This window comes from Asterias amurensis, chromosome 21, assembly GCF_032118995.1.
Source record: "Asterias amurensis chromosome 21, ASM3211899v1".
Taxonomy (NCBI): Eukaryota; Metazoa; Echinodermata; class Asteroidea; order Forcipulatida; family Asteriidae; genus Asterias; species Asterias amurensis.
In genome coordinates this window covers 7,607,874-7,831,957 of record NC_092668.1, presented here as the reverse complement: position 1 = coordinate 7,831,957, position 224,084 = coordinate 7,607,874, and the positions used below count along the sequence as shown (strand labels likewise).

Genomic DNA, 224,084 nt, shown 5'->3' with positions numbered 1-224,084 from the left:
GCCTATTTATTTTGAGGGTTTGTAGGCCAGCTACCCCTACATCCTCTCACTTAATTCACTTTCACAAAATATTTGCCTTGTTGTTTTAAGGGTTTGTAGGCCAGTTTGGTTAATTTTGTATGGAGAAATTCGTAAAAAGTACCCGATTCAGCTGCACATGAAGGCTCTTTCGTTAACAAAACCCGACGGCCGATTGCTTAATACAAAACGGATTTGGCAAAATCTACATCCTGAGTCCTGACCAAACTGCGTTCTAACAATTTTGTTGCTTTAGAACTTTGAATGGAATGTTCGTTTACAGCTTCAAAACGGCCGTTGATGTTTTACAAAGTTCGTAACTATGAAAGCATACTATTCTTAAACGGTGATTTCATGTACTCTTTTGTAGGTTTAACTGGCAAAACCTATACAATTAATATGAAAAGAATCAGTAATGCATTTACTTTCTTTTTGAAAATGTTCCAACTTTTGCGTGTATACGTTCTGTGTGTGGGGGATGACATATGGACTGTACCACTAATGGTGCAGAGTTAAATGGAACAAATAAAGTTTCACAACAATGGGTTGCTGTTTGATACGTTTAAAAAATGCTGGAAAGTTGGGTAGGCCTACACGAGTGACTTAAAGGAACACGTTGCCTTGGATCGGTCGAGTTGGTCTTTGAAAAGCGTTTGTAACCGTTTTTTATAAAATGCATATGGGTAGAAAGATGTTGTAAAAGTAGAATACAATGATCCACACAAACATGCCTCGAAATTGCGTGGTTTTCCTTTTACCTCGTCGACTAACACGTCGGCCATTTATGGGGGTCAAAATTTTGACTCCCATAAATGGCCGACCATGTTAGTTCGCACAGTAGAAGGAAAACCACGCAATTTCGAGGCAAACTTGTGTGGATCATTGTATTCTACTTTTAAAACATCTTTCCAACCATATGCATTTTATAAAAAACGGTTACAAACGCTTTTGTTTTGACCAACTCGTCCGATCCAAGGCAACGTGTTCCTTTAAATGTAATAAACACACATGTAACAGATGCATGTATTAAAGCCTAATGTTTTTTATTTAACACGCGAAATTAAACCCCCTGTACAAAATGGTATATACACAATGCCATTTACCCCTCTGCGAAACATCAATGAGTCACTCTGGAATGTTAATGGGAGTCCGAGGTTGTCACCCCCTTAGACCAACAGGTGGCCCATATCAAAACCAGACAACCACAGAGGTGACTCTGTGTGCAGCCTACGGCTTCCCCCTTCGACCAACAGGTGGCCCATATCAAAACCAGACAACCACACATGTAAGGAGATATCGCTCGTGACTCGAGCCAATCAGACAACTCTTAAGAGGGAGTTCGGGTCAGGGTTTTGTAGACTTGCAACCCGACGTCTGAAACGACATAACTGTGTTGGATTCCACAAGGATGCCATGCCACTGGACCTTCTAATTTTCAATCCAAGATGGCGCGGGTTACGCTTTTAGTAGTATAGATAGAATGGAACCAATATATATAGAATGAAACCATAGAAATAGAACCCGGAGAACGCTGAGCTCGACCACCCTCTGTGTCGTCTGTGGACGCGGCGTATCAATACCGCGCAATACGCGCGTATGGCAAAATTATCATCGTGTGATACGCGCGTATGGCAAAATGGCAACATGTCAGCGCACAGAGACCATTTCTAGTGTTTTCATTGGTCAATGATGATGTCATTGTATGGCAAAATTGTATGGCAAAATATTTTGCCATACACGCGTTACGAAAATGGCGTGTGCGCGTCCATAAAAATGGTCTCACAACGAAACCGCACGCACAATGAGACACTCAGCGTTCTCCGGGTTCTATTTCTATGAATGAAACCAATATATATAGAACGAAATAAATATATGCAGGACGAAATAAAAATATATTGAACGAAATATGAAATATATAGGCCTAGAATGAAATAAATATATAGAACGAAATAAAATATATATAGAATGTAATAAAAATATATAGAACAAAATAAAATAATAGAATGAAATAAAAATATAGAGAACGAAATAAAAAATTATATAGAACGAAAATAAATATATAGAACGAAAAATATATATAGAACGAAATAAAATATATATAGAATGAAATATATATCTATATAACGAAATAATATTTGATATATAACGAAATAATAATATAAAAATAATATAGAACAAAACAGAAATATATGGGACGAAACATGAATATATAGATCGAATCAGAAATATATAGAACGAAACAAAAATATATAGATCGAAGTGCCCCCTTCGACGAATAAGGGCCAGGGGTTGTACAACATTAGCATAATAGCACGAACATTAGCATAGTAGCACGGCACGAACATTAGCATAGTAGCACGAACATAAGCATAAATAGCAGGAAGCGCCCCATAGAATATTTTTATTTTATTTATACTAGCGCTAAGGGTAGTTAAGTAAGGGTAACTACTTCGTCGACTAAAAATATAGCACGTACACTGCTATAATGACACACTTTATTGTGTTGAGCACATTGGGTATAATTCAAATATTGCCGACAATAGGCGGTCTTTGTCAAAGAGCCAATCAGACAATTGTATATCACGATGAATTTGGAACCAGCAGTGGTATTTGGTTCCCTCCGCAACAAATCCGAAGTCACCGATAGCCACGGATTTACTCGACTAAAGGATCGCAAGAGTCTGTTTCCCCCCCCCCCCCCCAACAATAATCACTGCTGCTAATCTGACTAAGGCTTGTATGAAAGTGGTATCCTCTCTTGCTATAATAATGATTTGCTGCTTTGTTTTCAATAACGTTCACACGATTTTAGAATCTTAGGCCCCCACCGTGATTTATCGAGCGTACGTCAAACGACGCATACAAAGTTGTCGGAGCACCAAATAAAGCGAGTTTTCGGAACATGCTGTGCAACAGATAATCTACTGTTTTTACTCCCGCTTTTGGGGAGTAACAGAGCGTCGGCCTCTCTCATATCAATTAATTCTCATGCAAACTTTCTGGTCAACATCCGCCAACATAACTACTCCTACGTCCTCTCACTTATTTCACTTTTAGAAAACATTTGCCTTGTTATTTTGAGGGTTTGTACGTCCAGTTTGGTTAATTTTGTATGGAGAAATTCGTGAAAATGTATAGTACCCGATTCAGTCGCACATGAGGGCTCAACCCGACGGCCGATTGCTTAATAAAACGGATTTGGCAAATGCACATCCTGCAGAGTCCTGACCAAATAATCTTGGCCCAAGACTATGGTGCTTGATTCTGGATAGAGTACTACGCGTGATTAAATCACCAAAGTGCGCCCGCCACGGTATGATCTAGTTACTTGGACGGCTTGAAATCTAGACTACACTCTGCACTTGCCGGTGTAGTAGATTTCAAGCCGTCCACGTAACTAAATATCATACCATGGCGGGCGTGCTTTGGCGATTCAATCGCGCGTAGTACACTATCCAGAATCAAGCACCATAGTCTTGGGCCAAGACTATGTCCGAAACGACGACTTCGGCTACAGCTATCCGTCTAGATCAGCGCGTCTACCAGTGTTGAAGAATAGGCAGACGTGCGCGATCTAGCCGTAGCTGTAGCCGAAGCCGCCGTTTCGGACACGGCCTTTATTGCACGGCTAATATCACTACCATGCGTCTTGTGTGTTCTATGTCACGCGCCAAGTTTGCTTGAAGATAAATACGTTATCACACGCGCGCTCGTGGAAATACGAAAAATATAGCGCGTCTGCGTCCCATATCCAACTCGGCCTTCGGCCTCGTTGGATATGGGACGCAGAAGTGCTATATTTTTCCGTATTCCACTCGCGCTTGTGTGATAACTTATAATGTAAGGAGATATCGCTCAATCCAGCCAATCAGACAACTCGTAGTAAGAGGGCGTTCGGGTCAGGGTTTTGTAGACTTGCAACCTGACGTCTGAAACGACACAACCGTGTTGAATTCCACAAGGATGCCATACCACTGGACCTTCTAATTTTAGGCCGTGTCCGAAACGGCTACTTCGGCTACAGCTACGGCTAGATCGCGCGCGTCTGCCTATTCTTCAACACTGGTAGTCGCGCTGATCTAGACGTAGCTGTAGCCGAAGTCGTCGTTTCGGACACGGCCTTCGGACGCTTGTTATCCTAGGAACTCGTGTCCAGGATCCTGTTCCAGGATCCTGTTCCCACTGCGTTTATACTGCACACCATAGTTCGGCCGTGTCCGAAACGACAACTTCGGCTACAGCTACGTCTAGATCAGCGCGTCTACCAGTGTTGAAGAATAGGCAGACGCGCGCGATCTAGCCATAGCTGTAGCCGAAGTTGCCGTTTCGGACACGGCCTGTGATGGCGCGGGTTACGGCTTTAATAGTGGGTGCGTTCGTTTAGCTTCCCTGGGTCGACCCCGGTGTGTAGCGGGATTTTTTTTCCAGGACGATTGTGGGTATATATCTGCCGTTCGTCCTGCAAAAGAAAACACCACACACCGGGGTCGACCCAGGGAAGCTAAACGAACGCACCCAGTATAGATATGACACTGTCCATGGCACTGTCACACTTCGAGGCTCGTGAATAACGCCAGGGCCTGCCTCCAGACCGGTCTCTCCCCTAGCGTTATTCATTTCAAGAGCCTTGAATCGCAGTGAGGTCAGATATTCAGGGTAGGGTGCAATGCTTAAATGAACTGCCTTCAGTGGTATATGCTAAATATTCAGAAGTCTCTCGTGAGCCTCTTGAAAATTAATCAGATACATCGCAGACAACCTAACTTCAGATTCTAGAAAAATAACATCCCGAAAACTCAGCACGACGCTTGTTATCCTAGGAACTCGTGTCCAGGATCCTGTTCCCACTGCGTTTATACTGCACACCATAGTTTGGCATTGTGTTATGAAAAACAAAATACTTCAATATTCTTCTCCGGCCTATTCCTACAACAGCAAAGGTCGTTCGAATCCCACACCCGTATAAGGACACTTACGCGGCGACTTTTTTTTAACGCTGCGACTAGTATCAAGTAATGACTTTTATTTACTTTTATTATTTATTTTAAATCTTGAGACATTAGGCCTACAATATAAGTCGCATCAGGGGCTGTCAACTTAAAACAAAAGTATAAAACTGTCATCAAAAGATGTGTGAAAACAGACCCCTGTGGCCCCTGCCAACGATACAAATATAATTCTACAATATAAAAAGGAGATTTCACTGAAACATTTTAAAATCACACAATAAAACATTAAAACAAAAGCAAAACCAGATTATGCTCTGTGGTACAATCTTAGGCCAATAAGAGGCATACAGAACGGAACAGAACATCTGTAAAATGTGAGCAGCAGTAGAACCTTCTAGGTTGACAGCATCTTCAAGTGCGGATCTATGAACCAAGTTTTAGGGGGAATATTTAGGGGGGAAATTTTGTTTTATCTTTCTTGTCCTTTTCCCTCTAATAGCGAGTATCGTAGCGTCATACGTTATCGACCCTCATATGTTTTCGAACCCCAACTTTGATTACCGTTTACCGCGAGATTGTGCAAGCTGCACTGGTGACAGAAGCTATGCAGTTTACTCACGGTCTGTATTTTCATCAGGCTTAATCATGCTAGTGTGACAGGGCTAAGTAATAACCATTTTTAAATGTCCATTGTTGAGGGTAACACAAAGAAAACTACAATACATTAATTGGTATATAACCATTTGTTTATTTTAGTTTTCCCCCCTGGATAAACACTTTCTCTTTTTAGCCCCCCCCCCCCCCCCCCCCTCTGGTTAAGTAACACCTTGATGCACTCTCTAATTAGAACTTTCTAGAACAATAAAACATGTGCTAAAACTTTCCTAATGCAAGCCACACACTCAGTATGCAGACCGGCAGTAAAGAGTGAACACCACACAAAGTTCTGCTCTTGCTTCAATTTCATCTGCCCCTTGCTTGGTCTGTTGTGGATTTGGTTTTCAAAGCTATTGTGATTTAGTTTGTAACTCGCTTTGATACTGTGTTGGTTTTTGTTTGTTTAGGTTTTCATATTTTGTTTTTTTTATTACTAGCCTATCCTACAGTTAAATTCTGCTGGGTTTATATTAGTTTGTGATTCAATTCAAGGCCACGGTTTATTTCAACATTGTCACTCAGGGAGTATAGTCAACTCATTAGTTTTCACAAGTGTTCTTGATCTGAAAACAGATATATAAATTGTTGAATCTATCTTAAGAAGGCTTTCCAGTTAAACTTATTGCAGTTGTGTGGTTTCTTCTCCATATTTCTATGTGAGTTTTTGAGTGGACCAAATAAATACGATTTTTCCTTGTTCCTAAAAGTCAGTGGTCATTGTTTCTTTCTTTTTTTATCAAATTGATTTACACTTCTCATTGCAAGCGAGTTCCCCAAAGCGTTTATTTTTAGAAGTTCAATTTTATTTAGTAAATCTCTAAGTGTTCCATTTTCCCAGGTTACACTAAGAATAAAGTTTCCTGTCGTTGGTTATGCTCAAACATTTATAAAATGATTGATTTTTGGTAAAAATCACTAGTGCATTATTATGCCAACATTCAAATGAGTCAAAGAAACATCATCCAACTTTGAAAGTTCAAAACAAAATTACTATCTGCTAGATTGAGTTTCATTCTGCATTAATCACTAGATGGATCACGTGAGGTGGTTACTATTTGGGATTCTATGTTGTGCCAATATGGGGAAAAAATTAAAATATTTTAAGTGAAAATGACAAAAACTGTTTTTTTTTTAATTGCATAATAATATTGGTTTCTTATCTTCTGAAACCAAACATTACTGGTTTGAAATGGGGGAAACGGATTGTTATGAAGTGTGTGTGCTTCAAGGGGGGTTGGGTGTTTTACTTTCATGCATTATGATGTCTCTGTCTTTTAATTGCATAATAATAACTACTTTAAAGAGAAAATATCATAGATTGGTTTCTTATCTCCTGAAACCAAACATTACTGGTCTGAAATGGGGGAAACGGATTGTTATGAAGTGTGTGTGCTTCAAGGGGGGTTGGGTGTTTTACTTTCATGCCTTATGATGTCTCTGGATTCTAATATAGTAGCCAATCAATCAATCAATCAATCAATCAATCAGAGATAATTTATATAGCGCCAAAATCAACCAAAGTTGTTCAAAGGCGCTCAAGACAGTTGGATGAAGTTAATGTTGATACACTTGTTGGAATAGAAAACATTTGAGGAGTTTCTTGAAAATGAGAACAGTGTTTAATAACATCCTTGATGTGGTTAGGGAGACTGTTCCATTCCTTTGGTCCAAAACAGGAGAGTGAGCGATCTGCAAATGACACAGCATGGGTTCTGGGCATAATAAACTGATTAGAAGATGTGGATGATCTAAGCTGCAGTGCGTTGTGGTTGCAGAGTAAGTCAGATATGTAGGATGGCGACTGTTTATGGAGAGCTTTGTACACAAGAAGAAGAACTTTGAATTTGATACGCTGTTGTATAGGGAGCCAGTGAAGAGCAGTGAGTTCAGATGTGATGGAGTCGTACTTCTTGCGCTTGACAATGACATGAACAGAGGTGCGTTGGACATTCTGGATGCCTTAGGACAAAAATGTTATTAAATTGAATATCATTGTTGATTTATTTTGCACACCATACTAGCTTCTGAATATTCAATAAAATACCAACCAATGAAAGGTGTGAAAACATATGACGTTGCTCCAATGTCGTGCATGCATTAAGCACTGTTAATGGCGGACTGTCTCTCGCAACGTAAATCAAAAATTTAAAAATTTCAACACACCATGAAGTGTAAGCGTTATTGTTAAAAAATTTGATAGATGATTTAAAAAAAAACATTCAGTTTTTGATTGTGAACAATTTTCCTGTTATCCTACTGAAAACACATGACACCAGGATATGTAGTTCTCACTCTAGTCTTAGTTTAGGCCTACTCGAATTTTTAATTATAGGAGCGACTCTTGTTTTATATTTAAGTTAATATATTGTCAGTTTCTCAATGCACCTGAATCCAATACAATTTCTCGTCCGAGCTTTTGTTTAGAAATAATGTCATTATCATAATAAAATTATTAGGGCATTTGATCGACAAAAATGTAAAGTATTATTAGTTTGCTTTATTTGCATTTCAATCAGAAACGTTTTTATACTTTTATCAAACTATCGATCGTCATGTTTCCCCCTCATTTTTATTCTCAATTTACAACTTCAACTGACAGACTCAAACCCGACCAAGTGCACATTAATTTACCCGTTTGAAGGAATTGATGGTGTTGTTACCGCAAACCTTTCCATATCGTATTTCCACCATGCAAAGTTTTCAAATCCTACTTAAACGCAGTGGACACTATTGGTAATTACTCAAAATAGTTATTAGCATAAAACCTTACTTGGTAATGAGTAATGAGGTTGATAGTATAAATTGTGAGAAACGGCTCTCTCTGAAGTGACTTAGTGTTCGAGAAAGGAGTAATTTTCCACGAATTTGATTTCGAGACCTCAAGTTTAGAATTTGAGATCTCGAAATCAAGCATCTGAAAGCACACAACTTCGTGTTACAAGAGGTTTTTTCCCATTATTATCTTCAACTTTGATGACCAATTGAGCTCAAATTTGCACAGGTTTGTTATTTTATGCATACTTATGTTGAGATACAACAAGTGAGAAGACGGGTCTTTGACAAGTACTATATAGTGTAAACTAGATTTTTTTGAGTGAATGGTGTTTGAGTATCACCCTAACGGAAAAAAGTTTAACTTTTACTTTTAATGGTCAGGAACCATGACAAAAATGTAAAACGTTTCCTATAAAACACATAAGAATTGATCACGTATTATATTGTCGGGATCATTTGAGCACTTTATCTATTCACTGCTACTAATAATTGGCGGACTTTTTCGAGCAATGGCTCAAATGAAAGCTTGTAACTTTCTAGACCCGCATCAAAATACTAAATGAATTTTAAATCAAAAATGTTGAGTCAAATCGGCAAAAAATCTGATATAGTCTCTTGCAAAAGAAAAACACTTGTCGTTCTTGAGTAGAATGGAATTGCTCGTATACACTCGATTAATATTTTTAGACAAACAAATTGTTGGACGTTAGTGTTGCTCACTTCTTGGGTGAAGTGCTCCACCTTTTTTCACCATCATCTCACGCAGATGTCAATGTCAACCAACTTCATCTACTTATCATCAGCACAAACGGAAACCGGTCACATGATCTACTCTACTCAAGATTGGCAGCCCATCCATCCTATATACCCGATCCTCACCACGTCACCACGTACAAACAACACAGTCAAAACACTAAAAGGCTAGGCAGCTCATCCACAGCATCATCATCACACACAGCAGACAGGCTGCCCTATACTACACGTATGTACATGTACGTAGTGCCAGGTTGACGGTGGGAAAGTCGTCAGTGCAGTAATAAGTTGAACATGTTTTTTGTACGTTCAACGTGTACAGTGCGACTTATGTACATTACATGTAGGATGCGCCGAGGAGATGGAGCTTGAGATCTTGATGATGATATCCGTGCCGCCAACAAGAATAACTATCAACATTATGTAGCTAGAAACAATTGCAATATAAACTGGAATCTGCAGGAACTAATGGCTCGGTCACCGGGGCCTGACCGGGTTGAACAAAGAGTGAATCTGTTGTCGTTATTAAGGCCAATAATGGGGCCGCAACCGGGAAACGGGGACCCCATACCCGACAACAACGGCGATCGTAGCGGTGAGTACGATCATATGGAAAAATGGCTGGACTCGCATCCAGAATTCTCGCACGATTACTTTGCACGTAAGGCCACCCGTAGCATGATCGACGGATGGTACATTGCTCGAGCTGTTTCTCAAACCACTAAACCCCCAGTAGCTGAGTCTCCGCATTCACCTAGTAGCTCCTCTGGAAGTAACACTCCAGTGCGAAAGGTTTCTGCATCCGAATTTGAAGTTCAGGGTTCTGGTGGTTCACTTGGTAGAATGATATCTACTGTCGATGGGGCTCCAAGCTTCCTCGGCACAAGCCATCTTCACCTCCAAGGCAATTCCAGATCGTCACCAACACGATCACGGAAGTCCATCAGCGAGCTTAAGCAACTGGACGATAGGGCAGTGCTCATGGAACTAGTTAAAGATATTGCTAATGACCTTGACTTGAACTCATTGTGCCACAAAATTCTTCAAAATGTGTTGATCCTTACCAAGGCTGACCGGGGATCACTCTTTCTCGTTTATGGAAAAGGAACAGAACAGTGTTATCTAGGCTCAAAGTTATTTGATGTGACAAGCGAATCTACTGTAGAAGTGGCTGGAAAGGAAGAAGTACGAGTGTCTTGGGGGAAAGGAATAATTGGATATGTTGCTAAAACAGGAGAGGCAGTTAACATTGCCAATGCTTACGAGGTAAAAATAAATGTACATGTACTGATACAAAGTCCTACATGTATTGACTGCTTTTGAGTGCTATAATGGTTAAAGCTGTGACTCGACCTTGCCTCGTCCTATATTCCCAAGGGTCAAGGCAAAGCCGAGGGAGAATAGAAATAAGTCTGAGTTTTTTTCATGATCATGCGTACATGTTTGTTTTGAAACATCCCAAACACCTACATTTTACCTTTCGTTGCGTCATACGTTATCGACCCTCATATGTTTTCGAACCCCAACTTTGATTCCCGTTTACCGCGAGATTGTGCAAGCTGCACCGGTGACAGAAGCTATGCAGTTTACTCACGGTCTGTATTTTCATCAGGCTTAATCAAGCTGAGAATAAAGTTTCCTGTCGTTGGTTTTTTGTATGCTCAAACGATTGAATGATTTTGGGTACAAATCACTAGTGCATTATTATGCCAACATTCAAATGAGTCAAAGAAACATCATCCAACCTCGAAAGTTCAAAACAAAATGACTATCTGCTAGATTGAGTTTCATTCTGCTTTAGTCACTAGATGGATCACGTGAGGTGGTTACTGTTTGGGATTCTATGGTGTGCCAATATGGGGAAAAATTAAAATACTTTAAAACAATTTTTATTTTATTAACTGCATACTGTAATAAATTCCGATAGGCGTAATATTATGTCTACATTAAAGAGAAAATATCATAGATTGGTTTCTTATCACCTAAAACCAAACATTACTGGTCTTGAATGGGGGAAAACGAATTGTTATGAAGTGTCTGTGTGTTTTAAGGGGGGTGGGTTGTCTTACTTTCATGCCTTATGATATCTCTGGATTCTAATATAGTAGCCATTTATAATGCCTTAGGACAAAAATGTAATTAATTTTTTAATAGTAATTGAATAATATTTTGGATTTATTTTGCACGCCATACTAGCTTCGAATATTCAATAAAATACCAACCAATGAAAGGTGTGAAAACATGACGTTGCTCCAATGTCGTGCATGCATATAAGCACTGTTAATGGCGGACTATCTCTCGCAACGTAAAACCAAAACTTAAAAAATTTCAACACACCATGAAGTGTTAATGTTATTGTTAAAAAATTGGATAGATGAATTGAAAAAAAAAACATTCAGTTTTTGATTGTGAACAATTTTCCTGTTATCCTACTGAAAACACATGACACCAGGATACTGTACAGACATCAACATGAGCCTGTTCTGTACCAAGACTCGGAGAGCTGCTGTTGCAACAGATTGGTGCCATTAGTTTACTACACATGATGTTTAATGCATGTAGGCCCTATCTGTTTGTGCGGCTTTCTAGTGAAAATGTGATGTAAGGGTTGTTATAGTTAGGAATTAACATTGTGATGTTTGTTTCTTCACAGTGTGGTAATGACCTTGGTTGGTGACTGACCAGGGGCTGATTTCACAAAGAGCTACAGATTGATTATAACTGCAAATCAATCGCAGTTGCTAAGTAAAGTTTGATGTCACAATACAAATCACTAGGGTAATACTTACAATTTGTCTTGCAATTAATTGTAGGCCCTATAGGCCTAATATTGCTTTGTGAAATAGGCCCCAGGTCCTCAATATAATGTGGTTATGGAGTGGTTGCTATTTAGGGAATAACATATCAGTGCGAGGACCCTGTCTTTACTCCGTGGTATGACTTGGTTGGTGGCTGGTTCTGTTTACGGACCGAGCCAGAGGTGAGGTCTGTTAACAGTCCAGCCACGGTGATCTTAACGGACCTTAACACGGCCAGCCACCAACCAAGGTCATTACCGCGCAGTGAAGACCGGGTCCAAACACTGTTATTCTCGATATTAACCAATTAAACGACTAAAATTGTCAAAAGTTTGTGACTTTTCTCTCGGCGATACTTCCAGACATGTTCAGGGGCCATATTTGAGCTTTTGATGGCTCCAATTTCTTTCGTGCGTTAATCACTACTGATCTTTGAGATAATGGTCTGGTTCAGCGCCTTTACTGGGGTCAAAGGAGGCAAATGATCATGGACGATAGCTGTTCTTTGTGCGTTAAAACGCGCGCATGAATTCAGCGTCCAGGTAGGATATTGCTGGAAACAACACCCTTTTATGGACAAATGAGTGTACACGCGCGAATATTATTAATTGTTAACATGTTATTATTCTTTTTTTTTTTGGGGGGGGGGGGGGGCAAATGAAAGAAATAACACACCGGTGCAAAAATATAAGCTTTTAAGAAATAAGGTTACCTTTCTTCTTAACAAAGCTCGCTGCAATTTTTGCAAAGACTTTATCGAAAGTAATAGTTCCGACCAGATGAAATTATCTAAAGCATCTAAAAAGCTACTTGGGCATAGTGTTGACGTCCTCTATCCACCTTTTAAAGATAAACTTACTCTTGCTAATGATATGGGTACCTTTTTTGTGAAGAAAATATCTACAAGGCTATTCATGCTAAACTTGATGACTTAGAAGTTTCAACCTCTGTTGACAGACCATTTTCTTTTACACCTGAAACAATGTCCAGTAATATCCTGTTTGATAGTTTCATACCATTAACTGAGTCACAGGTAAAACAGCTTGTTGTCAATTCTTCTAAGGGATCATGCGCTCTGGATCCCATGCCTACTAACCTTGTGGGTGAGTGCCTTGATGTTTTGCTTCCAGTAACTACCAACATTATAAACTCATCATTAGTTTCTGGTACATTTCCTACTGACTGGAAAGAAGCTTATATGCCCTTTATTAAAGAAACCCAATCTTGACATGAAATTAGAAAACTACCGCCCAATCAGTAACTTAATAATAAATAATAATAGCTAATTCTTATATAGCGCATTTCATACCTGAAAGAAATACCAATGCGCTTTACAAAAAACAAAAGGCAAACAAAAATTAAGCAACCAATTAACAATAAATACACTAACAATAAGCAAACAAAAGGATTAAACTGAACAGTAGGCAATAGAAAACAAATGGAATTTGAGCTGAGTTTTGAATTGTAAGTTACAATTTATTTCTAAATTAACTGAGAGGGCTGTTTGTGACCAACTTTATAGTCATACATGTATACATGTATGTCAAAGCACTCCATGTTTCTGGTTCTCCAATCATCTTACCTGAAGCATCACAGTACAGACACTGCTCTTATTAAGGTTTAAAATTATTTACTGATGAGGATGAATTCCCAACATGTTATTCTGCTCGTCCTTTTAGACCTGAGTGCAGTGTTCGATACTTTTGATCATGTAATTCTGTTGAAACGTCTTCAGTCTAAATGTGGAGTCACTGGCAAGGCCCTTGATTGGTTTTCGTCCTATTTGTCAGATAGAAGTCAACGTGTATCCATTCAAGGTACCTTATCAGAGAAGTAAACATCAACTGTGGTGTTCCTCAGGGATCCTGCTTAGGACCATTCCTGTTTATTGTCTATGCCTCTAAATTGTTTGGCATCATTGAGCACCATCTGCCTGATGTTCACTGCTATGCCGATGACACACAGCTGTATCTATCTTTTAGACCCGACGACGACAAATCTTGTCAAGCTGCTGTGACTATAATCGAAGATTGCATAAAGGACATCAAGCAATGGATGTTACATGACCAGCTTCTAATTAATGATGCTAAAAGTGAATTTTTGATCATCGGATCAAAACAGCAGTTGAAGAAAATTAATTTTTCTGATATTATTATTGGTGAAGCTACACTGTACTGTTTTTCCCACAACATGTGTTTGTAATTTGGGGTCTTGGTTCGATTCTGAACTTACAATGAAGACCCACATCAATAAAGCTTGCTCTGCTGCCTTTTTTCATACTTCATAACATCAAACGCATTAGTCAGTTCCTTACACAAGACTCTTTTAAAATGAATTCATTTGTGACCAGTCATCTTGATTATAGCCTTGATCAAGGCGGTACACCCAGCCGCGACCTGCAAAATCCCAGTCCCCATCACTGAATTCCGCCAGCGCACCCCCATAACACAGTGCATATACGTGTACAGCTTTTTGTACGGTACACACATACGTACTGTACATTGTACATTACCATCTGTATGGGATGGTACACGTACACGTACTGTAGCACCTTGATGGTTTTGTATCTGCCAAAATTTAGGGCGGAGCTCATTATGCTAGTGTTTACAACCCGTTCTCATTGGTTGTTGGTTGACCTATAAACTCTCGCTGCGATGTCAATCACAACGTTCTGCAAGCACTCTGCAAGCACTCGCACGTGCTTGTCGTGCATGTTGTATGCAAAAAATGGTAATGGAACTACAGAAGCTTTCAACAAGATAAAACAACCAAGTTTAATGCATCAATCATGGATTTAGAAATGGAAGGAAGACAAATACACCATACAGTGTGTGAAATGTGTTCGAGAAAGGTTAAAAAAGTATCCATGTGTCATGGGTTTCCGGCAAGATGGCTACTTGGTTAGAATTCTTAGATGTTGGGCATATGACAGTACAACACACGTCCCCATCCCTTAAAGCACAAACACTTAATAACATTCTGTTTTTCCCATTTCAGACCAGTACATGGTAGATGAGATAAGAAACCCAGCTGTTTATTTTGTCTTTAATGTAGACTTATTATTTGTTACGTTTCTCGCGGTAAATCAAAGTTGGGGATCGAAAATAAATTATGTGTTGGTCGAAAACATACCAGACGGTAGAAGATGGCGTGTGAAAAACAAGATCAATTTCATAAACTAACTCTTGCCATACTACTACACTTCAACGTTACTTTTATAGTAAAGCAGCTTCCAATTCACGGACAAATCTACCAGCTACATACTTAAATACTTATGATGCTAGTCCTTGTGTAATAATGAAATGCAAGACAATGGGGCCAAGGAACCCCTCCTCTCTTCTACATGTAAGTTGTTCAACACCGTACTGACCAAGCAAGGCTTGTCCGGCTCACCGGTGTAGCCTTATATCGTCAGGCAGCGCATTCAGACCCTTACATCATAGCGACACCACGCTCCCGACACTTCTATAAAAAGCACGTGTACAGTACATGTCCATACAGCTAGCGTACAGCGTACACACAATGTATACATACACACATGGACATGGCATGATTGCTAGCAGTAATACGTTGTCATTCTCAATCGTGCCTGTGATTGGCCAATGTTTAGAATGACAAGCCCACATCATGCATGCCCTTTTATCGGAATTCCGATAAAACTGTGCAAGCCCATCAAGTTTGACCCACGTGTACGAGTTAGTTTAGAATTTTAGCATAGATAGGGTTAGAGGTGTCTGTCTCCTGAAAAGGTCAAAACATTACTGATGCCAGCAGGGATAGGCCTATGTAATAAGTAACTATTACTTAGTTCACTGTTGGCGGGACAGATGTATCCCCATACTTCTGTTTGGGCACTGGCCTGGTGACCAGTCTTTTTTCTTTGTCCTTTTCTTCCACTCTCTACTCTTTTTGTTCTGCACCTTTGATCATTTTGTATTGGGGCGCAATATAAATTTTAAATATTATATTATTATTATTATTTTTATTAAGGCTTGGGAAAGTTAGAATAAATTGAAGGCCCACGAAATGTAATCAACACGGACACGCATATAACAAAGAACAGTTAGTAAAGTAGGCTTACCGAATATTTTATTGTTGGCTTACTCGGGGGTAGCCACAACTCATGTTTAGGCTATAGCCACAAAATCAAATGAAATACATGCCTTAACAAGCATTATAACACACCTCTTGCTTTTTCTGTATTCTGGTTGGCTAAAACACGGTCACGTGGGATGAACTAATATAGTCTAGTGATCGCGCGTGTGCATTTGCGGGAACTAGTTCCCGAGCGGGCACTAGTCTTTGAAAATAGTGCCTGGTTGGAGCGCCCTCTCTTGACTTGAACCGTGAACAGCAACTACAAAACTTCCTTTCTTTTCCAGATTTCTGTTCTTATTTCACAAATAAAACACATATTGACTGGCATAATTCGGTAACTAGGTAGTAGGGGACCAGAAGAGTGACCAGAAGAGGGGCCTATTTCCTAGGTCGCTCTTCTGGTCACTCAAAGTCTCTCGCGGGGGAATAGACGTACATGTACACTAGTTACCTCATTGCCAGTCAATACGTGTATACTAAATTCATGTGTGATTAGAATATCTCGATTCCATCACTTTTAAAAATAGTATAAATTCAACATGAATGTTCAGACTTAAGTTGTGTTTTTGATCAGAGTATTTATGTGCAAAAATAACTTGTTAGAATATAGGGGTGTCGGAACATGGTGTCGGAATGTAGGTTTTAGTTGTCGAAACATCTTTGAAGGGTGTCGGAATAGTGGTGTCGGTGTCAGAACATAGGGCTATTGAATATTATAAGCTGAGTTGTTGGAACATACGTAGGCTGAGATTTCTGAACATAGGGGTGTCGGAACATAGGGGTGTCAGAATATAGGGTCGTCAGAATATATATATGTAGGGGTGTAGGAATATAGGGGTGTCGGAACATAGGGGTGTCAGAATATAGGGTCGTCAGAATATAGGGTCGTCAGAATATAGGGTCGTCAGAATATAGGGTCGTCAGAATATATATATGTAGGGGTGTAGGAATATAGGGGTGTTGGAACTAAAGGGCTATTGAATATGGGCTGAGTTGTCGGAATATACATGTAGGCTGAGTTGTCGGTTAAACCAATGGTCCGAGTTGAACACCTTTTTAAAGCCATTACACATGTATACTTTCGCCACAGAAGAAAAAGGTTTACAGATTTACAAATAACTTACAGGGTTTACAGAAGGTAATGGTGAAAGACTTCTCTTGAAATATTATTCCATGAAATGCTTGACTTTTCGAGAAAACATTAAAACAATTATCAATTCTCGTTGTCGAGAATTACAAATTTATTTTAAACACATGTCATGACACGGCGAAACGTGCAGAAACAAGGGTGGGTTTTCCCCGTTATTTTTTCCCGACTCTGGTGACCAATTGAGCCTATATTTTCACAGGTTTGTTTATTTTTTTTAAGTTGTGATACACGGCGTGTGGGCCTTTGGACTATACTGTTTACCGTAAGTGTCCAATGGCTTTAAAACAATATCCCTAGTAACAAACATTAAACCTTGTATTTTTTGTTCTGATGTTATTTTTACAGGCTCTCTTTTAAAAGCTGTTGTAATGGCTTCTAAAATCTGTTACTCATATTAAATTAGCTGTTTCGTAGCACAGTGCAGCGAAACAGTTCTTGTTTTTGTGAAAGTTTTTATTTTAATTCTTTTTATTGTACTTTTTAGACAGGAAGTCATTGAAATAACGCATGTTTCGTTCTTAGCACTTGTTTGCAATGTTCCCAGTAAGCAATTGCACTGAAACTTTCACTTCAGTTATGCAAAAGACATTGCTGCAAGGTTCTGCTGCATATTATACTGACGTATGATGACGACGTCATCACCTGTAACATGACGTCATCTTAAAGGTTTTTATTTAAAATATTTGAACCTCAGTTGTACCTCAACCAATTGGAGTGTTGCGATCTCTAAAAATCTGGTGCCGCTATTCTTATTCCAATGCCTTCACAATCATCTCTGCACAAGTTCGTGCTACGTAAATATTCACAGTCAACTCGCTTGTGTTCGTGCTGGGGTGTGGTTTCGTCGTTTACCACGCCGTCAACGATCAATTTACAAGAAGCACAGTTCATAATTAAGCACGCGGTTCCGATCATTACGTCTTTGGCCAAGATAGTTCCAAATGATAGCGGCGAATTCACACGCATTTTCGTATATATTACTTTAGTTACCATTCTCATCTTTACGGTCCCATGAATCGTAGCAAACGACCAGCGCTTATCGACAGAAACATCTGCGGGTGCATTTCCTAGTACAGTGTATAAAGAACTAGATATTATATGTCTGTGGTTACGTCACAGAAAGTGCATTGCGTTCAAGTGCTTTCTCAACCAAACGGCATACGGCAAGGATGATTTTAGCTAAGAATAACGACATTTCAATGATTTTAGCAAAAGAAAATGCAATAGGAATTACCTCTTTGAAATATTCTCATAAAACAAACACAAAATCAGTTGAACAATTACGGCTCTCTCAATTTTCTTAACCAAAATTATCACACCCAAAATTGTCTTTAAAAAAAATCCATTTTATATTCCCTTTTTTCAGTTTGTGTCTAATTGTGTCTACCGTTTAAATATATCCCCGATAGGAAAAATGTTTGCAAACAATCTCAATTAGTGTTCAACGGCTGGAGATCACCGACATTCTTTTCATGATAAAAAAAATCAATATTACATATTTCATTAGTTTTCCGATCAGCAAAACCTAACAAGTGTCACAACCTAGTCACAACTCATCACAGGAAAGGCCGATTTGTTTGCTTCAAAACTTAGTAGAAAGCTCAAAGTCTACAGTTTCTAATGTAGCACTGTGCGCATGCAACATGGCTAACATCGTCTACTGCGCACACGTTGAACTAAAATGTTATCAGCTTGTTGACCAAGTAAAAATTCACTTTGACTTTGCAGGGGGCGACTTTGTTGGGGGCGAGCTGGGTAGGGGGCGAGATGACCAGCCCACATTGGAATCTACTTTTAAAATTCATTTCCCATTATTTTTCATATCACAATCACACCAAAGAATTTGTTTACAGCAAAAAATGCCCAAATTGCCCAATCCATGCCATGGCAACGTGTCCCTAATGTAATTGCTTGTAGTTTAAAATCAGTCTAATTGTACCTTCATCGGTGAAAAGGTAAATCCCGTTTCAAAGTATCACCTTTGCCTAAATGTTTGCTTTTTCTACGTGTGTGTGCATTGTCTGTTTTTTGAATGTTTTTAATGTGTCAATGTTTTTACTGTATGCGAGCATTTGAATTACCTTTTTTGGGATCTAATAAAGATTATTGTATTGTATTGTATTGTATTGTATTTAATATTATAATAATTTAGCTGGCCTGTGCCTGTGCCTTGGCCTCGGACATTGTGACCTTGGCCTTGGACTCGGCCTCGAAGACCCATGACTCGGACTCGGCCTTGGCTTCGAAGGTCATGGACTTGGCTACAACACTGAATTGATAAAGTACCAGAATAACCGTGGGATCGAGGTGATCGATACTGCTCCATGATACGGCAGGGCTGAAGAAACGTCAGGCCTACATCATAAATATTCACACAGCACATAAACTTTTCAAGAACGTTCGTCCTGCTTCAGCGCTGTGAAGAGAGATCCACCATGGCTAGACATGAGGACGAATACAAAGTATATTATGCGTTGAGCCAAACTTTTAATTCAAAGTTGGAAAAAACTCAGAGGCTATTGGCATCAGCCCAATCAAATTTTATTTAACTATGAGGTTGTAAGAAATCCTGGGGAAAATACTCGAAGACGGTGTTAAAGTAACAGGCTGTCTTCTCTTGGCCAAGAAGGACACACCCCAGTGCCACACTACATCTCGGGGAAACCGGCCGCAACATATCTACCAGAATCAAGGAACATCAAGCACACATGGCAGACTAGGACACCTAGACAAATCAGCAATTATCAAACACTCACACGAACAAGATCACCTCATCAAATGGAAACAAGCCCAGCTCATCGCTCCAGTCAAGTTCTGGCACCAACGCAGAGTTAGGGAGGCAATCGAGATCAAGGCCCACAACACAGTTCCACAAGACATCGGATTCTTCATCAATGACATCTGGTCACCACTTCTCAAGCCAACACTTCCAGCAGCAGCTCACCACAACACTGACACACTCCAACACACACACATCCAGCCAGCAACCAACTCACACGCTTCACCGGACAAGAACAGCTTCGATCCTTCCCGCCCAAAAGTGCATCCCTCCAGTCATACATAAGCTCCACCACCTCCAGTAGTCCAGCATTCTCCTGAAGATGAGCAGAGTATACTGTTCGAAACGTCAAGACCAAACCGGCTCTTTTCAGAGCCACCACTCCTTCAACATAGTTACCATGGTTATACCCGCAAGTTTACTATTAATATTTATTAACATCTTGCACTATTATCAAGCGACAGTTTGTGCAGCAATGGGGTGAGCCCCTCCTAGCCCTGACGTCGGCATCAATACCAGTAGAGTCTGCCACACTCAGTAATCCCCTCCTGCCCACTGACCCCAGTAGATAGTCTGCTAATGGTCGGCCACACTCAGTAATCCCCTCCTGCCCACTGACCTCAGTAGATAGTCTGCCACACTCAGTAATCCCCTCCTGCACCTGACCTTGGTGGATAGTCTGCGAAACTCAGTAATCCCCTCCTGCAACTGACCTCTATAGATAGTCTGCCACACTCAGTAATCCCCTCCTGCAACTGACCTCAGTAGATACATAGTCTGCCACACTCAGTAATCCCCTCCTGCCCACTGACCTCAGTAGATAGTCTGCCACACTCAGTAATCCCCTCCTGCAACTGACCTTGGTGGATAGTCTGCGAAACTCAGTAATCCCCTCCTGCAACTGACCTCTGTAGATAGTCTGCCACACTCAGTAATCCCCTCCTGCAACTGACCTCAGTAGATACATAGTCTGCCTCACTCAGTAATCCCCTCCTGCCCACTGACCTCAGTAGATAGTCTGCCACACTCAGTAATCCCCTCCTGCAACTGACCTTGGTGGATAGTCTGCGAAACTCAGTAATCCCCTCCTGCAACTGACCTCTGTAGATAGTCTGCCACACTCAGTAATCCCCTCCTGCAACTGACCTCAGTAGATACATAGTCTGCCACACTCAGTAATCCCCTCCTGCCCACTGACCTCAGCAGATAGTCTGCCACACTCAGTAATCCCCTCCTGCAACTGACCTCGGTGGATAGTCTGCCACACTCAGTAATCCCCTCCTGCCCACTGACCTACACGTAAGTGCGTAGATAGGCACAATAATATTATCTTGTTCGCATTGCAAGTTCAGGAATCTGGAACTGGCAGCCCTAATAAACAATAGAACACTTGGCTTGCTCTATGGTATGCCCTGCCCAAGTCATTGTATTGAGCACCACATTGTTAATTCCTAAATAACAGACTGCTTTCAACACAAAAAGACCTACTCAATTAAAATCAGCAAAATTTTCACTCTGGTGCTGTATCAAATCTTACAAAATCAAGTATATTCAATCGATTGATTTTGATGGATTTGGGACTGTAGGTTTAATTTTTGACTGTAAGAAAAGCTAGAAAAGGCGCTGGGAACATACAATATAAGTACAACACAATTTTTAATTGTCATTTCTTATAAATTCAGACAAAACAGACATACAAACAATGAGTGAAAAAGACGATGTTTGCAATTGATTCAAATCTGATGAAAATTAGTACAAGTATTAAAAACTATGATGCAATAAAGAAAACTGAAGTACACAATGAAAATAAACTGTATCAAGGAGACAATAACATCAAGGAACAATACATTCACTTTACATCCATTGGTTGGTTTGCTGTGATTTAAAAGCCTAACTAATTAATCCAAAGCAGAGTACATACATACGTACACCAATGTCATGAAAATGTGAGTAACCCTGTATTAAATTGCATACATATCACAATTTACCAACCGTTGATTACTTTGAAACAAAAAACATAACTTGACCCGTGATTTCTTTGAAAAAATATAAAAATATTTAATATATTTTTACCAATGACTTTTAAAGTCGTCAAGTTGTCTTTGTATGTACATTGTGTTTAATTATTGTGTGTAAGTGGAAGTTATAAATGACATTCTATATTTTGTTCTGCTATTATTATTAATGTAGTACAGCAAATAAGTGTAAATAAATGTGGCATGAAATTTTTCATTGAATGTGATTTTTGTTGACACATTTGATTTTGTGTAATTCGTCGTTTGTACCACAAACTGACCTACATGTAACTCGTTCACTGTTTTAAAAAACGTGTTCGGAGAAAATCACGATTGAAGTTGCACAACTTTTCAAACTGCTCTTTCGGACTCAGCTTACCAACTTTATTGTATTATTTTATGACGAAAACAAAGCTGAATTCTTTATTCATACAGAACTATGATGTGTTTTCATCCCTATAACTTTTTTAATTAGTAATTAATTCTTAAACAGATAGGTCACTTTGTGAAAATGAAAATTTAATTTTTGCCTGCAGCGCGTTGTGTACAAACCAATGCGTAATACAGACCTATCGAGATCGGTCACTTTGTAAAAATACTACGCTCCCCAGTTAGGTCACTTCGTGGTCCGAAAATTTGCACGCGGGCCATAATCGCGCCCGCTGTAGCGCATAGTTTAACCATTGGTAAAGCGACGTATCTAGATAGGTCACTTTGTGAAAAGACAAAATGGCAAATCTAGCGATACGTTATTCTTACTAATTAGTGTTATTACCAAACTATTACATATTAGGCACTGAAACTTGCTGATAATGTTAACAGCATTGAGTTTGTCAATAATTTGTTTAAAAAAGAAAATTCAAAAATGTGTGATTTGAGTCAGTTAGGTCAGTTCGTGGTACGACTGACGAATTTATTCAGAGGACTTCTTTGAAATCACGTGTGTACAGTGTTTTAAAAATGAATGCATTTAGGCCCTATAACTTGTACACAGACTATGCGCGGGCTGCATTTTTGCCATTGAATGCATTGGTAATGGCATACGTGTAGGCTATCTGGCTTGCACATCACTTGTAGTATGGCCTTGATTTGAGAGAGGAATGGCATTTGCCTGTTGGAATCTGACATTGAATTTAATGCAGTGTATACTACATTATGAACAAAAAAGTAGCCCTGTCAAAAGGCCTGCTGTGAATGTGACCATGATCCTGTTGATCATGTGGATGACCTGTTATGTGATGTGAGAAATTTTTATTGTGTATGCTCAGATCCCAATTTTCATAAAGCTATAAAAGCAAATGAAAACACACAATGAAATATTGTTAGTATTTTTTTCTGCCTAGCAGCATGAAATCTTTTCAGCAGCAATTGTGTGGAGCTGTTTCTGCTGTGCTATAAATTCAGTTATTACAGAATTTGCCTGAGTAGTTCAATCCTTGCTCCAAGATACTCTGATACGTGTACTATGTAGTCTCCTGAAGAAAGTACAGCAAGTAAATTAAAACCATGTATGCATTGAGAGAATCAAATTATAATTAATCTTGTTTAAATTGATGAGACTACCTGTATTGCACTCATGTATTCAGGCTTGCATTAGGGCTATACTTGCATGTACATGTAGGTATCAGGTAGTTCAACATTTTTGTTACAGTTCCTTTGAACAGCTACATGTAGCCATGAACTTGTAATCCTCTTTTTACTTCTTATTTCACATTGCGCCCTCTTCACTGGTTCTGTGTCGTTACACTATTATGTTTTTCGCCTTTTAAAAAAAGAGCTGTAGTCATCTTTGCACAAATTCCAATTTATATTTTTAACCTAAAAAGTTTAACAAAATTAATGGCAGTGTTTTATATAAAACATATTCGCCATATTTTGCTACCCTGTGTGTATTTTCAGTCCATTTTGGGGGCTCTCCTTGTCCAGGTGAATTTATTGAGTTTGCATAAAGAGGTAATTAAGGCGACGTCATCTGCAAGACAAATCTGTTTCCAAATCAATGTCTAAATCTTAATGTCTGATGATTCCAGATACCATAGCCAAGAGATTTTCTTTTTCTGGTTAAAATACTGAGCTGATATTTTATTAAATTTTCCCCAAAGCCCATGAAGTGTACCTATTTTGTTTTTAAAAGCAAATTGATATTGAAATCAAAGTCATGAAAAACATGTAGGCACTTCATTCAGTACACGTGAGGGGCCTGAGAGGTGACTGCACTACAATCAAAAAGCAAAAGTCACAAGTATTTGACTTGGACATTGAGTTGCTCAGGAAGCCATCACAATGGTTCAGGTTATCAGATTATTGGACGTACGTATATTTACAGAGGACATAAACTGCGTTGACATAAATACGTGGTACTGCTTACATATTTTTTTCCAGTGAATGACATTTTAAAATTGCTAAATATGGAAATTGAAGGGGCCTACATGTGTATATGAAGGTTAGGATCTGGTACATAGTTTTGTTTGACTGGAGAAATTGTTAAGAGCAGTTAGCTATTTAGTGGTATGAATTATTATTATTACAATCAAGAAAATTCAATTTTATTTCATGAACTGTAACTTGTACTTACATGCACATACACAAGTGGGCCTATGTACATGTACACTGTCTGAAAATGATGTAAATTACAAGACAATTTGAAGTTTGTGTACAAAATGTGTGAGTTGCAGTACCATTTTTATTTTGTTAGAGTTTATTTGTTGTGAAATAAAATAACTCCCAGTTTCTTTTGCTTTACATTTCATGGTATTTAAATTCACCCTGTGCCCCCAAATCTCCTTGACGGCTATGGACACGCTGTCACCATTTTGGTCATGTTCCCTGTCTCCAATACGTGTAACGAATGCTAACGTTCATTGCACAGCAGGGTCTATGATGTGAAACATCTACATCCAGCCCCTTCATCATTATGCATGCATTACTGATATTGATGCTACATGTACACGTACATCTACATGTAGGCATTATGTACATCTAATGGCATGGAAACCACAGTGTAATTGTTTGCATTGTGTGCATTAAAGTGTGTACCAAAATATTTACATCGTGTACAATGTATCAAACGAAGCATTTGTAGGTTCTACACGTTCACAATGCAGGGCATTGTAGGTTTCGTAGCGCACGCAGTTAAAGCAATTCCTAAAGGGTCAAAAACGGAAGTGCCCTGTAATTCAAAAGTGGTAAAAGTTATGAAGTTGCTTTTCAAGGACGTGAGTGTCTAGTAACAGTGGGCAGTTCAAAAGAAATATTGATGACGTAACAAATTGCAACAGCGCCCTCTAGCGGCAGATTGAAAACTCTTCAAAATGGACTTTTTGAAGATGTCTGTTGTGAAGTTTTTTGTAATCACTTTAAATTTTACACACGTTATCTGTCAGAAAGGCATCATGTGTGTGAAGTTTCAGATCAATGATGTCATTGGGGGTCACGTGACACTACTCCTAGAACTATTTCGGTTTCGTCCGGCTATCGTAGACGAATAGCCGGTCGAAACCGTGACACGGCATTACAGGTACATTACAGGTACATTACAGGTACATAACGATTATGTTGAAACTTTGTAGATTGTTAGATATTGTCAAGTTCTCGTGAATTGTATGATTTATTTCCATTTTTGCACCTTTAACACATTTAAAACTGCTATCTGAACATGGTATAATCCAATTTTTTTTTTAAATTTATGCCACACTGGGCAAAAATGAATACACAACAAATTTAAAACTCAGTTGAGAAAATTGAAAATTTTATTTAGAAACAGCTATGCATTTGTGCACAAATGCAATTATGTCTAAGTTTACACTTGATACAATGTACATGTACACATCCTGTGTCTGTATCAAACCAGTTGTTAGCCTAGTGAAGTACAGTAGGCAGGTTCACAGGACTTGGGAGGAACTTCTTTAAAAGTGTGTATACACAAACAAACATCGATTTGCTAAACATACTGTACCGGTAATTTTCTGCAGATAAGATGCTCAGCGGACAAGACGCTTTTGAGATCTTGACCATCTCATAAATAGCCGAATTGTGTCTGTGTGTGTGTGTGTGTGTATGTTATTGGATCTCCTTCCTGGATACTGCATCAAACTCCCCAAATTTCCACAGAAGAAAGGAAATATTTTTGAACAAAATCCGTTTAGAATTGGCACCTAACACGCAGCTCCATTTTTTCAGAGCATGCATTCATTCTTAAGAAAATTATGACAAACTGAATAAAACGTGCCTTAAAAAATTAAACATGGGGACCTTAATTTTTTATTTTAAACCTCGCAGCATCTACACCTCTTTTGTTACCCCCCCCCCTCACAAACACACAACTTTCTTTGTAGTTTGGAAAACCTGAATAAAAACGGCTTAAAAGTTTATGCATTGGGACATTAATTTTTATTTTAAACCTCGCAGCATCTACACCTCTTTTGTTACCCCCCCCCCTGCCCCTAACACACTACTTTTTTTGTAGTTCAGAAAAGGAAGTTCACCAGGAAATAAATTTCTTATTTTTTCAAACACAAGAGTATACATTATGTTTAATAAAAATATCTTCCAGGTTACGTTAAGGCGTCAACATTTGCAGGAGAATCTCCAAGTGATAGACCCGACATTTGTGTTTGAGTTTTTAACATCAAACGAGTCATACACATGGATTTAAACAGAGTGGAAGCAGTAAATGTTAGTTAAGCATTGGTTTCAAACACACAGAATCAAAGACACACATTCCTTTGTAAGACTGATTATGTGAAATGCTATTGAATCAGGGTGAAGTCCAACACTCTCACTGAGGAGAGCACTGAATGTTTTGGGGCACAGGTTTTCAGAGCTATAATACTAATAGTAATAATAATAATAATACGCAAACAAATAGGCGGGCAACAGAAACTCACTTGCAATTTAAATAAGCTTGTGTAGACTACACAACATGAACTGTGCAAGATTTATTTGAAGAGAATATATATTTACAGGTAGAATTACCCTGGATGAAATAAAGGTACAATTCTAAAGTATAAGTTTAAGATTTCACACAGTGATCATCAAAGTAAACTCAAGTTTAGAACAGCAAGTAATAAACCACGAGGGAAACTGACCATGTTGAATGGTATAAATTCAAACGAAATTGGGGTAGCAGAGCAAGGTTTTCAGGAGCGACGCTACGTCGTATGCTAAAATTATTTCATCGACTTGACTGAGACAAACATTTATTTTTGTGACACTGTTCGACTCATTTCTTTAACACTGAAACATCTCAGCAAGTAATACTTTATCAAGGGAAGCTTAACTATCATTATCCTTAAACTGTTGAAGTTTAGTGTAAATCTGTGGACAATGTGTTTTTTGTCTTCTAAAAGTATCAAAACCTAAGGTGACAGTGCAGTGGCTGATGCATAATTGTAATGCTGATGTCTGTGGACAAGTAAAGATCGTATTATAACGGGAAACTGTCTGGTTCATCAAAGTCTGCAGCAGAAATACTTTACTTTAGCTCTGTAGGTAGATCTCAGCATGTTTAGAATTTTGTTGTTGATGATTGAAACTTTCTATAGGTGTTTAGGCATTCCCCCAGATCATCTCCTATAGACTGCAAGTTTTGCGCTCACCGGAGCGAGAAAACACCACTTATTTTTTATGGAATCAAATCTTTGCTTTAAATTATTCTTTATGCCGAATCTAGACAACGACAAAAAACATTACAGCTTGTTTTTGTTTTAGCTTTTAAAAGACCAGCAATAAACGACCAGAAGTGAAGGTCAAAGTCAGGTTGTGTCAGTGCAGGTTGTGTGGATATTCCAGACCTATCATATAAACAAAATTTTGAGAATATCTTATATTCTTTATTGCTGATGCAATGATCTGTTACCATTGCGGTACCCGCTGCCAAAACATAGGATTCAAACTGCCTCTGCTACAGGGCAATCTCGATAGACTAGTTGGTTAAGACACTGCTCTAGAATTGCAAGGGTCGTTGGTTTGAATCCCACCCGAGTAACATGCCTGTGATATTTTTTTCACAGGACTTTGGAAGGCACTGAGTATACATTGCTAACACACATCGATGTATGGGTAAAAACTAAAACTAATATTCTTTATCCCCGTCGCAATTGTTACATCTCCTATATCTTATATAGATCTGTAATATGATAATGCATCAAAAGGTATACAATTTTAACCTAAAAGCTAAATAATTAACGTCTTTCAAAGCATTTCACAGGCACTTCTGGTTACGACAGGTCAAAAGGTCAAGAAAAGGTCATTTTTACATTGACTCTCCCTATGCACTACCAGTTGGGGAAATACAGAGTTCTTGATTATTAATTTTTTAAATTTTCAACTTCTGGGTTGAACCGTAAGACATTTAAGGTCAAATTGGGGGTATGTCAATGACTTAAAGGGGCAAAAAAATCAAAAAAATCATGTGATGAAGTTTTTTTCCAACACTAACATAGTATTCTGTTTTTATTAATTTTTAAATATATTTTGAATGGTCTGTTCTTGTAAGACAAGCAATCTTCTTCAGCATTGCAAAACTATCGAATGTGATTGATAGCCTTGTTTTTTTGTTTACATGTACATTAAATTTACTTTTTTTTGTGGGGGGGTGTTTGCTGGCTTCTTTTTGAGTATTGAAATGCGTGATCACATTTTAAATCATTTTAGACTACATTTTAAAGTACCGTACATTGTTTTTTTCTTCTTCATATTTTATAGTAGGGATCACATTTTAAGGTGTTTGGTTTGCGCAATCTTCAGGCTTCTGTTTGATTTGTGATACAAAGTCTTTTTATCTGTCTTTCATGATTAGGCACAGTTATTAAATAAATAATGTCCATGTGAACTACAAAAATTAAAAGCACAGTACTACTAAATTGCCAGTTTATCAACTAATATAAAGACGTGACAATTTTAATTTGTTTAAATTGATAAATTATAAAAAGAAGTACTCACATGGTAACAAATAATTACAGGGGTAAATAGTGTACAAATATAAAGACATTGTTAATGCATTTACAATGGTTCTTGAGAGGGACACAAGATGCAGTTATATATACAAACTGAAAAGTTATACAATGCGCAAAATATCGTTTGTCAGTTATTTTCTTTTGACAAACAAAATTTTATGATTCTAGAGAGCTCAAGATTACAATTTTTGATGTTTTGGTTTTATTGTTTTTTTAAATTCAAATTTTAATTCTTAGAAAAATGAGATGATCCTACACAAAACAAATTTCACTGCTCAGGTTATGTGTGTATACGTTTTTGAAACCGTTTGTTATTTGTGTGTAGAGTTTTACATCTTTCATTTTAATTCTCAATTTTACTTAAAAAAGAAACTAATGAAAAAATTGCTAATTGTATCGGTAAAAAACAAGCAATTGCATATTTTGTAGTATTGTACATTGTAGTTACATGTACATACTTACATTGTTTTGGAAAAGGTCAAAACTGCAAGCCTTAGACAGTGCTGTTCTTTTTTTATTATAATTTTCAGGCACTGTATGAGGTTAACACTAGTTATAAAGAGCTCTGTGGTATGCATCGAGGTAGGCCTACGTATACACGTAGTATGCATTGAGGTATAAAGGCTTATTACGCACTTGTACCTGAATTTCTGAACTAATAACTGCATGACGTGCAGTAGATTTGAATGAACCTTGGCCCCAAAATGACTTGTATACATTCCATTCAGCTACACTTACATGTACATGGTACATACTTGTACATTAAATGTTTGGATGCTTCATAATAAAATAGGGTGCATATTTCATATGCGTGTAGTAAGGGCTGCAGTATAAATGTAATGTACATGTACTTGTATTCAATTCAGTTCAATTCAACGCAAATTTATTTTTCATGTTGACAAGGACAATTAAACATACAGTTGAAAACAAATAACAATTTGTTATTTTGAAAAGAGATGGATCCCACATAATTCAACATGCTGGGACAAAGTTTTGTTTTGCTTTTGTACATTTCCCATTGACAGACAAGCACTTGGACACGAAAAGGATAAAACCAGGGGCGTCAATCCGTCTTGAAAGGTGGGGGGGGGGGGGACATAACATTTACGGCGTGGGGTCCGGGGCCCGCTTTAGGGCCCCTGGAATTTTTTTTGGCCCGTAGATAATATGCTCTCTGGTGCAATCTAGTGAATCTGAGGGGTGATGTTCCCCTCTCTCAGATGTTGGAATTTAATGCCTTTTTCAAGCTACGATGCACCTATTCTTGCTACATGTATCATGGTTATTGTACCTTAAAAGCAACTCATTTATAGCGTCGTTATACCCATATTGTTTCTGCATTCTAATGCTCAGATGGCGTTTCATCCCTTTCATCACCAGACCTAAGAAATAAGTTTTATGGGGCAAATCTGTCAGAATGGAACAGAACTTCTGTAAAATGTGAGCAGCAGTAGAACCTTTTGGGTTGACAGCATCTTCAAGTGCGGATCTATGAACCAAGTTTTAGGGGGAAAATCTGTCGAAGAGTGAGCTCATGAGTGCGAAACCTTTATGGCATGGGTCCGGGCCCGCTCAAGGGCCCGGAAAATATTTGTATTTTAAGATGCTCTGTGGTGCAATCTTGAGGTCATTTAGCGGCCATTTAATGGCAAACGAAACAGAACAATGAGCTGTGTGAATATTGTGTTCCAGTGCTCCACAGTTCCACAGAGCAAAACACGATTTTCATGATAAAGGTGGTCAAAGGACACAGGGAACATTTGATACTGTGTCCCCCACCCTTCGAAAATGGGGTGGGTGGGATGGGGTACACGTCCCTTCAACTCTTGCAAGGGGAGGTGCAAATCTGTCAATGATAGAGCATGCATCCGAGAAGCCGTTACGGCGTGGGGTGCGGGCCCGATTAAGGGCCCGGGAAAATTTTGCATTTTAGATGCTCTGTGATGCAATCTGGGCCAATTTTGAGGGGGATATTGTGTCATCCTTTGCCCACAGGATTAATGCCCATATAGGGACACAGGGTTTCATCTTGCACTGTGCAAAACTTTGGATTCATGATAAATGTGGTCAAAAAGGTGGGGGGGGGGACATTTGATATTGTGTCCCCCACCCTCCAAAAGGGTGTGGGGGGGACACACATGTCCCCCTGCCCCCCCCCCTCTGATTGATGCCCATGGATAAAACAATGACATGGACCAGATTGGTCAGTATAAATAATTATCAAATCAACAGTATTTGTACATTTAGTGTGTTCAAGAGGTGTCGTTTCAGTTTGTTAGAGAATGACATGAGTGAACAAGCCTTTTTAATATCAGAGTTGAGCAAACTAGGATGTGCATATTACAACATTTCGACACCTTGTTTTTGACAACAAACTTAAGTCTAGTTTTAGTACTTCTTCTTCTGCTAAGAAGTCACTGCTCCCTTGTCCGTGCACAAAAGCACCCTCCTAAAGCTCGTATGAACTTCACACAACGTTAGATATCTATTAGGAGATGAAACCGTTTCAGTTAATACGTCACCAGGTGTCAAATTACAAGGTTTTTAAACGTTAATATTTAAAATCTTTGAAAATCAGTATCAAATCAACGATTGGAGACCTTGGGTTGCTTTTGGCGGAATTTTACAACATTATACATGTACAACCTTGTGTGACATCTACTTCCTTATAATTTAATACATGGCAATATATTTTTGGAGATGTTTTCAATGGTGTTATAGGCTGGCAAAGGTCTAGCTTAAAAAAGAAGAAGCTGTGTCCGAAGTGGTGGCTATGGCTGCGGCTACGACTGTTGCCAGGTGTGTTGCTAAGGGCGTCCTATACTTCAATGCATGACGACGCGGCGATCCAGTCTGTCTGTAGCCGTAGCTGCAAATTCGGATACGGCCTAAGATTGATGATGTCACTAAATTTAAGGGCGCCCTCTAGCAGCAGATTAAAAACATTTCAAAATACACTTTTACTAGATGTCCGTGGCAGAGTTTATGATACATCTTTTGATGACAGTTTTTATTCTTTTGTTTTAACCTTGACAGCCCCTGTACAACTTGTACAAGCACAGGCACTAAACAAAAGCAAAAGTTCATAGGCAGAAGCTGAAGCAAAAGCAATTGATTAAATTTGTATACAGGTACATAACTTTTTGCTTTTACTAATTGCTTTTCCTCAAGGTAGCCCAGCAATTGCTTGTAGTTTCTTGTAAGCGCTATTCATGTGCAATGAAACATGCGTAAATGTGGAGCTTAATAGACGCAGTTTTGTAAAGGCTGCATAGAGTTGTGATCAAAAGGTTGTCAAATGTGATCAAAAAGAGAGTGCAGCTTTGGTCCAAATCATCTAAAAACATCCTGTGCTACAACTTATGAGAAATCTCAACCCCCGATTAGCAAGGAAATAGAAGGCATCTCAGGGTGCCAAAGCAACAACCCTCGACCATCGAGGGTTACGATCATCAATAAATCCAAAACTATAGCAAAGGCAAACAAGTGTTTAAACGGTGCTTTTACACCTAGAAGAAAAATGTCAGTTAGAAACAAAAAATGTCGGGCATTAATGAGCCAATTTCAAATCAAGGGATAGGCCTAATGCAACTGTGTGCATTTAAGTGATAGTGAATCAAGTCGGACAAATCCAACCTCACATAAAGCTGGGCTCATATTACTCCTAGAAGTATGTGCGTTCCGCTATCGTTTGTTCTGAAATGAACCTTGTAGTTCTAGTTGAAGTAGTCTCATACTTCCTTCGAATGCAAATGCAAAGTGGATTTTGGTGAGGCAATACTTGTAAGGGCTGCCCTTCAAAAAGTGTGACACAAGAAAATTGATGAAATAGCAGGAAGGAGGCCTGCATAACAACAAGTTTTGAGTTAAGGTTTGTTCAGAGCAAATTAAGTGTTCACAAACTATACATATTCAATTAATATAATCAAGATTCTCTACACTCGCCACTTTGTGACAGTTACCCAATGACTTTTATCAGTGGCAAACGCTTGGTTGTATCATGGTGTTGCTCTAGTTTATTCATGGAGGAAGGAAACCCACATTCTGCTGAACCGAAGCACCAGAGCTTGAGTTTGGTGATCTTACGTGTACATGTATGTTAAACTTTAAAAGTTTCTACAATGTACAAATTCCTGGTTGATATTGACTTTTTTTCATCTTTAAATCTGTTACAGGATCCTCGATTCAATTGTGAAATTGATCTGCAAACAGGGTACAAAACAAGAAGTATGCTGTCTATGCCCATCAAAGCCCCTCTAGGGGAGGTGATAGGTGTGGCGCAGGTCATTAACAAGATTGGCAGTAAAGATCGGCATGAAGCTTTCACAGATAGTGATGAAAAGGTAATTTAATTGTTACATTTATGTACATTGTGAAAGATTGAACAACTGTGTTCGTATTCAGAAAATAATGTTGGCGTGTTGTGGCCAAGTGGTTGAGTGCACTGGACTTAATTATAATAACAATAGGGTCTTTCTACAGTAAAGGGTAATTGAAGCTTTGTGCTCCATTTGTCTGTCAAAATGTTACGTGGGTAATTTCCAGCATGGGTGTGAACCCTGAAGTAGACTGGCCCTCACTTGTGTCACGTACCCCCTCAAACCTCTGATTGTAGTCGGGCACCCTCAAAGTTTTTGTGGAATGCGCGATCAGCACATGTTTTTCTGCACGATTTTATACTCGTATAGAATAAATCTGTCATGAAAATAACGTCGGCATTTGCTTACGTTCGACAATCCATCGGACAGCTCCAGACTAAAAACCAAAACGTCTTCCAGATGATTTAAAACGGAAATATTTTCTTCCGAATACTAGTTTTTGGAAACTAAATCAACTTCCGTTCAAGTACGTTTTATGTGGATTGCGCAAAGGTAATCAAGTCTGGAACGTCATTTTGCAATAAAGTCCGTCTATATTCTGGAATGTCATGCAAATCTGTCATTGTTTGGTGATCGTCACTTAAAATCTGTCTAAAATTACGTTCGAAACTTACGTTATTTTTTTGAAAAGTATTAGAACAATGGGTCGTATGAATAAAAAGTAGTATTTACTGACAAGTACTAGCAAAAAGTAAAAGCATAAACTACCAAGTAGAAGCATTCAGTAAAAGCATCTTCTAAATTCCGTATGAATAAACCTATTCTTTTACTGCAAAGTATTCACTTAAAGGAACACGTTGCCTTGGATCGGACGAGTTGGTCAAAACAAAAGCGTTTGTAACCGTTTTTTATAAAATGCATATGGTTGGAAAGATGTTTTAAAAGTAGAATACAATGATCCACACAAGTTTGCCTCGAAATTGCGTGGTTTTCCTTCTACTGTGCGAACTAACATGGTCGGCCATTTATGGGAGTCAAAATTTTGACCCCCATAAATGGCCGACGTGTTAGTCGACGAGGTAAAAGGAAAACCACGCAATTTCGAGGCATGTTTGTGTGGATCATTGTATTCTACTTTTTCAACATCTTTCTACCCATATGCATTTTATAAAAAACGGTTACAAACGCATTTCAAAGACCAACTCGACCGATCCAAGGCAACGTGTTCCTTTAATGCTTTGGAGTAAATACTTCTGATATACCATAGTGAGGTGGATTAAGGACAAAAAACACGAAGATCGTGACACGGCGGACAAAAGCACCAAATTTTCAGCAAAGTATCAGTTTGACCCGTAGATTTCAAAAAAGTCATGCTCCAAAAAATCTGAGCATGGGATGACCTTGAATTACGTCATTATGACGTCATTACGTCTTTTATAATGTAGTAAAGCAAACGCAAATACAATGGTTGGATTTCTACATGCCAAAATTATGTTTCTGAGGCCAAGGAATTTAATGAGGGTGGTATTAGTTTGTAACAAATTAATATCCTTTATGGTGACTATGTTGATGCTCAAAAAATTGCAATGACCTTGACCTTATTATGACGTAATATATTGAAAATGGCAGTCATTTCCATAACTTTAGTTATGTAATGCCGATGCAACTGATTTTAGTTGCGAATGATATGTATCAGAGACCAAGGAATCGAATGGCAACGTTCTTGTTTCGCTTATGATTGTGTATTAAATTTGTATTTCTTTAGCATATAATGGTATAAAATACGTCATCATCACTGAGGACAAATCAGTGGTTTGTATGAAAATATTTTATTATGTTTCATTTTCAGCTTATGGTTCTGATGGCTAGCAAACCAACGTTAGTAACATTTGAAATTAAAATTTGATTTTGGATTGAAATGGTTTTGTTTCAGTTTGAGACAATGCAATTACCATATACAACTTTGTAAACTGTTTTTGGGGCCAACTGGTGTCGAAAATGTCCTACGATGACCAAACCACGGATTTGTTTTGGAGATAAAAAACACACAAGTATAAACACCTTGCATCTGGATTGCGTCTGGTGGTGTTAAACGAATGGTATCAGGATTTGTATCACTCACTGATTTAGGTTTGAAACCGGAACATGTTCTAGCTAACTGGTCGGAACCTAAGGACAAATTGTACAACGATCTAAGCTCCATTATCAGCGAAGTCCCAGAGCAAGATCCAATCTTCATCCTCGAAGATCTCAACGCCAGAGCTGGTGCCGATCAAAATCCTGGTCTTCCTCACATCGGAAAGTTATGAATGAAAACGGTCAACGTCTGCTGCACAACAATCTCTGCATCAAACACTTTCTTCAACACAAAGCCCCAACACAAGGTATCCTGGAGACACCCTATAGATCAAAGCATTGGCACCAACTTGACCTCGTGCTCACAAGAGGTAACCCGCAGCTACCAAAGTGCAGACTGTGATACAAACCACCCCCTTGTGTGCAGCAAAGTAAAGCTTCAACCAAGGAGAGTTCATAGATCCAAGAAGGCAGGGCAGCCTCGCATTGACACGAACAAGACTCACAACCTTGAGATAGTGGAAGCGTTTGTCCAGGTCCAAAAAGATGTCTTGCTAAGAGTACCCAATTCCGATGTCAGCGGAAGATGGGAACACCTCAGGGATGCTGTCTACAATGCCATTGGTTCGGCAAGAGGCTAATCAAGTCACCCGTTTGGTTCGAGGCTCATGCTGAGGAGATATCAACTCGCATAGAAAATAAGAGACGCGCTCTCTCTGCATACAAACACTCACCTTCTGTGAGAAACTTGCATGCACCACGGACCACGTGAAACCGAGTCCAGCAAACTGCAAGGCGATGCGCCATTGACAACTGTGCCCAACTCTGCTCTCAGATCCAGACCTCTGCTGCCACAGGAAATGTAAGAGGTATGTACGAGGGAATAAAGTAGGCCACCTGAAGATGACCGCTCCTCTGAAGTCAGTTACCGGTAAGGTCCTAAAGAACCCTGTGAAGCAGATGGATCGATTGGTGGAGGAGAACTACTCAGAGCTGTACTCCAGAGAGAACAATGTCAACACAGAAGTTCTGAACAACAAAGACTGCCTGTGTATCATGGACGAACTGGACAGTGAACCAAAACTAGAAGAACTTGGGAAAGCGCTGATCCACTCTCCACGGGAAAAGCTTCAGGAAAAGATGGCATCCCCGAAGTCCTCAAGTGCGTAAAACGAATCCACATCAAGGATCTGCATGATATATTTTGCCAGTGCTGCAGATAAGGTACAGTGCCACAAGACATGAGAGACGCCAACATTGTCACTCTCTCCAAAAACAAGGTGACGGGAGTGATTGCAACAACTATCGCATCATCTCTCTTCTTAGCATTGTGGGGAAACTCTTTGCTTGAGTTGTCCTAAAAAAGACTTTGAATTCTTTGTGAAAGAGTCTACCAAGAGTCTCAGTGTGGTTTCAAGCCAAACTGTCGACCATTGACATGATATTTCTCCATCAGACGTTTGCAAGAAAAAGGTAGGGAGTAGGGAAAGTCACCCTACATCGCCGTATAGACCTCATCAAGGACTATTCTCCAAGATTGGTTGCCCTCCTGCTCTGCTTCGCATCGTTAAGTCTTCTTTCAGGAGAACTTTACGGGGTTCATAGTTTCAGTGGCTCAACATCTGAACCCTTCGACCTCTGCAACGGTGTAAAATAGGGCTGTGTCTGGCTGCAACCCTTTTGGCATTTTCTTCTCTGTTCTACCCAAGGATGCTCTTAGATCAGCCACAGAGGGCAGCTACCTTCGTACGAGGTCGGATGGAATCCTCTTCGACCTCTCAAGACTCGGAGCAAAGTCCAGAGTTCGAACGAGATGCCTTAGAGATTTCCTGTTTGCAGACGACACAGCCATCACTACACACACACACTAGATGACCTCAGCAGCTCATGGATCGATGTTCTGCGGCTTGCAAAGACTTTGGACTTACCATCAGTCTTACAAAAACGCAGGTAAGGGGCCAGGATGTTGATGAACCACTGTCTACCAGCATCACCAACCATGAGCTTGAGGCTGTCCATGAGTTTGTGTATCATGTCTCAACCATCTCCGACAATCTCTCGCTCGTATAAGTAGAATTCAACAGGCGTATAGGAAAGGCTGCCACAACACTCTCCACGCTTACAAAGAGAGTAATGATGTAACAAAAAGCTTTCAGAGCATACCAAAGTCCAGGCTTAGAAGGCTCGTTTGGTGAAAACGCTCCTCTACGGCAGTGAACCCCGTACCCATAGGCTCCCGTCAAGAGCATAGACTCGACGCCTCCCACATGCAATGCCTGAGGCGCATCCTCTGTATCTCCCGGAGAGACCACATACCAATAACACATTGCTTGATAGAGCAGCAAGTCTCCATGTTTACCCTCCTCAAGTATAATGTCTTGGCTGGGACATGTCACCAAGTGGAGGACGGACGGACGTATCCCAAAAGACCTCCTGTATGGAGAGCTGGCATCAGGGAAGAGGCCGTTCGGTAGACCCAAGCTGCGCTACAAAGATACTTCCAAGTGTGACCCCAAGTCACTTGCAACCAATACAACCACCTGGGAAGCACCCACTGCAGACCGATGCGCCCAGAAGCAGGAGGTGCAGAGAGGTATTTCCAAGTTCGAGGAAGACCTGTCGCAACGGGCAGATGAGGAATGACTCCCGAGGAAGGCCCAGCCTCAAGCAGTTTCAACAGCTTCATCTTTCACCTGCAGTTACTGCGGCAGAGACTGTCATTCCCGCATTGGACTCTACAGCCATACCATACGCTATTCCCACGCCAACATCCAATTCCAACGGCACAACTCCGTGGTTCTCAAAGATTGACGGATGCCTACTACTATTAATACAAAAAGTTTCATTTTTGACTCTCCGTGAGACTTTTTTGCAATATTTCCTATGAAGTTCTCCATATGCGCTATTCAACATAATTAATCTACCCTATAACCTATATCCGGTAAGAATCATTGTGTTTCATTGTGTTAATGTGTTTTGTTTTGGTTGATAGTATTGTTTAATGATCCCATAATGACATCACGGTATCTTATAGATCAGTGCCATGGTAATTGTACCATATGAATTCAAACAGATAAGCATTTTGGCGAAGCCACACGACATTAATTTTGTTTTCAAACTTTGTGTTATTTGTGTAGTGTTGATGATGATGACGTCATAATTACATCAATATTCTCACCATAAAGGATATTATTTTTTTTCAAACTAATACTACCCTAATTGAATTCCTTGACCTTTAGAAACATAATTTTGGCAAGTAGAAATCCCGTCGCATGGCATTTTCCTATGCTTTATTACATAAAAAGAGGTTATGACGTCATAATGACGTAATTCAAGGTGATGCCATTCTCAGATTTTTTAGAGCATGACTTTTTTGAAATCTGTGGGTCAAACTGATACTTTGGTGAAAAAATGGTGCTTTTGTCCGCCGTGTCACGATCTTTTCCTTAATCCACCTCACTACCATGGCTGAATGGCTCTTAACAAAAGGTTTCCTTTGTATTACAACTCCCATTCACGTCTATGTACGCACTCACACACACAGCCAAAGCAGCATTTGATTTAACAGAAACATAGAAATCTTCAAGTCAGCCATGAGGTTTTTATTCTGACAACATTTTGATGAAGACGACTCATCTGGACACACAGAATAAACACGTTTTTGTTAAGCTTTTGAAACTTGGAGTGGAGCATGACAGCGCTGTTTAGAAAAGATGAGAGCTGGATATGAGCATAGCTATTTAACGTAAACTTAAAAGTTTTAATAATAACACGAACAACATTCTATTGAAACGCATTTAATTGTTTAAAAAATTACTTCTTCTGATTTTATGAACAATAAGCCTTAATGATCGAGGCATTCATTTCTGAGTTGTAAAAATTCTTTATATCTTTTTAAAAAGCTTACTGTAATGATACAAAACGGTTTTTTTTACAAACGGTTTTCATTTATCCTCAGCATATATAAACAAGTTTGATTAAAAGCAGTTTGAATTTGTGTGTATTGTTTCTGTTGTGAAACACTGTGTATGTGTCTATTTAATATTTCAGTAATGTCTTTCCTTTTGACTAAAACATTTATCCTGTGATGAACATTTATAAACACTGTCATTTCTTCGGACGAGCCTTTTACTTCTGTGCCCAAGGTAGCTCTGGAGCTACCTTGGAAAATCACTAGTATTTACTTGCATTTTGTAGTATATTCTCCGTTTTATTCATATGGAAGTAAGTAAGTGCTAAAACTAAAAGAATTTACTTTTTGGTAAAAGTAGATACTTTTAGCATTTTAGTAAATACTTTTAAGTTACAGTTTTTACTTCCTTTTATTCATATGGATCATAGTAAATACTTGAAATGTTCAAGTAAAAGTAAGTACTACTTTTTATTCATACGACCCATTGGCTTTCTACTTTTTGAGATATGGGCTCACTTCCGGTTGACCCGGAACTAAAGGTCAACATGGGGTCAAAGTTGTTTCAAACTAATCTTGAATGCCCAAGGAGTCTATAACTGAACAAAAATTGATAATCGGTTGTGTAGTACTTGAGATATGGTCCCACTTCCGGTTGACCAGGAAGTAGGGGTCAACTTGAGGTCACGGTTTTTCAAAGTTAATATTTTAAGGAGCTTAAGGAGTTTATAAATGAAAAGAGATTGAAAATCTGCTGTATAGTTCTTGAGATATGGTCCCACTTCCGGTTGACGCGGAAGTAGAGGTCAACTTGATGTCACAGTTTATTCAAATTAATCTCCAACCCCCAAGGAGTCTTTAACAACAAACAGTTGAAAAATCGGCCATGAAGTTCATGATATATGATGCTACAAAGGTTTCCTAATTAAATATGCAAATGAGGGTCACGTGGTTAATTAATAGAGAATTGAATTAAGCTAAACATCCTAAAGCTTCCATTTATTATTGTTATACGTGTTTAAAAACGCATAATTTTGTAGTATACTCCTTTCCTACTCCTGCCGATAGCAGACATTTGAAATGCACGATTTCTGCACCATGTCAGTATCTGACTCTGTATATTGTATGTGTACGTCGCAGAGACCAAAACTGTCATAAACTGTCAAGCTATAACTTCCCCTGTAGAACACGGCCCAGTTTTATGGCTCCGTCTGCTTCAACCAAACTCTGCCCATTTATTATACAACCACCATTCTCCGCTTACTGTGCAAGCGCTGAAATATAATGTGCGAGCTTGGAAGCACACAAACAAAAGAAATCCCTGCTAAGCAGTCTATTTTGCTTGACGTTAGCGCATAATTCACTCCTTCTGCTAAGCACTGAATCTTGTTCATTAAGCAAGTTCCCATCATGATAGGCCTGGGTGACTAGTGAAATTTACTACTCGACTAGTCGCACCTCAAACCTAACTACGACACTTGTCGAGATAAAATATGGTTTCTCAAGATTTGTGTCGCTATGTGCCGCAAGGGCAATATTAATTATGTTGCGAATGGGTGACTAGTGAAATTTACTACTCGACTAGTCTCACTTCAAACCTAACTACGACACTTGGCGAGATAAAATACAAATTCTCAAGATTTGTGCCGCTATGTGCCGCAAGGGCAATATTAATTATGTTGCGAATATTAGTAAGCAACACAACTGGTTCACCAAACAGGTAGTCGGGACAAATATTTTAGTCAATGTGTGGACACGATTATGAGTAGAGAAAAACAGTAGTCACGACTCAAATAATAGAGAGGTTTCGCAGAGTCACAGATACTCTTACGTGAACAGATACGTCATAATACGTCATCACTTGTTAAGGTCCATGTGACGTATAACTGTTGTACACAAGTTAGAATAGTCGCTCAAAACGGGAATCTGTCGCCATACACGTAAGTAAACAACGAGTATATTTTGTTCATGTTTTTGTAGCGGATTATTATTTTTTAATGCACCAGGGTTTCACCATGTCTATTATAGGTATCATACATGGATGTAGTTGGACATTTTGTTACCCACCATGCTTCAGAAAAAAAAAAATGGCGACCCCCATGGGTGCAGCCATTTGCTTACTAGCTCCCTCTGGAGCCTCAAGTTGAGGGTATTCGTTTTTTTGCCAAACAAAACTACACAGCTCACTTGACGCGAACGCATACGGTTCAATATCTGTATACGTATTCGTATCCGCGACTCTGCGAAACCTCTCTAAAAATTTGTAGTCGCGACTTTAACTTTAAAGTACACTAGTCGCCCCGGCCTACAAACGCTATGGGATTAAGGGAGAAACAAAGAATAATAATAACAACTAGACATTAAGTGTTTTGCTTACATTATGTGCTTCTTGGCCCAAGGAATCTATCACTGAAAAAAGGTTCAAAAAAGTTGTGTAGGTCTTGATATAAGGTCACACTTCCCGGTTGACCCGTAAGTAAAGTTCAACATGGGCTCACAGCTACCAAAGACTAATCTGCAACGCCCAAGGAGTTTATCACTGAAAAAGTTTAAAAATCGGTTGTTACAGATCTTGATATATAGTCCCACTTCCGGTTGACCCAGAAGTAGAGGTCAACGTGGGGTCACAACTTTCCATAGTTAATATTTATTGCCCAAGAGTCTTTAACTGAAGTTTGAACATTGGCTGTGTACTTTTTGAGATATGGTCCCACTTCCGGTTGACCCGGTAGTAAAGGTCATCATGGGGGTCAAAGTTGTTTCAAACTAATCTTAAAGGCAGTGGACACTATTGGTAATTACTCAAAATAATTATTTGCATAAAACCTTTCTTGGTGACGAGTAATAGGGAGAGGTTGAAACGGCTCCCTCTGAAGTGCCATAGTTTTCGAGAAAGAAGTAATTTTCCACGAATTTGATTTCGAGACCTCAGATTTAGAACTTGAGGTCTCGAAATCAACCATCTAAACGCACACAACTTCGTGTGCAAGGGTGTTTTTTCTTTCATTATTATCTCGCAAGTTCGATGACCGATTGAGCTCAAATTTTCACAGGTTTGTTTTTTATGCATATGTTGAGATACACCAACTGTGAAGGCTAATCTTTGACAATTACCAAAAGTGTCCACTGCCTTTAAATGCCCAAGGAGTCTATAACTGAAAACAAAATTAAAATCTGTTGTGTAGTTCTTGAGATATGGTCTCACTTCCGGTTGACCCGGAAGTAGAGGTCAAAATTGGGTCACGGTTTTCCCCCCAAAAATTGTAATGCCTTTTGAAGGAGTCTCTAACTGAAGAAATTTGTTTAATCGGTTGTGTAACTCTTGAGATATGGTCCCACTTCCGGATGTCGGGGTCACGATTACCCAAGACAAATCTGTCATGCCTTAGGAGTCTATTGCTGAAAAAAACTTTGAAATCGGCCGTATACATTACTTCTTGAGAAATAGTGCTGCAAAAAAAAAATCATTAAAGCTTCTAATTACCCTATTAATTGACACGTGATGACGTCACAGTATCAAAATTGTGTTTTTCATACTAATAAATTTCATAAGGTACACGATGGTATGTAACTTATCCCAATCCAGTGCCTTTTCAAAAACCCTATTAGAACGTACGTTCTTTTTAACGAAATCCCTAAACGTACGTAGGAACCGTAGGCCTATTGGTTGTGTACAAATCCAATGGAGTGTGTACAGAGTAATAAGTCCTGAACGCGGTTAGAAAATAAATAAAAAAGATGCCAACTTCAGGACTGCGTCGTAGAATCCCCACAAGTAAGTCCTCAACCCAAGAGTCCTTACTGTGTTGCCAGAACTATAGAAAAGTTGAAACAATGTCATGAATAGTGTCAAGTATAGTGACTACATCCAGAAGTACTACGTTGTACCCATTATGCCAAGATTTTAATTTATTCGTTAATCATAGACGTATCATGATAGCTTTTAAGGGACTGAAACATATGTTATTAGGATCAGTGTATTTTTAAACACAGAATATCAAATTTAGGAAACGAACAGATAAATTATTTTGAAGTTATTGTGTTTTTGACCATTTTAATGTTGACATTTGAAGAGCCATTGTGTTTGTGCACAGACACAAAACGTGCAATACCTGACGTCATGGTGACGTCGTCCAAAATTTTATGCCGGCTATCACCTTAACCGGACCCAACTAGTATAGCTGAAAAAAGTTTCAGGATTGGCGGTGTATATTTTGAGATATGGTGTTAACTAGGTTTGCTAATTATCTATACCACACGGCACACAACAGTACTTGATACGAGGTATCAACGAGGTTACAAAACAATGTAACCTCGTGGAGTAACCTCGTTGATACATCGAAAGCCGTGCTTCGACCCCGCGGAATCATGTACTGATATGTGCCGTGTGGTAGTATCTATGCATTTCGTGAAGTCAGAGCGGGCCGGTGCTTGCGTAAAGAGCCGGCCTTGGACAAGGCTAATTTCAAGGCAGTTTTCACAAAGCCGTGATTGCGCAATCATGGCACAATTTGCCAACTAGCCATTTTGTGTCGTAATTTCCACATCAAACCAATAGTTGTGAAAGTAAAAGCTGGACAAGTTTTGAGATGTGCCCCCTTTCATCATATCAAAAGTTGAAAATAATTAGACAGTGCAATCTCCATATATAAGATTTTATGTTTTTTTCCATTGAGGTGTGTACAAATCGTGCCTGTAGGTGTCCAGGCTCTTTGGTTCTTTTGATATCAAAGGTCACACCGTCTATAAACCCACTTTAGAACACAGCCCAGCTTGATGCTTTCAACCAACTCTGTGCATACAATCACCATTCTCAGCTTCCTGTGCAAGCGCTGAAAGTGAAATATTTGCGCAGGCTTCGAAAGCAATGATTACGATGAGTTTCCCTGCGCACATGCAAAAATATCCCTTCCAAGCAATGAAATGCACTTTATGTAAGGGCACAATTTCCGCGCTTCTAAAGTGTAAATTCTTTGATTACGGTGAATCAGAGTCATTAAATTGGGCCATACAGTTTCACAAGATAGTTTGTACACAACAAGAAATTTCACATGTTTGAAGTGTACATGTACATGTACATGTACAGCAATCCTACTTATTACACATGCGCTTACGTTCACCATTCTCCGCTTAGGGGGCCTACTGTGCATGCGCGGAATTTAATGTGCAAGCGCGGAATTTTTAGAAGCACACAAACAAAATGAATCCCTGCTAAGATTTGTACGCTTTGCGTAACCTCACAATTCAAACGCTGGATCTTTGCTTCCAGAGCAAAGCCATTTGACATTGGGTCTATTTGCACAGGATTTGTTCATGTGAAGCTGGTGACTAGGGTATTTTCCTACTTGACTATTCGCACCTCAAACCCAACTATGGCACTTGTCAGGATTAATTTTTGATTCTAAAGAATTGTGGCTATTTCTGCTGCAAGCACATAATTAATTAAGGGAATAAAAGGGTAGCGACGAGTTCTTCAACGTACGTTTAAAGCCGGCAGGGTCGGCAGCCGTGTGATAAAGGCCCAAACCGAAGGCGATCGAGGGCCTTTATCGCATGGCAACTGCGATTTATTCCCATTCACAAATGCCCTTTTGATAAAAAACGTAAACAAATCTTGTGAAGAATCTGTTCGAGACGCATGGGTTGTGTGTACGCGCGCGCGCTTAGATTAGGTGCTGGTGATAGCTATGATTTGCGCTTTCCGCGTTATAATCTTGCGCGCCCGACACACGGAAGCCAGCTCAGTGTGCATAAACAGAGCTTAGTGTACATTAACAAAAGGTTTATGCACACCCACGTGATGCACTCTCCACCAATAGGAGTAGAGAAACTGTCTGGGGTATTTATATGTTGTTGTGAATAGTAGTAAATAAGGGACACAACTGGTTCACCAAACAGGTAGAGCACGGTTCATACTTCCTGCTAATGCGAATAAAGTTTTCAAGTCAAGGTGCTGTTTTTGCAGCGAAAATTTCGCAAGAGTTGAGCACAAGTCAACCTTGTACATTTTCCAGTCATGATTGGTCAAAACCCGATCATGTATTATTGGATGATAAGGACCAGCTTTGGAAAACAGTAAATAAATCGCCCCTAAACCAGCATACAGTGTGTACAAATAGTTTGCGCTTTGCACAGATTCGCATGCTTATTCATCATAGTTTCATAGCAACTTCGCACACATGCGCGTACACGCTGAAAATGTATCAATTTTGATGTAACAGGTGCGCGCGTATAAACTCATTTGTCCATATGGTCTTGTTTACAGCGAAATGCTACATGGACGCTGAGCTCATACGCGCGATTTAATGCACAAACAGCTATCGTTGAATCATTTACCTCCTTTGACCCCAGTGAAGGCGCTTAACAGACCATTCTTTTAAAGAGTCAGTGGTCTCAAAGTATCAGTATTGTGATTAATGCACAAAAGAGAAGGGAACCTTCGAAAGCTAAAATGTGGCCCCTGATTATGTCGAGAAGGCGTCGGCTGAAGACATCCTCTCGCTCAACTGACTGACTGACTGATTATGTCTGGAAGTATCACTGAGAGAAAATCACAAAATTTGGGCAATTTTATCCCTTCGTTTCGTTAAAAAGGTATTTATTAATAGGAATAACAGTGTTCAGACCCGGTCTTCACTATGTTGGTGACTGGCTCTGTTAATAACGGGCCTTGCCTCGGTCCGTTAACAGCGCCAGCCACCAACCCGGTCAACCCGGTCATTACCACGCAATGAAGACCGAGTCGCACTGTTATTCCCCAAGTATGAACCGAGCTGACGTATTAGGCTAAGTAAACCCAACGTATAGGCCTATAGGGCCCCGGGCCAGTTTATCCGCTAAATTTCGCACTGACGCTCACCTTTCTCCGCTTACTGTGCTAGTGTCAAATATCTGGCGAACTTGCGAACAAGCGAGGATATAAACACGCTCAAGCATACATTCCCTGCTAGCTGTAAAATACACTTAACGTAAGCGCATAATTGCCTGCTTCCGTAAGCGCCGATTCTTCCCTTATGGTAAGCAGAGCCATGTATCAATATAGAATCACTTCACTTATTCTGAATACTTTTGCTGATTCGTAAACCATTTTGCTTATTCGTTACAGTTTTACTCATTAAACAGATGCTTGTTGATGTAGAATTGTAAAGGTAATTACAATCAACAATACATCCATGTCATTCAATGTTTCACCACTCCACATATGAACGATAGTACCATTTAAATTTTTCACTAATAAAAAAATGTGAATGAATCAATTTGTGTACTAAGAATCACTTCGCTGATTTGGAATCAGTTCGCTTAGTCTGAATTATGGCGCTTATTTGGAAATCATTCGCTTATTCTGAATCATTTTTTGTCATTTTGCAACCATTTCGCCTTAGTAACGATTTCGCTCATCTTTCATTCGTAACCATTACGCTTGTTGATAAAGATTGTGAAAATTGTTAACTAATAATAGGAATAATAAAACAGTATCGCAATATGAATTGGCATTCCTCAAAATGAAAAGCATTACAAGAAAACAAAGTTAATTTTTAATGCCTAAGAGGTCCCTAACTGAAGAAAAAAATTAAATCGGTTGTGTAACTCTTGAGATATGTCCCACTTCCGGTTGACCCGGAAGTAGAGGTCAAATCGGGGTCACGGTTACCCAATGCAAATCTATCATGCCTAAGGAGTATAAGAGTATGTTACTGAAAAAAACTTTGAAATCGGCCGTTCACTTCTTGAGATATACATGTAGTGCTGCAAAGAAAAACTCATTGAAGTTTCTAATTACCATAAATTATCACGTGATGACGTCACAGTTTTAAAATTGTGTTATTCGTACTAACAAATTTCACAAGGTACACGATGGTATGTAACTTACCCCAATCCAATGCCTTTTACAAAAAAAGAATTAGAACGTGCATTCGTTTTAATGAAAATCCTGAACCATCGTAGGAATCCAATGTAGGCCTATTGGTTGTGTACAAATCCAATGGAGTATGTTCTAAGTAATGGGCCCAGAACGCGGTTAGAAAACAAATCAAAAAGATGCCAACTTCAGGACAGCGTCGTAGACTCCCCTCAAGTAAGTACTCAACTCAAACAGGTTCACACTATATTGCAACACCCATAGAGAAAGTGTACAGCCCCATTATAGCGACTGCACCCACTTTAGTGACTACATCCAGAAGTACTACGTTGTACTCATGACGCCAAGATTTTAATTTATTCGTTAATGATAGGCATACCTTGATTGGTTTTAATGCACGGAAACCATTATTTTTAGAATCAGTATGTTTTTCAACACAAAATATCAAATTTAGGAAACGAACAGATAAATTTTGTTGAAGTTATTAAGTTTTTGACCATTTAAATGTTGACATTTGAAGAGCCTTTGTGTTTGTGCACAGAAACAAAACGTGAAATACATGACGTCATGGTGACGTCGTTCGGATTTTAAGGCCATGGAATAGTTATACAATACCTATAAAGTATAAAATTGAAAAAAATATAACGATCGGACGTATAGTTTTTGTGATATTACAGTCTAAAGATTGGCTAATTAAATATTCACATTGTTATAACTTAGTTAATTAATTAATTAATTTATGCTAGTTACATTTAACTGTAACTTCAAAACCTAAGCTTTAATATGATATAGGATTTGACTCTTTAATACTAAGCCAAGTTTGACTTTTGGCCATTACAAAATGCCCTGGTTAAACCTTTGGGCTTTTGACGGATACAAAGAAGAACAATAATAATAACTAGAGATAGTGATTGTCAACAATCACAAAGCTGTTCCGGAATGTTTTGTAAATAAAAGTTTTCTATGCTACAATAAAACATACACATTATGACTTTATGACATGTGATTACCTGGTCTTGTATGTGATACTGAATCGAAAGGAGCTTTAAAACCAGAAATAAAGGTCAACATGGTGTAATGGTCATTATATTGATTAAGTTTAACCCAAGTTCAAAAATCGGTTGTGTTGTTCTTGAGATATGGTACCACTTCCGGTTGACCCGGAAGTAAAGGTCAATACTGGGTCACGGTAACGCAAGCTCGATTTTGAATGCCCAAGGAGTCTATAACTGAAAAAAGTTTGAAGATTGGTTTGCAGTTATTGAGATATGGCCCCACTGCCGGTTAACCCGGAAGTAAAGGTTAACATGGGGTCACGGTTTTCAAAGTTAACATTTAATGCCAAAGGAGTCTTATAACTGAAAAAAGTCATTAAGGCTTCTAATTAGCGTAATTTGACACCTGATGACGTCACAGTCTCAAAATTGTGTTTTTCGTAGTAATAAATTTCATAAGGAACACAATGGTATGTAACTTACCCCAATCCAATGTCTTTTAAAAAAACCCATTAGAATGTACGTTCTTTTTAGCGAAAACCCTGAACCACCGTAGGAATCCAATGTAGGCCTATGTGTACAAATCCAGTGGACTCGTACAAAGTATTAGGCCCGGAACGCGGTTAGAAATCCAATAAAATGTTGCCAGCTTCATGACAACGTTATAGACTCCCTCAAGAAGTCTCCAACCCATGAAGAATAATATAGTATTGCATTCACCATGAAGAAGGTATGTCACTGATGTGAAAGCGACTGCATTCACTTATATGAAGTTTCACGTTGTACCCATGATGCCAAGATTTTCAGTCAATCGTTAATTAAAAACGTACCTTGATTGCTTTTAATGGACTGAAACCACTCTTATTAGAATCAGTTAATTTTTCAACACAGAACATGAAAGTTTGAAAACGAACGGACAAATTATTTGAAGTTATTTTCACTTATTGTGTTTTTGACTTGTAAAACGTTTCCACTTTTAGCTCCATATGTTTTGTACACAGAAAACAAAACGCGCAAACGTATGACGTCATGATGACGTGACTAAAATTGTTAGGCTGGAAGTCTTATCTACACTTCCAGACAAGTCCATAACCGAAAGTTTTTTTGGATTGGATGTTTAATTCTTGAGATATGATGGGAACAATATTGCCTAATTAAATATTCACACGGCTGTAACTTGAATAATTAATTAAGAGTTTTAATCTAATTAAATCTAAAAATTAAGTTAGGCCATAAACTTTCATATGATATACATGTATGATTTGTCACTTTCTAATAATTATAATTTGACATTTGACAATTTTAAAAGTCAAGTGTTTAGTCAATACGATTTTGAGGAAAGAAAGAATAATAATAATAATAATAATAATAACAATTAAAAAAATAAAAATCTTGACGATTACAATAGCTGTTCCGAGTAAGGTTCGGAACAGCTAATAAAAAAATTAAAAAATCTCGACGATTACAATAGCTGTTCCGACTGAAGTTCGGAACAGCTAATAAAAACAAATAAAAATCTTAACAAAAACAATAGCTGTTCCGACGGATGGTCGGAACAGCTAATAATAATAAAAGTAATAAAAATCTCGACGAAAACAATAGCTGTTCCGACTGCATCGGAACAGCTAATAATAATGAAAATAACTAGACATTAGGTGTTTGTGCATAAACACAAAGCTGTTCCGTGTTCTTTTGCTTGGATTATGTGCTAAACGACCAAGGAGTCTGTAACTGAAAAAAGTTTGAAAATCGGTTGTGTAGTTCTTGATATATGGTCCCACTTCCGGTTGACCTGGAAGAAGAGGTTAACTTAGGGTCACGGTTATTCAAAGTTTATTTTTAATGCCTAAAGAGTCTAAAGCTGAAAAATATTGAAAATCGGTTGTGTAGTTCTTGAGGTATGGTCCCACTTCCAGTTGACCCCGGAAGTAAAGGTCAACATGGGGTCACGGCTAGCCAATGCGAATGTCTAATGTCAAAGTAGTAAATTAAACTGAAACAAATTGAAAATCGGTTGTCTAGTTCTTGAAATAAGGTCCCACTTCCGGTTGACCCGAAAGAAAAGGTCAACATGGGGTCACGGTTTTCAAATTAATTTTTAATGCCTAAATAACTGAAAAAAGTTTGAAAATTTGTTGTGTAGTTCTTGAGAAATGGTCCTACTTCCACTTGACCTGGAAGAAGAATTCAAAATGAGGTCACGGTTTTTCCAAACAAATTTTAAGACCTAAGGAGACTATAACTGAAGAATTTTTTTAAATCGGTTGTGTAACTCTTGAGATATGGTCCCACTTCCGGTTGACCCGGAAGTAGAGGTCAACTTGAGGTCACGGTTTTTCCAAACAATTTTTATGACCTAAGGAGTCTATAACTGAATTTCTTTTTTAATCGGTTGTTAACTCTTGAGATATGGTCCCACTTCCGGTTGACCCGGAAGTAGAGGTCAACTTGAGGTCACAGTTTTTCAAAATTAATTTCCATGCCCCAAGGAGTCTTTAACTACAGACAGTGTAAAAATTTGTCCTGTACTTCTTGAGATATGGTGCTGCAAGGATTTTCACTGTGGTATATAAGATGAGTGGTCCCTAGTTGAATAATGTAAAAACTTGTATTTGACTCAGGTTTGTTTGATTGATTTGGTTGGTTTCTTGAGTTCATGCCAGTATTTTTAGAGTCCAGTGTCATGTGACAAACTACTTAAGGATAAAATCCTTGTATTTGGTTGGTGGTTTGATGTTTGATCTAGTACGAGTGGATTTTACTGAACTCTTAACCACCAAACTCTGCACTTACGATCACCATTTTCTGCTTAATGTGCAAGCGTAAAATAAAATGTGCGAGCTTGGAAGCACACAAACAGCACAGAAATCCCTGCTAAGCAGTGTATTTCGCTTGATGTAAGCGCAGAATTCACTGCTTCTGCAGTGACATGACATTTGGGCCCATTCGCAAAAGATTTTTCATAAGGTTTATCGCGATTCAGAACCCCAATGCTATGTGGAAAGGAATATGGGGCTGTGTTTATGCAGTTTCTGCGACTCGCGCATGCAACGCCTATACCTTTGTGGGGGTTCAACAGCGCTTCTCTTGATATTTTGCAATTCGCGATAAACCTTATTAAGCAAGTTTCTATCATGATAGGCCTGGGTGACTAGTGAAATTTACTACTCGACTAGTCGCACCTTAAACCCAACTACGACACTTGTCGAGATAAATTACGGATTCTCAAGACTTGTGCCGCAATGTGTTGCGAATAGTAAGAAGCAACTCACTTGTTTCACCAGACAGGTAGTTGGGACAATTTTTGTAGTCTATATTTGAGCACGATTATAACGGAGTAGAGAAAAATAGTAGTCGCGACTCAAATAATAATTTGTAGTCGCAACTTTAACACTTAACACACTAGTCGCCCCAGCCTACTTTTGCACAAGTAAACCACGGGTATTATCCTGCGAATGCAAATCAAATTTTTAAGTCACTGTTGTCTTCGCAGTGAAAGTTTTGCAGGAGTTGAGCACAATTAGTCAACTGTAGCAAATTTTTTGTTGCGAATTGTGAGGCTCAAGAACACATTCCCTGCTAAGCTGTTAAATACGCTTAGCGTAAGCACAATTCCATGATTACGTAAGCGCTGCGATTCTTTCCTTTAAAAGCCATTGGCCCAGAACCAAACTATATATAGCTTTTTAAACTCAAAAAGCAGCTAAACACAGCAAATACATTTAGTGAATCAAGGTAATATTCTGCTCATCTGCAATTTTTTAAAGCAAAATGTTTTGCCCATTTATTATCAGCTCTATAACATTGAGCCACTCAACCCCCTTAGAAACGTCAGCAAAATAAAATCTCTGCTTTTGTATTCCTGTCAAAGAGTTTTTGTTTGTCATGGTCTAATTTCAGAAAGTAAAGCAAAATACTGGAATAAGTTTAGGCAAATGGTTCCCGGCGCGAACAAGGTGACTCACCCGTAAAACATTCCAAATCCCAGGCGGTCTATTTTCGTCGTCCACGCTCGTCGCCACGTCCACGCTCGTCGCCTGAAACGAACCCAGTCCACGTCGTTGGGTACCGGTCAACTCGGTCCCAAACCAACTCGGCCCCAGTCAAGAGCTTGATACGTTGACAGTTTTTTCACTCATTTCTCGAAAAGTACAACACCACAGCAGGTAGTATTTTAAGGGAAGCTTTCAACTATCATTATCTTCAAACTGTTTAACTTTAGTGTACATCTTTGGACACGATGGTGTGTCGTCGTCGTCGTCGAAAACCCCTATTTAATTACGCACGTTCATTTGAACGAAAACCCTAAACCTTTGTACTTTGTACAAGCACAAAGTAATGTGTCCGGAAGCCGGTGAGAAAGTAATATGTCCTGAACGATGGTAGGAAAACAGAATGAGTAGACTCCTCTCAAGAAGTCACAACTCATGATAGGTACATACTGTAAGGTATTACCATAGAGATTGTTTAACAATAAAATGGCAGTGACTGCATCCAGTTATATTCAAATGAGTAGACTCCTCTCAAGAAGTCACAACTCATGATAGGTACATACAGCATAGAATTTACCATAGATGGTGTTTAACAATAACATTGAAGTGACTGAATCCAGTTATATTCAAATGAAGATTACGTGGTTAATTAATTAAGATTTTTAACATTTTTTATATTTTGAGTAAAGCTTATGTTCTAAGCTTCAATTTGGTATAATAAACTCACTCTTTCGTATTATGGTTTAGGAGATTAGGCTTTAACAAAATGCCCTGGTTTAAACCTATGGGCTTTTGACGGATACAAAGAATAATAATAATATTAATAATAAAAACAAATCAAAATCTTAACAAAAACAATAGCTGTTCCGACCACTACGTCGGAGCTAATAATAAAAATCTCGACGAAAACGATACCTGATTCCGACGGTAGGTCGGAACAGCTAATAACAAACCTGTGAAAACTTAAGCTCCATCGCTCATCGGAGTCGGGAGAAAATAACGGGAAAACCCACCCTTGTTTCCGCACGTTTCGCCGTGTCATGACATGTGTTTACTATACATGCTATAATCCGTAATTCTCGTTGTCGAGAATTGATAATTGTTTTAATGTTTTCTCAAAAAGTAAAGCATTTCATGGAATAATATTTCAAGAGAAGTCTTTTACCATAACCTTCTGTAAACCCTGGAAGTTATTTGTAAATCTGTGAACTTTTATTTTTTTTCTGTTCCAAAAGTGTATAATGGTTTTAAGTTTCACTTTTTTACAAATAGTTCAGGGTTTGAAGGGCACTTTAGTAATGTAGTTTAATATTGTTGATTTGGTATTCATATTTCATTAAGAGTTGGCCATTGATATTGAAACAGCCACTCTTGTCTTTTATGCATTGGTATCACAACAGCTTAGTGCAAGGAGGCATCTACTTATCAGTGTAGGTCATCCTTTGCAGCATCCACATTGAATGGGAAGTCAATTGTTTTTGTTGACAACTGAAATCAAGTTGGGTACGTCTCGTGTCAAAGGTCAGCTTACAGGCCGATCGGAAAATTCATGAACGTCGCGCGGAAGTAAGTGACAGACAAGGAAAAATTACATCGCTGGAGATTTGAAACACCGATTGCTCTGATAGTTGACCAGGTATCGCAGCAATCATTGTTACAAAATAATTATTATTTACACGTGTTTTCATTGTATTTTTTTCGAACTCATTGACTGTCTTAAATATTAGTATATCACAAAAAAAACAGACGAATGGACATTTACAGATTTATTTTATATTATTATTTTTAACTGTCAGACTTTGATTGTCTTTTGCTGTTAAAATTATTCGTCAACATCCCCCACCACCTGCGCATTCAAAAGGTAAATAAATGCCCTGCAAATATGAATTTTTGATCATTTAAATACCTCAATTATCTAAGAGGTTGTTGAGGTCTGTCAAAAATGCTTACGTCAGGGACTCAAAATCTTCTACCTTAATTTATTTGAAAGGCATGGGCCGTCAAATTTGTGTATGATATCTTGCTAGGTCCATGTACCTCTTAGTTTATTACAATGTATAAATAAACAAAATAGCTTTCACTCAAGAAAATATCAGGGTCCGAATTTCAGACTTACAAATGGTCCATATAATAAAGAAGATGCCATACATGTACATGTATGTTGTTGCTAAGGTTCTTGATGTTAGGGCGAGGTGTTGGTAACCTCTCACCCCTAGTATTTTTTAATCATGGTTTACTCTGGGTGGTTTTGTTTAGTTTAAATTTTATACCATTTTTGAGGTTTTTAGACTGCCTTTTCTATACTATTTAGTGTTGTTTTAAAAATAATATTGTATTATTTGTATATTGTAAATTTTGCTGACTGTTAACTGTATAAATTTATTTTTAGGGGGAATGGAATAGTTACTGTGATATCTGATGGCTTATTCACAATATCCTTTTCCTTCCAATCTTGTTTTTGCAGGTATTTGCTCAATATCTGCAGTTCTGTGGAATCGGTATCAACAATGCAAGAATTTATGAAAGGGCAACAATGGAAATAAGGCGAAATCAGGTAGGTGTGTCTTATGTTACTTTTGCTTTAAAGCCTACACTTGCACCAAATACATTTACTTTTGAAATGCCACTATTTGTACTAGTGTTTCACTAAATAACAGATTGGCCTGTTGTGTAATCGAGCAAAGCCTCTGCAATACACATTTCATGGTTGAAGGCTTGTACATGTACAGAAGCTTTTTGATTCCACAATGATTTCCTCATTTTTGTTGTATTCATAGCTTTATTGCCTAAAAGCAAGTGCAAATATAGATCTTAAAAATTAATTCCCCCCCCCCCACATTTAACCGTCCATTACTTAACAATGCATTGGGCGATATCTGACTCATTTTCACGTAGCGGGTCACATATAGTTTTGGTTGAACAGAATAATGTGGTGAAAAATATACTTCCAATATTTTTACATAAAAATGTGCGTTAAGACATGTTGATCATGATCAAGATGGTGTATAAATATTTGACCCGGCGAAAGTGCATTTTTTTGGTCAAAAAAACAAAATGGTCGCCGTTTCCCCCAAAAACCATTACAAAAGTCTTTATCCAGAACACATTGTACTATCGCATTTGTCATGGTAGCAAGCCTTATTTGGGTGAGTTCGCATCACATTTTGGGGGGAATTTACTTTTATTTTCCCATTCCATGTTTTTCTTGCAGGCTCCACTTTTTTTCCCGTTCGGTTTTTATCTAATTTTTTTTAAACATCCGAAATAGATTATCAAGCAGTACGTACCTGGAATCAGGAAGCACTTTAATTTAGATTGATTTTGACGTGTGAGTCGGGGGCTAGACCCAGTTCTTTCATTGGAGCCGTTGTTGTTAATTTTTCGAGTAGCGCGATGTCCATTGGATGTCCATTATATGTGTACTTACATGTCATTGTTCCATTGCACCAATAGAGGGTGCTTCACTAAAAGCTGAATTAAAAATCCAACACCTTGAGACAAGATTAGGCACAAATGTTTTTTTCCACAAGACGTACGTTGTGTGTGTGTGTATTTTTGCCACATCGCACTTGTGGAATTACTCTAAGGAATGCTACACAAATATATTGAAAATGAGGATGCACAACACATTGTTACATATAAGAATTGTGGCCTATGTTTCTGTGAATGTTCTGTCTACGCTGCAGTTTAAAGCTTTTTACGTTCGTAGTGTTGGCCCATAATCCGGACAAGTTTCCCAATGGGCCAAAATCGGGACACAGTTTTCTGCTTTTTTTAAATGACCACTCACAGGCCTGGAAAGGATTTGAACACAAGAAGCTAAGGAAACACCAAGGACATAATCTAGAGCAGGAAGAGGGAGAAAGGGTAATTAATAAGGCCCCGTTCCTACTGGACTCCGCATTGATCTCGCAATTCGAGAAAAGGGCGGTCAAGACCTCGAAAGGGAGATCAAAGGGTGATCAAAGAGATGTACGCGTAAGTGAAACATTGATCCTCCTCGGGATTAGGATTAAAACAGGATCCGATCGCCCTAGTGGATTAATGGGCGATCAAAAGGCTAGTTGGAATGGAAAAGTCGATCAGGACCACGCAATTTGAGGGCAAACATCCGATAGGCTCGAATGGTACAAAAACAGTGTGTTTTTTTCCTCTTCTATTCCCAGCACGCACCACCCAAATACAAGTAGCCACAGCTTGTATTTGGTGACAAATAAGAATTGTAAGTAAAGCATACAGCAGTATTGACGTCACGTGACGATACCAACTACACGTTCTGTATTACGTGTCAACATTAAACGCATATCCATCGATTTTGTTATGCATTTTTTAAAGAATGAATATGTACATACGTACTTTCTTTAAAGATGGCAGCTCTCAGCAACACATGTCCTTTAACCCTTTCAATACCACATCGTTTATTGCAAGCGCCCAACCGGATACCGCATTGTAAACGGGGGTCTCACTGCAGCTGCTGTGTACCGCATTTTTTTTCCTTATAGCATTTTGCTTATAACATGTAGCAGATCAACTATTCGGCAAGTCTTAGTTCATTCATCTAGATTGGTTCATGTCATTCAAATTGAAACTTTTGCAAAAGAAATGGCATAATAAAATCAATAAATGTACATGTATTGCATAAGTTTGATAAACAACTTTTACATAACATACAGGTAGGCTACACATAAGTGAACTAAAACATTCAACTAATGTAACATTGCACTTTTTTAACTCAAAAAAGACATGTAACTTTACTATTATCGGAGATGCAAGTATCCAACAAGTAAATAAGTTGTTTGGGAATTTTATATTTACATGTATATCATTGTTTTAGCACATTGGGTCGTATGAATAAAAAGTAGTATTTACTGACAAGTACTAGCAAAAAGTAAAAGCATAAACTTCCAAGTAGAAGCATTCAGTAAAAGCATCTTCTAAATTCCGTATGAATAAACCTATTCTTTTACTGCAAAGTATTCACTTAATGCTTTGGAGTAAATACTTCTGATATACCATGGCTGAATGGTTCTTAACAAAAGGTATCCTTTGTACATGTATTACAACTCCCATTCACGTCTACGTACGCACTCACACACACAGCCAAAGCAGCATTTGATTTAACAGAAACATAGAAATCTTCAAGTCAGCCATGAGGTTTTTATTCTGACAACATTTTGATGAAGACGACTCATCTGGACACACATAATGAAAACGTTTTTGTTAAGCTTTTGAAACTTGGAATGGAGCATGACAGCGCTGTATAGAGAAGATGAGAGCTGGATATGAGCATAGCTATTTAACTTAAACTTAAACGTTTTAATAATAACACAAACAACATTCTATTGAAATGCATTTAATTGTTTAAAAAATACTTCTTCTGATTTTATGAACAATAAGCCTTAATGATCGAGGCATTCATTTCTGAGTTGAAAACATTCTGTATATCTTTTTTAAAAGCTTACTGTAATGATACAAAACGGTTTTTTTTACAAACGGTTTTATTTTATCCTCAGCATATGTAAACAAGTTTGATTAAAAGCAGTTTGAGTTTGTGTGTATTGTTTCTGTTGTGAAACACTGTGTATGTTTCTGTTTAATATTTCAGTGATGTCTTTCCTTTGGACTAAAACATTTATCCTGTGAGGAACATTCATAAACACTGTCATTTCTTCGGACGAGCCTTTTACTTCTGTGCCCAAGGTAGCTCTGGAGCTACCTTGGAAAATCACTAGTATTTACTTGCATTTTGTAGTATATTCTCCGTTTTATTCATATGGAAGTAAGTAAGTGCTAAAATTAAAAGAATTTACTTTTTGGTAAAAGTAGATACTTTTAGCATTTTAGTAAATACTTTTAAGGAACAGTTTTTACTTCCTTTTATTCATATGGATGGTAGTAAATACTTGAAATTTTCAAGTATAAGTAAGTACTACTTTTTATTCATACGACCTATTGTTTTTTGTCAGTCCAAGCATGTCCAAACATAAAATCAAATTAAGAATAATAAATAACATGAAAGCAGTAGTCCTGTTTTATTCTAAAATCACAAACGTTTACAAAATAAAACTAGCATTTTATAACGTGATGTACATGAGATTGCATTTAGCTTGGTCAGTAAAATCTGTAAAAGTGTTAGACGATTATACATGTATATTAACATGCAATGTGCAATGTCTATAGTCTGGTCCCCTGACCAAAGATTCCTTGACGTCTCTTGTTAAAAATCTTAGGCCAGGTATCACCCACGGTTAAAAATAGAGCATGACGCAACTTGTCAGGGTCGGGGGTCATCTCCAGGGAGACCATGTCTGCACTAGTTGCGATAATGTAACCCTCCCGACAGCTGCCAGGCCGGAGGGTTATGAGATTATTTTGATCGGAAATTAATGACAATCTGGTTCAACACGTATAATTTCGACAGCTTGTCACCAGATTTGCCCCATTTTTACCACTTTCAAAACTCATGAAACTTAATCCTCAATCATTCAATGTCTAATGAACACTCAAGTCAAAACACCTGTGAAAAAATATTTTAGAAGAAAAAGGACAAAAACTTACCAGATTGTGGAGCGATTTCCCAGGTTTATATATTGTGAACTTGTCGCATCACTTTGCAAACGCTTTATTTAGGCACAATGCCTGCATTGGCAATAACTGGCATAAAAACTCCTGGATCACGGCCGACAGGACTGACATTACAAGTCCATATCGAACATCAACGATACTGTCCGAATGTTGACGACAACACGTTCGGAACATTTCGGATAACTTCGAAAAAGAAGGAATTCCTCCTTTTTGGTCACATGATTTTGGGTGATACCGGACCCTAAATTCGACAGAGCCTAGTCGGAGATTTTTGGGTCTGGGAACCAGACTACAATGTCTAAATAAACTAAAACATCCAACCAATAATGCATTTTTTACTCAATAAAGACATATAACTATTACATCAACAATTTCGGAAAAATAAAACAAGTTGTTTGGCTATATATTTTGTTATAGCACATTGGGTCGTATGAATAAAAAGTAGTATTTACTGACAAGTACTAGCAAAAAGTAAAAGCATAAACTTCCAAGTAGAAGCATTCAGTAAAAGCATCTTCTGAATTCCGTATGAATAAACCTATTCTTTTACTGCAAAGTATTCACTTAATGCTTTGGAGTAAATACTTCTGATATACCATGGCTGAATGGATCTTAACAAAAGGTTTCCTTTGTATTACAACTCCCATTCACGTCTACGTACGCGCTCACACACACATCCAAAGCAGCATTTGATTTAATAGAAACAGAGAAATCTTCAAGTCAGCCATGAGGTTTTTATTCTGACAACATTTTGATGAAGAGGACTCATCATGGACACACAGAATAAAAACGTTTTTGTTAAGCTTTTGAAACTTGGAGTGCATGACAGTGCTGTATAGAGAAGATGAGAGCTGGATATGAGCATAGCTATTTAAATTAAACTTACAAGTTTTAATAATAACACAAACAACATTCTATTGAAATGCATGTAATTGTTTAAAAATTACTTCTTCTGATTTTATGAACAATAAGCCTTAATGATCGAGGCATTCATTTCTGAGTTGAAAAAATGCTTTATATCTTTTTAAAAAGCTTATACTGTAATGATACAAAACGGTTTTTTTTACAAACGGTTTTATTTTATCCTCAGCATAATATATAAACAAGTTTGATTAAAAGCAGTTTGAGTTTGTGTGTATTGTTTCTGTTGTGAAACACTGTGTATGTGTCTATTTAATATTTCAGTGATGTCTTTCCTTTGGACTAAAACAATTATCCTGTGAGGAACATTCATAAACACTGTCATTTCTTCGGACGAGCCTTTTACTTCTGTGCCCAAGGTAGCTGTGGAGCTACCTTAAAAAATCACTAGTATTTACTTGCATTTTGTAGTATATTCTCCGTTTTATTCATATGGAAGTTAGTAAGTGCTAAAGTTAAAAGAATTTACTTTTTGGTAAAAGTAGATACTTTTAGCATTTTAGTAAATACTTTTAAGTAACAGTTTTTACTTCCTTTTATTCATATGGATGGTAGTAAATACTTCAAATTTTCAAGTAAAAGTAAGTACTACTTTTTATTCATACGACCCATTGTTTTTATAAGTCCAAGCATCGAAAAACATAATATAATTCAACTTCAAGATTGATAAATAACATGAAGTCATTGAACAAAAGCATAATGTAAACAATGATGAAACTTGTTTACTAAATGGTTTACATGTACATGTACTACTTCATTGATAAAGAATAGTGGTATGCACAAATGGCTATTTTGTGACATGACTTATTGCTTATGAACTTTATTTATATTTTGGCAAGGTACGTTTTTTTTTGTGTTTTTTTTGGCCTGATCCAGAATGAAATACTATATTACATGTTCATGTAACCGTGGTTAGATTTGCACATAATAGACAATGAAACTCGGGCAAGTCATTCTTCTGCAAAATAAATGTCCAATGCAAGTTAGTGTGGAAGCGTGCAAAGCATGATACTGCACACATTGGACGATCGCATTTAGTGCAGCATATTTTTGTTTGTTTTCGCCCGCCCTTCTTTGAGCGGTCGCTACACACGATACAGTCTGGGTAGCCAGCAGCACGGCCAGGGAAATGACCACGTTCTGTGAGCCGTGCGGGCAAGTTTTCCCTTGACGATCGTCTTCCTCGACGCGCTTGGTCACAATCCCAGCCTTCAAGAAGTCCTCTGATGACTGCCTGTCGGAACTTCAGTGACGTAAGTTTGACGTTGTCGGGAATACTTGCGTAGACGATGTGTGCGTTCACCATGCATACTTTAAGAAGATGGAAAAAAACTTGTTTCCACAACTTGACGCTTCTGTGACCGTGATTGTATTATTGGAAGAACTGGTCGGCTAGGTCGGTTCCTCCCATGATTTTATTGTAGTCATCAATTGAGTTCGGCTTGATAACTTCGCGGTGTCCATTTACACCATGGCGACACCATACACGCTTGTTCATGGTGGTACAATCACCAACAGTGGTGAAGACATTGACACATTTCTTGTCAAACCAAGAAATACAAAGTTGTCCTTGCTAGTTCTTTTGCAGCCATCTCCGTGGGAAGGTTCGAGATCTGTTTTCTGTGCATGAGATGATTTGTGATCTTGAACAATTCTTTTTGGTTTCCCCCACAGCCCTTTATTTTCTCATTTACAAATTCTTTGCTTCGGTGAGGATGCGCTTACATATTGTCTTGCTGAGTTTTGAAAGTGTCATGGTCGACAGTAAGCCTCGATTTGAGCCATTTCCATTCTAGTTGGCGACGTCTGCGCTTTTATGCATGAAACGCTGATTGCACCATGGAACGGCGGGCCGGTCAATGATGTGACGTGTTTGCATGGGTGCATGGTCATTCACCAGTTTACTGAGCACAGCATTGTATTGATGAGTCAAATCATTTATCGTAGTAGCAGGGTTTGAGATGAGCAGGGATGCAATGACGTCATCCGCGAATTTGTCTAAGTCAATGGATTTCAATTTGCGGTAGTTGAGTAGGCGCTTTGTGTACTCTGGCTTTTGGAGATTTAGTAGACAATTGATTCCACGGTGATCAGAGACGTACTCTGATACAGATACAGATTGAACAAGAGTATCTGATTGGCGAGTAATGACAAGATCGATGGTGTGGCCAGACTTGTGAGTTTGAAAGTCAACAAGTTGTTGCAAGTCATATTTCAGTAGCAGATCCTTAAGAAGGTTTGTCTTATTTGTGTTGACATTCCAATGGATGTTAAAATCCCCTAGAATAATGGGTATTCCAGGGAACAATACCTGTCGGTCGAGAACTTATTCCAATGGATGTTAAAATCCCCTAGAATAATGGGTATTCCAGGGAACAATACCTGTCTGTCAAGAACTTATTCCAATGGATGTTAAAATCCCCTAGAATAATGGGTATTCCAGGGAACAATACCTGTCTGTCAAGAACTTCTGTAAATTCCCTGATGAATGTGCTGAATGGGACTCTATTCTTCTGTGAAGAAGGTGGTCTGTACAGAACAATGATCCGCACGTGTTTATTGTTGTAGATAATGTTCAACTCAGTAAGTTCAAAAGAAGTGACCGCAAGCGCCTGGTTGTCAAGTGGTGTAGCAACGGACGCGATCAGCCCCGATTTGTACAATACGCCAACGCCACCCCCTCTTCTCCCTTTCCTGGGGGCGTGGACAAGTTTGAACCCTCTGGGCGTACCTTCAGCAGGGGCGTAGTTGTCTTTTGGTTTGAACCAAGTTTCAGTTAGAGCTAAAACATCTATGTTATTGTCTTTGATGTGGTCCTGGAGTATATTAGCTTTGTTACAAGCAGATTGACAATTTTAAAGACCAAGAGTTAACATGGATGTGCTGGTAGGTTTTGCAAATAAGTTATTGGCAGATTTAGCCAGATTTCGACTTTTTTGCTTTACCACCTCTGCTGCCTTTGTGAACATGATGTCGTTTGCCTATTCCAAGGTCAAGAGTAAGTTGATACACATCTTTAGGCAACCTCAGATCAAGGGGAGACATGCTTAACCTTATGGCTCTCAAACTGCTGCTGCTGTACTGCAGCATGTCATGTTGTGGTGTGTCACACATACATGTAGGTGGGCAGGTTGAAAGGCACGGCACTGCAACACCTTTGCCAGTACTCGGTGTTTTTTCTGCTGATGTAACCGCCGGGTTCCACATCTTGTCCAGCAGACTTTCACGTAGTTGATACCGACACATGGAACATACTCTCCTATTCAACAGCAAAACAACTGAAGTTAATCTCCTTCAACACCAACCATGTTACGTGTAACATACAGTCAGTTCCTAAAGCAATGAGTATGACCCTTGATGAAGTTCGCGAAGAAACCGCAGCTGATGAAGTCATGCAAAGGCTGATGAAGACTATTCAATCTGGAAAGTCAAATGACTGGGATGACATCAACATGCCATCATCCAAACCAATTGGATCCGAGCTAACAATCTGCAATGGAGTGATCCTGAGAGCCAATCGCTTAGTCATGCCCACATCCCTGAGATCCAAAGCTGTAAATCTTGCTCATGCCAGTCACCAAGGGATCGTGAAGACAAAAACATTCCTGAGAGAGAATGTTTGGTTTCAGGGAAAAGATGATATGGTGGAAGACAAAGTAAAAAAATGTGTTTCATACCAAGCAGCAACCCCTAGTGGTACAGAAAGACAAGAGCCACTGAAAATGACACCTCTATCCTCTGCCCCGTGGAAAGAAATTGCAGTGGATTTCACTGGCCCATATGCGCCAGGAGAATACCTTCTCGTGGTTGTTGACAAATACAGTCGCTATCCCGAAGTCGAAATTGTTACTTCTACTTCATCCAAAGCTACCATTCCAAAGTTTGATGCGATTTTCGCTAGACAAGGATTTCCTGATGTGGTGGAGACAGACAATGGCCCGCCATTTCAAGGTCATGAGTTTGCCAGGTTTTCAGCGTTTCTTGGTTTCACTCATCGCATAGTCACACCACTACATGTATGGCCCAGAGCAAATAGTTAAGTCGAACACTTGAACAGAACGCTTGGAAAAGTCATACGCACAGCCAAATTAGAAGGAGTAAGCTGGATCAGCAGCTGTACAAATTTCTCCATCAAAAAATTTACATGTATCTCCAATTGAAGCTCTGAACTCTAGAAAGCTAAAGTGTGAGCTACCTGAATTACAGACTCCAATGCAGTCTCACAAACATGACGCCTTTCTCAGAGAACGTGATGCACAGCAGAAGTCACAGATGAAAGAATACACAGATAATCTTCTTCATGCTAAGCCGAGCAACCTCAGACACACTCCCCCATTCAACCCCAAACCGTTTGAAGTGATGACGTGAAGAGGAAACATGATTGTAGCCAGACGAGGCGAGAAAATCACTAAGCGAAACATTTTTTACTTCTTAAGGATTGCAACCCCTTAGAAGACTATGAAGAGCAACAAAACAACCTCTTTTCGCAAAACCACCACCTACCCAAGAGGACACTACCTTACCAACACTTGATGCTGATGAACCTCTGACTACACCACAAAGCCCCAGCTCAATGGAATCTTGTCTCCATCGAGTTCATAAGACTCCTAGAGTTCATTAGACTCCAGCTAGATTCAAAGACTATGTCAAATAAGTTGTGAAAAACAAGTTCAATTTCACTCATAAACGTTTTTCAGTTTTCTGATAAAAACATCTGGACTGGTGAAGTCAAGAAGGCTTACACAAACCAAACCGTTTGTTGTCAAAGAACTTTGAAACTAAAGGAAACTTTAAGTCTTTTTCATTAGTCTGATTTTTGTTGAAAATTGATGAGAAATTTGTACTGTTGTGATTATCATGCAAGCAACTTGAAGCAATTGACTTTTTGCAATGCATTCAAGCAGAGACATTTAAAGAATGCCCCTAATCAGGGGCAGGATAGATACATGTATGGGGAGGGAGGATGTGAGAAAGAAGGAGAAGGAGTGCATAGGCACTGTTCTTCCCAAAAAGACCTTAACACTGAGATTTTTGATGGTCGATGGTTGGTGGCTGAATATGAAGCCTTATACAGGAGACCACTTTCCTGGTGAAGTTGTTGAAATTGGGCAAATTACTGTACAGAGTTGCAGTTGTTTACAGAGCTGGTTATTCATGTCACTGAAAATGGTATAAGAAAGGATGATAAAACATTCTGACAATTCATACAAATAAAAATGTGAAAGAGCCTGAAAACTACCATGGTTCGAACTTCACAAGATTCTTGAACAGATTTAGGCTACTTGACATTGTAAGAATTTCTTTCATCTTTGCCAGAATCAGTTGTTGAAAGTTTTGTTCAACCATGGAGCAACTGCTCCATGATTCAACTGGTCAAAGCCGTAATGCAAACCATGGATACATGTCTTTCACACTTCTTTGTGATGTCACTGTCGCAAGGTTTTGTACAAATACACTGTTTTTGTGTTATAAATTGTTTTTTTTACAAGTTGCTTAGGAATTATATTAAAGGCAGTGGACACTATTGGTAATTGTCAAAGACTAGCCTTCACAGTTGGTGTATCTCAACATATGCATAAAATAACAAACCTGTGAAAATTTGAGCTCAATCGGTCATCAAAGTTGCGAGATAATAATAACAGAAGAAAACACCCTTGTCACACGAAGTTGTGTGCGTTTAGATGGTTGATTTCGAGACCTCAAGTTCTAAACTTGAGGTCTCGAAATCAAATTTGTGGAAAATTACTTCTTTCTCGAAAACTATGGCACTTCAGAGGGAGCTGTTTCTCACAATGTTTTATACCACCAACCTCTCCCCATTACTTGTCACCAAGAAAGGTTTTATGCTAATAATTATTTTGAGTAATTACCAATAGTGTCCACTGCCTTTAAAGGAAAGGTACACGCTTGGTAACTACTCAAAACAAGTATTAACTTAAAAACCGACTTGGTAACGAGCATTGGGGAGCTGTTGGTAGTATAACAGATTGTGGGAAACGACTCCCTCTGAAGTAACGTAGTTTTTGAGAAAGAGGTAACTTCTCACTAAAATAATAAAAGACTTCTAGCTAGAAGTCTTTTATTCCTATCTGAAAGCACACAAATTCGTTCAACAAGAGTGTTTTTTTCTTTTTCCATCATTTTCTCGCAACTCCGATGACCAATTGAGCTAAAATTTTCACAGCCTTGTTATTTTATGCTTATGATAGGATACACTAAGTGAGGACATTGGTCTTTGACAATTACCAAACGTGTACCTTCCCTTTAAAGAAGCTTTTACATTTTGTAAAATAACAGTACTTTGTCAATGGCCGGACAAACTGTAGCATAATTTACCGTAGCACGAGTTTCCGTAGCACGAGTTACCAAGTTTTTGTGCGTGTCAATGTGAAACTAAGAAGAGCACATCTTTTTATGGTACACCATAATAAACTTCTGAATAATAGTTACTCATCATATAATCAATTAGACTTGATTGGGTTTTGTTTAAGGACACAATAAAAATAAAAATGAGGAATTGTTTAGCATGTCCTCTGCTCGTAGCACGAGTTACTGATATTCATACCTGTCCCATACATACGACAATTATTTTTTTCTCAACAAATTACTATGAGAATAGCCTTGGATGTTAGCTTTGAAAATACAAAACATCAAGGTTCAAATCAAATATGTTAATAACTGGAGCCTGAAGTATGAAAAAGGACACCATAAAGTGTAGCACGAGTTACCGTGGAATTGCCCATTCCCCCTATACACATTCCCTCAAAACTATCTTTGCACACATTCTTATAACTGAAAATGGTACCGTCAGTCGCATTACATTTCATCACTCAAATTTCATGTCACTTGCATTTCAAATTTCAAGGGCCTCCTATTATAATGTGGTTGGTATTTTGTTTTAATATAGGTTTTCTCGGTCAAATTCGACAAATGAGCAGCCAATTTCATGTTCGAATTAAAGCTATTTTGCCTCTACAGTTTTTACTGCGTTTCAAATTCAGAATTCGGCCATTCAATTTCTTTTTTAGTCGAGTCAAATTCCTTTAGCACTCTATTCAATTTAGCATACCGTCATTCTTTTTCGTGACACATACGCCCCAAGAAGCGTCTGCGAATTTGAATGCTGCTTTGATGGATGGTTAAATTGAATGATTATTTTGTTAAATCGAATGACGTAACATTACATTTGACTAATAATAAAACACATCGAGTGACCCTTTTCAGTAGAATTCGATTTCACGCGAAATAGAATAGGCTGGTGGTTAAATTGGCTGCTCATTTTTCGAAATTGACCGAGAAAACCTATACTTGGTGCTTTTATACTTGGTATTGGTGGGAGAAGCAAATTTTCAATGCCAACATTACAATCACAACCAGTTGTAAAAAAAAAACTTCATACCTCTCTGCATACATATCGTAGAGAAAAGTCATGGCCAGATTTTTTTGATTTTTTATTATTTTTAAAGGTATAATGTCATACTGCTAAATTGCTTTTAAAACAATTCTGTAAAACTGCTTTTTTTTATGGGAAAATGCAAAAAAAAAAAAAAAAAAAAAAAAAAAAAAATGCACATAAACATTTTATTTCTGAAGCCAAACACAGTAATGAAGAAACGTAACATATTATTTCATAGAAAACATAACTATTTGAAAAAATAAATAAAAATTCCTGGTCCTTACATCCGATAGTATTAACTTAAAAATAGAAAGAATGTTCAGGGATGCATTTGATTTTTTGGAGTCTATGTCCCTGTTTGCTTTGAATTGCACCATTTGATCCTGGGCTTCAATGATTTCAGGATTTTTGGAAGAAGGACCAAATTTCAAGTACTATACAACCTATTTCGAACTTTTTTTCAGTTTTAGACTCCTTTAGGCATTTAAAATAAACTTTGAAACCCGTGACCCCAAGTTGACCTCTACATCCGAGTCAACCGGAAGTGGGACCATGTGTCAAAAACTACACAACCGATTTTCAAACTTTTTTCAGTTATAGACTTCTTAGGTATTAATATTGACTTGGGAAAACCGTGACCTCGTGTTGACCTATACTTCCGGGTCATCCAGAAATGGGAACATATACACATGTATCAAGAACTAAACAACATTTTTCAATTTCTTTTAGTGATAGACTCCTTGGTCATTGAAGCACATAATCCAGGCAAAATAACATGGAACAGCTTTGTGTTTGTTCACAAGCACCTAATGTCTAGTTTTATACTTATTTTTGCATGTTTTTTCAGGTTCTTTTGGAATTAGCAAAGGTACTTTTTGAGGAGCAAAGCACTCTTTCTAACATTGTTCGGAGGATCATGGAGTTAACGATATCTCTACTGCGTTGTGAACGGTGTTCCATACTGCTTGTGGATGAGACATCTAAGGTAAGTTTACCTTTCATTCTTATATTACATCTTCATGTTGTTATTCAAGTCTATTTTTGACATGTATACTTACCTGTAGAGCTATTAGATTTGAATATTTCCTTTTTGGCTGAATGCTAATTTTGTTTAACACAGTAGTGCATCCAACAGGCTACAACTGGGCCCTTAACAAAGTCACCACTACCTGGCACCAAATTGTGCACAGGGTGAGGTGATCTTCCTTGTGCTACTTACTGCTAGATCATGTGTGCCTTGAGAAGATCAAGGCCATGTATCTGGGTAAACAAATGGAAGAAAGTGTTGAGAATGCTACGTATATTTATACACCTCATACAGGCTGATTATGAATAGTTTCCCACTGTACCAAAGTCTATCTGCCAAATGCACTGAAGACAAGATTGAGGTTGAAACAGGGAAAAGTTAAGAAGACACTTTGCCGACTGCACCCGTGACAAAATTGAGTCGCAACTAAAAAAAAAACTATGCAGCTTTCCACTGTGGCATCTTTGTTTCTTTTTAAAGGGACATACCGGCTCACCATTTACGCAATTTAGGGGTGTAGAATCATAAATAATGTTTTTATAGATGGTTGCTGTAAAAAGAATCATCAAAATGTCATGTATTTAGCGAAAAATGATTTTAAAAAACCAAAGCGGCCATATAACAAGCTTCCGTTACACGGACTCTTTGAATGTGAATCTTACGTTAGATTTTTCATCATTATTTACATTTTGTAGCGATAATTTGAATACATGATCTTTTTCGTCAATTATTCGTAAATAATTTTGTAAAAAAAAGATTTAAATTTGGTTAAGTAAGTTACTCTTAGACGGCTGAAAGTAAAACTAGCCCGGAAGGTCACGTGATTGTTTGTACCACTTTTTGGTTAGAACAATCACGCGACCTGCGTTTTTCTCTTAAAATGCTCAAAAACGGCTAAATTTGATGATTTTTTTTAAGGACTGTTCTTCTTCATTCCTGGAAGACCGTTGAAGTCATATCTTAGTCTATTTTGTAGCCCAAATAGCCCAATTCGGCCGGTGTGTCCCTTTAATACTACAGTATTGGAGTATCTACTTTTGCTTCTTTACTGCGTAAACACCCGTTGTAATGCAGATGAAGTGTTGGCAGTGTAGAAATATAACTAGGTTTTATGAATGGGTGGGCTAGGTTTGGATGTCCTTGACGTTTAATAGTTTAGCAACCTAGCTTTGAATTTGTCTATGGTCGTTGCTTCCTTAGTATAACAATAATAATAATAATATTAATAATAATAATTATTAAGATGGCTCTGTAAGGCCAGCTGAATTGCTACTTGTATGGATGTGTTCATTGTCTGTTTCTTCCGGAAATCTCTCTGCAGACTGATCGCACATACAACATGTACCATCATGCTCCGCAAGCAAACACATGCGCAGATTGTTGCATAACCCACATGCTCCTTACTAAATAGTTTAGAACTTTACAACATGCACTGTCAGTTGCAGTGCTCCACATTTCTTATTGTGTGTCAGTTCTACCGACTAGTATGAAAAATAATATGCAAATGTTTGGCTCTACAGGTAAGTTTTCACTTCTAGACCCTAACAAGGTTTCTGGGGTTGGGAAGGGGCGTTATAAATGCAAGCTGTCACTCAGTGTACACATTTGTATTAAACTGCCTTGCATGCACAAATTTACAAGTGATGTCTCTTTTTGCCATGTATCATGCTGCTCATGTAAGGCCTAAACAAAAAGTTTGTGCATCCGACAGCTCCGGCTATTGTAGGTGCTCTCTGGTGGTTTCTGATGCATTTCTGGTACCTATTTCTCTGTTACAAGTAAACTATGCTCCACGATGCCTGCACTCCTGGGGTGATCGCTGTTTTTCACATGCCGGACCATCTCTTTGGAACAGCGTCCCACTTCAACTCAGAAAAGCAGATCCTTGTTCCACATTAAAAAATCATCTCAAAACATTCCTATTTCGGAAACAATAGCCTTCAAATTTTTGGTTGTCTTGTTCATTGTGTATTAGCAGTGTTCTTGTGTTTTTTTTGCGCCAGGAGTGTCATCTTTGACAGACACGGCGCACTAGAAATGTTAAACATTATAATTATTCCAATAGCATTAGTGTCAAACGGAAAAATGAGCCGACAAATATAAGTTATCACACAAGCGCGAGTGGAATATGGATATTATAGCACTTCTGCGTCCAATATCCAACGAGGCCGAAGGTTGAGTTGGATATGGGACGCAAGCGCGTTATATTTTTCTGTATTCTACGAGCGCGCATGTTATAACAAATTTATCTTCAAGTCTGACGTGCAACACGCAAAGTTTAAAATTTCAGAACGTTATTTTGGGACGAACAGCATATGCGCAAAGTTTTAAATGTGATTTAAATGTGAGCGTGACGTATTGACTTTCTAAATACGCAGTGTGCAGTATACTAAAAACTGGGAGTAGGTTTATAGTTTTTTTTTATCACCCTCCACTTTGAGCATCTGATTGGTGGATTAGCACGTACTGGGAGATAAATCACCATGCCATGCCATTTTGTTAAGTTGTTTTCACCCATGGTGGTACAGGTCTCTATTCAATTCAATGCACACACACATACCAAGGAAATTGACTCGAGCATACCATGGAGCTATAAATAACATGTACTAGCGGGATGCTGCGCTTCGCGCGGCAACCCGCTAGATGAGGAGGTAATAATCATTTTGTAGGATTGGATTAGAAATTGTATTTATAATCAGTATGGAATATTGTAATTAATTGTCTTTTGATAAATTGTTGAGCGTGCACAACATAGTTGTGAAACGTTGCCTCCCCTCCCCACCTTCTCTCTTACGTTCTCCAACTAAAGGAATTAGTGTTTGTTTCTGAAATTGAGGTTTAATATTGGGAAGGGTATACTTGGCAATGGCGGCATGATATGTAGGGTTTTTGGTGATATTTAAGTGTTAATCGAGCGGGCCTACGCATTATCCGTATAAATGTGGATTGTTTGTCGCCTCTATTACGCATGAGTTTTAATTCAATTGGCTTTTGTCATTGTATTAATTTTATTCACTGCACTGAGTATTTCCCCGCTAAGATATATATATGTATAAGATACACACTGCTATAATGACACACTTTTTCGATTGTTTTGAGCAGCGCATTGGGTATAATTCAAATACACATGGATAATAGTGAAGTCTTTGTCAAAGAGCCAATCAGACAATTGTATACGATTAATTTGGATCCGCAGTGGTATTTGGTTCCCTCCTCAACAAATCCATAGACACCGATAGCCGCGGATTTACTCGACTAAAGGCTCGCAAGAGCCTCTGCATGGTCTCCCCCTCAACAATAATATCCATTGCAGAGGAGATATCCGACTAAAAAGGCCTCTATGAAAGTGGTACCCTCTTTTAAAACAAACTCATAACCACAGCAACTGATTGAAACGAAGTAGTTGGTATGTGCTTTCAGTAAGTTTTATGTCTGACAGACGATTCGAAATACCGCCGGTGACTGTCACGTTCCACTATACTGTACATGCTGTACACAAGCGTTTGTGGTACATGCGGCATGCAACGATGCTGGCTGATTTATGTACGTGCAACGAGTCTCTCAGTTGGACCACCGTGGTCAGTGTTCCTCTCGGCTTGAAATATCTGTCGTACGGTGAGTAACGAGGCCAACGCTAAAGCAAGTGATATGTGTCTATGAGGTTAATAAGGCAATTACGATGGTTGATTTCCTAGCTCCTGACCAACGGTCTTTATTCTTTCATACCACTTAATAGAAGGGCAGGAACACAGTGGTGTACAATATACATGGGCAGGATAAAGTAGTCCCATATCACAACACATGCAAACACACAAAAAATTTTAAGCACATAAAATGATCTATAAATCTTTGTTTACGTAAGTGACACATCTAGTCCACCCAAATTTACAATGTTCTCCAGGCCAGATAAATACTTTTGCAAACCCCATCCTTGCCAAGGTTAATCATTTTTATTCAAAATAAACAGTCTTCCCGCAGGTCACCAAATTTCTTTTTCTTGTATGTGCAAATTATTCATCCTTTTTCGTGCGTGACCTCTGTGTGAATATATAATTAGTCCAAAGGGCTTCAGTCTTTTTCGGCCTTATCTGAAAAGTATTGACAGAAATAATGTAGCAGTTCATTGAACTTAAGAGCATATCTGTCGTTTTATATGAAAAAAATCGGTGCAACTCAAATTTTAAAAAGAGAAATTTGTACGAAAAAAAAAAATGGCTTCAAAAAGAAAGAAATACAAGTAACAAAACACAACAGATTGTTCCATTATGAATGTCAGCAATAGTCCAAAAGTTGTATACATGGACACTATTTTTTCCTGGAAATGTTAAAAGCGAGACTGGATCGTACCTAGTCCAGTCAGGGTACAGCGATTTCCAACGGTAGTCCAAAACCCACGTTACGAAAAAAATCATTCATTAAACAGGATGGTTTCCTGCGCGGTGATTGGCTGATGATGACATCATCCATTGATGTGGCAGCTTGCTGTTTTTTGTTGGTATGGTGCCCCGACCACCAGGCCAGCGTTAGTCAATAACAAAAGAGTTCGTCTATTATGAGCTGAATGAGGGTCACCATTTTTACGTACAAACTTCTCTTTTTAAAATTTGAGTTGCACCGATTTTGTTCATACAAAACGACAGATATTTATGTTAACTAGACATTAAGTGTTTGTGAACAAACACGAAGCTGTTCCGTGTTGTTTTGCTTGGATTATGTGCTTCATTGCCCAAGGAATCTATAACTGAAAAAGGTTTCAAAAAAATTGTGTAGCTCTTGATTATAAGGTCACACTTCCCGGTTGACCCGTAAGTAAAGGTCAACATGGGCCCACAGCTACCAAAGACTAATCTGCAATGCCAATGAGTCTATAACTGAAAAAGTTTTTTTAAAAATCGGTTGAAAGAATTTTAATATTTTTTTATGATAGGAATTAAGCTAAGCATCCTAAAGCTTCCATTTGATAGTATTATACGTGTTTAAAAACACATTTTTGTAGGATACTCCTTTCCTGCTCCTGCCGATAGGGGGCGCTCTTATGAGACACTTCAATTGCACGATTTCTGCACCGTAATGTCTGTATCTCTGACTCTGTATTTGTATGTGTACGTCGCAGAGACCAAAACTGTCATAAAATGTCAAGCTATAACTTCCCCTATAGAACACGGCCCAGTTTTGAATGGGTGGCTAGTGAAATTTACTACTCGACTAGTCGCACCTCAAACCTAACTACGACACTTGTCGAGATAAAGTACGGATTCTTAAGATTTGTGCCGCTATGCCGCAAGGGCAATATTAATTATGTTGCGAATAGTACATAGTAAGCAACACAACTGGTTCACCAAACAGGTAGTCGGGACAAATTTTGTAGTCAATATGTGGACACGATTATAACGGAGTAGAGAAAAACAGTAGTCGCAACTCAAATAATAATTTGTAGTCGCGACTTTAACACTAAAGCACACTAGTCGCCCCTGCCTACTTTTGTCACAAGTAAAGCACGGTTTTTCTTGCGAATGCAAATCAAATTTTTAAGTCACTGCTTTCGCAGTGAAAGTTTCGCAGGAGTCGAGCACAATTAGTCAAGTGTAGCAAATTTTTTGTTGCGAATTGTGACGCTCATGAACACATTCCCTGCTAAGCTGTTAAATACGCTTAGCGTAAGCACAATTCCCCGATTGTTTCCTTTAAAAGCCATTGGCCCAGGACCAAACTACACAATAGCTTTTTAAAAACAAAAAGCAGCTTAACCATGCCTCATGTTCAAGTTGTGAATCCAGGTGTTCTGCTCAATTTCTGCAATTTTGTGAAGCAAAATGTTTTGCCTGTTTATTATAAGCAGCTCTACAAAACTGAGCCACTCAACCACCAGAGAAACGTCAGCATAATAAAATCTCTGCTTTTGTATTCCTGTAAAAGAGTTTTTGTTTGTCATGGTCTAATTTCCGAACGTAACGCGAAATACTGGAATTAGTTTAGGCAAATGGTCCCCGGCGTGAACAAGGTGACTTTACCCGTAAATAATTCCAAATCCCGGGCGGTCTATTTTCGTCGTCCACGCTCATCGCCTGAAATGAACCCGGTCCAAGACGCATCACGCTCAGGCTTGTCAAATTTTGGGAACAAGTTTAGACTTGCGCTAGTCGGTGACCGTAACAAATCTATGTACATATAACAAAAAACGCAATAACACCGGTTGTTAATGGGATAAGGACTTGGTCAAGTTAACAATTTTACAATTTTGACTATTTAAGTTTTACGCCGTACCCATGATCTTTGAAAAAATTTCCATGGAAATACAGTTTTTTAAAATAATTACACTGTTTCAATAAGAGTTGATGCTTTTAAAATAACCATCAATAAAATATATCTTAATCTAAAACAGTTTTGGGAAGTGTACAACATGTAATTTAATTTTAATCGAATAAATCATGTTACCGAAAGCTGGGTTTGTTTACACTTCAAGAGCCATTGTGTTTGTGCACAGACACAAAACGTGCAATACATGACGTCATGGTGACGTCGTCCAGAATTGTATGTCGGAAATCACATTAACAGGACCTGACTAGTGTATAGCTGAAAAAAGTTTCAGGATCGGCAGTCTACTTTTCGAGATATGGTGTTACCTTGGTTTGCTAATTAAATATTCATAAGCTAAATTAAGGCTTATTAATTAAAAAAATTTTTAAACATTTTTTACGATAAGAATTAAGCTTAAGTTCTAAGCTTCAATTTGGTATAATAAACTCACTCTTTCATATTATGGTTTAGGAGATAAGGCTGCCGCAAAAACGTGTACAAACGCTATGGGATTAAGGGAGAAACAAAGAATAATAATAATAATAATAATAATAAAAATAATAAAAATCTCGATGAAAACAATACCTGTTCCGACGGACGGTCGGAACAGCTAATTACTACATTATTTCTGATTGTGTTAGCGCCACGAACAAATGTGTGCCGCTCAAGGAAGCGGAGTATTGTGATAAGCTTTGTCGACTTCTCCAAAGCATTCGACTGTGTCGACCGCAGAGCCCTGAGACAGATTTTATCATTCTACGGCATACCAACATCTTTCATCAACGCAATGTCACTGTACACCAACACATCTACATGTGTGCGCACATACTTGGGTTGCACTGACGAGTTTGGCACGACATCTGGTGTGGTCCAGGGAGATACGTTGGCGTCCTACTTGTTTGTCATCGTCATGGACTACATTACATCTTACGTCAGTCGCTCACCCTAGAAGATGCTTACTCTGTGAGGAGACGTATGTCGGCACAATGGACGGCCGTGAAAATCCCCGCACTTGCATACGCTGATGACGCCGTGCTGATTTCTGACGATCCTGACGCAGCCCAACGCCAACTACATCGCTTTGAAGCAGCATCAGCCAAAGTAGGTCTGCGTCTGAATGCCAGCAAAACGAAGGTTATGTACAATTGGAGACATTCCACACACTACCATATGTACAACAGCCGGCATCCCTCTCGCATCCTGTGACGACTTTTGCTACCTGGGATGCAATGTTGCAGACAGCCAGCGATAAAGCCAAAATGCAGCTCTTCAAGTCCACAGTCGAGACAGTGCTTTTGTACAGCTGTGAAGCTCTAGCGATCACCAAAACCATGGCCAAGAATCTTGATGCGTCTCACCGTGCTCTCATGCGGTACAGCCTCTGTGTGCACTTCCCAGTACGGCTGTCCAACGAAGACTTGTACTCTCGCACATGCATAACACCTGCCACAACAACCCTGCTGAGAAGTCGACTTTTTTTGATCGGCCATGCTCTTCGGAGACCTGAGATGCCTCTCGCTACTTTCGTAAATCCACAAAACCAGCCATCTGAACCCTTTCACCAGGGTGGATACCTACATATCACAGCTTATAGACGACCTCAACGCCATCGGCCTACAACACGATCAAGCTGTTCAAGCTGCCCTGGATCGGCCTGGATGGCAGAGACTAATTTCTAACATTGGACAAACCCATGGTCACAACGTCTCAAGCCGAGTTCAGCCCGAGTAGCGTCAACTATATATATTATTTCTGTCAATACTTTTCAGATAAGTCCGAAAAGACTTTCAGAAGCCCTTTGGACTAATTATATATTCAAACCGAGGTCACGCATGAAAAACCACACCAACCCCTGCAGATAAAACCGGGCAAAAGCTCAATAAAACACATGGTTTGCGGGTAGACTGTAAACTGCATAATTATTTTGCAAAAGTCTGTATATACCTCCGAGTAATATGAGGATGAAAAAACACACACAAACATCACCAACCATTTTTGGCGTCCACTATGTAACCCACGTAAAATAACTTTGTAGTTAAACTGAGTAATCAACATTATGTCACCAGAATAGCTTTATACCTGTACTCTGTATGGATGACCTAAAGGTCATGATTTTTGCCAATGCAACACATTTTAAAGATGGTGTCCACCGTATCCCTGTTTCGCGTCAAAATGTAACTAACATTATACAGCATCAACGTTGTGATTGTTTTTGAAATTACCAGATTTACTTTGAAAAGGCAACAAAAAGGTATGGACTACTTGTCATGATACTTCTTCATTGTATTAATCTGTGATTTCGGTTGTGATTGCAATTTAAATAGAGCGATTTTATAGGATAAAGAATGGGGTAGTTTGTCATGTTTATGGTCAAATAACTTTCTGTGGATTTGAATAGTGTCAAACTGTAACTAACGCAAGAAAAGTGACTAAATTTCTTTTTTTCCTCTTTACTCGACTACATGACAAATAGTTTTTACTTTTCAGTTGACCTGCACTGGACAATCAAGATTAATTCCTCAAAAAATCATTGTTGTCGCCTCATAACTTCTCCAGTTTTACGTTAGTTACCGCGAACACGCTCGTGTCTGCTAGTAACCAACGTTAAAAGTCTAGAGAAAACAGCGTACAACCCTTTTAATTTGTGTTTTTATGATATTAAAATCAGTTAGCTGTGATTAGCCTTTGGGAGGCTGTAATCTTACACTAGTTACGGTGTCCCCTTATTTAATATAATTGTTTAACAAAAGTTATCCCTTTTTACTTTTATTTTTGTTTACCTGACTGAAAAGTGGACAGCGCGAAACTTACGTTAAATTTACACATCAATCGTGAAAAAAACACTGCATGATGGAATTTCTAATTGCCACATTATCTTTCCATTACTTTTTTTTTCAGTTGAAGGTAGTCCATTCGTATGGATTTTGAGTAAATTCAAACTTCCATCGACACCTATTTTTTTCCCCCTCTGTCCCACTTTTGTTTGCCAGTATTGTGTCGTTATGTTTAAACATGTAAACTATTGTTTCACAGCCTTGTGTTTTTGTACTGGCTCTGGAGCAAAAATTGTAGGAATTTCATCAAAGTTTCTGTGGTTAAATTGTACTTCAAGCCATTATACACTTTCGGTAAGGGACGAATTCAAAATTAAACAAACGGTAACTCGGGGGCTTTTTCAGAATCCCCCGAGGTAATACAGGGTATTTACAGCCTTGCATACGAACAATAGAGTCATGAATATCCGTCTGCACATGCTGGGTCAACTTGGTCGTGGCTGGGTGACCACGGATACAAAGAGAAATTTAACAAAAGGCAAGATTTGTGCTTGGGATTACGTCAGCAAGGGATTATCGGATTAGTGACAGCTGCCTACCTGCTCCAATAAATGTTCTTCTGATCCATTCAGGTACTCATTGGTTCTAAAGAAACCAGTGGACCGCAAACTCCACTGGTCTATTGTTGAACAGTATCAATTACGGATTAACCGAGCCTCTGTCAAACCGCGGGGCGGCCGGCGGCGATATCAATGAAGTAAACTTGGCTCTCTGTGGCCCCAAGAGCGATGTTCATTGACCTGTAGATAATGAGCTCATTATGGTCCGACTTCCTTTTGCCTCGTAAAACCCCGGGGGAAAATGAAGATTTACCCCGAGTTACCGATTGTTTAATTTTGAATTCGCCCCTAAAGAAACAAACAAAAAAGTTCACAGATTTACAAATAATTTACAGGGTTTACAGAAGGTAATGGTAAAAGACTTCTCTTGAAATATTGTTCCATGAAATGCTTTACTTTTTTAGAAAACATTAAAACAATATCAATTCTCGATAGCGAGAATTACGGGTCTACTTCACTCTACTTACCTGTAGAGCGAATACTACAATTGTACGCGTCGGGACGCTACGTTCCGAAGGGTCGGCCTCTACTTCAGGGTTTACCCGCTGCTCGGGTATTCCCGCCCCGCAGCCGCCCTCCGATACTACGTCGGAGTCTGCTCGGGGATGCCCCTCCAAAAAGGGCAAGAAAGCACGCCCTCGTAGCCTAGCTCGAGCGGCTCTACCTCCGATGGGGACTCGATCTCGAGGGAAGAATTTTTGGAAGCTTTTCACACCCTCGCGGATTCAATTACAGGTCGTCGCGAGGGTGGTGGACAAGGCCCGTCTGACTTGGCCACCGAACGGGTGCCCCACAGTCAACACGGCCATGGGTGGCTTGCACCGGGCCAACGGGGACTCCCCCACACGGCTAGCCGTGCGCCGTATTCCCCCCCCCCCCCTCGGGTTTGCCACAACCGCCCGCTAACCCATACGTTCAGGGGCGTGTGGCTACCACCCAATGGGGACCCCCTCAGGGGGGCCCGCCATGCATCAGCCTGCACCCGTCGGCGGCCTTTGAGTCCGACCACGGGCGCTGTGATGATGCCGGTTCAGAATCTCATTCCTGGATGACATTTCGTCCCTCCGACTTGGCCGACTCGGCCAATGAGGAGGACCAGTTGGTCAGCTCCATCCAACGGTTGTCAGTCTCCGCGCCAATGTGCTGGATGCACTTTTCCTGCCATCAGCCGGGGCGCGTAAACGCCTTGACGATCTACCGCTCACCGGTGTCGACTTGTTTTCCGGGCAATTTCAGACGTCCATGGAGGCTGAAGTGAAGCGCCTCAAAGCCACGGACAAAATAAATCTGAAAAAGCCTAACGCCCCGCCTAAGGCCGTGGGTAACAAGGGGAGGAAACAACCATCCTTCGTCATCCCCCGTTGCCGCCCACAAAAGGCGGCCCGTGGCAGTTTTCGGGGCCGCTTTTCGTCCGCCCCCGCTGTCGGTGACCATCACGACCGACGCGTCACTCCTCGGCTGGGGGGCAACCCTCCACCCGCGTCAAATCGCAGGCGTGTGGGGTTCCGAACACCGATCGGCCCACATCAACGTCCTGGAAATGTTAGCAGTCTCCAACGCACTACGGCATTTCCAGTCGGACGTCAGGGGCCGTGCGGTCCTGGTGAGATGCGACAACGCCACAGTCGTGGCCTACATCAATCACCAGGGGGGCACCCGGTCGGGACGCCTGTGTGCACTGGCCTGGGATCTCATCCACTGGTGCACACAGCGGGGAACAGCACTATCATCAGTCCACATTCCGGGCGTAGAGAACGTCACAGCCGACGCTCTCTCAAGGGGCTGGATTGCCCCCACGGAGTGGTCCCTTCTCCCACAGGTGGCTCGGTCGCTCTTCCACCTGATCGGCCGGCCACACGTGGACCTGTTCGTCACAGTGCACCATCTCACGATGGATCGTGACCGGGCGGCTGGCCGGCGACCGAGAATACGATTCGGGCGCATGATGTTCGGGGGGTAGCCGCCTCTTGGGCCTTCTTTAAAGGGGTTCCCTTAGCAGATATCACCAAGGCGGCCTGCTGGAAGTGTCCTAACACCTTCAGCGAGCTCTACCTGAAGGATGTCCTCCAGGCAAACGGCAGAGCCGGGAGAGAAGTGCTGAAGACGGCCAGTCAAGTTTTACAGAAACGCTAACTGAGGAGTCCACTTTCCTCTCTTATACATGTAATAATTTATATATTACCTACATGTATGTGCATTTACCCCACAATGGCGATACCCCCTAAGGTCTTGCGCACGATTCGCGGGCCCCCAGGGCTGCGCGCGTCGTTCTTGCGGTTCCACGCGCCTGGACCGACCTGCTAATCATGGTCCGGCCCCCTGTTGCGTAGCCCGCCTCTGGCCCCTTGGCGCCCGCTTACCGGCGGGCGAGCTAGGACCCTCCGTTGGGGTTTTCAGGCACACCCCCCGTGTCCTACGCCCCTGTAGACATACGATAGCCTGCGTATACCCACCGCCTACTCGGTGCGAGTCTATGCAATTGTAATATTCACTCTACAGGTAAGTAGAGTGAAGTAGACCCCCACCTCACAGTAATGGGGTGGGTCTACGAGCGAATACTTACCTGGAGAGCACCCTCCCTCCTACCCCACTATACGAGTGGTTTCTTGAGTACTTAGGCGGGTAACGCTTGACGAAAAAGAGGACGCCGACGTGGTGCGCATGTCACAGGGCGTCGGGGATAGGACTCTTGAGGGCGCTATTGTGTGTAAAACTCTTAGCTTTTTCCCTGCCAGCATAGGGAACAATGCAATTGTAGTATTCGCTCTACAGGTAAGTATTCGCTCGTAGACCCACCCACACTACTGTGGGGTGGGGATTTATAGTAAATACATGTCATGAAACGGCGAAACGTGCGGAAACAAGGGTGGGTTTTCTCGTTATTTTCTCTTGACTCCGATGACCGATTGAGCCTAAATTTTCACAGGTTTATTATTTTATATATAAGTTGTGATACACGAAGTGTGGGACTTGGACAATACTGTTTACCGAAAGTGTATAATGGCTTTAAAATGTATACATACACGTATATCAGAACTGTGATCAATGGTAGTGGAAAATTACTTCAGGTTATTGCACAAATTATTTCTCTGTGTCAAAAAATATACGTCAAACTTTCATAAACTTTTGAATATCATTGGTCAATGTCAATAAAAGATATCTGAAAGATTTCATGTTATTTACGTTATCACCACTTTACTTACAAAAAGAAACTTTGATGACACATTTGAAGGCACAAACAACTGTTTTTCTCCTGCATGTTTTATGTCAAGGTTGTCATTATTGTCACACAGGAGAAAATGATGTTTTTTGATTTTGGTCATTTCTTCTTTCTCCCTGTAGAGGACCAGATTTAGACTTTTGAGTCACACAAATTGCAAAAGTTCGTTTTATCGTTGATTCTTGTTTATTTGGTGGTTATTGATGGCATATCCAAAATTGTATAAGAGTTTCAAGCCAGAAGTGACCTAATTTGCATATTTATGTTAGGTGGTAATTAGCAATCTTTAAGGTCAATTACAATGTATCTCTAAAACTATTCGTTATATGGACAAGGTTTGTGTTAGGGGTGAATAGAAACCTGACCTTGACATTTGTATACTTGATTTGACCCTTTCCAAATAACTAGGTCAAATTTCAAGGGGTTAAACATGCGTTTAATTGGTTTTCTCCACTCAAATGCATTTACATGGCATATCATGACAGTGTAATAAATACCATGAATGAATTCTTCGAGTTGAATGACAGGGCATTAAAGGTTCAAATACACTGTGTATGTCCCAAAGTATTGGTGTGATCATGTGGAAACTTGGATTTTAATTTTTTGTTGCACCTTTACCGTAAGTCATGAATTGCTACTGTACATGGTATTTATAATAGAAATGTGTTATTTTTTACAGACTTAAAAGAAATTAAAAAAAGTTTCTGCAAAACAGCTGGGCATTTTGGAGAAATGCAATATTTCTAGTTATTATTATTTTTAAAATTGTTATATACAATGTACAAGTACATGTAACAGTAATTTTTAATAAGGTTTTGCACATTTATTAGCTGCAGGAATTGTTTTCTTCAAGATTTTTAATTAGCTGTTTTGTAGGGCAGCCAAAATTAATATTCTTTATCTCCGATGCAAATTTAACATCTCTTATATCGTTGCGGTACCTGCTGCCAAAACATAGGATTCGAACTGCCTCTAGCTACCGGGCAACCTCGGTAGTCTAGTTGGCAAGACACTGGGTTCGAATCCCACCCGAGTAACATGCCTGTGGTATTTTTTTCACAGGACTCGGGAAAGTACTGAGTATACAGTGCTATTAACACACATCGGTGTATGGGTAAAAAAACACCAAAATTAATATTCTTTATCCCCGATGCAAATTTAACATATGTTATATCGTTGCGGTACCCGCTGATTTTTGAGTGTGAACTTTCTCAAAGATCTTGAGAACTTCGTCTATAGATCAGTGCACTAAAAATGATGTAGGCCTGTAACAAAATAAATGTCAAAAAAGAAATTAAAAAAAAAAAAAAAACAAGATTGGTCGTTGATGGGAGCGCTAATTTTTTGTCCATGTGAATTTCTCCCTGTTTGTTTTCCCCCCAAAATATCCTATGGGTAAACCTGATTTTAAATTAACATTTAGAAGTCAGTAGTGCATCTCCATATAAAAACTATGCTCCATTTTCTCTCTGCATCTGTTTACAATCCTTTATAAATTTAAAAAAAAAAAAATCATTGCTAATACTGTAGTGTAGTAGGTCTCAGTCCCCTGCACCCTTGCCGTAACATGGAGTATACCCACACGCGCATAAAGCAAAAACGTGTTATACTGTGGCGTGATCTCCTACCTCCACCTTTATGTTTGATGTAGGCTAGTGGGGCCATTTGTATCCACAGTTTGAATATTGAAGCAAAGTTTCACAGCCAGATGCCCTTCTTCTGCTGAAGCCAACCACATGACAACACCTACTGCACGCTGTGGGGAGAATTGTCATATTATTCTGATCCGTGACCGTACAGACATAAGCAGGCCAGTATTGCCCGGGTTGGAAGTAAGAGTTTTGCTCCACCAAGGTGGGCTGCCTTCCATGGTAAACGAGCCCCACCAATCAAGGTTTGAAATCAGAGTTATCCTTTTCCTACGCTTCCATCCAAGGCTGAGAGCTTCACCAACCCGTGTTTGAAATCAGTGGCTGTCTCCTAGCTTGGTTTACTCCCATCCAAGGTTAATGAGTGCCAACTGCGCAGAGCAATCTGGTTTTAAGGCGCCAGAAACCCGCCTTCATACTTTGGCACACTGTTTGCAACAGGGATCAGCAGTCAATAGGAGCTCAATCCACCTCCCATTTTTTTGATCCCTATAATAACATTTCTTCATAAAAGTTCAAGAATGTACATTTTAACTAAACAGTCACCTTGAATCAAATAGTTCAATCATCACAGGAAACTAAATTTATAGAAACAATCACTTACTGGCATTGGCTTGATTGTATACCAGCTGCCTGTCTTTATTTTATTGCCATAATCACCTTTTATACCAGTATACATGAGTTTATGCCACCCCATATGCTAATGAATGTACATATAGTGGGCCTACTGCAATTAACATGTAACCCTATGGGAAAACACGGTGGTCCTACAAAGCATTTGGCACCATTTATGTTTTGTCACCTCAGGTGGTACCAATATCTGGTCTGGCCCATGGACTAAAATGGCAACACAACAAACATAAAAATCCACAGGAAGATACAGTAAGTGAAACATAAGCAGTGAAGTGGAAATACATGAATGGGGTGAGAAAGCATACAGACAAAAGCAAGGGGTAAACAATGAATAGGGGACAATAGAGGGGGTTGAAGGGGAGGCACTGGCCTGACCACAAGAAGATGGAAACACAAAAGACACTATTAAGGGTGGGGAGAGGTGAGGAAAAAAGTAATTAATTAGTGAATGAGGCGCATGCTAAAAGGGGGGTTTCTGTGGGGAAAAGGGATACGGCAAAACAAAAGGTTTATTAGTCATTTCCTTCTTTCTCCAGCATTAACAATTAGTTAATTGCCCAAAACTCCTTGGGCATTTAACATTAGTTTTAAACAATTTTGATCCCATGTTGTCCTTTAATTCCTGGTCAACCGGAAGCGCGATCATACTCTAAAAACATACAGCTAATGTTCAAGCTCTTTCAGTAGACTCTTAGTCTTCAAAACGCATTAAATTAACTTTGAAAAACCGTAACCTCATGTTGACCCCAACTTCTGGGTCAGCTGGAAATTGGACCAGGGGTGCGTTCCACTCGCGCAAACGACTCGCAACTGTTCGCGCAAACACTTTTTATCTTTTGAACGATTGGTGCGTATACGCGATGTCAATATGGCGGTGCCCTAAAATTAAGATGGCACGCACCATACGTATTTTGTTTTACTTTGTTTTTGCTGCAATAGTCCTCTTTTTGACATCATTACATGTACATCAATTTATTAACTTTGTTATTCTAAATCTGCATTATCATCCACCGAAAATACAATGTAATTATGTTTGTGACAAAGAAATAATACCGTATGCTTGTCCGCCATTTTAAAAACCACTCGCCAACGCCTCAGAAGTATGTTCGCCTAAAGTTGCCAACGTTCGCCAACGGTGGCGGCGAACAACTCGTTCCACTTGAAATTGTTGGCGAACGTGCGAAACTGTTGGCAACGTTTGCGCGAGTGGAACGCACCCCAGATCTCAAGATCTACTCAACCGATTTTCAAACTTTTTCAGTGTTAGACTCCTTGCGAATTGCAGGTTAGCCTGTGGTAGCCGTGACCCCATGTTGACATTCACTTACTGGTCTACCGGAAGTGGGACCATATCATTCCCCAGGAATATATCAAGCCCCGAAATATGTCAATCCGCAGAAATATATCAACCCTAGAAACAAATCAAGCATAGAATTATATAAATTCCCAGAAATAAACCTAGTGCCACAAATAAATTATGCGTCAGAAGTGTGTAGTAAAGCGCAATAAACGTTTAAGCGCCGTAAACATACAAGCGCCAGAAATTTATCAATCACTAGAAATATTAATGTAATCTGTTCAAAGAACAGATAATATCCAAGGAAATATTCAAGTTTCTCGACCCTCACAACCACCAGATTAAAATACCCAACATTTACCTACTGCCGAAGATCCAAGAAAAACCTCCGAGTAGAACACGGTTTGTCGGTAGGCCCATCATCAGTGGTTGCAGGGCCACAACTCAACAAATCTAAAAATACATGGATTTTGTCTTGCTTCCCATTGTCAAGCAACAAAGCTTATACACCCTGACGAGACTCGATACAGGTTCTTAAAAAACTTGACAATTTGACATTGGAACAAGACTACATGTATCTCCTAACCACTCTGGATATTGTTTTAATGTTGGATATTGTTTTAATATTATTCAAACTTCACAGATATGACATATTATCACACGTTATGCGAGGATACAACATCTTGCTTGAAATGTTTCTTTACATGTAGTATGTCAAAAATTTAGTAATTGGGACATGTACATGAACATGTATTACATAGATGTATGCTGTTCCTCACCACACTTTCTCCCGCCCCCCCTCACTAACCCTTATACCACTCGCCCCACCGCCCTTTTTCTTTCCTTTCAGTCCAAATCTTTGTTTAAATAACAATAACATGCCTCAAATGGTTTCAGATAGCCCGCTTCATAAAAGTGCTCTTCACTTTCTAGTGATTGTGCCTTAACAGGAGTTTGAAACATTGTGAGGGTGTACTAGTTTTAGCGTTTGTCTCAAGGCCTCTACATACGCTAACAAGTTGTTTAATGTACACATTTCCTGGTGAAAAAAAGTCCAAACTGTATTTGTGGCTGCACTGTCTTCCCTTTTGGTGAAATTCCTCTGCAGGCTACATAGTATGATTCTAAACACGTATACCCCTATCGAAAGACAGGGTGTGTCTAGGAATTGATATATTTCTGGAAATTTATGTTTTTCTGGGGATTGATATATTTCCAGGGATTGATATGTTTCCAGGGATTGATATATTTCTGGGGATTTATATATTTTGGGGCTTGATTTATTTCAAGGCTTGATTTGTTTCTGGGGGTTGATATATTTCTGGGGTTGATATATTTCTGGGGGTTGATATATTTCTGGGGATTTATATCTTTCTGGAAATTGATGTTTTTTTCTGGAGATTGATATATTTCCAGGGATTGATATATTTCGAGGCTTGATTTATTTCTGGGGGTCGATATATATCTGGGGATTGATATATTTCTAGAAATTGATGTTTTTCTGGGGGTTTATATTTTTTCTAGGATTGATATATTTCAATGCTTGATTTATTTCTGGGGTTGATATATATCTGGGGTTGATATATTTCTGAGGATTGATATATTTCAAGGCTTGATATATTTCTGGGATTGATATATTTCTGGGGGATTGATATATTTCTGGGGATTGATATATTTCTGGAAGTTGATGTTTTTCTGGGGATTGATATATTTCCAGAGATTGATATATTTCCAGAGATTGATATATTTCCAGGGATTGACTTATTTCGAGGCTTAATATATTTCTGGGAATGATATTTTCTTGGGATTGATATAATTCTAGAAATTGATACACTTCTGGGGATTGTTTCGAGGCTTGATTTATTTGTGGGGTTGAAATATTTTTGGGGACTGATATGTTTCTGGAAGTTGATGTATTTCTGGGGATTGATATCATTATTGCTGAAGATCGCTGGCAATCTTCTTATTTTTGTAGTTGTCATTTTTTGCCCCAATGGCTGCCCATAATCATGTGGCTGCTTTCTCCAAACTTTGTTAGACAAAGGACTTGTGCAGCAATACTTCAATCAATGTGCATGCATGTATGTTGGCAAAAATGTGAAGCACAATGATCAAAATTAAACCCAGTTGTGTTTTGAAACATTGTATTGTTTCTTACATAAATTTTAATCCTTGCAAAATTGTGTTTTTCTCATGTTCACAGAGAAGGAAAAATAAGCGGGGGACAAGCAAAGACACGGTACTCATGTCTCTTAAGCCTTTTGTGCACCCTTGTTCTGTAATGCATGATTTTCACTCTGATGTTTTGCTTTAATTTCTGCTCTGCTTGTTGTGGCCTTGTCTCATTACCAAATAACAATTAAACCTAACCATATTTATCTAATGATTAACTCATCATTTGTTTGCAATTTTTTTTTTATAAATATTTTAATTTTGATCAAGTAATCAGAGTAAAGTGTAATTTGTATTCAGGTAATTGTTTTTATAGAAATATCAAAGGCAAACTTGTGAAGCCTTCTGAGTCTACAAAGCATTTCAAAAATCACTCATAGTGTGCTTGAAGTATGCGTATGACAATCAATTTAGAAAGAAACTCTAAACCACCAACAAATTGCCAAATTATACTAATGGCTATATCAACACACAGAGCTGGGAACCAATAACATTCATTGAAAAGGTTTATTTTTATAAAATAAATGAAACAAGTTGATCTATTTGCCTTGATATTGATTAAGTACAGTGTTTTTTATATAATTACTTCATTGAACCAGTGTTTTTTGTGATTATTATCTTATCAGTTTAAAACACCCTTGTATGCAGTGGTTTGGGCATTTAACATTGTTTTCCATAGCAGCTTCCCAACCCAAGTTTTCTTGTGCAAACAAGTGTAATGTATTTCCAGCCCAACCTTAAATGTAGCGCAATGTATTTGGTATCCAATGTTGGACAACATGTTGATGGTATGATGGCAGTGTACAGAAAATTCAGGGAGTATGGTGGATTTGATTCTGATTATATAAAACCCTTTTGTGCGGTCACTGGTCTCTAGTGATCATGTTAATTTCCTTTTTAAAAAAAAAAAAAAAAAGGTAAAAAAACAGTTAAAAAAACCTTAATGATTGTATAGTAGCCGAATGAGGGCGCTGTTTTGTGATACTTTTTATGTGGGTCACCATTTTGCAACAAGCAGTGTAAGCTTTGCACACACACAAAAGTGAAATACTGACTGCTGAAGGACTTGTCAGAAGAAGAACTGGAATCAGACTAAGTTTGTGAAGATGAAGACGAAGTGAGTAAAATTTTATAAACACCTTTTCTTTTAGATCTTGCTGAGATGCGATCAATGAGCCACTCATAGGCTTGTTGAGACTCAAAACAATATTAGTTACCATGGCAACCAATGTCTAGTAATAAAATATAATATGGTTATTCTGCCTAGGTTAAAGATGCAATACTTTGTAGTCCGGTCAACATTGTACATGCCTACAATATGCAGGATGCAAAAGAATTTCACTTAATGGAACTGGCCTGATGATACGGATGGGGAGGAGAACTTTAAAATGCTCAGTTGCCTGTGACATGCACTAGTAGAGATGGATGGTGGAAAACGTGTGTAGACTCCCTGTAGGGATTTCGATGGACCTACAGACATTTGCTGCCCACTATTTTTGGGAGATCTTACTAGAAGAAGTCACTAACAGGCCAATGCTTTAATGGCTCTAGCAAAGATCAGGATTGTTGCTCTCCATGTGACATTGGAAGCCCAAATGTCCTAAACTGGGATACAGTTCTCAACACTGAAATCCTTGATCTCTTCTTCATCAGCTCATATTGTGAGAGAAATGTCCCCCCTTCACCCCCTTGCACAACGCAAATAACCCTAGAGCTGCACATTGTGCAGATACCATTATCTGCCGTTTTAAGAGTGATTGTCTAGTGTGTACATTTTATTATTATTATTATTATTTATTCAGCCATTTCGACAATACATGACAATACAAAAAATACTTCCAGATGGGCTAGGAGAAACAAAAGCAAAATAATTACTGTGGTCCATAGACCTGCCTCCCCACATCAACTAACAACAAACAAAAACAGAATAATTCCTAAAAACTTAAATAACGTAAAAGAATATCCAGGTAGAATGCAAATTAAATTTAAGTGACCAAATCTATTAAAGACAGTGGACACTATTGGTAATTGTCAAAGACCAGTCTTCTCACTTGGTGTATCTCAACATATACATAAAATTACAAAGGTGTGAAAATTTGAGCTCAATTGGTCGTCGAAGTTGCGAGATAATAAAGAAAGAAAAGACAACCTTGTCGCACGAAGTTGTGTGCTTTCAGATGCAAGTTGATTTCGAGACCTCATCTATTTGAGGTCTCGAAATCAAATTTGTGGAAAATTACTTCTTTTTCGAAAACTACGTCACTTCAGAGGGAGCTGTTTCTCACGTTTTATACCACCAACCTCTCCCCGTTACTCGTAATCAAGAAAGGTTTTATAATAATAATTATTTTGAGTAATTACCAATAGTGTCCACCGCCTTTAAGAGAAAAGAAAAAAATCCATAAAAAATATGTAAATAAATAATTTTATGAGTAAATAAACAAATAAATTAACAAATAGAAAAATACAAAAATAAGTAGACAAATAAATAAACAAACAAATAAATAAATAAATAAATATACACAAATATAACCCCATGAAATATAGTATGTTTAAAGTAAGTTGTGGGATTGCACATAGTTGTTATGAAACTGTAAAAGGATAAAGCAATAGACAAGTTAAGAAATATGAAGTGTAGCTACACTATCTTCATGCTTCAGAGCTTTTAAAAAGGATGGCAGAGAAGTTAAAATGGCACAATTGCGGAATTCGATTGGCAGAGCCGACCAGAGCCTAGAAAATATGTGGAAAATATATCTTTGCAATTCGTGTGCTTCAACATGAACAAAATGTTTAAGTCTGGTTCTCAAGCCCTAACCCTAACCCTAACCCTCACCCTAACCCCAACCCCAACCCTAGCCCTAGCCCTAGCCCTAACCCTAACCCTAACCCTAACCCTAACCCTAGCCCTAACTCTAGCCCTAACCCTAGCCCCAACCCTAACCCTAGCCCTAGCCCCAGCCCTTACCCTAGCCCTAACCCTAGCCCTAACCCTAGCCCTAACCTTAGCCCTAGCCCTAACCCTCACCCTAACCCTAACCCTCACCCTAACCCTCCCCCTCACCCTAACCCTCACCCTAACCCTCGCCCTACCCCTCACCCTAACCCTCACCCTAACCCTCACCCTACCCCTCACCCTAACCCTCACCCTAACCCTCACCCTAACCCTCACCCTAACCCTCACCCTAACCCTCACCCTAAACCAGAGCCTAGAAAATATGTGGAAAATATATCTTTGCAATTCGTGTGCTTCAACATGAACAAAATGTTTAAGTCTGGTTCTCAAGCCCTAACCCTAACCCTAACCCTAACCCTCACCCTAACCCCAACCCTAACCCTAGCCCTAGCCCTAACCCTAACCCTAACCCTAACCCTAACCCTAACCCTAACCCTAACCCTAGCCCTAACTCTAGCCCTAACCCTAGCCCCAACCCTAACCCTAGCCCCAGCCCTTACCCTAGCCTCAACCCTAGCCCTAACCCTAGCCCTAACCTTAGCCCTAGCCCTAACCCTCACCCTAACCCTCCCCCTCACCCTAACCCTCACCCTAACCCTCACCCTACCCCTCACCCTAACCCTCACCCTCACCCTAACCCTCACCCTCACCCTAACCCTCACCCTAACCCTCACCCTAACCCTCACCCTAACCCTCCCCCTCACCCTACCCCTCACCCTACCCCTCACCCTAACCCTCACCCTAACCTTCACCCTAACCTTCACCCTAACCCTCACCCTAACCCTCCCCCTCACCCTAACCCTCACCCTAACCCTCACCCTAACCCTCCCCTCACCCTAACCCTCACCCTAACCCTCACCCTAACCCTCCCCCTCACCCTAACCCTCACCCTAACCCTCACCCTAACCCTCACCCTAACCCTCACCCTAAACCTCCCCCTCACCCTAACCCTCACCCTAACCCTCACCCTACCCCTCACCCTAACCCTCACCCTACCCCTCACCCTAACCCTCACCCTAACCCTCACCCTCACCCTAACCCTAACCCTCACCCTAACCCTCACCCTACCCCTCACCCTAACCCTCACCCTACCCCTCACCCTAACCCTCACCCTCACCCTAACCCTCACCCTAACCCTAACCCTCACCCTAACCCTCACCCTAACCCTCACCCTCACCCTAACCCTCGCCCTTACCCTAACCCTCACCCTAACCCTCACCCTAACCCTCACCCTAACCCTCGCCCTTACCCTAACCCTCACCGATACTTGTACCTTCAGGTTATTGAACATAATCCAAGGAATATCAATCTCTCCATCTGCGTTAACAAATCTACAATGCTTCTCAAGTTTAACACTGATTTGTTTATTTACATTGTTTTACTGAGACATTGCTTTGCATGATGGTGATCATGTCATCACTGGGGAGTGTACCCCAGCAGTTAGTTACTTGTCTGCAATGATTTATGGGAAGTGGACTATTCTGTTGATCCCTGCTCAGCATGTATTCAACACAATTGCAATCTCCTTGCCCTTTCCCATCAGAACATTTTATTAGCCAGTATCTGTGGTCATCATTTGGCCCCTAGAGCAGTCAAGAAACCTCGACCTTTTTTTCCAATGGAGCCTGATTCAACTTCTCGGGCCATGTTCTTAGAGCATCTTCTACATATGGAGTTTTATTAATCATGTGCCCTTGGGCAGATATTTCAGGCCCTTAACCTAGCTCCCTCCAAACCTCTCAACACTCAATGATCATTATTTGGAATTGCGCTGTATAAGAGTTGATACTACTATTATAAGAAACAGTGTAGTCTCTTCTCTTCACTCAGATTGTGTTTGTCCATGCTCTTTGATATATTTGAAGGAATGCTTCTCAATCAACTAAGTGATATTTTCAATATGCTACAACACTACATGTACATGTGATGGTGTTCTGATGAGGCAGTTGATCCTGGCGCTCTGCATCTCTTACTGACATTTCGTCATTGAATTATTCACTCCGAAAAAAGACCGCCGCTGTATAAAAACCCACCCGTACACACTGTGCGTTAAATGTGTGTCACCACGTCGCACGACACTGTGCCCCCGTACACTATCCCCATGTGTCGGCCGTCAGGCCGACAGTGTAGGGTCTGTGTTGAAGCCACGACCTCACTACTATAATCAGCGCGAAAGAAGAGTTCCCACGGTCAACTCATTACCATAATGCCCGCGAAAGACAAGACATGTTTACATCACCACGGATGCTCAGCGAGTACGATAGGGTCCAAAGGTCGTGATAAGGGAAGTGCGTGATTGGACGTCAAAATGAATAATTCATTTGCTTCACATGCTGTGTTGTCTGAAGGTCTGACGAAAGATATCCTTATTCATGAGCTGCATACATTACTAGCAATATCCGAGAGCCCCCCCCCCCCCCCATTTTTTTTCAATAGTGGATATTTTTTCATGAAACACAATAAACTCGGGAAGTTATAGACCCGACAAGCCTGTTGACCTAGTGGCCTTCACATCGGGTTAGTGGAATGAGTGCGGATGACTTGTGCACAGTAGTCGTACGGTGTGCGTTGAGCGATGTGACGGTGTACACAAAATGTATACGGTTTGGTCGTGCGGTGTGAATACACACAGTAAGCATAGTGTAAACGGTTGGGTTTACGGCGGTGTCTTTTCGGAGTGAATAATGCGACTGCTTTGAGCAAGGCTAGATGTAACTCTTTTTTACAACCATGTTTATTCAGATTTAGATTGAGAACAAAATAAAAAATGTCATTGTCATTAAAGTATTTTTTTTTTTTGCAGACTCAATTTTCTGATTTGACGCTAATCTTACACTGTAAGAATGTTTTACAAACAGAAACATGTTGATCAACTTACAATCTTTATTCAGCAATTGTTTTTCATTTCCCCCAACCTTTGCATGTATGATTAAATGGTTACATTTGTCTTTTCCAGTTTCTATTAACACCATTTTCTTCTGTTGAAGTACATTGTACAACATTACTTTTTTTGAGACAACATTGTTATTATCAATACAATTTGTTTTTGTTTTTTTTCTGCAGCATATATTTTCAAAAGTGTTTGAGTTGGGAGTGGATGATCTTGAAAACAAAGGCCCCTACAATGGAACCAGGTCAGATATAAAACAGTTTATCATTTAACAAATATTTTGTATGTTATGACAACAAAAGGTCCAAAATATAAGTTTTAAACTTTTCTTTAAATGTTTGAAATTTTCTTTAAAATGAAACCAAATATTATGTTTTATGAAGTTAATTATTGATTTCTGACTATATAATAATTTTATCAATGTTCATAATTTATAGCTTAATGTTCTGAAAACAATTATATCTGCAACTGCAAGTGGAGTTTAAAGGCCCTGTTACACTTTGACCATTAAGCCAGCGTGTGTCGGCATATAACGAGTTTTACGTATACATGCTGTAGTAGTAACTGTACCTTTTCCATACCGTTAAGTAGCTTATACCAATGAATACCAATGAATGCTAAGGCTGTTGCCGGCTTTTACAACTAATGCCCAGCGATAGTCTTATACATAGCACATTGAGGCTATCGCCGACGATCATGTGTCATACCCTTTATAAAGGCTGCCACTTGAAGACTCAAATCAAAGCTGCAAGAGACATCACAACATCAACTTCGTCAGGCCGAAGATAATTCCAAAGAATGGATTCTTGAGGAAAAGTTGGTGGCATTTTATATTTTTGAATTGCCCTTAACGCTGCCAATACGGAACGCCATTATACGGTAGCCATTAGTAAGAAACCGTTTAGTAAGTTCTGTTGTCGTCCAGAACACGGCAAACAGGTTCAAAGCACATAACTCGTAAGTTCAACTCCTTTGGGTATCACTTTGTAGATTTCACTGGGTTCAACTCCTTGTGGGTATCACTTTGTAGATTTCACTGGGTTCAACTCCTTGTGGGTATCACTTTGTAGATTCCACTGGATTCAACTCCCTGTGGGTGTCACTGTGTAGATTCCACTGGGTTCAACTCCTTTTGGGTATCACTTTATAGATGCCACTGGGTTCAACTTCTTGTGGGTATCGCTTTGTAGATGTCACTGGGCTCAACTCCTTATGGGTGTCACCTTGTAGATGCCACTGCGTTCAACTCCTTGTGGGTATCACTTTGTAGATGCCATTGGGCTAGACTCCTTGTTGGTATCACTTCGTAGACTTCACTGGGGTCAACTCCTTGTGGGTATTACTTGGTTGATTCCACTGAGTTCAACTCCTTGTGGGTATCAATTTGTAGATGCCACTGGGTTCAACTCCTTGTTGGTATCACTTCGTAGACTTCACTGGGGTCAACTCCTTGTGGGTATTACTTGGTTGATTCCACTGAGTTCAACTCCTTGTGGGTATCACTTTGTAGATGCCAATGGGTTCAACTCCTTGTGGGTGTCACTTTGTAGATGTCACTGGGTTCAACTCCTTGTGAGTATCACTTTGTAGACACCACTGGGGTTAACTCCTTGTGGGTATCACTTTGTAGATGCCATTGGGTTCAACTCCTTGTGGGTATCAATTTGTAGATGCCACTGGGGTTAACTCCTTGTGGGTATCACTTTGTAGATGCCACTGGGTTCAACTCCTTGTAGGTATCAACTTGTAGATGCCAATGGGTTCAACTCCTTGTGGGTATCACTTTGTAGATGCCAATGGGTTCAACTCCTTGTGGGTATCACTTTGTAGACACCACTGGGGTTAACTCCTTGTGGGTATCACTTTGTAGATGCCATTGGGTTCAACTCCTTGTAGGTATCAACTTGTAGATGCCAATGGGTTCAACTCCTTGTGGGTATCACTTTGTAGATGCCACTGGGTTCAACTCCTTGTGGGTATCACTTTATTGATTCCACTTGATTCAACTCCTTGTGGGTATCGCTTTGTAGATGCCAATGGGTTCAACTTCTTGTAGGTATCACTTTGTAGATACCACTGGGTTCAACTCCTTGTGGGTATCACTTTGTAGATTTCACTGGGTTCAACTCCCTGTGGGCATCACTTTGTAGATGCCACTGGGTTCAACTCCTTGTGGGTATCACTTCGTAGATGCCATTGGATTCAACTCCTTGTGGGTATCGCTTTGATGATACCACTGGGTTCAACTCCTTGTGGGTGTCACTTTGTAGATGTCACTGGGTTCAACTCCTTGTGAGTATCACTTTGTAGATGCCACTGGGTTCAACTCCTTGTGGGTATCGCTTTGTAGATGCCAATGGGTTCAACTCCTTGTGGGTATCGCTTTGTAGATGCCAATGGATTCAACTCCTTGTGAGTATCACTTTGTAGATGCCACTGGGTTCAACTCCTTGTGGGTATCACTTTGTAGATGCCAATGGGTTCAACTCCTTGTGAGTATCACTTTGTAGATGCCAATGGATTCAACTCCTTGTGGGTATCACTTTGTAGATGCCACTGGGTTCAACTCCTTGTGGGTATCGCTTTGTAGATGCCACTGGGTTCAACTCCTTGTGGGTATCACTTTGTAGATGCCACTGGGTTCAACTCCTTGTGGGTATCACTTTGTAGATGCCAATGGGTTCAACTCCTTGTGAGTATCACTTTGTAGATGCCAATGGATTCAACTCCTTGTGGGTATCGCTTTGTAGATGCCACTGGGTTCAACTCCTTGTGAGTATCACTTTGTAGATGCCAATGGATTCAACTCCTTGTGGGTATCACTTTGTAGATGCCACTGCGTTCAACTTCTTGTGGGTATCACTTTGTAGATGCCACTGGATTCAACTCCTTGTGGGTATTGCTTTGTAGATGCCACTGCGTTCAACTTCTTGTGGGTATCACTTTGTAGATGCCACTGGGTTCAACTCCTTGTGGGTATCACTTTGTAGATGCCACTGGGTTCAACTCCTTGTGGGTATTGCTTTGTAGATGCCACTGCGTTCAACTTCTTGTGGGTATCACTTTGTAGATGCCAATGGATTCAACTCCTTGTGGGCATCACTTTGTAGATGCCACTGGGTTCAACTCCTTTTGGGTATCACTTTGTAGATGCCACTGGGTTCAACTCCTTGTGGGTATCACTTTGTAGATGCCACTGGGTTCAACTCCTTGTGGGTATTGCTTTGTAGATGCCACTGCGTTCAACTTCTTGTGGGTATCACTTTGTAGATGCCACTGGATTCAACTCCCTGTGGGCATCACTTTGTTGATTCCACTGGGTTCAACTCCTTGTAGGTATCACTTTGTAGATGCCACTGGATTCAACTCCTTATGGGTGTCACTTTGTTGATTCCACTGGGTTCAACTCCTTGTAGGTATCACTTTGTAGATGCCACTGGGCTCAACTCCTTATGGGTATCACTTTGTATATGTCACTGGGTTCAACTCCTTATGGGTGTCACTTTGTTGATGCCACTGGGTTCAACTCCTTGTAGGTATCACTTTGTAGATGCCACTGGGCTCAACTCCTTGTAGATATCACTTTGTAGATTTCACTGGGTAATTGAGACGATCATGCAACAAGAAAGGACTATTTCAAAACATAAAAAGTCCCAGACCAGACCGCAAGTTTCCCAGTTGATCGCGAACCATCATCAAACACCGCTTTCCACTGGATTCACAATTGTGAGATCGTGATCTTGCGAGATCTTGATCTTGCAAAAGGGTGACCCGCTTTGTCATAATGAGGAATATCATCAAACACTGCTTTCCACTGGATTCACAATTGTGAGATCGTGATCTTGCGAGATCTTGATCTTGCAAAAAGGTGACCCGCTTTGTCATAATGAGGAATATCGAGTATAATTCATTTTTGAGTTTATCATCTTAATCCCAACAAGCAAATCTCAACATTTTAAATTAAATAAACATCAAGATACAACCTTCACGTTTTAAATAATGTGGAATTTTCGATGACTTTGATGCTTAATTTTACGACCCGTTTTGGAAAACAAAAACACCAGAAAAATTAATTTAAAAAAATGCGACATCTAGCACAGTCTTTAAAAATTGTTTACGAAATGAAACATCATTTCTTCGACAAACATTCCATTGTTATAAAAGATGTATCTTACGCGTGAATGGTTCCCGCGCTCTGTGAACGGCGTCGTATGGTGCACGTCAAATGGTAACCAGCTAGCTATGGCAACAACAGTGGGGAGTGATCAGCCTCTCACGCTGCATGGATAAACAGAGGCCTCGGTCAGTTAGTCATACTAAATCTCGCGATGCGGGTTCATTAATGAGGGAGGTCACTGATGAAACAGGGTTTGCCTTTGACCCCTGTACCATTTATTGCAGTCACTACATGTATTGATGGTGGTTATAAATAGACAGACATGGTCATTGGCTTTCCAATAGTATCTCTTGGTGGCGCTATTGATGAATGGGCTTAGTCGAGCCCATTTATTTATTCTCTAGGGAACTATTAACTTTTTGGGTGGGATAATTAGGACAAGAACATGGCTCAGAAATCGTCTGTTTTACATCTTTATTAATCTTTTGACGAAAAGGTAAGATCGTTGCTAGTTTAACAAAAATTTAGGCAACCTAATTCATAAATAACAAATTTGATTTTTCAGTTTTTGTTTGTTATGATCATTCATGTACATGTATGGTGTAGATAACACGAAACGGGACATAACTACATATTCCGCATTATGATGGAGTGGGTCACAAATATTTCATCTCAGTTGTGAAATCCGATCCCGTTCCCACTTGAGTATGATCGCGCATTGATCCCGCTTTGCCAACGGAAGTGGATTAAAGTTCACCAATGAAAGGTCATTCAGGTGTGCAGCTCGCATGTACATGTATGTACATCGTACCCAACGATGGAAACCTTTCCGAAGCCTGTTCAATGATAACCAAAACATATCGGAAATTCAATATACCAAAGACATAAATATCGGGTTTTGCCTTAATTCTCTGCACTTATTGTTTTTGATTTTACAACGAAGAAAAAGACGTTATTACCATTGCAGCTTCCACAAAACTATTGGCATGTTGCAGAGAATGCCGACTCCTGCCCGCAATGAGGCGTGTCTTCTTTACCACTTGATAGGTATAGTTTTGTTGTAGAACTACAAGTTGGCTTACAGAGTAGCTTTTATATATCACACATGTTCGAAGTATACAGCATTCTTTTTTTTTTAATCCACAAAAAATCGGAGTGAGAAATGTGTTTTGTATTGATCACTGCACCACCTCCTAAAATAGTACCCATGTTGTGGACAATGCCACCGTCCCACAGTGCGTGTGTTTGGTGTGCATGGGGAAGGAGGATGATAATAATAATAATAATAATGTACATTTATAGGGCGCACATATCCATTGAAAATGCTCAAGGCGCCAACAAGAAAGTCATTAGAATGAAAAAACAAAACCGAAGGAAATTAATTAATTAAAAGCAACTCCCATCAGATGAGTTTTTAACTGTTTCTTAAATATTGATATGCTGGTGCATGACCTAATGGGTGGTGGTAAAGAGTTCCAGAGACGAGGGGCTGCTGCAGCAAAGGATCTATCCCCCCATGATCTGTTCGTTCTAAACTCTACCAGTTTCATGTCTGTCGATGATCGGAGGCCGACTCTTCCCGGAACAGAATATTTGACATGGCACGATAAATATTGCGGTGCTAAACCAGACAAAGACTTGTAGGTTAGCAAGAGAATCTTATAAACAATACGCTCATTGATGGGCAGCCAGTGAAGTTCTTTAAGTATTGGATTGATGGATGCTGACCAGCTTGCTTGCACAACAAGACGGGCAGCTGAGTTTTGTGTCTTTTGCAGCCTATGGAGCAGATGTTTTGGAAGTCCGTACAGTAGTGCGTTACAGAAATCCAAACGAGAGGTGACAAAGGCGTGCACTAATTGTTGTGTAGCTTGAAGTGTCAAAAAATGCCTGATGGCACGGAGGTTACGCAGGCCATAATTAGCAAGTTTCACGCAATTTGATATGTGATGAACCAGCGACAACTTGGGATCCAAGATAGCTCCAAGGTTCTTTACCTTCTCTGCAGGAACAACCAAGGACGACCCGATCTTTATATGGGGTACCACGACCTTGGAGAGTTGCTGTCTGGAACCCAACAGAACAAACTCTGTCTTTGACTCATTCAACTTCAGATGACTCTCACCCATCCACCGCTGAATGTCAGCGATGCAGCGCTCCATCTGAGAGATACAACTGTCTACATTCTCCTGAGTTGGTAAGCAAGAGCTATACAGTTGTAAATCATCCGCATAAACGTGGTAGCCCAAATTGCACTTGGTGATGATATGCCGGAGGGGTAGCATGTACACACTGAAAAGCTGGGGGCCGAGAACCGATCCCTGTGGTACGGATGAATCCAGTTGAACAGTCTGTGAGGTTGCTTCTCGAAGATGTACTGCTTGAGATCGTTTAGACAGGTACGACTCAAACCAATCTAAAGCTGTACCGCCAAGTCCAAGTTGTCGTAGCCTTGTCAGCAATGTTGGATGGTCGACGGTGTCAAAGGCAGAGCTATGATCGAGAAGGACAAGGGCCGTAATTCTACCTCCATCCATCGCAAGAAGTACATCATTCATTACCCTTAGGAGAGCAGTTTCCACACCATGTCCAGCTCTGTAGGCAGACTGGAAGGGATCATGAGAACTATTGTCACTGATGAAAGATTGAAGGCGTATGGATACTATGCGCTCTAACACCTTTCCAACGTATCTCAAGTTGGCAACCGGGCGATAATTACTAAGACACTGCCTGTCTAAATTGGGTTTCTTCAAAAGTGGCTTTATGAGAGCATGTTGGAGAAGTACAGGAAAACACCCGATTTCAGCGATGCATTCACAAGTTGAGTCACGTATGGGACAAAGTCATCCACAAACTCCTTAAGCAAGTTTGTCGGCAAAGGATCCAACCCACATGTTGAGGCTGGTGCAGTCATAATAACCTGTCTGACTTCAGTAAAAGAAGCTGGAGTGAAATCGGTCAAGAAAGGAGGTGGCAGCTCAACCTCTCCCATGTTATCAGAACCGGCCATTGCAGAATTCTCACTTGCAAGGGTTTTCTGGATGTTGGCAACTTTTGCGACAAAGTGGTCAGAGAAACGATCAGCCAAACTCTGGTCAGATGTGCCATCTGGTAATTTCGGTTCCTGTTTCTTGTGAAGGAGAGTGTCAACAATCTCAAAAAGGCGCTTCTGGTCACCGTTTCAAGCGATTATGGATGACGTGTAATAATGTTTTTCGGCTGTCTTGATAAGGTGAGAAACCTTCTGTCGTTGTGTTGTATATCGTACCCGGTCTTCATCTATACGTGTTGCACGCCACCGGCGCTCAAGTCTATGTCTCTTGCATTTCGCTTTCTGGACGCCTCATTCATCCATGGGGATTTGGGTTTGAGAACTACGCTCCTCAACCTAGCAGGAGCATGTCTATCCAGCAGGGCCCGAAGAGTTGTGTCATACTCGTCAAAACAAGACAGTGTATCTTGGAAATCAATTAATGACAGAGATTGATGAATGTCCCGACAGAACTCTTCTTTGTTTAATGTGCGCAGTCGACGAGTACTGATGGTTTTTCGCAGAGAAGATGGTTTCTGCAACAATAGGTCACACGTTATGGCAAAATGATCCGACAAGCCAGGGTGTACTGATATGTTAGAAACAACATGTTCACATTCACGGGTGATGAGTAGGTCAAGTGTGTTCCCAAGACGATGTGTTGACTCCTCGATGTGCTGCTTCATCCCGTAGCACGATAGGAGGTTCATGAAGTTATTGCCATTGTGATCATCTCTGTCATTTACCCATATGTTAAAGTCGCCCATCAATACAATGTCAGATGGACGAAATAGGTACTGATCAAGCATTGAGCTAAACTCTTCTAAGAATAGACTGAAAGGTAAACGCCTACCATTCTCATCAGTTGTCTCAGTGCGATAAACAATGACAAATCTCAATGTAGAAGAATTGCTTGAAACGTGAGCATGGAGTGACTCAAATGTTCGGTATTGCTGTGAAACCTGGACGCTAACTGAGAGCGAGGATTTATATAAGAGTCCGACTCCTCCCCCAGTTTTGCCAAGCCTTGGTTGGTGGTCAAATCTATAGCCCAATGGTGTAAGGGCACGAATGATGACATCATCACCGTCCTTCAGCCAAGTTTCACATACAGCTACAATATCCAACTCATTCTCAAGTACAAAGTCAACAAACTCAGTTGTTTTATTTCGGATAGATTGCACATCTCGTGGTCGGCTGTGAAGCAAATGTTTTTTCGCCTGGCTTTCATTATAGCACAATCATATGGATCCGAAAGGGGCCTCTTCTTTTGTCTGTATTCTCTTTCTGTCACAAGGAATATAATGGACTACAAGTATGACGACCATTAGATAATTTTAGTATATTCTTTGCTACTTTGCCTATTCTTTTGTGCCAACTTTATCTCCAAACAGGCCATAGCTTTATATGAGTTTTGTACTCTACCATTGGTAAAATTGTGGGGTCCGGATGGGCCTTTGCGTTCCCAATAGACTTTGTTTGCCTTTTCAATCCACAAGGGCGATCAGATCCCGCTTTAATCCAATCCAGAGGAGGACCATAATTGCAGGATAAGATCCTGATCGCCCTCGCGTTCCCGCTTATGCTTATTTCCCTTTGATTGCCCTCTTCCCAATATTGCGGGGTCATTTCAGTTGAAGCGATTCTTCTCTAGGGTAGTGAAGCATAAACCTTAATAGCATCACAGACCATGTCCATCAATGTAATAAAGCTGGATGCTTAGGATGGAAATGGATGTGAGCTGGAAGGCCCATATAATGAATGCCAAGCTCTATGGCACCTTGCCAAGGGTCTTGGGGAAGATCAAGTCAGACCTCCAAGTCGGGACGACAGAGTGAGACAACTCTAAAACTTAAATGAAGGTAAAAGTTATCCCTGTGTTGATTGGAGCATTTGGCTTCATTCTGAAGGTGCTAGAGCAACATCTCGCTCAGATTGGTACTACTCTTTGTAACACTTTGTTGTGAGCCAGATACATGTACATGTGATATTTATCCTTGAAATAAAGCACTGTTGAGGAAACTTAAAGCATAAGATTTTGTTTTCATTTACAGCAAAGAATGTCGTTTTCCTATCCACCTGGGAATTACAGGGTACACAGCGACCACTGGTGAGGTAAGATATACACTAATTTCTTTCATGATAACCTCCACTATGTATTTATACAGTGTTTGTTGTGATTTGGGGTTTTAGTTTGACTCGGTGACTCCAACTCCTTTACCCTATTTGTTTTTCTTCCCACATCTAATCATTTGGTGGCCTAAAGATCACGGAGTTAGGCACTGTTTAGGGTCTTTTTGTTTCATTATCAGAAAACCATTATTCAAGCCTTAAGAACAAGCTTTGGTATATAATAAAAATAATCTGAGCAATTCAACATTGACATCTTCAGCGCTCTGTGCCTAAGAACTGCCAAGACTGTCTTGATAACTTTGTAGTTTTCAACTTCAACTGTTTTTTCATTTGTGTTTTTTAAAAACAATTAGACTTTGAACATTGCTGATGTATACAAGGATTCAAGATTTGATCCCAAGGTAAGATTAAAAAATTTCTTAATTAGCCGTACAGAGCAGGAAACTAAAACCCCAAAGAGAGGTCAATTTCAAATTAGTTAAACAGCTTGACAAGTCTTAATATTTTCAAGATTTAATGTGACCAAGATCATTCATCACAGTATTAAATCACAGTGCACAAAACCACATTGAGCTGTGTATCGACTGACCTGATCGGTCTTGCCGGTCATCTATGCACACAAACACATTGTGTATTTAGCAGTTCAACACAGAAAGTCCAGGGTCCACGCTAATCAACATTCCACAGGTTATGATTGGCTCTTGATAATTACCACATTCATAAAAAAGTTTGACTAAACTTCAACTCTATAGTATAAATGTGTTGTTGAGTGAAAAAAAATGCTGGACAGGATGTGTACTATACAGTGTACATGGCCTACATTTTGTGTATTATGTAGCCTGGGATTAAGGCTACATGTTGACATTTGTTGCTAATGAAGGGCGATGTGGGCCAAAGTTCATTGAATATGTATCTTCCCAGTGATCGGCGTTGACCGATAGTTGAATCACAGAAGTTTACTGTTTTTATTTATTTTATTCATTTTTTTAATTAACATTTTTGACACTTCAAAAATTGTGTCGTTAATACATGTGGGCTAGTGTACAAACTTGCGAGCAACCCATAATTGTGGTTGACTTTTCTGGCCGGTAAGTAAATAAAAAGTGAGGGCATCCCCTATAAAATCAACATTACCAAACAATGACACTGTAGTGAGAAGGTCATGTGTTTGAATCTACATGACTCAGAAAGTCCCGGCTATGAAGTTGATCAAACATTATCTTAAAGGCAGTGGACACAATTGGTAATTGTCAAAGACTAGCCTTCACAGTTGGTTTATCGCAACATATGCATAACATAACAAACCTGTGAAAATTTGAGCTCAATCGGTCATCGAATTTGCGGAATAATAATGAAAGAAAAAATCACTCTTGTCACAAAAAGTTGTGTGCGTTTAGATGGTTGATTTTGAGACCTCAAGTTCTAAATCTGAGGTCTCAAAATCAAATTTGTGGAAAATTACTTCTTTCTCAAAAACTATGGCACTTCAGAGGGAGCCATTTCTCACAAGGTTTTATACCATCAACCTCTCCCCATTACTTGTCAACAGGAAAGGTTTTATGATGATAATTATTTTGAGTAATTACCAATAGTGTCCACTGCCTTTAAAGGTATAATTTCCAATGATAAATTGAGTAGGCCAATAGATTGGCAAGTTTTGCACATACTGAACACTTTTTGGAAACAATTGGTTTCCACATACTTTACTAACTTTTGGCAGAAACCAATGGCAAGAGTAAGAAAGTGTTTGAATACTTGCACTATTAATATTTGTGATGTTTTAATGTCCTTCTTCTTTCAATGATCTTCTTTTCTTTAATCCATTTGTTTCACTGCCAGATTGATGAAGAAACAGGGTATAAAACTAGACAGATGCTGAGTATGCCCATAAAGAATGCATATGGGTCTATTCTTGGTGTCATTCTTCTGGTGAATAAACAAGATGGCACTCCATTTAACATGAATGATGAAGACATGTTTGAGGTATGGAGAACCAAGGTTTATTGTAAACACATCTACTGTGTCAACTATACTGGAGTGGAGCATACTATAAATATGTCTAATGCATTTAAGAACTCACTCCACGGTAGTGCGATTAATAACAATCCTACGTTTAAGCTAAAACAGTATTCCCAGCCAATTTTCTATATCTCCCGCCCACCCAGGTAGAAGTTAAACATCAGGAAAGTTCTTTTCAGAGTTGAGAAGAATCCCAAACAATCCTATAAATCTACTCCGTTGTAAAAGAATAAAGAAAGACAGTTCTGTAAAGAATCAACTCTACCTGGCAAGTAGATACACACATGGTGTTACCGTAAACCAAATATATATATTGATACCTCACATATATTGATACCTCAAACCCAAAACCCCTGTTCTTCCATCCACTTACAATGATCAGGACTTGGCAAATGAATTCCAGAAATTCTTTGTCACCAAGATTTCAGACATCCGCTCATCATTTTCATCAGTCCCTTACAACGTGCCGCAGACATTGCCACAACTTCAACCAGAGTGTAGACTATCTGTGTTTGAGCCTGCCACTGTTGCTGAGATGAAATCTCCTTCAAAATCCTGCAAGCTGGATCCAGTTTCAACATCCATGATGAAGCAAAACATTGATTATTGTACCCTGCATGTACATCACTACATCAGGCCGCTCATCAAAAAACCAAAACATGGACAAGGAGGTATTAAAAAACTACAGACCAGTTGCAAACTTAAAATATCATGGAAAAGTCATTGTACGAGTAGTCTCATTACGCATTTCTGACCACATTAATGTTTTCAACCTGTCCGACGTGTTCCAGTCGGCATACAAGCCTTTCCATGGGACAGAAGCTGCACTAGTCCATGTGAGCAACGATATTCTTTCAGCAATGGACAATGGTAACCTAACAGCACTAGTCCTGCTAGACTTGAGTGCTGTTTTTGACACTGTTGATCATAACATCCTTCTCTCTCGGCTCCAGAAACACTTTGGCATATAGGACACAGCCCTAGCTTGGTGCAAATCGTATGTCTTCAACAGAACTCGGCATGTACTTGTATGTCTTGGCACTGTGGTATCAGACCCTGTTGTTGTGAACTACATGTACTCTGTGCCACAGGGGTCGGTACTGGGCCCGCAGTGGTTTACACTGTACACTTTACCGATTCGTGACATCATTCTGAAATTTAATCTGAATTACCATGTCTACGCAGACGACACTCAGCTATACATGTACATCACATTTAAATCTTCTCAAGAAAACGCCAATGCATCTATTGCAAGACTTGAGAAATGCATCCAAGAGATCTGACGTTGGACACAACAAAACTTCCTGAAGTTAAATGATAAAAGACAGAGTTCCTTCTATATATGGGTCACGTCAACAGTTAACAAAGGTTTCAGTGCCATACATTTCCATCGGTGATGCTCGGATAGCTCCCTCGCTGCAAGCTCGGTTATTTTTGATTCATCGATGACACTTCAACCACACATCAACAACGTCGTTCATCTGTCATCATACATGTACCACATAATGTTACTTATATTTGTTACTTCTCGTCTTGACAATGGCACAGTCTTCCTAACAACCAGATTTCCCGTCTTCAACGCCTCCAAAATACTGCTGCCCGCATTATGACACTGTTAGAAATCCTGTTCCATCACTCCCATTCTGAAACAACTACACTGGCTCCCTATCTCTCAACAAATCATCTTCAAGCTGATCCTCATTGTTCACAAGCGGATCCTCATTGTCCATTGTCCTCATTGTCCACTTAATGGCAAGGCTCCCCACTATATTTCTGAACTTCTTCAAGTTTATACTCCATCAAGAAATCTTTGATCAAGTTCCATGCTTCTTCTCATTGAACCCAAGTCTCAACACTTATGGGGAGACAGGTCTTTTTCTTCAGCTGCCCCACGCATCTGGAACTCTCTACCACTTAATCTTAGATCTTTTCTTTGTACCACAACATTCAAATCTCTTCTCAAACCTTATCTTATTTTACAGGTTTTTATTGGACTAATTTTATTGTGTCTGTTTTTCTTTGTTTTGTTTTGTTTGTTGCTGGTTTTTAACGCGCCTTGAACACCCAGCAGGGGGGATACGTGCGCATTACCAGTCTTATTATTATTACTATTATTATCCTTTTTTGAGGCCGCATCCTTTTTAACTGTTCCTACGTACTGTTGCAACAGGTATTGTTTTCGTCAAGATTTTTATAAACTGTTCAAATCTACAAATATAACAGGTCTTGTTTTCATCAAGTTTTATTGTTTTTAATAATAATTTTCAACTAGTAGTAGGGATCTGTCCGTCAATACTGACGATGGACTGCGCCTGGGGGATTATCCTTTAATGTTGAAGTTTTTAAAGAAAATAAATAAATTGGAATAAAACAAAAAATTTGTGGCATATAAGCACACAATTTGCTTAACAAAAAAACAGTCCTTATTCATCTTGCCCACACTTCATGCCACACTAGTCTAGAATGTTGTGCACTCTGATTCAGTGCTTTCCGTTTCTTTCTATTACGTAAATTTTTACACGTCAGATTTTTTAACTTTCAGAGCATATTTCCGGAGAACCTTTCTTTCTCTGTAGATTATATCATCTACATATGTTTCCCAGTTTCTGTTGATTTTGAACTTTTGCCGTTATTGCTTCAATCGGCTCTACTCGTTCGAGGGACATTTGAAGCGTTTTGAATTAATCAACAATGGATGCAAGATTTCTTGAGCATTTATAGTGTGACTACCTAAGTTGTAGGCTTTAAACCAGGATTCTTGTCAACCTATTCTGCATAAATTACAGATGTTCTTTGGTAGCTTCCTATATAAGCACCACGACCAGTACTGACCTCTTCAAAGATTTTAAAAAGGGGCTTACTGTGAAAACCCCCACAGGTTTTTCTTGAGGTTTCTTTCGTGGGACTATAGCCACAGCAACCAGGAGTTCAGTTCGACAGTAACATGCAGATCAATCTAGTCAACTAGTGGGCACCAAAGATAAAGATTTAAGCAAAGACGGTTTGAGCTTTACTCTATATTCTAGTTCATACAATGCACATCCAGTTATCTTTCATGTGTAAATCAACCTAGATGACTTGCTTGAATTTTCACTGATCCTTGAGTACTGTGTGGGATCATGTGAAAAACCAATATTTTTCCATCATTGCTCTTCCATGCAATTCTCCTTGTTTTTAAGGGGCTCTAGCAAATCAGTTGTAGTATAACATTGAGGCTTCTTTGACAAAAAGTGTTGCCGAGGTCAACATACATGTAACACTTTAACCATTTGAAGTAGGTTTTTTTTCTTCTTTCACTTTGCCTATGCACTGTATTAATTTTGCTGGTTTTTGTAACAATACTCTAGAATATCGTTATAATAGATGTTAAATTTGCAACTTGGATAAAGTATATTTATCCCCCCCCCATTTACTGATGTTTGTAATACAATACAATACAATACAATGGGTTTTTATATAGCGCCATTTCATTTAGACCACAGCGCTTTCAACGAACAATAGCAATGCAGATAATACAACAAATGAATAATAAAGCAATAAACAGACACTAAGGAAAAAGATGTTTTTTAAGTGCTTTCTTGAAAATAGGCAGTGAAATTGAGGTGCGTATTGTGATGGGAAGATGGTTCCACAGTCCTGGAGCGGCTAAGGAAAATGATTTAGATGCAGCGAATTGAAGAGATTTGCTGCTCGGTTTATTTTCAGCAAGACGGGTTTTGTCTGATGCTGAGCGAAGCCCAGCCCTAGTTTGAATGTGAAAAGAAAAACAAGATGAAAGATATGCTGGTGCAAGTCCATTTAAGCATTTATACACATGCACCAATATTTTGAATTGAATGCGCTCTTTCACCGGGAGCCAATGTAGCTTTTTGAGAAAAGGAGTAGCATGATCATGTTTAGACGCACAAAATATTAGTTTGGCAGCCCAATTCTGAAGATGTTGAAGTCTATTAATTTGAGTTGTGTTCGCTCCAAGTAAAAGTGCGTTGCCATAGTCCAATCGTGAAAGAACAAGAGACCTTGTAACACTGCTACATGGGTCAACGTCTAGAAACCTTCTTATACGTGTAATGTTACGCAGATGGTATGACACAGACCTAGACAATGATGTTATTTGTGAAGACATAGACATAAGATTGTCAAAGACAATGCCAAGGTTCCGAACAGTTTTAGTGGGTGTGATAATTTCATCTCCAATATGCAGTTGAACACTGGGCATGAGGCGATTGAAATGAGGTGAGGTTGCAACAAAGAACTCGGTTTTATTGTTGTTCAGTTTCAACATATTTTCAGTCATCCAGGATTTTAATTCTACAATGCACTTTGTGAGCGCCTGTAAGGCAGACTGAATAGATGATGAATCCGAAGGTGTGAAACTGGTATAAATCTGAATATCATCAGCATAGATGTGATAGAGTAGATTGTTCCCCTTGATGATTCTACCAATGGGAATGGTGTAAATGGTAAAGGATTTCGGTCCAACAATTGATCCTTGCGGCAATCCATAAAGCATATCGTGTGAGGCTGAATAAGTATTGTCTATCAAAACCTGTGTTGTTCTACCACTGAAGTAAGACTTAAACCACTCAAGAGCTGTCCCTGTAATGCCAATCTCACATTCTAATCTGTTGAAAAGGACATTGTGATTAACAGTGTCGAATGCGGCACTTAGGTCTAAAAGCACCAGGAACACGCCCTTCTGATTGTGGATCATGCCCATGATATCACTTTTGACTTTCAGTAGTGCGGTTTCAGTACTATGAGACACACAATAAGCTGACTGAAATTCCTCACCCAAACCGTTTTTAACAATGTGATCATTGATGTTGTTGACCACATGTTTCTCTATCAGCTTAGATAAGAACTTGATGTTAGCGACAGGACGATAGTTCTTGAGTTCGTCTGGATTCAGTGACCGCTTCTTAATGAGAGGGTTGAGTACAGTATGCTTTAGAATACTTGGGAAAATGCCTGTAGTGAGAGACTTATTTATGATGCGTGTTAAAATCGGTAGAAATATGGAAACATTATCTTTAAGAAACCAAGTGGGTACAGGATCCAATATACAACTTTTTGTGGCAGCTTTGTTAACAAGCTTAATAGCATCTTCTTCAGACACTTGACTGAATTCAGGTAGTTTACATGCTACACAAACATTGTGGGAATCACCACACGTTACACTTGATTGAACATGTTTCATACTAGAATAAATGTTAGCAACCTTCTCTTGGAAATACACTGCAAAGTCATTACTTAAATCTTGTGCACACTCATATGCGGGTAACACTTTACTTGTATTATTCAAGAGCCCATTAACAATTTTAAACACAGTCTTTGTATCAGAAGCGGATTGCAGCTTTTCCGAAATATGCTGCTTTTTAGCTTTCTCTATCCTGCAATTGCCTGTTCTGTTTTGTTCAATATAAAGCTGGTGATGAACTTCTAGACGAGTCTTGCGCCACTTCTTTTCACACTTTCGTCGAATTCTGCGAGCTTCGTGTATGTTTGAGTTATACCAGGGTTGTCTAATTCTTGTTTTACGAGTTTTCATAGAGACAGGGGCAAAATGGTCCAAGGAATTGATTGTGCACTCTTCAAATGCCTCCGTCAGACAATCGATATTATCAACTCCAGCTAAAATGTTGTTAAACTTCAATTTCAACTCTTTCTGAAAATTGGCTGTATCAATTGTGCGAAAGTTCCGATTAGTAGTAACTTGTTTTGGGTTTTCTGCTTTGTCCAGCATGAGCTGAAAATCAACAACATGGTGATCTGAAAGCCTAACACCAACTGTACAGGCCATGATGAGATTGTCTTCAGGTCGAGACAGGACCAAGTCCAGTGTATGGCCACATATATGGGTTGCCCCATGAACAAATTGTTGAAAACCAGCACTCTCAGCAGTTTCCAGAAAACGGGTGACGTCTGTTTTCTCCGGGCAATCGACATGAATGTTGAAGTCTCCCAACAGGACGACTTTGCCGGCTAGCGCGTTCACGCATATTAGAAAGTTCGCAAAGTCATCAAGAAACTGTGAAGTCTTCAAACCATTATTTCTGGATGGGGGAGGTCTGTAGAGCAGGATATAGTAGATCTTGCGTCCTGTGTTTGAAATGATTGTGTACTCAAAAGTAGCAGATTTGAAATTGATTGGTATAATCTGAAACTTTAGGGGGCATCTGTACAAGACACCAATTCCTCCATAGTTATCGGAATCTCTCGGAACATTGATGAACATATAGCCTGGAGGGCAGAGTTCCCCAATAATAACATTATCAGAGTCATTCAGCCAGGTCTCTGTAAGAAATAATGCGTCAATCCCCTTGTCTAGCACATACTTAGAACAGCTGATTGTCTTATTTCTTACTGAATGCGCATTCCACAAACTAAATTTAAGGAAATGTGAAATGTCAACAGATCTATTACGATGCTTACGGATCCCTGCACGCACTCCTCTATGAGTTGAAGGTTTGGATTGTATTCCGAGAGACGTTATGTTCAACCATGTACTTAAGGGCACAGTCAATGTTCCAGTGTTCATATTCATCAACTGAGTCCTGCTGTATGCAATTTTTTGATGAGACGATATAGGATTGCGATTATGATTGTGTTGGTATCATGATCAGGTCCCGGATTAGGATTAACGTCACCAGCAACTAATAATTGAAGTTGGAACGAGGCGGAGGAGTTAGGATAGTATAATATACGAGTGCCAAGATACTTCTGATGTACAAGCCTGCCGTTGCTAGGGTAAACTTCAATACTATACTTGAATTGGTGAACCACTCCATGGTCGCATGCAGTAGTACATAGCCAAAGACAGACCCAAGCAAGTAGGGTGTAGTACTTCCCTGATCCCATTGTTCATCTATTGTCCTTTTAATTGTTGTATAGGTTGGACGGTCTATTGATCACATTGTGTCCATGGGTGAGTAAAATGCCCATTGACATGTACATGTAGTTTGCTATATGTTACTCACAGGTTGAATGTCAAAAACCAAAGATCCATCCAATACTCCATCAGCCAGGACAGCAGAAATCAAAGAGTCTTACAGATATTGTCACTGATGTAAAAGCATTATGTTTTACACAGTTTGAAGTGCAAAACCCACCAAGAAAAGGTAGAAAAGATTACTTAAACAGGAGCAATGCTATTGCCGTGGCAGCCTGTGTGGCGCACATTAACACGTAAGGCTGTATGCTCAGTACTTTCCCAGTACTTTCCCAGTGCCTTGTCTAGTAAAACAAATTAAGCTTTACAAGTGGAGTGCAGATTAAACTAACTGTTCCTTTGTCTTTTACAGGCTTTCTCCATCTTCTGTGGTATGGGAATTAACAACACACACATGTATGAAAAAGTCTGTCGGTCAGTGGCGAAACAGAGGGTAGCATTAGAGGTAAGAAATTATACAACTTTGATTAACTCTGAATTTGATCTTCACTTGAATTTACAAAACCTGGATTTTTATTCACCCTACTGCACTGAGACATTCTTATTCAATTACAGAAAATAGCTCACCTCCGATTCCTACAAATGCATTTACAATGCACAAATGCAAGCAACTCCGCTGAACAAAAACAAAGCACCCCTCCTCACACTGCAGGTCCCGTGTGTACACACAAATAACACCCTTCTTTTTACAGCGCCCATAGTGTCAAGTCGTTTTTTTTCCCCAAGCTCTCTGAAAACAATGTAGCGTTACACACTATATAGGCAAGCAGTCCAGTTTCTGGACAACTCCTTTACGATGTCAGAATTGACGAAAGGAAAGAAGAAACCTAACAGAAAAATAAACATGTTAAATGTAGATCCTGTGGTGGTCTTCCCTCGACCTTAGAGTAGCACGTCCATGCAACATGTCAGAGATGCTGCGTTTGTTTGCAGAAAAAACGTGTGGGTCTGGTCCGGCTGGTCTACCGCGGATTTGAGATATTTTACGGCCTGGTAGGATAGTCTGGCACGCAAGTCACCTACATGTACTCAACAGGGAGTTTCCAGGTTTTGTCGAAGATTCTCCAAGATACAACTTGTTCTTCTAACCAAACGCTGTTTTCTCCAGCTCCCCTGCTGGATGTCAACTTGTCAAGGGCGAACTGTGATGCTTTGGAAGATTTGTCATTCTCCAGTCATGTTTTTTGACCGTATGTTCCCCGCCTCTGCCTGACAGTCTCAACTACACCGGGTTCCGGCGAAAGAGTTCCGGGCATTTCCTTCACACCGCACCGCCAACTTCCAGCCCTCAAAATGGTTTTTCTTCCGTGGCGATCATCACAGATTTCAGTCAACACCTTACAATACCTTTTTGGCGCCCATTGGTAGTTTTGCCGGCTACTTCCCGCAGGAACAGCCACCGGATTACAAGGTTTTTCTCGCTTGGACGTCTGCCCACCACCGCGTAGCGCGTTTTTTTCTCGGCGTCATTTCGCTGCTCCCGTTCTAGAGGGTCCCGTTCTCGGTCTCGCTCACCAATTATACCTCACTGTGGATCACCTGTGGTTGATCTTTGTTCACCAAGACGTCATTCTCCTGATCACTACTCCAGTTCTTAACACATCAACAAAAGTAATTCCCCCCCCCCCCCTCAACAGTTCAACATAACATCGTAAGGTAAAACATTTTGCCAAAACAACTAATTAAGAAATAATTCTATGACATGTTTCCTAACCATTGTTAGGCTATGTGTGGGGCTGGCCACACCCATTGCTCGATTAGCTACTCTCCCTCTGTGTGGCCTTGCATTAATGTCATCCATGTACACAAATGCTCCACCATGGGCTGCAGCGAGTGGTGCAACATGTGGACGCAGCACTTCGTCAACATATCGTTGCGCTGTCAGGTTGCCAGCAATCTGCACCAGTGGTATTTTCCTGGTAAGGCTTATACCAACCCACACCATGACACTCGGGAACACCATAGGCTGTAACTGGTTGAACACAGCACTTTGAATGAAGCTCTCCAACTCGACGCCATACCCAATGTGACGTAGGCAACTTGTTTCATCGGTAACCAACACAACGAACCTTTGTGACTTTTGAGAAAGGCAGTTTTTGTCTTCCATTTGAGCTCATGAATTCATGGACATCTTTCTTTTTTAAAACTGACTGGGTACATTTTTAAAATGATTTTGGGATGAACAAAGAAAAATTTACTAGAGCGGGATTTGAACTAATGACCTCCGGGTAAACGTGCCGGCGCTCTACCAACTGAGCTATCTAGCCCTATTTTGGTGGTCTCCCTATTTAGTCAATATCTTTGTTCAGGGGGTGCCTATATATATATATATGAAGAAGGTCCGGTTTGGATCAAAAGCTAAGGCCATCTACCCTATTCATTTTATATATATATATATATATATATATATATATATATATATATATATATATATATATATATATATATATATATATATATATATATATTTACCACCTGATAAATATACACAGACACAAGGATTTGTTGTTGTAGTGAACTCTGCCAAGAGTTAATTTATTCCGTACTCTGAATTCGGTGGTAAAACGCCCATTCATAATAATATAAGGGATTTCCCTTTATTTAACTCCATCCAGTGATATCCACACTCATAAAGAAGTATACCAGTTCCCATTATAATACACTTTGCGACCAATTCGCAAAGGGTCCCAATCCCTCACTTTGCGAACGGTAAATTTCCAATCCGCAAAGGTTCCCACTTCTCGGCAATTTGCCAAAGAAGGTACCAGACTAATTACAATTATTATAATTATAAATGCACTCATTGACTGGAGAAAACTCCGGGTCAATGAGGTTCCCACTTCCAGCGAGTTGCCAAGAAGGTACCAAATTAATCTACTTCTTTATATACAATCACATCATTTTATTACCACCATATTTATCCATATCAATTCACATAAATGAATTTACCACTTCCTCACAGGCTACAATGCCTATTAGCTTCTTGTTTATAGGAACAACCTAAACTTACCGCTTTAAGTGTAAGTTGTAAGATTATCAGTCATATCAATCTGTACCACGTATTCCGTAATACCCTGACCCTTCCATTAACTCCAGGGAGGGAGGGAGGGAATTTTGCGAAACTATACAATCTATCTTAACTCCTCGGTGGCAGAATATTCAATGACGGTTCCCAGAAAGACAAGCACCCTTTTCCCAAATGCATTGCTTTGGTTGGTTGAAAAGAACAATGGAACCACGTCTGAATGCGCCCTGACAATCCCAATCGCTTATAGCCCCGACTGTGCAACCTGACTATAATTATGCATATTTCCTGGTGTTAAATCGGTTTACTGCGTTACGCATTAAACCCTATTACCACCTGATAAATATACACAGACACAAGGATTTGTTGTTGTAGTGAACTCTGCCAAGAGTTAATTTATTCCGTACTCTGAATTCGGTGGTAAAACGCCCATTCATAATAATATAAGGGATTTCCCTTTATTTAATTCCATCCAGTGATATCCACACTCATAAAGAAGTATACCAGTTCCCATTATAATACACTTTGCGACCAATTCGCAAAGGGTCCCAATCCCTCACTTTGCGAACGGTAAATTTCCAATCCGCAAAGGTTCCCACTTCTCGGCAATTTGCCAAAGAAGGTACCAGACTAATTACAATTATTATAATTATAAATGCACTCATTGACTGGAGAAAACTCCGGGTCAATGAGGTTCCCACTTCCAGCGAGTTGCCAAGAAGGTACCAAATTAATCTACTTCTTTATATACAATCACATCATTTTATTACCACCATATTTATCCATATCAATTCACATAAATGAATTTACCACTTCCTCACAGGCTACAATGCCTATTAGCTTCTTGTTTATAGGAACAACCTAAACTTACCGCCAAAGCAAATTTTGATATAAAAATTTGCCCAAACACCCCCCCCCCCCTTTTTTTTTTTTTTTTTTTTTTTATTATTTTTTTTTTTTATTTTTTTTTTTTTACAAAACTTTCTCCGAGTGTCAACCCGTCTGATAAATTTTGATGGAACCAAATGAATCATTTCTTGCCAGTACGCACCTTCCGGGAAGGGTTAATGAGATGGGGGTGTTTTATAACAGGTGCGTTTTGCATCTCCCGAAGTATCTTCTTTGCATACATATTTAAATCCCAAGTGCAGCGTTTTTCTTCCCTCCTTTAACTTTACCTTGATACTTCACCCTTAACAAAATGTCTGACCAAATTAACCGTGTGTTGGGTAGGATGTTCCTAATTACCTTTAGGCTCTCTTTACCCTATGTCTACTCTGTCCCGAACTTTCCTTCAAGATATCTTTGGTCCTTAGATATAACACTATTGTCGTCGGGACCTCGCCTTTTGCCAGGTATCTCCTGAGCCTAGTACCAGCCGTCCAGGCGTGCCCCAGACACGTCTTTCCATGTCACTTGTACCACCACTGTGTCGCTGCTGTGGCAAATTATACTGTCCCGGTATCCACGTTCTTGCTTCGGATTGATGAACATCTTTAGGCTCCCTGTTACCCTATGTCATAACTGTCCCGAATTTTCCTTCACGATATCTTTGGTCCTTATATGTAACACTATTGTCGTCGGGACCTCGCCTTTTGCCAGGAGTCTCCTGAGCCTAGTCCCAGCCGTCCAGGCGTGCCCCAGACACGCCTTTCCATGTCACTGTACCTCCACCGTGCCGCTGCTGTGGCGAATGATACTGTCCCGGTACCCACGTTCTTGCATCGGATTGATGAACATCTTTAGGCTCCCTTTTACCCTATGTGTTATCTGTCCCGAATTTTCCTTCAAGATATCTTTGGTCCTTAGATGTAACACTATTGCCGTCGGGACCTCGCCTTTTGCCGTATCTCCTGAGCCTAGTCCCAGCCGTCCCCCAGACACGCCTTTCCATTTCACTGTACCACCACTGTGCCGCTGCTGTGGCGAATGATACTGTCCCCGATAAACATCTGTATAAAAACAAATTCAAAGAAAAACAGCCTGGGTAATCTGTTCTGACCAATATTTTATCTTGTCAAAGTCTTGTATGTAGTTGAAAATGTTGTACACAATTTGTTAACAACCAACTCAACATTCACCAATCTTGTAAATGATTATTTATCTTAAACGGCAATATGCTAATTAAAGAAGCGGTTGTCTACACTGCTTATTTATGACCTTGCTACAAGCTACCCCCTTTTAGACAATTGAAAACATTAAGTCTGGCCTAATGTAGGATTCAAGTGCTCCAGACTTCCATCTCCCCATACTTTTGATTTGTTCCTCCCGAACCCCAAACATATCCTGCAACTATGAAATGAAAAGGGTGTGGGGTTTACTTGAAGGCCTTAATCCCTACTTTAAGATGTGATTAACTTGTCTGGCTGACATAGGGTCCCCCCTCAATGTACAAACGGTGAAGTATTGGCATTCCTGTCAATAGAAATGATTGAACTTTACCCACTTGATCCGTTTTTGAATATCTTAGAACTACTTGCAAATTCCCCTCCTGATTAAAGGAAATATCACCAATACGCAACGCCCGGGAATTTGCCATCGTGAGTTGTAAACTCACTCACCCTCAGAATAACCGAAAAGGGCAACCAAGAATGCTGCTTTTAACAGCAGAGCTTCATATGCTGATTATACTTTAAACATTAACTATGCTACTTTAATAAAGGTCATATAAGTCAAATATGGTATGTCTGCAAGCTATGCTGCAACCGGATGAAGATGTTTGCAAGCTATGCTGCAACCGGAGCAACTGATTCGTTTTTAATCATTCATCTTCTCTTTTCATCTTCACACTCTTCTACGTTTGCATCGAACATTTTTGTCTTCACTGTAAAAATTACACCCTGTAATTGAACCTATTTTTAATCATGCATCTTGTCATTTCATGTGTATGCTCTGTTACATTTTAATCCAACATTATAATGGGTTACTTTTTGTAACCACTTTACGAATTGTTATCTTCACTGCCAATAATTACACCCTGTAACTTGAATAACCGGATCACTCGATCATTTTTAATCATGCGTCTTCTCATCTCATGTACATACTCTGTACGTTTAGTCCCACATTATAATGTTTGTTACTTTTTGTAACGACCGAATTTTCGTCTTCACTGACAATAATTACACCCTGTAACTTGAATAACCGGATCAACTGATAATTTTTAATCATGCGCCTTTGTTGTTCAAATACGTAAGCTTTACGGTTTAGCCCGCCTCCATTGTTCGTTACATTTTGTACCGACATTTTTACGACACAACGTGTCATTGCCATGGAACATCAGTGCTGTGTTGACCGCCAGATACGAAAAACCAACCGATATTGGAAACGTACACCTGATCTATGCAAATCAACGCTTTCAGGTTCAAGCTAGTACTGACCTCCCTGCTAAGCTATGGTAGCTGCTACTGTTACCGATGATACTTAAACTATATAACGACTAAAAAAAGACTAAATTAACAAAGCTTTAATGTGTATATTGATAGCATAGCCAGATAAGCCTTACCCTGGGTACCGCACCCAGTCCTATTCAATGTTCCCGCCAAACCATTGAACCGTGTAACTCTTTATACTTAACAAGTATAAAGCAGATTTATTCTAATTCGCCTCAGGACCCAACCGAATAATTCAATATTTTGCAGACTGGCGGTAAAAACTAACCAGACTGCTCAGCACTGGAAATGTAATGGAACATCTTGAATCTTGCCGAGGGTCCAAGCGTCTACAATCCTCTTTCATCTTAGAAACAATGAAACTACCCTTGGGATCCTCCCATTTGTGCAATTTATGAACATATGAAATATAACTGCAAGCATAGAGAATCACACTGGATTCACCAACTCAAGACAGTCAAGTCCTTTGGACTAAACATAAACACTGGTGTTAAATAAATTCCCGTTACCCCCACTTCACTTCTGCTTGAGAACTATAATGTTGTTTATATTCTGTAACTCAAGTATAAATAAATTTTTTAAAGTTGTTCCTATATATTTGTTACTATAACTATCTCATGTAAGTAACCCCCTTTTTTCCACAGGTCTCTCATACCTATTTTTAATACCGTCGTACTTTTGATCTTGCTTTTCTCTATTAATTGACCATTGTTAATTGCATCATGATGCAACTTGTTCTCTAATTCTACCCTTTCATGTTTCCCTGCATTGTTAACGAACGATGCATTTACCACTTTTATGGTCCAGTAATCCATCCTTTCAAATGAAACCTCCTTTGTCCTCGCCACTCTACTCGTATTGGTTCATAGCCACCAATTGTTTCTGAAATAGAAACTTTGATTGGCTGTTATTTTCCCGCTTCTTTCTTTCCCGCTTCTTTCTTCCTTTAATCCATTTCCCCTCTCTTTTTCTATGAATGGATATGTATTTGTTTGTACTTGTTTTATGCCTCTGAACTAGGTCCGGTTTGGATCGAAAGCTAAGGCCATCTATACCACCCTATTCATTAAACATATGAAATACCAGATACGTATGTACAAATGGAAGAAGATGCAAAGGTCTTTAATTTTAATATTATGCAATAGGCTACCCCTTGATTTATGGAAGCTGGCCATTTAGTGCCTAATAATGATCAATCATTCCGAAAGGTCATAATGAAACTTGGTATTGCCCTTCTATTCTTTATGTACACTTTGTTCTAGAGCTTGATTAACACATGGTGCTGTGACGTGCAATGCCCATAATTCATCGTCAATTATGCCCATGATCTAACTGGTGTTAATTGCTGCTTCATTCTAAAAGTGCGCCATCCCCCCTTATTGGACGAGCTGCTGCTCTCTGTGCGTACGATCTGACACTATTTCAATAATTCTATGTGTTCTATGGAGATGAGCTCGCAAATACACTGCTACATAAGTCAAAAAATGCAGAGGTCCATGTAATGTATAGAAGTAATTGGACGCCTGTGTTTATTATCTTTCCATATTATAAACCCCCCCTCGTTTACAGCCAGCAAGAATTATTGTGTCTTGACCGCTATTTGTACTAATATAGGGTCACTCTGCTTTATAAGATCACAGCGAAATCCACAAACTCGCTATGAATAATCTTAAAAATTTTAAGGTTAGCGGTAGGCTATTTGTACTACTATAGGGTCACTCTTCTTTGTAAGATCACAGCAAAATCCACAAACTCGCTATGAATAATCTTAAAAATTTTAAGGTTAGCGGTAGGCCCTCGCCCAATTCGCTACAAACCGATATCAATGGATTAAAGGGAGTTGATGGTTAATTCATATGCTGCATGTTATCCGCCATCGGTATGCTTCAAGAGCCCGCTGTGCAATTAATGGACCCCCACATGCAACTGCTCCCTACTGTACTTATTTTGCACCCTGCATTTGAAAGTTGGGCACCACCCAGTTCTATTGAAGATGATGTCCCTCCTAACCTACTCAATGCCCCATCCCTGTTATGTATGGAATACCTTGAATATTGACTAGAGTTTGCCAAGTTGTACACTAAACTACTAGGCTTACTTATTCCTGATTGGCCTGACTGACACAAGCTCTGACTAACTTTCATATTAAACGGCAAGCTGCCAGAAAAATTATGATTGTCCGCCCTTTCTTGTCCTTGTGTACCTGTACTCATGCTTTGAGAATGTTGGTCCGTTATACCCCGAGTTACGTGTAAAGGCCATGAAATATCCTGACTATTAATCTGTGGGATGTTCGCAATTATTGGCCCTTTATACATACTAGATGTTTGAAACCTTTCCGTATTCACGGTACTCGTGTTACCTACTAGCGTTACTGTTGGGGCTGTACTTGCCCCAGCATTAGGTCTGAAAATGTAGCGACTCACCCGATTTGCCCGGCTAGTAAGCCATCGGCTTCACCACTCTCTGTAGCCGCCCATCTTCGCCCTCCTCATCAGGTATCACTTGGATTTCTTTAATGCGGTTCCCACTTCCAGCGAGTTGCCAAGAAGGTACCGAATTTTGCGAAACTATACAATCTATCTTAACTCCTCGGTGGCAGAATATTCAATGACGGTTCCCAGAAAGACAAGCACCCTTTTCCCAAATGCATTGCTTTGGTTGGTTGAAAAGAACAATGGAACCACGTCTGAATGCGCCCTGACAATCCCAATCGCTTATAGCCCCGACTGTGCAACCTGACTATAATTATGCATATTTCCTGGTGTTAAATCGGTTTACTGCGTTACGCATTAAACCCTAATATATACATGTAGCTTAAGCCCCTCTTCCTGAATACTAGATCGGGCTTCATCTCCTTGCTCGTGGCTCCCAAGATTTTCAACCAGTGGTGACAGATCATCAACCTTCGGCCCCTTCGTGCCTTATTCAAACCAGGTATTTTCTGGTGGAAATGCTAGGAGCTGTCCTTAAGAGTCATACATGTCACTGGAGATACTTCTAGTCCATTACTGACACAAGACATACCAGTCCCGATGCCTATTCGGACACTTGTCAAAGTTCATCAACGAACATCAAGGCTGCACTGAGACATTCTGAATTTCATCCCTGATACTAAAATAAACCTTGTTAACCCCGACTGCACTGAGACATTCTGAATCTCATCCCTGATACTAAAATAAACCTTGTTAACCCCGACTGCACTGAGACATTCTTAATCTCATCCCTGATACTAAAATAAACCCTGTTAACCCCGACTGCACTGAGACATTCTGAATCTCATCCCTGATACTAAAATAAACCCTGTTAACCCCGACTGCACTGAGACATTCTTAATCTCATCCCTGATACTAAAATAAACCCTGTTAACCCCGACTGCACTGAGACATTCTTAATCTCATCCCTGATACTAAAATAAACCCTGTTAACCCCGACTGCACTGAGACATTCTTAATCTCATCCCTGATACTAAAATAAACCCTGTTAACCCCGACTGCACTGGGACATTCTGAATCTCATCCCTTATACTAAAATAAACCCTGTTAACCCCGACTGCACTGAGACATTCTGAATCTCATCCCTGATACTAAAATAAACCCTGTTAACCCCGACTGCACTGAGACATTCTGAATCTCATCCCTTATACTAAAATAAACCCTGTTAACCCCGACTGCACTGAGACATTCTGAATCTCATCCCTTATACATGTATCTAAATAAACCCTGTTAACCCTGACTGCACTGAGACATTCTGAATCTCATCCCTGATACTAAAATAAACCCTGTTAACCCCGACTGCACTGGGACATTCTGAATCTCATCCCTTATACTAAAATAAACCCTGTTAACCCCGACTGCACTGAGACATTCTGAATCTCATCCCTTATACTAAAATAAACCCTGTTAACCCCGACTGCTCTGAGACATTCTGAATCTCATCCCTGATACTAAAATAAACCCTGTTAACCCCGACTGCACTGGGACATTCTGAATCTCATCCCTGATACTAAAATAAACCGTTAACCCCGACTGCACTGTGACATTCTGAATCTCATCCCTGATACTAAAATAAACCCTGTTAACCCCGACTGCACTGAGACATTCTGAATCTCATCCCTGATACTAAAATAAACCCTGTTAACCCCGACTGCACTGAGACATTCTGAGTCTCATCCCTGATACTAAAATAAACCCTGTTAACCCCGACTGCACTGAGACATTCTTAATCTCATCCCTTATACTAAAATAAACCCTGTTAACCCCCACTGCACTGAGACTTTCTGAATCTCATCCCTGATACTAAAATAAACCCTGTTAACCCCGACTGCACTGAGACATTCTTAATCTCATCCCTGATACTAAAATAAACCCTGTTAACCCCGACTGCACTGAGACATTCTTAATCTCATCCCTGATACTAAAATAAACCCTGTTAACCCCGACTGCACTTGGACATTCTTAATCTCATCCCTTATACATGTATCTAAATAAACCCTGTTAACCCTGACTGCACTGAGACATTCTGAATCTCATCCCTGATACTAAAATAAACCCTGTTAACCCCGACTGCACTGAGACATTCTGAATCTCGTCCCTGATACTAAAATAAACCCTGTTAACCCCGACTGCACTGAGACATTCTGAATCTCATCCCTGATACTAAAATAAACCCTGTTAACCCTAGTGAGCACAGTGACCATATGTATACCACTCAAGCGCTCCAGGTCCTGGGCGTGTGCATTGAACCACAAAATGGGTTGTTTGTTGTGAGTTAAAACTGGATGTCATTGTGTTCAGACGTAGTGTCAAAAGATACACCCGCACTGGTTTAGACTGAGACCGCCGATCCGATCTAACTTTTTTGTGTTCATGCACAAAAGTTGAACCTGAACCGGTCCAAGAGGACGTTCACACGCCGTACTAAAGTTGGTCCAACTCAACTTAGACCGGTTCGGGTTCAAATTTTGTGCGTCTGAACGCAAAAAGTTAGACCGGATCGGGTTTAAACCCCAAAACTTAAACCGTCCAGCAAGGCGGTCTAAGTCTAAACCAGTTCGGGTTTATCTTTTAACACTGCATGTGGACAGAATGACATCCGGTTTTAACTTACAACGGACGACCCATTGCACACGCCCGGGACCTGGAGTGCTTGTATACGGTTTCTGTTACCTCTGATGCTGAAAAGCACCAAGTATTTATGTTCTTGCTGCTTACCGAGTTGGCGAAACTCTCTCGATCGGTGTATGCAGTTTAACAACGGCCCACGCCTATGATTGATTAAATTCTCAACCAAAATTATATTTTCTTAGCGTGTTTTGTTGTGTGTCCTACAATAAATTGAAGCTGTTTTTCATGCGTATACTACGAGCGCAGCGAAGGAGCATGGACATTTCTTAATGCTTCTCACATGCACAGCGCTGCCATCCCATAGTGATCCATCTCTCATATCCCATAGTTATCCATCCCGATCCCGTGGATGTGCTTTTCTATTGCCTGTTACCATTACCAGCATGCTTCAATTTCAAATTAGGAGAATGAACTGCCGTGGGTTCCCTTATCACCACGCTGTTGGGTGGTTAGGAAAATACTGAAAAGTACAGGTACTTACGTAACTTGTATTATGTGTTTATGAACGAATTTGAATAAAAATTGCGGCACCAGCTTTTGAGAGATTGCAACTTCCAATCGATGGAGGTACAAACTATGAATTAATTAAATCAGAACCGGTGGTATAAAACACAAAAATAAAATGTGTTCTGTTTCATGGAATATGGATGCTAATTTGGTGAGTTTTCTTGGCGGTTTTTTGTATCCATTTTATTTACACTTTACACTGTAAAATAGTAATGTTTTGTTTGTTTAGTTCATTATTTTTACAGTAGTGGTCATGATTTTTTAAGTGCTCATATCCTCCCAGCGGTAAAACTATTTTCCGCATTCGATTGAGCCATTTTTATCCAATTATAAACATGTTCTGATGATCGTCCAGGCACTCGGCAGCAGTATCTTGGCGCGCGAATTTTGATGAATAAAACGGATGTTAGAGCAATGGGGTCGCGTCTGCTTTTACCTCTTAAAACCGGAGATAAACCATATCGGAGTTAACTCTGTGCAAAGGGGTTTTATTTTTACGACCACTCCCCGCTGCTCGTAAAAGTTAAACCAGTTCGGGTGTAACTTAAAACGCTGTCTGAACATACCCTTAGTTGAGTTAGACCAACTTTAGTACGATTGTGAACGACCTCTTAATTTCATCCCAAATAAAAAAAACAAAAAAAATCCCGTAACCTCAACTGCACTGAGACATACTTAATCTTTTGATCACAAGAGGTCATCAAAATAGCAGCTCCTGAGTTTTTTTTCACCTGTGCAATTTGTGCTCTTGGAAAATGTTGGATTGAGTAATGTTGTTTATTTGCATTGAAACATGTTTTAAGGTGTGTCTACCTTAAATTTTCTGCTTTTAGTGTTTGAACATTTTTATAAGACTATTTAGGACTTGAGGCATTGCATGGTGAGGTATCAATATATATTTGGTTTGCGGTTACACCATGTGTGTATTTTCTTGCCAGGTAGAGTTGTTCTTAGAAAACTGTCTTGTTTTATTCTACTACCGCGAACACCTGAACTATCTACTCCGCGGTAGTAGAATAGAGCAAGACAGTTCTTTTAGACAAGTAGATACCCACATGGTGTTACTGCAAACCAAATATATATTTATGAAGACTACTGTTGATCTCCAAAGAGGCAGTCCAACATGATAGAACCTTGCAAAGTAGGAAACCAAGTTTAGAAAGTGAAATATTTTTTATTTCTTTATTAACTTCTGGTTGAGCATTGCATTTCATTTTACTTTTAAATTGAACAAACACAAACACTGAAATAGGAAAATACCTAATTGAATTTAATTAACTTTAGTTGAAGATCAAATTTCTGATTTGGTCTTTGGAACAGGAGAGATACATGTAGGTCTTCACTGGTTGTGACATGTTGTCATCTTTCAACATTACTATGCACTTGAATAGTTGAATTTTTCCCTGAAAGAATAGCCAGTTATTTGGAATATTCTGCTATGTTTAAAGGTTGAGTTTTGTATTTGTTTTTCTGCCACAGACACTGTCATACCATGCAACAGCACCACAGGAGGAAGCAGTCAGGTTAAAGGTATGCCATTTTTCAAAACAAACAAATAAAGAGTAATATATTAATAAAATGACAAGCTACATATATTAAAAAATAAAAAATACAAATGCAAAGGTTGAAGGAAATATTCCCTTTACACTATGTATGAGTACCTTTAAACAAATATGTGGGTCTAAAAGACAAAAATTATAGTACATTTGAACCATTACAAAGTGTGAGACTTAAAATTTAAAAACAATCCTACAAAAAATCTTACTTGTTTGGGAAATGTGCCTTCTGTTTAAATTTTTGTGGCATGCACACAATTTTGGTTTTGCATAAATTTGGAGTGTCATCAATGGTCACATAATTGGAAGTCAAGCTGACCCATGAGGTCACTCCTAATTCATATTGATGTGATGTGTACACTTGACTGGATGGTTTACACACAAGCAGGGTAAATTAATGCTGTATAGAGAAGAGGTGAGTTTTCAGGGCACTTTTGTATGTTTCAAAAGAGGTGGTTGAATGAATGTGATGTGAGAGATTGTTCAAGAGAGTGGGAGCAGTGGTGCTGAATGACCGGTTCCATAGTATTGTGTGTTATCTCGGAATATGAAGGAGATGTGGGCGAGTTCTCTTAGTTATTCTTGCTGTTATTTTCTGTATTTGGGTTTTCAATCCCCCAGCCATCTGGCTCCTGGCCTCTAAAGCCCGCCCACTTGGGGAAGAGATTAGAAGAAAACGTGTTATCATTGTTCATTTGGCTCTTCTTCGGAAATATCTCCCAGCTGAAGGGGAAAAAGAGCTGTGATGAATTTGTATGGCAGCCTTCAAATCTATCTCGGCCTCTTTGGCAGCTACATGTATGTTGAGTGGAGTCGTCCGAGCCCCACCATCGCCATTGCACCTCTTGTTTCTAGAGCCCACGCGCAACTGCCCAAGCCCCACAACTCATCACCCTTGTACCTCTGGTTTCTGGAGCCCAAGCGCAACCGCCAAAGCCCCACAACTTATCACCCTTGTACCTCTGGTTTTTGGAGGCCCCGCGCAACTGCCTAAGCCCCACAACTCATCACCCTTGTACCTCTGGTTTCTGGAGCCCCCGCGCAACCGCCAAAGCCCCACAACTTATCACCCTTGTACCTCTGGTTTCTTGAGCCCTCACGCAACTGCCCCAGTCCCACAACTTATCACCCTTGTACCTTTGGTTTCTTGAGCCCTCGCGCAACCGCCGTAGCCCCACAACTCATCACCCTTGTACCTCTGGTTTCTTGAGCCCATGCGCAACTGTCCCAGCCACACAACTTATCACCCTTGTACCTCTGGTTTCTGGAGGCCCCGCGCGTCTGCCCGAGCCCCACAACTTATCACCCTTGTACCACTGGTTTCTGGAGTCCACGCGCAACTGCACCAAGCCCAACAACTCATCACCCTTGTACCTCTGGTTTCTGGAGGCCCCGCACAACTGCCCAAGCCCCACAACTTATCACCCTTGTACCTTTGGTTTCTGGAGGCCCCGCGCAACTGCCCGAGCCCCACAACTTATCACCCTTGTACCACTGGTTTCTGGAGTCCCTGCGCAACTGCCCAAGCCCAACAACTCATCACCCTTGTACCTCTGGTTTCTGGAGGCCCCGCGCAACTGCCCAAGCCCAACAACTCATCACCCTTGTACCTCTGGTTTCTGGAGTCCACGCGCAACTGCCCAAGCCCCACAACTTATCACCCTTGTACCTTTGGTTTCTTGAGCCCTCGCGCAACTGCCCCAGCCCCACAACTTATCACCCTTGCACTTCTGGTTTCTGGAGCCCAGGCGCAACTGCCCCAGCCCCACAACTTATCACCCTTGTACCACCTTTTTCTGGAGCCCAGGCGCAACTGCCAAAGCCCCACAACTTATCACCCTTGTACCTCTGGTTTCTGGAGCCCAAGCGCAACCGCCAAAGCCCCACAACTTATCACCTTTGTATCTCTGGTTTCTGGAGGCCCCGCGCAACTGCCAAAGCCCCACAACTTATCACCCTTGTACCTCTGGTTTCTGGAGGCCCCGCGCAACTGCCAAAGCCCCACAACTCATCACGCTTGCACCTCTGGTTTCTGGAGCCCCCGCGCAACCGCCAAAGCCCCACAACTTTTCACCCTTGTACCTCTGGTTTCTCGAGCCCTTGCGCAACCGCCCAAGCCCCACAACTCATCACCCTTGTACCTCTGGTTTCTTGAGCCCACGCGCAACTGCCCAAGCCAAACAACTTATCACCCTTGTACCTCTGGTTTCTGGAGCCCCCGCGCAACCGCCAAAGCCCCACAACTTATCACCCTTGTACCTCTGGTTTCTTGAGCCCTCGCGCAACCGCCCAAGCCCCACAACTCATCACCCTTGTACCTCTGGTTTCTTGAGCCCACGCGCAACTGCCCAAGCCAAACAATTTATCACCCTTGTACCGCTGGTTTCTGGAGGCCCCGCGCAACTGCCCGAGCCCCACAACTTATCACCCTTGTACCACTGGTTTCTGGAGTCCACGCGCAACTGCCCAAGCCCAACAACTCATCACCCTTGTACCTCTGGTTTCTGGAGTCCACGCGCAACTGCCCAAGCCCCACAACTTATCACCCTTGTACCTTTGAATTCTTGAGCCCTCGCGCAACTGCCCCAGCCCCACAACTTATCACCCTTTCACCTCTGGTTTCTGGAGGCCCCGCGCAACTGCCCGAGCCCCACAACTTATCACCCTTGTATCTCTGGTTTCTGGAGGCCCCGCGCAACTGCCAAAGCCCCACAACTTATCACCCTTGTACCTCTGGTTTCTGGAGGCCCCGCGCAACTGCCAAAGCCCCACAACTCATCACGCTTGCACCTCTGGTTTCTGGAGCCCCCGCGCAACCGCCAAAGCCCCACAACTTTTCACCCTTGTACCTCTGGTTTCTCGAGCCCTTGCGCAACCGCCCAAGCCCCACAACTCATCACCCTTGTACCTCTGGTTTCTTGAGCCCACGCGCAACTGCCCAAGCCAAACAACTTATCACCCTTGTACCTCTGGTTTCTGGAGCCCCCGCGCAACCGCCAAAGCCCCACAACTTATCACCCTTGTACCTCTGGTTTCTTGAGCCCTCGCGCAACCGCCCAAGCCCCACAACTCATCACCCTTGTACCTCTGGTTTCTTGAGCCCACGCGCAACTGCCCAAGCCAAACAATTTATCACCCTTGTACCTCTGGTTTCTGGAGGCCCCGCGCAACTGCCCGAGCTCCACAACTTATCACCCTTGTACCACTGGTTTCTGGAGTCCACGCGCAACTGCCCAAGCCCAACAACTCATCACCCTTGTACCTCTAGTTTCTGGAGGCCCCGCGCAACTGCCCAAGCCCAACAACTCATCACCCTTGTACCTCTGGTTTCTGGAGTCCACGCGCAACTGCCCAAGCCCCACAACTTATCACCCTTGTACCTTTGAATTCTTGAGCCCTTGCGCAACTGCCCCAGCCCCACAACTTATCACCCTTTCACCTCTGGTTTCTGGAGCCCAGGCGCAACTGCCCCAGCCCCACAACTTATCACCCTTGTACCACTGGTTTCTGGTGCCCAAGCGCAACCGCCAAAGCCCCACAACTTATCACCCTTGTACCTCTGGTTTCTGGTGCCCAAGCGCAACCGCCAAAGCCCCACAACTTATCACCCTTGTACCTCTGGTTTCTGGAGTCCACGCGCAACTGCCCCAGCCCCACAACTTATCACCCTTGTACCACTGGTTTCTGGAGTCCACGCGCAACTGCCAAAGCCCCACAACTTATCACCCTTGTACCTCTGGTTTCTGGAGCCCCCGCGCAACCGCCAAAGCCCCACATTTTATCACCCTTGTACCTCTGGTTTCTGGAGCTTGCGCGCAACTGCCCAAGCCCCACAACTCATCACCCTTGCACCTCTGATTTCTGAAGCCTACGCTTAACCGCCAAATCCCCACAACTTATCACCCTTGTACCTCTGGTTTCTTGAGCCCATGCGCAACTGCCCAAGCCCCACAACTCATCACCCTTGCACCTCTGGCTTTGCAAAAGGAGCAAACCCTTGGTTGACTGCATTGTCTGGACAAAAGGAAAGATAAAGTTAAGTAACATCAGCCTTACAATGTAAATTTGGGAGATGATTTAATTCTGCTGTTATACAAATTCATCAACAAAGATCCCAAACAAGACCCCTTGGGAACTCCCCACTCAAGGTCAAATTTCCAAGAGAGGTTACTGTTCACCAAAACACGCTGAGATCTGTGAGACAAATATGATTTAAACCAGAGAACAGCAATACCATTAATACCAAAATTATACTCCAATGTGCGCAGTAAAATCGATAATCTTAAGCAGCCAACATATACGATTTGGGCGTAGCAAATTTGATTTCGAGCCGTGACTACGACGCTACGATAATACTCAATAAAACACGCTAAACAAGCCGCCCAATATAATTTTATTAAATCGTACGATACATGCAAACAACGAATGAACTATTAAGTGGAAATAAAAATTAAGAAAAATATCCAAATAATTGTAACAGAAAAGAAAAAACACTTTTAATTTTAGAATGCAGTGTTGAATAATAGCGGCGAATTCACTCGAACAATATACGTGTCTCGACGTAATGATTGTTGCGTGCCCTCTGATCCCCCGCTGGCTGGCCGGATGAGTATTTTTACGCTAGTGTATTGCTGCAAGATCATACCCATTGATCTCTATTACACCATGGGGAATAGTGCACACGTGCGTGGGGAATGAGGTTGTGTGTGAGCTAACGTGTCACAGTAACCTCATTCCTCATGTATCCACTATTATTGTGCCCACGCTGTCTGTACATGTACATCGAAGCTTGGCACAAAAAGTAAGAAATAATGGCGACAAAAAAGGAGACCTTCTGAACAAAAATACCTTCAACTGAGTGGCCTGTGAGATCTAAGCTAGACAGTTTCCATGTTTTCTTACTAGTAATTGTAGCGCCGATGTCCAGACAATGCCCAAAATACGGACACGTATTTTTTGCCCAAAATCCGGACACGTTTTTTTCTTCTTTTTTTTTTCTCTCTTCCAATAGCTTGTTGTTGCATTTCTGACCATTAAAACAAAAACATTTAAGTAAGGCCACCCTTTGTTATGTTTTTTTTTTTTAAACAAAGTCAGAAGATGAGGGATTTTTTTTTTTTCCCAGATTTTTTTTTTCACTGGCCATTATAAACATTTGTAGCTGTTCTGGTGGTGCATACAGAGGTAATTGTTATTTCACGACAATGCCTGAAAATGAGCTAATTAGTATTGTAGAGAGTAATATAAAGATCGGTTTAGGGAGCCCAAGCCACGCTCGCCCTTAACTTTTGGGAGATGCTACTCTTTTTTAAAGTTCAATGTTGGCATCTCTGCTTAAGTATCAAAAGCAGAACTCAAATCAAGTAAAGCTAACAAAGACACATGCTGCTTATATTCCTAGCCATTAAAAGATTGTTCCTAACCTTAAGAAGCACTGTCTCAGTACTAGGATGCTTACGTTAAGCTTCTACTTCTACTTGTTTACTCGGTAGGGTCCATAAGACAGGACGTAAAGCCGAGGGACTACTTGTCCATGAGCGGTGCAGGGGTGCGTTTGTACAAGGTGCAAGTAAAAAAGACTCGTTGCTGCTTATAGGTGAGCAGTCACCACTCCCCTGAAAACCTCAACTGACGGGGAGGTGATGATGTTGCCGGGGAGTGAGTTCCACCAGATGATGGTTCTTGGGAAAAATGAGTTCGAGAATGATTGTATCCTACCTGGGATGATCTGATATTCATTTGGGTGGTATGATCTAGTATTACATGGGATTGCTGGGTTGAGGTATAGGTCTGGATTGACTACAATAGTTTGGTTCTGGATTTTGTAGAGGAGGGTGAGGCTGGCTGCCGGGCATCGCCTTTCTAAAGGTGTCCCATTCCAAGGTGTTCATCATGACCGACACGCTTTCAGTGCGCTGGTACAGCTGCAGAACGAACCTGGCAGCACATCGTTGAGTGGCTTCAATTTTGGTTGTGTCTTTCTGGGTGTATGGATTCCAGACAGGGCTGCAGTAATCCAGGTGAGGTCTATTGAGTGACAAATAAGCTTGCTGGCGTATTTTGATGGAGCAGTTCTTAAGATTGCGTTGAACAAGGACCAGCATTCTGTTGGCACAAGTTGTGATTTTGTTGATGTGTTTCTGCCATGACATTAGTGAAGAAGGTGAGGCCCAGATACGGGTGGTCGGAGACTGTAGCAAGGTTTCTTGCGCCAAGATGGTAATTAGCGATGTAAGGGTTGCGGCGCAGAGTAAATCACATTACGTAGCACTTGTCTATGTTGAACTTCATCTGCCAGGATTTGGACTATTGATGTAATTGGTCAAGATCTTCTTGGAGTTTAACACTGTCACTGGCGGTACATAAGGCAATCATCTGCAAAGAGGCGCAGGTTGGAAGTAATACCATCAGGCAAGTCATTGATGAAGGTCAAAAACAACAATGGGCCAAGTACCATACCCTGTGGAACATCCGACTTAACTGGTACCCAATCTGATGCATGGCCATCCACGACTACACGCTGACTGCGGTTGGTAAGAAAGTGATCCATCCATTGCAGTAAAGAACCTCTGATCCCGTAGTGGTGTAACTTAAGCTGTAACCGTTGATGAGGAACACGGTCAAAGGCTTTGGAAAAATCTAAAATCACTGCGTCGACTTGTTCGCGGCTGTCTAGTGCCTTGGAGAGGTCGTGTGCAGTTATGAGGAGCTGTGACTCACAAGAGCGTCCTGGGCGGAACCCGTGTTGGACATCGACAAGGACTTTATTGGTCTCATAGTGGTCCATTATGCTACTAAAGATGACATGCTCAGCTAGCTTGCTACAGATGGACGTGATGGATACTGGTCTGTAGTTAAATGGGTTACTTTTGTCGCTGATTGAGCAATAGGCAACAGATTGTCTTTGGATAAGTGGCACTGCAATTGATTCGCAACAATTTGTTCAAATAGTTTAGAAATGAAATGTAGGTTGCTGATTGGTCTGAAATGTTCATTTTTTCAAAGCAAGGTGAATGTGTTCAGCAAGGGTTATATGACAGCTGATTTCCAGACATCAGGGAGTTGACCAGAACAAAGAGATGAATTTACCATTCTGGTGATAACTTGTAAAAGAATGTCCAAACAATCAATAAGTAATTTCATGGGAATGAGGTCAAGTGTGTAACATTTCTTGTTAGAACCTAAAAAAGCAAATCCTAGAACCAGTGGGGATGGGATTCCACCAGTGCGCCTGCAGGAGTTGCTGGCAAATTCCTTGTTTATCTCTTCCACAAACAGCTCGCCATGGGCACTCTCAGCAGTTACCGCTCAGTGATCACTGCGGTCAATTCAGGTTTTGCGAACAGTTCCACAATATCATAAGCAACGGTAGGGCGTGATCTCAAGATGACAACATTCTAAAAATAGCACTAAGAAAAATTAATGTCAGGCATTCATATTCATTTCTAATGGTATGTTGTTATTGTTTACAGCAATTTTTGTAGCTTTGTTTACCTGTCAGACGACAGTACAGTTGAGAATACTTGAGGGCACAACTTTCCATGTAAACAAACCTTCACTTCATCACAAACAATGTTTTTCAATTTTTTTTCTGTTCCTTATGTTTCCAAACTGAAAGCTTGAATTTTGTGATTCGATTTCTGGGTACGGCTGGGAATCGATTTAATTATCATGGCGCAGTGAGGAGTGTTACAAATGTACTTGTTATACCTCGGTAACAAACTGTGAAGTTTGATTGGTCGAGAACCAATCATGTGACGTGCAACAAAAACGCATGTTACATGGCTCGACGGGCCGGGTAACATGAAAAGTGGTGTACTTTGGTGTACCTCATCTGGATCGTTCCCAGCGTTGGTCGATTTCCAGCTCTGTATACGAAACAATCGCGGGTTCGAGGGAATTGTTTCTTGTTCGTCTGCTTATTAAACAATGAATAGTCCGTCGTAATAATGTTTGAAGATGACAACATAACTTCGCCTCAGGTGCCATTTTCCCCCTGGAGTGTACAAAACACCATGGACCTCGTCACAGCGTGCAACAATTGTATAATGTACAGGTGTATGATGCTATGTTTAATATGTGTGCGTGCTATAGGTTATTAAGCATCTCCACAACTTAAGTTGTTTGACTGATGAATTCAGGTTGACATTTGTTAATGTAACAATTATTAAAAGTGTTTTTTTTTCCTGCAGAAAATGGCAGTTCCCACGCTGTCAGAAATAGGGCTTGACAGCTACTTCTTCAGTGACATGAAGCTATCTGAAGATGAGACACTAACTGCATCATTAAGAATGTTCATTGACTTGGATCTCATCAATCGCTTTCATATAAATTATGAGGTAATTATAACCAAATATCAACATCCAAGTATTGGTGGTATTTCATTCTGTTAATGCACCAAACACGTCTTGTTTTTTTTTATTGACACAGTGGCACTTTCTATTTTTAGCAGAGAAATACCTGTTTTGTCTCGAGAGTGTTGGAAAAAAGCATTGAGATAGAATTGTATTGTATTTTGTTAGAGAAACAAAGACAAAGTTTGTCCCTGCTCTTCTATCATATCAAAAAGAGAAACCCTCCCTTGTAGCAATTCATTTCACCACTCCAAGACCAAAACTCAATAAAGGGGTTGCTAAGGGCTATCGAACCACAGCCCCTAGAATTCTGGAATTGGCAAATCAGCTTGCATTATCAACATGCATTACAAAACCTTGTTTCAATTAGAAAAACAAAATATGAATTTCCAAGACTTCCTTTGAAACTCTGCCACTTTTGTAAATGGTGACAGCAGGCTTGATAATCTTCCTGATTTGTTTAATTTCTGGATTTTCAAATCAAATATGTGGTCTATTACATAATATGTGAAACCTAAATCCTAGTGGCTCCGCATCTGACTGTGGTTGATTCCCTCAACATGCAGTCCATTGGTAAAATAATGAACAAAAATGGGGCTAAAGTGTCGCCCTGTGCTAACTCCTGTGTTTGTTTGGAAAGATCAGTTTGGCTGAAGGGTGAAAGAACAATCACTTCATTGTTTTCACACATGCCTTGGATTGCACTGACCAGCTTCACTGGTATTCTGTGAATCCTAAGTATTTTGAACTGTTCTCCCCTGTGGAAAGTCAACAAATATTACCAGAGGGGAAGATTATTAACTGCTTCTTCCATTATGCTCCTTAGACAGTTAGAGAGAGAATGTGTTCAACTGTACTCCTGTCTTTTAAAAATCCCTTTTGGTTCCACCTTAGCTTCTGTTGGAGAGGGCTTCTGCAACTGTTTAGTATGAGTTTATGTATATTTTAGCTGCAATAGGGGTCAGGATTCTTCCTCTGTAGTTGGTGGCCAGATTCAGATTGCCCTTTTTGGGTGGTGGGACTATGCCGCTTTTGGCAAATTTGAGTGGTATTTGTGATGAGTTTATTATAAAGTCGAAAAGAGATAGGAGAATAACTTTGAACTCTTCAATTTGCCAGAATTCCAGGGATATTTCATCAAGACCTGGTGCCTCCCTAGCTGTTGGAGCCTTGAAAAGCACTTTGAGCTCTTACATAGTTTTGACGGTTGTTCTCCCAGTAGGGCTTCAAAATGTTTTTTTTTTTCATTGTTTCTATTGTTCCTCGGGTGCTTTACCCTTCAGCTTCCCATGGGTTGTTGCTTTTCACCAGTCTCTCATGTGGTCTTATGTTTTTCAGGCTGCTGATGGATTGTTACTGTTGAAGTTGTCATATAACGTACACATGTAGTAGTTACTTTCTGCTTTTTTGTACGCTTCGGAGAGCTGGCTTTTCAGTTTTTGTACCTCCCTTTGTTCAGTTGTTTAGCCTCTGAGTGTGAAGCTATTGCACAATCATCTGCATACTCAAGCAGATTTACTGCAGTCACAGTGGTCTTGGTTTTGGCATGCAAATGGGCAAGATTGAAAGGAATCTTAAAGACAGTGGACATTAATGGTAATTGTCAAAGACCAGTCTTCTCACTTGGTATACCTCAACTTAATGCACGAAAGTAATAAATCTTTGAAAATTTTAACTCAATTGGTCGTCGATTTGCGAGATAATAATGAAAGAAAAATGCCCTTGTCGCACGAAGTTGTGTGCTTTCAGATGCTTGTTTTCGAGAAAACAATTTAAAAAGTCAACCAACGTGAATCTTGTGAATCCGTTGAGAAAATCGGGGGGTAGATTGTGCTAATTTATATTCATGTTGAGTATTGTATGCCAAAGGTTTTATGCTAATAACTATTTTTTAGTAATTACCAATAGTGTCCACTGCCTTTAAAGATGGTGACTACTGGTGCGTTTCTCAGGTCTGGGGAAATCATCTCCTTTCTATTTATTTATTTATTTATTCTTTCAGGCTTAAAAAACATCAAAAACACACAGCAACAATAACAGAAATGTAAGATTTAAAAACATTAGGAAAAAAATGAGAGACATAACAAACAAAAACAGAAAAACGCAAACTAGGGATTGCCCAAAGTGAATCAAATCACTATCCAAAGGGACAATCCCTTTAAGTTTAGAAATAAAATATAAAATAGGCAATTAAAGTGGAACATTTTAGAAATAAAAATGAACCATTAACAAAAAAAAACTTTGGCAAGAGGAGGGCATTTATAAATTTAAAAAATTGCAGAGTTAGATGGGGCAGAAGATGGCAATTTGATTTTAATATCAAACATGATTTTTTTTTAAGCATAAGTTTGGTTTATCTTAGTGCCCATGTAGCTATATAGATTTTACAGAGAACAAAATCTATATGATATTATTTACCTTTCTTGGTGATTACATACTTTGACATTTCTTTTACGCACAGAGTACATTTTGCTTCCATAAAGATTAGAAGTGAATTTCTATGCTGGATATTCTGTTGCTAGTGTTAAAAGTGAATGTTCTTTTCTGTTTTAATTTTGAAGACTTTGTGCAGGTGGTTACTGAGTGTGAGGAAAAACTACCGTAATGTGAGGTACCACAATTGGCGTCATGCATTCACTGTAACTCAGACAATGTATTCAATACTGAAGGTGAGTATTCATCTGATAACGATCAGTGTCCGGTCAGGGCTACTTTCTGTTCATTCTAGATATATCATCAGAAATACATGTATTCAGTGATTTTCAATGCACTCATCTAAGTAAGACACAGAGCAAACAATAATATGCATACAATGGGAGAACCATAAGCTTATCGGCTTTAAATTATTTGTGTATTACATGTATGTAGTATTAAGGTTGGTTTCACTCTTGGCACCAACTCTGTTTGAAAGGTAGCACATGAATTGTCAGAGAATCATTTTTGGTTTTTTTGTTAGAGTTTTGTGGTGTAAGCTTTTAGGATCTGTTGATTTCTGTTCCTTTCACTGCGTTGGGACAAGTATTACACAGTGAGGAAAATTGGCAACATTATAAACAAAACCATCATCTGTAGAGTTTCCCCAATAGTTTTAGATACTCTGGATGTTAAGCTTCTTTGCTTTGACGTAAATCAATCATGTTTATTGACATTTTGACCTGCTATATGTATAACAAGCTGACCTCTCTTTCCTCTATTCTGCAAGTCCTAAGCTACACTTTTGATGGGTCCAGAAGTAACCAATTTATTTATGGGTTAGTCCAGAAAATAATTTGCAGATCCTTGCTTTTATTTTAAATATCATAACCCGATTGGGTGCTTAGCAACTGTAATGGACTTGAATGTGAACTGAAACAAAACATTTGACCAGTGTTTGGTTTTGATGTAACATTATTTTTCATATGGAGCAGAAGTGGATCCTGGGCTGGGTGATATTAGTAGTGTTGTAATGTGCGATTGCACCACTGAGGTTATGCAATAAACCAGTCAGGCGTGACCGGGGCATGCACCAAGCACCATGCAAGCCCTGGCCACGCCAGTCGTATTCCTGAAACCAACCTGTCTGCTTGTGTGTCTCCTAGAGCTCCTCCAAACCCCCAGGCTTCAGAGCGGTGCGACTCACCTATCCGTAATTATATATCCGAATGTTGCTATAGTAGCGCCATTCACAACATTGGCGATGAGTATAAATTGTGGCATGCAATTAGAAAGAAAATCTTCTAAAAATTTACTAAAATTAATAAACTCCTTGTCCAAATTTGACAAGGACAAACTTACTAAAATTCATAAACTCGTTGTCTAAATACGACGAGGATAAATTCGTATTTTGCTTTGTGAAGGGCATGGCAATACACACGGTGAAAACTTTCAACGTTTGAGCTCCCCGCCTTTCGTAGCAAATTTTATATAAAGTTAATGTTCATTTTCGGCAATGTTTATACCTTAGCAAGTCCGGCGTTCGTTGAATTTGCAACTTCATCAGTACACATGATTGTAGCTATAGGTCTTTATTATTCGTATTGTTAATATATTTGTTTGATATTGTATGAATTTACTGAAGTCTGCTATAACCCATTTAAGCCTCGCGCCTTTCTAAAATAAAAGGGCTTACGTTTTTCAAAAAGTGTGTGTTTTTTAACTATCAAAACAATTTACTGCTAGTCAGGTCAAGCTGTCGTGCATCACTCCCGACAGTAGCGCTGGCAGTAACAAGCGAGTGAATGGTGCAAAACCATTTCTGAATTATAGCAGATTTCGACATATTTGTAAATTAATATTATTTGTATTGAAGTACCCCCCGCCATGGCCACCAATATAAACAAAGCATCTGTTAAACTTTTACCTACATTACCGGGTATTGGGGCAAAGTTTGCCGAGATAATTGTCTCGATCAGGTCTATGTGATTATTGATGACTTTAATGAATTCCCTGCACTTGCAACTAAACTGAACGAGCTTAATGAAAAGGGTTTGATTTTAATCGACTACATCGCAAATCTCCAATCAGATCTCCCAACTAACGGTTCCGATAATACTGACCCACCAACAAAACAAATGGAATCAATGGACCCTATGTACCTTCTGATTAAACAAATGGGTGAATTTGGGAAAATCATGCAAGAAAACACTCTAGCAATAACGGGAGCCATTGATGACCTAAAAATGTAGTCCTAGCAGTCCGAAATTCACTTGGCAAATCTAATAAAGGGTGACACAATGCCGCATGGTGCCACCGCGCAAATTAAAATTCCAGCTGTACAGCATGAGTCGCTAGATAAAAAACCCCAAGTTAGCGTGCCACCCAGCCACATTTCTACTGCCCAGTCCGTTACAATTGAGCAAACAGGTGATGCCATTATAGACGCTAATCTAAAGGTGATTAAGGAAAAAGCTCCACCCCTCCCGGCGCATCTATTGAATCCTGCAACAAAGACCAAAGCAAAGCCTAGCATTACTAATCCGGTAACAATGGCTACCACTGACAATGGCAACAGTATAACTGCCAGTCAAAAACCAATTGCTTATGGGTCTGACTTGATCCCGGCGTTCGCTAGTACGAGCCAGCCCAAGAGCCAGTCGATCCCAAAGATCACTCCATATGATGGGAGTACAGACTTTCATGCAATTACAGCTAAGTTCGAAGTCATTGCTCAGTGTTGTCAGTGGAACGAACAACATAAATTGCTTAATTTAGTTGGCGCGTTGACTGGCAAGGCACTTGATTGTTATGCATGGCAAGAGCCGGAAGTAAGGAACGAGATCCACTAATTCGAGATCCACGAATTACCTTTGAAAACTCACGAAAGTGTACAACAAATACAAGTTAATAAGACTGGGAAGGACAACATAGACATTCAGGTAGACCGGTCAGATTTCAATGAAAATATGCAACAAGTTTTGGCAAGCGTAAAGACTAGGGCTATGAATTACTCTTCTCCTGAACCCTACTCGACACAATGAGTACGTTAGGTAAAGTACTAGATAGGTTCCGGCAGCATAACCTGAAACTAAAGGCAGCAAAATGTCTTTTATTTCAGGATTATGTTGTTTTCCTTGGCAAACTAGTGAGTCAAGTCAGTATTGCACCTAACCCGAGTAGCATAGAAGTAGTCAGAGACTGGCCTCAGCCAGCCTCGAAAAAGGATGTAGAAAGGTTTATGGGGCTTGCTAATTATCACAGAAGTCACATTAGCAAAACTAGCTAGACCACTATACGATCTCACAAAGAAAAACACCAAGTTCATATGGCAGGATGAACTCGAACAGTCCTTTCGCCACTTGATTAGTGTACTAACAACTAGCCCAGTTTTAGCATTTCCTAAGAACAATAGTGACGAGCCATTTATCTTAGATACGGATGCCTCCGACTTCGCCATTGGGGCATATCTCCTTCAAGTTTAAGGTACTAGGGAACGAGTTATTAGTTACGGCAGTTTTATACTTTCTCTGTCACAGAGAAAATATTGCACAACGCACAAAGAACTGTTAGCTGTAGTTAGATTTACCAGACAATTACGTCACTACCTTTTGGGGCCTAAGTTTTATGTAAGGACAGATCACAGCAGTCTCGCCTGGCTTATGCGTTTCAAACTAATTTCAGGTATGCTCATGCAAGGTGGATAGAAGAACTAAGTCAATATGACATGGTCATACTTCATAGAAAGGGAATAAAACATACAAACTCTGATTCTCTTTCAAGAGTACCTTGCGATGCTCCATTTTGCGATGCTCCATTTTGTAATTTCTACTACATATATGCGGGTTGTAAAGTCAAAGATCTCCCATGTGGTGGTTGCCATTTCTGTGCGCGAATCCATGAACAGTGGGACCGATTCAACGAAGATGTTGATGATGTCGTTCCATTGGCCGTGCATCAAATTGCAACGCCTGTAAACTTACCAACTCATTTGGAGTGTAAACTTAACGAACAAAGGCATGGGCCCGCTGCCGCTACGAATGCAAATATGTCTGCGTGCAGCGATAACACTTTGATCAGTCCAATCTGGCGTTCGCTGCTTGCTGATCAGAATGTTAACGCTGTTGACAAACTACCAGATGACAGTTGCAAGACACAAACTCAGTCAATTGATAAACAAATGGTGTTCCATAACAAATACGACTGCAGAAAGCATTGCTAATGTAGTTGTTAATGATTTCATATCCAGATTTGGATGCCCAGATCAAATCCACACCGATCAAGGCAGAAATTTCACAAGTTCTCTTTTTGATTCAATATGTAGTCTGCTTGAGATATTCTAAAACTAGGACAACCCCCTACCGCCCATGTTCAAACGGGCAGATTGAAAGATATAACAGAACATTACTTTAAGCCATTAGGTGTCAGTTAAAGGATGGTGTCGCAAAATGGGATGAAGACCAGCCTTTACTTACAGCAGCGATACGTTCTCTCCCAAACCGCAGCACTGGGCTTACACCTAATTTAATGATACTCGGACGGGAGGTAAAACAACCAATAGAACTCGTTTTTGACATCCCAAATGCTAATACTTCAACTGCTTCTCCTCTTCAGTATGTACGAAATCTGAAAGAGCGCATGCGTAAAGTTCACGTCATAGCCAGAGCTAATATTGGTGGATCACAACAATACAAAAAAAGACAATATGACCATAACACCAATCAGAGCTCATTTAACGAAGGCGACTTGGTTTACAAACTAAACAAAGCCCCAAAAGTTGGCCAGTCACAGAAACTGCAGCCAATATGGCGCGGTCCTTTACTAGTGGTCAAATCTATTTCACCAGTTCTGTACAAAATTCAAGGAAGAAAAAGAACCGAGATTGTCCACCATGATCTAATTAAACTTTGCAACAGCAAAGAAATTCCACTTTGGCTCCGTAAAGCTCAAAACAAGTTCTTTTTGGTTAGTGGTTTGGTAGAGAATGAATCCGTAGAAGACGAGGTTGGTCTACATTCCCTTTTTCAAGCAAATAGTAGTATATATACCACTGACGCGGCGTTTGCTGCTCAGGTGGAACCCCGAATTGAGCATGTTGCCACAGAGAATATGGCACTTGCTGAAAAGGTTGACCCCCTAATTAGGCACACCACAAGGAGTGGTAGACTAGTTAAACCTCCCGTTAGGTTTAGAGATGAGTTTTAAACGTTAAGATGAGTCTTAACGCTTAAAAAATTGAGTGTTTTTGTGAATCTTGTATTTGAAATAAAAGCAATGTAAAGACAATGCCCCCTTTAACACCTTATTTTTCCAGCTCAGCAGAATATACTCGACTATGACGAGCACCCATCCGAAGAGGAACCAGAGATGCCTGTCATGAAGGCTAGTGAGGACCCACTAGCCATTGTTGCAGTCACCCCGAACGAGCACACAGAGGAACAACGACCAGAGCCTCGTAATACAAGCAAAGTCTATAAGTCCACCTGTAGCCAGCAAGGGTGTGGGTTTAAGACCAACAAAATGAAATGCCATGTTGTGCGTCAGCATATCTGCAACAGTCCATGGTGGTTTCTACTACCGTTACCGTCTTGTTGGGTTTGCCGAAAGTGGGAGATAGTGAGCCATTGCCGCCTACATGGCCCATTCGACGTTACCATACACCTTCCACAATTGGCACATCTCGTCGACGGGTTTATGCATCACATTTGTAATGCCCTGCACGTGGTCTCCTCGGAAGATCTTCTTCAATTTATCTGTTCTCGGGAACTTGCCGACAGAAACGCCGAGTTTAGTGCCGAAGAAATTAAAGTATGGGATGCCTACGACAACTTTATTGGTCTGGCGGAGCTTCACAACAGGTGCATTATATCTCCATCGCGTTCATCATCAGTTTTCCACTAGAGAACACTGCAACAACTACTCTCACTGGTCCCCCCACCACTACTGGAGTTGCTTCTCCCTCAGGAGTCGCCCCTTCCACCAGATCCCCAACTAGCGCTGTGCCCCCCATCAACAACGCAGTCATCTCTTTCTCGAGAGCCACCCCTTCCTCAGGTATCTCCTATTCTTCCCCAAGTACCGGAGTCTCCATTGTTTTACGTTGATGCCCATTGTCACATTGATCGACTCCTACATAGAGCGCAAAATAATGGCACCCTCACCGAATTCCTTACAGAGATCGACACTTCCAACTTCCGGGGGAAACCTTGGCGGATGAGAAACGTTGGAGAGAGTTGGTCGACGACAAGTATGTCTTTGCTGCGGTAGGGTTTCATCCTAAACATGCCCGCCACATCTCTTTGGACACAGATCGGATAATCCAGCGTTCGCTGCAACATCCGATGGCCTGTGCCCTGGGAGAAGTGGGATTAGATTATTCAGGGTCATGAAAGGTTTAAATCCATCCAACAGTCCGTCTTCCGGCGACTTCTGAAGCTAGCTGTTGAGCTCAACAAACCTGTGATAACCCACTGCCGAGATGCCGAGGACGACTGCTTACAGATCGTTACAGAAGTTCTCCCTCTGCAGTGGAAGATACATCTTCACTGCTACACCAATAACTGGAAGAACGGCCGAAATTGGTGCAGGAGGTTTCCAAACCTGTGCATTGGCCTAACACCTCTAATCACCTGGAATGTACTGGAGCTAGTAGAGGTAGCAAGGATGATCCCCCTCGACCGTCTGCTATTAGAGACGGACTTGCCGTACTTCTTGCCGCCTTGGTCACCGCCCAGCTTAACCTTCAGCAATCCGACAATGGCGGAAATCGTCGGTCAAGAGGTCGCCCGGATCCGAGGACGGCACATGGAAGATGTGCTAAGCCAGTGCTACACTAATACCGTCCGGCTTTTTGGTGTAAATTTTGGTTAAATAGTTTGGTTAAGTCAATAAAATATCTCTTTCTCTTGATTCTTGTTGGTTTTTAGCAAACACAGGGGAAAAGTACTCGATATTTTTTGTATATGGCATGTTTCATGTATAAACGACTGGGAAAAACAGTTGTTATTGTTATAAAAAATAAACTCCTGCGTTCGCCCCCCTTCCAAAAAGAAAGGGGAGTTTTTCATTCACAAAGCAATTTACAAGCTATCAAGAGAAAAAGAGTCTTAAAAAAAAACCTTTCTTTGGAAACAATTTGTACAGGTTTCGTAGAGAAAAACAAAGGAGTTTTCATTGGAAATAGCACTTACAAGTTTTTTCAAGAGAAAAAGAGAAGAAAAAAAAGGAGCTTTCTTTTGAAACAACTTGTTAAGTTGTTAAGTAAATAATGGCTGTAAATAATAGAGGGAGAAGAAGGAAAATAATAACTGGGCCGAAAAGCAAACCGACCCCAGCAGCTTTATCTACAGGTCTGGTTAGAAGATAAACGACAATTTTATGGAAGGTTATCTAACTCATCCTTCCTGCTTTCTTTAATATTGCAGAGTTTTACTTTTTGATTTGTAAAGTTGGAATTTTGTATGTTCAAATAGTAATAAGCATTCGCACTTATTATAAAATAATAAAACAGGAAGGAATGTTGTAATGTGCTAGTGCACCACTGAGATTAGCAATAAACCAGTCAGGCGTGACCGGGGCGTGCACTAAGCACCACGCAAGCCCTGGCCACGCCAGTCGTATTCCTGAAACCAACCTGTCTGCTTGTGTGTCTCTTAGAGCTTCTCCAAACCCCCAGGCTTCAGAGCGGTGCGACACACCTATCCGTAATTATATATCCGAATGTTGCTATTATAGCGCCATTCACAACAGTAGCATTAATGTAAACAATTGATACCAGCAACCATGACTAATGTTAGACTGGAGTGATTGAAAACATGATGGATCCAACTATGCATTGGGAGCAGTTCACATATCAGGTTCAGACACTAACGTTGTTTTAAACCCAAGGTATGGTATTTACTTGTTCCTGTTTCAGAATGGAGGCATGCATGGTATACTATCAGATCTAGAATGCCTGGCTTTGCTGGTTGGTTGTTTGTCTCATGACCTGGATCATAGAGGAACTACAAATAATTATCAGATCATGTAAGTTGTTGATATATTGTTAAAGTTACTTTTAAACATTTTTGTCACCTGTAAGCCAATTCTTACTAAGAACAATTACAAACTGAAAAGCCTTATTCTTCACTATTTAGAAAGCCTTTTTAGATAGTATTGTAATGCTTTATTTACCTTGAATTGAACAACTTGGGGAATATGGGATGGTTGCCACAATTTCATTTTTTTTTTGCGTTTTCCTCCTCCTCTTGGCAGCCAATAGTTGACTCAATAGTTTAACCTGGCAAACTTGCCGTCTTGCTTTTCATTTTTCTTTTTCTTTGTTTCTTTCAAGAATTGCTTTAAAATGATTTTTGCAGACGTTTTGCGGTTGAAAATGTATTTAATGTCTGTAGGGCTTGTGTGCTGGAAAGACACACATTTCTTCAGTTGCCTTCAAGGACCATTCTTAGTACCATTTGTTGATGAGTTCCTGACAAATGTATTGTAAGGAGACATGAAAATCCTCCTTGAAGACTAAGCTGGTTGTTGGGAAGGGTTTTATCTAAACCTCTTAGATCATATAGTGGAGTTGATGCCTAACCGCTAAACGCCAGATGATGTGTAAATATGTATGTATGAGTTTTCAATGAAACGCAAACCGAATGCACTTAATCATGTGCATACATGCTGTGTATACTCTTAAATGTCTGTAGCCTTGACATAATAATAGACTCTGAAATGTTTTTGAGGGATGAGTTTAATGCAGAGGATGTATTGAAGGCTCGTTGTATCATGAATCATACATGTACTCAAAGTATTGCTCGTCGCTGCCCAGGTATAAAAAGGGGCTGGAATCAACAGTTAAAATGAATCTGAGTGAGTTGTGTAATTCCAAATTCTAGACTCTGTTCTTTGTCTCATAAACCAGAATCATAAAAGGTTGATAAGCATCCACGATTGTTTCTTATTGTTCTTAGCGCTAAGAAGTGCAAGATCTAGCATGCATAATGGCAATTTGCGGCCATGGACTATAATCGCCTGAAGGGATACCCGAGTCATGGTAAATAAAGAGGGCTTGCCATGCAAACTTGTTTTCATAATGTTTGTTGTTTTTACAGTGCTTAGTCAGGGTTCATTTTGACAGCAATATTCCAAAACCTTTTTTAAGTGTGTGATGGTGTTCCAAAACTATTGGCAGGTACTGGAAAGTAAAGGACATTCGGATGGAACTGTTTAATAAATCCATGATGATGTGTTTATAATAGGTCTGAATCACCTTTGGCCCAGCTATATTCAACTTCAACCATGGAGCACCATCATTTTGATCAATGCATCATGATAATCCATAGCAAGGTAACATTATCTCAATTCGTTTGAAATTAATCTCCTTTGTCATTTGAGATCTAGTCAATGGGTAGATCAACCAGCTCTAATTTCAATGTTGCCATGAAATCTAAACTGGATCCATCGATTTGGATATCCACAAAGAGAGATCAAGAAGAAAACTATTAATTTTCAAAAAGTTGCATTCAACAAGTGATTAAAAGGGAAATTCGCAAAAATAAATATTTATCCATCAATCTAGATCCTCTTCTTAGGTGAAATATTTTAGCCTAATTATTTTAAATGTACGTTTTCAGATTTTTTTCAATGCGAAAGGCTTTTATCATTAAAGCCTGGGTGTTGTTTATAATGCGAGCGGGCCTTTGTACCAAGCATAAAAAATAAAACATTTAAACAGCTACTTGAGCGGAATTATTTTAACAGAAGCGTTATTTTTTACTTGTGTATGATGCGTTTGCTCACCATTTAAATGTACTTTTGATATGTGTACACTTCTGAATTTTTCGTAACTATCGATTTAAAAACTAGGCCTCAACCTCAAGATTCAAAAAATCTAAAAACACTTCTGCCGTTGATGGTGCACGTATGCTTTGCATCATGTCTGGAAGTTTTCTTTGTTATACCTCCACGCTGCAACAAAGTGGCTATACAAATTGGAGCTCCCAACTATGACATAATATGAGTGATGACGTAAATATGAGTGATGACGTAACGGAGCTTTTCGCGAATCTTTCAGAAAAGTGCTGGATAAGGGTATTCAAAATTATTTTTTTTACCACAAACATCTTATTATAGTCCTACATGTATGACTCTATAGTCATATGACTCCATTTCCTTATTGATTGAAAACATTTTAAATGAAATTCAGCAAAGTTCACGCCTTGGCATATTTGTTCAAGCAGGTCTTTAATATCTTGGCTTTCACGTAGAAAAGAATTTTCTACTGGTTTTATTCTTGGCAGCTTAAAACCCCCAAATTAAGGTCTACATTTAGCATACGTACAGACTTTACTGGTTGGCAAAAGCCTCAGATTTGTGCACTTGGCAGTTGCAGAACTATTTACCTGTATCCTTATGGGAATGCTAGAAAGTTTTTTAATAATCACAAATCACCATGTGAAAGGCATTGCCATTATAAAAGGTGATTAATGCTATAAAAAAAATGTAAGTGCAACACATGGTGCAATTCAGCATAGTGCAATGGCGAATTGATAATGTATTACACATGTAGTTGTGTTTGTTAAAATGTTTTGAGCTGGTCAAGTTTTTGTAGTGGTAAGACAACAATCAATATTTTGGTTTGCGGTATTGTGTGTATCTACTTGCTGAGTAGAGGTTGTTCTTTAGAGAACTGTCTTTCTGTATTCTACTACCACAAAGTAGATTTATCGGACTGTTCGGAAAACTTCTCAGTTCTGACAGAACTGTCCTGCTTTTCAACTACTACCCGGGCAGAGGTATAGAAAATTGGCTGGGACTACTACTTTAGCTTATAGGATCGTAATTAGCTACACTACCGCGAAGGTCATTTCTTAAATTGGTCTCAACGTTTTGACTAGCTTGCTCTAGTCATCATCAGGAGACGATGACTAGAGCAGTTAATACAGAAAGACAGCTCTCTTAAAAGAACAAACTCAACCTGGCAAGTAGATACACACAAATATACATTGAAACCTCACCATGCAATGCCTCAAATCCTATATAAGATAACAATCACATAAGATAAATTTCTCCTCATTATCGGGATCTTCTTACTTAGCAGGTTCTTTTTACAGTCCATTCCAAACGTCTTCATATCAGACAACTGAAGCTTCCTTCAAAAATTAAGTTGGTAAATTAAAAATTAGATTGTAAGGCTCAACAGAATGGCAAATTGTGGTGGTTGGATGATTTTAAAACTCTGCAAGGCCCAACTTCTTAAAAATCCTAATGTGTTGCTGTAACAAACCATTTCCCATGTATTCTTTTAGCGAGTTGGCTTGTACATACAGTAAGACAGAGGATTCCAATTGTTGCCTAACTTGTGCTCACTATTATCAATTTTCTAAAGGGGAACGAGATATTTCTGAATCTGACAGCAGAGGAGTACAGTCATGCAATGAGAATCCTAGAACATGCCATACTGGCCACTGACTTGGCACTTTATTTCAAGTGAGTCTGATGAAATATTTGTTTTACCGCTGCCGGTTGGTTGCCGCGGTTGGTGAACTAGCCACCGTAGGGGTATACTGTCCCGGCATGTGCTTCTGAGTGTGTGTGTGTGTGGGTGCGTGTGTGCATGTAGGGTCTATAGTGTGTGTCCGTGGTTGGTTGCGTTGTTGCTATATGGCTTGTATTCCATGTGCGTGTGTGCCTGCATGCAAATTATAACTCAATAAGAACTCAAATGTCAGCGTAAAACTTGGTGTGTGATTTTTCATTGGATTCCCCCCAGAAGCCTGTCGTTATTGAACCCCTTTGGTCACAATGTCCAGCTCATTGACTTTTGACATATGCTTAATGTATTTGCAATGATTGAAGGTACCGAGGTGAATTCTTCAGTCTTGTTGAAGAGGGTCATTATGACTGGAATGATGACGATCATAAAGATTTACTACGTGGAATGATGATGACTGCATCAGATGTATCTGCAATCACTAAACCCTGGGATGTGCAAAAAAAGGTCAGTGTCATATCTTTTTGAGTTTATTGTATTTCAACATGGTTATTGTTTTCACATGTACACATTTGTGATTGATGTGATTTGTTTATGTTTGTCTCTTGTCTATGTTGCAGTTCTTGTTATTATTTCTTGCAAAAAACATTATTTTATTTTCATGTGGTGATTGGTTGAGGTAAATGTTTGATGGCTTCAGAAAATAAAAATAATAATGGAAATGTTGTGTTTTCTTCTGATTTGAGATCCACATTGTCTGGTAGCTAGATCAATTGTTATCCTTTTTAGTCCACCAAGGGGGAGCGGTTCGTGTTTAGATATGTGGCCATCATTGCTGAAGTGTGCAATCTGGGGAAATCTGTGCTGGGCATCACAGTGTATTTTGCGTGAAATGTGTTAGTTCTGGGTAGGCACCGCCCACCGTGGCTACAACACTGGTTGTACCATCTAATAACTGCATGCAGTAGCATATCCCATGTAGCATATCCCGTGCGGCCAGAGGAGGTCTGTTGATGACGAAGACACCCATCGTAAACCATTAGCCGCGTTTTCATACCTTCAAAAAAGTATGTGAATTGAAGGAAATTTTGAAATACTAAGAAAATAAAAAAATCATTCCCCCTTGAGTATGATCAGCAGATGGAAAAAAGGATGTATGGAAATTTGCAGCCTGATCTATTCAGACACAAACAGACCTGTTACTTACATGTACATTTGTATATGGATGAACGGACGGTAGATGGATTCAGATTATTATGCAGATTATACTCAGTTTTATCTGACTTTTAATCCGGCTACTCCTGACTTGGCCTTGACTGAAATTAACACATGGACAGTCAATTATTCAACCATGTAATTCTCTTCTCACAAGACTTTCTGATCAATGAGTTCAATCACCATGGCACAATTTTCTATTGTTCTCAGCATATTTCACCTCATCTTACAAGAATACTATCAGCTCCTGATCAATTTACTTATGGTGTATAAATTAAATCTCCCCCCCCTTCAAAGCTCTTCTTGGCCTATCTCCTGTCTAAAGATCTGCTCTTCTGCATAAATACATTCCTGTTCTTTCTTTTCGTTCTGCTGGACAATCCCTACTGACTCAAACTACTCTTTCTAATAAATTCTCTGGTCAAAGAGCTTTCTACTTCATTGCACCTTGGTAACGACTAACCTCTTCATATTTGCCAAGCTGGCTCTCTTCAAGTTTTCAAGGGACTTTTAAACACTCATTTGTTTGAATCTTTCTTTTGTTACAATTGCTTTTATTATATTTGTTAATTGTTTTATGTTGTGCATAGAGGCTCTTGCATTATGCTATATAAATGTCTCAAAGTATTTTTTAAATTATTATTATTCAAAGTGATAACATTCTTTTTTTTAAAAGGACTTAATTTTTTTGTTTAAAGGTGGCCCACCTTATTTTTGGTGAGTTCTTCGAGCAAGGCGATCTTGAAAGACAGAATTTTAACAAAACCCCAGAGGTATGTAAACAAATGGAGGTTATTTAAGGGTGTTTGGTATATCATTCATCACATATGGATCCTTTATTTTATATGGAAACAGATTCACCCAATAATGGTTTTAATGAGCAGTGAGGTCCTTTAAACTGATTGTAGGCACCAAAAATTGAAACGTTACATCTCTTACTTCCCTTGTTATGTGAAATGGCAACCATTTGCATCAAAATAATGGATGCCTGTTGCAAGTGATAGACATAGTAAAGCCTAGTACTTTAAAAAAAACTTGTTTTGGAATGTGACACTCATCAATCCTAATAATAACAACTAAACTCAAACTTCTAAAACTCTTGCTTCAAGAGTTACTCTGAAGTAGCATAATGTGAAATGTGAATTTGCGTTATTTGGTTTGACATGCAGATTCAACTGAATGGAATGTGCACTTGTCCAACAACATGCCACAAAGTTCATCCTTTATTTTGTAATAAAGTCATCTTTATTGTGTTTTTTTGCTAAATATTATATACATGCATTTCATAAGCTGTTGAGGAATTGTATTGTTTATATTTCAGGATATGATGAACAGAGAAAAGCTACATCTCTTACCCAAGATGCAAGTGGGTTTTGTGGATTCTATATGCATGCCAGTATATGAGGTATGTATACTAGGTGATATTAGCTCCCAAGGTACATGTATTGGAAGGTGACAAACTAGTTCCCACGGCGAAGCCGAGGGAACTAGTTTGTCTACTTCCAATAGGGAGGGGAGCTCCTATCTACTAGTCACCAGAAATAAACCATGTTATATTTGTTTTACTACACATACATGATTCAGTTGTTTGGAGCAAGGAAAAATTACGCCATGTGAAATAAAATGAACCATGATAAGTTTGTTCATGCGATGGATAATGCTAGAGCGATGTTCGTGCGCGCATGTGTACAACAGTACCACGATCGTAAAGTGCAACAAGTAGAATAGCACCGGGGATGACGTCGCACAATGGTAATGCGCATGACAAGTAGAATTACTTGTCTTGCGCATTTACCACTTGCGTGAATACTCACTTGCGTGCTTGGGAATTAGCAAAATTAACACCTGGCACGTGATGATGAATGGACCAATGAGAACTCGACTCTTGGTCATGAATATGTGTGAGGTATAGTACATCAAATATTTAAGAGGAGGAAACCTCATAAATCTAAGTCCATCTAGGCAGTTTCCCAAACTCTGCTTGTTTAGGCTAATTAGGCCATCTAAAGGCCCTGTCACACCTTGACGTGTTAGTCAGCGTATGCAGACGTATGGCAATTTTGCCAAATACGCTGGCGTACCTTGAATGTTATGGGTAAGTTTTGTAAGTTAAGAGCACGCTGAAAAAAGCTGATATACGTCGTTGTAAGGCGAGGTCTACAAGATATTTTGTGCATGCGCAACAATTCTGAACGTATGCAGGCATGAGAATCTTCCGGATTTTTCCGGAATTCCGGATTTTTCACTTCAAAATATGTGGTCTCCGAGTTCGATGTGAATTTGCTATAAAATTCGGGGGGTAGGTTTTTGGGGGTATACATTTGGATTTCTCTAATCCCTCTTCTCTAGTCAGACAATGTAAGTTTACCTTTGTAATTGTTATTATCGCGGATCCCCACACGTCGTTCAAGAAATACCGGCACCTAAACAATAAATTGCCGTCCAGCAGCTGGCCCAATTTACGGCTTGTTGTCTCCTGGCATCGCGCATGCATGCAGCAGCAGCAGCGACAGATGTATAAACTTGCCTCATTCCCTGCTTCGTTTATAGTGGTACGGTTCAATAATGTTTGCGTGTAATGCGCTTGCTGCTGCAGCAAAGATAACACGTGTGGAGACTTTTGAAAGACTACTGAAAAAACAATGCACGTGTTTGCACCATGTGTACTGTGTACTGTTTACGTGCAGGTTTGCACACGAACCAATGAGCGGCGCGGCACGAATCTGAGATCGCCGGCAGGCCATGGTAAACTGGTACCTGTTATTGCCTCACAACCAGCGAAAGATATAATGGGAACCAGCGAACACACTGTACGTCCGGACGACGTGCTTTCTTCATTGGTTCTATTTCTATGTTGGGGTCTAAAACACATCGCTCTCGCCAAATATATAGGCCTTTATATATTTTAAAATGTGCGTCGCCGACGGATCGTTAAAATCACAAACATTTAATTGCAAAAGAATTTCTTTTACACAACCGAATTTCAAATCAAGAACCTATAAAAATGGTTGTTGGTGAGAAAAAAAAGCATTTTCAAGGGCAGAAATAAGGGATAAGATCGTCAAAAAAATAAAAAATATTATTACTATTATTTTTTTCCCCCTTTCTTTTTTCGGAATTGTAACAAAATCGCTAGCGAACCCAAAATTGTTTGAATTACTTGAGCTTTACATTCCTTTTTTTCCCTTAAACCTATTATTAAAAAAAAAAAGAGGAAAAATCACACAAAAGTAGCTCACTTCTACCTGGAAAAATAGGTGTCAGAAATGCATCAGAGACCACCACAGAGCTTCTAAAATACCCAGAGCTCCTAGGGCCCTTAAGCGGGCCCTGGACCCCGGCCGTAAGGGACTTCGCGCTGCGCGGTCGTGTTGTGTGCTTCGCACACAAATATGATGGAATATTGACATTTCCAATCAACTGAATTTTTTTCCTTTTTTTTTATCATCACCCATTCTCATGCCTGCGTATGCCAGGGTGTGGCTCATATGTTCCGCGAAAATTGTACATTATACGATCGTTGACATACGTTCACACACGCGACTTGTAAGTTAATCATACATAAGTCGACTTATGTCGAGATAATATCGTTAGCGTACCCGTAACTTATTATAATGGTGTATTGGCAGGCTTTATGGGAATCGGTACGCATGTATATAAAACTTGCGTCCGCAGGAGGATTGCTACGATGTCAAGTGCAGTTTTTAATACAATCATCGTGAGGCACCCTCTTTTTAGGCTTCTGCATGTGATATGCTGCCGTGCTCTATGCGGTAGTTAGTCTACTGTGAGATATAAGTTGTGAATGCCGGTGTGGCGGTTTCAACTTTCCGCCGTGTTCAGTTTTCCGAATGACCAAATACAGTAACATTACGTCATGCGATGCCTGCGCAAAGCAAGCGAAAGTAGTAAATTTTTAGTGCCGTATTGAGTCATCCGTGTTACTCTCCGGTAGCTGTCATGGCGGCGTCCACGAGTCCAACGAGCAGCGAACGCGTGGATCGTATGAGAAAATTTGGTGTGAAGACGAAGCAAATTATCCTGTATTTAACCTGTGGCAGTGTGACCTGCTTAAAGTTGTACACATTAATACATGTAAAGATGGGACAAGCGAATGTGACTAAACAGAAAAGAAACATAATAAATAGAAACAATTTGGGGTCACCGAGAGAACTACAGTACTCGCCAGGGTACTCGCGGCAGTAAGTTTGTTTGACTGTGTCACCCGGAAAACTGAACACGCCGGAAAGCTAAAACTGTTCGAACTACTTGCTGAAATATCCGGCTACGTCACCCGGAAAACTGAACACGGCGGAAGACTGAAACCGCCACATCGGCAACACGCTAAGCGTTCTAAACAACTTACGATATTTAGTTTGGAGAGGAGTCTTTGGCTTCAAGCTGCCGTTGCTGTAGAGATTGGTCAAATCACTTGACTGAGTACCGAAGGTGGCTTTCGGCCATAACTTTGGTTGGCCGGCCCAATACCGATAAGGTGGTTGTATCCACTCACCTCACCACACTCTTTGGTCGGCAAACCTAACACTCACATGCAACACGTCCTCTCTCTCTCTCTCTCTCTCTCTCTCTCTCTCAAGCTCACATTGCTTTTAACTTTTACAACACACATTTTTCACTTTTCACATTAACTCTCTTTTATCCAACTGTTTCAATGAAAAAAATACAAAGGCATTTGTCAAAAAGATGGGGGGGGGGTTCTTAATCTTAATCCCTTACATAACATAGTTTAACACAGGGCGTTTCTTGCGCACTCGACTCGTGCAGCATTTCGCAAAACATGTGCAGACCACAGGTTTGATGAGGAATTAAAACTAAGTCAGAACGCGAAAAAGTAACAGTAAAACAATTAAAAACAAACTATCACCAATCGACTCTGACAACTTGAATGCCAACAATTAATGTAAGCGGAATATTTGTGTTCATGTCTCGGACGAAACTTGTCATTAATTGTCTGTATCATAGAAACGCAAAAATGCCCAAAATACCATTCTGTATGTGGTCTATCAGGGGGAAAAAACAAAAACGAAGAAAAATGGTGTGTAATTTTTGTCAAATGTCAAATGCGGTCGATCAAAAAGTGAGGGGGACATCTGATATGCTGTTCCCTCCAGTCTATAAAGTGAGGGGGACATGTTCCAATGAATGATGAAATAAAAACAGGAATATAATATAAAAACAAATGTTTACAGAAATGTGCTTAAAGTTAACATAAAAATTCTCTTCATACCTAATTTCTTGATGATAATGAATATTAAATGTCACATTCGTTACAGCCCCTCAACTTACTTGTAGTTGTCACAAGAAGTAAAAAGAGTTTAAAGACATTTTTGTAATTTTTGCTTTCTTCATTATTCAGCAAATAAGGCACAACAAAGATATGTTTTCATATAGGGTTTGGCTAAAACAAGTTCTTTTGAACAAGTATACTCTTCAGTTGTTACTTTAATTGCAAGTTTACTTATTTTATTGAATAAAACAAGCTCAAGTATTTCTTTGACGACTGCATAAAAATGTAATTGTTGAATTGACAATTGCTTAATGGATGATTAATAACCTGAAACCTATTAATTGCCCATCAATAATGATTGCACTTTTATAAAGGCACTATCGAAAACCTCTGAAAAGATGACACCTTTACTCCTTGGCTGCAAAGCAAATCGGGATCACTGGCAAGATATAGCAGAGCAATGTAAGCAACCCATGGTAGAGGTTAAGGAACAAGCTTCATCTGAAGAGAAGGATATTGATGAATCGGAAGCTCTCCAAACATCCAACCAGTCCAGCAATAAAGAGTAAAGTCTAACACACTAACAATCATTGATAGTTTAAATCACTCATTTCAAAGATTTATACCTACTATTTTACATTGTGATATAAGTATAGAGAAATTTCCCATGTACTTTTAGAAAGTTTGATCATTGAGTGAAATGACTGCATGCGTTTGCATTATTCTCTGAGGTACTAACGTTAATATTAGAGCACATATATTTGCAAGTTGAAGATTGCCAGATGTTGGGCTGTATTCTGTAGTGTCAGTGGTGTTACTCCTCCAGTGTCATGTTTGAAATGATACAATTATCTCTTTATGTTTGTATATAGTTGAAACCTTGTCTAGGTTTCTGAGTAATTTATCGGGAAAGTGCAACTCATTATGTAGATTGTTAAGTCTGGGTTGTTCATCCCACCTACTTCATTCTACAGTATTTTATGTTAATGGATTGATTCTCAGGGTGGCAGATGCTCAAACTGCCAAAGATTTGGTCTTTTACCTGCAAATTCAGTTGTACAGTTTTAAGATTAATAAATGTTTTGTTTATCATGTGTGCTAAAATATAACATTTTGGTCCAGTTTAATCTTAAGTATTTACTTTTTACCGGATGACTTTCTGCTTTCAGGATTGTTAATTTGTTGGAAAGGTTTACATTTTTGTTAAAATATAATGTAACATAAAATCTATATTTAATTTGCCACCAAACTGCTGCATATCCCATCAGCTAAGATGACGTCCGTCACAAAGCCATGTATATCAGTTCATTTATGAGTCAGTGTGTTTTGTTTGGCCAGATAAGTTGAGTTAATGCAATTTGGACTGTTGAAATTTTGTGTTAAACTGTTTGGACCCTTGTAAGTAAAATATTGAACATTGTATTGTTTTGAATTGTTACAATTTGTTATAATTTGTTATACTATTGTTGTTTTGTGGATCCTCATGGTATTATTCTTTGGGTATTGTTTTACTTGTATTCAGACATACTATACAAACAAGGAATGTTTATGCGTGCAAACGAGAGGATTTGTTCATGAATGGAGTTGAATGGAGTATGTTATAATTTCAAGAGATGAGCTGAAGTCTGAAGATCAAAAACAACATTGAGTCTGAAGCCACAACTTCATTCTTACTTCCACCATGAGCAGATGATGCAAACCTCAAAATCTCAAATAGGGGCTGGGGTTGCAATTGGGAGTCAAAGAAAGGGGTAATGGAATATCTGATTTCCAATTAATCAAACACTACAACTGCTAGACTAGTTCAAAAAACATAAAGATAGATTGGCCAGTGTTTTGTCAGCAAAGTTTGTCATAAAACAACAGAAGGTTATGATGTCAAGGGCCAACTCTGTCCAAAGAACCCACAGCCGATCTCTGTCAATGCATAGATTTAGGCGCCTTGTCATAACCGCAGAATCACGCTGACTTCGATAACAAAAGGACCCTTATCAAGTGGGCAGGTCTTCGGCCAGGACTACTCATTAACAATAAACATGAATATTCCAGCAGCATGGTGGAGAGACTGGTAGGCTGCTTGGAGGTCCAGTTTATTTAAATATCAATAAGCATGATTGCAGCTGACCAGCGGAACCACTGAGGAATGCAAATGGTAAACAAAGGCTTTTCCTTTGCAGGGCAAAAAGCAAAAAGGGCGGATGCCATTGTAGCTAAACGTAATTTATTCCACTTCCATTTGTTACATGTACATGACGAAAACACATGTATTCTGGAAATGGTATTCTTCATTCACAGCTTCGACTGACACAAATTTTACGCAGAAACGCACTGGCCTGAGTGGTTCAGCCATTAAATCACAAGCTCCAGTTTTTGTTCAACAGTTTTAATGAATTATACCATTATCCCACCAAGTTGCAAAAGTGTGTGTCAGAGTATAGCAGTACATGGTGCAATAGTCTTGTTGGTGCGGCCTGTCCACTTCCAAGATGATGGTGTTCATGAGTTGAAAATGTTTTATTTTGGGGAGAGCAAGCCGCTGATATTTAACTCTTTACTGACATTCATGACCTGAAAATGGAACTTAATTATTCATCAGACTTATTGTTATACCAACGGTAGTTCAAGACATGGATAGCTCATTTAACTTATCTGTACTTCACTGCACGTGGCTGTTCTTTAGTGGATTGTCTGAGGTCCATTGCAATGCGGTTGCCATCCAGTCCGCAGCTTGTCTGCGGAGGAATAATTGGGGTAGTCTTGACAAGGCGCCTTAGTGTTTGCATGTGTACTTGTAGTGGTATTTGAATCTAGGAATATTATAGGACAATAGGACAACGATTGATATCACAAAGGAAAACAAGGCATTTACTTGTCGGGACAAAGAGTGGGGGGGGGGGGATTCCTTATATATCCTTAACCATACTTGGCTTTTTAGGTACATGTAATGAACTCAACTCCATAAATCAATAAGAATGTTACCTGAAGTCTTTATGTTTTCTTGGAATATGTATCACACTCTGCATGCATGGTAAGGGATTAGCCAAAGCTTCAAAATCAAAATATATTGTTACAAAGAAGAGGTTTGCAGTAACACCGTGTTATGATAATCTCTATGTGAGTTGGGGTGGTTCTGAAAAGAACCGTTGGTTTCAACTCCACATTTCGATCATTAAGCTCCGATCGTCTTGGAAAATATACATTGGTTATAGGATGTCTTAGTAACCACATTGTGTTTGACTTTGTGTCAGATTGGTTTTGGCAATTTGGTAATCCATCAGCTGAATTTACCCATGCAAGGAAAGTAAATTGCTTGTTATAAATGTTCATTGGAGCCAGTTTTTCCTGTTGAGAAGTTGTTGTAATAAGATCTCATGGAGTAAAGCAGAAGTGAATCTTTGTGTGAAGTACAGTTGTAATTTTGCTAAAATTTGGTCACAATGAATGCATGCATTTCAACTGAATTAATTTGGGGACTAAGATTTGGGTTTAAAATTTCATTGACGGTTGGTTGTCATAGTGATTTCTTTCCCACCTTCCATATCTGGGACCCGGTTCGAATCATGCAGGGGTCACTACATGGAGATGGTTTTCACCCTACCTGACTTTGTGGGGTTTTTTCCAGGAATAATTCTTTGTGGGTTTTCCACCCACATCTAAAACTGATACCTCCTTCCTTATCTTCTTTCATTGGGTTCTTGGCTACACTGATTAACTTCGCTTTCCTACATTCCTTGTCTTCTCTCCATGGGGTCATTGGGTACAGTGATTAACTTTGCTTTTCTGAGAGTACTTGGCTTCACATCCAGGTAAATGAAATGCAATGATATAACTATTATTGTATTATGTGATCGAGCAATTACTACTAATTTTGATTTTTTGTTCATACATCTATGATCTTAAAAAATTATTAACGTGAATTGTTTTCTTTTCCAGTATTAAACTACTTTGTGTAAACCATTATTGCATTCATTTAAATCCAGCTATTCAACTGAACTAAAGTTTTGTTTTCTGTACTATATTTAGCAGTGATGTTTATCAGGCATGTTTAACTATATATATTGATTGTAAATGCTTATAGCAATAAACTTGAGTTTAACAGTTAAGATTTTCACAGATTGTATCCAAACTATGCACTTTACCTTGTCATGTTTTACTTAGATCACTTAACAACTAAGAGTGTGATAATGTGAAGACTGGCTTGTATTACTTGAAACTGCATCGTGTGTTTCAGCAGGCAAACTTGTTTTTATACTAAATTTTCTTTAGATATTCAGTTTTTAAGGGAGCACTTTTTGATTTAAATGTATAAGCGGAATATTAGTATAAATAGGTCTTAGATACCATGTTTATTTGTCTTCCTGTTTCAAACATGAGCATGTTCAACTGTAATAGTTCTTGAAACCAAATGTGGTTGTAAGCAAGGTTGTAGAGAAAGAATGTCCATGCATTATTTTGACCTTTCCATGAACGTCAAACATTGTGTGTGGGGAGTTTGTAAAGCCATAGTCACAGTGGACTGTAGTAAGGGATGAGTGTGGCAATCCAGTATGTACTCCATTGGCTGATTGTGGAACCATAGTCATAGTGGATTGTAATAAAAGCATAGTGTGCGGAACCATAGTCACATAGATTGTAATAAGAGCATAGTGTGTGGATCAAACAAGTACACATTGGTTGATTGTGGAACCATAGTCATAGTGGATTGTAATAAAAGCATAGTGTGCGGAACCATAGTCACAGTGGATTGTAATAAGAGCATAGTGTGTGGATCAAACAAGTACACATTGGTTGATTGTGGAACCATAGTCACAGTGGATTGCAGTAAGAGCATAGTGTGCGGAACCATAGTCACAGTGGATTGTAATAAGAGCATAGTGTGTGGATCAAACAAGTACACATTGGTTGATTGTGGAACCATAGTCATAGTGGGTTGCAATAAGAGCATATACATGTAGTGTGTGGATCCAACAAATACAAATTGGCTTATTGCTGAACCATTGTCACAGTGGATTGTAATAAGAGCATAGTATATGGATCCAACAAGTACACATTGGTTGATTGTGGAACCATAGTCACAGTGGAATGCAATATGAATTATGGAGGAAAATAATTGGGCGAGGAGTGAACAAAATTGGTATTACAATTGAGTAACATATAGCAGGGGTTGCTGCATCAAAAGAAAAAATTGTTATTTAAACCTGAAAGAATTAAAAATGGCAATAAAATATAATGATGGCATTGGTATGTATACTTGATTAGTAATCATCTTCTGTGACATGAAATTGTGTACTCTTGGGAAAGGGCTAGGAGCAGTGTTTTTGCCATCTGACCTAAACCCAGCAGTTCACTCTGTATATTCTGAATTATCAGCAAGTTGCATTGCTCAGCATTACAAACCTATAGTTAAGGAAGCTTTAAAGAGTAAAGTTTTTTTCAATGTATTGTTTGGAATTTGTTTGAGCGTATAATTATATGCTAAGTATGTATATGCTAAGTATAAACTTTCTTGAGAGAAAAAGAGGATAATTAAAGTATGTTTTCATGAAATAGCAATTAAATCATGAGTTTCAGACATTTAAATATTGATATTTAACTATTGCCCAACTAACATTTGTTGCCACTAGGCACTGCATTTATTACCATCTTGAAGGCATTCACTCTGTATACAGAGTAACTAAATTTAGTCAAACTGAAGTATTTAGTGGTATTAATAATGAGGCATTTTGTATGCTTGGTTTGTAGTCGGCAGCTATAGGATGCGTTTTTGATGTGAAATTTTGTAAACCAGTTTTCAGAGTTGTTTCCTTTATGGAATATTGTACACTTAAGTATTAACCTTGTTAGGTATAACATACATGTAATGTTAGTTGGGATTAATGTGCATGATATGGTGAGTAGTAATGAACAGATAGAGTTTGCATAACTATACAGATAGTAGTAGTCATTGGTTTAACTCCCATTGAAAAAGATAAATGTGACTGAAGTTATTCCTAGGCATTACATACAGCAATGTAAACTACACAAAAATCAGCAATGGCGGTGCAAACATTAAAACATTTCAGAATTTAATTGTATGCATGTTAATAATGTATTACAAACTGAAAAATGAATTGATACCTACATTAGATGAATAGAAGTGCATCAGTAGACTAAAAATGCTAAGAACAATGTTTTTTTTAACTGGGGCGATCGTTAGCACCCTCCAGACTAATTTGCATTGTTGGGTTGCCATGTCACACAGTGTAATTTACAGGCAACCAGCTCTAGGAAAATTCTAGTCAGAAAACTAATTCACATTTCAGTTTTCTCATTATTTTCTTTCAAATAGTTAGTTTCGGCCTAAAGAATATACCTTGTGCTACACAAGTGTCCCTTGAGCACAGAGTGCAGCTGCATGGTTTCCTCCAAGTTGCCAAGCAAAATAACCCCTTTTGCCAAAACAGTTTAGTTGTATGTGCATCCTTTGTACAACAGCCTTAATTGTCAGCTTGCGCCACAAGGACGCAAGCATATCTGCCATGCCCAGCTGTACCTAGGTAATAGATGACACAGATTCAAGTACTAAGCATCTGCCATGCCCAGCTATACACAGGTAATAGATGACACAGATTCTGTACTAAGCATCTGCCATGCCCAGCTATACACAGGTAATAGATGACACAGATTCAAGTACTAAGCATCTGCCATGCCCAGCTATACCTTGGTAATAGATGACACAGATTCAAGTACTAAGCATCTGCCATGCCCAGCTATACCTTGGTAATAGATGACACAGATTCAAGTACTAAGCATCTGCCATGCCCAGCTATACACAGGTAATAGATGACACAGATTCAAGTACTAAGCATCTGCCATGCCCAGCTATACACAGGTAATAGATGACACAGATTCAAGTACTAAGCATCTGCCATGCCCAGCTATACCTTGGTAATAGATGACACAGATTCAAGTACTAAGCATCTGCCATGCCCAGCTATACCTAGGTAATAGATGACACAGATTCAAGTACTAAGCATCTGCCATGCCCAGCTATACACAGGTAATAGATGACACAGATTCAAGTACTAAGCATCTGCCATGCCCAGCTATACCTAGGTAATAGATGACACAGATTCAAGTACTAAGCATCTGCCATGCCCAGCTATACACAGGTAATAGATGACACAGATTCAAGTACTAAGCATCTGCCATGCCCAGCTATACCTAGGTAATAGATGACACAGATTCAAGTACTAAGCATCTGCCATGCCCAGCTATACCTTGGTAATAGATGACACAGATTCAAGTACTAAGCATCTGCCATGCCCAGCTATACACAGGTAATAGATGACACAGATTCAAGTACTAAGCATCTGCCATGCCCAGCTATACCTAGGTAATAGATGACACAGATTCAAGTACTAAGCATCTGCCATGCCCAGCTATACACAGGTAATAGATGACACAGATTCAAGTACTAAGCATCTGCCATGCCCAGCTATACCTAGGTAATAGATGACACAGATTCAAGTACTAAGCATCTGCCATGCCCAGCTATACCTTGGTAATAGATGACACAGATTCAAGTACTAAGCATATCTGCCATGCCCTGCTATTACAGGTAATACATGACACAGATTCAAGTGCTAAACAATTGTTCCAAACACCTACTGCCATGATGGCTGCGTCTCATTGAACAGACTGATTGCTTCTCCAGAATATTCATGTGCAATGCTGCTTCATAAGATCAATCAGAAAGCCAAATGTGTGTAGTGATTTATAATATAATTTCTATTATTTAAAAGAAATCATGGTTAACTGGTTAACTAATGACATACATGTACATGTGACCAGTAGTTTGCATCCAACCTGATTGATTCTGACTGTTCTTACATGTAGGTGTATATTTTTATTGATAGATTTACCTCTTTTTTTTCTTCAGTAGTTATTTTTAGTATAACATACAGCAATGTTTACTCACTTGAAGGCTATTTAGGTTCTTAGCTGTGGCACAAGAAAATTTGGGTATCATTGTTATGATCATGATCATTATTATTATTGTTTTTTTTTTATAAATGGGGTCTTTGGGCGACAATTTGCTGTTTCAGAAGTTACTTAAGGGGACATTTTACTTTGGAAGACATTTCAAGGTCTCCCTAATTCTTTGTTAACGCATTTCTATGGAGAACCGGCTTAAACCTCAATGTCGCCTTGAGCTGCCCTAGAAATGTTTTCCCGCCTAAAACTTTGGGAGGGTCCACGTATTATTGTTATTATTACTATTATTATTAATATTATTATATATTTTTATTACATACATTTTTATTTTATTTAATATTGTTTTAAGGACAGGGGGACTTTCACACTTTTGCTGCATTAGTTTCTTCAATGGTCATTGTGTACTTAGTCACAAATAGATTGTGGTTTTGATGTGTGCTTGTGGATTGCATTTGATGACTACATTAATAGGCTAGTAGAGATTGTGTACTGTGAAAAATGTGGATGTGGATTGGCGTGGATTGTGTTGATGTGATACTGGTATGTTGATTGAGTGATTATGAATACTAATTGATCGATTGCAAAAGGCATTTTGATCCAAGTTGGCATTGTTTGATTGGGTGATAATTATGTTGTATAAACTGAGGTAGGTTGTTTGAAAACTTTGCCTTAGTGAGTGATGTGAATTGAACGAAATAATTATATGGCAAGGTTTGTTAGGTAGTATTAAGTTATTTAACTTTCAGGTAAATCCAGTTATGTGTGTGGCCTGGAATGGGAAATCTAGATATTCCATCTCGTACTTTGATTTTATCAATGTTGGAATTTTTAATCTGTTTGATGACAGTATTTAATCTTCAAAGGGTTATCCTCACATAATTGATTGTTTTAGTCTTGTGAGTTTGTTCAGGGTAGGCCTACATGTAAGTGGCCAAGTGAGGCAAGTTGTGTCAAAGGTCTGGGCCCAATTTCATAGAGCTGCTTAACGGTTAGCAATTTTTTGGCTTAACGTAGCAAAAATAATTGCTGAAACCATGGAGGAATGTACACATATTTCACGAGGTTAAGCACGTAAACAAACAGCGCGCACAACATTTTAGATCGTTTGCTTAATCAAAAAAGAAGAAGGTAGTCCCCCTACTGACAAAATGGCGGGCGATATAAATGCAGAGTGGCGATAAAAAAAATCATTGCCTTCTCTGTCTTACAAGCACCCCTTGAAAGGTTTACACACTAACTTGAGAGTAAATAAGAAGATAATACATAGTACAACATTTCTGAAGCATTTTAGAGACTCGTTTACTTCGCTACACCTACCATACAAACACACGTAAAATACACACCGCTGCACGCCACACTAAACAACGTCTTGCAATTATGTTGTGAAGGATTTGCATAGGGCTGCTTAACGGTAAGGACATTTTAACGTAGCAACAAAAATTGCTTAAGCGTAAACCTATTTCAAGAGCGATTGCTATCTTCAGCACATAAACTGCGCACGCAACATTTTAGATGTTTGCTTCAGCAAAAAGAAGGAAGGTGATGACAAAATGGCGGAGTGGCGATAAAAACAAGTCATCACATTCTGTGTCTAAGTACTATTGTTTAATGGTTTAAATTGCCCCTCGAAAGGTTTACACACAAACTTGAAAGTAAACAAGAAGATAATACATTGTACGATCATTTCTGAAGCATTTTAGTCACTCGTTTGGGTCGCTACACCTACATTACCATTCAAACACATACAATACACACCGCTGCGCCGGCACAATAACAACGTTTGCAATGATGCAAGGCAGCTCTATGAAATTTGGCTCTCTGCTTAAACAGGGTGCTTAAGCAGAAATGGGAGCTTTAAGGAACCTTTTTGCTTGCTTGCCTGCCGCTATAAGCATACAACATTGCTTAATCAAGGCTATGAAATGAAAAAATGTGCTAGGTGCGCCCGATAAGCACAAAATCGACTGTTAAGCAGCTCTATGAAATTGGGCCCTGATTATCTACTAGACACAGTGCAGAGGGCCTCCCAAATTCACACATGCTTGTTGACTTTGTAAATCAAGCACTGCTCTTTAGTTTTGTTCAGTTTGCCCGGCATATGGCCAAACCTTGTTACTGTAAGACCAAAGTCAATTTGTAAGTCAGGATAAGCCTATGAATGTTTAAATATGTAAGATAACGACAGACCTTCCTTTAAAAATTGATACAATTTATCGTATGAGAATGGCCCTACACAATGTGTGTAGAAACTGGACTGGAATGGTATGACAGGCTGTCATCTTAATTACCAAGCAATAGGATTTGTCTGGGATGTAAATTGGATCCACTTAAGAATCCCTTAATTGCCAAACTACAAATTGAAAGAACTCAAAATAACAATGTACATAAATAGATGAATAGTTAAAACAGTTTTGTGTCTTGAAACATTTATATGCTTTTATCTTTGTGTTTTTCTCCATACATCTGTACTCGTTGACATTTCTACTACTAGTCGTTGAGATGGCTTTTTCTCTTTGAAATAGTATTGCTCCTTAGGTTTGAAATACTTGATAAATAATATGACAATTAGTCAGTTTGGATATGGTAAGGTGAACTTTATATGTAACATTCAGCAATTTGTATATTATAGTCTACATTATATGGGTGAGACTTTCAGTGTATATTCTTTGTGCCCCAAGATTTGACATATTTCATTCAGGACAATTTGAGCTAGTGTGCAGTTGCATTTTATTCTTTGAAAGTTGAATGAGTTCATTAGAAATATAGAATGTTCAGCCTTTTAAGGTACATGTACCTGATGACACAAGTGGGTTCAACCATAGAGTGGTTCAACCATTGTTTTTACTTGCTGAGTGTTTATTGTTGAATGAGTTCACAAAAAACAAGTGCACATGATCAATTTCAATGGGTTTTTTTTCCCTGTTTGAATTCCTGTGGTTTTAAGATCATAAAGCTTGCCCTGTGAAAGGTTTATGCGAACATGATTTGGTATTGTTTAATCATCCTTGACACCAAATGACTTTTTTTTAAGATCAATTTATATTTTTGCGATCCTGTTGCTTCCCATATTGTACCTTCCACTGGCCAAAATCTCTTATCTGCATTATGAAATTGTTTTATAACAATTTGTCATTCAAAAATTATATTTATTGAAGCTTTTTGTCAAAAGTGGATATATTTCCAGTTGGACGAGTAATGTTGATTTCAATAATCTATTTCTTTTAAAAAGGGCACCACTGGGTTTTGAGGTGCAAGCTGAGGCATTGTTTCATTGAACTGTACCCATGAGTCGTCATTGAAGTAATGACAGCATAAAGTACTGTACCCATGAGTCATCATTGAAGTAATGAAAACATAAAGTACTGTACCCATGAGTCGTCATTGAAGTAATGACAGCATAACGTACTGTACCCATGAGTCGTCATTGAAGTAATGACAGCATAACGTACTGTACCCATGAGTCGTCATTGAAGTAATGACAGCATAAAGTACTGTACCCATGAGTTGTCATTGAAGTAATGACAGCATAAAGTACTGTACCCATGAGTCGTCATTGAAGTAATGACAGCATAAAGTACTGTACCCATGAGTCGTCATTGAAGTAATGACAGCATAAAGTACTGTACCCATGAGTTGTCATTGAAGTAATGACAGCATAAAGTACTGTACCCATGAGTCGTCATTGAAGTAATGACAACATAAAGTACTGTACCCATGAGTCGTCATTGAAGTAATGACAGCATAAAGTACTGTACCCATGAGTCGTCATTGAAGTAATAATAACATAAAGTACTGTACCCATGAGTCGTCATTGAAGTAATGACAGCATTAAGTACTGTACCCATGAGTCGTCATTGAAGTAATGACAACGTAAAGTACTGTACCCATGAGTCGTCATTGAAGTAATGACAGCATAAAGTACTGTACCCATGAGTCGTCATTGAAGTAATGACAGCATAAAGTACTGTACCCATGAGTCGTCATTGAAGTAATGACAGCATAAAGTACTGTACCCATGAGTCGTCATTGAAGTAATGACAGCATAAAGTACTGTACCCATGAGTAATGCATGAGTGAAATGATATATGAAACATTTTAATTTCGTTGAAAAAAGAAACCCAACAAAACCCTTAAAGATCTATGAATTAGTGTTTTTCACATTACATTTTGGGGGCTACATGTATGGTGTTGATATGATGTTGACCTTGTTATCATGTCATTTGAGTAGGGTGCCCTCAGCTAGAAGAAAGCTCATTGGCCAATACTTCGTGTAGTTGTGTCAATTTACATTGCTACATCACATTTCACCTCTAGCAATGTGATGACGTAAATTAATCAAGTTTATATTAATGAGTTTGTTATGGAAACAGTGAACAGTGTGGACTGGAGATCCAGTCTTGGAGCTGAAGAATACCAACCATTGATTTCTAACATAACACAGCACAAATAGGGATGATTCAGTAGTGACTGTCATACTGAAGTGGACCAAATGCACCACATCCGTTAACATTTGCAAAAGAACTTAAAACAGATGGTTAATTAGACTCATTTAAAATTGCTAAAAACTCTTTTGTATAAATTGTTGTGTTGTTAACATTAAACCTGTTTCAGTCAACATTAAGTCGAGGAATCAAAAAAGTTATGAAAATACCCATGGCCAAATTTTGTCTACACACAACCAATTTCTATAAGGCACTCTTGGTAATTATTCAAAATAGTAATACATACAAACTTACTTGGTAACAAGCAATGGGTGTTGTTGATAGTATAAAACATTGTGAGAAACGTTTCCCTCTGAAGTAACTAGTTTTGAAAAAGAGCATTTTCTTACTAAAATTATAAAAGACTTCAGGCCTGAAGCCTTTTATAAAAGGCATCTGAAAGCACACAAAGTAATGCAACAAGGGTGTTTTTTCTTTCTTTATTTTCTTGCAACTACAATGACCCATTGAATCATAATTTTCAAAGAGTGGTTATTTTATGCATATGTTGGTACACACCAAGCGATTATACTGGTCTTTGACAATTACCAAAGGTATCAAGAGCCTTTAAAATGCTTTTAAAAAAAAAGTTTTTAGAAATAGAAAACCAAATATTTCAGAACAACAGAAAATGTAACAGAGCAAACACATAAGTTCCCAAACCTTTGCTAATTTCTTGATTCGTAATATTCATTATTCAGACACTTGAGTCCGTTGTGGGCTCAAACTTTCACAACAATGAATTACTGTTAATTTCAATGCTTAAAAATACCTCCAAGTTGGCAGCATATTGCGCCAACTTGGCGCACTGTATGGCAAGCACAATGTTCATTGCTAAGGTATATATTTACTTCATCTTGGATTTCTCTGAAACTGGAACCATTTTATTGTATTATTGGTTGCTTGGCTTGTATTTAAGATCCAACCAATGAAGCACCAAGGTTTATTCAAAGTATCAGAATAAATGCATATTAGTTAATATTGGGTTTCAAATATATTTACAAACAGTTAAAACAAGTGGTCAAACAATGGAAGGTACAAACTGTTTTGGATGTGACCAGTGTGAATAATTTCTTTTACCTCATTCATTCGGAGTTTGTTAGTAAACATAAACAACTCTTGGAAAGGTTTGCGGTAACATCATGTAATGACTATATATCTCTAATGAGTTGGGGTGGTTCTGAATAGAATCGTTGGTTTCAACCGTTGGAGTTGAAACCAACGGTTCTTGAAACCATCGGTTCTTTTTAGAACCACCCCAATTCATTAGAGATTGCCATTACATGGTGTTACCGCAAAGCTTTCCAAATCGCATTTCCACCATGCAAAGTTTCAACTCCTACTAATAAACAACACTTATTTATATTGTTTTCAATATTTTTTTATATAGGAGTTGAGGCATTGTATGGTGAGGTGTCAATATATATATTTGGTTTGCAGAAATACCATGTGTATATCTACTTGCTAGGTAGAGTTTGTTCGTAGAGAACTGTCTTGCTTAATTCTACTACCGTGGAGTAGATTGTTCGGGTGTTCGGGAGACTTCTCAGTTCTGAAAAGAACTGTCCTGCTTATTAACTATTACCCGGGCGGATGGTATAGAAATAGGCCGAGGGACTACTACTTTAGCTTATGGATCGTAATTAACTGCACTACCGCGGAGTCAGTTCTTGGGTTGGTCTCAACGTTTCGACTAGCTTGCTCTAATCATCAGGAGACTGAAGTGATAAGTGGGCTTATTTATAGGGGTTCAGAGGATCCGGTGTGTTAGTCAATCAATGCTCTGATTGGTTGTGTGGTTGGCAGGCTCAGGGCTATTGTTAGGGTTGCCCATTGTGTGAGAAACCTCTCGGGTGTAGTGAGGCGTGTCAGTAGGTTGGGGGTTGTTAGAGGAGGAGGGTGGTAGGATAGTATGCCAAATGCTGCTGATGAAATAACCGATATCTTGTGGCACAGTCTATTTCTATACCATCCGCCCAGGTAATAGTTAATAAGCAGGACAGTTCTTTTCAGAACTGAGAAGTGTTCCGAACACCCGAACAATCTACTCCGCGGTAGTAGAATTAAGCAAGACTTGTAGTTCTCTAAGAACAAACTCTACCTGGCAAGTAGATACACACATGGTGTTGCCGCAAACCAAATTTGTAATATTTTTTTTAGTTGTTGAAACATTGTTTTGCATGCTAAGCTTAGTTTGGTTTCCAAAACATTTACTGTATTTAAGGTTTCTATCTGAATACCAGTTTTAGAACTTGTTAACTGGATAAATTATTCATTTAATTTTTAGCTGTGCACGAATCATTACTGCCAAAAATGTGGTACAGTATTTTTGGTTTTTCCTGATCTGCAGTATACAGGTCCTACTCTATCTTGTGACCTGATGATAAATGTACTATAATTTAAAAAAGCACTATATAATAATGTAGGGGACAGCACATCTCTGAAATATTGAAAGATGATGGTGATGTTGCAGTTAGTTTTTTCTTCTTCTAAACAAGTGAGATTAAAAAAGGGCAAGTCCAACAAAGTAAGTACATACATATACAGGTTATAACTTTGGGTTCAGGTCAAACTGTAGTATATTTTGTACATATTTATTTATTTGAGTATTTACAGAAAACCCTTTTGTCAAATTATTAAATTATCTGCTCTGATATTGTGTGTGGTGAATTTCTTTGGCCTTGCATGGTGCAATTAATGGATGGTTGTAAAATCCCATAAGGCTGGTTTCTACTGGCTGACTGAACTAAATGCCAAATGCTGTGCTAGGTCGTCAAACTTTCTGTTCCACTGGGTGTATGGGTCCAAAGCTAAGAGTCCTTCCATGCAATAAGAGAAAGAAAGAGTGGTGACGAGTTCTTAGGGCTGTTCCAGCCGGCAGGGTCACACAGCCATGCAAGGTTTTAAACGGACGTTAGAATGAGACGCTACTATTTCTTTCTCATCATAAATGTCCTTTTGTCAAAAAGCCAAAACAAATTACAATCAAAGACAATCTGTGACAATCTTGTAAAGAGGCAATCGATTTCGCTAAATGAGGATTAAAATAAGTACGGCCAAAAAAATATGAATAAACAGATAAACTGGCATAAACTAATTCAGTAGATTTTACATTGGCGCCATGAGGTTTATCTTCTTCTTTAATTTCATCTTTATTTATTTTATATATACATGTAAAAATGTACCCAAAATCATTTAAAAATGTACCCAGTCAGTTTCCCTTGTGGTTTATTATTTGATATCTGATATAAAAAGTTGCATCCCCTTAATGTGATCCCCTGTCTGCCGCTTCCCAGGTTGTATCGTTACCTGGGTGTGATCCCTGGCTACACGGCAGTTTGTGGTTGAATGGCTTCTGACAGGCACCCCCCGAACAAAGATAATGACAAAATTGGGAGACCACCAACATAGGGCTAGATAGCTCAGTTGGTAGAGCGCCGGCACGTTAAACTGGAGGTCGTTGGTTCAAATCCTGCTCTAGTCAATTTTTCTTTGTTCAACCCAAAATCATTTATACATGTATAGATATTGTATATACATATTACATTAGTTTCCACAATAGGGGGAAAATTCACACACACGTGTTACTTATGTCAAACTACATGCACAAAAGACTGTTCGCACGAGGGGTACTCATCAGTACTTTTTAAGATAATGCGCGATTAAAGATATAAAAATTATGCTTTCCTGGTGTCATGTGTTTTCAGTAGGATAACAGGGAAACTGTTCACAATCAAAAACTAAAAATAATTTTTTCAAATCATCTATCCAATTTTTTAACAATAACACTTACACTTCATGGTGTGTTGAAATTTTTAAAGTTTTGGTTTTACATTGCGAGAGACAGTCTGCCATTAACAGTGCTTATGCATGCGCGACATTGGAGCAACGTCATATGTTTTCACACCTTTCATTGGTTGGTATAAGCTCGTATGACGTGCAAAATAAATCAAAAATATTATTCAATTTCTACTTAACAAATTTAATTACATTTTTGTCCCAAGGCATTATGGCTACTGTATTAGAATCCTGAGATATCCATTATCATAAGGCATGAAAGTAAAACACCCCACCCCCCCCCCCCCCTTGAAGCACACACACTTCATAACAATCCGTTTTCCCCCATTTCAGACCAGTAATGTTTGGTTTCAGGAGATAAGAAACCAATCTATGACATTTTCTCTGGAATGTAGACATAATATTACGCCTATCGGAATTTATTACAGTATGCAGTAAATCAAAAAAAAAATTGGGGTAATTTTCACTTAAAATATTTTAATATTTTCCCCACATTTGCACACCCAAATAGTAACCACCTCACGTGATCCATCTAGTGACTAAACAGAATGAAACTCAATCTAGCAGATAGTCATTTTGTTTTGAACTTTCGAGGTTGGATGATGTTTCTTTGACTCATTTGAATGTTGGCATAATAATGCACTAGTGATTAGTACCAAAAATCAATCATTTTATAAATGTTTGAGCATAACCAACGATAGGAAACTTTATTCTCAGCATGATGAAGCCTGATGAAAATACAGATCGTGAGTAAACTGCATAGCTTCTGTCACCGGTGCAGCTTGCACAATCTCGCGGTAAACGGGAATCAAAGTTGGGGACCGAAAACATATGAGGGTCGATAACGTATGACGCTACGATACATAATATCAGTAAATATCATGTTTCCGCCAGGGTAAATAATATGAACATTCTTTTAATAAAAATACAAAACATTTGAAACAAGAAAAATATATATATATATATCAAGCCTATATAGGCCTACAGGCCTATATCATGAGACTTTTTCAATAGTGCACTTTCTATTTGGACCAAAGGAAAGGTCAAAATGTCTGGTTTTTTTATAATAATAATAATAATAATAATAATAGAAAATTGAACAGCAAAATAATAAGCCACGGGTCTTTCTGAAGGGTGACACTACTAGAAGATGATTCGAACCTGCGACCTCCGGATTAACGTGGCAGCCCTCTACCAACTTATTTAGCTAACGAGCCCAAATGTTGACGGTCTTCCTACTTTGTCAATTATTGTCTTTGTTGAGGAGTATTTGATCCAGTTTCAGATTAAAAACAGTGATAAGTTGTAAAAGCCAATGAATGAGCAATGTCTGCTACATTTTTCCCCTTAACGTGAGTAAATGATCTATAAAGGGGAAATATGGCTCGAATGGGCGAAGTAATGTATAGACTGTACTAGGCTAGACCATACCAAATGTGAATTATATCACGATCGAAGTGTCACTGCTCATACAGATGGGGACAACTAATGCATCGTTTAGGTTGGTTTTATCTTTATTGGTAGAATAATGGTAATGGCCTGTGATCTTTGTAAGAGAAACAAAAGATGAATTTAACTAAATACCAAGCAAGTCTCGCGTGGTTGTTCGAATAATGGCGAGACTTCCGGCTCCCACACTCCATTACTTCATAGTGATAAACAAACAAATGGAGAATATCACTTTTGTAGAGAATATCGTTTTGGTATGATTTGGCAAGCGTAAATTATCAATGGTGTTTAATATATAATACCCAGACCACTTCACATGTACATGTATGGGGTTAAAATAGAATACACAAATAGCTTTGTCCCAATAAGTGACTTTCCCACAGGGCGTAAAAATTACCCCATACCAATGGCAGCTGAACACATAATTGGAAAAAATTGTTTTCATTTGCTTTAATTGCCTAGGTCCAAAGTTATGTTTGGTTGTTCTTTATAAGTTACAAAGGCAACCCCAGATGCTGAAATTTGTCATTTTAATTAATACTATAGCCTATAACTAAATTTAAATGAAATGCAATGAAAACCTGAAATGTCAAAATGATTCTAGGCTTGCAGCAACACTTCTCAAGCAAAACGAAAATACAGACGGACACTCAGATTTTGGAGCAAGACAATGCAGTAATTTAATTTCAAAAACTATTTCAAAACCTCAAATTCTAAATCGTGTTCAATTCATTTTATGTATATTTATTTCCTTTTCTTGGGGGGACCTAATTTTGTTTTGTGTTTGAATGGGGGTGTTTCTTAATGTTTTTGTTTTTGATTGGTTGTTTCTTTTTAAACATCAATCTGTTGGCAGGCTAAACATTATGGGATATGTTATGGTATGGTTGTACCACTGCATGCACATCACTTGGGTGATGACATCCACACTCTGAATGGCTGCTTGTTGTAGGAGATCGCATCTCCACTGCTGCATGTTCATTCCTGCTTGCTGGGCAGCCTGTCTGCCTCCTACATGTTGTTGCCACTCTGGCAACCTAAGGATGCATTTAACTGCAGCCTTGAATGCAGAGTGTGCCATCTCTGTGCCGAATGCAATTCGATGGTGCACCATGCATACTTCACTAGAAACTGAGAAGGTGACAGTGCAGTGTCTCCCTCGTCTTGCAGCGATCCCTCAGGGGAGCATCAAGTCTGAGCGACGTTGTAACCTGTCTCATCCATGAAGACTATAAGATGTACCAGAACACCATGCTGCAGGAACCATTCACCATACTGGACGCTTGATCAAGAACTTCAGGAGAATTCCTTGCATCAGGGATACGTCCTCCACTAGTTTCAGTGTAATTGTCATCCCATCCAAGGCCCTGGGGCCTTATTCATGAAGCCCTCGTAAATTGGTCACTTACGTGGCTCTTAGTAAGACTTTAGTAAGCCCTTAAGTGTTATTCATGAAGTATTCTTATCGCTTTACTACTGCATTACTTACTAAACCTCTTGTAACGCCTTCTAAAGCGGGAACGCGCTTGAGCTGAACAGTCATGGAACTGTTATGTATTCCACTGGAGCGTGACCTCATTGTCCAAAACGAGCATTTATACAGTGACTGGATGGTATCGTCAAACATGGAGCGCTGGACTAAATGTAAGGAGAAAGACCGTTGTCCCGCAACGCGAGGATGAGGCGAAGACCGGAAGGCGAATTTCTCGCCTATTGAGATAGTGAATTTAGTTGACATTGTTGCATTTAATTGGTCGGTGCTTAACAACAAATTTTCGGATGTCGTAACGCTAAAAAGCAAGGCCGACACCAAGGCAGAAATTCCGCTGAGAAACTGTGTTGGAAACGAGGACGTCCTCAGAACTACCAAAGCGGTTCACCGCATTGGGATGACATTCAGAGATTTCGCAAGCTTTCACACGACACCAACATGCAATGAGAGTACAAAATGTAGTTGGTTACCGCTGAACTATCGAGTTGTTGTTGTTACTAATCACTACTACCAGTACAATTTTATTGAAACACAAATAAATAAACAGAAACCACCCTAAGCAACTTTAAAACCCCGCATAACCAAACAAGAGCAGAAACACCAACCAGACAAAACTAAATTAAAAACAAAACAGTAATACACAATACACAACTAAATTAAAATAAGAAAGTACAATAATAGTAGTAACAAATAACCATAACAACAAATAGTCATAATAAATACAAAATTAAATAAACAAATAAAAAAGTAAACAAATAAATAAAAACTAAGTATAAAATTATGAAATAAAAATATATAAATCAAGAACAATTTAAAAATAGATAAAAAATAGGTTGCACCTTCTCAAAAATGTCGCAATGTTTGAGAAAACTTCGCAAGGATTGTAGAACATATTAAAAGTTGTTGTCCTTCACATAAAGCTCAATTCGCCCGAAAATGTTGGCCAGGAATGTTGAAAAAGGGCTTAAGAAAACGCTACGAAGCCGAAAACACCCCATGTAGCACTAGTAAGGACTTACGCACTCGATTGAAGTTACGAGTGCTTCGTGAATATGACGCAACTTGCTAAGAACGAACTAAACTGCTCACAAAAAGTAAGGAAACTTTTTCAATCCAGTATATTGGTTATTATTTAATACTCTCTTTGTATATGGTATATATCAATGCAAAGCTGAACTGTTCCTCTTTAAAATGATACCACAGTTGCAATGATTACATGTTGCTGGACTTGACCACGTTAATAAGAATGAGACAAAGTCACAAATCAAATGTGCCAAAATTAGCAATTTTGTGTTACTGTGTGAACAATCAAATTGACAATGTAATTCAAACAAGCAAGACAACTTACTGATCTTAATCCACTTTATTTGAGACAAGAAGTTTGGTATAAAGCAAGACAACTTACTGATCTTAACACACTTTATTGATACAAAAAGTGCAGTAACGAGTGGATGATCCGAAGGCGTTGATGACAGCCTGGCACCTTCTTCTCATGCTGCGCACAAGTCTTGTGATGCGCTTATGATGAGGGATGGTGTTCCATTCTTTATTAAGGAACCTGGTTAGGTCAGCCACAGTTGATGTGTTGGTGGTTCTGGCACGGACAGTGAGGCCAAGCTGGTCCCACAGATGTTCCATGGGATTCAGGTCTGGACTGTTAGTAGGCCAATCCATCCGGTGCACCCCAACATTTTTCAGGTATAGTCAGTCACAAGTAGGGATCGAGGGGGGCGAGCGTTGTCATCTTAAAATATGGCATTTGGTCCAAGAGTCTGCAAATATGGGACTACATTCGGCTGTAGAATATCGTCTTGCAAATACCCATCAAACAAGGTGTTTTTCATGAGACGAGGGTTAATTGTGTCCGATGAGCTCACTGGTGCAAATCATCGTGTAAACCATTAATGGTTCTGAAAAGCTTGATCGGTTCGATTATTGAGCATTACCTAATGACCATTCACAGACAACGGTAATTTTTGCACATTTGATTTGTGACTTTGCCTCACTGTTATTCGTGTAGCCAAGTTCAGCAACGAGTAATCATTGCAAATGTGGTATCATTTTAAAGAGGAACAGTTCAGCTTTCCATTGATATATACCATATACAATGAGAGTATTAAATAATAATAAATATACTGTATTGAAAAAAGTTTCCTTACTTTTTGTGAGCAGTACGTAAGACGCAAGTGCTTACTAAGGCCCAAGAAGGCTTCATGAATAAGGCCCCTGGCTATTAGCAGTAGCTAGAGACCTGGGGCTTCTCTGGCAGATGCCCATTCAAACTAGGCTTCATTTGTTGAAGTGTCAAGACAGGATTAGTCATGTTAGGATGCCTTGCAGAAGGTTGTGCATGTCATACCTCCATGATCATACTGAGCGCTGCTCCTCATCTTGCCAGCGTCTCTCGCCTTCCAGTTTTCAAATATGTTGCAACGATTGATCGTGCTGTGGACTTGTTGATAATCAAGTTGGCAGTAAGCTCAATGAAGTCTTGCTTGTTCTTAAAATAAGAAGTTAACCAATGTCTCAAATGAAACAAAGCTTAGAATAAGGGGTCGTTTATACTTTAAAACAAAATTATTCTTAAAAGCTTCAACCAGTCTCGCCCTATCTGCATCGTTGACTCTCTCTACAGACCTCTGGCAGCCATCTTTTTAGCCAAAATCGCTTACTTGGAGAAAATGCCAAACTGGTGAAGAAATACAGATAAAGCATACAGCAATATACTCGACATTGAATTTTTCTATATTTTTTGGTTAGGGTATGGCTGTCAATGTCCCACGCAGAGCTTGATCAGGCTGCGGTTAAGTCGCCATACATTGCACAATTATGCCAGCTGCACACTTAAATGATCTTTCATTGGAGAACTTTTAATCCACTTCCATTCCCAAAAGGTTGATCAATAAGGGAATCAATGTGTGGTGAAGAGGTTTTCAACTTTTGGTTTAACCCCAACGAGATCTGGTTCTTGATAATTTTACCGAGACAAAGTCAAGGTAAATTATCAAGAACCAGGCCTCGGCGGGTTTAAACCACTAGTTGAAAGCTGATTCAACACACTTTGATTCCCATTCATAAATAACTTTTCGGTAAAAAACATCAACACTTATGGTCAAAAAGTAAAATAAATTTTCAATGATTTCTTTCAACACAACACTCCTCCAGCTATGAAATGGTAAGGCACAGTCAAGGCCCTCGGGTAAACAACTCCTTATAAGGAAATGCTGTGCCCGTCGCGCGTATATCGCGTGATGTGGCACAACTGTTTCAGCCGTTGCTCTCGACCAATAGGAATGAAGAAGCTGTCTTAAAAGCACAGGTGCAAGTTCGCGTGTCACGCCCATGTTTCAACACTTTTTACTGGTCATAAAAAAAGGTTTATACACACCCACGTGACACGATCTCCACCAATAGGAATAGCGAAACTGTCTCGAGGTATTTATGAATGTGCAATCATACTCAAGTGAGAATGCGACCGCGATTTCACGCCTGCGACTAATTCTTTTGCGGGATTATGATTCACAACTGTTGATCCAGTGGGAACGCAATCTTAGTCAGTCGTACATGTAAGTCCCTTGGAGAATTTATACTTTCTGATTGGTCCAAAACATGGTCATGTGATTGTTTCACTGTTGTTATAAAGGAACGTTACAGAATTGGTAAGAAACAAAAATCATGAAGATCACAGATTTACATAAAACTTACACGGTCTAATGATGATGATAGTTGAAAACATCCCTTGAAATATTTCTGTCTGAAATGTCATAATTTGATGAGAAATCAAGAATCTAACTTCGCGTTTGGAGTTTATGTCTCAGTGAGCGTTTTATTCATCTTTGTTTTGGCATCGATGCAATGCAAAATTTGTAATCGGTTTCTCACTATTCTCTCAAGACCAAGACTGCCAATCGATCTCAAACTTCTACAGGTTTGTCAGTTTATGTATATGGTGGATTACATAAAGTGCTTACGCTGTCAGCAACTGTTTTGTTAGCAAAAACCAATTCTGTAGTGTTCCTTTAAATCACCAATTATAGTACGAGTTGTAAAAGACAGCCTGGCTAATGCATGTTTGGGACTCGTAGCCAAATGTCTTTTTGTGCTCAACCATACCAGGAGGCTAATAACAGTAGGGAGCAAACCAATATTACAACACCCCTTACAAAAATTCTGCCTTTTCATTGGTTCATTGGTGAGCCCATGACGTCATGATATGTCTTAGTTTAAGTAGAAACCCAGCAACCGTGTGGTAGTCATTTACCATGCAATAGTATACAAATAATGAATGTTTTTAAGTGCAGTGGTGCGAATATGTTCATGAATTGAAAGATGGAATGTTCTATTCAACGAGGCAGAGCCGAGTTGAATGGAACAATCCAGCTTTCAACGAATGAAAATATTTGCACTATTGCACGAATCACAAACATTCATTACTTGTTTTATGTATACTACTGTAACATCCAGGTAGATCTTTGTCATTTTGATTGGAGGATACAACTTTCAAAACAAACAAAGCGTACGCCTACAATTTTTACCGAAGACACGTGCGTTACCAAAGACACGCGCAAGCAGTGATGTTTTTTACTCAGTGTGCAATAGTACTTTTCGGATGGAACGAAAAATGCACGGGGAATGGAATGAAAAATGCACAGTGAGTGACGTAGCGTGCAATAGTACTTTTATTTGCTAACACGTGACAATCCTCCAATCAAATTACAAGGATCTGCATGGGTGTTACGTAATAAAGACTATTACCTTTTCTGTGGTGGGTTTTGGTCGGCATACATTCCTCACAAATCGTGAAATAATGCAGCTCCCAACGTTAAAAAATTCCCGCTTTGCTCGTACTCTCAGTGTTGTCTGCTGCCGTGCAGAGGCGTATTGATTCACGTGCAAGTGCAAGACACAGGATGCAAGACACATTTAATTATTGGTCACCTTGACTGCACAAATGCAAGAATGCGTGCGTTTTGCGTACGTACGGCAGACTGTGAGAATACGATCATAAACAGGAATTTTTTAATGTTGGGAGCTGCATTATTTCAAGAAAATGACGGATTTGTGTAGAATATATGACGACCAAAACCCTCCGCAGAAAAATGTATGCTCCTATGAAATGTGAATCTGTTGAAATTAGTGGCTTATTGCAGGTAAGATTTGAATTGTGAAGCTTTGAAAATTTTCGGCCCCAGAAGTGGACCCTGATATCCAGGACATCACTGTAGTGTAATACAAAAGTGTAAGGCCGCCAGGGCTAACATACATTGTACAGCAGTGTGATCAGGGCTAACATACATTGTACAGCAGTGTGATCAGGGCTAACATACATTGTACAGCAGTGTGATCAGGGCTAACATACATTGTACAGCAGTGTGATCAGGGCTAACATACATTGTACAGCAGTGTGATCAGGGCTAACATACATTGTACAGCAGTGTGATCAGGGCTAACATACATTGTACAGCAGTGTGATCAGGGCTAACATACATTGTACAGCAGTGTGATCAGGGCTAACATACATTGTACAGCAGTGTGATCAGGGCTAACATACATTGTACAGCAGTGTGATCAGGGCTAACATACATTGTACAGCAGTGTGATCAGGGCTAACATACATTGTACAGCAGTGTGATCAGGGCTAACATACATTGTACAGCAGTGTGATCAGGGCTAACATACATTGTACAGCAGTGTGATCAGGGCTAACATACATTGTACAGCAGTGTGATCAGGGCTAACATACATTGTACAGCAGTGTGATCAGGGCTAACATACATTGTACAGCAGTGTGATCAGGGCTAACATACATTGTACAGCAGTGTGATCAGGGCTAACATACATTGTACAGCAGTGTGATCAGGGCTAACATACATTGTACAGCAGTGTGATCAGGGCTAACATACATTGTACAGCAGTGTGATCAGGGCTAACATACATTGTACAGCAGTGTGATCAGGGCTAACATACATTGTACAGCAGTGTGATCAGGGCTAACATACATTGTACAGCAGTGTGATCAGGGCTAACATACATTGTACAGCAGTGTGATCAGGGCTAACATACATTGTACAGCAGTGTGATCAGGGCTAACATACATTGTACAGCAGTGTGATCAGGGCTAACATACATTGTACAGCAGTGTGATCAGGGCTAACATACATTGTACAGCAGTGTGATCAGGGCTAACATACATTGTACAGCAGTGTGATCAGGGCTAACATACATTGTACAGCAGTGTGATTATTTAATGAACGGGTTAGTCTTTATCTTGCACTAACTTGATTTCAAGACACTGGACACCTTTGTCAAAAAGCAGTCTTCTTTCTCTACGTTACTTCAGAGGGAGCCATTTCTCACTATGTTTTATACTATCAACAGCTCTCCATTACTTTTAGTAATTACCAATAGTGTCCAGTGTCTTTAAATGTGTTTGTGCATAACTGGATTACCTTTAATTTAATACCAAGAATACATTCATACATTAACATGAAAATAAAGTTTTGTTCTTCTATCTCTAATTCTTTATTTTATAAATAAAAATAATACAAATTCAAGGGTTGCCATGTTACCAGAAATCGCCATCAAATGGATATTATTTACAATTGAATAAGCAATCATTATGGCTAGATCACTAACTGATTTCATAATGAATGTATCCATTCAGCATTTGGCATTATACATCCATATACAGGATGGGCACTTAACCATCCGGTCATTAACTCTTCACAGAGGCAGTGCACAGTCAATGACTGTATCATCATGACAATTGTAAACAATCTGTGTTTACTCATTCCCCCGGATAGAAACTAGTACAAGCAGAATTAGCTAGGGGTGATTCTTTGAAATATAGAGTCAAGTTGGTCAAAGTTGGTCAGACACTGCTCTAGATGCAAAGGTTGTTGGTTCAAATCCCATCCGAGTAATACGCCTGGTTTTTTCTTCTTCACAGAACTCAGGATAGTACTGACATCGGTGTATATGGTTAAAACAAACCTTTAGCTTAGAAGCCCCAGAAGCCCCATATGAATTGAACACACATTGAGATAGGATGCAACAGGTTACACTAGATCTAGAAAGGTGAATAGAGATCTGGCATTGGTCCACGTGATTATTTAGTGCATTACGGGCTGATCTGTCTACAAAACACAGAGCCTGAGGGTCTAGGGGTTGGACATGAAACTATGCTCATGAAACTTGGACATAACCAACTCTGTTGGTTCCAATGCCACTCGAGTCATTTGCCTATAGATTTGTTTCACAGACGTCTGGAAAGTACTTAGTGTACAGTGCCTAATACATGTCGTTGTAAGGGTAAAAACAGTATATTTTTATAAGTACTATTTTTTCTTTTATCTAATGTTTGTTTGATTGGTTGTTTAAGGACATACTGTACATGTAACCAAAAACATCTGTAACCCCTAATTTAATGTAGAGCTTTAGTATGGACGTATGGAGTTAGAGCGGGGGACATCGTAGATATGCAGTTGATCTTGGGTTACCATACTCATCAATTCATCCCTGATGCAGTGGATCAATACTGATGAAAGAAAATAACATTCAATATTAAATGAACAGCAATGGAAGTCAGATATACGGAACAATAACAATATCAATTATTGGAAATTAACTGCCGTGGCATGGTCAAGTGTTATAGAAATAACTAAACTTGATTCAATAGACACATTGCTTTAATGTTTTTCAACCTTAGTTCATTAAAAGTGGAGGATTTTGTGATATTCTAGTCTGAAATGTTCGTCCCTTTTGTTCAAGTTCTTTGAGTCCAGTGGACACGCAGTAAACACAATCACACACCTCAACTCTGCTGAGCCATTTTTCCCCCAATTGTTTGAAATACATGCAACTTAGTTTCTTTACCTTAATTTCTGGATATGAATCTTTGAACAAATATTTTAGGTCTAACAAATAAGGGGCAATGTTGTACATAGCGCAACATGATAATAAACGCCATGAACGCAGGCTGGCTTGCCAAGTCCCATTCACTGCTGGTACATCAACACTTGGGGTCATAACGTAAAGGTTTTTTAATTTATTTATCACGCTGATAAATAAAACACCCCTTCTATTTATTTATCTTTTTTCATTTTAGTTTTTTTTTTAAAGTAGCTTTATAATTTTATTGTCACACAACAAGCGTGCAGTCACATTTTCCAAACTTTTCCTAATGAATGGACTGCAAGTCTTTGTTAATGACTTTTTTGCAAGAGACAGTGAATGCTTTCTTAGTATTGTTTTTACAAAACATACGCCCTCTGTTGGCAGAGTCTGAAAACGCATTCACGATAACATACCTGAACAACTTGTACAATATCTAGTGCGCATATTCCATTTGAGCCCGCACTCGCAAGTGCTGTTTGCTTTCTGTGGCTGAGATGCCGATGCTAGGTCACAGCAGCGCAAATACATGGAAAATCTTGGTCTTTTTTACTCTTTATGTGAACTAGTGGGAAACCACTGTTTTCATACTCTCCTGTCAGGGAAAGTGTGGAAACCAGTAAGAAAGAATATTAATCGCATGAAAAGTTCCAAAGACGAGGACATGTACAAAACATTAGCGCTGTCACGACCAATCCATGTCACGATCAATCCAAAGCCATATGCTGCACTTGTGTGCTTGGAACACTGCGTCTGTCATCGGTTTGTGCCCATATTATTGTTGTTCAAAATCTTTGAAGATGGCCTTTGAGGATCACGCAAGCATTTTGAAATTTCAAGCAACAATTGCAGCATTAAAAAAAGGTAGCTTTTGGGAATTAAAAAAATTCCATCTTTATAAATTGCGCCCAACATTATTATTAATGCGGGCAGCAGCATGGCAGTGACTTAGTTCTCCGGTTGATATGTTTGTCTAAACTTTTTTAAACTATTCAACATGAACAGTGCAGTTTTTATTTGAAAAAAAATTATTAAAAAAGAAACACCAATGTATTATTTTTGAAAATGTAAGATTTCATGCAGCCATCACCACAATGAAATCAATTGATATCAGATAAGGCGCATCGGTAGATAGGACGCAGTGATTTTGGGGACCTTTGAAAGTCCAAAACTAAGACGCGTCTTATCGGCAGGAACATACAGTAATCCTTCTACATGTAGGTATTGTTTGAAATAAACAATTGAAGACGTTTGCAATCATGTAGGTGAAAACAGTCTTGTCTGGACATTTCAAATCATCTCAAATATTTAAACTATGTAGTGAGAAAATTCAAACACATGCAACTTACATCAGACATATGTGCTGTACAGTGCTGACTGCAACTCTTCACTGTGTCTGTAAAAACATCAACAGGAAACAACATTGTAACGATTTGAGGCTTTGTATAGCAGCAGCAGCAGCGGCGGCGGCGGCGGCGGCGGCGGCGGCGGCGGCAGCGGCAGCGGCAGCAGCAGCAGCAAGGTCAGAGGGCGGAAGGGGGTTGTTTAGCGTGGCGGACAGTGTTAACATCGAGCGCAGAAGCTTGCATTGTCATGTCAGGAGGACCGAGGAGAGCCTGTTGAAAGTTGGACAAAGGTACACGAGGGCAGACGAAGTTGGGCCGAAGGAATACAAGAGGGAAAGAAAGGAGGAAAGACATAAAGATTGGAGGAACAAACCACTTCATGGCCGGTTCTTGAGGTGTACTGAGGAAGTGGCCAGCAGCAAGTCATGGAATTGTTTAAAGAGTGGAGAACTAAAGAAGGAAACAGAGGGCTTGATTACTGCGGCGCAAGACTAGTCTCTAAGGACAAATGTAATGAAGGCAAGGATAGAGAAAGCAAACGTCTCTCCTATGTGTAGAATGTGCAATAAAGCAGAGGAGACTGTATTTCATATTGTTAGCGAATGCAGTAAGATGGCCCAAACGGAGTACAAAGGAAGACATGACAAGCTGGCCAAGGTGATTCACTGGGATCTGTGTAAGAAGTATGGTGTCAAAGTGCTTGCGAAATGGTACGAACATGTTCCGGAAACAGTTGTAGAGACCGACCAGGTCAAGATCCTTTGGGACTTTAACATTCAGACCGATCATGTTATACCACATAGGCGTCCGGATGTTGTGCTATTAGATAAGACGAAGAAGATGTGTCATCTCATTGACATAGCTGTGCCAGGTGATATAAGGGTAGCTTCGAAGGAGATGGAAAAGATCGAGAAGTACCAGGACCTGGCTAGGGAACTTCGTAAGATTTGGCAGGTAAAGGTAAAAGTAGTCCCCGTGGTGGTTGGAGCACTTGGCACCATTCCCAAAGCACTGGGGAAACATCTAGATGAAATAGGGACAAATGTGAGGGTAGATCTGTTACAGAAGGCAGCGCTTTTGGGAACAGCTAGGATCCTGAGAAAGACTCTTGAGATCTAAGGCTACGGGACGTAGCCCGACTCGAAGAGTTACCGGCACAAAGGAATATGACATCTTTCTTTTGCATGCTGTGATAAAATGAAATAATAATAACAGTAACAGTAACAGTAACAGTAATAGTAACAGTAACAGTAACAGTAACAGTAACAGTAACAGTAACAGTAACAGTAACAGTAACAGTAACAGTAACAGTAACAGTAACAGTAACAGTAACAGTAACAGTAACAGTAACAGTAACAGTAACAGTAACAGTAACAGTAACAGTAACAGTAACAGTAACAGTAACAGTAACAGTAACAGTAACAGTAACAGTAACAGTAACAGTAACAGTAACAGTAACAGTAACAGTAACAGTAACAGTAACAGTAACAGTAACAGTAATAGTAATAGTAATAATAATAATAATAATAATAATAATAATAATAATAATAATAATAATACAAAGTTCTTATAAAGCGCACATATCCTATACACTAGATCAAGGCGCTGAACAAATAGAGAAATAACAATAAACAAATTAATGGGCCCTCTAAGGACATTTAGGAAGAAGCATCAAATTTGAATGAATCTGTTTTTGTTTTGTTTTCAAGGTTTTCAATCATGCTCATTACAATCAGTCAATGCTTACCATCAGCTACTTACAATAGTAACATTTTGTTGGTCAACTAAACAAGATGTTGTTTAAATGTATGTACGCTTTTCCAACACAAAACACACAATGTCCATAGATATGATGTACATTATACTTACACAGTTTGAAGATGATTATAGTAGAAAGTGTAAAAATGTACCTTAAAGTATTACTTACTGAGGTGCTGTAGTTATTGAGAAATGAGAAAAACTATGTCACAAAAATAATGTTTGTGTCAGCTTTAGCATGTTAAAATATATTAACCAGTTTTGATATTAATCTTACCAATTTTGTTATTTTACCAGTTTTGATATACATGTACATGTACATGAACCAGTTTTGATATTTTACCACAACATAACTGGTTAATAGGTTTTACATGCTAAAATAATTGTTGTGTTACTGAGACAGAAAATATTTTGTGACTTGTTTTACTAATTTCTCAAAAACTACAGAACCTCAGTTAGTAATATTTGAAGGGAAGCTTCATACTACTATTATCTTTAAACCCTGTGAACTTAATGTAAATCTCTGGACATTTTGATAAGTACCCAAATCCTTTAAACACATGAAACATTTGTTTATTTATGATGTGATAGTTTAAAAGCTAATGCACAGTGAAACAACCAAAAATCATATACAGACATCAGTACCCAAACATGCAGGACAAATACAGCAAAAATAGCACTTCAAATTTAATTGGAAAAGAAGGGAGGCCTATACTGTAGTTCACAGTCTAATACAAAAGGGAGTTACAAACTCAACACAAGGAAATTGGTACTGCTTTAATAAAAAGGAGCTCTTGACTGGATCAATTTGACTTTACCTTTTCAATTCTGTCAGCAATGTAGGCACAAAGTAAAATGGAAGACAGCTGGATTTAAAGTTATGTAATGATAGTTGAAAAGGCATGGAATGCTAAATATACAAAGTATTGCTTTTACTTTACTTTAGCATGGTCTTAGCTCTGTGTTCACAGTAACTGCAGTATATTGATACCACTTGAGATGCATAATACAAATCATATCACACAATAATTATGTACAAGTGTGTATTGATTGTCAACCAACAATTATGTAGGTGTATGGTAAGAGTGATATTGCACCACAATGTAGCCATAATATGGTCAAATGAGATCACACAACAATTATGTAGGTCTATTGACAAATATTATATTAGGCCTCAAAATAAAACCCACGGCACCCACAGTAATTGATGTGGTGCCAAGTGCTTTTGCTGGGGTGTCCTTTACCAAGTAACATTTCCCTCATTGAAGTGCCCTTACCAGAAGGAAATTGCTGTGCCCCTTTCGAGGGTGAAGTTCAAGGCCTGTGGTATCACATGACAATTATGTCGGTGTATAGTAAAATAATATTACACAACAGTTGGCTTTTGTAAAATGATATCACACAACAGTTATCTTTGGTAAAATGATATCACACAACAGTTAGCTTTGGTAAAATGATATCACACAACAGTTAGCTTTGGTAAAATGATATCACACAACAGTTAGCTTTGGTAAAATGATATCACACAACAGTTAGCTTTGGTAAAACGATACCACACAACAGTTAGCTTTGGTAAAATGATATCACACAACAGTTAGCTTTGGTAAACAATACCACAAAACAGTTATCTTTGGTAAAATGATATCACACAACAGTTAGCTTTGGTAAAATGATATCACACAACAGTTAGCTTTGGTAAAACGATACCACACAACAGTTAGCTTTGGTAAAATGATATCACACAACAGTTAGCTTTGGTAAACAATACCACAAAACAGTTAGCTTTGGTAAAATGATATCACACAACAGTTAGCTTTGGTAAAACGATACCACACAACAGTTAGCTTTGGTAAAATGATATCACACAACAGTTAGCTTTGGTAAAATGATATCACACAACAGTTAGCTTTGGTAAAATGGTATCACACAACAGTTAGCTTTGGTAAAATGATACCACACAACAGTTAGCTTTGGTAAAACGATACCACACAACAGTTAGCTTTGGTAAAATGATATCACACAACAGTTAGCTTTGGTAAAATGATATCACACAACAGTTAGCTTTGGTAAAATGGTATCACACAACAGTTAGCTTTGGTAAAATGATACCACACAACAGTTAGCTTTGGTAAAATGATATCACACAACAGTTAGCTTTGGTAAAATGATATCACACAACAGTTAGCTTTGGTAAAATACTATCACACAATAACTATCTTTGGTAAAATGATATAACACAATAATTATCTTTGGTCAAATGATATAACACAATAATTATCTTTGGTCAAATGATATCACACAGTAATTATCTTTGGTCAAATGATACCATATTACATGTATGACACGCATGTTTGGTCTTTAAAATGGTAACGAGCAGACCTCACATACTGACAGAATGCACATTTTGCCATTCATCTATGATCTCATATGGCCCAAAATCATGTAGATCCTCTGATCTTTAAACAGTTAACTCTTTTAAGACCACTCATTTCGATTTAATCATCAGAATATGCCAAAACAAGTCTACTTTCGTTAATTGTCGACTCTTTTCAGTACAAAATGTCTTAAAACCCAATATGAAACTGAAATTCTGTTGTTTGACATTGTGATAACTGGGCGAGTCAAAGAGAAGTTGGCCGGGATGTGTGAATTTGTTTTCTCCCCCGCCTTCTATTTTCTTGATCCACTTGGGTACCAATGATTTGGTTACAAATGATGTTTCTCCATTCGGCAGAGTATTTTTATTTTTATGGAGGAGGCGCGTGTACACTTTCCTTATGCCAGGGTCATATGGGCGGATATACTTCCTCGGGTTTTTTATTTTGGGGCCCGGTCGCAGAAAAGCATGGAACGTCAGCGGAAGGCTATCAATCGGGCTGCTCGGGCTCATGCCGAAATAATTGGGTGTGGGGTTCTTCATCATCCCCAGTTCACAAGGACAGATTTGTCACTGTTTAGGTTTGATGGGATTCATTTGTCAGTGGCGGGCAACAGAGCCTTTTGTCAGGATTTGACCAATTGTTTTAAGGGGTGTGGGTCGGTTTAAAGTTTTTAATGTGTTGCCTGGGATTTTTCCTCGGCACAAGTAGTGGTTTGGTATTTTGTGGTAGGCGTTAGGATTTGCAGTTGTTGTTCACCTGTCTCTTTCTTTGGGGCGCGCTTTGCGCATTTGGTATTGTTTTGCTGAAATATTTTTGCTGGTAAATAGGCTGTCAGGAAAGTTACTTTTCATTCTAATCATAAACCAAATATTATAATATTCATTATTAATAGTGCCTTTCAGTTCCCAAAGGCTACATGTACTTTACATTTCCCCTTGGGCTTTCCAACATGGGGAATTAGAATTATGCCATGGGTATAATACAGTAGGTAATTCATCAATTGGCATTTTATTAGTAAATAGCTTATTTCGTTTTCGTTAGGGCTAGTTTATCCCCTCGGGCGTTCCAATGGTGTCTGTAGCAAATTGTGTCTGAGTATAATGCACATTTTGCCATTCATCTATGATCTCATATGGCCCATGTGTACCAAAATCATGTAGATCCCCTGATCTTTAAACAGTAAACTCTTTTAAGACCACTCATTTCGATTTAATCATCAGAATATGCCAAAACAAGTCTACTTTCGTTAATTGCCGAATTTTTTCAGTACAAAATGTCTTACACCCAATATGCAACTGAAATTCTGTTGTTTGACAGTGTGATAACTGGGCGAGTCAAAGAGAAGTTGAACGGGATATGTGAATTTGTTTTCAAAACAAACAAATGAAACACAGTCAAACATTTTATCAAGTACTCTTTTCTGCTTATTGGGAAAAACTAAATGAAAGAAATTTCTAAGAGGAGTTAGTACTTTAACAAAGGTAGTATTAAAACTTTGCAAGCTGTCCTCGGAACACTTGACAAAACAAATGAATGACTTTTTTTTCTACCCTTTGCTACTTACAACCCAATGACGAAGCCTAGTAAATTATCAAGATCCAGGCCTCGGCGGGTTTAAACCACTAGTTGAAAACCCATTCAACACACTTTGATTCCCATTCATAAATACCTTATCGGTAAAAAAACATCAACACTTTTTGGTCCAAAAATATATAAAAAATATAAAAATAATAATTGTTCAATGGTTTCTTTCAACACAACACCCCTCCAGTTATGAAATGATAAGGCCCTCTGGTAAACAACTCCATATAAGGAGATTGCTGTGCGCGTATGGTGTGATGTGGCACAACTGTTCCAGCTATTGCTCTCGACCAATGGGAATGAAGAAACCGTCTTATAAGCACAGGTGCAAGCTCGCGTGTCACGCCCATGTTTCAACCCTTTTTACTGGTGTTATATTATCTGTTCAAACACCCTCACGTGATGCCCTCTTGACCTATCAGAATGGATAAACTGTCTTAGGTATTTATGAATGATTTTTAAATCATAAGTTTATTGTTCAACTTCTTTTTGCCTCAACCTATAGTATGCAGACATGGGAAACATTGGAAAATGTCTACATAAAGGTAGTGTCCACACAGAGAGCTCAAATCTAAGCATCATCTAAGACTAGTATTCTCCATCATTACACCTGATATAGCTGCAGTTTACTTATAATTTAAAGCTGTAAGTTGTGGTGTATTTTGCTTACCATGTGTTTGATGTACATTTGTTGTCCTTTGGTGACAAGGATCCGTCCAATTCTGATCTTGGGTTTTCATCACTTCATTGCTTTGATATGTAGGCTTCATCAAAAGTTTCTCCTTGGCTTTTGATTGGCAGTCAGTAAACATACAGGAGTCATTACATGCATTCTGATTTCTATTACTTCCTACAGACATACTGTTTGGTAAGACAGTTCGTTTGCAAGAGTCCTCATCCCATGCTTTTACATAGTTGGTTCCTGCCAATGTTGTGGTTTCTGTTCTAAGAGGTGCTGCAAAGTCTTCCTGTCTTGTACCTTTGTGGATGTACAGCTCTTGAAGTTGTTGTTTGAGTCTGTCTACTCGATGGACAGTGCCATGAAAGTCAATCAAGTTCTCATCTCTGCTATGTCTACCTGCTTGACTTGGCCTGTATTATTATAAGCAACATATATAACACATGTCAACAGCAGTACAAAGCAAATTAGAATACCTTATTCAACTGCACACTGTAATGGGGGTCCATGGTGTACAGCCGAAAAGGGCATTAGCAACCGAGGCAAAGCCATTTGCTTTGTTGGTTAATCGTCTAATCACCTGCTGGCATCTAAGGAATCTTGTACAGGGTGTGGCAGACCATCTATTCATACCATCACCTTAGGTACATGTACCTGGGTGCAGGAATGTTTAAGTCACTTCTGTTTCTGGTTCTTCCGTTTGGTTCAGTTTACACCTTATTTTCTGTAGTCAACCCAGGCTAGTTTCTGTTGCCAAACTCCTAAGAACATAATCTCTTCAATCTTTAAAGACACTGGACACTATTGTATTTGTCAAAGACCAGTCTTCTCACTTGGTGTATCTTAACAAACCTGTGAAAATTTGGACTCAATTGGTCGTCGAAGTTGAGAGATAATAATGAAAGAAAAAACATCCTTGTCACACAAAGTTGTGTGCTTTTAGATGCTTGATTTCGAGATCGCAAATTCTAAATCTGAGTTCTCGAAATCAAATTCGAGGAAAATTACTTCCTTCTCGAAAACTACGTTACTTAAGAGGGAGCCGTTTCTCACAATGTTTTATACTATCAACCTCTCCCCATTACTCTTTACCAAGTGAGGTTTTATGCTAATAATTATTTTGAGTAATTACCAATAGTGTCCACTGCCTTTTTATCTTTCAGGAAACCTTTGATTGCTTGTTTTCTTTAAATATCCCTCTTTTGAATTTTGATTCGACTATGAGTATTTGAAGTATTTTCATATTATTTATCTATTTATTACGTGTTAATTTAGTTTATCTCGCCTAGTCTTAACATAAATTAGCAAGTTAATTGCGCAATTTGTCTCCTGACTCCTCATTGTTACATCAACACGAAGACAGGGTTCATTACACATGTTCCCCTGAGCCATGTAAATGTGTCTTTATAACATATCACATCACAGGATAGGTTATATCAACCAATACAATTCACAATCTATTAGCCAAAGGATAACAATTATGTGATGCCTAAGACTGAAGTGTATGTCTGTGACCAAGCAAGATGTACAGGTTCATTTATTTTTTCCCGTCACAACTGTTGCTTTGCTCCATTTCAAAGTTTCTTTTTTAATATGATCAATCCTGTTTCTTGATTTCTGAAACAGATCATGATCACTCAAAATTGATATTAACATATTTGGTGACACTATAGGGGCCTAATCATACTGTATTATCAAATGACAACAATTATTTGAGATAAATTTGAGCAGCAATGTATTCTTGCCTTCGTAACAGATGTAGACGTCGTTCAAGGTTTCTGGATTGTAGTACAGCATTGTTGTACTCTTTGTGAAGAACCTGATGAGTCTGGGAAGATATCCCTTCAAGATTACGCCCACCTTTTAATTTTGCTGAAAACAGAGAAAGGGGGAAGAAGGAAGTGACTAATTATCAGCAGTATTGTTATCATCAAGCATTTCTTTTGCAAACACGCGTTACGAGTCACCTGCTACATGTATGAGTGGTTCCAGCTTGAGTTTTGTCGGTCCCATCAATGTTTACAGTATTCAAAAATAAAATAAATGTCCCCATGTTCCACATACATGTACCACTGTGTCCAAATCTCCCTGCCCAATCTTGTTTTTAAGGTGTGTTTTATTCAGGTTGTCATATTTGTCTCCAGGCTCCGAATTAAAACAAAATTTAGGTGTTGGGGTGGGGATGCCCTTGTCTCTTCGTAAAGGCAAAAGGTGCAATTCCCCTGTCCCACTACTGTGTGCCCCTTCCACTCTTTGCTTGCACTGTACGCGCATGCTGCCCATAGCAACAGTGAACATGGCGCGCTAAAAAGCCCATAACTCGGTTGAACAGATTTCGTTAAAAAATAGATGAGTAAGATGAAGCTAGATCTTTACTTCTTTATAAATTTCGCTAGTATATTATTATTGTTGTTATTAAGTTAGACAAAGACATACATGTAGGCTCATGATTTTGATCTACCATGGAACTGCACCTGTCACAGGCTCCTCCTAATGTCCTTGATGGATATGATGTCTGTGGTGGTAATGTGCTCCAGTCTTTAACAACCGTTTGGGTATGAAACCCTCGGAAGTGATACAAAAATGTTTGAGAACGCCCTCACGCAGTTAAAAAATATGGCGCATTGCAGTGCGGAACGCTGTCATACATGCAAGTATTCTTCGGTGAGCTCCCCGACTGCCAAACCGTTGGCATCACCCAAGACGGACCGGCATACACACAGAGCTCGTTGACGGCCGCTGCAGTAAAAAGTATCATATGACTTGCATCAATTGAGACTAAATTAACTTGGGTTTTACTCAAAAATTGTCTTGTCAATTTATCTCTCTATCTCAGTTTTTTTCTTTCCAAAAATGACAGCTGATTATGGCATTATACCAACGGCGCTGATAATCAGAAGACGTCCTCACCCCAAAAAATCTTTGCAGAACACTGATCACCAGTTACATGTTGATACCAATAAAAATGAAAGAGTTTACTTACTGACTACAGAGGTACAGAGAGCTAAAGCAGTTGCCAGATCACCGTCATTCTCCATCTTTCTGGATTGAGTTTGAAGACCAACGACTTCAGCTAACAGCTTTTCACATACACTGTTTATGTTGGGTGTCATGTTTTCATCTGAAGCTGGATGCAAAGTTAGGTCATGAGCTTTATGGAAACCAGAATGTCTTGCCATTTTCTCCTCTGTATCTTTAACATGTGGTGCCTCAATAGAGCTTGCACTGGATCGATCTCTGCTCCGGTAGCCAGAGTCACGGCTTGCAATAGAGTCTCTGTTGCGCAAGCTTTTCATTGGGCTACATTTGGGAATATGTTCCTGAAATGTTGAGTTTTGTTGGATTTCTTTTTCATTAAGGATCTTTTTTGTCTGGTTCATTTTCTCCAGTTCTTGTTCCATGTAAAGTGACACTTTAGAAAGCTGACCATATGCTGGAGACTCTAAAGCTGATGCACTCTTCTGGCCATTTGTTTGTTGAGTGGTACTCTGAGTCAGGTGCTCATCCAACTGCGTTGATACAACTGAGTGGGTACTGTCATAAAACATACCAGCTAATGATCCACACACTGCTGGATCCTGCATGTTGGAGTTGGCTCGCATGGATGTATCGCTAGATAAGGAATGTGTCGTCTTTTGTTGGGCTTGGTTTTTTATAGCACTTGCTAATATTCCCTCAGTTGCCATGGGAATGCTCTGGACTGAAAGGGACTTATTTCCCTCTTGCAGACAGCCATGTGACATGAGATGACTCTTTGAATAATCAACTGCTGATTGACATCTTAACATTCTATGATGGAGTTGATCATAGCCTTGCTGTAAATCAGGAACACTACTGTATCTATGAGAGCTGGACATTGCTGCATCATTGAAAGAGTTTTGACGATTAATGGAAATGGAATGTCTTGACTGGGAGTATCTGGGATCATAACAGGCTTGTTGGCTTGATCTTCCGCTCCAAGATTCATGTCTTTCTAACTTTCTTGGATGTGTTACATGACTAGTTGGAGTGTATCTTTGACAAAGATCTGATGAAATATAAGGTTTTTTTCCTGTGTTTGCTGGCTTGTTCTTTGCATATGACGAGTCAAAGCATGCCAAGTGAGATATTGGCTGACCCCTTGATCTGGATAGAGGCATATTTCCCCCTGTTTCATCGGCTCTACTAGTGCCATTGCCAACAGTTTTATACAGGAAAGGTGTTGCGGACTTAGACTTTACTGGCAGTTTATTATCAGGTTTAGCAGGGTATGAGAATTCAGGCTTAATGTCTTCATATCTCTGACTTGGGAATTCTTTAGTTTCTTGCATGTTCAAACGTCCTGTTTGGGTCCCTTGTGATTGGCTACTCTGATTAATGCTTTTGCCACCACTATATTTTGACTGCATTATTCTCAGGGCATCATGCCCTATCTCTACAACATGGTTACTCCCATGGTTTTTTTCTGGACGTTCTTTATCTGGTTCATACTCAAACACTGACTGCAATGGGTTTCCAGAAGAAGGTACAGCTGTTTAGAAAATAAAGAAGTGAATGTTTACAGACAGAAAAATTAGGTCACTCCAAAGTTATCAATCAATATAATACCTTGAATTAATATGGCGCTGAAGATAACAATGCAACAACAGTTATAGAGACTTAGTCAGGAATGCATTCTACAAAGCGCCTCTAACACTTTAACAAAATGAGCTGCTCAACAACAGTGGAAACAATGATAAACAGTTTATTTCTGTTTGCTTGGTAATTGCAAAATTCAACAACTCTCCCCACAGATCTAAACAGACTTCAAAGAATGTAAAATGTTGACTAATAGTTATAATAATAACCAGTTTTATAAAGTGCTTTTCACACTGGAAGGGCATCTCAAAGCGCTTATGTAAAACATTATAACCCTTGGTCACAGTGCCACTCAATTCATTCCTTAAACCGTCTCAGCTCCCTTAGAGTATACAGCCTGTGCAACAAATCTACATGTGTATAACACAACATGTACTAAGCTAAATCAATCACGACAACCATCTCTGCCCCAAAAGGTACCCATTTACCCCCGCGTAGTTTTAACACTTAAAAGTGTCTTGCTCAGAAACACAAGTGTCACAACCTGGATTCGAACCCACACTCTGCTGAACAATAGCACCAGAGCTTGAATTCGGTGCATTTATCCACTCAACCAAGACACCCCCTGTTGATCTGTTTCTTTGTAGTTTTTTGTAGCTTTAACGACAGTGTATTTCATGTCCCTATTTATACGTACCTGCTGGACTCTTTGTATCTGTGTAGCCAGGTAATAATGTGGATTCTCTAGGAGCTGTTTCTGGTGATACTGGAGTACCATTGGGATTTGCAAACAACAGCAGTAATGGTTGAGAATGTCCCCTTTTGCATCGGTTAACAACGTCTCGCCAATTTGGCCCAACCTTGGAGAAGAAAAAGAAAAAAGAAAGAAAGAACTAAGGAATCAAAAGGATAGTTCTCAAATAACATTTACAGTTGAGGCCAACAAAAACAGCATTTCTACTTCCCAGTGAATGAGCCATTTATTTACACAAGACAAACAGTACATACACTATGCATCAGAATTCACTATTGTCCATAGGGACGAGACAGTCTTGGTGTATTGTCACGATTGTCATGATCACAACATCAGAACTCACTATTGTCCATAGGGACGAGACAGTCTTGGTGTATTGTCATGATTGTCATGATCACAACATCAGAATTCACTATTGTCCATAGGGACGAGACAGTCTTGGTGTATTGTCATGATTGTCCTGATCACAATATCAGAATTCACTATGGTCTTTAGGGACGAGACAGTCTTGGTGTATTGTCATGATTGTCCTGATCACAATATCAGAATTCACTATTGTCCATAGGGACGAGACAGTCTTGGTGTATTGTCACGATTGTCATGATCACAACATCAGAATTCACAGTGGTCTATAGAGACGAGACAGTCATGGTGTATTCCACGATTGTCATGATCACAATATCAGAATTCACTGTGGTCTATGGGGACGAGACAGTCTTGGTGTATTGTCATGATCACACAACACATGGGACCAACAGCTTTACGTCCCATCCGAAGGACGAAGCAATAGTTAAGTGTCCCGATGCTTAAGGACACAAGTGTCATGGCTTGGGATTCGAACCCACACTCTGCTGATCAGAAACACCAGAGTTTGAGTTCAGTGGTCTTAACCGTTCGGCCACAACGCTTCCACAACAATTAACCAATCAGCGGACATCATACAGCTCTAGTATACTGAGCTACATGTACAAATCAGGGTCAAGGTCAGATAAAATTGCATGGAAATAATGTTTGTTTGTAAACTATAGTTCTTACCCGTTTGACTGTAGCATCATCAAAGTAAACCCATTGTCTGTGAGCTGTGTTGTAAAAGAATGTTGAGTAGTGCTTGCCATAGTATGTCACAACACCTACTAAATGCAGAGCAGCTTGCTTAGCACTGTCATCAACAACAGAATTAAACAACTGAAAAATCACAAAATAAAAGTCAATAAATAAATCCAGGGAAGAGATTTGACAAAATGTGAAAATTCCTGACAAACTGCTTGCTGTCCTGGGTTGCCCCCTATCCCACAGTCTCACAGATGTTACAGATGAGGTGGTTTCCAGATCTAGTGGTTTCCAGTGGTTTATCACAGACAAGACTACATATTTCGAACCACACAAATATCTCAAATATAATTGTGAGACCATGCATATGTGCTTGAGGTATACATGTAGGTTAATTCTATTCGGGGTTGGCCTCCTCCAGTGCATACAATAAAGTAGAATTCAGGCAGGGTTGTCCACAGTTTTTTAAGTAGCAGGTGAAAAAGTTTAAGTAGCCGGTTTTTGTCAAAGTACCATGCAAGCCATAAGTGTTGCTCTTACAGCATAGGCTGCTGTGTTGTGCGTTTTAAGCTATCTCTGGCTTAAACCATTGAATCAATTTTCTTTAAACAGAGACTTAATTTCATTGCAAAAGAATGTAATGCAGAAATGTAAAAAACTTTATAGCAGAGTTTGACATATAATTGACTTACATCAGGCATTCTAAGTGATGTACCAAGGCACTGAATTACATCAACTATATGATCCTTCTCAGGGCGGTCACTATCCCAAACCAATCCAATGGCAACTAAATAAGAAACAAAAACATGTTGATCACCACAAACAGAATCCACATTGACATAAATTAGTTATGTTGATGCAGCATTGTAGGCAAGTCATTCTTACAACTCTGTTAAAGACACTGGACATTGTCGGTAATTGTCAAAGACTAATTTTCACAGTTGGTGTATCACAACAAATGCATAAAATAACAAACCTGTGAAAATTTGAGCTCAATCGGTCGTCAAAGTTGTGAGATATTATTGAAAGAAAAAAACACCCTTGTCGCACCATGGTCACACGTAGTTGTGTGCTTTCAAATGCTTGATTTCGAGACCTCAAATTCTAAATCTGAGGTCTCAAAATCAAATTTGTGGAAAATTGCTTCTTTCTCAAAAACTATGACACTTCAGAGCGAGCCGTTTCTTACTAAGTTTTATGCTATCAACCTCTCCCCATTACTCATGATCAAGAAAGGTTTTGATAATAATTATTTTGATAAATTACCAATAGTGTCCACTGCCTTTAAGAAAGTAAAAGAGGCATTGAAGCTTGTATTCAAATATCAGATTACAAACTCCTTTTTTCCAAAAGACTAACAGGTAAGATATACCCTAAGCACAAATTGTACAAGTTTTCTTATCAAATGTCATAGATCATTAATTGATAAGTTTGTAGGTTTATAACTCACCAACATCAGGACTGTTCATTAGAACCCTTCTTATGTTGATTTTCTTGCCACATTCGCTCTGTTAAAAACAAAGACAACCAATTTTAAATCACCTTGTCAAAAATGGCTTGAACAAGTTTCCTCTAATTGGATAGAAACATTTCTAGAGCATGTTAGCCTAATAAAATGTTTCTCAAACTAGGCCTGTAAGAATGTACCAAATTAGGGGGGGGGGAGGGGGGTGTGATTCATGGGTTCACAGATCTTCTTCTAAAAAATTAGAGTGATACACCATCATACCAAACGAATAAATCCAAAATTTGAGTTTGCTGACGCTTTCGGTTTTGGAGTTACCAGTTATCAAAGTTTGGGCCAAAAGACACTCGAGAAACGAATAGTACATTCTCTGTAAACACAAAAATGTGCGCCAAGCTCGTCCCAACAAAAGAAAACTTTTTTTGAAACCTCCAGATGGGCTTATAACAAAAGTATTTTTTAAAAATTGGGATCTCGGTGGCGCATCATACTACGCGCACCTGAGCCTTTGACGAACAGTGCCCTCGTGCCATTTTCAACGCCTCATAATTCAACGTGCCTGTAAGATCCCATGAATTAAACAAGTTCACATGAAAGAGCTTACATCCCTTCAACAAATTTAAGTGAAAAGTGCGTGGGATCTCGTTGGCGCAGTGAGATAATAGAGGTCAAAGTTCAACTTTTACCAATATATTGCGTTTTCGCACCTCTGTAACCTCGTGCGCCAACATCAACAATTTTTTTTTAATGACAACCGGGTGTTGGAACAGTTTTCATCTAATTTCAAATGAAAAAAGAATCTTTGGATCTCTGCAACTTGCATGTCAAAAGATTTTTTGAAAGTTTTCTAGAGTATTGCCATTCCACACATTTTGGCTTAAATTGGCACAACATTCGCTTTTCTCATCACTGTAAGTGTCTGTGCCAACAAGATCCCATCAATGTGTTCTTGTATTTGGTTAAGTTGAGTGTTCCTAAACAGATTTCAATTGAAAAATAGTTGGGATCATGTTGGCCCACCAATATAACAAAGGTCAAAGGTCATATGAAACTACACTACTGCCTATTTCGGGCGATTTTGCGTCGTCTAGAAATCCACGCGCCAATATGATCCCGCTAAATTGTCTGCGTTTTATGATTATATACTTAGCAACACATAAAAAGCAAAAACCAAATGGGATTTGAGTGGCGCTAACAAATATTATACATGTAGATCAAAAGTTCATACTTGTGCATTGCTGTGGCAACAGAAAGTGAGAAATATCCCCCAATTTCAAAATGTTGGCAAACCATTAACGTGATGGGTCTCCAAAACATGTTTGTTCCAGATATAGATTGGACTTGCTTTTACAAATGGTGTTAGTTTAATGTTGGTGGGTAACTGTTGCCAAGGTCAAAGGTTACAAATAATATGGCTGTTTTTTATATTTTCTGTCAAGAGCCAACTTCAGAGCCGTTTCAAGATTTTATTTAATGAACAAGGGCTCTATCCTATATGTTTTGGAAAACCACTTATAATATCTAGGCACATGTGATTGTCCCAAATTAATTATAGAGCCCTTGTTCATTTGATAAAATGTTGACAGGACTTCGAAGTTGGCTCTCCACAGAAAATATTGATGTTTTTGCTTTTTATGTGTTCCTGAGATTCTATATAATCATAAAACGCAGACAATTTAATGGGATCATATTGGCGTGGTAATATGTCTCGAAGATGATAAGAAAACTCTTCCAAACTTTAAAATAAAAACATCCTTCCAAAACAACTTGGCCCATATCATGGGCACATTTTAAAAACTGAGGCCACTTCAAGTACACATGTATTGTATATGAGCCCCCCCCCAAAAAAAGTATCAAATAGTTACACTAATGAACCAAATTAAAACTCGTTTAAAGTTGAAATAAATTCCCAAAAGTCTGAGTAACAGATGGTGGCTCAGACAGTTTATCTATTGTCAGGCTAAAGCCCATCAAGAACCCCATGAAAGAAATTCAGCGTCTCAGTTTGATTTGAAATGACAAACTCAAGTAAAATGTAATGTGACTTACTGGACAAGCTCTTATATCTCCTATTGCACCAGCATTTCTTAACACTTGTCCAAAACAGACTGAGTTACTCCATTTGTATTTCTGCTTTATCTTCTTGGCTTCAGCACTAAAATGAAATAACAATATGCAAACAAAGAGTAATACAATTGTGACAACAGCCCCAGCATTTGGCCCCCAGTTTGAACCACATTCTCTCAATGTTACAATGTTGCCCTTTACAAACTCAGGAGTACCATAATAATGCCATCACTCTTTTTTTCTTGTGTTTTTTAAGTCTTATCTCATCTTTCTTTTGATGAGTCTGCTTTTTTACTATTGGACTGATACAGAGATGCCAAGTTCAGAGGCCAGCTATGCGAAAGATTTTTCAAAGCCTACACCCCCCCCCCCCTTAAAAAAAAAATCATTTTGGAAGGCCTTTTTATTTTTTCTCGGAGACCGGAATCGCCGCAGTCGGAATAAGAGCAGCCCCTCACTACAGGCAACCTTATCAGCTACCAAAATTTGTTTTGCACCATGTTCTCTAAGTCAAGTATTGCTCAACGCAATGGTGGTGTTGCATAATATGTTCAGGGTGATCATGATACTGATCAACTAAATGTTAAAGGGAAGGTACACGTTTGGTAACTGTTAAAGACCAGTCTTCTCACTTGGTGCATCCCTACATAAGCATAAAATAACAAACCTGTGAAAATTTGAGCTAAATTGGAAAATGATGATAGAAAAAACACCCTTGTTTAACGAATTTGTGTGCTTTCAGATAGGAATAAAAGACTTCTGGCTAGAAGTCTTTTATTATTTTAGTGAGAAATTACCTCTTTCTCAAAATCTATGCTTCTTCAGAGGGACCCGTTTCTCACAATATTTTATACTATCAACAGCTCTACAATGCTCGTTACCAAGTCAGTTTTTAAGTTAATATTTGTTTTGAGTAATTACCAATCGTGTACCTTCCCTTTAATACCCTGGCCTGATGATCTTGGAAGTGTTGTGGCTAAAGATCCATCCCACACGCCTACCAAGAACTATATCACACATTGCCACCAAACAGTCCTGGCGCTAATTGTTTGCTTGCTCATCTCCATGGAACTATTGACACAATTCTCAACATCCATCAGTATGCTGGTATAGTGATCATAGGTGATTTCAATCAGCAGGGTCTTACACAACTTTTTGTTAACCCACAATTTAGACAAGTTGTCATCCAGCCAACTACAGAGGACAAAACGTTAGACAAGATACTGTATGCTGTGCCACAGGTTTGCCCCCCCCCCCCCCCTGAAGGAGTGACCACAGTAATGTATTTTGGTCATCCTTAAAAACTGGCTGTACGAGTGCTAATGTAACAAGCATCACCAGACCTCTACGAGACTCCAACATACTGCAGTTTGGTTTGTGGACATGTAACCATAATTGGTCCTTGGTTATAAAAGCAGAAGACCACTCCTTGAATATGCAGTACCACTTTGGAATGGTGCACTAACTCAACAATAATGTGCAACAATTGGAAAGAATCCAGAGACGTGTCCTAAAGCTAATTTAAGGGGATGGTTACAAAGACTACCTTACATGTAGTTCATTAGAGTCTCTCAATTTACCAAGTCTAAGCAAACCACCAAGGTCACTGTGTTCAAAATTTGCCTCAGAGTTAATTGCTTAACAAACTATGACACACCTCCTCCCACCCTCAAGAATCACAGAGTTCTTTGCCAAACTAATTTTGATATTTACCCCAAAATGTAAGTCTAGCAGACTCAGAGATAGTGCCGTCCCTTTTTCAATAAATCTGATTATTTCTCAGTAGTTGTCTTACTTTAATTATTGCAGTTCTTAACTCCTCAATTTGTCATCAAGTAATATTTTATTAATTGTTTAATCACTTGCAACTGTTTCCCTTTAAATTAATTAATTATTTGGTTAATTGATTTGGTATGCCTTTTCGTTCCCATCCTAATTCTTGTTCTATTTTTATGTGCTTGTTCAGTGTTGTAGGTCTCGAGACCTGGTCTTGGTCTCGAGACCTTTTTTGGTGTCTTGGTCCCGGTCTCGGACTGCAAAATGTCTCGGTCTCGAAGGGCTGGTCTCGGAAGTACTGGTCTTGGTCTTGGTCTCAGTCTCAGAAGTACTGGTCTTGGTCTTGGTCTTGGTCTCAGTCTCGGAAGTACTGGTCTTGGTCTTGGTCTTGGTCTCGGTCTCGGAAGTACTGGTCTTGGTCTTGGTCTTGGTCTCGGTCTCGGAAGTACTGGTCTTGGTCTTGGTCTTGGTCTCAGTCTCGGAAGTACTGGTCTTGGTCTTGGTCTTGGTCTCAGTCTCGGAAGTACTGGTCTTGGTCTTGGTCTTGGTCTCGGTCTCGGAAGTACTGGTCTTGGTCTTGGTCTTGGTCTCGGTCTCGGAAGTACTGGTCTTGGTCTTGGTCTCGGTCTCGGTCTCGGTCTCGGAAGTACTGGTCTTGGTCTTGGTCTTGGTCTCGGTCTCGGAAGTACTGGTCTTGGTCTTGGTCTCAGTCTCGGAAGTACTGGTCTTGGTCTTGGTCTCAGTCTCGAAAGTACTGGTCTTGGTCTTGGTCTTGGTCTCAGTCTCGGAAGTACTGGTCTTGGTCTTGGTCTTGGTCTCGGTCTCGGAAGTACTGGTCTTGGTCTTGGTCTCGGTCTCGGTCTCGGAAGTACTGGTCTTGGTCTTGGTCTCGGTCTCGGAAGTACTGGTCTTGGTCTTGGTCTTGGTCTCGGTCTCGGAAGTACTGGTCTTGGTCTTGGTCTCGGTCTCGGACTGCAAAATGTCTCGGTCTCGAAGGGCTGGTCTCGGAAGTACTGGTCTTGGTCTTGGTCTTGGTCTCAGTCTCGGAAGTACTGGTCTTGGTCTTGGTCTTGGTCTCGGTCTCGGAAGTACTGGTCTTGGTCTTGGTCTTGGTCTTGGTCTTGGTCTCGGAAGTACTGGTCTTGGTCTTGGTCTTGGTCTCGGTCTCGGAAGTACTGGTCTTGGTCTTGGTCTCGGTCTCGGTCTCGGAAGTACTGGTCTTGGTCTTGGTCTTGGTCTCGGTCTCGGTCTCGGAAGTACTGGTCTTGGTCTTGGTCTTGGTCTCGGTCTCGGAAGTACTGGTCTTGGTCTTGGTCTCGGTCTCGGTCTCGAAAGTACTGGTCTTGGTCTTGGTCTCAGTCTCGGAAGTACTGGTCTTGGTCTTGGTCTTGGTCTCAGTCTTGGAAGTACTGGTCTTGGTCTTGGTCTTGGTCTCAGTCTCGGAAGTACTGGTCTTGGTCTTGGTCTTGGTCTCGGTCTCGGAAGTACTGGTCTTGGTCTTGGTCTCGGTCTCGGTCTCGGAAGTACTGGTCTTGGTCTTGGTCTCGGTCTCGGAAGTACTGGTCTTGGTCTTGGTCTTGGTCTCGGTCTCGGAAGTACTGGTCTTGGTCTTGGTCTCGGTCTCGGACTGCAAAATGTCTCTGTCTCGAAGGGCTGGTCTCGGAAGTACTGGTCTTGGTCTTGGTCTACATCTCGGCCTCAAGCTGCAAATGTCTTGCTCTCGAGACCCCTCGAGACTTCAGCAAATAACGATTTTCATGCACATTGCCGTCCGCGATCACGATGTTTCAAACAAGTCATCACATGCCGCTGCATCATTCAACGTGAAGCGTTAGAAAAGCTGCCAACCAATTTCTACAAAGCAGCTGTAGTATGTATGCGGTAAAAGGTGCCTTGCTAGCTACGCTTCGCGTGTCACTCAGTTTCTCACACTGACGTCACAGTAGGCAAATCCTGAGTGCGATGGTTTTGCAGATTGTTTTTCTCCAAAATAAACGTGGGCAGATAATATTCGGGCAAAACATTCACAAATATTACAGTACACACAGTACAAATATTTTAACAATTTAAGTTAAACAACAGTGGCATTCCCTGGAGAGCATAAAAGTCAAGATGGGAGATTTCACAGCCTGGACTTCCTGCCAGCAAGATTTGCCAAATATGTACATGTACACCAATATAAAGATTTTTGAAATGATGCCTTGAAATGAACAGGTGTGAAGTTTTAGGGGATACAAGATGTGATTACAGTATGTGTTTTCTAATATCTTGTTAGCAGAACTATAGTTTTCCTTAGCATGCATACACAGTATGTTTTAAAGCTGATATCACCTTAATTTTTATGTTTTACATAATTGTTTGCATGCGCCAGGTACATGTAGGTCTCGGTCTTGGTCTCGATACCTTGGTCTCGGTCGCGGACTGCAAAACATCTCGGTGTTGGAGGGCGTGTCTTGGTCTCGACTACAACACTGTTTGCTATACTGTGCAATTATTTGTTTTAATGTGGTCACTGGCCCATGTGAATATCCTAATAATATGTTTTTATAAATTTATGTAAATTTCTATATGTTTTTTGTGTTATTTAGGTGTTACACAACTGTACCTTTTATTTTCGTGTTTTTTTTATTTATTTTTTAATTCTTCTTCTTCTCGCTGGCGATTGTCAGTAATTAATATAGTAATAATTATGATACTCTTCATGATTGTTTTCTTTTATGGCTAAGAAGTCTAAATATCATATCGTCATGTAATTGATATAAACAAATGACTACAAAGATGATAAAAAAAGTGTCAACTATGACCTTATAAGGCTGATGAGCCTATACAGTGAGAACTTTTGTTGCATGTTGTCCTTAGTAAAACATCGGATAAAGGCTTACCATAATGCAGTACATGATACATAATGAACCATCTGTGTAAACGGAAATGGCTCTGAAGTGGCTCCACATGAACAGACACTCTGCAACCAATAAACATTGTATGTACATTGTTAGCTTTCAAACACCCAATGATTTTCAAAAATCTGTTTCGGACAAAAACAAATTGTGGTACAGATCTTTATTAGCTCTAATCAAATAAACAACATGATACAAACAGCCTTTAATACTAGGGCAATGATGGGCTCAGGGAATAAACCATGGTTACTAATAGTAATGGACAACCATTGTATGAGTTATCCAAGAATGAAGAAACATGTACAGAATTGAAGAGTTGATACCTCTTCGAACTGAACAACTTGATAAAGAAACAGCTAAGAAACAATATGAAGTGTTTTCAGGGGTTGCCCTTAACTTTTTTTTCAACTGGCCAGCAGGACCAGTTGGCTTGATTTTTCAATGGTCCGCCAGGTTTTTGACTGGTCCGTCAAATTTTTTATATTTTTTTTAACTAAAAGTTTACTGTTATACCAACTGCTCGATTTCCGATCGTCGCTATTTCAAAATTCAACATGAATTGCAACGTCAACTTATATGCACTGGAAGCCATACTTTATTTATGTGTACCAAGTTATTGTGTTCATAAGGGGGCTCACTAATTTGAGAGTATTGTTTCTTTAAAAATGTAATAACCATAGTATTATTTAAATTCATTTAAAAACAGGTCAAATTATTTGTCAGAGCAAATTGGAAAATTTAATATGATCTTTATTTAGGTAGTTTTTTTAGTCCGCGGTTTATTGTAAGCACTCGACATCGAAGTATTCCTAAGTACGAAGAACTTTTTTATGAAACAAAATTAGTGTTTTACTAAACAAACAAAAAAACACTTTAAAAACGACTGTTAAAAATATCATTAACTTTTTATGTATTGCCTTCAAATCTACGGTGGGGAGGGTTACGTGCGATCGCTCAAGTTATTTTATCATGTATAAACATTGCCTGTTTGTACTTTTAGTAAGTATTCATAAACATTTAATACATCGTACCGATAACCGAAGTTCCCAAAATCTTCCCACTTTCGTCCAGAAAAACCCCTAACAAAAAGTATAGACATCAAAATAGTTGCAACATCCATGAAGAAGCATATGAGTTTTACAGTATTTTTTTTCAATAATGTGTATGGAATGGACGGTGCCGGCGTCTGTTTTGTGAACAAAAAACATGGAGGTATTGCATTCTAGAACCCAAGTCTTTCTTGAACCCGCAAAAAACCCCAAACAACCGCGCATTATATTTGACCAATAAAACCATGGAGCAAAACTACATGGCCCATGGGCCCACCAATCGCCCGCAAAAAAACAAGCCCCAAATAACAAAAAAAAATAAGCAAAATCAGGACGGAAGAACCATACTAAACACAATTAAATACTCCTTTTTGCTCATCCAGAGTATCCTAACTTGGTAATTTTTGTTGAATGAAGCCTCACCGTCTCGCTCGTTTTTCGTAAACACGCTAGACTCTTATTCCCACACGGAAATCTGCTCCGTTGACGACCATGCTGCTGCTGACAGAATGTGTTTTGTTTTGTGGTCTTTTGTCAAGGCGATTGAAGCTAGTTTTGTAAGCTATTGCATACTTTCACCAATAGAGGGCGTCTATTCTCACGCTATCGACTATTCTGAAACGCCCTCTAGCGTTCAATGTTTCATACACTTTTTGCCACACGTGAACTAATACGAAGACTACAAGCCTTTGCGTTGCATGATGGGATTTTGCGCTGTGTGTACATGTGTATGCGTGATTTTTTTACGTTTTATCCAAACCTTGAGTGAATGTTTTTACGTTTTATTCGAGCCTAAAAATATTTTTAAAATAGTCATAGTTCTGTAGTACCGCTGCCGATATTTTTGACTGGTCAGCCGGACCAGTTGGCAAGGTGTTTCAGCTGGTCCGCCGCGATTTCTACTGGCATTTGGCCAGCGGACCAGCGTTAAGGTCGAACGATTACCAGAGGTGTTTATTATCTCATATATCGCTGGTTGTATAGATCTTGAATACTGATTAGCAAAACGATGTATTATTGGTATACATTGAATTCAAATAACCGTAATATAACTTGATGGTTGTACAACATCATCCAAACTTAAGATTGTTGTACAACCTTAATCTAGGATGATTGTTGTACAATCTTAATCTAAGATGATTGTTGTACAACCTTAATCTAGGATGATTGTTGTACAACCTTAATCTCAGATGATTTTTGTACAACCTTAATCTAAGATGATTGTTGTACCACCATCAGCTAAGATGATTGAGGTCGTTCACACGCCGTACTAAAGTTGGTCTAAGTCCACTTAGACCGGTTCGGGTTCAACTTTTGTGCGTGTGAACGCAAATAAAGTTAGACCGGATCGGGTTTAAACCCCAAAACTTAAACCGTCCAGCGAGGCGGTCTAAGTCTAAACCGGTTCGGGTTTATCTTTTAACACTGCGTGTGGACAGAATGACATCCGGTTTTAACTCACAACCGACGACCCATTGTGTGGTTCAATGCACACGCCCGGGACCCGGAGTGCTTGTATACGGTTTCTGTTGCCTCTGCTGCTGAAAAGCACCGAGTATTTATATTACTTTCTTGCTGCTTACCGAGTTGGCGAAACCCTCTCGATCGGTGTATGCAGTTTAACACAGGCCCACGCCCATGATTTATTAAATTCTGAAACAAAATTATATTTTCCAAGCTTTTTTTGTTGAGTGTCCTACAATAAATTGAAACTGTTTTTTCATGCGTATACTACGAGTGAGCGAAGAAGCATATTTTGTAATGCTTCTCACATGTACAGCGCTGCCATCCCATAGTGATCACTCTCTGATATCCCATAGTTATCCATGACCGATCCCGTGGATGTGCCTTTCTATTGCCGTCACCGTTACTAGCGTGCTGTACTTTCAATCTAGGAGAATGAACTGCAGTGGGCGCGAGGCTGTGTGTAGGGGAAATTCCCTACGCCAGCAATATCACCACGTTGTTGGGAAAATACTGCAAAGTACATGTATTGACGCAACTTGCACGTGTGTAGTTGTGTTTATGAACGAATCGGAATAAAAATCGCGGCACCAGCTATTTTGAGAGATCGCAACTTCCAATCGATTGAAGTACAAACTAAAAGTATTTATTAAATCGGAAACAGTGGTATAAAACAAAACACAAAAATGAAACGTGTTCTGTTTCATGGAATATGGACAATATTTTGGTGAGTTTTCTCGGCGGTTTGTATCAATATTTTGTTTGGTTAAAAAATAATTTCGAGTCGTGTTCATGTTTGTTTTAAGTGCCCATATCCTCCCAACGGTAAAACTGTTACCGCGTTCGATTGAGCCATTTGTATCAAATTATGCTCTGATGATCATCCAGGGCATGGGCACTCGGTATCTCGGCATACTCTGTGCGTGAATCTGATGAATAAAACCGGATGTTAGAGCAACGGGGTCGCGTCTACTTTGACCTCTTAAAACCGAAGATAAACCGGATCGGGTTTAACTCTGTGCTGTCTGAACGCAATGGGGTTTTATTTTTACGACCACCCCCCGCTGCTCGTAAAAGTTAGACCGGTTCGGGTCTAAGTTAGTACGCTGTCTGAACATACCCATTGTTATACAACCTTAATCTAGGATGATTGTTGTACAACCTTAATCTAAGATGATTGTTGTACCACCATCAGCTAAGATGATTGTTATACTGTACAACCTTAATCTAGGATGATTGTTGTACAACCTTAATCTAAGATGATTGTTGTACCACCATCAGCTAAGATGATTGTTATACTGTACAACCTTAATCTAGGATGATTGTTGTACAACCTTAATCTAGGATGATTGTTGTACAACCTTAATCTAAGATGATTGTTGAACCACCATCAGCTAAGATGATTGTTGTACAACCTTAATCTAAGATGATTGTTGTACAACCATCAGTTAAGATGATTGTTGTACAACCATCAGCTTGGACAACTGTTATACAATCATCAGCTTAAAGGGCATGTACTTTTTGTAGGACAAAAAACACAATGTCTACAGATCAACACTTAACTTACAGTTTGAAGATAATGATAGTAGAAAGCTTCCCTGAAAATATTACTTGCTGAGGTGCTGTAGTTTTTGAGAAATGAGTAAAACAATTTCACAAAAATAATTTTTGTCTCAGTGATCATGAGACGAAATTTATTTTCATGACATTGTTTTACTCATTTCTCAAAAACTACATGTACAGCACCTCGGCAACTAATATTTTAAGGTACGCTTACTACTATCTTTATCCTCAAACGGTGTAAGTTTAATGTAAATCTGTGGACATTGTGTTTTGTGTTACAAAAAAGTACCCCAATCCTTTAAGCTGTGTTTGAATCAATGTACAATTACCTTAGCTATTGTTATGGCTGTGGGGTCCTCACATCATTTTTCATGTCAATCATTCATGCTATATTTAATGAGAAATATGGAAAGAAACTTCTATTTACTTACATGTTCAATGAGAGTCATGGCAAACTTGCGATGGGGGATGCAATGTTTAGCATCACACAATTCTTCTTTTGTCTCATGTGCAAGATGGAAATGGATACGTGACAAGATGTTTTCCTAAAAGTAAAGAAACAGATTTAGCATATTAGACAAGTTGATACACTGGTGATGCATGTGATAGCATGCTGGGTCTGGAGTCAGAATGACATTCATGTTGTCATACCTGCCAACCTTGAGGAATGAAAAAGAGTAATCAAGCAAAATCGAGCAAAATCATGTGATTCTTACAAAAAGTATGCACACTGAATGTGCACCCTAAAAAAAATGGGGGGAAAAGACAGAAAACCGTTGTCCGGATTTTGGGCAAGCACAACGAATGTTAAAAGGCTTTCAAAAATAAACGGCAGCGTAGACAAAACATTCACAGAAACATTGGCCACAATTCTTACATGGTAACAATGTGTTGTGCATCCTCATTTTAAAGATATTTTGTAGCTTTCCTTAGCGTAATTCCACAAGCGCAATGTGTAAATTCCATTAAACTCATCCCTGGGACCGGTTTATGTTTCATGAGATGTTAAATTTGCATCGGGGATAAAGAATATTAATTTTGGTTTTTACCCATACAACGATGTGTGTAAGCACTGTATACTCAGTACTTTCCCAAGTCCTGCGAAAAAATATCACAGGCATGTTACTCAGGTGGTATTTGAACCCTCGACCCTTGCAATTCTAGAGCAGTGTCTTACCAACTAGACTACCGAGGTTGCCCGGTAGCTAGAGGCAGTTCGAATCCTATGTTTTGGCAGCGGGTTCCGCAGCGATATAAGAGATGTTAAATTTGCATCGGGATAAAGAATATTAACTTTGTTTTTTTTACCAATACACCAATGTGTGTTAACACTTTATACTCAGTACTTTCCCAGAGTCCTGTGAAAAAAATATTACAGGCATGTTACTCGAGTTGGAGTTATGTTTCATGAAGTAATCAACAGCAAATACCCACATTGCAAAGCACTGCGCAAACGACCAGACCACAAAAGAAAGGGGACTCAACAAAAGACATAAGCAGATGATTTGGGGCACATCATTTACATTGTTGATCATCATTGGTCAGCCTTTTACGATACTTTTGAGTAATTTTGTTTACATTTATCGGAACAATAAAAATGTAAGCGTACGTTCGGATGATCGGTCGGTTCCACATGTAATCATATAACCCCTACCCCCCTCTCCGCCCTTAATTGAAGAAAAAAAATTGATTCACATTGAACTCAGAGAGGTAATTTTTTTGCCTCCAATATTCACAGAAAAGTGCTGAATGGCAGAGAATTCTCAAGCCTGATGTAATGATTGAATAATTTTAAGTTTATCTTACAAAACATTCTGCAGCATCATCCATACATCCAAGCTGAAAGCGCAGTTCATCTTTGAAGGCTACTGCAAGTGCCCTCCGCAATGCATCAGGAGGTAGGGACTGTCTGTCACTATATCTCAGCTGTGTAAACAATACCTAAGTTTAAAAAAATGTTGGATTATTCATAAATGACATTTTGACTATAATTCATGAGTTTCTAATAAAATAGATTAATTTTAGTCCAGAATGAGGAAATGAATCACAATTAAAGGTATCATTACTACAATACAAAATCAAGAAAAACTTGTCCAGTAATTTTACATTAAAACTAACAGCACAAATATAACTAAACAGAACTCAATATAAACAGTTTTTGAAAATTAAGGATAACTAGCATTTTTCAAAAAATGACACTTAAAACACTCCCGGGTGGCAGAACATAGATTGAGCAGAACATAGGGGTATCTGAACGTATGTACATGTGACAATGTGTAGTATTATTATCATTAAGACTGGTTTATTGTAAAAACATCTGTTTGTTGCAGTCCAGAGACTGAATTAAAATACAGATTTACATTTTTATATAAAAATTTTAAAAAGCACAGGAGAATATTTATACACAAGAAACATTACAAATTTAAAAGCGAAAGTCAAAAGAGACGCTATGAGAACTAAAATTAGATAAAACAAAGACAATAAATTTAACAAGCACACTTAAGGTAGCGTCTCAAAAGTCGGAACGATTGGAACGTTCCACAGGGAATACGACAGCGATCCAGTGGGCATACGGCAACGATCCTATGGGAACACGCAAAGGATCCGCTGGAACTATGCAGTATGCTCAGCGGAACGTTCCGCTGGGAATACGCGGGCATACTCTGCTGTAAGAACGTTCCTGTGAATCGTTTCATCAAGCACGCAGCCAGTAACCCAATCATGAATTGGCACGAGTGATAATTCCTATCGGTTATTAAAGCCTATTAATTTATCAATTACACAGAATGAGATTGAAAATAGCATTCTATTAATTTGTACTTTCATTACGTTTTTATTTTCAAAAGTGTTAAACTATTAGGCTATGTGTTAATTTACAAATTTGGTCCTTCCGATTCTCTGATTCAGTATATCCCCATTGTGTGTAATGTTGATTTGTATTTGAACAATAATATCTTGCATGCATTAGAGGTCCTAGATTGTCCACCAATGATATTGCAAAAAGTATTTAGGTTTATTTACGCCTAGTTCAGCTTTAATCGTGTTGCCATGGTACATCGATGTTAAAGGCAGTGAACACTATTGGTAATTACTCAAAATAATTATTAGCATAAAACTTTTCTTGGTGACGAGTAATAGGGAGAGGTTGATGGTATAAAACATTGTGAGAAACGGCTCCCTCTGAAGTGCCATAGTTTTCGAGAAAGAAGTAATTTTCCACGAATTTGATTTCGAGACTTCAGATTTAGAACTTGAGGTCTCGAAATTGACCATCTAAACGCACACAACTTCGTGTAACAAGGGTGTTTTTTTCTTTCATTATTATCTCGCAACTTTGATGACCGATTGAGCTCAAATTTTCACAGGTTAGTTATTTTATGCATATGTTGAGATACACCAACTGTAAAGGCTAGTCTTTGACAATTACCAAAAGTGTCTACTGCCTTTAAATTAAACTTAGTTTTAAAATAAAACAAAAACTTATCTCTACAGTGTTGTTGATGATTGATCGCGACAAGCACTGCTGGGAGTTCGCTTTACACTGACGTGAAACTAGGCCTGGGCGAATTATTCGAATATCCGGTTAATGGCGAATAGGTTTTCCTATCCGTAACCGCGAATGCCTTTTTTTCCTTAACCGAATATCCACATAGGGCGCGAATACCTATTTATAAACCGGATAGTTCTGTAATTACAACCAAGTAACCGGATATTCTTTAATATCCGAATATCCCCGGATGTCGGGCGACAACTGATAGGAATGTTTTGTCTGAATCCTAATGAAACTTCTATTAAGACAGCCTAAAACAGCATAAATTGAGTATTTAATTATGCTCACCTCCGTGAAGAGCTAAAACAATGACATTTCTGACGTAGTTAGTACAAAGATTTCGAAAGTTTTCCTTCACGTAGAGTCAATCACGATCACCTTAACCAGTTATGATATTATACCAAAACCATAGCATAACTGGTTAATGCATTTTTACATGCTAAATCTGAAACGAAAATTATTACTTTTACTCATTTCTCAAAAACTACAGCACCTCAGTAAGTAAAATTTCAAGGGAAGCTTTCTACTATCAATGTAAATCTGTGGACATTGTGTTTTTTGTTAGGAAAAGGTACAATACCCTTTAACTGCACTGTTGGAGAAGGTTGCCTACAATGTACATGATGTTCCCCCATACGTACTGTACATTTGACATAAACTCACCTTTAGTGCACAGAAGATACAGGCATTGCCCATGCAAGCATGACCTCCCATCTCCCGGAAACTTCTTCTGAATACATCTAAATGCCACAGAACCTATGTACATATTATATAAATGCAAATGATGAGTATTGTTCATTGCTTCATATTGGGTAATATACATGTAAAGTGTCCAAAGGTCCAAAGCGTTATTGTAAAAAATTAACCCAGTTAAACATGTATTCATAAATACCTCAGACAGTTTCGCTATTCCTATTGGTGGAGAGCGCGTCACGTTGGGGTGTTTAAACCGTTGATAATGACCAGCGTTTATAACCGGTTGTCTGCGCTAGTCTTGATGCAAGCATTTCTTGTTACGGGCATGCAGGCGCTGTCGGTGATTTGGCCGCGCTGTGTGTGAAAGGAAAACCAGCGAATATGCACCAAGACTATACGCACATCCCATACAAACGCGTACGGACATCGTACATCATTCAACATGTATACTGAACATACCATGGTGGTGGAAACAAACAGAGCTCAAGCACTCGGAAACGGATTAGTTTTACAGAGTTTCTTACTTTATTAAGCCTTTTAACCAAAAAGGTATTTATGAATGGGAATCAAAGTATGTTGAATCGGTTTCAACTAGTGGTTTAAACCCGCCGAGGCCTGGTTCTTGATAATTTACCTCGTGAAAATTTGGACTGTTCCATTTCACGAGGCAAATGGAACAGTCCAAATTTTACCGAGGTAAAATTATCAAGAACCAGGCCTCGTTGGGATTAAACCACTAGTTGAAAAGCTCTTCACCACACATTGATTCCTTTAATTATCGCTAGAGGAGGAGTTTACCTTTGCGCTTCTGGCAGTTTCGCTTGTCTCTAGGAAGTGATAAAAGTATTAAATTTTTTCATTTCAAACAAGTCTGCATTCAGTCCCGTCCTGTTTTGACATCATTTGTTAAAATTGGTATTATGATAAAGCAAATTGTTCTATGAATGAAACTTTGCATTGTATCATTTTCGTAAGTGATCAACAACTTATGTGTTTTCATATTTTTGGACCCCAAATACAGGACAATTTAAAATTCCCATAACAGGACAGAATTTTAGTGCGACAGGATGGAAAATGGTGCACGGTACAACAATTTATTGTAGTTTCCTATCATCTTGAGTATATTCCGACTCTTACATTATATGAAATTATTCTTGTGATGCGTCTTTTGGGCAGTTTTAACTGAAGTATACTCCTATCCATCATTTCTGGTCCCTCAAGTTTTTTTTCCCGACATGCATTGTCAATGGCAAAACAAAAATTGTCAAAATTTGTGTACCTCTCTAGATGGCAAACACCATTGAAGCAGAAAAACATGTTTCGAGTCCAAGTATTTTGCAAGTTTAACATTTGATCAACTTTTTTAAACTGATAAACTTCCGCCCCGTCACTCTTCCTTCCCGTCACACCACCATTTTGTTTTTAATTAAGTATTTTATTATTTACAGAAAGGATCAAGCTGTTAAGTGTAGTAAGAAGGGCAATAGTTTTACTTTGTATTGGCATGGAAATTGTTGTTTACCTCTTATTAAATTTGATGAAAATTAATATTGTACATCGAGTAAAAAAACCTTCATTATTTCTTCATTCAGTCCCGTCACTTTTTTATATTTGGTCGCTACCATGGCAACGTCTTTTGTTGGAGATAAAACATTTTTCCAATAATAGAGCACAACTGACTTGTGCATATAAGCAGCTAATTTTTTTCTTTCAGCTGCAACCAAATGTACTTCCTTTTCCGTCCTTCATGTAGGGGTAGTTTTGGATCTGACCCTACAAAGACTATAACTCAAATCCAAGGGGGTTTCTTTTGAAATCAATGATTTTGCAAAATAATAAATAAAAACCAAAACCACATTTTGAAGTTAATGGATGGTTATAAAGTTGTATGAATGACATCTCCACCATCGATGTGATGATCTCATTATGTTTCACACGTGGTTTGTATACTTGCACATACCTGTACTGCACTGTTTAGAAAGCAGTTGTTTTCTCCTGGTGCATTCAGTAATCCTTTTGAAAATATGACTGAACTAGTGTTTCTTGGTTGCCAGACATGTGCTGCTGTCTGTCGGCTTTGACTGGCAAGACTTTGATACCAGGTGGCCATTTCAAAATATTACCTGCCAAAAAAAAAAATACATACACACTAAATTTTAAGTAATTTTTTTTATCAAGAGCAGGGCTAATTTTAAATTTTGTTTGGGGGAGTCATGGTCTCTCATCTTTATTTTCCATATTTCACACATATATTCAACACACAGGAACATAATTCCAAGATGCTCCATGTTTCTGGAGGGCATTGAAAAAAATCCCTAAACTGTAACTAAACAACACAACATCAATTTCATCCGACCAACTGACCCTGCCTGTGTCCCCTGACATGGATGACTGAGAAGGGGCGTTGGTGCAGTACCAATCGACAGAAGATAACATCGATGGTTGCTCTTTGCCCATCTGTTCTCAAAATGGTATCCCCACTGTTTATTGCCTGTTTTGTTTTTTTCAATGTGAAAGATGGCGCCCAGTGTGTTGTAAGATGTCGCTTAGTGTGCACACTCCACGACTTGCTCTGATACATGTATTTCTACTCATTTTACCTAGTTTCAGATACATAAACACTCTGAATCTTATACTGTGAGTTCATGCTACATTGTATCTGTGTGAATTTCAGGACATTTTTGAGTCTGATTTCCAGCTTTCTCTGCAAACAACTCTTCAAGAATGCTACACACTTGACCGAATCAGCATGATGATGCCAGCCATTGTGTTCCTCCTCCAGCCCATTGTGTTCAACCTCAAGCCCATTGTCCAGACCCTGCATTCAACAGCTTGTGGTGTGGCATTAGCCCTGGCAGCCTTTCGTATTATACTACCGTGACTTCCTGGATATCAGGGTACATTTCTGGGGCGGAAAATTTTCAAAGCTTCGTAACTTAAATCTTTACCTACAAGAAGCCAATAATTTCAACAGATTCACATTCCATGGCAGCATAAATTTTTCTGCGGTGGGTTTTGATTGTCATAATTCTTCACAAATCCGTCATTTTCATGAAATAATGCAGCTTCTCACGTTAAAGAATTCCCATTTTTGTTCGTACTCTCACAGTCTGCCGTGTGTACGCAAGACGCAAGACGCAAAAATCTTGCGTTGCGTTTGCGTGTTAACGCTGTGCAGTCAAGATACGGTGACCAATAATTCATGCGTCTAAGCTTGCATCATGCGTCTTGCACGCGAATGTATACGTATACACACGGCAGCAGACAACACTGTGAGAAACGATCAAAACGGGAATTTGTTTAATGTTCGGAGCTGCATTATTTCATAAAAATTACAGATTTGTGAAGAATATATGAAAAATGTATGCCACCATGGAATGTGAATCTGTTGAAATTAGTGGCTTGTTGCAGGTAAGATTTGAGTTATGAAGCTTTGAAAAATTTCTGCCCCAGAAACGGGCCTTAATAGTTAGGATTCTGTATTTGTGTACAGGAAGAGTCCTAGGATATAGGGCTAGTGTACATTTGTAGCACTAGACATGCCACAGTACTATACAAGTACATAAATGTACAAGGGCAACTTCGCGGGAAAGGTTGCAAAATGAAAAATGGGTAATGGGTGCTTTTTTTTAAAAAAAGACTTTGTTGGAATTTGCTGATTTTTGTCGTGTTAGAACCTTTATGTGGTAGCAATCTCCAGAACAAATTTCATAGCTCTACCTATAACGGTTCTCAAATGATAAGCTCATATAGGTGCTAAAGTACAAGATTTTGAGTCTCACTCACATTTTTTAGAAACTGCATTTAGTGAGAAATAAAAAATAAATGCCATTGCAACCACCCAGACTTGCAAGGATATTGGAGTATTTCCCCAAACTCTGTATACCAAATTTTATTAGGATCGACAAACATGTACTCATTTTTTCGTTAAACCATTTTGAGTAAGATGTTGATGTAGCTGTTAAATGTTTTTTCAAAATGTCCTTTCCTGAACATGGTATTTTATTCCAAAATTAAAAGAAAGGAAACAAAACGTATTGCCTGTCAAAATGACCCTACATACTCCAGTAATCAAATGTAAAAAGATTGGAATTTGGAAATCAGAAGTAAATTTGATATAGCTGCTGTTGCGTACGCTACACAAAAGTCTGTTAAAAATGTCCTATCCTGAACACTGTGGGTATTTATGAATGAACAATTTTCACTGGTTGAAAAGTTTCTAGGTATTTCTTAATGGGGCATCATACACGTGTAGCCTTGTCTCAAATTAAACTAATGTTTTCACTTGCAGTGATTTATAACAAAAACATTTGCCATTACTACCATTTACTGTCTAAGCATAGGAAATGCACGAGGTTCTATGAGCACTAAACCTTATTCAATATTATGTCCTTTCCTGAACATAAAAAAAACAACAGTTGGACACAGCATTTAAGGTACAAACTGATTTGCCTCACAAAGACGTATAACTTCTCAACTTAAAAAACTTGTGTTTACCCTGAATAAACAATTTACTCTAAAATGCCTCGCGGATGATTACCATGTACAATTATGCTACATTGCATTAATGCATTATAAGTGCAGGTTAGTATCACGCACAATTTACCATCTTCAGTGCATAACAAAAATAAATAAAATATGTTCATGTGATAATATGGTACTCTATTACCACTTTTAATTGGTTTGATTGTTTTGTTCTTTGAAATGCCTTTTTCAAAAGATCAAACTTGACCAAATGAAGTGAATTGTTAAATTTGTGTCCTTTCCTGAACAAAATGAGACCTTTTCATAGCAATGATAAAGACCATGTTACCTTGAAAACGTAGTACACTATGAATGCAATTTCGTTGCCAATTGCTATACCATGATTATAACCCTTGAACCATGATTATAACCCTTGAACAAAAGTGCTGATAATCAGTAGGGTGTGTGGTTTTATGTAAAACAGAAATGAAAGTTTGTGTTTCAAGGAAAAAAAGAGTAAACATTGTTTTTGTAGCCTAGAGAGTGCATTAATTAGGGAATAACAGTGACGAGGACCTGGTCTTCACTGCGTGGTAATGACCGGGTTGTTGGCTGGCGCTGTTAACGGACCGAGCCAGCCACCAACCAAGGTCATTACTAGCCACCAACCAAGGTCATTACCACACAGTGAAGACTGGGTCCGAACACTGTTATTCCCATTAAATACCTTTTTTAGCGAATTAAACCGCTAAAATTGTCCAAATTTCGTGACTTTTCTCTCGGCGATACTTCCAGAATGTTCAGGGGCCATCTTTGAGCTTTTGATGGTTCCCATCTCTTTCGTGCGTTATTCACATTACTGATCTTGGAGACCCTGAGTGACTCTTTTAAATAATCGTCTGTTCAGCGCCTTCACTGGGGTCAAAGGAGGCAAATGATTGGACGATAACTGTTCTTTGTGCATTTAAACGCGCGCATGAGCTTAGCGTCCATGTAGCATGTCGCTGTAAAGAAGACCATATGGACAAATGAGTTTACACGCGCTCACTCAAAATTGATACATTTTCAGCGCGTACGCGCAAGTGCACGAAGTTGCAATGAAACTAATGGATATAAATATAGCGATACAGTGCAACGCGCAAGGTTTACACAATGTATGCTGATTTAGGGGCCACTTATTCGCTATTTACCAAAGCCGGCCTTTATACCGACCGTTAACACTCCCCCACGTGACCAGGTTTTGACCAATCGGAGACTTGAAACCGTCCAAGGTAAAATTTTTAATATTCAATACATGACTACTGTAGTGACTTTTAATCATTTTAAAGCAACAGAGCATGTTTGAGATGTGGAATTGACAGATATTTAACTTCATTTACCTATTTAGTGGTCTGCAAAGTGTAAAGTGTCTAAAAAGTTAAAATTTAAAAATGTTTTTAAAAGCCTTGAAATTAACATTTTTTAATACCTTTACGGGAAATAATTTCAAAAAATAAACATGCTTTTATCGATACAAGTTTCATTCACACATACATGTAGCTGGCCTCTGAACTTGGCATGCTGGATACAGAGTGGATTGGACCGATTTATGGGGCTAGCCATAAGAGTTATTATTATGAACTAGAGGGCGCACTGGCCTATGATGCGACCTGTTCTAAGTTGAACAAACACTACAGGCATTGCTTTACTAGTGTGTGTTTTAGCGGCCATTTTGTTAGTTGAAAAACAGCATCATTCCGGTTCCGTCCACGGCAAAATTAAATCTAGCAAGTATCTAGAATTGTCAAACTTACCAGTTTAAAAGCTTTAGTAAAAGTTTTCTGTGGGATTTTGCCACTACTGAACCCTCATTTACAAAAAAACAAAATGTATATGTGAAAAAGAATAATTATTTGACTCGCCCAGCGGGCTGGCGAGAAAGGGTTTTCACTCGTCAGCTGCTATTTTCCCTCGCATTTGGCGACCGCTAATTTCGAACCCTGATCGCGTAGCGTTCCATATAAAACACAAACTCCAACGTGTGTTTCTTATTCAATGCGCGTAGAGAATGGCGCATGCGTGTCCCCTAGTGCAGTCCCGTCCCGTTTGTGCAAGATGCACGTAGAGAATGGCGCATGCATGTTTCCTTGCGGTCCCGTCCCGTTTGTGCAAGAAGCATCACCAGTTTGCCTCCAGATATGTTGTATCGTAGGAGGTCCTGTTTTCAAGGTGTTCTTAAAATCGTGGCAAATCTTTTACCTCTCTGTGCGCGATGTAAACAGTCCCTAGATACAAAAATGTTGGTTGTATTTGCCAAGCAAAGAGTCTCCTCTCCCTTGACCAAAACTTAGAAACACGTATGGCTCCACTGGTTATTTGCACTTGTGAATGCAAAAAGTTTGGTATTTTAGGCATTTCTACAAGGTACAAAAATATGTCGGAATGTTGAGTCCATCTCTATCCAGATAAAATATTATAAAATAAATTTGGTATCCCCACTACAGTTGGGACAGTTATTACTACAGTTGGGACTGGGGGTCCCAACTAGAGTAACGACTGTCCCATCTTCTATGGTAAGACCATCCCTACCACTCAGCTAAAATATTATCAACCCAGGCCTATATCCCACTACACCGAGTCAACCCATTGGTACAGTTTGGAACGGCAGTCAATTCTGTGTGGCTGATGCAGAGAAATAACCGCAGTATCAGACTTGAAATCAAGTCTACACAGTCTGGTCCCGACAGTACAGTAGTCCACGCACGGTACTGTTGAGCTCTATGTGAAATCCCAACTACAGTTGGGACGCCCCAACTTTAACACTCAAGTTGGGACCAGTCCCAACTACCAAGTTGGGACGGAACATTGACATTGCGAAACGCACGGAAACAAGAGTTGGGTTTTTCTGTTATTTTCTCCTGACTCCGATGACCGATTGAGCCTAAATTTTCACAGGTTTGTTATTTTATATATAAGTTGTGATACAAGTGTGGGACTTGGACAGTACTGTTTAGCGAAAGTGTGTGTAATGGCTTTAAAAGCCAATAATTATTCACACTTTTTTGGGGAAGCAAATTACCATGGTAATTTTTAAAATGTCATAAAAAATACTGGAATAAAATTAAGATAACTGCTGGCTATAGAGTCATACACAGAGTCTCACAGAACACTTGCAGTCACTGCAGATATTTCTTCCACGTATGGCTTCACCGGGAAACCATTCTTTCTTGTTTGCCTTGAAAACAGGAAAAACTCAAAACAAATTGGACCAGTTGAAGTCATTGAAGATCATGTGTGGTGTGAAAATTTCAATGTTCATCAAGTTTTAATTTATGTTTACATACTTAATATAAACAAATGAAGATAATTAGGGCATCCGTTGCAATATCGCTTTCCCAATTCAAAGAACAAGGCATAATAGCGTGAAAACTGGTAAAGAGGAGGAAATTCATACTGCTTGTTTTGTTGGGAGCATCAATCAACCCTTTTTAGCATGCTTAGGTTTATGTCCAAACTTGTGGATCCTGCCGAGTAAACCAACGTAAACCGTTAACGTAAACGTAAACGACTGACACTGACCACTGAGACAGAGTCAGTAAAACTTTAAAAGTATCTGATTCTACTTAATACTATCATCATCATCATCATCATCTTCCTATACTGTGCAGAAACCTCCTCTGGAGATCCTGGTGTCATGTGTTTTCAGTAGGATAACAGGAAAATTAATAATAATAATAATAATAATAATAATAATAATAATAATAATAATAATAATAACTGCCGGTTCTTGAGGTGTACTGAGGAAGTGGCCAGCAGCAAGTCATGGAATTGGTTAAAGAGTGGAGAACTAAAGAAGGAAACAGAGGGCTTGATTACTGCGGCGCAAGACCAGTCTCTAAGGACAAATGTAATGAAGGCAAGGATAGAGAAAGCAAACGTCTCTCCTATGTGTAGAATGTGCAATAAAGCAGAGGAGACTGTATTTCATATTGTTAGCGAATGCAGTAAGATGGCCCAAACGGAGTACAAAGGAAGACATGACAAGCTGGCCAAGGTGATTCACTGGGATCTGTGTAAGAAGTATGGTGTCAAAGTGCTTGCGAAATGGTACGAACATGTTCCGGAAAAAGTTGTAGAGACCGACCAGGTCAAGATCCTTTGGGACTTTAACATTCAGACCGATCATGTTATACCACATAGGCGTCCGGATGTTGTGCTATTAGATAAGACGAAGAAGATGTGTCATCTCATTGACATAGCTGTGCCAGGTGATATAAGGGTAGCTTCGAAAGAGATGGAAAAGATCGAGAAGTACCAGGACCTGGCTAGGGAACTTCGTAAGATTTGGCAGGTAAAGGTAAAAGTAGTCCCCGTGGTGGTTGGAGCACTTGGCACCATTCCCAAAGCACTGGGGAAACATCTAGATGAAATAGGGACAAATGTGAGGGTAGATCTGTTGCAGAAGGCAGCGCTTTTGGGAACAGCGAGGATCCTGAGAAAGACTCTTGAGATCTAAGGCTACGGGACGTAGCCCGACTCGAGGAGTTACCGGCACAAAGGAAAATAACATCTTTCTTTTGCATGCTGTGATAAAATGAAATAATAATAATAATAATAATCAGACTTGTAATGCGCACATATCCACCCTGCTGGGTGTTCAAGGCGCAGTAAAACCAAAACAAAACAAAAAACAAAACACAACACAAAGAAAAACAGACACAACAAAATTAGTCATTGAAAACCTGTGACATAAGATAAGTTTTGAGAAGAGACTTGAATTTTGCGGTACAAAGACAAGATTGAAGATTAAGTGGTAGAGAGTTCCAGATGTGTGGCGCGGCTAGAGAAAAAGACCTGTCACCCCATGAGTGTCGAGACTTGGGTTCAATGAGGAGAAGCATGGAACTTGATCGAAGATTCCTTGATGGAGTGTAAACTTGAAGCAGTTCAGAAATATAGTGGGGAGCCTTGCCATTTAGAGCTTTGTGGACAATGAGCATCAGCTTGAAGATGATTCGTTGAGAGATAGGGAGCCAGTGTAGTTGTTTCAGAAGGGGGTGATAGAACAGGATTTACTAGACAGTGTCACAATGCGGGCAGCAGTATTTTGGAGCTGTTGAAGTCAGGAAATCTGGTTGTTAGGAAGACTGTAGAGAAGAGCATTGCCGTTGTCAAGACGAGAAGTAACAAATGCGTGAATGACCTTTTCAGTGGCACTTTTGTCCAAGTACTTGCGAATCTTACCTATATTCCTGATGTGATATGATGATAAACGAACAATGTTGTTGATGTGTGGCTATCAAAAACTAAATATTTTTTTTTCAAATCATCTATCCAATTTTTTAACAACAAAACTTTCACTTCATGGTGTGTTGAAATTTTTAAAGTTTTGGTTTTACGTTGCGAGAGACAGTCCGCCATTAACAGTGCTTATGCATGCACGACATTGGAGCAACGTCATATGTTTTCACACCTTTCATTGGTTGGTGTTTTATTGAATATTCAGAAGCTAGTATGGCGTGCAAAATAAATCGCAAATTTAATTACATTTTTGTCCTATGGCATTATGGCTACTATATTAGAATCCAGAGATATCATATGGCATGAAAGTAAAACACCCCACCCCCCCCCCCCTTGATGCACTCACACTTCATAACAATCCGTTTTCCCCCATTTCAGACCAGTAATGTCTGGTTTCAGGAGATAAGAAACCAATCTATGATATTTTCTCTTTAATGTAGACTTAGGAAAAGTTTCCGTTTGGCGCCACCACTTTTTCATTCGAAATAAAATAATATAGTATCTAATTTACCTGATTGATATATCCCTTTTTGTAAAAATTAGTGAAAAAGTGGTGGCGCCATGCGGAAAGTTATCCATGACTTAATATTTATTACGCTTATCGGAATTTATAACAGTTATGCAGTAAATAAATTTAAAAAATTGTTGTCATTTTCACTTAAAATATTTTAATATTTTCCCTAACGTCCGTCGATATCGGTTTTTTCTCATTACCGATATATCGAAAATTTAATATCGAGTATACTCGATATATCGAGTATTTCCCGCGCGCAAGATGAAGCCTAAAAACAGCACTTGGTATACTCATGGCGAGTAGAAATATATATACCGTAGACTGACAGTTTAATAGGGTTACATTTAAACCTGTTTTGGGGGGCCCCGACCTTGTTTGTAGTTAAAAAATTTCAAATTGCGTAGTCCCGCGCCCCGATTATTTCTGGTTTTACAACAAAGAATGATCGCCGCTACCGCTGGCTTGGCCAATATTGGTGAACGCTCACCACAATTCTCGATTCGTGATTGGCCATGATTGACCGTCTCAAAATGACACAGAGCCTTTGTGAGTTGCGTGACTCGCCGACATTAAGGTGTCAGTTGCCGATGCACTGACGTAAAAGTGTCAATCAAGTTGTCCGACGGGCGCGCGGGCGGGCGGCTTTGGGTTGAGATCTTTGGTACGATGTGGAAAACAAAATTGTGGAGAGTGAAGTGTGTTAGGGGAGCGTGGCGCTTCAAACTTCAACACTAAATGAATTAGTTACTAAACTTTTTCAGAGTCTAATGCCCTCAAAAATAACGACAATTCACGGCAATATTGTTAGATACATTATAAATGTCCGCTGGTATGTTACACTACCTTTACGGTTGAAAATGGTTGAGATAATCATCGAAAAAAAAATCACTAGAAAGTCCCGCAAAGCACAGACCTACCATTCCGCGCTCACAATATACAACGCAAACAGCATGCAGTCACATAGTCTCCAATAAAGGCTCGTAGCACTTAGCATTCTATAAAGGCATGAAACATTGAATGCTAGAACGCCCTCTATTGTCAAAATAACGCAGTGCATCACGCGATACCGCGTTGACAAAAGACTGCACGTGTCTGTGCATGCTTGGGCAAACGGGTTTTCCCCCCGAATTGCAATAACCACACACGCTGGTGTGCACGCTTAAACCGTACAACACCATAGTCTTCGCTGGTACGCACGCAATAGCCGCCGACAACGTGGTCTGCGAAGCATAGTTCCTCGGAAATGTTAGCTTGTTTACGAACACAATGTGTAGGCTTTGTTTGACCAAAATGACGCCATTACGATACCTTAGATTGATAGAAAGATTATTTTTCTGTGTAACGTAAGATTGTTTTCTTCCTTATTTTGTTATGTCTTATTGATTCGGGGATTTTTTTTTGCGGGGTATTTTTGCAAAGTAGCGGTGGTTTCTTTTGAGGTTTTACCGTACGCTCGCCGCGGGGTCGTGAACTTCTGCGGCGGGCCAGCGGCTGATGGCGAAATCCCAAAGAACAAGCAGACATACTTGGTTGTAAAACGTATTTTATTTAATACGGCAACTCAAAATGATGAAACTACATAACGACGACGGCTTTTCTAATACTCAAACATAGATTTCTCTTAAATAATCGGACACTCTTTTGGTATTTTCGATATCATTTAAGAACATCAAAATTTTCAAAACATCAAAATTTTCGATATATCGAAAATCCGATATTACGATATGATTATAAAAGTGACATCGGCGATTTCGATGTCAAAAAAATATCGAGTTTTTGAGTATTTTCGATATATCGACGGACGTTAATTTTCCCCACATTTGCACACCACAGAATCCCAAAAAGTAACCACCTCACGTGATCCATCTCATGACTAAAGCAGAATGAAACTCAGTCTAGCAGATAGTAATTTTTTTTTTTACTTTCGAGGTTTGATGATGTTTCTTTGACTCATTTGAATGTTGGCATAATAATGCACTAGTGATTAGTACCAAAAATCAATCACTTTATAAATGTTTGAGCATAACCAACGACAGGAATCTTTATTCTCAGCATGATTAAGCCTGATGAAAATACAGACCGTGAGTAAACTGCATAGCTTCTGTCACCGGTGCAGCTTGCACAATTTCGCGGTAAACGGGAATCAAAGTTGGGGACTGAAACCATATGAAGGTCGATAACCATGATAACGTACTTTATTTATTACTATTATTACTAAAATATAAAACTTTAATAAAACTTACCAAACACCAAGAAGTACGGCAGCCGTGCAGTATTACTGGTGTGCAAACTGAGGAATCTAACGAAATCGCCAAAGATGTGTTCATTATTTCGTACTTTTCGGAGTTGCTTCCTTTCATCAGAGAGCAGAGCGAAATGTTTTCATATAAAAATTGTAGTACTGAACTGAGTATTCACGATCAAACTGACACATAAAAAAAGACGTCGTACACGTATGTACGTTTGTCTTGTGTGTGTACGTTTGTCTTGTGTGTGTACGGGACGGGTGCATGCAGTGTGTATGAAATGTGTAGTGTCCACTTATGTACAATGTAATGTACGGAAGCCCATTAGTGCCACGTTGCGTTTCTCTTTAGCGTTGTAGGGTTTCTCTTTCATGTGGTAGTGTTTCCTTTTCACCTGGTTGCCGCCACTTAATAACCGGCGGCCTGTTGTGTCCTTGGTTAAAATACAATTGCGCCCTCTAGTGTTAAGGGGTTTTGTGGTTACGCCATCTTGGATGGTAGAGTTGTATTACATGACATGAATTGAACATGATAGCATACTGTTAACTAACTTCTCTGCGTCCTTGTGAATTCCTTACTGACTACGCTACACGGCCGCCACTTAATTAACTGGCGGCCGCCAATTAATTAACTGGCGGCCGCTGGTTATCAAGTGGCGGCCACCACTCAACTAACTGGCAGCCGCCACTTAATAACCGGCGGCCGCCAGTTAATTAAGTAGCGTGAACTAAATTGGGTTCTTGTTTAAACCTGTCACAA

At 39.4% G+C, this 224,084-nt stretch overlaps 2 protein-coding genes and 1 pseudogene across 5 annotated transcripts; 1 reads left to right on the top strand and 2 right to left on the bottom strand.

Moving 5' to 3' along the window:
* Positions 1-6,927: 6,927 nt before the first annotated feature.
* LOC139953061 (uncharacterized) lies at positions 6,928-9,572 on the bottom strand (annotated as a pseudogene).
* On the top strand, positions 9,326-160,428 carry LOC139953059 (dual 3',5'-cyclic-AMP and -GMP phosphodiesterase 11-like). Of its 2 annotated transcripts, XM_071952462.1 has the most exons (20): positions 9,326-10,418; positions 33,124-33,291; positions 54,563-54,652; positions 67,848-67,985; positions 86,721-86,756; positions 92,709-92,779; positions 101,738-101,798; positions 102,170-102,217; positions 103,656-103,799; positions 111,140-111,232; positions 124,314-124,364; positions 132,583-132,729; positions 135,306-135,413; positions 143,072-143,181; positions 144,402-144,489; positions 146,531-146,631; positions 147,001-147,142; positions 148,549-148,623; positions 149,172-149,255; positions 153,473-160,428. In XM_071952462.1, exons 1-20 carry the CDS (start codon positions 9,621-9,623, stop codon positions 153,665-153,667), a joined length of 2,748 nt encoding a protein of 915 aa, XP_071808563.1. In that variant the 5' UTR covers positions 9,326-9,620; the 3' UTR covers positions 153,668-160,428. The 2 variants fall into 2 exon arrangements, with proteins under 2 accessions (XP_071808563.1, XP_071808564.1); XM_071952463.1 differs by lacking the exon at positions 86,721-86,756.
* Positions 160,429-178,380: 17,952 nt separating this feature from the next.
* Positions 178,381-223,539, bottom strand: LOC139952957 (uncharacterized). Of its 3 annotated transcripts, none has more exons than XM_071952298.1 (16): positions 223,323-223,539; positions 212,782-212,944; positions 210,789-210,881; positions 208,382-208,516; positions 207,007-207,120; positions 202,485-202,564; positions 197,809-197,914; positions 195,745-195,802; positions 194,987-195,081; positions 194,280-194,429; positions 193,188-193,350; positions 190,917-192,443; positions 189,679-189,805; positions 187,925-188,346; positions 181,538-181,584; positions 178,381-179,832 (listed from the first exon to the last, which is right to left on the bottom strand). In XM_071952298.1, the coding sequence occupies exons 2-16, from the start codon at positions 212,929-212,931 to the stop codon at positions 179,827-179,829; spliced, it is 3,273 nt and encodes a 1,090-aa protein (XP_071808399.1). In that variant the 5' UTR covers positions 212,932-212,944; positions 223,323-223,539; the 3' UTR covers positions 178,381-179,826. The 3 variants fall into 3 exon arrangements, with proteins under 3 accessions (XP_071808399.1, XP_071808401.1, XP_071808400.1); XM_071952300.1 differs by lacking the exon at positions 178,381-179,832 and adding an exon at positions 184,111-184,120 and having other exon boundaries at positions 181,539-181,584; XM_071952299.1 differs by lacking the exons at positions 178,381-179,832; positions 181,538-181,584; positions 187,925-188,346; positions 189,679-189,805 and adding an exon at positions 190,389-190,672.
* Between the last annotated feature and the right edge of the window lie 545 nt (positions 223,540-224,084).

Coding starts and splice junctions, on each gene's coding strand:
- LOC139953059 (XM_071952462.1), top strand. CDS start 9,621: ATGGCTCGGTCACCGGGGCCTGACCGGGTTGAACAAAGAGTGAATCTG. Junction 143,182..144,401: donor ACAAATAATTATCAGATCAT/GTAAGTTGTTGA, acceptor TGTTTATAATAG/GTCTGAATCACCTTTGGCCC. Junction 146,632..147,000: donor GACTTGGCACTTTATTTCAA/GTGAGTCTGATG, acceptor CAATGATTGAAG/GTACCGAGGTGAATTCTTCA.
- LOC139952957 (XM_071952300.1), bottom strand. CDS start 212,931: ATGGCCACCTGGTATCAAAGTCTTGCCAGTCAAAGCCGACAGACAGCA. Junction 195,082..195,744: donor AATGAACAGTCCTGATGTTG/GTGAGTTATAAA, acceptor TTTCTTATTTAG/TTGCCATTGGATTGGTTTGG. Junction 194,430..194,986: donor CATCACTTAGAATGCCTGAT/GTAAGTCAATTA, acceptor GTGATTTTTCAG/TTGTTTAATTCTGTTGTTGA.